Here is a 284,679-nt window from a genome sequence, read left to right as displayed (position 1 = left end):
CCTTACAACATGTTGCTTTGACTCATTGTTTTTGTGCGTTAGTAAAGATTAAGGAAGATATTCAGGCAATATAATTAAATAATCCAACTAAATAACGAAATACAGATGCTCCATTACAACATGTTGAAGCAATACAATCCTTTAAATTTGGTATAATGTTATAGTTTTGATAGATTTTATTTCTGTACACTCCAAAACCTTTTAATATGTTACCATTATGCTTAATAAAATCATAATTCTTTACGTATAAACTATAAATATACATGTGATGTTTAATAAAGTGGGGTTATAACAAAGTAGAGAATGGAAAAAAACTAAAAGACTATTATGTACAGTACATCAAAATCGTCACAGGTGCAGCACAAGAATTTACTTTTTCGCACGTGATGTGGTTTTATTTTGAAAGTCTCCACCGGATATGCTTCACTGTACAACTGTACTGATGGTTGTGTCAGTCAGTCAAATCGATGGTGAAGTGAAGCTGTCGAGCGGAAAGAAACGGCCGAAAAGATTTGTGAATTGGCACCAACGCGAGAAATAACTTCACCGTGACACACATTAAACCCGAAAGAGGAATAAAAAAGTGTGCCAGGTAAGCTTTAACCAAAACTTTTATGTCGTATCTTTAACTTTTTTTTTTTTTTAAACTGGGCTGTGGCTAACGTCAGAACAGCGAGCTAACATTAAAGTTAACTTCCTTCCCGATGTGAGGACGTTGGTGCTGCTGTTACACTTTAAATGACTGAATTAAGTTAAAGCAACAACGTCTGTCCTCGAGTTATCTTATTCTTTGGAAAACAACGTTTTAAAATAATGTTTGAGTTGACGACTGCAGTAACTGTGGTGTCCCATTGTTTTAAAGTCCATAGACTGAAGCTAGCAGTGTCGTAGCTGGTGTACAACATGTTTATGTAAATTAATGTCCCCCCCTCACACATTATTTGTTGTTGTCTTTGTGAACTAAGATAATACAAGTAGGTCTTCTTGGCAATTCCTCCCCCCCATGAAGACACTAGTGTTTAGTTGCATGGCGATAAAGGGCGGGGCAGGTTTCACAAGAAGTTAAGATAACCCCTGGTCCCTGTCATATTTCTCTACATAGTGTATGTTGACAGGGTTATATAATGTTGTCTTCTCCCGACGAGACAGGAGGATGAGTTCTTGTACTGATTTAGGGCTGCCCACCATGCTACCCTTTTCAGTCTGGGTTAAAATACGCAGTACCAGCCAGCTGCCAAGTTCAGTCCTGAAGGCTACTGAGACTGTAACCCAAGACACACACACACACACACACACACACACACACACACACACACACACACACACACACAGAGAGAGAAAGACAGGTATCACCTTTGAGGCAGTAAGTCTATGGATTTAATGCATTGATCATTTACAACCAAGTACCTGTTATCACGAGGTTATTAATCACACGAAGCAGGAAACAATTGAGTATGACAGTGAAGCCTCAAACAGTCATACAATAATGAATCATTGGAAGTTATCAGTCATGCAAGTTGGCAGGCATTGTAACAGTGTGTGTGTGCTTTGTTGGGGATGTGTGCTGTTGTCAGGGTAAAGTAAAGCAGTAGTGAAAGCGTTGCTGGTTCCTCTTGGGTGGGTGTGGGGGGGGGGGACATGTGAACCATCTAAACTTAGCTCGAATATATTCCTGTTTGAGTTGAAGGTCCCTGCTCTCCATTTAGAGTGATCTTCATGTGTGCTTTCTTCAAGTGTATGCAAATGTGATAACACGAGACAGCAAAAGGATCGCTATATTGAGATATCATGAAACTACTTGTTAGATGTGCTGCCGCCTGCCTTGACTGGGACATGTTTGTAAGTGAGATTCTTCTCTGCAATAATTTTAAGCATCCCTGCTTAAATTCATTTAAAATAAACAAAAATCTTACCCCCGCTACAATATATTGTTAAATGTGCTTCCTTCCAGCAATTATGTTTTTCCCCTTTTTCCATTACTTGATTAGCTGATTGACACAGACTGCATTGCAAGTATTTTGAAAACATGAGATTTAGGATTGCTTATCAAACAACATGTCATCTGTGTGTAGGGATGTGCCATTGCCCAAATATGAGTTCATTTATCAATATAGTTAAAGCTAAAGAGCTGCTAAGAGTATTATAATCATTTAGAACTATTTGATTGGCATTACATTCATCATTGTATCAATATAATCTAGATATCCAAGGTCATGAGACTATTCATTGGGTAAAACAAGGAATTTAAGACATGACTTTGCTTTCTAGGAAATTATAAGAGACCTCTTTTATGACACTTTATGGTGACTGACAGTGATACTGGCTGTTGGGTCATATCTATATAGTTTCAGGTTATTACTAGTACCCCAAGCAGCCGGAGAAAGCTATAAATAAACACAGAAGGTGGATTGTGTTGTAAACCTTTCTTAAAAAGTTCTACAGCTTCTTTAAACGCATCACATGAGACAGGTCAGTGCGTGCAGGACGGGGGGCTTCCACAGGAAAAGGCTCCCGTCGGTTACGTCAGGATCTCCCTTTCCCTGTCATGTAATACTGAATTTCCCTCCATTATGTTTCTTTCCATGCTGCTGGACTGTCCAGTGGAAAGTGCCTGAAAGTGTGGAACAAATGCTATTGTTTCTGACAGCGGTGCAAGGCAGAGCGGTAGGTTATACTGAGGCTACTTTTGACCTGGTGTTGATGGGCCGACAGTTTCATTGTCAGATGTTTTGGAGCCTCTTAACCGCAGCACAAAGCTCTGTGAGTGATCTCTAGAAGGATAGCTGGCAGTCCAGAGAATCCACACTGGAATGGCCGTAGTCCTGTGAGCTCAGCAGTCCTCTGCAGCTGTCGAGCTCACACGAGGAAGGAGGGCAGAGGTGATTGACTGACGGGGAAAGAAAATCATGGTCATGACCTGTGATTGCCATGGAAACTTTTGACCTTTACACTTCTTTGCAAGTGTGCAAGTATTGTATTTTGTCTTGCTTAAAGCCTGTCCAGGATTTAACGTTGTCCCGCTGTGAAACTGCAATATTAAAGGGATAGATCAGCTCAGCAGCACTCCAGGCATGCAAGATATTGCAGGCGTTTTATGCAACAAAAGAAGGAAATGGAAACTGACAGAAAAAAACTAGCCCGGGCCAGATAAGCAATTCCCATTTAATCTATGACTTGTTTGATGGATTCTTAAAGTGTGATTATTTTTAATCAATTACTTCTGTGAGTACTTTTTAACTGCTTCTAAAATAGAAATGAATAACGATGCCTCATACATCATAAAGAGCAAACCCACTCGATCAGGAAGGAACGGATGATTATATCTCTGGTTTTAGATTCTTCTCACCCTTGCTATGGGAGGGAAGGTGCTAGAGGAGGCGATTAGCAGCACCCTGCAGAACCAGCCTCATTTGTTTCAATATTTGCAAGCCAAAGAAGTATGTAAGTTTAATGTGAGACATTTAAAATAAAGGAGGGTGTTTTTATTTGTTAGACAGCATAATTCACGCACGTGCAAGACAATAATTAGTTCTGCTCTGTAGGTGTTGCCAACATCGACACAATCCCAAATTACCTCTCAGGAGCTTTAATCTATTCTTGAAGCAAACTGGTGAAATAACCTAACACTTGTCTGGACATAAATCAGCAGAGAGATTCACTTAACCCTTCATATGAGACAAAGACGATGAGCCAGTTGTCATTTGTGGAACAAGAAACGTTGGGTGTTGTTGTCATCTTGAAAGTTCTTCTCGATAGTCTCTGTTCCCCCGATAGGATCAGACACGAGAACAGACAGTTTCTCTTGTTTTTAAATCCAAGGAGAAGAAAGGAAAGCCATCCATTATCATTTAAGACAAATCCTGTGAGCACCATGGGTGGTTACGTACATGATAATTATGCAGACAAAACAAGAAGGTCTCAGAGTTTAGCAGGAAAGTAAATATGACTAAATGGGTGAACATTTCGGCTCTCCTGTAGTTACTGATTAACGCAAAGCGACATGTTGAGATTGTGTGACATTAATCTGACGATGTCCTTGCTACCCCTAAGAAGACTTTGTTTTTAACGAACAAAGTTCCTTTCAAATTAAAAAAGCAGTAGATTTTATGAAGCCAAAGTTGGTCTCCTGGGGCCTCCTTGTTATATTTTACAACCCACTTCCAGAATCGTCACCACCACCGCTCCAGGGCAGGTATGCACGTGCCTGTCAGCCGTGTATGAGCTCATCTCTGCTGCATGTGTCTCCTGTTGTTTCCTGCTCCTTCGCTCCACTCCTGTCACTCAGTGTGTGTGTGTGTGTGTGTGTGTGTGTGTGTGTGTGTGTGTGTGTGTGTGTGTGTGTGTGTGTGTGTGTGTGTGTGTGTGTGTGTGTGTGTGTGTGTGTGTGTGTGTGTGTGTGTGACGACTGTCAGAGAAACATAAACAAGAGATGAATACACAGCTTGTTGGTTGTTCCTGGGAAAAGAACATTTTCTTCTAAATTTGTTCCCACTATCTTTCCAAAATGTTTCTCCTTGTTTATGGAGCAATATGCAAGATGTGTAAAATCATAAAATGACCATACTAGTTCATCAGACATGAAGGAAACACGAAATGTCTTTTCTAATAAAGCTCCACGAGCAGAAAAACAGAGAGATTTTAGGACGCAGAAAGGTTTCATGATGAGCTGGACATCCAATGTCCAATGTTTTGAATGTGTCAGAGCTACATATTGCTCCTTTAAATTGTTTTTGTCTTTATCTCTGATCACCTGCTCCCTTTGCTGGTTTTAAAGGTCATTGGCCTCTCATGCGTCTGTTACTAAGACATGACTCAGGTCCTCTCATTCACAGGAGACGAGTACAGTTCATGTGCTTTTAATAACACACATAGTCACCACTCGCTTTGACTGTCTCAGTGTACTTCTGAACCGTGTCCTCTTTAACTTTTAAAGAAGACCCTACTACTATAAAACCGTGTCATCAGCTCTTTTTTTTTGTTTTGTTTTTTGCTAAGTAGCGTGTTTATAGAATGAATACAATAAGTAGTAAGTATGTGGGAACTTGCTCAACATGGCAATGTTCAGTTTTAGGCATTGCAGTACTTAGGAATGCATCTGTTGTCCTCTATCTGTTGTCAGAAATTCCAGCATGCTGAGTACATTTTCTTATCAGTCTTTAGTGGATACATTTGCTGTATTTGATTATGTAATCGCTAAGCCTGAAGTTTAAGAGCCCTAAGTTTCTGCATTCTTGTTGAAATCTTGCTTCTCTTGGCATAAACGACTGTTGCAGATTTTTCTGTCACTATTTGAAAACTAATCACACAGTTTCCCCAGGCTTTCTGTAGCTTCGTATGCGTCTACATTTCTAGTCTGCTCTTCATAGTGGCACACGCTGTTGGATTTTCCAACGTTTCCCTGTCGAGTGATGGATCGAGTGGACTTCAGACCTCGACTTAGTCAACAGCATTGTTTACAGTTCTGGGTCAAGCCGTGTTCAATTGTTCGACAAAGCCCCCCCACCCCCCCACCACCATGTCCTCGAGTGCCAAGTCTGTGCAGACAGTTGTTCCTGTTTGCTGTTGATTACATCAGGCCTGCAAAAGAGCTTCGGTGATGAAGGAATTTCCAAATGCATTGTCGTGGTAATTACTTAGTCCCCTCCTATACATCTGCATCCTCATGTTTTCATCATACATTTGACAACCACACAACCTTACCTTGACGGACATAAAATGTAATCGTTTTATTGGAGCGTAATAAGTTTGAAGTTGCACATGAAACGGGACATCGGGAGTATCTGACTGCTTTGTTGTAATGCAGAGAACCCATCCCAAGGAAGAAGATGGGCCATAACGTCAGGATGGATTTCATTGGTTCGTTAGCTTCAAGAAAGCTTTTTCATTGGTGGACAAATTACTAAACAGGAAGTGTCACAGAAAATGAAAAAAAAAATCATTTTGAGGACATTTTGTCATATTGGCTTTATCACAGGTTTTCGCTGATCCTCCTTCAGATTTGTAATATTGACATTTCATCCGATCTAATCGGGGGACTCGTCGCCATGTTTAGAGCAGATATTCAAGGCCTGCCATGTGTTAGTCATGTGTCCTCTGTCATGCTGCTGCAGGGGGGGAAGAATGTAAACAGCTGCTAGGGGATTAAAAGAAGGGACAAGAGGACAACACGCAGCTTTAATATTGTGATAAGAACCATAATTCATCTGCTAAAACACCCTGCATTCATCTTCAAGTCTCATCAGTAATTAGTCTGATAGCTTGTGACTTGGAGAATTAATGCTGTCCACTCAGCATATTAAAACGTTGGGACGTTTCCCATTTGTTCACACAAGCCCTTTTCACTCTGCTTTAACTAAGTACGCTGTAACTGAGCTCTGCCCTCATCAACATCAGCGGTACGTTGGTGTCCCAGTGTGTGAATTCACAGTGCTTCTCGTCGTCACAACGGGAGCTCTGATGTTACTGTTCTGTTGGATACAGCATGCTGTGCACTCACTGTTGTGTCTGTTATCAAGGTTGTCATTCATGAAGATGTGGAGCGCATAAAACATGTTTTTCTTCTCTAGAAAAAGTGACACGCATCTGTTTGTGGGAAAGTGTGTGTGTGTGTGTTTCACTGTCCTGTTTGTTAACCACACAGTGTAAAGGAAGAATTGTTCAGCAGCTAGCAGTGACCACAATACCACCCTCTGTCCAAGTCCTGCGCTGGAGGGCACAGGCCACTGACCAATGACCAGCACGCACCCACGCATGCACACACACACACACACACATGCACACACGCTCACTTTCCGACACACACAACCACATACACACACTCTTTCTGACACACACTAAACACCAGCCCTCATCCTCTCGCTCAGCTGAAAGAGGCCCTGTGTGTTCACATTTGGCACTAAAACACTTCTTATGTGATGTGATCAGCTCCTAATTAGAGAAAAGTATTTGGACAGAGATAATTGATATTTGAAAGAATGAGCGAAACTGACCAGAAGACTGGTTAAAAAAAACAAAAAAACATCAAACTTACTGAAACGATTAACAGATTGCCCATTTGGATCAATCAATCTATCTTATTTAGTCTAATCAACTTTAACAGTGTACACACTTTAACAACATGAATCTGAACCTAAATGAGGGAGATTACTGACTGTGATTGCTTCGTTAATCTTCTGCTAAATTATTTATCATGACACGCTGCAGCTTCACTGAAATCAAACTGATGTGTGTCCTCTTTCTTTTTTTAAGACGTGTCACTTGAGATGCAGTTTAGATGAGTTCCGTTGTCTGCGGCCTGTCTCAGCTGGACGTAACCACAGTCTGAATATAAATGGTTACTTAAGAGATACCCGATCTGAACAGGGGCCAGTCAGAGCTGGAGAGAGGGGGAGATGCTCCAGACTGATGGATAAGGAGGAGAGAGAGAGGAAGAGGATGGAGGAATAAAGAGGCTGTTGAGTTTGATGGACGTGGGGACAGAAAGAAGTAACAGAGGAGCGACTGTCGTACCCGTCTGAAGGAAACGGAAACTGCCCGCTGTGTGCTTTTTCAATTTTATTTTTCTCCCTCCCTCTGTCAGAATCTCCCCCCACACACAGAGAGAGACATACCACAGAAAGACAGACACACACACACACACACATGATCTGAGACTCTATTTGCAGTCAGCACCCACTGCTGTTTCAGTTTGTCGTTTGTTGAGAGTAGAAGAGTTATAAATATGAACTAAAACACCCACCTGCTGCTTAGATAATCAAACCAGATCGCACACTTTGACACCCCCCCCCCCTTCTGACAGTATTCACCTTCTTATCAGTGTTTCACTCATAACTGTCATTTCTGGGGAGTGTTGTCGTGACAGTGATCAAAGTTGGCTCTGCGTTGTTGTTTTCAGCCGCAAGTTTCGTAGTAAACGAAGAGAAGGTGTGTGATGGAGTGATCCAAAGATCTTTCCATCACTGTTTGTTGCACATATTCAAAATACTCACTCTTTACTCCTGGCTTATATAATGCTTATATAACGTGTACATGTATGTACAATATGTGTCAAACTATCAGATACAAGAAGAAGAAATTCCTGTTTTAGGCCTTCAAAGTAATCACATAAATGTAATGTTTTTTTGTTTTTTTTTAGGCCCTACACCAGGTGTAACTCAGGGCAGCCGCGATGTCAGGGTCCTACGACGACTCCATGATCGATGTCTCCAGTGATAGCTTCTGGGAGGTGAGTCACAGGAAGTTGTTCCTACAAATCTAAACCCAAGATACAATTTTTTCTTAGTGATTTTTTAATGCTGAAAACAGATGTATGCTTTGGAATAAGAGACCTCTCAGTTGCAAATAAAGAAAGTACAGTGAGGATAAAGTCTTAAAGACAATCTGTGTGCAATGCAATAATCTTCTTAAAAGCACAGTATATAAATTACGCCACCAGGGGGCTCTCAATCAAAACAATAACAAAAGATGAGTTGAGGTTGGGGGGGAATCATGGGAGTGAATCTCTCACATATTTTATGTCACCTTTATTACACCTCAATACGCTTCTGGTTGAGATAAATAGCATCGATACCTGTTTTGATACCACAACAACAGATATTGGAAATCCTAGGCACAGAGTATTCAGTCTTGATTTTTATGACCAATATTTGCAACTAAGATGTATTTTTTCAAAAGCTCGATCACTGTTTGATACTGCTGATCATCACAGTTTGTTTTGTTTTGAAACGCGTATTGAAAAGTATCGAGGTATCGAACGTTTTGACAACCTTACTTGTTTCTCTCCTCAGGTTGGTAACTACAAGCGGACGGTGAAACGGGTAGATGATGGGCACAGACTCTGCAATGACCTGATGAATTGTATTCATGAGCGGGCGCGTATTGAAAAGGCTTATGCACAGCAGCTGACGGAGTGGGGGAAGCGATGGAGACAACTCATAGAAAAAGGTGAGAATCAAACTGTAATGATTTAGATAAAATGCAGCTGCTTATATTCTGGAGTCAGAGCGTGGGTGATAATGACATCATGCTCTATAAGGGAGAAGACACTTAAAGCAGGATTCTGTTCTGATCTAAATACTACAATATTGGAACAACATATGTGTTGTACTATATTCCCTGAATGTCTTTTCGCGACACTAACTGGTGGTAACTCCTTCCACAGGTCCTCAGTACGGTACATTGGAGCGGGCGTGGTCAGCTCTGTGCACAGAGGCGGAGAAGGTGAGCGAGCTCCACATGGAGGTGAAATCGGCCCTGATGGGAGAAGACTACGAGAAGCTGAAGAACTGGCAGAGAGATGCCTACCACAAACAGATGATCGGCAGCTTCAAAGAGACGAAAGAGGCGGATGACGGCTTCCGCAAGGCTCAGAAACCCTGGGCAAAGAAACTCAAAGAGGTTTGAAGACAAACTTATCCGACACATACACTGTACTTCAACAGTTTAATGAGTTAGCATGTTTGAAGTCAACGTTTTTCAAACTAACAGCCAAGCAGTTTTCACGCAACACAACCATGGCTCTTAATTTCACCCTTCATTTCACTTGAGTACATATTACTGACTCACCTTAGTTTTCCCTCCATGACTACCTGCTTACATGCACAGAGCAGAAGCCTGTTTGCAGCATCTCCATCCTGCATGAGAAGCAGCTGCAGAACATTAGCCACAGTGGGACAAGGCGAGAGCGTGTATCCTGTAGTCCTTTGACTGTCAGTAGAAGGGAAGGAAACACTTTTGGGTGGGGGGGGGCTTCTTTTAGTTCACAAGCAGGTCAATGTATGTCCTACTACATGCATTCCTCTTTGTTTGTGCATAAAATATCCCCTGAGACTACCTTCAACATTATGCAAAATAAAAAAAATTTGAAAGCATGTGAACAAACTTTAGCAACAGAACTACTTCTTCACTAAAAAAAATCTGTGTTTAAGTCCAAATGAAAAACTTTCCAAATGTCATCATCATAGTCCCTATACATGTCATCATGCACGCTGCACATGCAACTATTTCTTTGCTCAAAGCCTCGGAACCTTGTGCAACCTTTAGGCTCCTTGCCCTCATTTCCTGTGTGTGTGTGTGTGTGTGTGTGTGTGTGTGTGTGTGTGTGTGTGTGTGTGTGTGTGTGTGTGTGTGTGTGTGTGTGTGTGTGTGTGTGTGTGTGTGTGTGTGTGTGTGTGTGTGTGTGTGTGTGTGTGTGTGTGTGTGTGTGTGTGTGTGTGTGTGTGTGTGTATTGTTAGCAGTGGGTGGGTGACATCCTGGCCATGTCATTGAGCAGCAGGGACAGTTTTGTAGCCGTAGAGATTTATTGATTGACCAGACAGACAAGGGCAAGTAGGAGAGGGCAGAGAGGAAATGAGGCTAATTAACTGGTCCAGAAAATGAGTTGCTAACATGTATGACGTGGGCTGTTTGTCAATAATACTCACATACATAAAGAGGATAATCTGAAGCTCTGACATGTTTTAGTGGATGGAAACTTCATTTTGCCCACACGCTAAGGAAAACATAGGCCTGTTTTATCAAATTATAGAGACATGCAGACTTTTGTCTTTGTATTTTAAATGCTGTCAACCGAGTGACATTACATCATAATTAGTTTAGTGGGGACATGCCTGCTCTGGCCCTGCCCAAGACGCTCTTTAAATAGAGCAACCATGCACAAGCGGACTTCCTCAATTCTCATTTGTTGGCTGAATATACACAAAGTATTCGAGGAGTGGTTATTTCCTGTTGCTATAAATGCGTCGCATAAAATGATCAGGCATCAAGGTTTCCATGTTGCCTACTTTGAACGAGTTGGTTGTTGAATATTAAGTGTAATCCAGGTTATTCATTCATTCCAAAATCCATGTGTCTGGGGCCTTGATGAGTAAGCTTCTCTCTGTAGGAAATAGGTTGTCATGATTGTTCCCAAATAGACACATGAGCATCCCTGCCTACAAAACATGAATGACACATTCTCTCCCCATACTTACACTTTGAGTTTGTTCCCAGTCGTCTTACTAGACTTCCTGCAGCTACTACCTGGGCTTTATTTTTATCTTTGACTCTGCAGGTGGAGACGATGAAGAAGTCCTACCACTCGGCATGCAAAGAGGAGAAGCTAGCCGCCAGCAGGGAGACAAACAGCAAACTGGAGAGCAACAACAACCCCGAAGCACAAAAGAAGCTCCAGGAAAAGGTGGAGAAATGTCAGCAGGAGGTGCAGAAGGTAGGGCTTCCTTTAGAAAATAACAAGGTTTGCATTTTAAGAGAGGAATAAGAGTTCTAATCTTACAATTTAACAATAACAAGGGGAGTATTCTTAGTTAGGCACACGCCCACATTTAAAAAGTCTTAAACTTTGAGAACTTCAAAAACTAAACCTCTCCTTTCCTGGGTAGCTCAAGAGTTTTATACATTACTATAGTATTTTCCCAGCACTATAAACTCTCCAATTCCCAGAGCTGCCTGTCTACTACTTCTGTAGATATTGGGAGAAATAATATTTGTGGCTCATTTCTGTCAATGAATATCTACCAATGTTCTTAACATCAGCTATCCCTGATAAATCCTCAGACATATGAATCATCACATATTAGTCTGACTTCCTCAAAATGCAGCTGGTGCTTTTCCCAAAGATCGTGAGAGGAGTTTTGTTTTGGAAACATGATAAATAACCAGCATAATCCTGACTTTATTCCTCTCTCTCTCTCTCTCTCTCTCAGACTAAAGAACGCTATGAGAAATCCCTTGAAGAGCTGGACAAAGTGACGCCTCAGTACATGGAGAACATGGAGCAGGTGTTCGAGCAGTGGCAGCAGTTTGAAGACAAGCGAATCCGCTTCTTCAAAGAGCTGCTGCTTGAGGTGAAACAGCACCTCGATCTATCAACAAATCACAGGTCAGACCAAGGACATTATGAGATCACATGTTTTCATTTCAAAAATGCATCTCCTGGAAAAAACGCTGACAAAAAAAATACTTAATCCATAGATTCCAAACAGTGTACCACACGCTGGAAGACACAATCTCTGCTACTGACGCTGAAGAGGACCTCAAATGGTTCCGGTCCAATCAAGGCCCAGGGATGCCGATGAACTGGCCTCAGTTTGAGGTACTACAGCCTAAACTTACACTCATGAGTTATTAGGACAAGAGAAGAAAGGCTAAATATCAGCAAAAAACATTCTCAAACACACATGGCCATGCTCCCTGATTTCCTTGAAGGATTTTCTGGTACTGACTTGCAGACACAAAGAATTGCAATAGCCCTTATATGTACATTGTGATCTAATCAGAAATGCATTACTGTTCTTACTTAAAGAGCCTCTGGTGCTCCTATAGACCAACTGTGAGAACCACCAGATAGGAGGAATGAGGAAGTTGTGTAATAAGTCATACTTAAAAAAAAGAAGAAAAAAAGTTTTAGGAGGAAAAAAAAACAAGGGCACCATTGCCATCATTCTATTTAATGCTCCAAGAAGCCAAAGAAGGAGTTATAGCCCAGTGTCACTCTCTGTCATTGAAGTATGTTATTTGGCAGCAGGGGTGGAACTAAATCTATCCTGCACATTCAGAGGGATGTAGTTTATGTCATCTTCCAGTCAGGAGGTTAAATTGGAAGAGAAGAGGAGAGGGGAAGAAAAAAAAACTGCACGCGCTTGCAGTGGAACAATTTACGGTGTTGTTTTTGTGTGCACTCGCAGGCGTTGCTGCTCCAAAGTAGCTGCTTCTTCCACTTCAGTCATTACATCGTCACCGGGCTGCTTTTCTTTCTGAGTAGGGCTTTGTTTTGGTAGTTTTTTTTTTTTTTAAGACGGGATCAATCTTTTCTGTGATGACAGAAACTCTACACTTAAAGAAGAAGTAGCAGCAAGGCAGCTCCTTCAGGGTAGATACTGAAAAGGGAACATGGATAAACTGGGACCTGGCTCTTGTTTTTAAAAAAAATTTTATTAGATCGTTGCCACACTCAAAAACTAAAACATTTTTAGGATTAGAAGGTTTTTTCCTCATTAACTCTGTTCCACACCTGCTTCCCTTTCTCAATGTCTAACAGAATTTGGATTGGTCCCACCCTCGCTCCTTTAAGAGAAGGTCCATTGTAGTGAGTTCTGCATGGGAGGGCTGGTTCTTTTCACTACAGCTATGGGGAGAGATCTTTTTTTTCCCAATAACACTCTCACTCCTTACTGCTTCCATTAGTGTGTGTGAGTGTGTGTGTGTGTGTGTTTGAAGTGGTGCTCTTTCTATCTCAAACGGATATTCACCGATACCACATGACTGCACTCTGCACATATAGTATATTGCCGTTACCTGAGATCGACGTGATGTTTACTCTCCTTTTCCTGGTTATCAAAATACGTCTGTCTCTCTTTTCTTCCTCACCTTTGAACTCTGACACCCTCATTCGTCCTCCCACCCATGACTCTGCCCATTTGAACCCGTGCACTGCGTCTCATGATGCCAGCGCGGCTCGGCAGCAGCGTCACAGAGGTCATGAGTCATGACCGGCCGAGCAGCCAACCTTTTTGATCTTTCAAAGTGTGAGAGTGCTGATGAATGAGAGGGGTCAGGGAAGCCTTTGGAGAAGCCTTTGATGACATTGTGAGCAGTGTGATATATAGCCTGTATGAAAGAGGGACAGTGCAGCTTCTGTCAAGTGGCTCAAACACAAGAGTAAGATTAAAGTTAACCTTTGTCCAGCAGCCTTCTGTTAGTGAGTTCTTGTTCTGTTTCTGGACGGTTTCTCTCTTATTCCACTCTCCGGGGTCAGCCTCTGGTGGAGGGCACGCTCCCCGGTGCTCTGTTTCTCTCAGCAGGTGATTGGACAATATACATGGCTGTGTCTCTTCAGGCCTGCACTGTAAACACACACACACACACACACAAGTGCATGTACAGTTTTGCGATTCAGAGCCTCCGCAATCTTTGACGGACTGTGTTGAAGTGTGTGTGAATTGCTGTGCACTTGCCTGTGACTTGCTTCTACTAGATGTGAGGGCGTGTTTGGAGCCAACCACAGACTTGTAAATTGTAAATATAATACTTTTTTCTTTCATACGTGTGTGTGTGTGTGTCTACCAGGACTGGTCCATAGACCTGAACCGAACCCTCAGCAGACGAGAAAAGAAGAAACCATCGGAGGGTGTCACCCTGACAGGCATCAGTCAAACTGGCTCAGATCAGCCTGTTCAGCCTGCCAAGACCAGCAGCAGGTAGATACTTCATTCATCACTGGCTCACTCTTTGGTCTCATACACACACACACAAACACACACACACACACACACACACGGTCTGCACTTAGGAGGACGAAGAAGAAGAAGAAGGTATCCAGACTCATGGAAAACTGAGCCTCTGTTCCTATTATACACGCTCACTACACGGTCTCAAACGTTACGTATGTGTGACGTCTGGTTGTCTGGCCGTCTCCAGGGACAACGGTAAACATTTGGTTCACAGTTTTTTGCGAAAGAATTCAACCTTGAGAGTCTGGAGTCGGCTGGTACGTTGTTGAGAGGTAACCAAAAAGTAAGGCGAGACCTGAAGTGTTGTGACTGGAAAGGTTTTTTTTTTTTTTTAAGAGTAGTGCTCAAGTCAAAGAAATGCACCCGGGCTCATGAAGGTTTTGATTAGTATTGTGTTTTTAGAGCCTCTTAATGTTCGGCTGGCAGCTTTTGATCACATGATGTCGTCGTTCTCAGCCTGGATAAAATAAGATCAAAACTCCCAGCAGCAAAGAAAAAGTGTCTTTGGTGTTGTGGCAACAGCATGGAAGAACGTAACAGTGGTTCATGGATACGACAGAAAGCAGCTGATAAGGATTTATTAAAAAAAAAAAAATTCTCATGCATCAAAATAGTGACAAACCACACCGATGAGTCAGATTCTGTTTGCTGTGCAGCATTTAAATCCAAGTCACATTTCCCTAAGAAGTTCATCCGTAGAGTTTCTTTGTGTGTTAGATTGTTTTCTTGTTGTCGTGAGTTTCTTGGGTGTCAGACCTTTTAGTTGAAATGACTTGGTCTTAACTTCATATCCCTTCACAATTTGTTAACGTGGGTTCAAGCGAGTTCTTTCCTTCAACCAGCATCAACCTGCTGTCTGCTGTTATCCTCACATCAGCAGGAAGAGGTGTGTATGCAGAATTTATAAGGAGTGTTCAGAGGAGTCAACAAAGGGAATGTCAGGCACGGGAAGCATTTGACCTCCGAACTTAGGATAAGTGGCCGCCTCGGGACCGGCTCTCCCCCAACCAGCATTTACAGCGCATTGTTTTCCTGCTTTCCTTCATCTATGGGTGTGACTACAGGGGGATTTTGTGTGCAAACAAGGTCTTGATAGAGTAGTAATTATCTTTGTGCAGTCACAGAGGAGCGACTCGTGAACGATGGTGACGTCATGATGTAGTTTCAGCAGTTTTTAACACCGTTAAAAAGCACGGAAACGAATGTAAACCATTTCACCAGTGTGTTGTCTCAAGCTTCAGTGAATATAGTAATGACATAAACTACTCTTCGAATACTGATGCTTATAGTTCTAAGGTGGGGCTTGTGTGTTTACTGACAACGTCCAAAGTTACAGTGTGCCAGACTCCCAACGGGACGGTGTTTACTGAAGTAACTCCCAGGCTTAACTCAGAGGAGCATGGCATGACTACTCAAACAAAGGCGTTCACATTTCTCCGTTTTCACACTCCTCACGGGCCGACCCATAGCCACGGCTGTTGTTAATGCTCCAATACTTGTGTAAACAGGGAGAAGAATCTCTGTTTCCTCTGATACAGGTGGAGGGCCGCTGCGAGTTTTTTTTGTTCTTGGACGCACAAAGTGAGAATGTGCAGGAAGCAAACCGCCCTCGTGTGACTTCAAAAGAAAAGGCCGCGCACCGACACATGCGTGAGCTGACCACGAGGTGTTTGATGTGTCACTCAGGAACCGTCCTTTTTGTTTTTTTATAGTTTGTATAAAATGTGATGGAGGTTTTTAATGGAAGCGCTCAAGTCTAAACAGGTGGAACTGTTATTGTGACTTCAGTCCAAACACAGGTTCACACTGAGGTTCACTATGGATGTCATGTGATTCCCATCCCTCTAAATCTCTGTTGTTTGTAAGCTGTCCTTTGTAACACTGTATACAATCACACAGTTTTAATTCGATGTTGTTTTTGTAATAGTAGCTCCTTGGTCTTAGAGGAGGTTGTCAGAATGATCCAGTATCTTGACACTTTTGGATACTCTCTGATGGTAGATGATCGATGGTATCTAAAAGTGCAGAATCTTTCTTTATACGACAGGTGTGTTCTAGAGGAATTAATCCATTAAAAGAATTGCAAGACAACTCCTGCACATTGTCTAAATTGCACAGATTCTGTTTGTGCCTTTTAGACAAAGTGCAGCAGATTGTCTGCAACTTTCTGTAAATGCAGCCAGACCTGGGCGAGGACTTCTGTTTTAGTTGATTTTTATGAGCATCGTTATGAAAGTTTCTGATATCATGACAACCCCAGTGTGTGTGCATGTCAACAACCCGTCTCTCACTGTGTCCCATGTCGTCAGCCTGACTGTGCCTAAAACAGCACCAGTTGGCTCAAACCCCTTTGAAGATGAAGACGAGGAAGAAGATGAGGAGGAGGAGGAGGAGGAGGTGGCAGTGGAGCAGCAGACCTCAGTCAACCACATCAGTGTGAATAAAGAGGAAATAAAAACGTTGGTGAACAGGAGAAAACCCCTTTGTGCTCCTACAACCCTCCCTCTCTCGCCGTTTTTTTTGTTTTGTTTTTTATTTCCATCTTTGTTTCCCGGAGCGCCGTTCTTGCTGCGTCTCTTTCCACTTCTTTTTTTCTTATTTACTCATTATTTATTTCTTATTTACTTTACTTGTTTCCTTCTTTCTTGTAACTCTTCCTTCCTCCTCCCCCCCCCCTCCCCTCAGGTGGCCGGTTGTTGTTTTTTTTTGCTCTGCATGGTCACTGGATTAGCCTTTCACACATAGCCTGTGTGTTTGTCTGTCACATCTAACAGTGCCATGTCTTGCAAAACATTGAATGTCATGCGCATGGGGGCGCATGTCTCTGCTAGTGGAAAATCCAATATGTTTCCGTCTTACAATCAGATCTGAATATGAAGAACCTCAGGGCATATATAGGTTACCTTCAGTATATTTTTTTAGCCACATAAAAATTGCCCTGTGTACATAACAATAGTAAATAAAATAAGAAATCATTTTTTTTGTAACAATCTCTAACACTGGATTAAAATGACTTCAGATAAATTAGCAGGTCGTCTAGTGTCTATAGTAACTCTGGAGTGAACAGATCTGACTGTAATTCCTCTCTGGTGTTTGTTTCCAGTTTTCACCTTGTCACTGTCACAGCTAGAGAAAATCTCTCCGGTGTCTAGGTGGCGCCCTCTGCAGGCCGCTCATGCTGAAATCCAATCATGCACTCGCATCGATGATTTTGTCTTGCTTTGTCTCATGTTGCTGTGTTTTATTTATGTGTCTTTTGGATATGCTGTCGTGTCATTTTTGCTGCCTTCCTTTAGCATTGTGTGCACTTTAGCTTGAAGTCCAGAGCGACATGAAAATCGTTTTTGTCACGCTGCCTGAACTGAATGCTTGCTTTGTAGCATTGATGCCATATAAGTAAGCATGTACTCCACTTACTTAGAACTGAGAGAAGACTGTGACCAGGGTGAATCATAAAATGTCCCTGGATTTGAAGATGCACTTTGGCCTGTTTTGTGTTCTACTTTGGTCTGTGTTTGATGTAGTTTCTTGCTTTTCTAACTTTTTATCTTTTTGTCCCTGCTTACACCTGGGTTATCCCGTCAGTGCAAAGAGGCCGTGACATAAACACTGAAAGCTGTTTTTCTAAGGGGCTACTTTGTCTGTCCCTCCAGTGCGAGCAGTGTGGAGAAGACTCCTGACTGGTCAGATGAAGACACGAGCGTAAACCCTTTCTCTACTAACGGTGATGGGAATCCATTTGAAGAGGAGCCGGCTTCTCCGGTCCTATCTGTGCCGGTCAGAGCCCTCTATGACTACGAAGGACAGGAGCAGGATGAGCTGAGCTTCAAAGCAGGTGCACGTCAAACTCTTGTGAAAGATTGGGACTGCTTTTTTTTTTTCTTTCAATTCTTGAATAAAAATGATTCACCTTCTCATTCTTTCTCTCTCCAGGCGACGAGTTCACCAAGATTGGCGAGGAAGATGATCAGGGTTGGTGCAAAGGCCGACTCAAGGACGGACAAACCGGCCTCTATCCTGCTAACTATGTTGAAGACATCCAGTAATGAATCATCACGTGAATTAAAAAATGTGAAGGAAGAAGAAAGTGGTGTTTTGGAAAATGACATTGCGGCTGGAGACAAGAAAGCTTTGCCTCATTTTTAACCCTTTTCTCCCTGATAGTAAAAGACTGGACCGCTGTGGGAGACGGACCGAGAGATGAAGAAAGGACCACTTTGAAATCTTGTTACTTGTCACTGATTGACCCTCATAGAAACTTCATACAAATGATGGAAATAAACCACACGTTTCCAGATTCAAGGGGAGGAGGAGCACGGAGAAAGAAAAAAAAAAAATGCTGTCAGTGTAAGATGTGTTATGTTACTTAAAAATCCCATTTATGCTGTTACAAAAAAATACAAGCTTTTCAAGTATGTATTAGATGAGATTCAATGAAATTTGTGTGAATTTATATATTGTTCAAACGAAAACACTGGGATGACAGTCTGACTAATCGTCTAGCAATGTTACATGCAGCCTTAATATGCAAGCCACTATGGATTCATTAAGGGAGAGGACCTTCTTTATAACGACCTGCTCTGTGCATGATCCAATCTAGTCCAGAAATGTAAATCCTTTAAAGTTTTGTAGTGGACAGAGCAGGCCTTTATGTTGAGAGAATTGTGCCGGATTGAAAGTGATTTTTAGTGCTTACGTAGTTTTTGCCGTTCTTTTCAGGTTTTTGTTAATACACTCGGTTCATTCACTGTTCTGGTTAGATTTTGGAAAAAATTGGCGATCAAAGGAGCCATATCCTGGCATAGTCCACATTAGGTCACTGGCATTGAATGTATAATCACTGATTGTATTTTCTCACTTCTTGATTGTTCACTTTTTGCCTATGTTCAGGTTTGTTTGTTTTGCAGCCACCGGCACACAATAAATCTCGACATGGGCTTCGTTTCTTGCAACACTGAAAATCTCTCACACATTTATCGCACTTGAATCGCCTTGTCTAATCCTCTCACGTCTTCTTTTTTTTTTTTGTTTAATGTCAATGTATGGGAGAGTTTATTTTTAGTGTTTGTCATATGCAATAAAACAACAGTTGAGTATGGTGTCACATACTTTCATGTAAATAGCCTCAATGAGATGTATTAGAAAACAAATTGAGGGTGAAAATCAGATCATACGTAGTTGGAAGTTGATGATTGTTAATTTATGATGCCACAAGTGCTTTTGTTCTACACGTGTTAGAATGCTGTGACTGAAAATCAATTTGTATAGTAATTGAATATTTTATGGCAAATATCCCTGAAATCTGTTATTTTGTTACATTTGTAAATATGATTTTTTTTCCCTCCTTCATTGAGGGTTCTAATTAATTAGATATTACCATATAAATACTTCTGAATGATGTTCTTGGATCTATGACACAAATGGATACAGCTGATGAAATGACCTTAATACATTTTCATCATTAAGTATTTAGACCGCTCGCACGTTTTGCAGGATGAACTGCTGGGGTTTCATTTGTCCAACTTCATGAATTACGATGAAATCATTGAACAATGCTGTTTTAATGCCTTCAACTGCAGCAGGAGAGGCGGATGAGATATTTTTGCATTTATTCATTGTGAGAAAGGAGACGTCTCGCTCATGTTTTCAGGGCATGCTGCTGTCGTTGACACGCAGTAACAGATTCACTTGCACATTAAGATTTGTACATGTTGTCTCACAACATAATAAATGAATTTATTGGAAAAACATACTTTTGTCTTTGTCTCCAGAGCAGCTGTTAACTCAGTCACTAATGTAACTAAAGTGATATTCTTATCTTTTGCAAACAGTTAGCACCTTGTATGCACAGGTTAATGCAGCAGATGCTCAGTCTGCAGGGACTTGTGTGGGAACCAGAGGAGTTGCTGGTTCAAGTTCTGGTGCAGATCAAGTCTGGAAAGTAATGGTCTGGTAGCTGGAAAGGTGGCGAGGAGCACTTGAGGCACCCAACCCCCACACCAGCTCAGGGGTGCTCGCTGAGGGCAGCCCCCTCACTCTGCCATCTCTCCATGAGTGCATGTCCATAGGATCCTGTTTGTTAATGTGTCGAGCATGTTCAATAACAGTGTATTAATTAAAGTGATCTTATCTTTATAGAAACATTGTGTGGCAGCAAGTAGTTCTTCTGTGGGAATCAAAGCATTACCTTGTGGGAGGCTTCATGTTTAAACATTCATTGTGATAGAGCTACGAAATTATTACATCTAAATGGCTGTCACAGCTGTTAGAACCGCAGCTAGTTGTCAAATATGAATTTAGACCACATTACCCAGAAAGCCCTTCTACAATAACACAACCACGGGGCGCGTGCATCCAATCAGAGCTCGAGTATGACAGTCTCCCACTGACGTGTCGCACTCGACTATCATTGAAGGAAAAATACAGGTCTGTTTTTTTCCCCCTGCTACTTCTGTCATCGACAGGTATTATCACCGACGGACTGAACGATGGCAGAGCCCAGCAAGCAAGAGATTTCAACCATTTTTAAGCGACTCCGCTCCGTTCCTTCGAACAAGGTGAGAGTTTTAATGTCTGTGTGCTCTCCTGAACAAGGAAGTCAGCTCAACTCAATGTTGGACACGTCGCACTGAGAAAAGCTGCGGCGAGTTTTTTGTGTTTTTTTTTTACATATTAGCTTAATTAAATCGCTGACACGTGTTTTTTCCACCCTATAAATAAATAAATACATAGGAATAACCATCTGTTTGATAACACTGTGTTATGACATGTATCAAATATTACCTGACGCAACTTTTGCCAGGTGGTTGACAGCCCTGTTACATTTTGACAGCTGGCATTAGCCATGTTTGTTAATGGCTTCATTTCTTCTCCTTCTTCTTCTTCTTCTTTACAGCCCTGTTACATTTTGACAGCTGGCATTAGCCATGTTTGTTAAGGGCTCTTCTTCATAAATTCACCAACAGCTGCGTTTCAATCAGCAACTCATTTCACAAGACACTTTTATTTTGAAATGATTCATCAGAGTGTCTTCATGTTTTTTGTTAATGACATTGTGAGGTTAAACTGTTGCTCTTCAGCTGCTTTTGAATTGATTTTACAATTCGCCTTTACATCCTAACTTACATGTCTCTTTTATTCATTTGGGATGTGGGATCCTTAACAACATGTCATTAAAAAGTAAAAGAATATAGAAATATTGTTGTTTAAAAAAAGAACCGTATTTTTCTTCTTTTATAGGTTTGCTTTGACTGCTCGTCTAAAAACCCGAGTTGGGCCAGCATCACCTACGGGGTTTTCTTATGTATAGACTGCTCTGGGACTCACAGGTCTCTTGGGGTTCACCTGTCCTTCATCAGGTAAGTCGGTATTTATTCACATACTTTAATACATTACAAACATTGTAATTAATACTCAATCAGGTAAATAGGGTTGTCTAAAACTGTGGTTTTCAACTGGTGAACCAATTTTATATTAACTTAAAACCAATCAATAAAAACTCTCAATCATGGATTAATAACAAAAAAAAGAAGAAAAAAGACGACGTGAGACCCTAAACCCTGTCATGAGTCAAGATTGGGGGAGAGTAAATTTATTTACCAGTGAAAACTGTTTAGTCACATAAAAAAAGCTCAAAGTGTGTTTGAATCCTACACAGGTCCACAGAGCTGGACTTTAACTGGTCCTGGTTTCAGCTGAGATGTATGCAAGTGGGAGGCAATGCCAGTGCGGTCAGTACAGAAAGGCAGAATATCAGCTCTATTAAATCCTTAAAGCAATGCATCCCATAACCTTTATGCACTTGAATTTTTCCAGATTTCATTTTTCAACCAGCATGGTTGCACATCGAGCGCTGCGAATACCAAATACAACAGCCGCGCCGCTCAGCTGTACCGAGAGAAGATCAAGACTTTAGGCACACAGGCCACCCGACGTCATGGCACTGAGGTGAAGCCGATTTGTAGTTGAGATGAGTTAATACCACTTTGAGTAAACAAGCTGTCTTCACGTTGAATGACTTCTCTTCTTCCGTGCAGCTGTGGCTCGACAGTCAGGCGCCTCTCTCCCCAACATCACCAGACGACAAGCAGGTGGATTTCTTCAGTCTGCACTCACAGGTAAGGAGGTTGGATTTCTTAGTTTAGATGTGATATTATCCCATTATGCTCTCATTTACGTCCCAAACAATGGTGCTGAAATGCCACTACAGTCGTGTCCATGTGACGCTGTTTCAGGCTGAAACAACGTCTGAACAGGATTTCAACATTGGCAAAATGAGTCTGAGCTCCTCCGTATCAGAGAGGCCTTTCACTCCGGATAAAGAGGAAAATGGAAATGGTAAAAAAAAGAAATCTTCTAAACAAATTTAAAAGAAAATTGAAGGTGTAATTATCTTCATAAAATTGATGATTATCACAAGTAAATGAAATCTTTTCAGGCGTTCCAGAGGAGGGTCCAAGTGTGGATATGCTGAGTATGTCTCCGAAAGCAAATCTAGGTAAGCCGTAAGACGGCGTAGACGGAAGCTCTGTATTGTTTCTGTTATCTGCCCCGTGTGCACAACTCAGCACTGTTACATACCTATCAGTTTCACCAAAGTTTGAGTGTGACACTTTTAAAAGTAGGTGATTATCCTAAGGAAATTAAACAACGTCAACGTTCCGATTTGAAAATGAAAGTCAAAACCAATTACAGGGTTCCTGTTTGGATCCCTGTGAGGTATCCCTTATCGTCATAGCTACCAAAGGAAATGCAGCCGAAATCTCTCAGATCCTTACTTGTGAAGCTAACTTACTTGTTACTGTTGTATCTGAATTATTGGAGAAGAAGATGTGACTTTACTGTTTGATGTCTCCAGAGATCCCGTCTCTTCTGAAGAAGAAGCCAGCTGCTGCCAAGAAAACCGTGCGTATTCACCGCATACTTCCATACACCTCCGCTTTACGTTTTCATCAAAAAAAAAAATCTTCATCCAAAGACTTTGCATTACAAACTGTGTCTGCTCCTAGTTGGCCTCTAAGAAAGGCGGTCTCGGCGCTCAGAAGGTGAGCAGCAAGAGTTTCTCCGAGCTGGAGAAGAAAGCTCAAGCTGCCGACAAGCTCAGAGAGAAAGAGGGGGGCAACGCTGCCACCAAGAAAAACACTCAACCTGAGGAGTCCATGTATGTCCTCGGCCTTCTGTAGAATATTTTTGTATCCTTTTTTTTTTTTTTTTTTTTTTTTTTTTTTGCTTAGTTTCTCCCTCTGTTGATCTTTTTTTTTTTTTTTAAAGCTCTTGCATCTCTTTTCCTCAGCACTCCATCTCTGCGACTGGCCTATAAGGATTTAGAGCAGCAGAGGAAAGTGGACGAGAAGAAGTTTAAGGGGTTGGAGGGGAACAAGAAGGAACAAGCTGAGAGGCTGGGCATGGGACTCGGCAGCAGAGGGTACGATGATTGAGATGCTTCCAATGAATAATCGTGCGGTGCAGCAGATTGAAGACTCACCTTTCCTTATGCCTCGTTCTCGAACTCGCTTCCACTCTCGTCCTCTCTGCAGCGGAGTGTCTCACTCGGTGACGTCAGACATGCACATCATCCAGCAGGAGAATCCTGTCGGGGTCAAAAGCAAGAAAGGGCGACGGTTCAACGACGATGACGATGATGAAGGATCCTTCAGCCCCAGGTCAAATTTAAATTACTGATTCAATATTCTGTGGTAGTCCAAAACATTCTCGTTTAATTCTGTGTCTTTGCCTGAATATTGTAGTTTCATAGGATTTTTTTTTTTCCAAATGGTCTTTTTTTTTTTTTTTTTACCAACTGTTGATCACTTTGTACTCACATATTAAAATCCATTCACAGCGTTTTCTTTTTGCCCCCTCTCTTCTTTCCTCATTCAGGGTGTCGTCTCGTTACGAGAATGAAGCTGAGACGTCTGGTGGTTTTTCAGCGCGGTGGGAAAGTAGAGGTGAGGTCGAAGGCTGGATGAAGGAGAGCAAGAAACCAGAGCCGGACTTCTTCCTGACCTCCACGATCTCCTCACTGGATGACAGGTACATGATGTTTCTGTCACTGCAAATCATGACTTCCACTTCCTGTTTGCCATGTTTGCTCTTAAACATACACACAGAACTCCCTTTGATTGATCATCCATTCAATATGAAAACTCTGCTTTGTTTTATTCGTCCTAGAAGTAAATGGAAAGGAGCAACTTGTGTCTTGAAACCACGTTATGAAACGTGATAGACGACATTTCAGACGTGTTTTATCGTTGTTTGTGAAAAAGGTCCACATCCAGAAGAAAACCAGAACCGGTCCCAGACTCGGGGGAAGCTCAGAAAAAGTTTGGAGGTGACGTGAAATCCATCTCTTCAGACATGTACTTCGGGAAACAAGATAACTCTGAGGTAGGAAACAGCAGCATGCTGTGTCACTGTATGTGGTGACTCTGTAAACGTGTCTAATTGTGAAAAAGAGGAGAAATCTCTGGCATGTTCTTTAAGCTGTTTTTAACTGATGATGTTAGTAGTCTTTACTTTTAGATCCTGTTTCAAACAGAGGCCTAGTTTTCTGAACTGCAGCGGGAAACTCTGAAAAGTGTGTCTGTGTTTGTGTTGTTTAGTACGAGGCCAAAACCCGACTGGAAAGATTCTCTGGGAGTTCCTCGATAAGCTCAGCTGACCTGTTTGAAGATCAAAAGAAACAAGCGGGTAAGAGACCCCCTCTACCAATCTAATGAAAGATCTACGTGATATGTGCGATGTGTTTTTTTCACATGCCTGTTTATGTGTCTGTGTTTGTCTCACGCTCACAGCGAGTTCCTACCGCCTGACCAACGTGCTGCCCAGCGCTCCTGACATGTCCCAGCTCAAACTGGGAGTGCGCTCCGTTGCAGGAAAACTCTCCGTCATGGCCAGCGGAGTCGTGAACTCAATTCAGGTCAGTCAGTAAAGAGACAAAACAATCGCATTCAAATCAAAGAAGAGGAAATTCAGCTTTTTGAAATATAAATCTGCTTCTCTCCCAGGATCACTACAGTACTTGAGCCAGGCGGCTTCCTCCTCTTGGATTCAGCAGCCTCATCATCGTCCTCTGTTTTACAGAGTTTGAGAAGATTTGCAGTGAGTGTCGGTCACTCATGATGGGTATGGTTTAAAAAAAAAAAAAAGATCAATAAGTGCTGTGGACAAATCTGCTGTGGACAAATCTGCTCTAAAATGGACCCCCAAATGACCCTGTAAACAACTCTGTCCAGTTTTATACTGGATAATGTACAGTACATAGAACAGTTGCTACAATCCAGCGCAATATTTCATGGGGAGTTATATTCCCCTGTTGGCATTTTGAAGGGACATTCGTCTGTATAATTTAGTAATGAAGAATATTGAGTTGGCAGTTTATTACTTTCTTTGCTTTGTGGTTTTGGGTTAGAAATGTTTAGCTGTATGTAGCAGGAGGGCTTTCATTTGGATGAGTTTAAAAAGAATCTTCAGCAGTGTAAAGAAATAAGTTCTACCTTTTTTTAATCGATAACAATCGTTCGTTACACACAGTGTGGGGGCCTTCTTTTTTCTTGCACCTTGCTGAAGGTTTGCTGAAGTGTCCTTTCTGTCCCAAAAGTGCACTTATGTTTGCTTTTCCACAGACGGGACCAAAAAGCTGATAAAGAGGCCTTTAGGGTAGCATAACGTTTATATGTCTTAATTGTGTATGATGTCCGTTGGAATCTGCCACATTAGTGCTGCAAGCTTTATGTTGATGTTTGTTTGTTTTTGTTTTTTTTCAACATCTGTGGTCATAAAAGGACGAGGTTACATGGAAAAGATGCTCTAAAAGGTTATTTTGAAAAAAAAAGTCTGACATCTTGGAAAAAAGCCCTGTTTATCTTTCTTGCTGAGTCTTAGATGAGACGATCAATACTAGTATCACATAAGTCTGTTATGATATATGAGGCTGTTCGCAGCAGCTGATTGGCTTACCACAGTATAAGTGATGGAGACGAGGGGAAATCTGCTTCGCTCTGTCTGAAGGTAAACAAAAACCACGATGTTGGTACAGCTGAGCATGTAGACAGAACCTGGCAACCTGCCCTGTTTTCAGTCTTCATGTTATGCTAAGCTAAGCTAATGTTATTATGGCTGTTGTGGATTCAATCATGTCATCTTAGTCAATTGCTTTAAAAAAAAAAGGCTTTTAGGATAGGTAGTCAGTTTAACAGAACCAGAAAGCCCTTTAATGTAGGCTTGTTGCACTTTCATAGATATATAATTTCTTTTCTCAATACTATTGTTTGGAAACTTTAAAATTGATTTATTGAAGAATGGGTTCAACTTTGTAACTTTCTGATTTATTGAATTTAAAAGGTTGTCTTGTTGTTGTTTTTTTGTAACTGCTTTTTGTTAAAATGTGTGTTTACAACATGTAAACACAAATTTTAACAGGTGGTAATTTTCACAGATGGTAACCTTTAGGATTTAATTTGTTAGCGCTCCGAAACAAAATTTTCTGATGTGGTGGGACATCTTTGTAGGTTTCAGACCCCACTTTAAATAAGAAACATCTAGAGCTTTCAAAATTATTATTATTATTTTCATTTTATTTGCTGTTCTTGTAAAATAAGAGGTTAATTCTGTTGAATCTCACTGAGCTGGTCATTTGGCACTTGGTTATAGCTTGAAAATGGAGATGTTATTTTAAAGCAATACAGCACAGCTTGATATAACAGCTTTACTATAACATTTGCCACCATGCTAAAGATACTTAAAGGCAGGGTTTGTCATTTTTGAAAGTAGCATTCCCTTCAAGCTCCATCTTCAGCCCCTCCCCTCTGTGCTCCCTCTAAAGTGGCGCCCCTCACTTACATGCACAAGCGCCATTCCTGCAGAAACATACCTCAGATTATACTTATAGTGTGGGCTCATGCATGCATGGGGTAAAGAACTAACAGGGAGGCGTGTGATTGGTTCATCTGATCGGTACCTTGTGGCAGACATTGGTCAAAGTCTTTACAGGCTTACAACCGCTGCAGAGGACAGATTTTCTTTGTTCCTTTTTCAGAGTTATTAATGCCTGTCAGGACCTAAAGACAATCAACCAAAATCTTAAAAAGTATATCTTTGAAAGAAAAGAAAAAAAACCTAACCCTGCCTTTAAGTTGGATACTGCAGAGTTTCTAAAACCCTGATGAGGAATTCTCACTCTGTAGTAATTGTGCTTCAATCTCAGGACTTTGATTTGACTTGTAAACATAAAACACTAAAAGGGGGCAAAAGTCTGGGTTGTATATCCGTCAGTGACCAAATATTTGTCGACTCCATCACTTAATGCCTTAGTCCGAAGATGTCTGATGAGCATGCCTTTGTAGGTTTATTGTTGAGTCATCTCGTTACTTTATTTTTGCACATAATTTGTTAAAAATTGCACGTGGCAGCTTTTGCTTGAATGTACTTCAATGCAGTTTAATATTTTGCCTCTAAGTTGACATTACATCCATGTTAGGACCTTTTTATTGTACCTGTTGATGTTTGTGTTATTTTTTTCCCCTGTGCTTTCTTATGTTCAAAATTGTTAAAAGTGACATAGAAGAAAAGAAGCTCCTGTAATTGGCATGTCACATAGTTAATAGCTGACACGATGTGAAAAGAAGAGAGCATATGGCTGTTTAATATGAATTGAATATGAGAATTATTCAATAAAAACTTTACAGTAGACTGAAATCCTCTATAGATGATGTATAAGGCTTTGAAATCAAGTTTTGGCATATTTTGACACTTAAAATCTAAGTTTAGATTTTTGGAAACATGTTGAATAAATGGCTTGTGCTTATACTGCGTCGTCATATTTTGCCTACACTTGTTTTCCATCATATAAACCTTGTTACTTTTGAGGGGAAGGAAGCAAATGTTTTACAGACCCTTGAAAAGTCGTGTTTTCTTTTCTATAAACCACCCTGAACTTAACTATTTTCTATTTACAATTAATTTAATCAGCAAATGTTTTTAATTTCCCTTCTTATGCTTTTTTTCTTGTCTTTCTAAAAAAGTAAATAACGATTCCTATTGGTAGTGATGCTTCCAGAGTTTGTTGGGGCCCTTGGCAAAAACCAATTGTGGGGCCCTCCAACCAGTGTTCATCCCCATCATGTCTGCCAGTGTCAGATAATTCATCTTTATTTGCCTATGTTGACTTTCATTCGGGGGCTCCTTTGGGAGGTTTCCTACTGTCATTGCAAAATGTGCACATTTAAGGCTCCTGCTTTGGTTTAAGTTTGTCGGCCCTCAAGGGGCCCCACTGTTCTGGGGCCTCAAGCAGTTGCCTGCTGTTTCGAGGTCGGACATATTGTAAAAGTAGCCCTTGTTGTTACATTTCCTCATGGGAGCTCTGTCATTATCTGTTTCCGTTCTCCTTGAAAGTTTTTGATAGTCCATCACAGCCGCATTCAGGAAATAGTTTGGCATACGCTTACGTGGCTGGCTGAGGCGTTTATGGTACGTCTTAAAATGTCGGAAATCTGAATGTTTAATACGGGAGAAACGTTAGACCATCTACATAAAGCGAGAAGCGTGACATTCAACTGTAATATTGTTTTGAAATACTTGTTATTTATAACTACTATGATATTAAGTACAACGATGTACCCCCAATTAAACGTTTATATTGTCACAATTGCAATTTAGTGCATTATATGAGCTACTTGGTTGGGAGAGTTTGTTTTCACGAGCTATAGAGGAGCACTTGAATGCGGCTTTTCCTCCGAAGGAGCTAAGGATACATGTAGCGGTATAATACGACCAACGCTGCCGATGGTAACACTTTGATTTGTAACAGTTACGCTTTAATGCATCCGTTATGGACACACCTTAGAGACAGTCGTCTTATTTAAGTCCGCAGCGGAACTAATGGCAACTTAGGTCCGTTTTACTGTGAGGTCTGCTGAATTTTATCACAGGCAAAAAGTTCCCAGTGTGCTAAAATGCCTACTGAGGTCAAACAGAGGAAGAAGTCTCCCAAACAAAGTGATGAAGTGTCGGAAAGTTCGGTTTCAAATGGTAAAGATGAAGATAAAAAATTAAAAACGGGAGCTGGAAACCACGCAGCAGCCAATAAGACGCCTTCGTGTTTTGATATAAGAAGTTTAATGTGCTTGTTGTCGCTGGCTGCATGTGGAGCTTTGAGCTGGTGAGTCAAAACTTCCTCTGTACATTTGCTGAATGTGTTTCCTTCTGTGTTGTGTTTCTCTCTCTGAAGTTTCCTGTGTCTTTCTTTGATTCAGGATGGTGCTGCAACAGAACCAGAGGTTCTCCGCGATGGAAGAAAACTTCCAACTCTTACATGGAAAGACTTCAAGTCTGTTTAACATGGAGGAAGAAGTGCTCAAAGTTTCTAAAAAGGTGCGTTCACGGAACATCTCTTGAGTTGATTTGAAGTTTGGAGGTTTAAAGGACCCATTCACACAATTTAAGAAAACAGTACTGGCTCAATTAGCTCCTTCACGTATCCAGAGTGCAGGCAGCTTCAGCTTATCCCCAGGGGGGTCTGGACTCCAGGACCCTCATACAATGGTTGTTTGTGGTGCCCACTTTATTAATGGAACTGCTTTCCACTCAGGAAATAGACATAAATAACTGACTAAGCTATTTGGCTAAAACTGCATTTTAACCTTCACAAATAACCTTACATGTTCATTTTCTTAGCTTTATTCGTTAAATGTAAGGCGTTGTCTTAATGAATAACCTCTGCATGCAGAATATTGTCTGTTTTTTTTATTATCTTCCCTCAACTAATCTCGCATGCCTCCTACATCTAAAGTATCAACACAACGTCCAGTATCAAAACATTTAAGTTAAATTCAGTTTAACGTTTGCATGCACTTAGTTTCTGACTTAATATGTATGAATGCTGAGGACCAATGAGCTCCCACAGAAACAGCCCTCGTATGTCCTTTGTGTTGCGGCTGCAGCTTGCCGCCTCTGAGGACGACCTGCAGAAAGCGCTCTCCACCGTCTCCTTGGCAACAAGACTCCAACAGGACATCTCCGCTCTCCACGCTTCTGTCATGGTCATGCAAGCCGATGAGAACTCTGCGAGCCGTGACCTGCAGACTGTCAATGCCCACTTCCTCAACGTAACGGAGACGTGGCAGGAACGTCTGGCTGCCATCTCCTCTGACCTGGCTGCTCTCAAGGCCGAGTCCCGGGAAGCCCATGCTGGAGCCACAGACCAGGTGAACGAGGCCGAACGGAGGGCCCGGGCGCTGGACGAGAGGTTGGATGAGCTCGAGGACAGCACTAAGAGGAATGCCCGAGCTCTGGAGCGCACAGAGGAGGACGACATTAAGCGAGCACAGGAACAATTAGACTGGAACACCAAGCAGATCCACAACCTGGAGGCGCATATCAGCAGCCTGAGCAAGAGGGAGGTGGAGCTGACAGCTCAGCTTGAGGAGCACATCCCTCGGGCACAAGAGTGTGAGAAGCACCTTCCACAGGTAGAGGAGGCTGTGCGCTCCATCTTGAGGCTGGGGGGTGACCTGAGTGGGGCGGAGAAACGTCTAGAAGAGTTGACCTTGCAGGTGTTTGGGACTGAAGACAGCATGTTGAAAGCTCTGAATGAAATCCTGGAGATCAGGCAGGAGCTGGACACGCTGCACGCTCAAAACAGCATCCTGAAGATGAAGAATGAGCTCTCCGTGGTCCGAGAGGCAGTCCGTGAACTCACCATGGTCCTGAAGGACAATAAGATTGACAGCAAGCAGGACGCTTTAGAGGAAGAAGGCTGGAAGGAGGAAGAGGAGGAGCCCTGGGAGGAATGGGAAAAAGATGATGAAACGACTCAACCTCTCCCTGATGACATCACTGAATGATGTCACTCTTTTGAGTCGACTCGGGAGAAGGAGTGTCCCAGAATTTTCTACCAAAGACTAAAAGAGTTCAGTGTGAATGTTTTTCAACATGTGCACCTCACAAATCAGTTATTTCATTATGAAAAATAATGACTGATAAATAGTCATTATTTTTCCTTCACTATGTATCAGTCAGTTGTACTTATATTTTATACAAGAAGAGTTTTTTAAAAATGTTTAATAAATCATGTGTGTTTAAAGCTGTGTGAACTATTTCATTTATTTAATAAAATCTGCCTTTTAAATAAAAAAAAATCTTATTCTAATTAAACCCTCTTGAGCACTAAAATCACTAACTTCATCTATTTCAATGTCTGACCACTTTAAAGAAGTTGCTCCTAAACTCACAAAGTCGTTGCTGTTGTTTCCATCGATGGTGTGTCCCGTTTCAGTGTGAGAGCGTCCAGCCGATGCTGGAGGGTCTCGGGGCTCTGCAGCCCCGCCTGGAGGGCTTTGAGCAGGATGTGAGCCGGCTGAAGGAGTGGGCCTCGGGGCTGAATGAGAAACGAACTCAGCTCCAAACCAGCCTGACGGCACTGAAACACGCCGTGGGACAGATTGAAGATCGAACCTCGGCCATCTCAAAGGACTTCAACAACAAGGTGTGTCACATCATTTCTTTTATTTGACCGTTTCTAGTGGGAAAATTGTCTTTTACTTTTTTGATCCAGACATAGGGGGGGAAAAAATAAACCAAATGCATAAAAACAAGGCTGCAAATAACAGTTGTTTCAGTTTACACTTAGTATACTAATGCTCATATATCAGTTGTTAAAAAAACAGCTGATTGTATTTCCTTTTGTTTTTTCTTTGCTTTGTTTTTCTGGTAAAAATTCAAAAAATGTGGAAATGTTTAATCTGATATTCTGTGATAGTCCCCATCATACTTGTTCCATTTATGTGTTTCTTCTGGTCTCTGACCTTCTGTGTTCCTCCTGTAGGTGGCGTCAGTGAGGACTGACGTTCGCAGGATGGACGGTCTGCGGTCAGAACTGGAGTCTCTGCTGACTCAGCTGGCAGAGCTGGACGACAAGACTTCTCAGGTGGAGCGCAGCATGGTCAGACGCATCGGGGACGTGCTGACCGGCAGCATCGACCGAGTCTCAACTCTCCGCTCCCAATCCGAACGCAACTCTCAGGCCCTTGAGCAGCTCCGCAAACGTGTCCCTGAACTCAACGCGGCTGACGACCACATTTCTGAGCGCCTGACGGAGCTGGAGAGCGGCCGAGCTCGTCTGATCAGAACACTGACCTTCGCCTCCGACTTGAAACCGAAAGTCGCTGCCATAAAGAGAGACTTCGTGGCGTTTGAGCCTCAGGTGTCAGACCTGACTCTGCGGATAGGGAGACTAGCAGAGGATCTGAGTCAGAGAGAGAAGGAGATTGCTGAGCTCAGACAGACATTAGCGAACCTCACTGCAGTAGAGGGAGATTTAAGTGTCACAACTAAACAGGTTAATGAATTAACTGATATATCTGATATACAGACATGAGACACACTTGACTTCAACGATCCGCTCAACTGTTCTAATGTTTGAAGTTTTAATGCAATAAATCATTTTAATACCAGAATGATCTATGAACCTGGTGTATTGTTGTGTAAATGTCTCTCTGAGTCATGGCTGAAGCCTGAGTCCCACTGGCTGTGTTGGTGTTAGAGCTGCGTTTACATGGACGGGACGGCCGACTCCTCCCCTTTTGTATAAAAGCTCTTTTAGTCAGATAAAAGAAGAACACTCGCTGCTTATTTTGATGTCATGTTTTTAAAACATGGTCATTCTGTTTCAATTTACAAGCAATGTGAAGCCACTCACTGACTGCAAAACTCTAATGTCTTTGAGCAGAGTCTTCTCCTCGTGTTTAGTTTTATGGCTTATAGCTTCATTTTTATATACAGCATAGAGGCATAAGTGCCGTCTCCAAACACTTCTCTCTGTGCACCTTTTAAAGTAGATGCATCATTTACGTTGTTTTTGTGGATCATGCAGGCAGGTGATATGAACATATCTGGTCCTAATTGACTGTTGGAGTTTTAAAAAGTGGAACTAAAAAGCACATTGATCAAATGACTTCCCGACACGCACATAAAGCCTCTCCATGTCAAGCCTTAGTTGAAAGCAGTTTCTGTAGTTCTTACCACGTTACTTCGTTGCTCGCCTTGTATGATTCACCCTGGACGAAAAACTTCTTCACCTTTTACCAAGACTTGAAATTCCAGTTTGTAATGTTTGAGAGTATCTCCTTGCTACTGCTGGGTCCTCCTCTTTACTCAAAGGGCTTATTAGCATTCATTGTGTGTCCATGCAACTGTAACTTAAAGCATTCAACAAGGAGTCCCATTTCTGCAGAACACCTGGAAGAGAGAAACATCTGAACACCCAAAGAGATAATCACATGTTATTTGTGTGTGCAGATATGACAGGGCTCTGTTTGTGGTGTTCAGGCAGTATATGGTGTTAAATCATCTGTCACCTAACTCCACAAAGATTGCACATTTTGTTTTTCAGTAGAAAAACGCGGATCATGTCGTTGAGATAGAATTCCTTTGAGGGTTTTTAACATGGCTTAGGTGTCCTTTTGAGTGTGAATTTCCACTTCGACCCTCACAATCAATTATCACCCATGATGTAACCGTGAAAGTAGCTAAAGCAAAGCAACAAATCAACGTGACACCAAGAAGGAATGCCTCACAGCTCTGGGTCAACAAGAGTTTTATTCTTGTAGAAAAAAAAACAAAAAAAACATGTAGTGAATAAAAAAAGGAGTGCTCAAAAAGAGCTCATTATTGCATCGAGTTTGGTGTAAATAAACAGCATTTGCATGTAATGTAAAAAACAAAACAACATCGAAACATTAGAAATAGAAAAACTACAGTGCAGAATGAGTTTGGAGTTGAATTCACAGATCAGCAGTTCAGCTCTGTCTTGCTCTCCTGAGCTAACTTTTTTTTTTTTTTTTTACCTACTAAAATGTGCAACATCAACCATTAAGTCTGAGACAAAATTCTTCATGAAAAAACATAAAGTGAGTAATTCACTACATCAAACTGTGGCCATTTCTTCCAATGCTAAGCCAAGGATTGGAATGTTAAATAGTAAGAGAACCTACAATGTGAGAAATTGATTCTCTACCATTTTACTGCTTACACTGGGGGGAAAAATTTGCCGCCATACGAAAAAGGCTAATTGGCACCCTTTTGGAAATATTATTGTCCATGTTTTTTTTCTTGTCATCACACCCTTAACTTTATATCCCTACTTTACCTTCTTGCCCTGGGTTTTGGATAAACCTGCCAGTGTCTTTGTGGTGTCTTGCAGAGATTTCTGTAGCGCAGCAATAGCCTTATCGTGGCCTTCTAGCTTAGCAGCTTTAGCTTCCAAGCCCTCCACCATGCTTGTTAAGCTCTGCAGCTGCTCTGGTTTCACTTTGCTGCCACCCTCCAGAGCGGCGATCCTCTGCTCCAAGTCGCTCACCTGCAAGGTTAGCTGGGTTTGGGTGTCCATGTTGGATTTGACCTCCTCCACTCTGCCCTTTAGTGACTCCAACTCCTGCTCCAGACCGGTTTTGATTTTCTCTATGGCCTGTCCCTGTGCAGCCAGTGTGCTTTCATGCACGTCAAATTTGCCAAATATTGATTCCACTCTTGTGCTGATGTCTGATACAGATGTCGAATGTGAATCTCCACCTTCCTCTGCTGCTTTGACTCTGGCTTCCAGGTCATCCCAAGTTTTCTTGACCTGAGCTGCTGCTTCACTCGCCTGTTTCTCCACATTAAGGACAGCTTTAGCAGCCTGCTCCACGCTGCTCTCCAGTGTCTCGCTTTTGTCCTTGAGAGTCTGGACTTCAACCTCAGCTTCAGTCAGTGACAGTCTCAGACTCCCAACATGCTCCTGAGCCACAGACCTCACTGTTTCTACTTCCTCAGACAAGGAGGCGATTTCTTTGTTACGTGTTTGCAGCTCCTCTCTCACTGCACCAATCTGCTGCCTAAGGGAATCTGCTGCAGCGTCGGAAGCCTCTGAGGCCGTTTTGATTTCAGCAACTACATCGATAATGGCAGAGAGCTCCTGTTTTATGAGCGTGGGGTCCTCCATGTCCCCGAGACGGGCCTTGAGGTCAGCCAGCTGGGTCTGTGCCACGCCCTGTGCTTCGGTAAACTCAGCCATGCTGGCTGTGATGGACTGACTCACCTCAGCCAGACGTTCCTCTACAGTTTTCTCCAGAGACGAGAAGTCTCGCTCTCTGGCCTCTTTCACCTCACTGATTCCATCGGAGAGGTCCCTGAGTAGATTGTTCTGAAGTTTCTGAAGGGCCTCGTCAACCTTCCTCGTCTCCACCTCGCCCCGCTTCATCCGAGTGACAGCCCCCTCCAGCTCCATCCGTGTGATGCCTAGTGATGATTCCAGCCCATCCACAATACTCCTGAGAGACTCCACCTGTTCATGACAAATAATACAGGCAAATAATACAGCTTTACATGTACTCTATCACATACAACAATGCATTTCAATACAGTAAATTTCTGTAAAAACAGTGCATGATGCCAGTTAACCCGGCAGGTTTTTTTTTTCTTCAAAGTTTATTAAGTATTAAAGTCAAAAGTCAAAATGACCAAATTTCAAGATTGCTTTCTCTTAATAGAAATGCAGATCATTGCTTTTGTATTTTATATTCATATTACTGCAAACTTTTCTTTAAAAAGATCAAACTTCTCCAAATTGTTGCAAATATGTATTTTTTTCCATCTATTTTCCCAAAGCAAACAAACACACGATACACTGCTGACTAAACCCTGATCTCTGTGACTTTTGATCCATTCTTCTTGTCTCTCCTTAAACTCACCATCTGAGGGGATGACTTAACTTTATTGGTCCTTTTCCTGTCATTTTTACACGGTAAAGCAGAAACATTGACTGTCATACTGAATATGTATGCGAGCAGAGCTCCTTCCTGGAGCAGGAAATTACCCAATCAGAAAGTGTCTCACTGCAGCATGTTACCCTAAGGCAATGGATAAAAACGTTTCAGTGTCTAAATAAGTCTCTCAATCACACATCCTTTTTTAGACATCTGTGCAAAATGAAATGAAATTGCTTTTTCAACAAAAGAGTGGTACCCATCATAAAACTAATCCTTGTTTAAGCCCCTCCATCACTTCACAGGTCAGACATAGCTTAATTTGTCTTGAGCCCAAGATACATTTCTTCTCATATCTTATCATATTGTAATGTATCGTGTGACACATGGTCTTCAGTGAATTGAGCTCTTCCAGCTTTCTGCCAGCTGTGACAAAGCTGGACTAAATCAACTGAGACACATCTGTGACTGAAAGTTTGATTTATGATGCAAAACTTATTTCATTTATATTCCTAAATTAACGTCTACATTCCTCAAATGTGTATTAAAAATGACATTATTACATTCATAAAATGTGCATAATTATTTATATTAGGTTGTAAATATATGCTAAGATGACATCAATGAAATGACCATTAAAGCCTATTTTGACATTTTGACTGCAGGGAAGTCATTTTTACATAAGGTTCCACCTTTACATTTGCATAAGAAGAGGTGAGTCATCATATAACTTGAGTCAGGGATATAGTTGCACTACATCTCAAGTGTAACACACCAATTATACAGTAGAATAATGTATGCTGGATCCAGCTAAATAAACACAGGACAAAGGAAGAATGAAACACATGCAATGTGTTTTTGCTTGTATTCATTTGAACTTTTTGGAATTTTTCTTAGAGAAATAGTACACGAAGTTCACCAAATCATCACTGACCCAACCCCCCACTGTTAGCTCTACAGCACAACAGCTATATGGACAGTTATGCAATGGAACAACATTGCCTTGCATTGCTTGGACATAAATTATTAGGCTTTTTTCCTCAGTTGGAAATTTACAAAAGTTGTGTTTTCACTGACAATGCAATTTCTCAGAGCAACATGCTTCTCCCCATTGATTCTCATCTTTTCCACATACCTGTTGAACCACTTTCTCCATTTTAGTGCTCAGCTCAGCGTTCTGTCGCGCGCTGTCCTCATGTTTTGCGCTTGTCTCACGAATCTCCTCCACTACCTGTTGCAAATAAAAAGCAGCAAACCCTGCAGCTCCTAATAACCCTAAATAAAACACTGTGGTGAAAAACAGACCGAGGCAGCTTCCTGATTGTGGCCCTTGAGGTGCGGGGCCACTCACCCCGTTACTGGTGTTGCTCTTTGGGCTTTTCTTCGAGGCATCCTCAGGAGTGGATGCGGCGCTCTTCTCGCTCGAGTTGTTCTTGTGCCGGTTTTTTGCAGTCATCTTGAATGGGAGCTGACTGATATGTGTGTGATGGAGAGAGAGTGAGAGCTGCTGGTGTTTTCTTGCAGTCGTGGATGGAGTTAGTTTCCAGTCCAGGCCCCCTAACCGGACCAGCAGCGTATCAGGGAGCGCGTCGTGTCTTTCCACGGGGGCTTTTAGTGCTGAGGTATGCGGATGGGGGCAGTCCCATGTAAAACTTCTTGCGCTGCAAGGGTCCACTTTTCTGACACAAAACACCAGGAAATAATGAATACTTCTTACTCCTCTTTAACATTGGCTTACATTCTATATTTAAACACCAGGAGTAAAACCCATATGTTACGCACGCAAGGAAAAGTTTTCCTCAGTGTTGTTGACGACCAGTTATTTATGTGTTTATACATGACAGTTATAAAATACTGATGCAAACTTGGTGCAAGCTCTTCGGCGCACGTCGGTGCAGGGAGGGGCTGCTGCTTCTTGCCTGCAGTTTGCTCCTCCTTTCATACGTGGCAGCTGTCGTCCCAGCACTATATTCTGCTGTTAAAGCCCATGAAGGTAACATCTAGTAACACAACAAAAACCACAGCTTCTTTATCCACTGACAAACAAGTTAAACCTCCAAGTGTTTACACGACCTTTTCTCACTTACAAATGTGAATGAATATGTTTAATTCACTCCATATCTTTGGATAAAAGTGACCATAAAGTGTGTTACTCAGCTCACTTATAATGCATCTAGAATAACATAAAATGTTACTGCACAATCCATGCATGCATGTAGCTCTCTCTTTACACACATATAAACATGTCAGACCATCAGCCTCATCAAAAGGAGTTAAGAGTGTTAGCTTCTAAAGTTGTGACGCTAGATGTCACTAGGACACATTTGAAAGTGAGAGCAAACAGACATCAAACTCAGCTCACGTTACCCATTGCAGATGACTAGAAAACCAAATGAACCATCTTGTGAGTTTGGCCTCCGACACCTCCCATCAGAGAAAGACAACGTATCGTCTTCCATGTTCGTCCTTTCTATTTCCCTGTTTTCCTGTAAACCTGTATGAATTGACCTGAGCTCACAGAGCTCCCTGTGACCATCTCTCACCAACACAGAGTAACATACAACTAACATGACCCAGCGACCTAAAATAAATATTTCAGATATTCATACTTTACAAACATATAAAGGCTACATACATCACCTGGGGATGTTTTTTTAAACATACTTAATGAAATATTAAATGTTGGTATTCTGAGCAAAATGGTGACCGTTTTGGCCTTCCATACCCCAGCCGGAAACAGTCCCGCCTACCGAACCATATAAGGAAGACGCCACTATAGGCTACCATCTCACCTCCTGTCAGCAACGTGCAAGAGGTCAACATGTATATTATACTGTCATCATAAAGTTCAACCCTTGAAAGCTATATTGCTGGCAAACAATAAGCCGACTGAAGCTAGCATAAGAAAGTATTATGGGCTACAGTAAGTCAGTTTATGTTCTGTATTTTGCTATTTTACGTACAGTATTAAGATAGTTTAGCTCTTGTACTCTCAGGCTCGGAGGACATCGATGGATAACCTTACAACAGATGAGTCAATGCTAGATAGTAGTAAAAACACATTGCAACCAGTTTTATCAAAAACAAGAAATGCTCAAATCTTCTCCGAGTTCACTATGCTTAAATTAACTGAGATTAAGTTAAACTGGGTCTTGCATTACATTTTAGTTGTTGTCTTGAATAACCTGGGCTCATTTAAAAAACAACACTAAACACTGAAATGTACAATGAAAGTTTTAGGCGTTGTTTTTGCCTGTTGTTAAAAGGCCTCAATTGTAAGCCAGGTGTTACATGTTTATTTCATTAATACAGGTGACGTTATTAAACAATGAAACAGTACAAAAGGTTGCCTCTTCACAATGCTCCTGAAGTGTATCCATATAACTGGCAACTGAGTGTATTATTTATTATATACATGTAATATCTCTCCAAATGTTTATCTAGGTTGGTGTTCATTTACTGTTGTCACTTCTAGCAAATGTGTTTTTTAATGCAATGTAATGAAAGGTTTTTGTTTTCTACATATTAGTTTGAAAAAAACCAAACAAACTGTATTGATTTTTATAAAAGTAATATTTCATACACAAAAAAATTATGTAAAGAAATAAGTTTGTTCAGCAAGCTAAACGACTTCTTTTTGTGAAACCTAGGCAGCGGGAAAAAGATGAAGACGTGACTGGCTTCTGCGTGTGTGGTGATTGGTGAGTAAATATGCTCTCTTTTATTCCTTCCATGTGAGTACACTACTTAAATATTTCAGTTTATAAAAAGCACATGATGCATTATGAAGTGCTTTGTGAAAGCACACACAATGCAGGATACAATCATTGACTTTACCTTTAAATGTTCAATGGCAATGTCTGTAATCAAACTAAGATTAATCACACTGCGAACTATCTAAATAATTGGCATTATATACACTATACATCCAACCTGCAGAATTAGTGACATGTAATGTAACTGTGAAACAAACTGAACTGTCCACTAGAGGTCACTGTGGGACTAGATTTGCTTGCCAAAGGTCGAAGGCCTCTTTCTAAGAAATGTTCAGACTTTGTTGCCTGAAAACATAAAACTGAAATGATGTATTCTCGGCATAAGAAATGGTTTGTTTAGGACATCAAACATACTCTCAATTGCAGTGTACTAGTTTACTTCACTTACGACTTTAATTTTAAACCTCTAAGAACAAAAGGGGATTTGAGAACTTCTTCAGTGTTTCTTTTTATCTCAACTGTTTGGATAAAACTTACAAAGTGTTACTGTCTCCCTCTGTTTGCCATGTGAAGCCGTGTTAGGGTGCGACTATTTTTAGCCTTCGTCATTTTTTGTCTTTCTTTGCTGATGGACACAGTTGTCCCTCGCAACAAGGAACCCCGGGTGTCTTGATTATCCTGGAGCCACCTGCTGTCTTCATGTATTGCTCAGACATGTCAAAGTGGAACTCAGTCTCCTACGGGGGTGAGGCAGACATGGGGCCTGAAGATTTGTTTTGTTGTCTTCCAAAGCCACAATTAGTCGCTCTTCACTCATTTAAATTAAGACTGTAATGCAAACCGTCTGGAGATAAAGTGTTCTCTGCCTCGTGTGTATGCAGCAGAATAGCATGAAGCTCTATCGTAAAGAAGCACACGTCACCGATTCATTTGGAATCCCAGACGTAGGGGAGCACCTGTTTCCCCCCGTCAGTCATCTCAGCCTCTAAAAACTGCGTCTGTCTTCTTTCCACTGATAACTCAAGACTTGGAAACATTAATTCTTGACATCAGCATTTAAATGTTGCAGCGTGGGAGTAATTACGCTTTAATCCGCACAGTGAAGGGAGCAGAAAGCCTCCAATAGCAAGAATGTTTTAATTACATTCCAAAGAGGAGACGAGGCTGAAGGCATTAAAGCTCCTCCTGCTCGTCATTGTTCCTACTGCAAGTCCTTTGTTGCTGCTGTGTTGCTGCTCTCTTTGTACAGAAACAACTGTTAGTATATACAATGCAATGACTAAATGTTATGATAAAAGTTACTGTGAGGTGTAAAATGATCAAATACATACGGCACGCTGGATACATCTAGAGGAATTGATACACAGATAAAATGGATAAAACACAATAAAATGCAAAAAGATAAGGTACAGAAAAATAGGCAAAAAATGCAGAGAGCAGAGGTTCATTGGTTGGGCTGTTGTTTCAATGTTAATGGAGTGATGTTGATACATGTATTGACAGAAAAAAAGCACATTTAGCATGGCTTTTTATCATGAATCTGAAGTCTAGTTGTTCATAGTGAAACAAGCCGACCATACATCTTTCAAAACAAGGAGCTTGCTGCACATATTATCTTTACGTTTCTCGTGTGATTGAATTCATACATTTATTATCTCTGGGTTTTCCTGTTGTTTTGCAGTCAGGGCTGTGGTTAGACTACGTCAACATCTGAACACTGGTCGACTTGTTTAGATCAATTATCAGTTCTTTAGCAATGGTCCGGCTTACTACATGGATTAAAAAATTAAAAAAAACCAGCACACAAAAAAAGCAGTTTTATGCAGAGGTGGGGATAAGACAGAGCAGAAGTTTGCAGAGTCCAACAATGCTCAAGAGTACGTTTAAAAAAAAATAAATAAATAAATTTGGACCCCTAAAAAACACTGCTTACCTCTCTGTATCTCTGAGTGTGGTAAATGTAAAGGTTTTAAAAATGTGTAAATGAATTAAAATGTGTTTTGTCTCAAGCTAAAAACAAAGGTTATTACATATTTTAAAATGGATTATATAAATATATGAAAAATGGCATAAATATTTGGAAAGTCATTGGGACAGTGGCAAAATTCATTTTATGATGGAAATACAGTTAATTAACCAGCCCCCCGAATTCAGACGACGGTAAACCTCCCTGATGTCTATTTTTCAGAGAACTTTCATTAACTTTCTCATTGGTACCTTTTTAATTTGACTTCAAACCCTGTCTTTTTCCAGCCCCGAGAGGCTTGGTAGTCCTGGAAAAGTATGGATGTTATTTGTTCAGGATGATGCTATACTGAGTGTCTTTATGGGACTGGAGGGCGTGGGCATATGTGCGCATCTGTTGTGTATCTGAAATAGTCTCTCATCTTGTCCTTACAAAGGAATGAGGAGCTGCAGGGTCATTGCAGAGAGCATTTGGGGGGGGCTGCAGGGGGATAAGTAGGGGTGTGTGTGTGTGTGTCTGACAAGACTCAGTGTGGAGAAAATAGACTCTTCCATCTGTCTCAAAACCCGCCCTGCTGTTGACCCACAGTGAAGACTAAGACAGTGGTCACATGTCAGATAGGACCCCTTTAAAAACCTCCCAAACAGAACGCCTGCGAGGCTCCTGTGTTCAGACTCCAGCTGGTCTTGGTGCTCGTCCCGCTTTCTCTTACCATCATGTCCGACACTGAAGAGATTGTGGAGGAGTACGAGCAGGAGGAGGACGAGGAGGACGTGCCGGAGGAGGAAGAAGAAGAAGAAGAAGAAGAAGAAGAAGAAAAAGAGGATGAGAAGGAGAAAGAGGATCATGCAGAAGAACATGAGCATGAGGAGTGCAAACCTCGGCATAAGACAGTATATGTGCCAAACATCGCTCCTCCGAAGCTCCCTGATGGTGAGAAGGTGGATTTTGACGACCTCCACCGCAAGAGGGTTGAGAAAGATTTCAACGACCTCCAAAGCCTGATCGAGTTGCACTTCTCCAGCCGCCAGAAGGAGGAGGAAGAGCTTATTGCCTTGAGGAACCGCATCGAACGCCGCAGGGCCGACAGAGCCGAGCAACAGCGCGTCCGAACGGAGCAGGAGCGCGAACGCCAGGCGCGTCTGAACGAGGAAAGGGCGAGGCGGGAGGATGAGGCGGCCAAACTTCGCGCCGAGGAGGAGGCAAAGAAGAAGAAGATATTCACCAACAAATCCTTCGGTGGCTACCTGCAGAAGGTGGACCAGAAGAAGGGCAAGAAGCTGACGGCGCGGGAGGAGAAGAAGAAGGCCCTGATGGAGCGCCGGAAGCCGCTCAACATCGACCACCTGAACCAGGAGAAGCTGGCGGAGAAGGCGCAGGAACTGTGGCAGTGGCTCAACCAGCTGCACGCTGAGAAGTTCGACCTGAGCGAGAAGCTCAAGAGGCAGAAGTACGAGATCTACGTGCTCCGGAACCGAGTCAGCGACCATCAGAGGGGCTCCAAAGCATCCAAGACAACTCGCGGGGCAAAGGGCAAGTCCGGCTCCTGCAAATAAGAGCAGCTGTTTCTTTGAACTATTTGGCGTTACAAAAAAAAAAAAAAAGATCTTCATGGCATTGTGTGTGGACTATATGGTGACTCCAATTTTGGACTGAAGTGTCATAAAATGTTAACTGATGTATCAATATCTGACTGAAGTTTCTCTTTGCTGCTGATGTTGAGCGGTGTATCTGTTCATCACTTGTGATTATTAAAACTGACAAAATGTGTTGTGCTTGTTTCCTGCACTATGCTCCATGTAATCTGTATTTACAAACAGGGCTAAACCGTCCTCAAAGAAGTCGCTCAAGTCTGTTTGAATCCTCCACATCGTTTCCATAGACCAGCATCATCTGTTTTTACATCGAGTTATTTTACACACTCTTCTTCGAAACAAAGAGACCTTGAATAAGTTTCGAGACGTCGCTGTCATAACGCCTTCATAATTGGCGGGTTTGAGAGTCGTTTGTGTTCGGAGCCAACAGGTGTTTGCAGCTGACTTTTTTTCAGGAGCTAATTTAGTCTCTGAGTTTCAGTTGTAGCAGTGCAGGCCTGTAGTGTTTTCAGCAACAACAAAAAAAAGACCCCAACTGTTTCCTGAGAGGTCAAACACACAACCCCGAGTAAGAGGAAGCTTAAAAGTATGGAGGGGGGGGCGGGGTGCCTCATTTATGCAAAGCCTTCAATACAGAGAATTAAATGTGTCCTCAAGTTCTTTTCCAATGAAATAAGATCATCCTTGAAATGATAGAAAAAAGTATCTGCTTGACGATGACATAAATTCCATAGACAAACACAAATTTTCACTTTCTGAAACAAACAATTCTTCATGTCTGTCTCGATTCACTCTGTGAGTATTAGATTCAAAGCAGGATTCTGAACCTCTTCCTTCCACATCCTCACCAACATTGACTATCAAATATCCCATGTTCCTCAGATATTCTATATGTAATGTTTTTGGCGGAAAAAAAATGTTCCCAATCTTTTTTGGAATTTTGGAGACAACCTTCAAAGCTCCTTAGAGTATCATTTAGTTTGTGCTGATTTACGTTTTACAAACAAATTTACTCACTGTGAATTTTTCCAGGTTAAAAAAAGGCTCCTTCTGTGTTTTCATCGGTCTCCTATCCGACACATAAATATATAGAAATAATGAATCTTATCAGTGATGGTGTGTTTTGCTTTAGTAGCTCATACACAGCCTTCAGTATTCATTTCAGTCTGTTTTCATAACCAAGATTAAACTACATTTTACCTTTAAAAAAAATAAGAGCATCAATGTAAAACAAAACAATTACATGTACATTGCATTCTCTTTAAACACGTTTTAAACCTACACTGCAATGCTCTAAGTTAATACACCTATCATTTCAGTGTGCTGCTGTAGGTCAAATGAATGTCAGAGTTTGCAGTACCAATTAGCTCCACTAGGGAGCAGCAGAGAACCAGGTTTTTACAAAGCCAGTGCTGTAATACCACAATTAAAGCTGTGTTCATACAACACATCTTCTTTTGATTGAAATCATCATCTTAACTTAGCAGTTATATTTCTAAACAGCAATGACGTGGTTGCGTTAAAATAAAAATTAGTTTAGGAAATGTTTATGTTCACTCCAGAAAGTAGATGACTCTCACAATTTCAAATGTTCTCTAACTCTCATTAAAAAAAAAGTAAGTCTGTGAAAAAGCAGCGACTAGGTCTGACCAATAAAAAAAACGACATCCCCCCTTTGTGTTTTCTGATTATCACACCGCCTCAAACTGCTGATTTGCTGTCATGGCCGCTGTCAAGCCGTTGAAGCCCTCCAGACTCGGCGGTTCGCCAACAGGTTACCATAGTGACCGGGGGAGGCGGTCTGTGTGATTAGTGCCAGCTCTCACTTTGGAGCAAAGGTGTCGTAGCTCTGTGTTGATGATGCTGTGAAAGAACAGGTGATGTGCACTCGGAGACACAAAAAAAGATGCATCGTCGTAACACCCGGGGAACAACAAGTTCCCAAAACTCTGCCGATCAACTTGTTGATACAGTTTCAACTAGTTTGGTTTGTTTGGAGACAATAACAAAACAAACTCAACAATTAAACTCACGGCAGTACACGATGGATTTATTGTAATAATGTACGCACTTCATGATACACAAAAACGTGCCCACTCATAAGCCCATTTATAAAAAATTAAAAAAAGATTCATATTGTGTGTGCGTGTGTGTGCGTGTGTGTGCGCGTGCATGTATGCGTGTGTGTGAGGAACATCAGCTGCAGGCTCATCAGGGGGGCGTTGTCTGCTCATTAGTGCCCAGCAGAGGCCGGAGGATAATGTGAGCGCTGTGTGATTGACAGCTTCTATCACGTTCAGCTCTAACCAAGAACTTATTACGAGGCTCCTTGTACATGATGCTAATGATTAAACTGGGTGGTGATGCTGGTCTATTCATGCATTCATGATGTATTCATGTAGGGATGTTTAAATGCAACACATTTTCTCAAAGATGAGTTTTTTCACTCCAAAATGATGAAAGCAATGATGAAAGATGAAGCATGACTTGTTCAAAGTCTAACAGCTAGAGGGTTAGGAATTCACATCCCATAGAAATCTTGCCACTTTTATGATTTTATGATATGTGTTTTTTTCTTTTTCCATGTTTTTTTTGTTTTACACAGTTGAAATTGAGAGGAACATCTTCAGAAACATAGCACAGGCCTACAACTTTATTGGGGGCGGTGCTTAAATTCTGGCTTCGTTTACTGATAAAAAACATTTTTTTGGAGACGGGACATTAACAACCCTTTCTCTTTAGAAAAAACACACAGGCTACAGGACATGTGGACACATTAATAGTATCAGTGTGATTTAAATGTGTACTGATTAGTGTTGTAGTACTTGTAATCAGTGTGACGCTCTTGTTTTATTTTCAATGTTGCTTTAAACTTTAGGTTGATTTAAATTTGAGATAATAAGAACAGATAAATTTGTATTTATTTTAAACTAAAACATCTTGTTCCAGCTAACTAGTACTTGTTGTCTTTTGGTTTACTTAACTTGTATTTACAATGTATTTATTTAATCTTTGCGTTTACAGTGTTTTCTTATTAGTCATGGCCAAACTGGGATACAAACCAGGAGCCTTTAAAATGTTTGTCTATGTTGTTCATGCACATGGCATATTTGACCTTGTCAGGTATTGTGAAGTCCTTACCTCTTGTCGCTTTAACCTGAGTCCACCCCAAACATCTCCATGTTGATTAAGTTAGTGGATTTTCCCCACGGCACTTTATCGAACAAAGACAGGGTCACATGTCATCAGGTAAAACTCTCTCCTGAGGCTTTTAAAAATGCCTTTACTTGGATGGTTGTGAGTTGGCTTTTTAAAAAAAAACAAAAAAACTCACATCCATGCCGGTGGGGAAACCAGCTCAGGGAAAGGCCTACTCTCTGGATTTGCCTGTGGATAAATGAGCCGGCCCTTGAGATGCTGCCTTCTGGGCTTATCTCCAACCTGCTTCAAATTGAGGAGGGAGTTGGAGGTGTCCAGAGGTATAAAAAAAAGATTTAGGCAATCCGACAGGGCATTAATCTGAGCACATCCTTAGCTGCTTGCAGGTTTTCCAGCCTCTGTCCCTGTGGTCATATAATGATATGATGTTACTGTGCATCCTTACACCGCCTTATTGTAACTATGTGACACTGAGTCTGTTCGTGCTGGATGAAGCCATCAGTGTAGTGTGTATTGTCAGGATGAGAATAGAAACATCTCTAATTACAAACACACTTAACTGAACCTTTTATGTGAGTGCTCAGCTATCAAGTGGCTTCTTCCCAAAGTGTCAATGAGCACTGCTGCTTAATTAAAAACATTAATTAAGCTGTTATACTGCAAAATTGATAAGTAGAGGACTAGCGATTTTTTTTCTTCAACCACAGAAGATTTTGTCACACCGGTACTTGTTTTAAACCCTTTTTGGTTCTTGCAAAATGTTAGTCACGAGCTCAGCAGAACACTATGGAAACACTATAGCCTTGACTTCATGAAGGCAAGGCTATAGTGGGGCTATACAATAGTCAAGGCTATATAATGTGGGGGGTCTTTCATGTTGTGTAGATTTTGGCGCCCCCCTGCGGTCAAAGCATTTCCTCTTATCTTTTGTGTAATTGAGGCCTGTGCATTTGAAAGTACTATTTTTTTGACAAAAAAATGCTGCTCTTTTGTTGTTTTTTTCAATTAAAAGCCAAATACGTCAGTCATTGTGAATATACCCTTTGAAAAAACCCCCCATCGGTTTATTCAGAGTGTTGTAATTTGTCCCATCAATACCTCCCCCCCAGCAGTTTGTTTGTTTGTTTGTTCATTGAGTTCCCCATTAGCTTCCGTGTTAAACTGCAGCTACTCTCCCTGAGGTCTCCATATCTTTATTGACAAGGTTTCATTCGTTGCATTACATAAAAACATTAAAAAAACTGTGGTTTAAGTCGTAAAAAATTACAATCAAGACAATGTTGTCCCTGATGGTCTCGCTTGCTTTTGTTGTTCATAATGAGGCATTATAATTCATTCTAGGATGTTTTAAAACCAGTTAAGAACTCCTCACAGGGGCTTCAATTAACTTGTATAATATCGGCATCAGACAATCTACTACAGCATAAAAATTCAGAAAAACATTTAAGCGTAACTGTAAAAGTACGTTAAGTAGAAACTTAACTAAAGGTCCTCGGAAAGGCATTCTTGTAAGGTGCTTAATCAAGGTGTTGCCCTGCATTGCATTAACTGAATTTCACCCTGGTGTTAATAACGTATTTCTGACTCTGACTCTGATTAACAAGTTTAAGCATTTTAAATGAACCCCAAGTTGGGACCCATCAGGTAACACTGCTTGGTTTCATGCTGTATTTTTTGCTCAGCTCTTAAATTCACTGATGATGCTATCAGTGATAGTGTGATACAGACCTTTTCAGACCAAAAAGCAAACAATACATGCATGTTAAAGGGCATGACACCTTTTGATACAAAACCACACAGAAAGTGTACAGTCATTTAATATTACTGCCATTCGTTCTCATTCAAAGTAAATACACATGAGTTTTAGTTTTGTATTCCTGAAGAAAATGCACATGAGTCATTTTGAGTCACTAATCATAAGGACTCTATAAATACAAACCTGACCTAACAGCTTTCTAGCGGCGTTTCCCACAAACACTTTGTAAGAACGCGGGTCAGAACTGTGAGTCACCGGTGAGAGTGAGAGCTAAGGCTGTTCATTCATGAGAAAACAAACACAAAGACTGCTAGCTGCTGTTAGCAGGAGCTGCAGACTCGCACAATGTCTGGGGAATACGGTGGAGTTTATTATTTCTACTGGGGTGGCAGTAGCTCAGTCTGTAGGGACTTGGGTTGGGAACCGGAGGGTCGCCGGTTCAAGTCCCGGCACGGACCAAGTCCGGAAACTGGTCTGGTAACTGGAGAGGTGCCAGTCCATTTCCTGAGCACTGCCGAGGTGCCCCTGAGCAAGGCACCGAACCCCAAAAAACTGCTCTGGAGCGCTCGCTGTGGGCAGCCCCCTCACTCTGAGACCTCTCCATTAATGCATGTCACTAGAACCCTGTTTGTGCATGAGTGTGTATCTCGGCCTATGTGTGTGTTAGACAGAGTGTAAAAACTGAATTTCCCCTCGTGGGATTAATAAAGTGTAAATTAAATTTCATGTAATAGCAAATGCTCTGGGTCTAATGAAGGATAAAGATCAACACCATTTTGACTTTTTTTTTTTTTATCACACAAACAACTTGAGGCACTTTGCGTTGCATAAGTTCTGTTAACAAATCAAAAGAGAGATTTTTCTTTTTGAATTTGGTATTAACCTCTAATTATTATTTTGGATTTCTTAGTTTACATGTTGCGTCGTCATTGGGTCTGACATTATTAGTATTATCAATACAACCCTGTGACATGCACCCAGATATGACATATTTTGGAACCAAGGCAAGAGGAAAAAGGAGCTGAATGGACGCTCGCTTGGCAAACATTTGGCGTGTATTTTGATTTCAAAGTTTGACCATCTGTCAACATGGAGGAGGCAGGGTTTATGACCTATACTGCAGCCGGTCAGCAGGAGGAGCTCTGTAGAAATATTTTCATAAATCTTCATAAATAAAACTTAATTGTTTTATTATCATGCTAACATGCACATTTAAATGAAGTATCACACCTACAAAACATTACCATTTCAGTTATGTCTTAATGTTTGTATGATCACCAACATACCGACCAATATCTTTTCTATTTAAACTTCCTCCAGTCTTGTCAGAACCTTTTACCTCAACTTAGAACTACTCAAAATAAAGTGAACTCTAATTCTCGTTGAGTGATTCTTAGCCTTAAAGATTACAAGACATGATGCTTATTTCTGTGTTGTTAGGTTGGTCTTCATGGACTGTTTGTTCCTGTTCAGTCAGTGCGACAGATCTGTCATCAGTGCTCACGTTTTCTGTAGGCACGTTTCTGTCTATGTTCCCACTCTTTAACTTTCTGGATGAATCGCTGTAGCTGTGACGGAATGAGTGTTGTCAGACAAACGGCTGTATTTAGATTCAAGCTCACATCCTCCGCCGTGTGCTCTCTGTCTCTTGGGTGATTCACACCAACTTGTCCACCTCTGCTTGGTGTGTAAATCAGCCGAGGAGCTGGAGCATCCTGTTCTCCTTCGAACATGTTATTAACACGTCCTCCTGCCACTGTGACGTCGCTGATAGTACCGCTGCTCACACCTGTTGGAGCATCTTGAAGCTAGCGTCAGTGGCTTTCAGGATGCCTAATTACCGTTCTCAGTCTCATGTTCAAACAGTCCTTATTACAAGAGTGAGTCAGAGGGTATCAAACCCAAACTCAGCAACACGGGTAATCTCACAGGAAAGAAAATCCTCACAAGGCTTTAAAAAGCTTTAGCATTTATCTCTGGATAAGTAAAAATGTTCAGAACATTAAAGGTCTTATAATCCCAATATTTGGAGGGGGAAGCTGTGTCTTCAAAGTTTTTCAAAGTTCAGCGCTAAAAAATCCTTCTGATGTGATTAAATAGCCAACACACAACATGTACATTACGTGAATATGATGCAATAGCAGATCAGCGTGTCCTTCATCAGTAGCAACCTTCTGGTTGTTTCAAAAAATCCTCAACAGGTCAATATTAAATACGATGTTGTGATGAATCAGGCCGTAAGCTTTTCTTTTTTTCATCTCAATTCTTAACAGTGTAATGACGGACAACCAGTACCCTCAGCCATTTTTTTTGGCTCCCCATTTTGTTCGTTAATTTAAGTCGCCTTGCATTTTATTTAATTTTTTCTAATTCGCGCTTGGTCCCAATTGGGCACTGTTCCATTAAAAATAGGGCCAGGGGCTTGTTATTGTTACATTGGGAAGTTTATTACAGTTGTAGTTAACTGCATCAAACTCAATGAGATTGCTTTATTACCAAACAGAATTCTACATATAGAGTATTTCAAAATGTTGATGAAGAAACAGGCGAGAAGGAGGAAACAGCACGGACGAAAAATTTCCAACATCCCAGGTTGTTGTCGACGTATTTGTATTGCCTCTTTATTTTACAAAATACATATATGTTAAGTAAAGCCATAATTGACACATTTACAATTTTGGGTTCAGAAGTTCCCTTTCTGGTCTCAGTATGAGTCCCTGCCATCTTTGTTCATGAGCTGGATGTTTTCTGTCAGGACAAATCAATTGAAGAAGGAGGAGTAATAAGAGAGGATTCCTGTGCTCCTACCCATGGGGTAAAACATCTATTTATAGCCGCCTTTATCAGTTTGTCCCCTCGCTGAGTCGACTCAGTCTTCATAAAGCACGCTTGGCAACCTTTCATCTCCTCTCTGCTGGTGATGGTAATCGCCATCAGTCGACACGTAGCAACTTAAAGTGCAAAGAAAAATATGTAACCAGAGCAAGAGGCATCTCCAACTTTGAATTAAATCCATTCAATTTAATACTTATTTTTATTTAGTTTTATTTTTGGGCGTTTCTGCCTTTATGTGATAGGACAGTGGATTGAGTTGGAAACTGGGGAAAGAGAGCTGGGAATGACATAAGGGAAAGAAGCCGCAGGACTTGAACCCAGGCTGCCCTCTCTGAGGACTACAGCCTCTGTAAATGGAGCGCGACCATACCACTAGGCCAGCCTTCCCGAACTTTTGACTGCCGCAGCCCACTTCAGAAAACAAGGTGGGGAGGGGAGGGTCTCGTATTAAACATATTTGGAGAAACAAAACAATATTTATTACATATTATGGGTAATACATAATATTTTTATAATAATTATTTCAGTTTAATTTCACTATTATTTATTCTCCACTTTATTTTTCTCTGATAATATGTGTTATCGATATTTGTGTAGGGTTTTTCTGAATAAAGTAGTTTCATGATTAAAAATCAGCAGCTTTCAGAGGCTGATGTGAACACAGCACGTAAGCACAGCAGCACAGCTCGTTTGCTGTTTTCAGGTTACGATTCCTGTTGAAGTTGGTTGATCATGAGGTGTTTAATTATCTACAGAGGCTTTCTCGTTTAACAAACTAACTTACAGTACCTGTTGACAAATGAATGGAGCAGCTCTTTAACAAAAAAAAGCATCTGTGTGCCCATCGTCAGACACAATACAGTTTTATGTTTTTATCTTATTCCTCGATTGTATTTAAATGGATATCAGATAACAAAACTAAGTTCTTTGTCATATAATCTCTTAATCAGGCAATACAGAACAGATATCAGTTAGCCTTTACATGGATTAATATTACATCCATGTAAAGGGTAGCAGTATCCTGGGGTTTTAGTTTCAGCATGACCCTCATATTGGATTTAGTATTGTAAAGAAAATACAGATAATGGAACATCTTGCTCTCAGCTTCTGATATCCCTCCAGACAGAGAAATCATTAAGTTCGTCAGTGTGTGATCCCCCCCACAGGTGTTCAAGGATGTCAGGTACAGTCACAGATCGACTCCATGACGATGAACTATCAATCAAAACGAGCCCGTTTCTGCGCCTTTAAAGTATCCCTCTCTGTAACTGTGATGGAAAGGAAGATATTTTACTATTGAGACATCATTTGCATATTTCCTGGTGATTTTTTACACCATAAAATCTTATAGCTGAATTATCTCATCCTTCTCCTACCAGAAACATTCACACGTGCCCAAGACCAAATGGACTGTTTTGCAGATAGCAACGCCCGTGGCCATAAAAATGACAGTTATGCTGTAAGGGGTGGTCACATTACATAACTGTCTCCCCATCCACCTCTTAAATTGTAATTGTTCTTAGAATAGAAGCAGCCCCTGCTCCCTCACCATTAATGAGTTGACCCCTGATCCTGTGTATCCAGCTCTCCACCGATGATCTCAGGCTCTAATAAATCACACCTGTCTGTGCACATTGATATTTTCAGCTTTGGAGTGGCACTGTCTGGGAAATGAGGTAAACAGAAGCATCCAAAATGCCAGACTTGGTCTAAATTAATAAAGCAACTGGCAACATTTAATATGCTGGCTTAACTCAAGTGTTAACTATGGCTAACAGTATTAAAAATGTGCCATTAACGAAAGCATAAAAGATAGAGAAGTTCTTATTTTCATTTCACATGCTGTTGGGCAAATTCATCGATAACGTGCGTGATGAATTCTCTCTATTAATGGATAGTCCCTTGAGATGAACCAGCTCGTTTTCGAGTTGGGCCAACACAAAAACACAAAACAGTTTAGTGTGATACACACACACATACACAGAAAATGAATGGCACATTAGGTATGTGCAAATGAAAACAACCAGAATCTATAATTCTCAACGCACACACAAAAGGTTTGTTCCTCCAAAACTGTGCAGCAGAGCAAAGAGCCTCTGGATGAACCAGTGCTGTTTGCGCAGTCATTGTGCACATCCTTTTTCATTCAAGTAAGCCTGATTGGCAAATATATAATTTAAAAAATGCAAGGGTTTGCAGCTTGGACCCCCCCCCCCCCATGTCCATCAATACCCAGCTGAAATAAATATCCAGGAAATCGCCAAGCTTTAATCGTATGCATCAACCCATGGAGCCATTAGCCCGAGCCAGCTAAGGATACGACTCTACTCTAAATATAGGGTTGGTGTTCAACGAGTGGGCAGCTTTCATTGCCAAGGAAACTAATGCAACGTCCTCCTTTTGTCTGTTTCCATCGAATACTGGGGATCAAAAGGAAGTTGTGCTGGAAGGGATCAAAATGCTCTCTTCATGTTCACCATCAAACAGATTGAGGATGTGAAGCTTTTTTTTAACAACCTTTTAAATTTCATCTTAAGTGTCTTGAAAGCAAACTCAGGGCCTTGTATCGCTCAAAGGAGTGGTTATCTAACATCTTTGCTTTAGCTTGAGTGTTAGCAGAGGTTTCAGGAGGTAATGTCGTCCACCATTCTTGTCCTTTACTTTTGTGAAAAGGGAAATATGGGGTGCCAAGGGTAACGATCCGTTCTTCCTTTGTTGAACTTAATGACAGGCTACACAGTGTTGGGCTGCTATGATAGTACACTATTTAGTAGCTGACTCGGCTATCTTTTTTTACCTTACTGAACTGAACCAGACCAGACCGCTTGGTGGAAACAGAACTCAATTATAACCAGAAAACAAAAGCATTATATTACTCTTCAATTTGTATTTATTTAGTTAAAATACATATGAAACAGATACAATAAATAATACTCCAAATGTTACAAAAAGTTATCACAAACTGTACACATCATGACGGTAGTTGCAGTTGTTCTTGTTCAATATAGATTCAACCAATATACAAACGATTACAGCTCTAAACTCCTACACATGGAATAGCTTAACAAGGTAGAGTTGGCTTCACTGGGGTCTCCAGTTTGACTATTTGTTCACAACTATTACAGAACGTGTTTAAATTTCACTCGAGTACAAGGCTGAGCTCCTCAAATCATCACCAAACAATAGAAATACAATTTAGATGTCTCTATTTCCATGAGTATACGACAGATTCTTAAATTTCACTTTTCAATATATACAAACACTTTCATTGACAATATATACAAACAAACACAAAGGTCAAAAATGTATATCATCTAATCATTAATAATCTTTATATCTATATTTTGAAGCGTAGGGAGACATGCTACCAATAAAAATATTTATTTTTCATATTTTGGGCAGCGCAGGGGAAAAAGCTTGTTAATGTGCAAGTTAGATAACAGTAGATAGCCATTTTCTATTAGCTATAATATTTTTTATTAGTTTCTTATTACTCACATGAAAAATAAAGCTGAGTCCATGTTATGTTTTATATGGATTCAAATCAATTTCAAACGACGTCATGTGGAAAATGGACACATTTGCGAACATATAATGTTATTTGTGGATTATAATTCCCTGAATTTTTAAAGAGTGAGGAGAAATTGTTCACTAAAATTTGGGCCTGTGTCCACTAATTTTTCCATACAAAACCAAAGCAGTTCAGGGTTTTTATAGCTCAGCGTCCTCAGCACAAAAATACCCTCTGCATTTTTTTGTCGCTGGGTTCACAGCGCACTCAGTCGGAAAGAGTTCATCTTTTGGAACTGCTCCTTGCTTGTCATTATCAATTTTCCTTCCCTGACCTATCATAATCAAGAGTGGTGGGACTTCTGTTACCTGGCTTATTTTACAATGAACTTGTTGAGCCATTATATTAACCAATGTAAAATAGTGTGCATGTTAGCATTACTTGGTGATTTAGTCTAACAGGGACATTTCTAGTGTAAAGCATCAAAATATTATATTTTAAGGAGTAATTGGAATTAGGATGAATATATTATTTATCAAATTTCCTAGTTTAATTTGCTATTACGTTCTGATTAATTGAAATTGTACAAAAATACATAAAAATGTTCGTATTTAAAGTCTTTCAAGGGGTTTGGCATGAAATTTATTAAAAGACCTTCAACCACACACAGTGAGATTTTACTTAATATCTTTACATATTTTAGCTACATGTAGCTTATCTGCTACAGGTTCTCTAAATCTGAGAGCCCTGATGTCTGCATGGAACAATGGCTGGTTACTTTTACACAACAGCTTTTAGAAAGATATTTAACCAGCCCTTGAAGATACAGCTCCCACCATTTAAACCATACTGGTTACAAATCAATGATTCAGTAGCTTTTTTTTTTTTTTTTTTAATCTTGTCAGGTTTTTCTTGAAATTTTCACAACCCTTTCACTGTTCAACCTTTCAAAGTGCTATCTCACTAAAGATCTATTGGGGCTTATCTCGAGGCAGAGAGGCTTCTTGCAGCGAGGCCATGATCTGTGTAAAGGTTTGGCAAAGACAACTTTTCTGAGAGTTTGAACATATGAACATATGAAAAAACAAACCTAAAGTGAAGTAAGTGCTGTGCATAGCCAGGAGAGTTGAAGTTCAGATGAACGAATAAAACAATTTCAATACAGCATTGTTTCCAAAACGTATTTAAGAAATGAATTATTTTTAACACAACATGCTCACAGGAAACTGGTAGGCACCACAGCTTCATTAAAACTTGTATTTCTTACACATGTAGTGTTATCTCTACCTGGAACCATCATGGAGTCTGTTGAGGTTTGGGCGAAGGACACGAACCTTGACTCTCAAAGCTTGCTGCTCTTCCCGGCCACTAAAAAGAGAAAAATATCACAAAATGCAACAAGTTATAAAGGCTTTATGTCCTTTTGCTAATGACTGAGCAGGTTATTTCTGTAGACCTCAGGATGTACTGTGATCATAGGCAGAACATTTTCATTGGCTCTAATTGGTTACGAAACATGGAACTGCAGAGCTAGATCATGGTTTCAAACACAAAACGTGTTCAAAGTGTATATTTCAACTTCTTTCTTTCACTTTTTGGTCAAAGTGTGACATGCATGGGCACAACATTAGCTGGTTGCACCAGCTACTCTTAAGTTAGATTGTAGCAGAGTTTGCACATGTTTTCCATTAGGACAGAGTTTGCACACAGCTAACATGTAAGGTGGTGCAACAGCTGAGACTTTTCTAACCTGGCTGAAGCTACAACGTTAATGTTACACCTTGCTTAAAGTAGGTGTAAAGTCCTTCATAAAATATGGTTGTCATGGGATATCGTGTTGAAAAGGGGGATTAATTGGAGGACGAGGCGGAGCGTATGGTTTTTATGGCCATTGTGCGTTGGCAGTGCGCTCTCTGTTATGTCTCTTTGAAATGTAAGATGACTTTTTTTTATCTCCTGCTTTTGTTTTCCATGAGCAGAGATAGTTTCATCCGTCCAATAGTGAAGTAGCTTTCCATTGTATCACCTTGTGTTGTAGTTGATGAGTTCACCTCTCAGTGTCATGGTTATTTTCCACCTCTGTTTTCCACATTAAATTTAGATTAAGGATGTAGGCTTTATTTATCACCTTACTGTAATACTTTGTTACATTTTGCATACATTTTACTCCCTGTATGCTATTGAAATGCATCAGGAGAAATGCTTTTCACTGATTGGTTCCATAAAGTGTGAACGCCATTTCCACAACAATATTCCCTTACATGACCTTGTGATAACTTGAGTAACAAACCAATTAGTTTCATCGTAGAGTTTAGTGTGGACTTTCCAAACAAACTTGAGACACAACTTATACGTAGCTGGTGCAGCAGGTCACAGAAGCAGAGAAAGGAGATCAAAGTTCATCATTTCATCATCTCAAGAAAACGTGCAATTTTCTTGACATAAGTTCATCAACTTTTTGTCCCAAACACAAAAAGTTTCTTTCTCTTACACTTGTGACTATAGGCAATCAGTACCCCAATACAAGCATGCATAGATGGCATCTTGGAAAGCTTCATCAGATTTAAGTGAAAAATATCACCGTTAGTCAAAACACCAGTTTCATTATGAAGATAAACCTGAAGCCTGAACCCAGGTTTGATCAAATGAACCAAGCACACATTTTACAGTACCATATATGATCTTAAGAAAGCCAAGTGTATTCATATTGATAAATCATCTCCTTATCTTGAAAAATCTCCCTTTTGATTTCTCAGCAAAATTGAGTAGTGGCAGTATTTTTTGAGTATGAATCCCATACCCCATAGTCTGCTAAAAGGTTTGCTCCTTCTTGGAGCCATCTTGCTGTAGTCAGATTCAAGGCATTTGGTGTGGACCATTTTAAACAGCAGGGATAAAAACTTAAGATAGGTCAAACATTAATCTTCAACTGGCTTGTTTCACTTTGCAAACTCCACAAAGCTATCAAAACATTGTGAGACACGTTTGAAATCCTACAGAGAAATCTTCTTTTCTGTTTGTTCTAAATACAACACAGGTAAAAACACAGCTTCCATTTTTAACTTCACACTGTACTGTATTGTCCTGTACTATACAACAATGTTTTGAGGAGCGCAACAGAGGACAAGGTTTGTGCCTATGATCACAGTTGTTACCAAAGCACATGAAGTGTAGTGTAACCACTGAAAATGGGTAATCACCTGTGATTTCCTATTCATCAGATGGAAGTAGGTGTGGCAAAAGAGGAAAAGACATTGATGAAATGTAATATCTAAAATTACGATTATAGGGGGAGACAGTTATTCTTCTAGAAACTGTATAAGTACCTAGAGAGAATCTGTAAAAGATGTGAAAAACTTTGTGGCCTTTTTTGAGTTTAACAGCAGTCTATAAATGTCTGTAATTATGCCGTCTTTGAGCCTGAAATTAAAAAAGTAGTATTACCTCTCCTAGAGCGTGCCAGTGTGTGATGGGCTTCCGCGGATAAGCCAACATTTCATTCCAGTGATCCCGTCCAAGACCCTCAGCTTCTGGCCCGGTGTGACACACGCCTATCACCTCATTGTGTCCAACTCTGTTAGTCATATAATACACACTTTTAGGCACATGAAGTCTGATTCATGACTGAGCAGAAAATGATTTCATTTAACCACGGGTAATGTATACATTCCTTTTACATCTTAAAATTTCAAACATGTTTTAAGAGCTCCGTTTGCTATTCTATCCTTAGCTCATACAGAAGCTGTATATTAGCTCGTACTCACCGATCATAATCCATCACCATGATGGATAGACTGACTTGCTCCACGTTCTCTGGAGGGATGTCAAAGATGATGGCCTCGTTGTACACTGGATTAAGTGTGCTTTTCTTGGTTGTCGTTTTCCGCTTTTTCAGTCTTCGCCCATCACATATCAGGTAAACCTTCACATAAGGGTCTGGGAGACACGTTTACTGTCATTTAACAATCCAAATCTACATTATAGTGAAATGGGAAGTGATCAACAAAATCAAAATCAAGAAATGTGAAGAGACTGTTCTATACTTTAAGTACACGTCAGACAGGTGTTTTCCTTTTCTGACACAGACTGATACTTTTGCACTCATTGGCTTTTCTGTGTCTTCTCCCTATCCATTCTAAGTCTCCACCGACTGTCTCTTTTCAGTTCAGCTTGATTCATGGCTCAGCGTGGGGTTTTTATGTAAGCCACATCTCATTTGCTGTCAGATTACCTGAAGAGCCTGTGATGTCCATGGCTTTGAGGTTTCTGCATTTGATAACTGTTAGGGTCATTCTCCCTGCTGTGGGGAGGTAGCACAGCGAGTACATGATCTCTCCCAGGTCAACGCTCTCCTACAGGACAAAATAAGAAGCACAACATGTAGAGTACATTTTAAATTCTAGGTAAAAGGTCTCACTTAATTCCATAACATTTCCCACTATATTGCTAATTCAAGGCATCAACCCCTGTAATATCTCCCATTAAATCTAATCGAACAGACTTGTAATGGTTTGACCAAGTTAACCCACAAGGGATCACTGTAAAGCGGCACAATTGGCACAGTGGGGTGGAACAGTGCTGTGTGTGTATGTCGAACTTACATAGTGTCTGCAATATGCCTGCTCAAGCTTCAAAGTACTGTGAGGGGATATGCTTGTACTAAAACACATTTGTAATTATCTCAGTCAGAAGTTTGTTTACAACAGAATTAAACATTCTTGTTGTCAGAGACAATTGTGATTAAAGGCACATTAGTGCAACCCAATTGGAAACCATGTAGCTGCATTTACCAAAGGTAGTTAGTGGGGATGAAGCCTGTTATCGTCAAGATCTTTTTGCTGTGATGATTAAGTTTAATGAGAAATGTTTATGAAGTTATGTCGAAACTATTCACAAAGGCAGAGCACCAGCCGAAACATGTCTTGCCTAGAAAATTAGTGTAGTTTTGGTTGGCTAAAAAACTGACTTTGAACGTATAGCTGAGGTTCAGGAGGAGATTATGTTTAGGCAGTGTAACGAAACGTATCTTTTTCCACTTAAATCAGCAATGGGATTAACCACCTCTACCCACACAACTTGAGTACAAGTCCCCAAAGTAACAGAAACTACCCTCAGGTGTGTTGGCACAGGAAGTACATTTCAGGCTAATCTATGGCCTACAGTTAAGACTAGGTTGGTTTTATCTTCATGCTTTAATACACGCTTCTTAGAAATGGCTCAGATGAAAGTCTGCTGACTGATATAACTGCTTAAAAAAGCAAAACTGACTCTCTAGATTGACATGCTCTAACACTAACCACCAGTATATAAATGGCAATAGTTATGGAGAAAAGTTGCAAATGTTTAAAAATGTCCTATATGGTGGACGACATGTACCAATTAGCATAAGTGTTGTAAGTTTAACCAGCACGGAGTGAGTCTTGGTTTATTGTAAGATCTGGCATGTATTGTTTATAAGTCACACAAGACACTTGCCTGATTTTTAATTTCCAGTACTAAAGGCATGAAGCCCTGAAAGACAGGAGCAATGTATTCCTTTTTTATTATGCTTCAACTCCCACAAAAATCAATACCTATTATTGTCGCCTTGAGAAACATTCTGTAAAAAATAAATCACCAATTTCTTTTAGAGTCCAATAAATTTGCATTCGTTTAAGGCGTAATTAAAGAAATAGATAATAAAGCCAAGGCTTACATGTGTAGGGTTAGGGTTTAAGCACTAGATCTTTTAGAGTAAAGAAAAAATAGAACATGCTGTATATCTGAGGATAGGATAATTGTGTGCCAGTGCTATATTTACTACTCAATACCCAAGAGTTTCTGGAAAATGTGTGGGTGTTTAGCTGATGAATTCCCTTTGAGTTATTTAATTCATTCCGCCTGTCACTGTTATGAAACATTGTGGATACATTCAGACTCCTGGAAGGGATTCAATGTGATACTACATGTTGTGAAAATACTGAAACAGTTCATAGTCACAGTGCGAGTACCAAATACTGGAACACAAATGTCAGGATTTGGCATTGGTAAGATTGAAAGCCAACTCACCGTAGTTGCTGCATGAATATCCTTCCAAACCACCGCCTCCCTGGAAAGATCTGAGAGTTCAAAGAGGTTGTCTACCACCACCTCGCCAATCATATCGTGGCTGGTGAAGCGGTCAAAGTCATAGACACTGAAGTGCAGCTTGCGGTTGCAAACCTCATCATATGCCACGGGGAAACAGAAAGCCTCGTCAAACGTGGGGTTAAGATTCTTGCGGTGGACTCGTGTCTGGAACTTCTTTTTCCTCTCCGGTAACAGGTAGATCTTCACATATGGGTCGGAGGTGCCTGTGAAGTCTTTGGCAGGTAGATCCAAGGCCTTAAGGATTGTCACGACCAACGATTGTTCCTCATAGTCGTACCGTAGTGAGAAGCTAAGCTTTCCGCAAGTCTCTACAGGTTCTTTTGCCTCACCCTCTGAGTCCACAGATTTCTGCTTGTAGAGTTCTGGTTTTATTCTTCCAATGCTCACTGTTGAAGACTGGCGAAGAGGCACTGTGTCGATGCTGAAGTCAAAGCTGTTGACATTCATCTGACGAGGCAGGTGGCGCCGGAATGAATTGTGCCTGTTGAAAAGGGAGAAGGCGATGGGTGTGTGTCTTTAGCGTTGGAGTTATATGCAACAGGTATATGCATGATTGGCTTTGTTTTTGATCTGTACTAAAGACGAAGCTTGTTTTGACATCAAGCTTGTAAAGTGGTCTTTGGTTGGTCTTAAGATCGAGTCAAGAGAGTATTGATGTGTGATACATAAATACCCACTGATATTCATCTGATACTCTGTAGTCAAAGTTCAGTTAAATCTCTAAACAAAGTCTAGCTCTTGATATGATATCAATCATGTTGATGACTAAATTGAGGATGGATTTGATGCTCATAAGTACTCTCAAGAGCAGCTGTCAATGTTGTTGTTGATATATTACCTTTACTTTGAAAAAAGCTTTGTCCCCATCAGCACCTTGCTCATAGTGAGCTTCCTCTCTGATGTATGTTGCTTTGGACAAAAGCGTCTGCTAAATGAATTGTAAAATTGCAGACAACACTTTCTCATAAAGATTCTTATCTTTCCATGTCCTTTATGCACGTTTGTATTTGATACCTAGAAATGTTTCCATGACCTTGCCAATGACTTGATTGGCGTATGTTGTCCTTTTCAGCCTGGTGAATGGGCTGATTGTGCTTGAAATAAAGGCCAAACCACTTGATAATTCAGACTCAAACTCAAGGACAAGGTGTCACTGTCTACCCTCAATTCATCATTCTTCTTGCTCAACAACCACCTGATGAACTGTAAATTGGAGCAAAGGCTTCAAGTGTAGCTCCCACTAAGGCTCAATCCAAAAGAACACTTTCAAATCATTTTTTAATGGCTTGTATTTCAATGTCCTTCATGCATTATTCACTATTTATTCAGCATCCTTCTCCTTTTTCCAAAACACAACCTGACATGTAAGACTGGAGCAGAGGCTTAATGTACCTTGTTATATTCTCCAAAGTGCTTCATAGACATTGGTACGATATACCTAAAAATTAAAATGACCAATCGTGTGACAGTTATTTGTTGAACTTGTCTAAATGTGCTTCGGATTAAGATTCCAAAAAAATGTATACTTTATCACAGACAACCTAACATACTCTGGATTTCAACAAATTTCTCTTTTTAGATAAACACAGGTGGTTTAACTCTGAAAGGAATCCCAGACAATCAATGGGACAAGAAAAGACACAAGTGGCCAACCTTAAATTGTTTTCTTCTCTTTATTTATTTATTTTTTACCGATGACTGTGTTGTTTCTTTGGGAAAAATGAAAATCCATTTCCAGCACTCATTTTTGAGCACCATAACAAATTACCTGAATGCTGCAAATTTCTGTGAAGTTGACATCTTTCTAGAAAACCAATGCCAAGCCAATCTTGTCTCCTAGCAACTGGCCCTCCTCCTTCTTGACAGTAGGACAATCACAGCAATCTGACCGCCATGGCACAAATGATATGCCATGGGAAGCCGGGCTGGAAATTAAATACTAGATTCATGTGTTGTAAACATCATAAAAAAGCTGCATGTTGTCCAAGAGCCAGTAAAAACTTAAGGGAGAAGGAAAAAATACTTTATCTACAACACAGCACACATTGAACACGACCTGTAAACTTAATATGTGAAACTAATTTCTTTGTGTTGTTGACTGCTTCAAGCCTCCAATTCCCCTTTACAGCACGATTTACACAAATCCACAAGAGATTATAACAAACGAACTACTAAAACTGGAGATAAAACCCAGATTTTATTGCTTTCTTTTATAGTGTTTGCAAGTGTCATCATGAATACATTCAGCGGTAAAGGTAGTTTAGTTCAGATACAACTTCTTCTGTCTCCACCTTAGTCCTTAAATATCTTATAATTTACAAAACTAAGCCATAAATGATCAAAGAAGCTTAGAAGACATCTAAAATCATGCTAAAGAGATTAGAGTGCCGAAAAATGAAAACAGCTCTTTTGATTATTAGTCGAGCCATATTGTGTCTGATCCCACATGTGCTGGTTCCATGCTCACATGGTAGCATTTTCAGCTTTTACTGGTCTTACATAGAGGTAAACCAAATATAGAGCATGGCGTTTGGACAGCCAGAAAAGCTATTTCAATATTTCACCTCTGGCTTCATGGGAAGTTTTAATGCAAACTGCTTTTTGACATTTTAGACACTGTTTAGCACACACTGATAGCTGCATATAAATCACTAGCTCCATTACCCTGGTATTAGAGCCGGTTGAAAATTTAAAAAAAAATAAAAAAAATTCTTTGAGCCTTTCAGTACTTGCAAAGGTTAAAAAAGACATTGCAGATATTTTTCTGACTTTATTAACCTTGTCTGTTGTGGTTTATTCAGGTTGTACTTGGCTTGCTCTTAATATCCCTAACACTGAATTAATTTGCATGTTTTTTGTTTTGGTAGTTTATTTTGTCTAGAAAAAAAAACCTGTCAAAGGACAGGAGATTAAATGCATTAGACAGTAGGCGTTGTAGTCTCTAACCTTGCCATTCTCTACCCCTGGTGGGTGTCATTTAGGAAGATATTCATCTTAATTTGATTTAATTAATGAGCATTTCTATACGTCATGCCAAGGCAATTGTCAATAACGTCTTCCTCTGAGAAAGTGCACAGCTGCCTGTTGTGCTTCGCTAGAAAGTAACCTTCCAACATGACATCTCCAAACCCCACAGCACTACTAATTATGGATGTTGTAGTTTAAACATAGCGCTGGAAAACAAAGAGAAGCAAGAGCTGGTTGGTTAATTACTAGGGTGGCATTCCCTTTGTTACCATAGCTGCTTGACTTGCACATACAGAAGATTATAGGGATCAAACTGAGATATACTGCTGCCCTTGCTGATGAGCCTTTTCTTTTGGGGGGGGGGGGGGGGCAGAGAGAGAGAGAGAGAGAGAGAGAGAGAGTGTGTTCTGTTTAGACTATGAAAGCAACACACTGTTCAACATGTGTGACTGCATTTCAAGGTCACCGGCCAGTCTGTGATGCTTTGCATGACACGTGCCAAACCACCTCAGGGACGTTGGCAACTCTGTCACGATCTGCCAGTACCATTTTCATTTTAAGGGCAACACTATTGTGTGTACGGATGAAACATATTAAAGTGGGTTAAAAAAAAGCTACCATTGTGCTGTGTTTGTGAGCATCAGAGATGCATGAATAGCAACTGCCCTGTCTAAAGGGAGGGGTTGTGGGTTCATGCGAGTACCTGGAGGAGGACGTTGGCTCTGTGGTCTGCCTCTGGATCTTCGCCTGTTGGCTCAGCTTTTCCCTCAACGCTGTTTGCACCTCTGCGGGGATGTCTGGAGACGTCTGGCTGATCTTCATGGCCGCCTCCAGGAGCTTTACAGTGCTCCGCCCATTCATCTTCATCTCCAGCGGGTACTTCTTCTCAGCCTCCAACGCCTTACACTCATTAGCTGGAGGTGAGTTTGGCTGTGGGACCTCGGGGAAACCCACATGAAGGCCATTTTCAACGTGGGTTGTCAGAGTCTTGCTCCTCCAGAGGGGCCAGCACAGCTTCCAAAAGACAAAGAGAGATACTACCAACAGGGCGAGGCCACAGAAACCTACGACCACAGCAAGGAGACTAATAGAGATGTCTACATGTAACCATGGAGGAGGAGGGACCCATAGAGGAGGACAGAGACAGAGAAAAAAAAAAGAAAAAGGAGAAGCAGGCAAAGGGAAAAATGTGACAGACAAACATGCAAGGGAGAAAGAGAAAAGAGGAGAAAAGGCAGGCTGTAAGAAAGAAGGGGCAGCATACGCACCTGTTTGATAAAGCAGGACAGTATCAAGTCAAATTAAACCTCAGCATCAAGAGAATTACTTAGGAGGAAAACATGTATTTCGTCTCCCTTCTGCTGATGCTTTTTGCTTTTCTAAGTACATTTTTAAGTTGTTAGTTTGGACTGATTGTGCTTAATGTGGAAAAAAAGCAAGTATTATTTAATATGGGTAAATCAAAAATGACACTGAATAGATTCCCCAGATTTCAAAGTGAAAAAAGAAAGAGAGACGAGAGAGAAGCATAGTCATGATTCCCACTTCTGTTGTAGCCTCAGTCTGTTATCCACCTGTTGCTACTCCATCTGTCTACACAGAGCTGCAGCAAGATGCGTAACAGGTAGAGAAACACTTTCACATCAGCCCAAACAAACAAAATAAACGACGGCGAAAAAGTTTAAACATTTTGCTATACGTCTATTTATTCTTTTCAGTTAAAGAAACACAGGTGATTAAGTGAATTGCATTCAGGAAATAAAAAAAAATGACTTTATTCTATTTACCTGCGTTTCCTTTACCTGGTAGGGTGCTCTCCAGTGGAAATATATCCGCACATTTCTCCCGTTCTACGTGTCCCGTGAGACAAAGTTCCGAAATGATATGGAGAGCCCTTTGGCACAAGGTGATGCTGTCATCCTTCCGGACACTCATGTCTCTCCTGTTAAGCCATTGCACGCCGGAAGAGCCAGGCGGGCGGTGGTTCATTTGGGCACCTGTTTATGAGCCGCAGAGTGCAGCCTTTCCGCGGGAGACAGCAGGGGAGCGCGCTGCGTCCTGATCCATATCCAGCGCAAAACGAGGGACGACTGGCCAGACGCGCGTGATGCGGAGGAATAACTGGCTGCGGGCTGCTGGAGTCCAACCCTCAACACGTCCAATAGCAATGCGCATCAGGTTGGATGGTGTGAACTATCAGTTGGTGGTAGTAACTAACGAGATTACTTTTTCTAGTAACGATCAGAGTTGTCTGTGCATGTCTCCGCCTCTCGCTCCCCCTCAGCCTCAACAGGTTTTTCACCACTGAGACCCTGAAGAGCAAGGTGAAATACACCAATTAATTAAGATGGTGCGAGTATAATATATCTGAAACTTAAAAAATATATCTATTTACCCTCATTACAAAAATCTTCCCATACATTTATTATATTTTTTTATTTTCCAAGTTGTATGCTTATTTGATGTAATTGGATACTTCATCATTTTGTAAACACACCTGTTTGCATATTAAGCTCAAATAGTCTTGCAGGTGTGCCCTATGACATATTGAATTCTTTGTGTTACTTTAATGTATTATTTTGACTACACATACAGTCTAAGGTAAAACACAAGATACAGATTTAATATTTTATTTTCCAAAACATCACTGCAAACATAATTTAGTATACGGTTGTATTTGTTCAGTATAACACAAGAGACATCAAGCAGCCAACATCTATTCAGAAAACATCCTCCTACTTCTCAAATGACAAATAATGGGCTGGCTGGTGTAACCTCAAGCCACTTTCATTCAAGTTTTTAAAGCACCATTGAGTGCTTGACCAACCACTGTCTCTATTCTAATGTTGACCTCAGTCTTACAAGTAATCAGGGATTGGCTTTGACACTTAACTACCACAGAAATACGAAAACAAAGTCGTATAACTTCAAATACATACAAAATGAATTATTAGTGTTGAATGTAATTAATTGAGGCTACTTTTATGTTCCTTTCTTTAGAGAAAGAAATGTAAACAGTGTTTTTTCCACTGAGGAATATTATCATCAAGACACCATAAAAGAGTCATTCATACAAGCGTTCTTACTTTAATGTCCAGATACAGATTTAAACATATTTGTGAAACAGCAAAGGCTTTTAAACACTTTTCATAAAAGCTCGGAGAAACAGTAAACTGTTGAAGTGTCTCTCATCCCTGTCACGACATTTCACTGCAAGGAGCACTTCTCTTTTCAGCCTATATTACACTGGATATTTCTATAATTTACCTCTGTGCCAGTGGATGGCACACAACTGTAGCCAAGGGAAACGGAAAATTGTGCTTACCAAAGAGAGTACAACAATAGCTGCCATGAAAGAGAGGCAAAAACAGCTGAGGATGATTCAGAATTTAAAAAAAAGTGAATAAAGGAAATGAACCAAAAAAAGAACCCCCCCCCCCAAAAAAAATAAAAAAATAAAAATCTTTTTATTAATTTCCCTGCAATGATCATGTCCAATCTTGTCAGTGGTGTTAAATTGAAGCATCTGTAGCTGGTGTGTTTTTTACAGTATTTTTCACAGATGTTCTTTTATATTCGCACTAACTTCGCCTGGTATTGAAAAAGCTTCAGATTTTGCATTTTTAAAACCAACAGAAACATATAAATAACGTATGTATTTTCTAATGTCGAAACATCATAAGATTGAAATATTTAATGTCTCTCTGCAGGAATGATGGGGCATTAGAAATAAGAATACTATAGAAGGCAAACATTAAGTAAGTTAGATTTATACCATAACCTGTCCTTGAGCCTTGGGCTAGCAACATGTCTCTGTGATTAGCTCTACTATCAACACAGTCTCAGGAAATAGCTATCAGTCAAAGACTTTATCCTCTCTTCTTGTGTTTTGAGATTTTCATCCACTGTTTAAACATATTCCCAGTCCCATATAAGGGCAGGGTTAGGGTGAGACAAAATGCCCCATTCTGTCTTTATTTATAAAGACAAATCCAGAAGCAGTTTGGAAGACCTCCAGAAATGTGAAATAAGCAACAGAAGGGCAACATAATTAACTGCTGGAATAAGCAGGAGTTGGCTCAGCAGCCTCAATTCATAATCAGGAAAGTGATATGAGGCACATATGCACACAGCGTGCATTTTGGCTGCTGTGTGCAATATAATGCAATTACTTAACGGCACCAATGTTGTCTAGGACAGAGAGGGACAATTAAACCATCTGACTGCATTTTTCATTCATGGATAACTTCAGTATCCATACCAACCTTTTTATATTTAACCCAATTTAACATTTACGCTGAGGCCATGTTCCCCTGACATTATGTCCGTGATGGAAAGCACTGCTGGTTTAATGATGCATCACTCACAACTATGCTTGCATCTTGAAGAAGACTGTGTATTGTTACTCCAACTTTTGAAATTCATGTAGACATGGTGGTCTGACTGAAATCATACTAAGTCGAATTTAGATAACGGGACTGAGGTTTGTTTTACTCTTGGACAAATACGTCTCAATTGGACCCAAACTGGACAAGGCGTTCTGTGCATGCTCAACATAGTTTTATGCTTTGACCTAAATGCGTAGAATTTGTATTATTAACACCGTCGGAGGAAGACGGTCACCTTGCATTCATGGTGAGTTGTTTTGCCCTTAGAGCAGTGGTGTCCAAACTTTTTTTCTTGCGGGCCAAAATTGTCGCGTTTTAAATATTGGAAGGAACTTTTTGTAATGTAAATACACAATAACTAATTGCAGTGGGAAACTGTTGTGTTCTAATTTTTTGGAAAGAATAGTCAGGCTTTTATAGGTCTCCCTCGCTAACATGAAAAAGAAAAAAAGAACGAAATATGCCATCTGATGAGGCCTCGGGCCAAAATCTTCTGATTCTTCGATTTGAAGTCAAGGGCCGCAAAAAATCCACTCATGGGCCACAAATGGCCCCCGGGCCGCACTTTGGACACCCCTGCCTTAGAGAGTTTATTTCCATTACTACGTCTCCTGACATAAGGGACAATAATCGAAAAGCTAACTGTCTCCAAGACAACAGCACACATAATGTCAGTAAACGGTCTGGGACATGCCGAGTTAATAACCCCTGTTCGTGTCCAGAGTCTAGCGTAGCACAGTGGACTGAAATAAACAGCATTTGTTCAGCAGCTGAGCCTGCTGAGACTTCAGAGTACTATTAGAAAATCAAATCCACTCTGAAAAGCTTTTTTAAATGGCAGTTATAGGTTACTAATTGGAGTGCTGAAAGGAAACAGTGGCAGATGATGAAAGGTTATGTTGTGATTATGCTAATGCTAACTTGTAAACACAAGGAGTAATCACTGCCCACGTTGTCTCCGCTGCTGGTTTTGTTGTTTTTCTCTCAGACACAACGAGAAAAGAAACAAAAAAAAATAATTAAGAACACTCCTGTAAAGGCTGATTTACATGATAATAGTGTCTGTGTTGTTGTGTTGTGAAAAGACATTTCGTCACACGAAACGATGGTAAGACGTCGAAGCAACATAATTGTCTTTTCATCTTAACTTATATAAAGTCTGCAAACACGAGTTCCCAAAATGATACCTTTGTAGTGGGGATTAAAGATAAACAAAAACAGTGACTGATAGTGTAAGATTTAAATGAACCCCAGTCATTTTCTTTTCTTTTGTTCTAACCAGGGACATGCAGAGGATTTATAGGGACAGGGGCCACACTTCACAACAGGGCAATTTTTCAGAAATTGAAGGATAGGCCTAAATATGCCCTGAATGAGAACATTACAGTCAGGTTTCTACTAATACACGGATAAAAACCCTCTACGAGCAGAGAGGTCAGGAGCCTGACTGACGAGGGGCCACATCAGGTGCTGTAGTTGTACGAGTGAAATGATTGACTGTTTTAACTGTCAGCAATGCTTCGGCGAGCTAGTTGTCTATCAGCATGCCTTCACAGGCCCTCAGTGGCTACAAGTATTGCATTTCAGTAAGTTCTCATCACATGTTAGTAACCATCCCAACTCTTGCCTGTCACGGTGACCTTACATCTGCAGAAACTGCAGCAAAATATCAGGGGGAAAGATTCACGTTCTCAACAACTGGCATCGTCTCTATAAGCTGTGTGACGCAGAGGATTTTCCTTTTTCTCTACTCAGTCTATTTGGAATAGATTTGATATTGTCCATGACCTGTCCTAGACCAATGTTGTCTAGGACAGAGAGGGACAATTAAACCATCTGACTGCATTTTTCATTCATGGATAACTTCAGTATCCATACCAACCTTTTTATATTTAACCCAATTTAACATTTACGCTGAGGCCATGTTCCCCTGACATTATGTCCGTGATGGAAAGCACTGCTGGTTTAATGATGCATCACTCACAACTATGCTTGCATCTTGAAGAAGACTGTTTATTGTTACTCCAACTTTTGAAATTCATGTAGACATGGTGGTCTGACTGAAATCATACTAAGTCGAATTTAGATAACGGGACTGAGGTTTGTTTTACTCTTGGACAAATACGTCTCAATTGGACCCAAACCTCCTATTAATACCTATACTAATCAAATAGATATAACTTTAGCCAACACATAGACATCATTTTCTTTTCTGTCTATCAGCAGTCTGCTGATAGAAAAAATTGGCTGTATTAGGACCATTTTGGAAACAGCTAGTCCCTATGAGACATCACGTAATCTCATGCTGAGTTTCATATTTAATAACAGACCTGACCAACTGCAGGAGCCCAACAGAAGTCGATCTAACCTTAAACTATGTTTTACACCGTGTCTCTCCCTGCAGAGAGTGACGTGTCTATTTTGTGAGTGGACCTGTTGTGAAAAGGTCTCTACCTTTTAAACGCTGGTTCTGTTTCTTTATGTTGGGTTGTGATCAAAAAGAGGCCGAGAATGTCAAATAACATTTCAAATGTCAGTGGATCAGCCACCAAGACATCGGTGTGAAAATGTTTTTATCTCTGACTGAGGGTACGAAATGTTCAGTTTCTTCTTACTGCACTCTAAGGTAAACAAAAAAACTCTGTGGGCGTTTTCTCCGAGCGATAACAAGCGGAATAAATTAGAAAAGAGATTTTATTTGGCTTAAAGAGTTATGACATCAGCATGATGTAACCTCAAATTAAGCAGAAGGCTGTTAATCATCGCCAGTGTTTTTCATGTTGTTATGCTGTTTCAGTCAGAACAGGCGACAGACATGCTTTAAGAAGATGCTCTGTTACATTGGCTGACGTGAAGGGAGCCTGCCAGTGAGAGATGATTTAATCATTAACATTCATGAGTGGCAACATGGGTGGCTTCCAGCACGCTGCGCTGCTGCCTGACACTATCACAGCCAGCAACTCACAGAAATTACAGCCGTAATTGATTATTTGGGATATGGTGAGAAAATCATCAGAAATCTTAATGCATGGGCACAACTTCGAGAAGGGAGCCATTCCTTGGTTATTGTCAAGAAAATGTATTTTAAAGGGAACAAAATAATACAGAAAACAACAAGGTTACACTGGAGCTGGATACATTCAGTTTGTAAATAAGCGGAAAATACAGCCAAGATAGCCAAAAGCTGTAGTTCCTTGAGTGGCCACTTGAGGCTAGTTTTAATAGTGAGTTATTCTCATTTAGGCCTGTAGTATAATTCTCTTTTGAATGGCAAAATGTATTTTATCTATAGCAAAAAAAGTTAGAAAAACGGATGGATGAGACTTTGGTGCTGATAGCCGGCTACTCTTATTCACCTGAGCAAATTCAGTGACTGAACTTCAGCACTCAGTTTCTACAAGTTGTTATCGTGGAGTGTTCTTGTTTGCAGAAAAGAATTCTTCCTGTTCGTTCCCCCCTCTGTCAAACACCAAGGAGCTATGTGTGAGGCTGGATCAATTTATTCCTGAACACTTAATGACACCCTGACTGCCCCCACTCTCACACTCCTAAAAAGACCATTTAGTGTTAATTATTCTCACAACACTTGACGCAGCTGAGGCTGGGGTTTGTTGGCTGTGAATGCCATTTGGCTGATGAAAAGCTGCAGCAACAGGACAGAGATTATTTTCTTATGTTTACACACTCCAGGGAGGGCTGGCTACACGCTCAATATACTTTTCAAAATGAAAGGACACCGAGCTGTTCAAACATGAGGGAAGCTTTTAGTCTCAAGCAAGTATCGAGGATGGCAGTGCTAACACTTTATTTCACTTGGACTATTTTCTTTGCAGTAATTGCTGCTGCTGCTGCTTTTTAATGGCAACCTGATCTTGGTTCCCTTTGTTGTCTCTTTTTGTATATATTCAGGTTTAGCTTATGTATTTTCTACACCCATACTTGTCTTGAAACTTGCTGATTCTCAAAGTAAGTTCTCACAAAGAGAATAGATTTTGTCTTCTTTTAGAGACTGTGATTGACACATCAGATACAATGCACAGCATCGCCACCAGCTGGCCTGGAGTGGAACAAGAAGAGTAGATTTAAAAGGGGAGTACAAATTGGGCTCAACAAAAGACTGGCCCTTAAGTCGGGTTAGTTGTACTCATTCTTCCATTTTTCACAAGCTTTTCTTCAGTGAAGTTTGAGACCAAAATGTTGACACCATTTAAAATAGCTTGCCAGTGAGTTGGTTAGTTTCACTCCCGACCCAGCTGCACATTCTGCCTTGCACATTTTCACTTTTTTTTACGTTCTGCAGCTTAACTTGCTGTAGGCAACACTAAATCTTACACACCACTTGTCAGCAGCAGGGAGTTTCCAGTTGTGCAGTTCTGGCAGATGTATAGCTTATTTACAAAAGAAAAACATTCCATTACTTTTCACATTTCTATGATAGTTATAGAGTTATGCTGGCCTTACACAATGTCGACACTTTAAGCGATTTTAAAGATACAGACACATAGTCAGAATGAAAGCCTTCAGAGTTTCGCCAGAGCTCTGCCGAGCCTCTGCTGGTTTAATGTAGCGTGTTCATAAATCTAAACCCGAAGAGTTTTATGGCAGTTTTTTTTTTTTGTTTGTCTTGGTGTAAGGATAGAGTGGACATTCTAGAATGTACCTTTAAGACATACAGTGTTGCAAAGTTCCCTGTGGAGTAATGTCACTAGATGCTGCTGGGTTTTTATCCCTTTCCTTTTGCCTCTCCACTCAGCTGTGACATTTAATTATTTTTTCCCTTTTTGTCGACCTGAAAAACTGATCTGTGATAAAAATCAGTGATCCAATCCGAACTAAGGGATTTGTGATGAATCACTTAAAAGCCAATATCCAATACTTTACCTTGTTTTTTATTTGTACAAACTCCTGAGGGAAATATGAATCTCTGTCGCTGCTAAGTGCTTCTCTATGTTCATCAGCTACTTTCAAATGACACGTTTTTGTCCCTGCTTTTACATCGTAGCAGGTTCTGCTAGGTGCTTTAAGGATTTTTCTTTAGTTAAACTGCTGCCTGCTGTGGCTGTAATGACATTATGAGAACAATGAGAGTGAACCCAAAGAGTCAAATTGTGGGCCAGACAGCTTAACAGTGAACGGAGACTTGCTTTAGAGCTGCATAACGCTGAGAGGAGCTGCAGGTGAAGATGGAACATGTCTGAATGGTTTTCATGGTGACATTTGATGGATTTCAACATCAGTGTAGTGGCGATATCTCCTCAGAGCTTACATCTTTTATAAACAATAGAAAATAGAATACCAAATGAATACATTTGCAGATCCGCCAATATCACTGCAAAAGGCAGTGCAATGTATTTGAATGTTTCCTGTAAAAGCAGACACGTGATTTGCGGTTAACCACTTAAAAAGACATCTCTCATTCCCCTCATGGACCGCGGTCTGATTTAATCACTGATTTCCTAATGCCTCTGTGGTTTAATTAGACCATTTAAAGGTTAACTGCCAGGTCTGCGCCCACATCCACAACGGTCAGACATCTTTCAACGCCATGCTCCCTCCGCTCCACAACAACCAGCAACTCATGTGACTTTGGAGAAATGGATACGGTGATTATTTTCCCAGTTTACCTCAATATCAATATTGAGAATTACCCTGAATACATTCAGTCCATGTGGCCTCACACAGAGACGCCTACAGAGTCATTTGTCACAGCAGGTCTTTATGGAGACACATTTTTCCTCCCACTTTGTGGCTAACACATTTCATTTAACACAGACTGTAGATAGTATTCTTTAACTTAAACAACGTGTCTTTGGAGTAAAGGTACTTTTCTTTTTTTAATCATTTATTAAAGAAATATAAAAAGATTTTTTCAGCTTTGGAGTCAGTTAACACTCCGTGATGCCCGTGCACTTCGCCTTGCATATGATGTAGATTTATCATGGTGACTTAAGCCCTAGCTTGTTATACAGATATAAAACATGACTCCTATAACACGTTTGTGTTTGAAGGTCCTGTTGTTGCTGCTTTTTTCTTTTCTTTTTTTTTTAAGCTGTTTTGATTCCCACTTCAAGATGTATTTGAGCCATTCTAAATCAGACACCTCACTTCCATTTCTCTACATCTGTGGACGGCTGGCCATGACAAATTTCAACCAACCTTCATTGGATGGATGAACAGAGAGTCTTTAGCCTAAAACCTATAAACTAAACCATGCCTTAAAATTATGCAAATATATACATAACTCCAAGTATTAATACTGAACATCTTAACCGATGCCTTATAAAAGAAATTCATTCCCCATACAGATTTTGCATATATGCTATAAAGACTAAAACTTTTTTTTTTTTTTAAACTGAACATATTTAGTTATGATGCATTACATCGTCCAAAGACACGTTGTTTAAGTTAAAGAATATTATCTACAGTCTATGTTATGCTGCAATCCTCAAGTGAACACCTGAGGAGCAGCAGTGTTATGCGCTTCTGCATTAGCTTTATTTTCAACACTCGGCACTGCGGACTGTGAGACCAAGGAGACACAGAAGAGCTTATAGAGCTTTTAGAAATGATCAAACTTTATAGTTCTGTGTTACATAATAATCCCCAGTTTGAATTCATTAGGTGCCAGTCTCTCTCTCTCTCTCTCTCTCTCTCTCTCTCTCTCTCTCTCTCTCTCTCTCTCTTCTTCTCTGCTTCAGACTGTGTTGCGAAACACCGTCGCTGTCTGATCACACACTGAGAGCGCCTCACTGGGATGTTCGGAACAATTACCTATGCCTCACTGCCACCGAGGACCCCTCAGGTGAAGTCATTATCTCACCCAGAGGCTGCTCGCTGCAGTCATAGTTAATTCACATTAACAGTGAAGCTTTGGCCACCAGTGCCACTTGGATACATGGCCCCAATCACACTCATTAGTCAAGAGGCACAAGGGGAGGAATCTGTTTTTTTGTTTTTTTGTGTGGCTGCTTTTAGAAGGAAGGTCTTTAAATACAAGGTTTACAGTTGGTAGGAGTTTAAAATTAAATAAGTAATTTTTCTCCTTAAAAAGCTCGTATAAGAAGATATGGGAGGGTAAATATGTCACATGTTTGTTGCAGTATTTTCTTTTCGCGAACACAAAGTATCCACTGCACCATGCGGGTCGTAAAATCTGTGTTTCATGAGCAGCTCAGGGAGGACCATTTCCTCTTTAAACAAACACATATATCTTGTATCCCTGTAGCCCTGACCTGAAACCAGCGCAGACTCTGTTTGACACTAAAGTCGTTTATTTCCTCGTGTTGTATTATTGAATAGCTGCAGAGGAGATGTGGCGCTGATGGACTCTCTTTATCTCCACCGTCTTGTCCCTTTTTGGTGTTTCCTAATTCTCTCAGCGTGAGGCAGACTCTTACAAAACGCATCCTCGGATTTCTGAAGCATCTGAACAGGTGGTCTGACATTTAAAGTCAAATAGCTGCCTCTCCAGTCAGCTCTGAATTAGTGTCCTTTGTACTGTATGAACTTGATGCTATTTATCCCTGCATGTTGTAAATAGTAGGTGTGAGAAGGAAAGTAGCGACATCCAGGAGTTTTAAATGAAGTGAAGTAGAGGCTGCAAACCCGCTCTGCATGAGTCTGCAGTCATCTTAACATCCAGCTGTTTAGCTTCCCATTGTCATATCTGGATTTTTTCATTCTGCGTTGAGAATCAGAGAGGTTGGAATCAGTTTATACTTGGCAGGATCATAACCGGGGTTCTCTGGAAAGTTCCTCTCCTGCTCTTTGAACATCAGAGAGGTGGTCAAAAACGACACAAACAAAGACTCTCTTTTTGTGTCGAGAAAAAAGCCGCGTGTCCAGAAGAACTTTCTACAGAGCGACGATTGATAGCAATCCTCCTCTGAGCATACTGGTTTGATTTGCCAACATTACAGCACAGGACCGTAAACGTATAAATAGGACAGTAAAAACAAACAAAAAACCTTCCAAAGTCACAATACGTTTTCCCCACAAACACCACACGGTCTGTTTTTATACCGTCCTTTATAAAACAGGCCATCAGACTACTGAACAGCAGCACTCAGCGTTTCTAACTATTCTAATATTTATACAATCTTTCCAGTCTAATTTACCAGAGACTCTTTCAAACAATATATAGATTAATTTAAAGCCACGTACAGATCTGTTCAATATTTAAACAGACTTCTTACTTCCTTCGTGTTAAACTTTAATTTCCTTACATTGCTGAGACGATGTAAAATGTGTCATGATGAACACGATGTAGTAAACATATATGCATGATAGTACATCAGGTTATTATGATACTGTGTTTGTGTCGAAGCAGCTTTTCTGTTTCATTTATTTTTATTATATGCCTAACTGTTCAGATCCAAAGCTTCAGCAGGACTCAGTGAATGCGTTATCGCAGCCTTGGTTCCTTTTTTTAAATCGTCTCGTTTTGCCTTTCAGTTTTGGTCTGATGTTGTCTTTTTGTTCTGTCATTTGTAAAAAGTCGTCCATGACCTTAGGAGACCGTGATCATGTGAATCAACATCTCCGCAGTCATATCTTTCTGATTAAAGCCAATGCAGCAAGGAATATATCAGGGAGGCTTGGCTGAATTTAGAGTGTTTTTCAGGTCCTGCTTTAAAGTAATGAGCCGTGTGATGGCTGAAGCCTCCTGATTGTTTTTAAAAGTGAAAATGAAGCTCTCGTGCACTTTCTACTCGAGATATTCATCAAAAGTGTTGCAAGTTAAAACCAGAGAGAGGACACTCATTTGTGTGACACCTCGACCTGCGTGTGTGTGCTGCATCTAATGTATTCTCTTTCGGATTAACAAATCAATGTCGCTGTGACGGCGCTTTCTCTCCTGACAGGAGAGGGTCTGAAACATATCACTGTATAATTCATGGCATTTGATTTGTATTTCCCTTTCTTCTCCGCTGTGATGATTTAGTTTTCAAATCACCTCCTGCTATTCTCTCACCCATTGCTCTCTGCAAATATGGCTCCTGAGAAAACAATATCTACATTTGAATATAGTGTGACATGAATAATTAATTTATAGAGTGTATAAAAAAAGGTTTCTTCCTCTACAGCTGTTGCGTTGGTGAACTTAATTTTTCTGTTTACGCGAGGCAAAAGGATCGGATCGTTTCCCCTTCTCCAGTCCACATAATACTCCCTGTGCAGACATTCGCAATTCGCTTCTGTTTGATTGAGCCGTTGTCATGGTTACCTGCTTGTTGGATTGATACCTGGCTTGTCCTGGAGAGTCTCTCCTCACTTCTCACATGGCTATAATTAAACACACATGGTGCAGGTTGTGGATATTAGACGACGGCGCTCAACAAACCCCGGTGTGTGTGATCCTTTGGAGGATGAGGGAGTACGTGCTAAAATGAATGGCGTCGTCCCCTCACATCAGCCCAAAGACTGTAATTGATGTCCCCTTTTGTTTTTGTTGGTGTCTTGTGTGTGCGTGGATGTTTGAAACATCACATCATGAGGTTAAACGTTAACGCACAAAGCTGGAATACTTAGAAAAAAATTAAGTTTAAGGACATAATGAAGTCACAAACCACACCGACGTCTTCATTATCTATAGAGTGTCACACTGCCAGAGGCATCCGAGATGTCCGGACTGTTGCGGCCCATCCTCATCAGTGGCATCACAAAAACATCTGAATGCTCAATTTACTGTTTGTTCTTCTCATCCTCCGTTTGCTGCTCAAAGTACTTTGACACCACAGGTCACACCATTCACACAATGGTGTAAAGTGTCTGTCAGTATTAAACCAATCACGTTCATATTCAGTTGCAACTGAATTGGCAAAATCAGATCTCACCCCTGCAAACGCCCCTGAAGCTCGCAAATAGTGGAGTAACTAAAAGAAATTGTGTTCAGATAATAAAAGTCAGAGAAAAGAGGACATCAGAGCGATAACAATAACTTCCTCATTTGTTCCCGGTGATCAAAACATCCTGGAAACAAATCTCCGAAAAGAGCAGAAGAGACAGGAACATAAACGTCTTTATGAAGCCGCCGTCTTTAATAGAATCTTGATGTACGGTATAGTGAAATGAACAGACACCCAAACAAACAGGACTGCAGAGCCTGAGCTGATCACTTTTCATTGTCCATCCCCACTGAGTACACACTGACCTACTCTTAAGCCCTCGCCTACGCACAAAACACGAAGCTTCCTTTGAAGGACTCTTCTGACTCCTAAGCATCTAAGTTTCTGTTTTTCCCTCCAAGGTTATAAAAGACAATTTTCAGGCACAACGTGAAAAGGGTGGTTATTAAAAGAAAAAAAAAAAAAAAAGGCGAGGCTAAGATGCTCCGTTGAGGTTACATAAGAGAAGAGAGGTTTATGTAACTTCTGTTGTGCAAAGAGCAGAGAGGCATCCTGCTGTGATGGACACACATCATGCACAGATAACTATCTTTTACCCAATGAACTAAAACATCAGAAATCACTCAAGAGTGACAAGTGTGTTGTGGTTGATTGATGGAAGCTCTGTTTTCCTTTTGTCAGGAGTTCACCAGTTAATCAAGAAAGAAACTGCGTAATTGCCTTACATTAAAAATTCCCCCAAACAAAGGGCAATAAAATAAGAAATGATTCTTCATCCAGTGATACTGTTTTAAAACACAAGAACAGCTAATTCAACCTTTGTAGTACCGTTATAATCATGACTTGTGATCTTGTTCCCTTAATGGGTTTTTTTATTTGTTGCTTTTTTAACATACTTTCAGTGTCCTTAAACTCCAGCCTTTTTAGACGACACAACTGTGAACTAGACTGGATTAAAATCATAGACCGTATAAAAAGGTTAGTTACAACACTCATTGCTTACTGAAGGGGAATTTGGATAAAGACGAGCTGATAGAAATTCAAAAATTGGTTCCAATGTTGCATAAGAAAATAAGAATACTGTGTGTCACTCAGTGTGAGCGAAGTTGATGCAATTATTTTGGTTTTTTGGGTCAATATCGACAACAACATTACATAAATGTGCCCCCCCCCCAGGGACAAATAAAACTTTTTTTGAATTGATTTGAGACTCGTACGTTAAAATTCTCAACGCAGCATCGATGTTGAGAACATTGTAAGTCTTCAACTGGATTTCAAATATTTTCATTTCATTTTCATTTATTTATTTATTTGAACAGGGGCAGTGTACAATATACATTAACCTCAGAAAGGAGAGATGCATTGTACCAGGTTGTAGCACTTGTGCTAATTTCCACCTGCAGTCCCTATCTTGCTGTTTTCTGACAGATTTGCACTTTGCCAGAAATCAAATATTGTAGTGATCTCAAGTGGACAGTCGCCTGAGATTGCACAGTGTGTGGAGCAAAGACTCATGACTGCTCATGGGTTCATGTCCAGTTAGTCACGTGACTGTGTATCATTGATATTGTGTATGTTTACTTGCACTTCCATAATTCAGAGTTTGTGACACCATGAGTGTGGGAGCATTATCAGTTAGAGACTTCTCGCTAGTGTTATGTCTGCGTGTGTGTGAAAATATAATTGCGCTCCTGCTGTGGGTAGCACAGTAGTTACTTGAAAAACCAAGATCCCTGCCTGACCTTTCAGTATAACACGCGCTCGCCACAGCATGAATGGAAATGTTGCTGATTGTCAAACAAAGCTCACGCCAAAGACTCCAGCTTATAACCTCCTTTTACCATTTCGACTTGCTCGCTAACGCCGTGCAAAACACTCTGCCAATCGAGGCTGTTTCAGTCCTGTAAAGGGAATTACAGCCATCTTACACAGACATCATTATGTGTAGGACAAATTCCTGTTATAAGCTATAAACGTTTCAGCATCATACCCCAAACCTTGGTCTTTACTGAATGTTTGAGCTGAATGTTTTTGAAGTCGAGCCACATTTCACCTTGATGGTGCATTGTTTGTATTTGAGACAACTGAAATACCAAAGATCTGACCTCAACTTCCATCAGTGAGAGTTATCAAATGAAACTTTATTGACAATTGTGAATGCTCCCAATGAGATTTGTACCATGTGAGCACCCGGGTCTCGTTTGTGAATTGTTGTGGTGAGTTGATCGGTGGTGACATTTTAAGAGTTGTACAGTGTCTGCCCTTCCAGTCTTCCCCTCAGAAAGAGCCTTGAAAACCACCAGAGCCGTCCTCTTAGGTGGATGTTATTGTTCTTTTCTTGGCAAAGACAGTCTCTCAGTAGAACAATGAAAAAGCACTTGCGGATTCTCCATTTTCCTCAAACCCTCGCACAGTCTACAGAAGGACATACTTGATCAAACCAGCCTCGCACCATGCCTCTGGCTTGGACCTCTTGCAGGCAGGAGGGGATCTTATCTCGCCTTGTGCACCCTCTGTTTGGGTGAGCCGCAGAGATAGCGTTGCCTTCAGGGAGAAGCAGATCATCAGCACATCACCTGGGACAAAAGGCCAATGCAGAAGGAGAGGATAACACTGTTGTGTAATCTCAGCTAACGGAGATGCTGCTTCACTCTAGTCCTATCTGCCTTTTATCAGATTCAGTTATCAGACTCTGGTTAATGGTTTTCGGCGAATGGATTGGCCAGTGTTCTGAGATGTCAGGCTCCTCGTAATTTCAGGTGCTAAGTAAAGGTTTGGTTGGAGAGACGGAAATAGCAAGAACAGTGAGTTTGTTCTGTGTGATTGTTCAAATACTTCTGCTCGCTTGAAAAGACTCTCAAAGGGGCGAACTTCAAAAGTCTTTGTTCTTACAGTTGTTCGCCATGCTCCATAACAGGTTGTCACAACATTAGAACAGTCACTCTTACCTTACGTCTTTGCTCCTGTCTTTTCCCAATGTCTGAAGCAATGTCCTATTTCATAGAAAATGTCAATGGAGAGTTAATCACAGTAATCTAGAGTTACCCGTCATGTAGCCCCATGTAGTCACATTTAAAGATACAAAAGGAACAATGCGGTCAATCTTGGTGAGTGTGAATATAAGTTGGACTTTTGAGGTCATTACCGTAAAAGGTCAATCTAAATGAAGATGCATGGGTGTGTAAAATGTTCATTGAGGGGATCCAACTTAGAAGCTATTGAAGAGGTGTATTAATTACCTCTGATGGTCACTACATAGCAGCCTCTGCCATCAGTGTGTGAATGCAGGGTAAAGGTGCTTTGAGTTGACAGAAGACGTGAAAAGCGCTATACAAGCTCAAGTCCATTTACCATTTATCATGCCTCTGCAGTATGACATGGTTTTTTTATTAGGTTGTATTGCTTGAGCCTTTTTATGCTCGACTAAATTCAGCGCCGCATCTCTGCCTTTCCCACGCCACTTACACCTGCATTCCCTGAATCCATCGTTTGACTTCTGCAACAGCTGCAGGGCGCACATGACAGACGACATATGTCAAGCAAGTCTGACCAGCAAACAGACTCCAAAGCTGATAGAAATGAAAGCATTTATTTGTTTTTTTTGTTGTTGTTGTTCTTGTGTGTGCTAAAGCTGTCATAGCTGTTTAGCTGTCGGTCTGCGACTTTGCTGAATTGAGGCAAACAAAGCCTTCAGTCGAAGTGCTCCTCACCCAAACAGTCTGTTGCCTTTTCTGTGTGGTATTAACAGGATGATGGATTCAAAATGGCCTTTGTGACTACTTTCCTGCATGCAGCGAGGGTAATCCAAGCAGCTTTACACACGGCTACACAGCGTGTCATAAAATGGATGAAATGCCATTTAAGCGAGAAAAGTATTTGGATCCATGCAGACGTGTGTGAGAGATCGCTCCTTTATGGCAGGACGGTATGGAGAGTTATCTATAAACTGTCTCATTAAACATTTTACGACGGCCTTGGGCAGGAATCAGCAGACATTTAATCTCCTCATTAGCCATTCTCAATGACAGTGTCTTTGATTTCTGCCCTCCACCTGGACCATATGTAGAGCATTATCATATTATAATGTACAGCACGTGCTATAGATAGAACTGGACTGTTTCTGCCGCAAGATTTGCTCAGTCAGACATCTGGGGGAAGAGGCAAGGGAATCAAGTTAAATAGTCTCCAGAATTGGTTTCCATTTGAAGAATTTTGTTTAATTCACGCTGATTAATTGAATGAAGTTGCTCTGGTTTCACATGCTGGTGGGTTATTACAAACATGTAGCTGTCTGCTCCTCTTGGCTCTCCTCTTCTTGATGGGTTTTGCTCTTCTTGATTCAATGTGACTCTGGCTGAGACTCGCTGTGCTGACAAGGTTAATGAAATCTTGTAGCATCTATAAATCTCAAGGTCGCGGCAGGCTTTGCATATCAATATTTGGATGCCCTTACACATTGGGTTCCCAACCTGGGATCCAGACATCCGGAGGGGCGTGAGGCTTAGTTTGGTCATACACATGCACATATTGACTTAAATCATGACAACACACTTGTAGGATGATTCTAAATCGTTCTTATGGTGAGAACTGGAGTGACATTTATTAATGGTTAAGTATCGATTAATAACAGTTAATGTTAAGATCGATGATAACTTTTGACATGTATCAAATTTTTTTTTGTGTCCTGGGGGCAGGTCTCAGTTTTTCTGCTTTTCAAAATCCTTAAATAGAAACTCATTCAGATGCCTGTGGTGCTCTGCATTGTTTAATGAGATTTAATAAGATTTCAACAAGCTCCAATGTAATGTCCATATGCACATCCAACATACTGTTAGTAAATGCAGAGAGACAGCATGCTGTAAGTACTTAGTGAAATGTCATTCAATTCCAAGAATGAATATATAAGCATCATGAAGTGCGGACAAGGGAGTTGTTTATTATGGACGAGAAATGTCAAACTGAATAAATGCATACATTTTATTTATTTTTTTATGATGCTGCAAATGAGGTGAATATTAATACATGGTTTATCCAGAGTTTAAAGAGATTAAAACATAAGGCCCAGCACTGAATTTACTCCAAGACTTTTCCTAAAGGAAGAAATAAATAAAGTAACTATTTATTATAAAAGGTTCATTTCCCCAGGAAATCTGTCTGTGCATCGTTTTAAACATAGTGATATAAGTGGTTCCTGGGATTTTGGATTCACTGTGCTGAATCTTTGCCTCATAACCTTCTTCTGAATTTATGATTTATGAAACACAAAAAAAGTCAGAATTGGTTTTCAAAATCATCTGTCAATGTCTTGGGGGTTCATTTTTGCTTTCCACTGCAACTGGAGTAATGAAATGTCAACAATCAACATTTTTGTAAAGCTGACCAAACAATCTTCTTTTTAAAGAAGAAGGCTTATTTTTTAAAAATGGGAACAAGTCCTTCTAAGATGCCCTTTTCTACGTATTCATAATTTTTTTCATGAGTCTTATCTGACAAAATGTTGCATTTTCTTGTCTGCTGCTGAAAATTGGTTATTGGATTGGTCAAGCGTTGAAATTCTCCTGTTTTATGATTGATCTCATCTCGTTCTCAATGTTGTTTCTGGTCCATAATAAACCACCCCACTTATTGAATTTTTGTCCTTCGCTGTGCGATGGAGCCCCGCCGCTCATCTCCCCTGGAGCTAAGAATGTCCAATTTCATAAAAATAAATTAACTTCTTCTGACATTAGTTGGGGCACTATTTATTTCAGGAAAAGCAGTATAGCCTCTAATATAAAAACACTGAAACAAATGTAATAAATAATTATAAACCAAATAATTACAAAGATAAAAGGCGATCATAGGAAAGAGCGGGGAGATGTGAAATGTTGTCAGTACTATATCATAGCAATTATCTTTTCTGTGCAAAATACCCTTCGGCAGGTTTGTTTATTTGCTTTTCACCATTCATCATATTCACAACCATTTCCCTCTGACACCACTCAGGGTGTGAAGCTCAAATGCTTTAATAATCTTATGCTGCTGCACTCCAGATAATAAGTAATCTAAATGTAGAAAATCTGAGAAATCATCATTTCATTGCTTTCGATCAGTGAGCAACTAAGAAATCGAGGTGTAAATCTGGAGAGACGTACTGAAGGTCCTTACATGAAGTGGCAATGGAAACAGTATAATAGATAATTACAGTTAGACAACAGCTAATGTCATCATTTAGCAACTCTAGCTAACGCTATGTCGTCTGATACTACATTAGCAAGGATGAAAAAAATGTTAACAAGGAATTTAAGCAGCTTATACTTCCAATCAGAAACATTTGCTTAGAGCCACGTTCTCACAGAAATATTAGATGAAATAAATAAGATGTTGAAATCCTGGAGAAAACTCGACACCCATCTAAAATGACAACAGCAGATTAAAAACTCTGTAAGCAATCGTTACACACCAGCTAATTATCACATTCAGGCCCTGTAAGCCAACAATATGTTATTTAAAATCCAGAGAAAAAGTATTTCATATTTCGTGTAAAACAACATGTTTATAACCACTTAGCTACGTATGTAATCAATCAAGCTGGCCCATGTGACATCACCCATTGTTTTCGGATAGGGATAAGGAACCTTAGCCGTGTTTGCCATATTGGAAACGTTGACTAAATCAAACTGTCTGTCAATCTAATGACAGGCAAAGAGCTGGAGCTGATGCAGGCCGTAAGTCCTCTGAAAAGAACGCTACAATGCAGCCACTTACAGTCTGATCTGTAACACTCCCAATTAAGCTGTCACTGGCTGATCAATCAAGGAACAATGAAATGATTTGAATCAGAACAACCCAAATCACAGTAGTTCTTCATTATAACAGAACGAACCTTATGAAAATGGTCAATTCTATTAATTTTCTGTCAATGGTACAGTTTATGTAAATTAGCATATTTCACTTGAAAAGTGACACAAAAACACATGACAGTTCCATGCTGCAGACTTCTAAAAGCATGCATTACTACTATGAATGCAGTAATTTGTTTGTATATATTCCTAGAGCACCTGTCCACCCTCGTATGTCTGTGCTTCATTACTCCACATCTCCACTAACCTTTAAATACAGATGCGTTCACTTCCCTCCTGGCTAGCTTGATAGTTCTCGGGCTGTCTTAAAGGTTAATAGATTTCCCGCCCCGCTTGTGCAGCCAAGCAAGGAGGGTTCAGATTTGTGTCATTTGTTCATCTCATGTATTCATTTGAGAATTTTACTAAAAGCAGGGTGACGTGTGTTTGACAGGATTTTGAGTCTACTTCTCTTAGATTGCCCTTTAAATATTTTTTTTTCGATAATTTTGCAAGATTTATGCAAACACTTTGACAGAAATCTTTGAAAAATTCTGCAGAAATACACTGACATTGCAGATTTTTTGGGAAGTACCGAGACATTTGGATTAAAAAAGTGATTATATCATTTAAATGATTATTCCTTTTCTATATTCTTTCGCCGTATGAATAGAATTATGAAGTGCTATACAAAGACATTGTATTATTACTATAACTATAAAAAGGTTTTAGACACTGAAGCACAATCTTACAGCTTCAGTTTATTTTGTGTTTGAGTGTTGCATTTCATAAAGATTTAATTTCCAACATAAACCTAGCTCTTTTAAAATATTTTTGGGTGGTAGCCAAGGTAACCATAAATTGATTCCCGCTGCTTACCTGAACAGACAGTAAATTCAGAGAACAACAAGTCAGAGCAAGAAGAAAGACAAACAATCAAGCTGTCGTAAAGGGCAAGGCAAGAACTGATGGGGCAAAAATTGATTTCTCCAAGCAAGACAGAGGCAGTGAGGATCATGCATCGTATGTTGTGTTACATAAGCGTCTTCCTGCAGCTGAAGGGAATGACAGAAGTAAACAAGTCATATTTGCAAATGCTTGCAATCGCTAGTGACAGGGTCAGAGATATGGGGCCACTTGAATCCGAGGGGGGTGAAAAGACGCAGGACAGTCACCAAGGAAATCTAGTCGTTCTCCTTGTATGATTGTCAAAAATCCCGGTAGGCATGTTCACTGTGAGATGTAACATGACAGACACAATACATTTATATCCACAAAGCTGGTCGGGCTCTCATATGGCCCTGAAGTGGAAATATTTGACGATGACAGTCATATTTAGGGGATGATGTATAACATAAAAATAGACAAAATGTAATCAGTAACACCAGAAAATAATTAGAAATAATTATCAGTAATACTAATTAACCATAACAAACACATAAGCACATCACTGAAAACAATTAACAGGGTTTTATTGTTCTCACTCCTGTTTAATTTGATAATATCTCTGTGGAATTCACAGACAGTAGTAAAGGTCAAATTGCAACTTTGGGAAGACAATTACAGCGTGTGTTTCATCACTTGTTGAGCATGTTGTGAAGAACAAAAAGCATCGATTCATGTAACTGCCAACTGCTCAGATGGGAATAATGTACTGTTAATTTCAACACAGCCAGAAAACCCATCCATTAGCAGAGCAGTCGTCCCGGCTGTCTCTCTTGATGGCTTCTCTGATTAGATGCTTTGCGCTGTATTCGCTTAACGTCAAGTTCATGCTCATAAATCAAGAATAATGTGAGTATTGTCATTCAGGCGGCATTCGCTGTCAGAAGATCAGCTGAAAGCAAAGCAGCTGAGACTGATTTAGAAAAACTATTCATATTTTTTAATCTTCTAAATAGCATTGTAAATTTCTCTTTTTTTTTCTTTTTTTTTTTTTCAAAATTCAAATAATGTCCATACATCACCTAAAAGTAAAAATGTCTTGACAGCCATGCAAGCAGCCATTTCCTTTTGATTAAGGATTCCAGCAACTGACATGGTCGGATGTAGTTTATAAAGAAAGCACCGTAGGGATAGTTGCATGTTTGTTGGTTAATATGTTGGCCTAAATTGGCCTGGAGTAAATAATCTTTGGAAATACCTTGTGAATTGTCATTAAATTTGGTACAACCCTTCATTTCCTCCTCTGTATGAGATGTTCAAAAGATGTTCTTTTCCTTTTGGCTCCACTATTGGGTCAAAGAGTGTAGTTTGACTTATTTAAAATTACTATCTTCCATAACTTGCTCCAATCTATGCTTAGTTATAACCATATTCTATGATATGGACCTTATGCTGTTGTACATTGGGGTACCTTGGGCGGATAGGTAACACTTTACAATAAGGTATTGCATAGTTAGTGGAAAACAAATTGGAAAAACATTTGTGCATTGGCTGCAATGTGTCACGGTGTAGCAGGTAGGAAACAGGGAGAGAGGACCCAAGTGCAGAAAAACTAAAATTTATTAAACAAAAGGCAAAAACCAAAACTTACTTAAATAACAAAATCCAAAAACTACGAGGAAATCCACTGGAGCTGGGCACAAACAACAGGCAACGATAAACAGACTGGGAAAGACAGAAGACAATGAACCAACAAGAGACTCAGGGAAAACAGAGACTAAATAGACATGGGGTAATCAGACGCAGGTGAGGACAATCAGGGCAATCACACAGGCGGGAAACACAAGGAACAAAGAACACAAGACCAGAACAACTGAGGACAAGTACAAAGTAAAACTCAACACTGACACCACCTAAAACCAGATATACAAAATAAAACGGGAAACACTAAAGACTAGACTTAAAACACAAGACAGGAAATAAACTAACAGGCAACATAGGAGGACACAGGGAAACACACTCAAGACTAAAGTAAACACACTTTGTCAGACTATGAAACATTAAAGCACACAAGGGAGACAATCAACACGAGGAAACAAATAACACTAAGGACAGAATGAAAACTAAAACAAGATGAAACAGAACCAAACCATGACACAATGTTTCTTTTTGTCGAGAGTTGCAGGACATACTAACATGATTTGAAACTTATTTTTAGTCATATTTGATTATATGAGTCATATTTTTACCTACAATATTACAGCATATAAAACCCACATACCTCTTATGATCACAGAACAAAAACAAGCCTAATAGCATCAAAGCTGTGGGTAGCTGAGCAGGAAATGTTCAATGCATTTCAAGTACTGTAAAATCATGAATCCATGAATCACTTCTATTTAAAACTGTATGAGTCACATGCAAAACTGTTCAATACACTTGATTTTCTTCTCTGTCTCTGAGCAAAATGTTTAAACATTCTTGTACTTTTGTCGGGAACATTCGCATCACTGCTGACAGACCATTTGGCTGTGACAAAATTGGCCATGAATACAGAGAGTGAACCGCGTCACTGAAAGGATTTTGTCTCTGCTCATAGTCACAATTGTTCACTGGGTAGACAAGTCTTCATTATACCCAAGTGTGAGCTTCTCTGCTTTCCGCTTTGAATCTGGAAACAGTGTGATCAAAAGGACCCCCCCAAAAGTTCACTCATTTTTTCCTTCTAAAATCTCTCACAGACCGCACCACCCAAACCTTTCAGTAGACCTGAGAGCACAGTTTGATGGACACACCAGCAGTTCTCAGACTAATCCAGGTGTATGTGCTGCTCTCAGTGTGATGCTGGAGGTAAACAATGAGCTAAATCCTGTCTGTGACCTACACTCTCATACCTCCCTTCTCCTTCCTCCCAAATATCGATGTCAGCAAACAAGAACGGCTGTTTATTACAACAATCCTGCTCTCCAAACGTCTACTTCATGTGTAATTGTTAATGAAAAAAAAGCAAAAGAGATTACTAGTTGCTTGGGAGCCCACTAAGCTGTTACATTGCGGAGGTCGGAGGCCAGCTGAAAGCAATCTGTAATTATGAGTGATTACATGCTGAATCCTATTAAAGTGGAAGTGAGGCGTATAGATCTTTGTTGACATGTCAGAGACAACCTTCAGTGCAGGTAAATTATTAAGCTATATTTATGTCCTTTAGATGTCTGCATGCATGAGCTAAGTAAATCATTTAATGCATACACACTGCAGGATTAGAAGAGGGAAGACCTGCAATTACACTAAGTATGAGACATGATAGCCTGAGCACCTCAAGGAGAATCAGCCTCAATATCTTGCTCTAAATGAACCTTGAAAAAAGCGACATTTTAAACACTAATACAGCAGTCAATTATATCCCACCTAAGAAATATGTTGTTTTTTTAATATAGTTTTTGGACATCATAGTTGTTCATATCACCATGTGTTCACTTGTGACTCTTCAATAGTAGTTAAAAGGTTAACTAAGACTGTTTTATTCTATGTAGTCAGTTCAACTTTTGGAAATGCAGGTAGAGAGCGAGAAGAGTACAAAACATGCGTTGGTTTTAAATAAAAAACCAAAAACCAAAACAAAGGTTAAGCTATAGGGGGAAGGGTTGTAAAGTAATTCACATTCCTTCATTATAATGTATGCACTGTACTTCTATCAGTGATACATGTGTGTCTCTTAAAACATAGAGGAAAAAAATACAGAAAGTGACAGGCAGTTCAAACCAAGACGAGGAGAGTACAGGAAGCCGAATAGGATGTGCTGACATCCTCCGAGGTTCAGCTCAGACTGAAGCATGGTGGCCCAGAATTCAGAATAATCTGCAAATCGAATCTTCCTTGGGTGACGAGTCTCTTCACTTGTGTGTGTGTGTTTGGGTAACTTACTGACACCAGGTGCGTACGTGTCAGACATCAGGAAATGGAATGCCAGAGCTGAACTTTAAAGGTGTCTGCTAAATGTCTTTGGAATCAAAGTACACGGTGTTGCTTTTAATTCAGGACTTCCTTTCTGAAACACAGACACTGAGAAAGAGACCTGACAAAGATTGGATGTGATAGTATTTTTTCCTCTTCAAATGTTGGAATTGTTGCCTGTCTGAATGTCTTGGATACATCATGTGCACTAAGCTTATCTCAAGTCATAAACTCTCTTGTCCAAATCCTTTTACATGGTGTGCATTTTGACATTAAATACTAGTTTCAGCAGCGCCTTTCAAAGTGCAAAAACATGTTTCTACGGTAGATGACGTTTTGATATGTTGTGCATGAAAAGTGAACTCTTGTTTTGATGCATCTGCTGCCTCAGTGCTGAAGTTGCTATTAAAGGAAAAGCCAAAGGGAGAACCTTCAACAGCATTGACAGGCTGCCAAAGAAGTGACGCAGTCCAACCAGAGGCCAATGCTTTAAAGCATTAAAGTGAGAAAGTGTTTTACGACCCTCGGACTATGTCAAATGCTTCTGCAGCTATTGATATATAATGGAAGGAAGACACGATGCAGTGACTCAACCTTCATCTATTAATACTACAGCATCCTTATACTATTTGAATCTATTATTTGTATCAGCAACCAGGCAGCGCGTGTTTAATCACAATATCTTGTCAAATAAATTGTGCAACATGGAAGAATGTATTATATACAAACCAGCATATTTATCAGGATTCCTTAAACACAGATTAAAACACTGAAAACAATCAGAGGATAAATGTCTTCCAAATGTTAGCTGTCAGGATATTCAAATGACGAATGAGGTTGGTAATGAAATTCCTAAACAATTCTCTTGATTTTATGCTTGACAATCAACTGTGACTGAAAGAACAAGTATGCAGTCTGGTAACAGAAAACCTTTCTGAATAGAATCCATCCAGTGTAGCAGGGGGCCATTCAAATAGAGAATTACCTCGACCTACCAGCTCTTTCTTAAACCCCTTGAGTCCTATTTGGAGGATTGAAAGAAGTATGTCATGCAGTCAAAAAGAAATACTGCTTTTGTAAAAGACATGCTGTCCTACAATGTTACAGGACGACACCAACAGGAGTCGTCTCTTTTAACACAGCATGTAAGCTTGGAGCAGGAACAAGTCGTCTAGACCATGGCTGACCTTTCTGGTTTAACCAGTGTTGGCTGAAATCCCAGGGTTTGTGTGTATTTTTAAGTAACACAAGAAACGGTCTCAAATCATGTTTCTTTCACAGACAAAATTAAGCTCAAAATATTCATTTTCTACCACATTTTACTGGGCTGCTATTTTCCTTGGACTCAGCCTCAGAAGGTCATGTGCAGTTATGTTGTACTTAAATATGAAACATGGCAGTACAGTAACAGCTGTTCACTTTCAAACTAACATTATCTTTGATAGTATTACAGGAAACCGATTTCAATTTGTTAATTACCTAATTAAATAAAGGTTAAATTAATAAAATAAAAAAGATACAATTCAGTAATTAATTAGCAAATTTCTAGGTGTGAGCGGTTAGCTGACTGAAAAAATGATTGTTTTATGCTAATGTAAGCTGTTGTCTATACAGCTCTGCCTATATCATATCTACTCACATTACTGAATCACTTCCTAGCTAACATTTTCAAGCTATTACACAATTAGTGAATTCCTAGTTATAGAAGTGAGCTCGCCAGCTGTCAAAGAAAGGGAAAGTTTACAAAATGAATCGTCTATTCACCTTTGGTTGTTTTCAGTGGGTTTGCAGGGAATAGATAAGATTGACATCTCCAGAAAATGTCTGACCCTTTTGATACAAAGAAGCTATCCCACCTCGACGAACCCCGTTCGTCCAGGGGGATCTTTGAAACTTTGTTTGTCTTGTGGTGTCGCTCTCAAACACCTATGTTGTGCTGTTTCAAGAGCTCATACTTGGCTCCAAACCAGGACCACCTGCTGATTTTTCCTGAGGACATCTGGCTGTTCTCTCATCCTGTCATTAAAGGAGGAATGAAAGACATTTCACAGATTTAGCACATTTGCTGGTGAGGAAAACATTAGTGACATAATCAAAAAGCCAACAGGTATAATGTTACAATGCAAATGTGTTTTTTTTAATTAAAAAAAACTGTAGATATTCTGGATTATTTAAGGGGGCTTCAATCTGCAGTGTATTACATTTTCTGACGTGTTTCTCTTATATTCCAGTTTGTTAGTTTCCATTTGTTGGTACAGCTTCTCTGTGTTTGGCATAATTCTCCAGACTGTTCCCAGCAGCAAGATGATCTGACAGTTTTGACTGATGCACCTGTGGTCTGGGCACAGATGAGTTTGGCCCCTTCCAGCACTGTTGTCTCGTGTGGCTTCAAATACTCTCACATCAAAATCCCAATCAGCAGCAGCGGCAGTGTTTGTCGTTTTGATTGAAGCCCCAATCTGTAACATCTTACAATGTTTGTTAGAAAATTAAACAGCATCAGATTACATGAATGGTTGTTGTCCAGTGTGCATGCTGTTAACCGTATCGATATTTATATGACAGAATTATTAGCAAACGTTATCATGCTGACATAATTAATAACATCTTACGCTGTTGTATATTTTTGATGTAGTCTTGTAACCATTTGTGTGCTACATGCTAAGCTAACTGCCTACATGACAGTTGTTTCAAACATACAGCTAACCCTGAACCACAAAGAAAACCAGCGCATTTGCCAATACATTACATTTTCCTCCAGAGGATGCTACATAACCCAGACAGAGAAAAAAGAAAATTAAAAAAACTTAAACCCATGCCCAATGTGAAGTGATGTTTTGTAATATGGCGAGCATTACATCTTGTGTATCGTCAAGGCTCAGATTATGAAAAAAGCAGTGAAAAAAAAAAGCTGTTCCACCTTTCTGCTCACATGTTTCTTGGTGATAGTGCCTTGGTATTGAACAAAGGAATCAGTGTAAAATGAGACATATTTCATACTGTCACAGCTAATATTAGCTTTATATCCCCTAAGAAATGAAGTAATTTCTCAATGAAAGGCGGAGGCGTTGTTTACTGTACACATGGGTTTATCCTGCAGTCATTCAGAGAGAGCTTAGCCTGCAGGAGATTTGGGGACGGATCACTAAAGCAGACCCTCAGAGGAGCACCCACGCCTCACAAATTGTTTATATCTGGGGATTTAACAGCATAAGGTATCAACACTTGATACTTAAAATGGGCCTTTGTGATTTGCTTGCTCTGTTTTCTCATTTACGAGATGTGTAAACATCAGATGCTACCAAATCACACAGAGTGAACGTGGGCATTCAGACTGGAGGATGGTAAATTGTGACATTGAGACATGATTACTCAGTATAGAAATAAGAAGATTAGACTTAACCAGTCTTGTGCAATATGTTTAACAAAACATGAGCATTACCACTTCTTGTGTTGCCAAGTTCAAATTTTTTTCTGACTGTTCTTTTACTGACGGCGTTCGTTCCAGAAGAGTCAGGGTCATCGAGTTTGAGCAATTTCTCTTGCAAAAAAAAAAAGCGTAAAACTGAATTCCCCTTAAAGTGCCTTTGAGATCACACACATACACGCGCAAGCTCATACATACACAGAGTTGAAGTGTGTTGTTTGAAGAAGGACAAATCTTCCAGGATGGTGCAGTGATGTGATCTCCTGTAGTCAGACACACAGCGGAGTGGAGGCTCAATAAATAATTACATTTAGGGCAGAAGCTCGTCGCGTCTCATCAGTCAGCGTGGGAGAAAAAGGACGAGTTGATCTGTTTTGTCCAGAGATATCACTTCATCCACGTCTAGCATATCAGGCTAACTCAGTTAAGTGGATAGAGGCTTAAACCACACTGAACGTACTCTCCGCCTCCGCCACACATCAGCACATATGCAACAAGATCCTTTACTTTTTCGATTAAAAGTTGTGTCCTCTTAGAAAACGTTTTTTTATACTAGCTTATTTTCTTTAACGTTTGGGTATTCTAGCTTTTTTCAGGAACCAAATTAAAAGTTAACAATATGAATTCCATAGAAACTTTGCAATGACAGCGCTGTAGCTTTCGATTACTTCCCTTTTTGAAAATTAACATTTGCATCTTAATTTGGATAATAAATAACAGCTGATTAATGTTCATACTTTTTAAAATACCACATTCTTCAGGCACAGTCTGTGACAATGACCAGCATTATGATTCTTATCCAGATCCATTATACACTCATTATGATGATGTGGACATTATGTTTGTTCCAGTGTACTAACTGTGCAGCATTACTGTAGAACAAAAGTGTGTGTGAAATAGAAGTGAACAGATGTCGTTGTTTATTCCTAACAGAGGTTGTTCCTTTGTTTGCCTCGCTGCGCTCACCCTCAAGGTGAGTTAAACTTAGAGTCATCAAACTAGTTCACACAGAGACAGTTTTATTAGATGCCAAACAAGACAAAGCTATGGATGGAGCGACTTTCTGTGATGCCTCAGACAGAGTGAAAGCCAATACTCCCGTAGACGAGACAAAACATCAGGCGTTACTGTAATTGTAAACACGTCAGGGGGACGAGGAGCAGGTGTAGGTCTGTTAAAGGGACCAAATTTTGACCGGAGAACTGAGTTACACTCTCGTGCAGACAGAACAACAGGATTAAAGTCAGTCAGTAAAACAAAAATAATAACAGAATCATATGAGCTTGCTTCACTTTAAAAAGACACTGTGGGACTTAAGCCTTTATAGGGCACTCATTGAAATACTTTGAAATTCAACCTCAGAGTGTTATTAGGGGACATAACAGAACTTTATTTCTGTTAAAACATTTTTCCAAATGTTTTAATTGCATTTACAAAAACAAACAAATGCCACAATAGCAGGATCAGTCACGTAGGGTGATCTCTTCTGATTGGCTGAGTGAGGATCACATGCCTCTCGACCTTACTGAGGTGCAGAAGGAAATGACCAACAATAGTCACTTGCACGATAAAGGGTTAAGTTGTTATATTTGTTTCTCATAAGCCTGGTAAGACTTTCCATGTTGTGTCCTCAGGAAATCTTTCTTGTTTACAAACTTTGTTTAGACTGTTAGCATGCTGCAATATGGTTAACAGCATAAAAATAGATTAAAGCCAAGTAGGATGAGAGCATCAGTAGTTTTGTAAGCATTTGCCTTAAAACATGTTTTACCTTAAAGGACCTGATTGGATTTTGCAGCAGGTTATGAATCCTTGTTGATGCTTCTTGGTGACTTACAAAAGCAAACAAGACCATAAGCAGAGAGATGGATCCCGCCTTCCCCCTTCAAAGCAGTCTTTAAAACATGACTCAGGACGCTTCCACATTTCTTGAATCTTGCTGTGCTGTGTTTATCAAAGAGAAACAAACATGTTTTATCAGTCTCAGTCCAGGTTCGTTTTTTTTTTTTTCTCCTTTACTCTGAGCGAGGAACGGGTGATAAAAGCTTCAGAGCAGAAGAAACAGAGTGGGTTTTTACCGCTTCAAATTGATCCAAACAAAAATAGATTGAACAGACAGAATCACTGGCCTGTGTGCTTTTTCATGAAATATGATTAGTGTATCCCGGCTCCTTTACCCCCGCACAGTGTCATTGAAAATTGAGTCAATTTAGTAACATCGACAGAATCAAAAATACTCTCATCAGGGACTTTGGGCTGGAATGAGCAACAGGCTGGAATGTGCTCAGGTCAATTGCGCTTGTAATGTTCCTCTAATGGCACAGTGTGTCCTGTCCACCCAACAGACACCTTCAACTGATGTTTGTGTGTGTGTTTGTGTGTGTGTGTGTGTGTGTGTTAACGTGTGTCGTTGTGTGTTCCTCGGTGATGTGAGGGCAGAAACAAGCTTGGTGTGCTGCTGCCTGTTGCTAGGATTTCTCTGCACTCCACCTGGCAGAGAAGAACCGAACAGATGCTTTTGTCTCAGGAAACTGTCCAATTAGTCAGTGAATGTGAAACATGCTCTGAATCACGTAATCACAGGTAATGAGAATCAAAAGCAAACGCCTTTAACTTCTTTTTAAAATGTAATCAACCTCAATTTAGAAAGTATTATTTTACGGAGCAACAGAGTTTGCTAGATTATGCTATTAGGAGAACATTTTCCTTTACATCACCGCTACGTGTAGCCCAACAGAATGCTAACATCATCAGAAGAGCGGAGAACAATGTGAACAGAAAACGTAATTCAACCGTTTGAATTGCGTTCATGGAGCTCTTAGTGCTCACATGTGTACACTCTATGCATCGTGCAGCAGTCACAGTATAGAAAACGTCACTCCCCCTCCCATTCAGCTCACTTGGACTTGATGTGTAAAAAAATTAGGGGTCTGGCGGAAGAAACTTTGGGTGAAGTCCAAGCGAAAAATGTGTTTTTCTTCTCCTGGAAATATCCAGATTTTTTTTTTTTCCGAAGATTTCTGCAAATGCGAAATCCCTATTCGTGACGCGTTAGTCCCAACACTGATTCCGAGTAATTTGCAATTCCTTTTTCCAGGTTGCGACTAATTTATTTGGTCTCCCTGAGTTTCAAAGGCACGAAACAAACTTAACTTACCTCATTAGTGTCGACAGTGGCAGCATGGCAAGTCACCATCTGGTCTATCACAATGACAAGCATATTGTTTTGTTTTCTCGATCGACAGAAAGTTCTCCTGTCATGAAGAGAACAAAAGCTCTTGCGATAATGGGATAAAGTATTGTGTTGTTGAACGCCTCTTTGTAAGCGCTGATAACAAGTCTACGATGTCAAGATCTCAAGATCTCAAGAAAACAAGTGAAATGAATTTATCACAGGACGAAAAAGGAGTGAATAAAATGTACGGATGAAGGGCTTTTGTAGAAACTACCATTAGCTTTTAAACAGCTTTTCAGGCAAGCGAAGCCGTTTCTTCAACAGTCAACCACTTTACTTAAACACCTACTTTAGATGAGACACGTTGAGCATATTGATGAAGAGGAGGTAACATTTCCTTTATCTGCTCTTTGAAAGGAGAAGTTTATGATGTTGTACAAAGCCTTGCAGCCAAGTGGGACTTATTTCACCCCGTCCAACCAATGCTCTGAAGAGTGCTCCAAGATAATGCAGGGGAAGAATGGCGGAATAAAAGATGAGCACTCTATATTAAAATCTAACCATTCATTGCCTCTGCAGTTTCTGAAAGCATCAGCAAACAGGTCCCCACATTGTGATCTCTGAGCTTTCACAAAACTTCCATTTCGGAGGTTCCATTTAAGGGAACCATTAATCCCACCATTGGGATTAAAGACAAGTTCTGCATTTATTCTGTGATTACCAAGTGATTCCCAGTCTTAGTCAGAAATTGGAAACTAAATGGAAAAACGTTCTTTCGTTGGCTCCAGTCAGGCCATAAAAACGAACGTAATGATCAAGTGTTGCGTTCTTTTTTCTCCCTATATATTTATGCTCCCACACAGATAATTTCTTCTTCATTCTTTGGTGAACAAACTTAGAATAATTCATGAACATATGCATCCTCCCACATGCATCTGTTATCGCTTGTGTGACATGATTTACGTTTGATGTCATACATTTGTTGGAATTTTTATTTTACACTGTGCACATCTTATTATAAAATTGTATTTTTTTTTTAAAAATGGGCAATGTGTCACACACACGTATACAGCAAAAAGAGTTTCAAGCTCCTTTATTTAGCTGAAATCCTCACAGCAGATCCAGGTGTAAAAACATACAAAACAAACCATATGTTGTGGTACAGTCTTTAATAGGGCATTCTGCCAATTTTGTTCATAAATATAGAACACTAACTACACTAATAAAAGGATGTATAAAGGATGAATCCATTTTAAATTATACAGTACATTATATGGCTGGTAAAGAGTTGTTTGTTTGTTTGTTTGTTTTTTTCAATTTGATCTCCGAAGAAAAACTCTGAAGATAAGGGTGCTCTTGACTGAGCTTGGCTTCTGTAAGTGTGTTCCAAAACTGATGTTGTAGATATTTTACAACATTTTGTCAGGAGAAAAGATTATTTAACACAGCTAATTCAAACAAACAGCTTTTCAAAACCTTCAAGGTCCACACTCACATCCTGGCTGACCAAACAGTAACTGTCAGGTAAAGAGCTACATCTACTTTATGTCTGAAAAAAGAAACAAAAACGCCCTTACATTTTTTCATGCTGATGGTATTTAAACATGTATGTGAACACGTCCTACATTACATTCTAGCAAACTATCAAAAGGCAGAAAAGCCATTAATATCATTGATTTGTGAAGGTTTAACTGAGAAGCATCAGAAACAATAAAAAACAGTAAAACAGGATTAAACCATGTGTTGTCACTCAGATAAACTTATATGGAAATTTTCCGATCACCGTCACTGCTTACTTTGTTTACAACTTGGATTTTTTTCTCAAACGTTATTGATTACTACATCAATATATTGACTTTGATCTACATTCAGTTTTGGGTTCAGGACTTTCTCGTCCATATACAGAAGTTTGACAGCAAAGTCTGCTGAAATGCGTTCTCTCTGTCCACATGTGGACTACTTTATCATTATCCTCCTGACAATCAGGGAATAATTATGGGATGTCAGGAGGTGGACTAAGCTATTTTCAGTTTGTTCCTTTCGCTCTTTACAACACGCTCTTATAAGGCACAGTGTCTGCTATCAGTGTGACCCGTAGGCTTCAATGACTTTTTTTTCCTGCAGACTGGGAATAGAAATCGCACCACGTCGTGCCTGCAGTCAGTGGTGATTGTTGCTAGAGTCTTGTCAAAGTATGTAAATCAGTTGTCACATGTGATTAGGGGTGACCATCCCACTTGCTCCAAGAGTGGTTCACCAGTTGTAGAATTAGCATGGGTTTGAAGATGATAATGACGACTGTGGGTGAGAAAAGTGAGCTGCCTTACAGTGAAGTGATGAAGGCCACTTAACATACATTAAGCCGTGCGTTTGACCCTCTCACTGTGGGGGGGGGGGGCCTCAGGACCCCAGCACTCTGAGCTCTCTTCTCATTAATACACACCATGTCAGGTGTGTCATTAAAGCAAGGAGCTGAAACACCATCTGATATAGGATATCTGGTTCTCCTCAAACCAATTAAAGCTTTTTAGGATGGAATCTGTTTCATATATTATTAAAAACAAATCATCTCGCTTATTTTTATTGGAATAATATCAATATCTTTCAGAAAACACATTTAACAACCATTGTGTGGTTATAGTGACTTATTTAACTGTTGTTGGTTGGGACCCAAATGCAAAACCTTTAGACAGTTTTGAGCTTGACTCTTCTAGTGCCCAATTGTGCCTGTTCTTCTCTTGAATTATTGCACCTATTAACCACATATTTCATGCAGAGAATAGCATTGCATTGCAGTAACTTTTGTAATCCACACTTTCATTTGTTCAACACATCGGTTAATTCTCGTCAATTAGTACCTTTTTGTGTGGTCACACATGCTGCAGGCTGAGACGCTAACAGCTGTTTTTCATACTGACTTCCTCCGAGGTCACCAGGGGGCGCCGTAGGAATCATGTAAACTTGGAGAGGACTTTTAGGACTGACAGGTTACTCATATGATGTATGACTTTATTTCTGTAACCTAAGTGACTCCACCTCCATTAATGTGCACCAACAGCTCTTGAACTGCACCTCATGTCAGAACTACTTGACATCCATTCAACCACTTCGGCTTGGATTCACTTCAGGCCTCCTTACCATACAAAGAAATTAACAACTGTTACGGGGCTGTAGGTACTTCCAAGCAACAAGGTTGCCATGGTCACTAAAATAACTGTGCTGCATGATCTGATGTTTTGGGACATCATCCCCAGAGATTTTTTTTCTATATAGAGAAAAAGACTTTGTGAGGCCAGAATAACAGGTTGTTTCAGAGTTCGAGCCTTTCAGCAGCATAATTCCTTTTGAATGTTGAGAGTAATGTGTCAGAATCACAATCAGCTGCAGACGTTAGTGAGGACTGTAAGTGCTATGATTAAAAAGGCTAAAGAAGGAGTTAATAGCTACTAATTTCTTTCACTTCTGTGATTGCTATATGATGAGTTGAACAGGGATGCTTTCCCCGCGGACCAAGCCTCAGAGGAATATGTCTAATGAGAGTCATTTGTGAGAATAGTTAGACACACTGACACTTATGCAATCACACAGCTGCAATGAAGGCAGGTGTTAGAGATTATACTATGTTGTTGCATTGAATTAAGAAGGAATACATTGTCCCTGTACAAATAAAACTCCATCTTCACATTTGTAGATTTTAAATTAGGTGGGAGAACTGAAGGACTAAGTGTTTACGGGTTAGGAAATTGCTTCTGATTTGTTTCACTCGCTCAGAAAAAGTGAAGCAAATCCCATCTGTGTGCAGTTTCTCCCCACAACCGTAACTGATGCAAACATAGGTACTGCAAATTGAGTGTCCATCGGAAACAGTGAAGACTGACATCAAAAGCCTCCAATAATTGATGTTTTTCAAGCATCCCTGGGATTTGGGAACATATATTTACAGAAAATTGAGTGACTGATCCTCTCCATGCTTCTACATCCACACACACTGATAAAGATGCTCTCCTGCTGTAGAGTCATACTTCAGCTGACGGTCCCAATAGCTCTCTCTGTATTAGTATTGACCATATTGCTCTTCAAGCACAGGGAAGATCAAGAAGACAGATGTATATAACTGACTATGACACTGAGTGTGAAGGGCAACTGTAGAAGTCAATCATTTTATATTGTTAAAAAAATCAATCAGACACTTTGTCTGCATTTCCTCCATACTTCAGGGAAGGAGGCACATTCCCTGCATTTATTCTGCTTCATGGACAACCTGTTACATCATGTCTGCAGAAATGTGGACTTGTTGCACTACAAGAAAAAAGTCAAAGATGCTTCACTGTTGAACATCTTTGACTCCCCCTGCTGGTTGAAGAGTCTTTATTTTGTCTTTACCAAAACATCAACCTCTGCCTGTTGGACAAAAAAAAGAGAGTGATACATCTATCAGGAAACGAACAACAGGTGTTTTTTCTTTTTATTGAGGAAATCAATAGAGATGTGTCTCCTAATTCTAGACAAGCTGAGCAACAACTTGGGTTTACACAGCCAAATGTGCAATGTAATTAACAACAAATTATTTCATTTAGTTGTTACTTATCACTGTTTGTTCCTGGTGAAAATGCAGAGCTGTTGATATAAAAATCATAACACACTGTTCAATTGTTGGACTGAATAGGAAAAGGGCAGTTCAGTACTATAAAGCTGATTCAAGGCTCTGCATATACAAAACACAGAGTATACTGTTGTTATGTTAAAGTTCCCTATTGATCAATCAATCAATCAAGCAATCAATCAAAGTTTTTGACTATCAAAAAATGAATTCATTTTAAGTTAGGCATGTGGACTTTTTTTTTTTTTTCGAAGATGCAGAGGACTTATTAAAACAGCAATTTCCCCCCTGTATGCTGAATCTTCATAAAAAAAAATCCTGTATAGCTCTAAAACCCGACTTTACAGTAGTTTACGGCCGTACCGTACCTTTCTGACTGTAACGACCGCTAAACGCATGCGCAGTGTGAAGCGAGAAAGATAACAAACACTTTCTTATATAGACTTTCAAAATAATACAAATTATTATGTCTTCATTTAAAAAACAAATCAATTTCAGATTAAATTCACAAAATGTTGTATATCAAGTTATAATAATGATCCTACTATCAGTAAAGTGTACAAAAAAAGAGGTGGACATATTTTCCAAACCCTGATGGAAACTTTTCAGTCCATAAAAAACTTTTTCAAACCAACACATTTGAGATTTATGACTTTTAGTGGAAAGAAACGTAATTTTAAAGTAACTTAGACTGTCAGAGAAAGGTAATCGAGTGTCTTTGAAATAACATTTGCCTTCCAGCAAAACAAAAGCAGGACATTTTAAAAATACTCAAGGAAACCAGACATAAAGCTGTAGGAGCACGCTCTAGAATGACTTTTATTTTGAAGGCGACTGTTCTTGGCACGTCCCTTGCTGCGTTTTTAACTTGACGTCGTTAGAAATGTCTGAAGTTTGGCTGGAAAACTTCAGTTCTCAGAGAAATTCAATGGGAAGGTTGACCATGAGACCATGAAGCTCCTGTGAGAAGTTGTGAATGCGTTTGGAGTAAAAGCCCCTGGAGACTGCAGGACCCCACTTTTAAGAGTTTCCCAGCTCGAAGAAAAAAAGTAAGTTTACCGAAGTTTAAATCAACTGATTGAAACAGACTTTCTTTTATCGCTTTCTTCGACCAGGCTTTGTCGGACTCAGAGCTTTAAATTATTAAAACTTATTGTGCAAACTAAAGTCCCCTGGGAGTATTAACATACTTTTCCTTATTTGCTCAATTTTGAGTAGCCTACAATGTCCATGAGCTAATTATGTTAAATATTTTTACAGTGACTTAAAGTTATCATTTATGACTGAAAACAATTTTAGAACGAATTCTTAGACTTAATTGTCAATGACAATGTCTCACATGTTAATTTAATATTTTATTTTCATGAAGAAGAGATAAAGCCTCACAGCTGATACTGTGCAGAGCATCATGCTGACTTCCACTTAAATGAATCATGCCGGCTTTGCTTGTAATTTAACCAGAGCTAATTTATGCATCACATGTCCATTTAAAGCCAAATCATGAATCATTGCGGTGAACCTCCAGTCAGACTCAGTTTGACTCCCAATTCCCAACAAAGCAGGATCTGCCAACTCAAAAAGCTCATTTTTATAAAAGCTGCTTCTTTCTGCTCTCTCATTATCAGTGTCAGACATGTGCTGGCTTTGTTTGGGTAAACCTCTGCAGTGTACAAAGTCATTCAGGAAAAAGCTGCATCCTGAGCCTCTGCATGACCTTGCTGGCGGCCTAAATCTCTGCGTGCAAAACGATGATGTCTTCTTGCTTTTCCTGGGAGACAAATCATAACAAAGGATTTGATCCCCCCTCCTCCTCCTCCTCCGACTATAACCATATTTGTGTACGTCTGCACTCTTCCTGCTAACGCTTGGCTGCTCTGGAGATCCATGCAGTTGCACACTTGCTTGCACATGCAGCCATGTTTAATGTCAAAGTGAAAAGGCACATTTTCACCTACTTGAGAGATTAAGCACTTTAATAAATAAATCTCCTGGCACCACTCATCCTGTTTTCTCAGGCAGCAGGCATGTGTTTGCTGTTGAGTCAGGTAAGAGGATCCAAAGTCCATTTTTGGGCCTGGTTTGTGTTTGCAGCAAACTCGGCTTGCTGTTATATCAACATGCCGTAGAGTAGACCCCCTTTTTATTAAATTTCTTGAAGCCACGTGTCCCTAAAATTAGCAGGCGTCTTCCCATCTCAGCCACCTTTCCGTCTTGACATGTGCATTCCTTTCATTCCTGCTACAGTGCTCTTGTGGTGGGAGGTGGCGCTTTAAGGTCACATGATATATTTGGGTGTTTACAGTAACGTGCACGCTTCAGAAGTGAAATGAAAATGTTAATCTGAAGCATTTGACGCACCAAAAGACATAATTAAAGGCCCCGGGTTAGAATATGAGCTGTGCGAGTGGCTTGTGGGTTTTTTTTGTTTCTGCTTTAGCTCCTGCCGCTGGGATTCATCGCTGGCAATTTCTGAGTAAGAGGAAGACATTTCTCCAGAATGTGCCAGGAAATGCTTCCCGACAGGACTGACTGAAGGTCTTCCTGAGTTTAGCGAGGCCTTTTTTTTTTTATGGCTTCATTGATCAATCGGCTCCGCTGTGAAACTTATTTTCCTCTTTTAATTGTCCCCATCTTTGTAGTCAGATTTGGAGCAGCGACTGTGAAACGTTGCTCTTCAAAAGATGTTTCTGAATAAAGGGGTTTATTCAGTGCTTAAAACCTTGAGAAGAAAAACAACACCTCCTCCAGTGTGATTCCAGTCTGTGGTGTAGTTTGGAGCCACATGGGGGGGAAAAAACTGCAATAAAGCCAGTTCAGTGTGACGGCGCTATCATGTGAGAGTGTCTGAAAGACAAAGAGCGGGTTGTGTGTAAATGAAGTGCCAGTTTAAAGTCTGGCCTGTCGCTCCTGTCAAACAGCAGCACAAACTTCCAGTCCACTGGACCGTCTCCGAGGGCCAAGTGTAAACACAAGCCGGGGTGTCTCATTGGTGGTTGGATTTCACGTGGGATTAACGTCCACAGGGCCTTGTCACGCTTTGTGTCCACGTTTTCAAATACTACTGTAACTATGAATGCTGAACTGGGGCAACATAAATTGACTTTAAAAAAAAAAAAAAATATATATTGCTAGTTGCCTGAGTTATTTGCGTTGGATGAAGTTTGGGATCCTGGCTTTATCACAAGTGCTAACAGCTGATGCATTAACTTTCACAACTTTTTTTATTGATCTGAAAGTTTTTTAATATTTCATCTCAGCTGTGATTGAGATCAAAATGTCTCTTCTAATAAAAACCACAGTGTAGGAAGGTGTAAGGAAGTTTCCAAAGGAAGTCACGGTGCTATCCAGTCTTATTGTCACTGGCTGTAAATTGAGATGAGTCTTCACTCTTCACTTTTTCAATGAAACATGAATTTACTGGCAGCTTCAGGAGTCAGCAATCAGATCTGACTTTGTCTTGATGAGAAGTTCAATGTCTGGAGCAAATAATCAAATGCAGCTTCTAGTTATGCTACTGTGCTACTGTGAGTTTTAAGGTCTTTAAAAAAACAACAAAAAAAAACAACAACTTCAACTTGTGTTTTTTTGTGCTGCAGAACTCTAAAACGTCATCTGATATGAGGCTGTTCAATTCTGAAACGCACATCTGTCCCCCAGCTGGAAGTGGGCTATTGGAGCGCGAGTGTTCGAGGCACCAGCAGAGGTGTGTGTGTGTGTGTGTGTGTGTGTGTGTGTGTGTGTGTGTGTGTGTGTGTGTGTGTGTGTGTGTGTGTGTGTGTGTGTGTGTGTGTGTGTGTGTGTGTGTGTGTGTGTGTGTGTGTGTGTGTGTGTGTGTGTGTGTGTGTGTGTGTGTGTGTGTGTGTGTGTGTGTGTGTGTGTGTGTGTGTGTGTGTGTGTGTGTGTGTGTGTGTGTGTGTGTGTGTGTGTGTGTGTGTGTGTGTGTGTGTGTGTGTGTGTGTGTGTGTGTGTGTGTGTTGAAAGCCCACCGCTCAGCATTGGGTCAAGTCATTCCAGACTATTTTCTTTTCAAACGCGTCACCACTCCCCCCTCTGTATCTCTTTCTTCATCTGGTTTCTGTTAAGACCACCATACAGGGTTAGAACAGTAACGTGGGATTATGAAGGTGTTTGAACTTTTATTTAAAAAAAAAAAAAAAAAAAAAAAAGACTTTGTAATATTTAGTTCCTGTGTGAGCTGTTTGGGATGGGTGTCTAATGGTGATTTCACACTTGCACAAAACTCCTGGGAAAAAACTCTTTCTCAAAAACTCCAACAAGGGCACCATTTTTCTCAAGTCGTGCCACTTCGTCTGCCCGGTTAAAAACGAAAGGTGTACGAGAGGCCAGCTTTGAATTGATGTGACACAACATATAAACATCAGCTACTACCATTTATACCACAGTATACAGATGTGCCGAGGGCTGTCAACAGGGCCGATATCGGCCGATACAGATGCATCGGTGCTCTTCTGTAGCAATCGGATTTTCATTCAAATAAAAAGACACTTGTGACATGATTTTTTTTTAAAGATTTGTTTTTTGCCTTTTTGCCTTTATTGATAGAGGACAGTGGATAGAGTCGGAAAGGGGGAGAGAGTGGGGAGAGACGTGCGGGAAGGTGGCCACAGGCCGGACGCGAACCCGGGCCGCCCGCGCGAGGAGCGAGGCCTCGCAACATGGTACGCGCGCTGTCGCTGCCGCTGAGCTATCGGCGCCCCCACTTGTGACATGATTGATTAGGAGAAAGGAATGTCTTCTTCTAGGACTGAATTTGATGCACATTTTTGCACCAGCAGGACATTTTATATGAGATTGAACACAGTGGAGCTGTTTGACTCGGCGTCGTTGAGCAGCCTGATGTCTCGTTTCTCTCAGGATGTTGTCTGAAGGGTGGAGGGGGGGCAGGTCACACAGGTCGGAGGAGACGTCGGTACCAGGCAGCCAGTGTTTAGTTTTAGGGAGAACTAACCTGCTCAGGAATGTGTGTGTGTGTGTTTGTGTGATTGTGCAGCTCCCTCCTACACTGTTGTGTTATCAGTCCTCACTACAAGCTCGTCATCACGCGGCTGCAGAGATCCGCCTCTCTGGGAAGATGAAAGCTCCTCGTGAATCTTCTCCTCATCACTAATGTGAAAGTAAGAAAACATCTTTTTAAAGTGAACGAGGAGACAACAGAGCAGCTTGCACGAAAAGCTGAATGCCATCTTCTGCCGTGACGGATCAGATTTATGCCTCGCATTTAATTCTCATTTTGACGTGGACTGATTTGGATCCACTTTTCTCCTCAATTGGCTCGCCCTCTGAATCACATGATAACCCGATTCATATGATTTTTGTTTTGACCCTGAAGTTGTTTTCACGCTGCTGCGTCTGTCTACGCTCGAGGTCGCTCGCATCCTCAGCGGAGGAATGTGCCGGATAAGCCTTCATGCTGTTTCTTGTTTTCTGCACTCACACAGCGAGAGAGCACATTTTAGATTCTCAACACAGAAGCAACCTCGTTTTTTTTTTTTTTTTTTTTTTTCATCCTTTTTAATTTCTCCCAGAAGTGTCGAAACAAACAGCTGGGCAAATCCAGTTTCCACCCGGGTGAGAGTGACTGATGTTTTTCCATCCAACTCTGGAAATACCTGCATGGAAAACACAAGTAGCACGATGCAGCTAACGCTCCTTTAGCCTCCGTGAGACTGCAAACTCAAAGTTGAACGCTGTTATTGAAAATGCAAAGTATTGTCCTGCCTTGTTCTAAACATCCCCCCCCACCCCTGAATGTTGTGTTTTATAGCTTGGTGCATAAACATCTGTGTCCATGCGCCCCCCCCCCCCCCCTCTCTGGTTTCTGTGGACTGAGTTGTTGAAACGATGCTCTAAGGGCTCCTTGTGTTCGCAGCAGACCCTCAACCCCCTGAGCTCATTTTGAGACCATTGGTTTAATTATGCTCTTAATGCCCACGCTGGGTGTGACACTGTGACCCCAGTGGAGGAGGAAATGAAGTAAACTCTGCAGCCCCCCCCCAGAGGGCCCCCCCCCCCCTCCCATGTGAACAAGTACAGCCACTGTTATTTTAATGTTGTTCGTTTGGCTGCTTTACCCACTCTGACTCCACACTATCGAAACGCCTTCAGACCACATTCTGTGTGTTCAGTGACGGTCAATGAGTGTCGAGTAGGGTTTGAATTCAGAGGTAATGGGGGGCATACTGTCCTCACTTTGTTATGGAAGTTTGAGATGCCGAGCATGCCGACGTTACGAGTGCCTGAAACCCCCTGGGAGAATAGTACCATTATTCCAGATTGTAGCCTCCCCATGTAGCACCCGTGACTGCTGCCCAGGCCGCCGGAAATCAGGCTTTCTGGGTAATAAGGGCAGGAGATGACTTTGTCTTTTGTCTCTCAAACTGCAATTATTTCATCAGTTTGTCTTGTCACAAAGACTGCTGTGTGTGTGTGTGTGTGTGTGTGTGTGTGTGTGTGTGTGTGTGTGTGTGTGTGTGTGTGTGTGTGTGTGTGTGTGTGTGTGTGTGTGTGTGTGTGTGTGTGTGTGTGTGTGTGTGTGTGTGTGTGTGTGTGTGTGTGTGTGTGTGTGTGTGTGTGTGTGTGTGTGTGTGTGTGTGTGTGTGTGTGTGTGTGTGTGTGTGTGTGTGTGTGTGTTGCTTGTACAGGATGCTACACTGTGATCAGTACTAACTCTCAGGATTAGGTTCGTCTACTCTCCCATCTGTTCTGAGGTTGAGCAGCTCGCTGTGGGAACAATAAGCACTGTTATTTATTCTGTCCATTATACTTGTTGTTTACATGGGGCGTGACCCGTTTGCTTATTTGTCCACCTGAGACGCTCACCCCCCCCCCCTGCTTTACTTTGATCAGGTCGCATCCAAACGCGTTTCATTTGAAAAACGCTTTGAATGAAAATCTGTGATTTTCTTCTGCTTAAATCACTTCCTGCTCAGCTGCTGTTTCCATTAATGAAAATCACAAGATCTGAAATTGAAGGGGGGCTGACTGTCGTGGCATTTATTTTGGTGTTTTGTTGACTATGATTTGATTGAATTTAAATGGTTACAGAGTCCTCTCGTCACGAGGACATGTTATTGACCGTTATGGAGATGGATGGACGTTTTCCTGTTTGTTAAACAGACTTGAACTTGGATAGCTTTCTTCTAGTCATCTGACTAATCAGAGCGCATTCACACACTGAAGACAGAGGTCACGATGTAGTGATACGCCACCAGCGGAGCAGCGGGACTCATTCGGGTCTGGGGATCGAACCCTCGACCTTCTGGTTGAGAGACTAAATAAAATAGTGAAAAAAACCTTGTGTCTCATTACCATCAACGCGTTTCAGATTTGTTTAAAAAGCGTTTACTCTGTGCGGCACATTTGGGGAGCCTCCTGTCTGTGCAGTTGGATTTTAAAGCAGGTTCTGTTTCTCATTAATGACTTAGTTTTGGCAGAGTCCTTTATGGACCTTTCTCTTCTCTCCCCACTAACTCTCGTCTTCTTTTCTCTTTCAGATTCACTGAGCTAAAGATGATGTCTGACGCCAGCGAGATGTTGGCAGCAGCCTTGGAGCAAATGGATGGAATCATAGCAGGTAATCACATTGTACACTTGGACTTTAAGACCTGGCAGTAGCACTTTTTTTTTTTTTTTTTTTTTTTTCACTATTTGAAAGTGGGCATGGCATACTGATGGCTCGAGCCACATCTGGAAACGATTGAAGTGCAAGCTGGGAATACTGGGTCCAGTAGAGGGGAAGCACAGTGTGTCCTTCTGCTTCCTCCTCTACCTGCACTTTTATTCAAGGCTCCTCAATATGCAGAAAGTTTAGTATCACGTTGCAATTTTGCAGCTGAAGACAAATCTCTGGACCCTTTCTGCTTCCACTACGTTCCTTCACCGTGAGAAATCAAAGAGTTTCCATTGTCCCGGTCCCCGCAGTGACGGAAACTAATGCTCATTCCTGAGTTTGGAATAGAACTCCAGCCTGGGAACTTTTGGCCACACTCTGTGCTGCTGTTGCTGCTGCTGCTGCTGCAGATGAGCAGAGCAGGCTTCACTCTCAGAGTCCCGACTTTTCCGCTGATGTGTGTAATTATAGTGTTGACCTTTCCAATGGGAGCGAGGTGACTGGTCACATGGTTCCCCCTCAGTTCCCCCCCCCCCCCCTGTTTCCGCAGAAACCACAGCCGTCACCAAGCCCCACTTTGCCTCGCGTACTGCGGGGAAGCCGTGATCGCTTGGATGTTTATTTATTTAGCTCCCCCCTTTGTTTTGGCGGACATCTTTATGAGGGCTGACATTTAAGACAGATGGTGTCGAGGCACATGATTAGGGAACATCATGCACTCAGGGTCAGTCACTACTGAGCTGAAGAGCTGCAGTTACTTCCTAGAAATAGCAGAAAATACAGTTTCCACTGATGCAAGAAAAGATTCATTACCCATTATGCTTTGCTTCTTGATGTTTCATAAAGCCCCCATACCACTGCTCCTCCAGCATCTCGTGACCAGTATTCAAATGAAGACAAGTAAGATGACTAAGTCCCCTCTAATTGTCTCTCAGATTATAATTAGACTATTAAATAATGAAATGTGTGTGCTTGTCCACACCGTATGCTAAAACATGCTATCATTAGCTCCCACACATTTATCTTTTTTTGATTAACTGCTATCACTGCAGGCAGGCGCGTCGTAGCTGTTTACGAGGAGGTTTAAGCCCCGCCCTCAGCTCCAGCTCTTTGCCTGTTATTAGGTCGAGGCGGCCTTTTGAAGATGGCAGCCGCCACTGGGCTTCAAAACTTCCCCCCCTTTGCAGTAACTCATGTATGGCTACGTCCATGTTTCATACATGTGTGTGGTTAAAGATGGCTCTAGTTATGGACCATTCATACTTCCAGAACTTCCTCCAGATTAAGAAGTTTGTCAGCATGTGGCGTCGCACGAAATGTTCAAGAGGTAAACAAACGGCTACAAAAGAAGCAGAGTTTACAGCCGTCTGTAATCACTGTGCTCCCACCACACCCACAGCTCAGCACAAAGTGGAGCTCTGAATCTTTCCTTCTTTTTTAAAGGCTTGCCATTTCAATGACATTTTGAACTCATTACATGACTGCTGTGAGGACTCTGCCAGCCCAATGAGCGCATGTCATTTCACAACTTCACTCTCTGCTCCTCGTCTCTTTGCATCACCCCAAGGCTCCAAGGCCATGGACTACTCCAACGGCCTGTTTGACTGCCAGTCGCCAACGTCACCTTTCCTGGGAGGCCTTCGGGTGCTGCACCTGCTGGAGGACCTGAGGGGTGCCCTGGAGCTCATGGACAACGAGGAGAGGGACAACCTGCGATGTCAGATTCCTGATTCCACGGCCGAGGGGCTGGCAGAGTGGCTGCACGGACGATTGGTAAAAAGAGCACCTGTTGTGTTGTACTTCTTCTGGCTGTGTGCTCAACGATCCTCCAGATAAGACACACATGTGACAAGATCACAAATCTGGTTGTCACACAATATACACAAACTAGCAAACATTTATATCAAGAACATTTTTATTAGCAAGTCCCTGCTAGCAGCGCTACACAGGCTTACACAAACATCAGAAAACAAACTTGTCACAGACCTGACAAAGCATCGCATTGCTTGACACAAAGCAGGCATCAGAGACGTTTAAGCTTTAAAAACTTCAACACGAGAGTATGTAAGCATGTCATGTTGATTCATAGCAAGAAAAAAAAGACGTATCCTCACCACGGGTGCGTAGTCAGAGAGTAAACGATGTCTAAGTGTAGTGTAACTACAGCTGTCCTTTACACCAAGCAAACCTGTGAAGCACTTCTTCTTCTACTCGACACTGTCACACATTGTAGGAGTGAAAGTTCTCAGAAAGTTTTCATCTTTTCCACATCTGGACAAAAGGCATCACGAACAGTTTACACCAGGTTTGTTTGAGTCACTTGACTTCAGTCCATCGCTAATTCTTCTTGGACACATTTACATTTTCCCCTTTTTGATATCTGATCGCCTTCCCGTCTGTGCATGAAGTTCAAAAAGAGCAAAGCTGTTTCTTGTCGCCGAGCTCAGAGAGAGAAAATGACATCATACTTTTTTTTTTTTTTTTTATCGCTCAAACCTTTTCTCATGCGCAGAAGAAATGTACCTGAAGTTTACTTTCAGCCTGTGTTTGATTCAATCTGCCTCCTTGCAGATTCCACTTTTAAGACGCACTCCTTTTGATGATTTCTTCCAACACAGACTGTTTATTGTAAAAGCCCTGTTATGACATGCTCGGTGAATGATGGACTTTCTATAGGAGTCCTGCTGCAAATAGTTTCCATCCTCCGACACTCTCCAAAGCTCTTGTTTTTCTTCCCTCACAGTCTCGTCTCTCCACGTGTGATATTTGAGAGACGAGCTTGCATCCTATTTCTTTCACGTGAGAGCACTATTGACCCTCACATGCCTATTTTCTCCACTGATACAAGTTGTATTCACCCATTAGAAAATCTATCTGGCTGAAGGACGACGTGGACTCCTCAGTCAGACCTCCATTTGTGCACGACAGCTGCGCTCCTGCCCCCTCTTTTTTTTTTTCTTCTTTTCTATGAGCACTCGCCCCTGTATTTTCCAAAACAGAAATTTTTATTTTTTATTTATTTCTCTTCTCAGACGAACGGTCATGGCTCAGGAGCAGTCTACCAAGAGCGTCTGTCGCGGCTGGAGAGTGACAAAGAATGTCTTATCCTTCAGGTTAGTGAGATGACACTGGTCATTGGAGCTACAGAACAGAGGAACCTTGTACATTTGAAATTAAGTAGTATTCAAGATGGCTGCTTATTTACAATGACACCTCCTAAAGAGGCTACTGTTATGTACTGCTGTATAAACTTGTGTCCTCTTATCTAGGTCAGTGTTCTCACAGACCAGGTCGAAGTACAAGGTGAAAAGATACGGGACCTTGACAACTGCTTGGAGCATCATCGACAGAAACTAAATGCTACTGAGGAGTTACTTCAACAGGTCGGGTCTGATTTTCTTATATCAAAAAGAGTTATCCCTGCACATTCCAATATTCAACGTGCTTTTGCTCACAGGAGCTTTTGAACCGGTCAGCACTGGAGACCCAGAAGCTGGAGCTGATGACCGAGGTGTCCAGCCTGAAGTTAAAGCTGACGGCTGTGGAGAGAGATCACAAGGACAACGAGGTAAAAACCTTTTTTTTTTTTTTTTTTTTGCCGTAGCATGCGAAGCGGAGCGGAGACGGCTGAGGTTGTCCGGTTGCACCTGCGAACGCGCTCGCTCGCTCCATGCGAAGTGGGACACTGAATCCTGGCTGCAGCCCAGGCGTTGTTTTAAAGTCACAAAAGGTCCGTCACACTCGACTGGGGGGACTCTTGAGTTCTGTCATGTGGTGCAGGGTGAACTTCTTCAACGGTTACAAAACAGGCCTAAACACCCCTTGAGCTCCAGCAGCTGTTTCCTGCTAGAAGCCCCTCACACCCGTGCCCATACCCCCCCCCCCCCCCCCCTCTCTGAGGGGCTAAAGGGCTGTGAGAGTTATAGTTTCCATACGCTCTGTCCTCGAGCAGGAGAACTTATTTGGGGAATATGTAGTGTTTTCCAGACAGTAAAACCCTTAGGGTAGCTGACTTCAATGCAACTGTGTGTATTCATTTTAGTTTCCATAAAACTCCAACTTAAACCTGAGAAACACAGAATCAGTGGCTGACATATTCCCATATCTGTTTCTGTTTAAACTGTGGAACCCAACTCATGGCTTTTACATAAAAACAGCTCAACCTTTCTTCACAAGAGTCATAAAGCAGAAGACACAGTGGCAAGAAAATATTTCTCGTAGCAGCCACGGGAATATTAAGCATTCGTCTTTATCCTAATAGTACATTCCTCTTAAAGCTCCTTATCCTGATGTGCAGGGAGATTTTCTGATGACACTTATATGATGACTAAATGGGCATGAGTTGTGCCATTTCCTGTAAACAAGGTTCACCAGATACCTGAACGCTAACACACACAACAGATGGATGCGCTAATTCAAACGTTTTATTGAATCAGGTTGTAGTTGACATTAACCAAGGGATGATGGGTAGCAGAGCTGTCAGTCATGTCTCTTCACTGACGCCGCCCTCTGTCGCGTAGAAATACAGATATTTAGTGTGATTGTAAAATTTTGGATGGGCAGAAGAAAAAAAAAGGCCCAGACAGTCTAAAACAATCTTTTTACATTGTCACTTACATGATCGATGATTGTTTTAAAATCAGAATAATTCCTCCTGATTGAGTGAATTGGATGTATGACGACACCGTAAGCAGTGATAGAAGGGGATCAGCCTGGATTTCAAAGTTTGAGCAGATTGATGAAAGATAATAATAATTGATTGATGTGTAGTCGCACTTCTTCTGATTGGGATAAAGGCAGTTTCACAGGAATGGACCATGATGCTCCTTGTGTGTGGACTCGGCTTCTCACATTCTCTCCAGTGGGAACATCAGTCTGAAAAAAAGGGTTCGGTGCTTTTGGCAGGAAGTCGCCCCACTGTAAAGAAAAATTCAGAACTCTCTCCCACACAGTCTCCATAAAGCTCCCAAGTGCAGGTTGTTTTTTTTTCTCTGAGATGAATGGGTAATAGTTGTTTTCTCCTCTCCAGGGCTTGTATAAGGAAGTAACGGACCTGCGGTTCAGGGTGACTGATATCGAGAATGAAAGACTTCAGTGTGAGAAGAAACTCAAAGCTACAAAAGTGAGTGTTTGTGTGGATCACCGCTGAAGAGCCATTTCGAAGCAGACGCCTCATCTTCTTCACTCCTCCTTTTCAAACCAACCTCAACATGTTCAAAATCTCTCGCTTTCTGCTCTTTGTCCTACTGTGATGTTAACGTCTGTGCGCAACATGCTAACCTGACAAGCGTCCAAAGGGGAACACTGTGAGGTTCAGTGGCGATGAGGTGAATGGAGGTTTAATCTCCGGAGTGTTTTCTTCTCTTCCTTTCTGCCCCCCCCCCCCGAAGATCCTCTAAACCTGCTCCTTCTCCACTGCTGCACTCTGCTTCCCTGACTTTCACCACGCGCGCTGTAAGTGCTCCCACCTGCATCCCTTTCAGGACTCGTACCTGCTTCAATTCCTCTTTTAGCATGTAGACTGAAACTGCTTTTTTCAAAGACTTGTGACTTGTGTTTGTTCAGGTCACTAAAAGCTGCTGTTAGACACTTCCAGAAGCTTCTATTTATGTTTTTTTTTTCCATCGTGGTGCTAAAGGTCACGAGAATCTGTGTCTAAAGCCGCTCTGAGAACATCAAGATCTATACGCAGCTTTAGTTGTGGCTTTTTTTTTTTTTTTGTCGTTGCATGTGTTCTGCATTTCAGCATCTCCACAGTTGAGTGAAATTCTGAGCACTGAATCATCTCATGAGACCCACAGAGTGTTAAAAAGACAACTGACCAAGTGACTGACTACTTCTTACTGAGGTTGTGTTCATTTAGGAACTAGATTAGCACACACAGGATGTTGATTTAGGCTGCGTCTCAATGTCCAGACTTCCAATCCATACCGCTTACTTTCATGACACAACAACATTACTGTATGAATATCCCCATACATGCATGTAAAAAGCATTTTGTATGCACACATGCATACAAAATGACATAAAAAAATCCGACTGTTTAGGGAACATGTGATCGGACTCCCATTTTCTAACATTTTATACAACTAACAAATAATCTGACAAACGTTGAAATAGTTGTTTTAACTTTATCTGCTGCTTTAAAGCAGTTACACATTTACACGTGTCCTGCTAATAAAAGCTTTTAAAAAAAACTCAAACGTGACGAGCTTGACTTCACGGATTCCATCCATCGAACCGAAGCGACGTGACGAACGGCTGATGACTGAACACGCTGTCTCACTTGCAGGAGGAGCTGCAGCTCCTGCAGAAGCAGCTGGAGGAGCGGGAGGCGGAGCTGAGGAGGCTGAAGGACGAGAGCAGGCTGAGGACAGAGAGCGTCAGCAGGGCCGAGGGAGGAGAGAGAGGTGGGAGCTGCTTGAATAATTGTCTGGGAGCTTCCAAATCTAATATTATGAGAGGGTTTATGAGGATTAGACAAACAGACATTTCACATACCAACACCACCAGACCCCCCCCCCCCCCTGCAACCTTTAAGAACAAACAATGGATATCTTGATTTCATCCGGTTTAATCCATCAATTATTGACTCTCCAAACTCTAAAGAGGTCATCTGAGGCCTTTTTTTTTTATTTTTTACTGGACTCCTTATCGGTCAGTGCAGAGTCTCCACACTAAAGATATCGGCCTGATTTACTCCTTCCACGTCTGCTGGTCTTATCTTATCCCCTCTGATGGTGGAGGAATGCCATTCATTTAAAGGGGAGTCTCCTATATGCCCCGCCTGACAACGCGCACTGTGCAGTATCAACAGATGCAGACGGGTGTTGCAACTCCCAGCTCGCACCCCACAGTTCACATGAGGTTTGAATCAGATCACAAAGTGGTTGGTAGACTCTCGGTTGAGTAGTGCGCCTAATAAAACTCACAGAAAGTCGCCGTTTGTGATAGTTGGTGGTGATAATTGAATCAAGACTTTATTGCAGTAACGAGCTAAAGCAGCCCCCCCCCCAAAAAAAAAAAAAAATTAAAATAAAATAAAAACCCACTGAGTCCCAGCAGCTTCATTATCTCTCTCCGCTCTCTACTTTCACAACCAGGAGGAGTAAAAATAAATGAGTCCTTCCCCGAGCTGTAACATCTGTTTGTTTGTTCCCTCTTTTTAGATGCAGAAGTGTTAAAGATGAAGATGGTTTTGGAGTCACTGGCATCGGCCAACGATCAGAAGGTACGTTGTGATTGGGCGCTCTGACGGGCGGCGGCGCTTTCGGTTTACTCCGAACACTCCGTAAAAAACGCTGTGAAAAAAATGTTTCTGGGTCGACAGGAGCGGAGAATACAGGAGCTGGAGGAGTCGCTGACAAAGAGCAAGAACATGCAGGAGCGGGTCAAAGGTCAACCTGAGAATGAAGTCACTCGTTTCTATTTTTTACATATACATGCACTTTTTTACATAGATACATCAATATTGAACCATCGATGAAGAATTAAAGGTAAAGCCCGAAGATTTATCGACCAGCCGATATTAACTTATCCAGTGACTATTGGCTAATTTGATCACAGATATGCACTGATATACAACATAGATCTAAGAACCATGTCGTGTTCTCAAGGCCGCATAACAACCAAAAACATCAAAATAAAAACAGGCCATCTTTCATGAACACTCTTTCCTTTGAAGAGTACTTAGAACTGATATCAGGGAAGCTGGTGTTACAGAAAACAGCTGGGCTAACTTCAAATATGAAAGGAAAAAAAACGGAGCTTTGTGAGTTCGTGCTGCTGAACTGTCCAAACTTTCCTCTCCCAGAAACATTAAAGGACGATGACTATGACCATATACCAGACGAGCCCTCTCTTCCTGTATCCATGGAGGTGGATCAGGTCGCCGTGGCGCTGGTGGGGGAGGCAGGAAGGAGCTCAGGCGAGGTAAACACGACGTCTGTCAAAACAATTCACAACACAGGATGAACCCCAGACCACACTTCCTTTTCGAAAAGCTCAATTTTCAGCCTCCCACTCTGAAACAGTTTCTCGCAGGAATTCAGCGCTTCTATGCGGCTTATTAATTTTTTTTCTGTAAATATTCAGCTGCTGAGAAAATATGTCCTATTAATCGCATTTTTCTGTGTGTGTGTGTGTTGTCTCAGTCTATTCCTTGTATAGCAGTGCTCTCTGAAATGAACGAGCTGGACAGAGAGCGACAGTCACAGGCAGCCCAAAGGTATAAGAGATCTCATTATTGTTCCTTCTTGTTATTAGAACTCATTGGTTTCTGCTTGATTTCGCCCCCATGGGTGGAAACCAAAACAACGAAATATCCGAACCACATGTGGATGAACTGGATCTGATGTCGAAGACCTTTTCCAAACATTTATGAAAGACTTCAGTGTCTGTTGTTGGATTCTCACCAAAACACCAGATTTCATAAGAAAGTGAGACTCAGAGTTAAACCATCACCAGGTCTTCCCAATTGAATTTCAATTCTTGCACAAACTAATAAAACTCCGGCGTTACATGTGAACGCCTGTACAGTCCTGGTTTTAGTGTATTGTAGCTACTCACACATGTACGGCCAAGCTGCGAGTGTGCAGTGTGTCCTCTTACGGTCAATGTGAACTGCTCCAAACAAACAAGACTTTTTAAAAAAAGAAATCTGATTCTAATCTGTTGTTATACAGGAGCTTCATTTTGTACAAGCTCATGACAAATAAGGGACTTTTTTGTTCTTTGCGAGGGGGACTTTTTTTTAAAAACTTTCTCTGAGGAGGTCTAAACTCTTTTCAGTGACCTCCACAAGTTATCTAACTTTTCACGATGTTGCATTTCAGTCCGTCTGCAGTGTTTTATTCTTTGCGTATTTCAGAAGTCGTTCTGAACTGATGCTTAAACAATGGTGCTTCCTGTTCTTTCAGTCCGGTTGATGTGCCACAGTCGGGCAGCTCGGCCAGAACCAGCAGCACCGAGCAGGTAACATCTGGCATGCTGACTCTGTAGAGTCCTGAATGAACAATCACTTTAGTTCTAATAGTTTAACAATTGAAACTAAGCACACATCTGAATTCTGACCTTTGAGTCTGTCCATGTGAGTTACTCCTCATGTAGATGCAGGACCTTTACCGTCATGCTGTTAGTCCTGCTCTGACACCTAGTGGTTAATTGATGCAACTACATTTAGTTTGACTCCTACGTTTCTTTCTTTGTTTGACCGTTCCCTGACTTCCAATATTTCTTTGAAAAAGGCCAAACTAAAAGCGGGATCGGGATCCTTACCCGGCACCAAAGCAGGCGCTGATAGTTTTGGTACCAAGAAGACTCGCTCCTCTTTCGGCCGTGGCTTCTTCAAGCTGCGAGGAGGCAAGCAGACGGCCAGCTCTCCCAACCTCGGTGAGGCCCAGCTCCTTGCTGACACCTCGTCCTGAAGTGTCTCACATTTTTTCACCACTTTTGAGATGTGTCATATGCGTTTGTCACTGACCTTCATGTTTCTTTCACGGCTCTGTAAATTGTGGAAGACCGCAGCCGGAGTGCCAGTGCACCTGTGTTAGGTACAGTAGAGCAGAGAGGAGGTGTTGGCCTGCAGTATGGCTGCTCTGGATCTTCCAGCTGGACTTTGAAATGTGATCATTTATCCTAACTGTAAACATGATCACATTTCAGTCTTCTTTTACTTTTTAAATCTGTGTCCAGCTGTCTCTTATCCATGACTTCAACCATCTGCAACAAAGCCATTCTCATTTAGCAGTAAATGAGAAAATCTGCCAGTTGTGTGGTAGCATTTATTCTCTCTAGTTTGCATGGCCGATATCAGTTTTAAGATTCATGTAAAATTCCTTTTTTCTTAGATGAACTTTGGGTAGCGGTGGTGTTTCTTTGGCTTTCTCTAGTAGTGCAGGAGGAGGGCATACATGTGGATGGTCCAGCCTTGTACAAGTGTATTTCTCTTCATAATAAAGTGCATACATGATTTTCTACAGCTGAGACTGAACATACAGGCACAGAGCACCTGGACCTGGCTGGTGTTCCTCCGCGAAAATCCCCTGATGCATCTCCCCTGCCGTCCTCCCCCGAAACCAAAAAGAAGTCCAAAGGCTTCAGGAAATTCTTTGGCAGGTAATTTCACGTCGACTGCGTTTCAGATCATGTTAGACGACAGATTTTTTTTTTATTATTTGTGATGTGATTCTCCTGCAGACTAAAGAGGAGTCACTCTACCACCTTCAACCTCGATGATGCGGAGATGGAGTTCAGGAGGGGCGGAGTCAGAGCCACAGCTGGACCACGACTCGGCTGGTCACGTGAACCGAAACACAAGTATGTGTTTATGTGTTTTATGACCGCAGCACCACTAGCATCTTTTGTGTCTCTTTAAATGTCATTACCTGTTTGTTTTTTATAATGAATTAATATTCCTCCCCTGTCTGTGTCAGTGCTGTCGATGTTCCTTTCTCACGCTGGAGCAAGGAAGAAGTCTGCGGGTGGTTGCATGAGCAGGGCTTCGGCTTGTATGTGGCCCAGGCTCAGAGCTGGATCAAGTCGGGACAAACTGTGCTGCAGGCATCGCAACACGACCTGGAGAAGGTGAGGGGATGATGTTCTTTTACTTTTGAATAGAAGTTAGTGACTTGACCCTGATAACATTCCTGCTGTATGTAAGAGTTTCCTCTTTGTGTGTTTGTGTGTGTCTCTGTGTTCCTGCTCAGGAGCTGTGCATGAAGCAGCCGCTGCACAAGAAGAAGCTGCAGCTCGCTCTGCAGGCTCTGGGGTCAGACGAGGACGACCTGAAGGGAAGACTGGACCACAACTGGGTGACCAGTGAGTGTCACTGCATCTTAAGTTTCATTAAGCAACAGTATGACTCCTCACTGAGGTAAAAAAAACCCTCTTCTTCTCCTTCACCTCAGGGTGGCTGGATGACATCGGCCTGCCGCAGTACAAAAGCCACTTTGACGAGGCTCTCATTGATGGACGCGTGCTGCACTACATGACTGTGGTGAGTCACTGCAGCTTGCATGATGACAGTTTTTCATTCCCGATACTATATCTGCATCCCGAGTGAACTGGCACTCTGACTAAAGAAGTCATCAGACTTTGTGACGACTCTTTTGTTTCCCAGGAGGACCTGCTGTCTCTGAAGGTGGGCAGCGTTCTCCATCACCTCAGCATCAAGAGGGCCATTCAGGTCCTCCGCCTCAACGCCTACGAACCCAACTGTCTGAGGAGACGACCGTCTGATGAGGTATCGGAGAAGAAGAAGTCATGAGCCGCTGCCTTCTTTGTTGTTGTTTTTTTTTTTTTTTAATGTGTATTCCTATTCCCCTCATCTCGTCTCAGAACAACATCACGCCGGCAGAGATCTCCCAGTGGACAAACCACCGAGTGATGGAGTGGCTCCGGTCTGTGGATCTGGCAGAGTACGCTCCTAATCTGAGGGGCAGCGGTGTTCATGGAGGGCTGATGGTAAGACAGGATGTGATGAATTTGTAACAAACCCAGCAGGAAAAAAAGACTTTAAGGATGAATGAAGCTTAAGAAAAGAGAAGGACACAATTGTATCTCTGTGAATGCACACGAGTCTTTATTTAATGCTTTTCAGGATTTTTTTATTTGTAGAAAAAAGATGGTCTTGTGTTTTCCTGTTTGACTTCTCCCTCAACGTCTGCACGCTCTGAAGGTGTTGGAGCCTCGCTTCAACGTGGAAGCTCTCGCCCTCCTGCTCAACATTCCTCCCAACAAAACCCTGCTGAGGCGCCACCTGGCCACACACTTCCACCTGCTCATCGGCTCGGAGGCTCAGCGGCTCAAACAGGACTGTCTGGAGAACCCGGACTACAGCGTTCTGACCGCCACCGCCAAGGTCAAGGTCAGTGCTGCCTCTCACTTGTGTTACAAACCAATCTCCATAAGTTCCAGTGGACTCGTAAACTTCAGTTTCACTTTAATGCTAACTCCACGAGTGTCTGAACATGTTGATTTTACGAAATGCAGATGAACAAACATTCCAAAACTTAAAACGAAAATGGATTTATGATAAAAATTTTAATCTGAATTTTTACTGAAAGCATTTTTTTTTTAGTTCTGCTTGAACTTTTTGCAAACTGCTGATTCTTTGACCGCCTGCTAACAGTCTCTGGTCTCCTCCTCCAGCCTCGGCGAATGTCGTTTGGCGGTTTCGGATCTTTGAGAAAGAAACGGCACGACGATGGCGAGGAGTACGTCTGCCCCATGAACGTTGAAATGCCCAAGAGCAGCAGCTTCCAGAGGGGGGTCCGGATCTACGAGGAAAACTTGGAACAGCTGGAACAGGTACGTGGAGGCATTATTTATTTATTTTTATGAAAGCTTCCTTGGCGTCCGGCTGAAGCTGAAACAAGCTGCTCATTGGTTTGATTCTGCAGATGGAAGACTCCGAAGGGACTGTGAGACAGATCGGAGCGTTTTCAGAGGGAATCAACAATCTGACGGTGAGACGCTGATCTGCTCCTCGATGACGCAGAACAAACGAATGACGTTCGAGGACTAACACGAGTCTGTGCGCTGCGCTTTGCGTTTCAGAGCATGCTGAAGGACGACGAGTTCTTCCAGGAGATCTCCGTCTGCCCTCCAGAGGTCGACGCTGCAGAGACTGAAAACTCAGGCTCCATTTGATGTAGACAAACTGAGCCAAAGAAACAAGCAGACCAACCTTTGAAGAACAACATGTGAGACCTTTCACTCTGTTTTTATCATTCAGAAGAGCAGCCAGAGCTTCTTTTGATCACATATATTTATTGAAGCTGCCAAACCTATAATGCATGACTTGAATACATACATGTTCCTCGCTCTGCATTTTTTTATTATTCAACATAAAGATTGAGGTAAGCATACTTAGTGGTACGTGAAGTTGCTTTGTGTAAACTTTGAGGGTTCCAAACACGAGGACATTTTCTTCTCTTTGACCTGTTTTTGATTTCTAAATTTCGATGTAAACAAACTGTTGGTGCAGGTTTTTACAATCCCTCTTAAAGACGTCTGCATCAGTTTGTCCTGTGACGACTTCCGGGCTCCGTTTTTTTAATTCACCTTCCATAGTATTGTTGTTCAAACAAACATTTCAAGCCGAATGTTTTTGGATGGAGAGGAAAAAGGTTTCTCGTGTTCTTAGACGTACAGTGGATGAAGGAGACTGAGCCCACGCTTGTGTCTGTGCTTTTAAAGCCAGAAGCTAAGAGGCTTAGCACGAACACAGAAACGGTTAGCCCGGCCGTCTCTAGCGCTGACTAATTAACACGCCTCTCTTCTGTTTCATTTGAAGCTCTCCACTGGAGCAGCAGAACTCCCCCTAGAAGCACCATCACTTGTTTCTTTTTGTACTGATTAAATAAGAGAGAAGTGTCTGAGTGAGCGCTGGAGGTGCTGCCAGGCTAAGCTTTTCACTCTCTATGCTAAGCTAATGAACTCCTGGCTTACAGCTCTGTACTTAACAGAGACATGAGTGCTATCCTCTCATGAACCCCTGATCTGTTTAACTCCAAATGTTCCACCGTCTCTTTAAGAAACAGGATTGAAAGTTCACATGGAAACCAAAGTTATTGTTTTTAACTGTTTTTTGTAATAAAAGAAAATTATTTCCACCTCCAGTGTGTTTGAGGATGATTGAAAACATTTTTACGGGAAATGATTGCCAAAGCATTCATAGCAGTAGGTGTTTATGTTGCATACCTAAACACAGGTTTCCAGACTTGGCGTTACAAACGTTAACATCTTTAAGCAAAAATATTGACACAAGCAGACGTCTGGACTCTGTAGCAAATGTTCAACAGTCCACCCATCCATCCATTTTCTGCTCCTTATCCGGGCCGAGTCGCGGGGGCAGCAGTCTAAGCAGAGACGCCCAGACTTCCCTCGCCCCAGACACCTCCTCCAGCTCTTCCGGTGGGACCCCGAGGCGTTCCCAAGCCAGCCAAGAGACAGTCTCTCCAGCGTGTCCTGGGTCGACCCCGAGGCCTCCACCCGGAGGGACATGCCCGGAACACCTCCCTAGGGAGGCGTCCAGGGGGCATCCGGAACAGATGCCCGAACCACCTCAACTGACTCCTCTCGATGTGAAGGAGTAGCGGCTCTACTCCGAGCTCCTCCCTGGTGACCGAGCTCCTCACCCTATCTCTAAGGGTGCGCCCAGCCACCCTACGGAGGAAGCCCATTTCGGCCGCTTGTATCTGGGATCTCGTTCTTTCGGGCATGACCAGAAGCTCATGACCATAGGTGAGGGTAGGAACGAAGATCTACCGGTAAATCGAGAGCTTCGCCTTAGCTCCTTCTTCACCACGACGGACCGATACAGCGACCGCATGACTGCGGACGCCGCACCGATCCGTCTGTCGATCTCACGCTCCATCTTCCCCCCACTCGTGAACAAGACCCAGAGACACTGGAACTCCTCCACCTGGGGCAAGGACTCCCCACCGACCTGGAGAGGGCAAGCCACCGTTTTTCTGGTCGAGAACCATGGCCTCAGATTTAGAGGCGCTGATCCTCATCCCAGCCGCCAAACACTCGGCAGCGAACCGCTCCAGTGCAGGCTGGAGGTGGGAGTTTAAGACCTCGCTAACAGAGGGTTCAGCCAGACGTTCCCAGCAGACCCTCACTACACGTTTGGGCCTGCCGAGTCTGACCGGCTTCCTCCCCTGCCGGCGCATCCAACTCACTGCCAGGTGGTGATCAGTTGACAGCTCAGCCCCTCTCTTCACCCGAGTGTCCGAGACACACGGCCGGAGGTCAAATGACACGACCACAGTCCATCATCGACCTCCGGCCTCGGGAGTCCTGGTGCCACGTGCACTTATGGACATCCCTGTGCTCGAACATGGTGTTTGTTATGGACAAACAGTGACTGGCACAGAAGTCCAACAACAGAACATCGCTCTGGTTCAGATCAGGGAGGCCGTTCATCCCAATCACCCCCTCCAAGTCTTACTGTCGTTGCCCACGTGAGCGTTGAAGTCCCCCAGTAAAACAATTGAGTCCCCAGTCGGAGCACCGTCCAGCACCCCTCCCAGGGACTCAAGGAAGGCTGTGTACTCCACACTGCTGTTCGGGCCGTAAGGCCGAGACAACAGTGAGAGACCTGTCAACTACCCGGAGGCGTAGGGACGCGACCCTCTCGTTCACTGGGGTGAACGCCAACACCTGGCGGCTGAGCTGAGGGGGCTAAGAGCAAGCCCACAACCAGCCCGCCGCCTCTCACCGCGGGCAACTCCAGAGAAGTGAAGAGTCCAGTCCCTCTCGAGGAGCTGGGTTCCAGAGCCCAAGCAGTGCGTGGAGGTGAGCCCGACTATATCTAGCCAGTACCTCTCAGCCTCCTTCTTCCCCCCCCCCCCCCCAGTGAGGTGACGTTCCATGTCCCAAAGGCCAGAGGATGCATCCGGGGATCGGGTCGCTGAGGCCCCCGCCGTCGACTGCCGCCCGATCCACAATGTTAAACAGCAACAATGCAATTCAGTAATAAAGATCAAAGCAAGTTATGATCAAAATTCTTTATGTGCATATTATAATAATGATAATAAAAGAAAAAAAGCTTTGCATGTGTTAAGGCACTCAGGAAACGAAGACAGAGACATCGACTCCTCTGCTAGTGGAGACAAACTGAGGCCTCAGCGGGGACGGCAGGGTTTGTTTGCAACAGCTTCTGAATCATTTTTGTGTTTTCAAGCGAACAATCAGAACACGTCTCCATTATTCCTCTTAGAACTCCCTGAACTTTTTTTTTTTTTTTAAAAGCTCAAACATCCTGCTACACTTCCCGATCACACAGACACCCATTGGTCCTTGCTATGATTCTCCTGCACACAAATATCAGGGCGTAAATAGTATAGAAGTGGCTTGTCTAATAGAAGTAGACATAGTGCAAACCCCACTGTGACTGTACAAGTGCGTTCATGTTTCAGGGCAGAGTAAATAATAACTGAACCTCCCCAACTCTCCCTAACCTCCGTTCTTTGGTGCGGGCCTGGCGTCTAGAAGGCGAACCTCTGACCGGCGGCGTGTCCCACTTTGTCCAGGTTCGGGATGCAGGCGAACTGGATCATAGGAGGAGGTCCACACATGAGGATGAGGGTGTCATCACCCGCAGGTGGCAGGTGTTCCCTCACCATGTCTTCGTTGATGAAGCCTTGGCTGTACTCCCAGTCTGAAACATGCAACGTGCGACAAACCTTTAATACAACTCAGACAACCAAAGATGTCGACTGGCTTCTAACCTGTAGCTCTTCATTCACTCGTCTACATGTATTTAATGTGGTTTTAAACTGACAGTCGAAGGGTTAAATGTGACTCGTCTGCAGCCTCCTAAAACGCTGAATGAAACCATCACATGACTCTCCTCCCAAAGTGGCCTCCTTTTCTTATCAGTTACATGATTATCTGAAGACACAGTACGGAGAGGCGACCACGCCCACAGAGCTCCGACTTGCAAAACTAAAAACCCTCGCTCTCCTTCCTCTTTAACACTCGAACTACCAAGGCAGTCATTTTGACTGTTTTTAAAATTTGAAACGTCATAACTTGGTTTGAAAAGAACCTACGTACCAATAGGACCCTGATTTTTCCTAAATGTGTGTATATTTCATTCTAACATTGTTTTATCATTAAAATTTCAAAACACAAATGAGATGAGTAAAACTACCTAGAACTACCATAGGCTGTCAAATTGACTGCTTGCTTTTCACAGAGGGGTGTAATTTTCCAGCCCTTTTTCCTGCTCTGTTGCTGTTTGTTCTTTATGCCCTGTGAAGCTAAAACCTAGTTATAGTTTTACTCTAACCCCAAGAGAGACAAAAATGAAAGTAGAAAGAGAATGACAGCTATGGAGGCTTTAGCCTTGCTTCAGAGCCTTGATGAGGAAGATTGCGATAGAGGAGCAGGTTCAGAGAGTGATGTCTCTTGGTGTAAATAAATAAAACACTCAATCATTATTATTCATTTAATGCCCTGATGTGTATTTACCTATTCCACCAATTAATTCTTAGATCTTTTTATTGAAAATCCAAATTATATAGAAATTGTGTTCGAGCAGTCCAAATGACTGCCAATGGTAGTTCTAGTAGTTGCGGAATTCTGGTAGACATAGTGCAAACCCCACTGTGACTGTACGAGTGTGTTCATGTGTTCAAAAAACAAAAAAAACAGTGCAAATATAATTGGCAGTGCAAACATGTGAAGGTGAGGACGCGTACCTGCAGGCGCTCTGTCCACAGTGAACCACAGCTTAAAGCGCTCCGGGTTGTTCACCTGGATCTCCTCCAACTCCGGTCTCAGCAGGATGTCTTTCTCAGTCTGTGACAGGAAACGTTTTTTTTAGCGCCGCTCTGGTTTCATTTCTGCTTCATTGTACACACAGACGTGTTTGGGATGAAAAACTGACCTGGTTGGCAAAAAGCAGGTAACACACGGTGGTGTCCTGAGGGTCCTTCATCACGGCAGAGATCAGCTGCAGCATGGGAGTGATTCCTGTGTGAAGACAGGGTTTAGGACTTCTTTTCATCGTTAAGACATGAGTGAAGTCATGTGGCTGACAGTGTGCAGACAACAGACGTCTGTTTGTTCTGTCGTTTTGTGTGCCGACGTGTCAGCTGAGTACAGACTCATTCATAATCAACGGTTGATAGTACTGAAGTAAGAGTCTACTTGTAAATCTAAAACCTTGATGTCGGACAGATCCTCTGAGATCTCATTAATTAATTAGTTTCTTTTCTCTTCATGCACACAGTCTCTTTAGATCATTCATCGTCATGTCAGTGAAGAACACTCATGAACACACGGTTACTAGTAATGACCTGCATACTGACACAGAGTGACATAACAAACATAAACATGCGTAGATGCACACTAATAAAAAGATTTGACATTTTCAGTCATTTTCAATCATCATTCCTAAGTTGATGCGAGGACTCGAAATTGAAATGTCATTTTTACGGTGAAAAAAAAAAAAAGTCAGGCAGCGATCTCAGGACCTATAAAGATACTACAATATGAACGCTTAAAGATACATAAAAACTTACCCAACGTTTATACACACAAACTACTACACAAACATGCTCTCTAACAAACAAACGACACAAACACTCATTTCTACGTCACACTAATCTGCTTCTTAAGGAGTGTCTGCGGGTTTTCTTTGATCAGATACCTCGACACTAACCAAACAACACAACCCGAGCCCCTCCCACTTCAAACCAGTGAAACCAGCACAGCGAAAGCTGCTTTATTTTTAAGGACTGCTGGAGGTGTGGAAGCGGATCATCACAAAACGTTTTCACCAAACATCCCCGCTTTACAGACCAAAGTGATGGTTCAGCGAGAGGTGTGAAGACTCTCCTCTTACCCGTCCCGCCAGCGATCATGCCCACATGTTTGGCCGTCTTGATCTCAGCTGGAGCCTTCTTTTCGGGCTGAATGGCAAAGATGCCTGCGGAGAGAAGAGCACGACATCAGAAGCTCTAGTAGTATCATAAAGCCTCCTCCATGAAGAACTCTGGGTTATTTATCCCACCTCTGCCTTTGTAAACGAGGAGGCCGCTCGGTCCTCTGAAGTCGATGGTGTCGTTGATCCTGAGGCTCTCCAGGTACTGACTCATCTTCCCACCTTCGGGGAACTTAGGATGGACATCTTTGAAGTAAATCTGAAGAGAAATAAAGAAGGGTCAGAAACGAACAAGAAGAGGTCTGTAACAGCACAGGAACCTTTTTTCCTCGACTTCGTACCTTCACCACCAGATCGACATAGCCTTTGTCATCGTCGCTGGATACGGGCGTGTATGGACGGACCACAAGTTTCCCATCTATTTTTGCAGACAAATAAATGTGCTGCCCTGAAAAGAAAACAAAAAAAGATATCAATCCTTACTTTACTTTTTTACCTTATCTTTTTTTCCCCACAAAGCAGCACTTGAGACAAGGCCAAAGACGCAAAAGTAAAAAAAAATCATTATCAAGATATCAATCATCACAGTTTTAATGTCAACAGCAACAAATGTTTCATTTCTACAATCATTAACTACCAACTGTTTCATTCACTTCCTGCTGAACGAAATCTGACTCGAGCTTTCGAAATGTGCCGAGTCACTCCATTTATTTTCTCTTATTATGATAATAATGTAAACGTGTTTGTGTTTTCAGCCAGTAGGAGGGACTCACACACATCTGAATCTATATTTCTCACAAAGGCTCATGTGCATGATTCATATTTAACCTTTACTTCAAAATAATGTACGAGTATCTTTATGTTCGTGTTTTAAACTTCTAATCAGAACAAGCTCTTCACCTCACATCTATTATTTTTGTTTCTGGGCATCACGTGTTTAGATTTGGTTTTATACGTCTCCGTTCACATCAGCCACTGTTCTTTGTCAGGTTATCACACTGTACTCTGACCTCTTTATTAGTTTGATTAGGTGAGGTTTTTAATGACAATTAACACACTAAGTCTGAGCTGCAACTTCAAGAGTTTCATATTTCAAGTCATGCCGACTCTCCATCGCTCCTTCCCAGAGTTGAATCACAAACATTAAACTAATGCAGAGCCGCTGGTCTGTTTTGGCAGACTGATGCATTCTTGGAATAATTTTGCAGGATAATTGACTTTCTTTTAATCAACCGTGGACTGGAAAACATGTGAACAGTTTCCACTTTAAGTGACAACCTTTGTGTGTGTGTGTTTTGAATTTATGACCACAAAAAGAGGACTCACCAATGGGGAGACCTAAGACATGTTCAGTAGAGGGCAGTGCAAAACGAAACTTCCTTGTGTCGTGGCTGACAATCTGTAACAAACAAGAGAGGAGATCAGCTTTGAAGAGGCATGTAAATACAGACACGTGAACGCATCTTCATTTGTAAACAGAGAAACAGATGATGATGATGATGATGAAGTGGTACCTCTTTGTCCAGCAGCCGCAGTGCATACTTAATGTTGGGGTCTTCCAAGGTGATTGCGGGTCTCCTCTTTGGGAACAGAAGTCTGAAGATCAGGTTGATGATGCTGTCAACGCCGCCTCTGATCAGCTGTGATTAAAACACTCAGATTAGCACCAGCTAACGTTAGCATGCACCATGTGACTATCTGAAAACACAGTTGGGCGTTGTCTATCTTCAGTCAAGTCATTTAGCTTAATCCACAACAGAAGAAGTGAGTCACAGTTATTTCTGTGGGCAGGCCTGACAGCTCCAAACTCCACTGGATCAGGAAAAGTAACTATAAGCTAGTGTTAGCGAGGCTAACGGAGACAAAATAGAGCAATAAAAAATGACGTCTGGCATCTTTTCATCAATATATACTCACACCAATGATGTAGGAGAGCATTTTCAGGGAATTCAGACAACAGCAAGGTCGTTTGGTCGATGCAGAAAGCAGCGCACGATGAATTTACTGCTTGTACTGCAAAGATACAACGCTACAGTCTGTTAGTTAGCTAGAGGGACACATCCGGTCGTGCCCTTCAAAATAAGAATTTTAATAGTTTTAAACTACTTTTTAAGATTGAATATATTATTAAGAGTTCATAATAATGTATGACTTTACGTCAAAATAGATATCTCCGTCCAAACATTTGTTTCTCATGACACACCTTACTGTACATTTATTTTAATTCCACTTAACATTTCAAGCGCATGTTCAACACAACGACTAACGCAAGCCAACTTGACCAATTTGAAATGTAGGATTACACGTCACTTCCTCTGAATTTCATAATAAAACTTTCACAATATAAAATGATTTTTTTTAAATGTAAGGTCACAGCTTTTACACTGAGTTTACTCACAGGTAGCAAAAGTTAAAGTTAACTTTGAACTTGAACAAATTCAAATTCAAATTTCTAAAGGTGTATTTAACCTTGGGAATACATTACACAATACATCTTTAGGTATAAATGTCTCACCAGGACCTTCAAACTCAGAAACCCATATGAGTCTTGTTGAGGAGCGGAAACCTGAATCTTTAAATAAAGATCAAGTGTTTATCATCAGCTGAGCCTTTACATTCATGTTTCATTACATATCTGCTGGTAGATTCAATCCTCTGGCTTTAGTAGACATACAGTAACTGTGCTCGTTGATGTCATACATTTTGACTGCTGTGCTCCTTTTTGTCCTGTAGATGGCAGTATTGACTTAGTAAACACGCTTGATAATGAGTCAAAGACAATTCAGAGGAAGCATCAACATGAGTTAAATTTGTCATACAAGCCATGCACAAAGACACTTTTATATGTGATGTGATGTCTGTAAGGGAAGTGAGTCATTAACAACTAATGATAAGTGAAGAGTTGTATTTGAAGGCATCTGTTTTGTTACTTTGATAGTAGTTGAAAAGAATGACATGATAAGCTTTCTGTATCAACAGGAAATAAAACATTTTTATTGATCATTTGTGTATATGAAGTTATATAACAACAGTCAGAAAACTCCACAGAGTGAATCACTACACAAAGTGAAACAAAACTGTAAAACACCTTGTCAAAAATGAAGGTATACACAGCAAATATAACTGTCAGCGGCTCGCTGTCACCGCGAGCGATATGGCAGGAAAAAACACCCCAAACAGTTCTACAAGATTACAGAGAAAATTTCCACACACAAAATACTCAAGCAGGCAGTTGATATACACAAAGGCAACTAGGATCTTTCTACAGCATCAGATTCTAATACTTTACACAGCTTTGTTTTGAGAGGGTCAGAGTGGCTTTTTTTTTTTACAGCGCCACTGGAGAGAATCTTGTCACACAGAAAGCTCAAGGAGGTTTTTTTTTTAATTTTTTACAAGGGGAGAATTTAAGTTTGATTATTTGTGTATGCTTTTGGGGGAAAACTGCAATAAGAGGAGCATTGCTTTGTGTGAAGGTAATGGCTTTTGCGTCGCGGTGTTTCCACACACCTCACAGGCTGCAATGCTGACCCAAAACAGAACTTCCCAATACACATTTGTGTCATCATTCTGTTTGATCAGATAATTTCCTTTAACACAATCCTTTAGTATTAATATTACATGTCTCTCCCTTTGAAATGTGCTTTGTTTCCCTCATTGATATCTGAAGCTGTTCTGGAATTCATGAATCTACAAATGTCTAACATGTCAAATCAAAGAATCTCCTGGTTGAACGGGGGATTTGGGAATTCAGCTGTAGTGAAGTATATTCAGTGACGTTTGAATGTTATCCGACAGGGGAGGTTTTACCCCGAAGGGTTGAGAAATTAATTTATCATAGTTTAACAACTGAACAACAGAAAGTGCAAAGTACATCTAATCTCACGGTTAAAGTAATAGACACCAACACAGTCCATACTGTACATTCAGAGTTTTCATTTCAAATATAAAAGGGTTTTTGTGAATCGAAAGGACAGTCAATAAATAAAAAAAAAATGTAAATGAAATAGAGTATTAGATAAATAGGTGAAAGATATTAAGATATTTGTGGCTGGATAATCTTTATATTCCTTTATTCTCGATATACATTTTTGACACGATTATGTAAATATATACACAGCATTTTAAGGGGATATTTGAATGCAGAATCAAGATTGATATTCAACTAATACTCCCTGAAACTTCTGATGCTGGAACTGTGTGCAACAAGAGAAAATGAACCCGCGAAAAAAGGGAGGGAACCCTAAACGGAGGTCGACAGGTTTTTCAAGCTCCAACCTGTACACTGAATCTACGTGTGCTGTGTCCTAACCGAGAAAACGTCTCTCTCTGGACTTTGAACCATCCTCAAAGGTTAGAATCGTTTCTTTCCAAGGGGCAACGCCACCCACGTCAACACTATGGGATGAACATACAAGTATTGCACAGTGCTCAACAAAATGCTGTGTGAAGCCACCCGCTCGCGCTTCATTGAATTTTTTTTTTCTCAAGTTGCCGTTAGCAGTCGTGAAGACGCCGTGCGCTCTCTCTCGTTCTCTGCGTGTAGAAGGGAAAATGGCATTAAAACGCTACGACGTCACTACAGAACAAACTGGTTTGGCTACCTACTGATAAGTCTACATCTCTAAGCACACACGGCAGTAGCTTTTTCATATTAGTGCTATCAACTACACAATAACATTGAAAACATTTAGAAAGTCCTCCTGAAGCTAGCATCGAGTATATGCAAGAGGTTCCTCCAAGATTAGAGACTTCATGGTGTTCATGGATTAAAACTTATTCCTCTTCTAATTGGACCCGTAGTAAAGGACATGATGGACTAATAGCCTTCGCAGACCATTAACTTTACGGTTTTTACGCATTCTCTTGGTGTAGTCCTGTGCCAACAAGGAAACAAAACTGATGTAACTGCTGTTGGCTGATTTGTCATCGTTGTGTTTTCTTTAAGTCGATCAAGCAGGCAGATTTCTGTCTCCCCCTGCACGTGTCCTGAAGTGAAGCAAGCCAACAATTGTCCCAAAAAAATTCCCCGCCAAAGAAGTAAACAAGCTTAAGTTTAGTTTAAAGACATCCAGTGCAAAAACAGCCGCCACATAAAAGTTAAAATTGGCAGTAAAACATGGCTAGCTCTATTGTCACTGTGAGAAGGCAACACAAAGCAAAGACTGCGATTCAGGGCACCACTGCAGCCAGAGACATTGTTCCCGATAAACCAAAGCTACAACCACTAGCAAGTGGGAGTGTGCATGAAGGGAGGGGCTCTACACAAGTCGCCTCCCTGGAAATGGCAGTGTTTAGAAACTCGCTTCGCCTTGTCAATGTAACCACAAACATTGACCCAAAACATCGCTCTTGATTTTGCTTTCTTCTTCTCTGATTGAAGGCAAGGGGAGCGTTTCAGAAGAGACAGCCCCTGGTGTCAGTAGATTTCCCACCCTGCCCCAGCGTTTAGTAAAGATAGTAAAAAAAATCATGCAGTTTACTAAAAATAGTCGAGACGCTGACCTGCTCTAAAAAATAGTCCTCTTAAAAGCCAGAGTCACGACTCCTTTTTGTCTTTTGTTTTTTTTATCGATCGGACCCTGGCTGAAATGTAATTTACTCCCAACAACGACAAGGCTGTTAAAAGTAAGCAGGTAACAAAATATCGTTGCTTAAAGACACAATGGCTACAGCTTGGTGCTTTTTTCGCAGGGACTCTGATTTTGAAGGGCTGAGGAAGGACTCTTTTTGTTGTTTTTTTTGTTTGTTTTTTTAGAGGCAATGTTTTCCATTTTTGGAAAAAGAGAACGCGCCAATGTAACAGGAACCTAGTTCACTTAGAAGACACTGCCAAATATGGAGAACTGAAATGCTAACTGGCTTTCATTAACTTTCTTTTTTTTTTTGTAACAGTGTGCTGACAAACAGGTAATCTGCTTGAGACAAAAGTACAAAAAGTTGTAAGAAATCATGTGCTTGTATAATTTCCAGCAGCATCCTTTTTCTCTCACAGCCATAGTAGTTAACGGCCTTTGATTTGGAGTTTTGTGTGTATAACATCATCTGTTTGTGATTTTCTGAATGACCCTCTGCTGAACTTAAAGCCAGACTTTGTCCTTTACAATATTTGAGTATGTTTCCACTAGTGTCTTACAGGTTGGAATTCTTTTCTTCTGGAATGCAATAAGGTAATAAGGTAGACTTTTTAAATCCTGGGATATATAATATTGGCTTTCCTCTATATCTGCATTTACATAATTTAAAATAGAACATCTTATTAAAAACATCAAGATATACACAGATTAGGAAACGGGTAACAACATACAAACACATAAACTAGAAATCATTTTTGTCTGCATACTTATATATACAACTGTGGTACAATAAATTCTTTCAGTCATGCGCTATCCATACAGATCATATTGCTTAAAAGAAGGGGACGCATTTGGTCGGGGCAGTTAAGGGCACAGAGATGGTAAACAAACAAATTAGAGATCAACAGAGAACAAAAAGCGAGAAAAAAAGGGAACCTGATAGAACAAAGCAGAGTGGGATGTAGAGGGGAGCTTAAACAATTAGCATTGATTGAGATTTTAAGAAGCTGAAGGGGCAGGGTAACGTGAGTGGGAGGGGCTTACATGGATGGACCCATATATCACTGAGGTATTTACACATACTGGCTAAAGAGTACTACAAGGCAGGCGCTGAAAGGGCCCTGCCTATTTCTTGGTGGAGAGCTGAGCATCCACCTCCTCCTCAGGCTTCAGAACGTGCCACTGGGCGATGGGTCTCCTGGGGTTGGCCAGCATGTCGGACCAGTGGCGCAGCTCCGTCCCCGAGCTGTTGAGGCCCACAAAGACCTTGCCGATGGCATCGTTCTTGCCGATCTTGTCATAGTCCAGAACAGTTATAACAACCTGCACTTTCTGTAGAAGGGAAAAAAGTAGGACAGAGAAAAGAGTGTAGCTGTAAATCAGGGTGTCATCAGCATAGAGACGGATAATGCTCATCTCTTAGCAGCTGTGGTTCTACTCTTCTGTTTGTGTTAACTTTACTCTTGCTGTGTCTTTTAAAGCACTTTGTAAATTCAGGTTTTATTAGTGCTACATAAAAAATAAAATTGTCTTCAAGCAAAATGTAGCTTCTCTGCAACAAAGTATAAAAGAAACCAACAAATAAAGTGATGAAAGTGGAATTTTGTCACAAAAAATACAGTCTCCTAGCCACTCACTTCTACTACTTCTAGATAATCTTTGTCAACAAGATTTAACCAATTTTTTTTTCTTTGGTGCTACTTTGTTTATGAGTAGCATTTCCAGGTAAGGTCCACTGTCTATAAGAGATTTCATTGTTTGACTCAATAAAGTCATGCTAACGTTACAGTTTTTCTATTCTATTTCAAACAAACTACAAATTCTAATAAGAATACAAGCCATAAATTTCAACTCCTGTACAATAGAAACATTTATGCATGCTTTATAAAATACTGCTTGGTCATAACTGTATGCGTTTCAGACATGCGGAGAACGAGGGGCGTCTGCAGACATTAATGTTAATTAACAGTAACTGACATATCAGACCATGCCGCCGTTATTTTCAGAGCCAAACACGGCAGAATGTTTGATGACTCAGAGGTCTAAAACTCATCCTCGGCATGTGTTTATTCACAAGGACACTGCAAAGAGGAGTGACCTGGGCATCCATCTCCACCAAAGAATATGTATTAGAGCACACTGAGGCCTGATTAAGTTTCGATCCACTGGAACACAGAGACAGAGTCCCACCACCTGCATGAGCTGCGGAGCTACTGTAATAAAAGGCTGTGCCTAATAACCCATGTAATTCAACGCTGACTAAGGTGAATAAGGTTCACAGCTGGCCCCTTAGGGTTAGTTGGTTTGAAAACGTACGCTTTGTCTTCAAAAAGCAAATTGAATTAGAGCTTTCTTCACAGAGGCTCTTTTGTTAATCATCACTGAGCGGTGTTTTGATGTTCTGTGGTTCTTGCTAATAATCACAGTCTGGAAAATTACTAAAATAACAGCTTTATTCTTAGGAAACAAGCTCATTAACTTATAACAGGTTTACCAATCTGTCTGGCACTACTTCATATCATCTCTGACTGTCGAGCTGTCAGTGCATAAATAAGCTCCGTTTGCAAGTCTGTTAAAAGAAAACCTTGAGGAAGCTGTTTGACTCACACGAGAACCTCAAATTCATGCGTTTACATTTATGTGTTGTAACGTTAAAGAGAAGAAAATGTCTTTAAATACAAGCTCTACGATGCTAACCCTTTCTGTTTTTCTTTTTAGCTTTTATGCTACGTTAGGATAACTAAGTCCAGACTTCATACATTCATCAATTTCATATTCACATTGCCTTTAAAATATACCTTTTTTATAGTCCACATGTAAGACCTTCCTGAACAGTTTGGAAAAAAGCTTAACTGGAAGAAGTTTAAATTTCTGAAAGACGGCATATAACCACCGAAATACTTCTGTCAATAAATAAGTAACTTGAATTGTCCCTCCGAGTTTGTAAACTGGGACAAAGACAGTAGTCCAATTAAATTAAATGAATCGACTTAACTGTGTATTCAAACATACTGACTGAAAACTGCGAAGTAAATTGTATGTGTTCTAGGGAGGATTTCAAACTTCACACAACAGTAATACATCTCCTGTTAATGTAGGATTGAGACCAATTAAAAGCACTGTTCGTCATTCTCATACAATCTCTGAAACAATTAAAATCTTTAGATTGATTACACAAAGAGTCAGAAGGTCAAGTTTTTTCCTGAATGCTCCAAACGCCTCTGCAGATGAAGCCGTTTAATTTGCAGCTTTTAATAAGCATCCTGCAGACGTTAAATGTCTTGCAAATCGATAACACATTTAAACCTTCATTTTCCTTCACTACATCGTGAGGCAGGGGTAATATAGTGGTGTAATTAAAATTCACAACGGCTCTATAATAAGTGTCTTTATTTAAAATCAGATGTAGCCAGAGGCCCGAAGAGCTGTCATCGTTATTAACAGCTTAAATAGTTCATTAGTTTTTTAAGGAGATTATTTGACGTTTAACTGATCGATCTCTGACAAATTAAGTCATTTGAGAATCTTTTTGATACTCGCAGTGTTCAATATGCCTAATCGATGAAAAGCTTATGATTGAATCAGTCATGCTACATTTAATGAACAACCTGGTTCTTGGAGAGGAGATAAGACATGTCAACGTATTGAACACAGAGGGATCCGCAGCGCCACATCAGGACGCGATTTGGATTTGGTTGATTGGGATCAAATAGAATCGAGGCACATGGAACTAAAGTCTGTGATTTGTGGGCTGTGACAGACTGAATCAATTCGACTCACTTACTGTCCTGCCTGAAGTGATAATGTTCCTATGGGTTACAGCCTGTCATTGAAAGAAAATAAACATGCCTTCCTCCGTTTGTGTCTGATGTACTGTAGGTGTTTCTGTGTACACTTTAGTCATGATGTGCATGCTGATCATCGGAAACTATGCAACAAATAGCACTGGGATCCCTGAAACAGACAATAACATGTACAACAGATATCAACTTAGCAATTGGCTTGTCAAAATGTGGAACCAAGGCTGATTTAAACTCAAGTGCTTTTGATTATGCAGTGTTGATGAAAAGCCTCTAAACGGATTATTTGGTAAATGAGGTTCCACTTTCCCACTGTTAGTCTGCAACAAGCATTTGCTGGTTCTTACAGTACATTTGTCCCTACAGTAAGGCATCAATATGTTGTCATTTTAAATCAAAGATATCTGATAAACTCTGGAAAGGGAGGATATTGTACCTGGATTTGTTCAAATGGGACTTCAAAGCTAAAGGACTCGTTGTAGTAAGGGTTGAGGGTGTTCTTTTTGATTGTCGTCTTCTTCTTCTTCAGCCTTTTGCCATTTTGCATCAGGTGGATCTTTGCATACGGATCTAAAGAGAAGAAAAAAAAAAGAACATATGACACTTGTTTATATATCTTTTTTGGTTCTTTCACAAATATTGCTGCTTGCTTGTTTCTTCTTGACCACTTCTGAATTAAACTCAGTAAGCTTGATTGGCATGAATGTGTCAATATTGCCAACTAATTTCATAGCAAAGAAAACCATATTAACGGTATTGAATGGCAACGAGTCATAATTGGATAAATATCTCAAAAATAACTAAAATATACTTCAATTTAAAAACAACAGAAAAAGGTTGGGATGTGATGTCAAAACCTTGATTTTTTTAATTGACCTCCATTGACAACCTTGAGGATTTAATGGAGATTTAATGTCAGTACTTCACAACAGCCCAATGTTGGGATTTGATCTTGATCCAACTTTCAACTCAATGTCATATGTCTTTAAATAAGAGCAGCAGCGTACTGACCAGCATCGGATGCATTTCAGTTAAGAGCCTTCATCACGCTGCTGCTCTACTCAGATTTAAAGACGTTAAAGGACATTGAGTGTGCTGACTTTACTACCTTCCTGAGGTTAAAAATGGCCACCAGAGTCTTTGTGTGTTTACATCCCTATTTTAACCTTCCCCATTCAAGAGGCTCATTTTCATCTGTCCGAATTCCATCTCAAGTAGCACCCAAGTGCTTTGCTTTGTCCGTCCTCATCCCCACTCTGGCAATCAGCTGGAGTGTGTGTCTGGAAATGGCAAACCACCCATTGCTTTCATTTATCATTTGGAGCTACTTCTCCTGATTTGTTTACAATCACCAATTTGTCATTACATCTGAATTGGAGAAGATTTGCTTGTTTGGGTTTGAGAAAAATCGAGACAAGAGAGCTGGCAGTAACTTCCATTTCAATTGGTGGAATAAATTGAGGCCTTTTTTTTGCCTTTTATCGCGCCATTAGAGGGGCCAGGTGAGGGTTTCATGTTGAAATAGATCCTAATGAGTCCAAAATATAGGCAGTGAAAGAATATAACAAGATCCACTGTGATTTACAAAGCCACACAAACATTCATAATGACCGTCGTGAACAGGATATGTACCCTTTCTTTTCATCCACATTTATCCTGTTTGTACAATCTCTTGCTGCAGCGAGTTCATGCTTATTAACTTGGAAAGGGAAATAAATGGAGGACCACTTGCAGGCATTACAGAAATGACATAATAAACATCTATTCACCATTACTTTGGGACATTGTTTGCCATTTGGCAGTCATGCCTCAGATGATTTATCACTGCTCAAAAACTCAAAAAAAGGTTAAACGTGAACTAGTATGCAGTCAATTTTCAGAATTTATTCAGGCTCTGAAGGCCTCTGAAACCAAATCTGTAATTTAGTATTCCCATCATTGTAGGGACTATGACTAACACACCCTTGTGTTTTAACATGTTTTGAGGACTCTAATGTAAAACTAAAACGTCCACCAGATTGTTGTAATTCTTGTTCCACATGCAAATTTCACTAAATGACAGTTTATGATCGCCACCAACAATCATGACTACTACAGGTTTAATATAAATTTAAAAAATGCTTTGGGTCATTTATTTAGTTAAGACAACACGCTGCTTCAGAAGAACAAAAACAAACAACAAAATAATCTCAGAGATGCTAATGAGGCAGCCGTCTGCCTGAGGCTAACACTAGCTTCCTTAACTCATGAAGCATAGAGTGTTGCATCAGAATAAATAAAGAGTTTTGATCTTATAAATAGCTGTTGATACACAGCTTGCTTTGGTAATCTGAGTTATCTCTGGGTCCCATATGCCAGAGTTTCATGTGCTTTGTAGTTTGCTGAAAAATATCTGTTGGAGTTTGAGCATTGTTGGATTTCCAACAAGGCAAACACTGGACAAGCTCGGCTCCCTTAATCTTTCATCCAATTTAGGAGGATAAGGACTTGATTGCAGACTGGCAGACCCATCCAGGACAGCTGACATAAATATAGAGAGAAAACCACACAGAGTAAGAGGGGGAAAAGCAGAGAGAATAAATAGATGACAGAGACATAAGAGAAAAGGTAACAGGCTCCAAATGGAGTGGGTGTCCATTATTGCTCTCCTGCTGAGAGGAGCTGGAGTGCTGGGATGAGACAAACAGCGAATGGTTGTGTCTCTGTGTGTAACACTTTGTGAAGGAAAATAGAACATCCAAAAATACATCTCAATGAGGAACCACTCATCTCAAGCCACACCATCAAAAGTTTTTTAGAAGGCTTCATCATTTTCAATATTCACAAAACAAAGCTTTACAATTATTTAATTACTCTTAATGCACTTTGAGAACTTCTACTATTTCAGCCTTTAATGTTTCCCTATCCTCGTGGGGACATATACTAACACTCACTCTTGTTTGGGACTGTTACCAAAACACACTTCTGTTGGTAAAAAATTTTTTTTAAGGACTTTTACTGACACTGATTTTTTAGATTTAATGTTTAAATGTATGCTTCCTGATCTGAAACTCAGTCTGCTGCTGACTACGTCTATAGCCACATTAATGGGCTTAACTCTGAAAAAGAATTAAAAGTGGTATATACAGTATGTGATTCAGAGCATTATCTTGAAAACTGGGGCTTTATTTCTTTTATTTAGCAGATTGCTAGCTAATTTATATAAACGTAGACTACTTAAGCTTCTTATTACTGTTTTTAAAGACAACACTTTCAGTCAACTTGAAGACTAAGTTATGGACGCTAACCTTATTTCAACAAGCACGGTTGTCTGCAGTGGCTAAGCTAATTATGTGTTAACATGATTCCAAACAGTGAACACAGCTCTACATACAGAAATAGTGCAACAGCAACATGTCCTGTTTACTCCTCTGTTGGTAACTGCATGTTCCTGAAAAAGCACACAACCCCATCTGAGCGGTATTATGAAAGATTACCCATTCTCAGGATGAAAAAAACAACAACACACCTGCGGTGCCACATCAGCGCTATCCAGGCGCCACTTATCTCTCTGTCCAACAGATGAGTTTGGCTTTATTGGGTTTGGGGAAGCTCACTGTACCTCATATCCGGCCCATTTTACTGTCTTATCCCAGACGGGCGTAATCTCCCCCATTTCATGGATGAATGCCAGCGCTTCAGATGCAAGTGTGCTTCTGTGCATATGTGTACAGCACAGAAGCTTGCCTTCGTTATCCCACAGGTTACTCATCTGAGTCCTGGATATTGGCCATCGCTTTATGAGGCGACGCACTATCAGCGGTCCTTACATTTCCCTTAGGAAGCCAGAAGCAGGTTTCTGGATAACAGTTGAGCTCAATGATGAGTTCAGCAGAGCCACTAAAGCTGTCTAATTTTCAAGTGGTTACTTACAGTTTGATTTTTAAGCTGCGAAACATTGCCAGCTGAGACTCCCCTGGACTATTTTGGTGACGATCTCACAGTTAAAAACTTGACTGTGGAACAGATTTGCCAAAGAAAAATTACATTTCCTGCTCAAACATGTCCATGTTCATGGAGTGTGGCTGCTTCAGGGGGCTCGCAGAGATGTGCCAAATGAACACCAATACAGGCAGGGTTAAATATAGCCTGGCTGTCATCTTAGCTTTCTTCACATCATTTTGGATTTGCCATGGTGGGTGCGTCTGGGGGTGACTGTCGGTTTAGTTTTACACACTGAGATCACTGCCGAATGACACACATACCACACGAACACAAGCGCTCACACTGGAACTTGGCTGAAATCTCCTCTTCAAGATATGCAGGAAATCTTTATGATGTCTCATTATGTAAATTAAGATTCTTTATCATCTAAAACCATGCTACTTCTTATCTACTTCTTATTATCCACGTCTTCTTTGGATATCACATCAAAGTAAACTCTGCAAGGCAAAGACATCGACAAATTAATTTCCATTTTATTGTCTTCGGGCCTGTTCATCCCTTTGGCCGGTTTCTTTACTGACTGGGAGAAAACCTCTCAGTCCAGTGGAACTAAACAAATAACTCCTCCTCCCGCCAACATGGTGAGCTGGAGCATTGGGTCGGGGCAGCTTCATTACCGCAGAGACGGCGCCTGTGTGCTTTGATAACCTCCCTCACTGTGGGCCATTACCTGGTGATATGTCGCCTCACTGTCCTCTGGGAAGTCTTCAGTGGTACAAAGAGGGTGGGAGAAAACTGTTTTGCAGCAACGGCCTTTATAAAGTTGCTTGTCCTCGTTCTTACAGACACTTAGCCTTTGTGTCTGACACACACACACACTTCTGAGTCTGACTCACTTTAATGATGCACCATGCCAGGAAACACTCCAGTACCTTGAAGTACTGTAAAACACACTTTTTTAAACGAACAATAAGCACAATCCTTATTCTTTTTCAGCATAAAAAAAGCAAGGTACACTCTTGGATGACTCTACTTCTTGTTGCTTCAACAGGTAGAGCTACTTTAGCCTGCAGAGTTCACCGCCCATTGAAGTTTCAAGCTTAAATTAAACATAGTGAATATCTCTTGTAGCTACACATTATTCTGGAGTCTGTTAAAGCAGAGAGGGGAATAACTTGTTTGCGATGAGGCTGGGATATTTTGAGACGACAGCTTAAGCACACGTTGCTCGGCACATCAAAGCACTTCAGTAACAGCAATCCTGAAAGGCGACGGAAAACATCTGCACGTTTTTTTAAGAAAAGATTACAATTTCAAATCATTTTTTTTTTTCGGAACAAACGGCACAGAGGAACATTTGGAGGGATGCTTCATGAGGAGACAATCAAAAGAATTATTTCTGATTATACATTGGTTAATGAAAATACCCACATCTTCCTCTGTGAGCCATAATTAGGCATGGTAAACAGGATGACAATAGAGGAGAAGGCTGATCCCAGGCCATCAATTACATGTCCTCCTCCTTAAGCTCTGGCTGAGCCGCCCTGTGGATGGAGGCTAATTATTGTTATTACAGACCTGCCCATTATTTCATCCATCTGCTACACTTTAAAGCCCACACTCCCAGAGTGGAAAAGAAAGCTGCAACTAACCAAAATCCACCTACGAATCAGAGTGTATTCTGGTTGTGTGTAATTACAGCAATGCACTGGGCTATTAATGTATGCTAATAATTCACCCTGAGACCCACAGACCAGTGCACACAGATAAAACATGCTCCAATTAAACGTGACATACAGTGTGTGGTGTCAAACTGTCCGCTTTAACGCTCTCTCCTCTCTCTGTTAGAGAGAAACCTGGGCTCCAAAGAAAGCTCATTCACACCCTTCTCATTCTGGCCGCTCGATGTGGCTAACAACCCAAAATGTTGAAACTCCCACGATGCAAATGGGCACAGGTGAGAGCTAACGCCAGTAGCATAAATTGGCAGCAGGGGAGGGTTTTTTTCCCTCTGCCAAATGGCTTTGTGTGGTCTGATAGATGAAAGGGAGCTTTGAGCTTTTAATGTGCGCTGTGGTACTGTATTGCAGGATATCTAGGCTTATATGGAGAGACTGGGCTGTCAGGCAGAAAGCAAGTGGACCCAGGTGTATGCTAATTGCAGCAGAAAGAGTCAAAGCGGGGGGGAAGTGCACAACAGGGAATTTTCAAATGAAACCACTATAGAAAGTCAAAGGGGAGGCGGGAGAGGAGGTGGTTTATATATTTGTATTTCTAGTGTGCACTGTGAGGATCTTTGTGTCCGGTATGATTGAACATGTAGACCCTGTTCAATCGTTTCTGTCTCTCCCCAGACTGATGAATTTGACATACTGTGGTTTTATGAAATACTATTAAAGTAAAGCAAAAACCATATGCACTTTTCCAAAACTGGGAACTTCAGTCAACTTAAAACATGTTTTTTTAAATGAGTAATTATATTCTTCAGTATCTTATTCTTCTGACATGAAGCACAGCGCAAGTTCATGCAGGACACAGAAGTCAAACACAGCAGCTGTAATCATGTGACAGCCTGCTGATCGAATCATTGTTGCTCATCACACACAAACCAAAGCCCATACTTATAACTCGGCTGTTCATTTCTATGACTTCTCACTGATCCCTGCAGCGCTAATGCTGCTCACACTGCCCTGATGCTGGCAAAGCTTTGCCCCCCCCCAATTCTGATTTTGGAAAGTGAGTCCTGGCTAGGTTAATGTTTCGGCAACAACATTACGTTAGTTTAAACTTAAGTTGTGCTTTATTTCACCTCAAACTCTTCAAGGTCTTACTTTTTAAAAATCCAAACACAAACAGCAGTGAGCGTGCCTTCGAGCGATTGCTCTATCATGTCAGAGTCATTAAGGTACGTTTGGATTTAAAGCCTGGAATGTGCACACAGCTGGCTCTGCAGATCTGCCTACGTGTCTGACTTACCCCCGCAGGAAACAAACAATTTTCACTAAATGAGATTCCTTCATTTTCGCTTTGCAGCGAGACGTTAAAACTTTTCATGAGCGAAACAAAGAAGACGACGGCAGCAGCAGCAGCAGCAGCAGCTGTGAAACTGCTCATCCTAGGACTGTGGTGGAGAGTCACAGAGCTTTATTGTTGTCCCTTTATGGAATGATTTGTGTTTGTGTCGTTTGTGCATGTTACAGTCATGAAGCGGTGTGTGCTGTATGAATGTGGATTTTCAAATCTCTGCCCTAACATTCTGTTACCATGGCATCAGACCTGCTATTCAGGCTCGACTGTATTGTGTGAAATGTCATCTATTGATCTTAATGCTATATTAATGTATTGTTGGAGCTGCACCACAGGAAGAATATTCTCTTTATTCCCTTTTTCTTGCTCCTTTTTTTGGAGTTAGAGGAGGGGAGTGTGTGTGTGTGTGTGTGTGTGTGTGTGTGTTTCTTTCACACATCATTATGTCTGATGAAAAGTGTTTCTTCAGGATCCAAACATCTGGGCAACACTTTCATGATTTTTTTTTTAGAGAGACAAGTGCTGCAAAATAAATCTTTGACATGTGAGTGTGGAGCAGTGATTCGGTGTTTGGGTAGTGGTCGAGAAAGAATGGACAGACATGTTTGTAGGAGAGGCAAAGTGTGTGCTGCAGTGCATGGATAATTACAGACAAAAGGACCTGTAGATGGGAAAGTCAGTGCGCACACAATACAATGTTCCATACCTGACAAGCCTCCCACGTCCATTTTCTTCAGGTTTTTGGCCTCCAGGATGACCACAGTCAGCTTGCCAGCGGTGGGGACGTATCGCAGAGAGAAGCAGATATCGCCCAGCTTCTCTTGCTGTTGGACGAGCAGAGACATCGCAGAAGGTGAGAAACTGTTTTAGCAGCAAAAACTAAATCCAAATTTACAGCGTCACGTGTTCACAGCAGATGCTCACTGTGGGGCGAGATGAGGAGGGAAAATAGATTCCACCCCAAAGCACATTACACATTGTTCAGTCAACCAAATCTAGGGCTTTAGTTTGCCTTTTTAGCGTCTATTTGGGTCTTATGTTCATAAAAAAAAGCTGATAGTCAAAATGTTTAAAGGATTGACATTTTGATGGTATTAAAGGTTAAAGTAAAGTGCACAAACAAAAGGTTATAGATTTGTTTACAGTAATTGCAGTGTACAGTTTGAACGAGACATCAAACTTACATCAGCATACAAATTGTGTGTTTCTAGTTTTTATGATGCATTGTTTATGCTCTTATAATATACAAGCAGTTTATCGAAGAAGCATATGTGCCAACAACATATGCAGGATAAAAGAAAAACAATATTATTATTGACTATTGTTTATCTAAAATGGCCTGCTGATCTGTTAGAGGGACGAGCTGTTCACAAGGTTAGTCATCATGTGGGCCAGCTGTCTGCTGTCTTTTTGTATGAAAAGGAAATATTAATAAAAACAAAAACCTGAGCTTAAGAAGAAATCAACAAACTCGCTAATCTATTAACATGAACACAATGATCTATTACTCGAAACTGTATTATATTTATAATATTTAGTGTCATATTCTGTAAGTTCAATCCTAATGACTCAATACTTGAGTGGAATATAAATGGGTATTATCAAACTGTAAAAAAATTGAAGGTCAGTAACCCTCCATATTTAAATAAACAATATGGTTAAAAAAATATTTATGAATGTTCCAGTTACATTTAAGAAACCTAAAATAAGTGTTGATCAAATTCTAATAAATTCTTTATATCTCTGAGTCATAGCTTTCAAGTTTCATCCAATCATTTATGACAAACAAAAAAAACCTTGCACATCTCCAATCTTCCAGGAAGGATTTTTTTTCTCTCTTGTTTTGCTTTGAATGATTTCTAATATCAGCTCCCGCTGTTGTTTGTCACTCATCACTTCTCTGGAAAAGTACTGACTGACTGCAATCACTTCACTGTTTCACAGCACAGCCTCGTTATCATGCACAGAGCGGAGAGCGACTCATATTCCCGACGAATCCCTTATCAACAGGAGCAGCAGTCAGTCAATAGCTCCAGCTCAGGTCACACCTGCTTTGATGCGTGGGTCATTTAGAACCAAGATTGTAAATCAGAGGCAAACCAAACCTGGATATACACTCTTGTTTTGTTTCAAGAGTCTCTCATCAAGCTCCAATCAGTGTCTATTTCCACATGTGGAAGCAGTGCACTGTAAAAAGTTTTAAACAATTTCATTCATCCCCCAACACAAAACCAATGATTGAACAGTCTGATACTGATGACTTGGAACTGAGTTTAATCAACAAAAACAAGCTCCCTAGAAGGGCAGCGAGCGTGTGAGTGACAGTTAATTATGTCTGTCAAAGAGCAGTGACCCGACTCTTTACGCGTTTTTATGAACTGCAAAGGCCAACAGCTTCCTATTCAACTAAAAGGGCAGTTTTTAACCTGCTATAGCATCAAAATGTATTCATGCTCTTTCACTTCATATAGCTAAAAGAGCAGCTCTTTCTTTGTGCATTTAGTCTCCCATGCCGAGTTCACCCAAAGGTGTCTTTGTGTCTAAAGTTGCTGTAGTTGCTGCTACTAACATGTTTGCCTTACTGTCATTTAGACTTGTCCCATCTAACTTGGACTCCCAATCAAAGGTTGAACGGTGGTTTGAAGAGGAGGGCTTAAGTAGCACATCTCGTTAAACCAAAAAAACCACTAATATTTCATTGCTTCTCTTGTGCAGTACGTTGAGCCCCGTCCAAACATTGGAAAAACATTTCTTTGCAGTGATTTGATCAACACATAATTAGTCAGACTCATGAACTACAGTAAGTCTTTGGGTTTTATTATATTCTTGTCATTTATTTGACTTTCCTGAGACTTTAGTGACGTTTGAGGATCGGTTGGCTTTTCTGACATGTGTCACCTGAGAACGATTTTTCTAAAGAAGTCATCTGAAGGTATGGAAAGTCTACAGCGAGAGCCAGGAGGCAAATCCTGCAGCTTAGCTTAGCACAGGATAAGACACGATATAATACGACATGATACAATACGTTATACTATGATCGTTGTCCCCTTTGGAAATGCGTCCTGGACTCCAATGCTGCACACATTGAGCGGCCTCTAGCTTCATCTCTTTGGAAGAAAAGGATTTTTCCTGAAATGTCAAACGTTTCTTTTGCCCGAAAGACGTACTAAAAGAAACACTTTTCTGTTAAAAATCATTACCAGGTGTAACTGAGGAGCTGTAAAGAAAATGGACTTTCTTTATTTGAACAGTTGTAAGATGTAATTTCTAAAAGCATATACTAGTTCACTATCTTTAACTCAAAAAGTTGTGAAAAAAAGTCAAATCAATCCAACACTTTCTGCTCCGGTGTCTCGAGTGCAAAATTGTCCGGTGCAGCTGTGCGACCAGATGCTGAAGAAGTAAACTGATGCCCTTCAACTCAAACAACACCACCTGTCATTCGCCACTGTTATAATTAACCTTTAAATCAAAGCAGCGTAATGCAAAAAAAAATCAGGTTCCCCTGGCAACATGTGCTATATGCCATGACATTTACCATGAAAATTGAATCTCCTGAACTGTTGCCTGGAAAGTCACACTTCTATTAATTGAAGGGGAAGTGTGGACATCTGATTAAGTGACATTTCCAGGGGAGATGGATTACTTTGGCCACGCCAACACATTTGTAGTTTGAGCACAAACGGCTTGCTGAACACAACAAAACAATCATTGCAATTTCACTTATGCAAGGAACAACAAAAAAAATCTGTTGTAACTGGAGCGAGAGCAACAAGAGGTTTAAATGGAAGCCTCAACACAATGAGAGGTGCGACTTAATGATTTCAAATTCATTTCAGTGGTGGTTGAACTTTGCGTGTTCTCTCCCTTACCTCCTCCTTCTCAGCACTCTGCAGGTCCCGCCACTCCTCCGTCACGTGGCTGAAGTCCACCTTGTTCATCGGCACCTTGATGTCGCCGATGGCGTCATGTTTGGAGAAACGGTCAAAGTCGTACACCGTCATCACCAGCGTCTTTCCACCGAGCTCCACGTAGGGGACCTGAGGAGGAGACAAACACATTAATAAAGGGCTCAAAACAGCCATACTCAGCCAATACACCAGTTTGAACCATGAAAGATGTTTGCAAAGACAGTTTGACATCCAGGCTTTATCTGTCCATGCTCATTTTTATTCAAAGAGAGCATCCTTGTCAGTTTTCCTGACAGGACAGGATATAAACATCCTGACTGACTGCAGCCCACACAGCTGACAGGAGGGCTGTTAAAGAGGTTGCTGTGTCATTGAAAGAAAAACACCATTAGTATCAATCTGGAGCTCGTCCAAAGTGGATATGCTGTGGTTAGTATTAATCACAGAGCTCAGTTAGTCAATTTGGCAAACTATTGGACCTCAGGCTCTTTAGCATTCATCTCTGCAGCTCAAGTGAAGAGCTTTATGTGTTATCATAACAGACACAAACTGGAGGAAAGGAAAACATTTGAGATTATCTTAGACTGTTAATATGATCAAATATCGTCCCAACGTTAGCTTTTAAGCCTCCTCAGTGGTTGGAGTGCTGAAATAAGTAAACATAATTTCATCATCAGGGTCTTTTTTTTCCCACCGTTAAGTAGAGGAAAGCAGCCTCTCCAATAAAAACCAATGCACTCTGTCTGTCTGACGTAGAAATGAATTTCACACCAAAACTGAAAGGTGACATTAAAATGTCTATAAAAAGGACTGTATTAAATTGCGAAAAAGAAAATGTTAATATATCCAGGATAAAGTTCAAGTTTCCAGTTTGTCAGTCAAATCCATGATAAAGTTTCTAAAGTTAATTACATGCCCAGTGGAGTGAGATGTGAGTGTTTTGGGAGTGGGTAGATTGTAATGTTGTGGGTGATTCTGTTTCCAAATTAACCTCGACTCTTGCAGCCGTGACAGACGCTCTTATCAGTCCCACAACCTTGGACAGGACCTTGGACAGGTAAAAAGACAGGTGAGTGGGGCCCTCCGGCAGCACTTGTGATCCTTTATTGCCATCAACTTCGGGACAAAGCTTATTAAATGGAACTGGCTTGTTACAAGGCAAACAAAGAGCGAGGCGGTGATAAGACTCCTCCTTGACTTTATCAGACACAAACATCTCTTCTTTTTCTTTGACGGTCTTTATAATCACCTGCCCTGGTTGTTTCCCCACAAAGTTAGAAAAATAGAAGTTGAAGGAAGGAAACACAAACGTACCATCACATTATGCTTACGTATCACCAAAAAGCTGCACGTTGAAAACCTTTACCAGCTGCTGAGCTACAGCCATGCATCCATTATGGCCGAGGCAGGTCCAGGGTGTAGCAGTGAATCTGCCTGTTCATCCCAATCATATTCAGCTGCAGTGTGTATATGTGAGCGTGACTGTGTGTGTCAGAAGCTTGTTAGTCTGCCAGCTGGTTGCTGTCTCCACACCTTCCCAGCATTCACAAATGCATGCAAATCAGAATGTCAGTGGAACCAAAAGATCTCCAGCTCCATTTTTTTTTTAATTTAAATTCTGTGTGGGTTTTTACCTTGAAGGTGAACTGCTCATTGAAGGTAGGATTGAGGGTCTTCCTGTGGACCTTGGTCTCAAACTTCTTCTTCTTGTCAGGGAGCAGGTACACCTTCACATACGGGTCGGATGTGCCGCCCATGTCCATGGCGGGCAGTTCTGCCGCCTGGATGATCCCCACTATGAGCTAATAGAAGAAGACGAAGGGTAAAAAAAGTGAGAAAAGGGAATACGAAACTGAACACTCAATTAGCACAACTTGAACCTTCATCCCACCAACATCTGTGCAGAACCATACGATTACATTAAATGAATATTGCAATAACCCATCCTGAGATTTTATATTCAGAGTTGAAGTCATTATATATTGTAAAAGAAATGACAATGACAGCCTCAGATATTCTGGAAATGAAATAGTCCCAGTAGTTGTAGAGTTAGAAAATATCTAGAAATAATTCTTAATGTAATGAGACCTTGAGGACCTTCAGTCACATTGTCTTCAGATATCACAGCCAATCATCCCTTAATAATGGTGGCTTATAGATGATTCAGTGTCATATTTCTGGGTGGAAGTGTTAGGTTATGTCAGCTGCACCTGACAGCGGCTGAAGAGATGGTAAAGGTCAGGACGTGTCAGAGCCGGACCGGAAGACTGCCTCTCTTCACATAAGGTCGATAATTGATAACCACAAAGGGGGGGCTGGGAGCCTGATTGACCTGCCAGTCAGAGCGCCAACTCAAAGACCTCTCAGGAGGTCCGGCAAGTCAGTCAATCAACTTCCTATCAGGCAGCCATCAAGCTGCAATCTGGAGGCTGACCAGGGCACTCAGCCATGGAGCTCTACAGCTGTCAGGAGCTGCGTTAGTTTAATGTGTGCTGCTGCCAGGAACACATTGGTAATAAAAGAAGGAGAAGATAAAACCCTCTGGATGGTTATCACATTCAGGGAAATAATAGCTAGGAAACCATAAATGTACGTCTTTTTCTTCCTTCCCAGAACACTGCTACTTTGTTTGAATGACTCTTTGTCATTTTGCTGAATAAGACTGTTTTTTTCCCCCAAACTATCCAGTTTCTGTGCAGTTTATGAAACATGACAAAGACACGGTACCATCTCATGCTTTATGAAGTGTTGGTCTCAGCTATAACATTCCTACATATCTGCTTTGGACGGTGGTGAGAATCCAGTTTTGAAAGGTCTTCGAGAAATGATGGAATGATGACTATCATTTAATAATGTCTGTCGATGTACCACAGATTCACTGTACACACACGCACTACCACCACAACTGTTACACATGACGCTAGTGAACACAGGACATCATCATGGGAAGTTTGGGTATCCTCGATTAATGAACTGCTCCCCAGGTTATGCACAACATTTTCTTGACATTACCTCAAAAAACACACCGCGTGCACTGAAATGAGCCCACTTTGACATAAGTATGACTTCTGTAATTGCACAGCTGCCCCCAGCCTATCATTATGTCTCAGCATAATACTTACAGAAGGTAAATAAAAGACGTACAGATCATATCGCTGTCATCGACCTGAACCTAAATGTAATGATTTGCACTGTAGTGCAGTGAAGTGACACTTGAGCAGCACCACCTGTGGCAGACGCACTAAAGTATATAACATGATGTATACAACGGTGCTTTAGAAGAAGGCTGAGAGCAAGAAGTGTTTGTTCTGGGTCGCTGTGGTTGAACGCATCATCCCATAAGAAGGGGAAATTCTATGGAAATAAATAAGGAAGAATCCTCACGTCTTAAAGGAAGCTAAAGAAGAGCTTTTGGTAGTTTTAGACAAATTCTCTCCGCAAATCAACGATCGAACCGGCAAAGATACTTTTTTCATTAATTATCCAACTTTCTTTATCAGATTGATTCACGTGTCCTTGTTGTTCTTCTCCTCCAACTTTACACTTCTCTATCTGAACTAAACCTACTTTTTTTTTTTTTTTTTTTACACAAATCCAAACTAACCTTTTTTAACACCTGAGTACCGACCATGACATCGCTGCAGGTAAAAACAACTTTGTCTGCGGCTGATGTGTTTGCACATCTGTGTGGGTGTTTCTGTTTAACTAAGGACTGGGGCTCTGCTGGTATTAACCCCTCTCTGTTTGTGAGCAACTCTCTCTGGTCCACTGAGCAGCTCGATGACCACACTCTGTACTGGATGGTGATTTAGACTTTGGCAGCTCATTCTTGAGGACTTTTTTTTCCCCAATGAGCCTCTCCCTCCCTCCCTCCCTCCCTCCCTCTCTCTCTCTCTCTCTCTCTCTCTCTCTCTCTCTCTCTCTCTCTCTCTCTCTCTCTCTCTCTCTCTCTCTCTCTCTCTCTCTCTCTCTCTCTCTCTCTCTCTCTCTCTCTCTCTCTCTCTCTCTCTCTCTCTCTCTCTCTCTCTCTCTCTCTCTCTCTCTCTCTCTCTCTCTCTCTCTCTCTCTCTCTCTCTCTCTCTCTCTCTCTCTCTCTCTCTCTCTCTCTCTCTCTCTCTCTCTCTCTCTCTCTCTCTCTCTCACACACACACACACACACACACACACACACACACACACACACACACACACACACACACACACACACACACACACACACACACACACAACAATATTTATTGTAGCAGCTTATTTCAGAAATGAACCGTCGAGGGGGAATCACTCAGATGAATAATGAAAAAAGTAATGATATTGTTTTGAAATTCATCTCTTTTTAGTAATGACTCCAAACTTCTGGTACTCAGACTGGACACAATGAAAACGGCCGGCTCTTGACCTGCTCGAAGAGCAATGAGAGTGGTAATGATGTTGAAAGTAGGAATGACACTATAATTCCCTTCCTGCTGTGCTGAGAGCGCTCTTTGTGGTTCATTTGCTGGGCTCGACGTAACTGCCTGGTCGCTCCCAGAGTGATTTGGATCTTTTACAAAACCTTTCGTCTCATTAGTGAATAAGCCCGGAATCATCGACACCAGGGGCAGCAGCCATTTGTGTTGGTTAACAGACAGAAACAAAGCTTCGACTCACTGCCACGAGGAGCTGACATTAATCTGCACTGCTTCGTTCTCCCCCACAGCTTGCTCTCCTCAGTCTGAGTCTAAACACACTGGTGTTTCCCGTTTCTCTTGGCAGGATGAAACACAAAATTACACCAATAAGTGGACTGAAATAATGCATGTTTCTAATTTTCGAGACTTTTAGGCACATATAGATGCAGCTCAAGCTCATTTCAAACCTTTATTCATTCTCAAAAGGACACTGCGGTTTCCCTCATTTCCAGTGCGGTCGAGATTACAGCACAGTAAAACAAGCAAAAGCACAACAAACACCCAGAATCAGTGACAGAAAGCAATGAGAGTCATAAGAAGTAGTTACAATTTCCAAAAAGGTGTCTAGAATTGAAATTCATAATCTCTGGAAGAAGGGAAAGAACTTCGATCTTTAGAATTTGATGGATTTTTTTAGGTTAGCGAAGTTGCAAATAAACCATTCATCAGCCATTCACTAACCCCAATACTACCGACGCCCTGGAGAGAGTTTATCATTTCTTTTAAAGGGATACTTCACCCATTTACCTGGAAGTTTTCTTCATGTGATGCAATTTGACGCTTTCTTGCATCACATGAAGAAAACTTTCAAGGAAAGAAAAACACATTTTTCTCGTCTCAAGGCAAAATGAGGGTTGGATTCAACACTGCTACCATGTTTCTAATGATACACAGCTTCATGTAAATGGGTGAAGTATCCCTTTAAGCGTTCTCTTGTATCCTTCACAATCGTCCATCTGTCACATTTCATCGACACAATATTGACGCGACATATCGTGGATATGTCGCGTCAATATCGTCTTCAGGAAGGTTGCCTGGTGTTGTTGTGAAGCAAATTTTACCATCTCATTGGGTCTTGACCTGCCTGTCGCATTGTTGACACAAACCCTGTCGGCCATGTCTACCCACACATTGAGCAATTCCCATCAAGTGTACATGATTGGGTTTCATTGTGCAGTAGAATCTGCGGTACGTCAGATTGGCTTGTTTGATGGAAAAAATTGTATCACAAAGATTTGATTAAGAATTTTCAGGCTTCAGTGATGATCAAGTATCATCTCTTACACCAAAACACTTGACGATCATCTCCACAATTTCCTCTCTTTCAGGGTCGCCATCTTTTCTGTAATAATGACAATTTCACAGATAGATTTCTAATATATAAAGGAAGCTTGAAACGAGGCATTAAAGCAATCACCTGTGCCAGTTCTCCTCCAGCAATTCTATGACGCTCACATTGATAACATGGGCCTCAAAGCCTGAGGATTAGAGAAAAAAAAACGCATCTCCTGAAGGCCGCTGTGTCTGTGGATCGTAAACTCTGTCACTGAGCTGGAAGTGGGTCACATGAGCGGCTGCCTCCCCAGCTTTTTGCGAGCTTCTCTGACTTCAGTGGCAGCAGCAGGAGAGGCAATGAGCCGAGCCGAGCTTCTCTCAGGTCACTCTCGCAAAGCGTCGAAACTGTCATCCATTCATTACACTTAAGCTCCAGTGTGAAGCTTATTACCACTGTAATCAAGAGACCTCACAGAGAGCCCTGTCACTGCCTCCCACTACATGACGGATCAACGCTGTGAAATGTAATACCGGCCTGATAATACAACTTTTTTATGAAGTGAATCCATAAATAGTCTTTTTGGTTGAAAGAAATTAGGATCAAATCTTGACTTATTGTATCAGCAACATATCGACTGTACTGAGGGTTATTGCAGAGTGAAGTGTCGCAATATATTGATAAATAACCAGGTTCATCTCACAGTCTGGTCAGTCTACGTTTGATGCATTTCTGATCTTGCTCAACAAACAAATCCTGGCAAAACTAAATACGTTTTCTCACCGAAATGAATCCAGCCTTCTGCCCATATCCATATGTTTATACCAATGCCATTGGATGCCTCAGTGTTTATCGGAGCAGTGAGTGTTACTTTCTAATCTCAGGATGTCACTTCTGCGTATAATGGGGAGTTAGTTAGCCCTGTGAGGGACGGCGCTACGCTCACGCACCGCATCTATTATCTGTCACACAACATCTGGCGACAGGAAGTTGATGTATCCTCATTCTGCTTGTTTTTTTAAAACTCAGTCTCTGGAACAAAATAAAAGCAGATGGGTATCTGCAGGGCTCTGTTTCCATCAAGTAGAAAGAATGAAGGCGAACTCGCAGGCCAAATTAATCCCAGTAGTGTACTGTATCTTTTACAAGGTTTAATGGCCAATGCACAAACTCGACCACCATGATACATCCCTGTGAGATTCCTCTCAAGCTTCAGTGACCAAACTGTGTTCACACCAGAAACGCAACCAAAGGAGAATGTTGTGCAAAACCTTGGGTGGGTCCTGTTTAATCTGTGTAGGGATGGAAAGTTGGACCACCTCAGTGGTTGGGTGTGACCATACTTACGAAGGAGGACCTTTCGCAACAAGGACACACACACGCAGATTCGGAGATCAGAGCCTTACCGAGTTCTCGGTGAAATTGTAATCCAGGGAGTATTGTAATTTGCCCAGTTTCTGCTCCTCCTTGGGCTCCGCCTCTTTCTCCGTTTCAGTCAGCCCTGTCTCGGCATCCTCCTCATCCTTCAAGGCCTGAAGGAGACACCCACCAAGAGTCAGTGTCGCCTGTTTGCTGCTGACGCTAGCACCCAGCCAGCCGTTCCCCCGCCTAGGTCCTGCCATCAGACCTACTCCTGTAAAAGCTGCCACTTGTTTTATGATGTGGGAAGGGGGGGGGGGACAAGGGGGAAGCAAGCACTAAAACACCATAGCAGTTAACACCAGGACATGCTCTGTGATGCACTAAAGCCCCGGGCCTGGTCCCCTGATGATGCTTTTCTATGAATCTTTGGGGTGATTCTGTACTAAAAAAGGGGGGGGGGGAAAGATCAAATGCTGGCGCCAGAAATGAGCAGTCATTAAAGGAAGTAGAAGGAGAGATAGATTTAGAAATAGGATAGAAAGAAGGACAGAGAGATGTTTCTGGAAAAGTTCACAGTAGGACAATTCCCTTGATGTTATTTCAGGCAAATCAAGTCTCAGGCAAAAACATATCAATTGGGAAATGTCTGAATTGGCAGAGTGAGAAGTGAAGTTGCCCTTTTCGCTAGCCTGGCACTGAAGTAAGGGTAGCAGGTGGTGGCAGTGGTGGGGAAAGGGCTAGGAAGGGGTGGGGGTGGAGGAGTTTGTTATAAGACCAACATGCGTTTGAAGAGGCAAAGACTAGCTCTCAAGGTCATTCATTCTGCAAAAAGTTGCCTTCCAAGGAGTCTCTTCATCATCAGGCATGCAGAGCATTCTCTGTTCAATCCAGTGCTCTTGTGTGTTTCCCGCATTCCCAAGTCTGCTTACGGCCCTCAGACATACAGTCACATTGCCATCATAACCCCCTAAAGCTGTTGTGTTATCCCCTACGCCGATGGTAGCTAGAAGCATCATGCCAGCGGTGGGTGGGAAGGTGTTGGTAACAGGGGTTGTAATGTAGATCAGGGGGCCTGCTCCTATTAGTTTGTCAAGTTGCTCATGTGAAAGCAAAAGGCTGAACAAAACTGATTTGCTTGAAAATTGTTCCACTAAGCCACTTGGTCTATGCCTTTTTGGTAAAAATAAAATAAAAATCCAAATTGAGTGGTCTTTATATTCCATTTGACACATAAAAGAGAAAAATAAAATCGGAGCCTGTAAAATGATTGAGGAAATCATTTTATAGAAATTCAATAGGTGAATCGAACTTTTATGCATCTGGGCTCAAGCGAAGGTGAGATCTGCTCCACTTTAATTGGCAGCCGTGATTGTGAATCGTACCGTACGACAATAGCGTCCTTTTCCTCACCATATTTCAAAAGAACGATTACTTGTAGAGCCTCTCAATCATTCTACATTAAATCACCACCACTCTTTGAAATGTAAATCAAAGATTCAAAAGGCAGGAGACTTTAGCTTGGCATGGAAATCAGCATGGTTCAACCTTGTCAATGCGCACCCAGTGTTTCTTTCATACATATATATGTGCATATGCAGATTGTACGCACATATATACAGCAGATATACATGTACTGTATGCATAGTTACATATATTTGGTTCTATGGGAGTCAGTTGTTATCAAGAGGCTACAAAAAAAACATCAGAGCAGCAGGCTTAAGAAGATCCAACAGCAATTGGGAACCTACCGCCAGTGACCATCCCGAACAGTCATCAGACACAACACAGATAAGGAGGACATAGAAGGAAGAAACACAAATTAAAACAACCACACACAGGAGTAAACACCAGAGTCTGGGCACACCAGGAGAAATGACCGCTCGCCTCGGAAGTGGCGGATTCACCGATATCGGAGATCAGGTGTTAAGGTGAAGTCTTTAATTTTGATAAATGACTACTTAACGATACAAATTGGATGCTCCAAAGGCAGTGAGGATATGGGACATAAATGGCAAATCCTTTTAACATGCCAAGTGATTTACTGCGCTATACTTCCTCTATTCTATTGACCTTGCTAGTTTTTTTTAAAGCTAACACTCTTCTCTGTTGGAGGACTCTTTAACGTTTTAATCTTAATTAATGCCGTCTCCCACAATAAGTCTGACAAATGTGGTGCGAAAACATAGTCATTGCTTTCTAACTGTGAGTCAGATGCACCACAAATAGCAGAGGTGTTGCAGCAAATGAGAACACACTTTTGACATGTTTTTTTTTTTTTGTTCTTATTAGCAAGGACGGCAGCATGATGATGATGCTCTGCTGGTGCAATTAGTGATGCAAACTACTGTGTCAGCATTGCACCGCGTCCCTTTTTGCACTCGGGAAAAGATAGACTTTATATTAAAAATGTCCTCCCATTTGCTTGTGCTTTGGTGATGTCATTTCTCTGGGTGGATACCACGTCATTACACGGCACACGTTACTCACTCTCTTCTGTGAGTGAGCAGGTCCTCATATGACAAAAAGAAACTCACGGGAACCAAAAAAAAGTAGGAGAAAGAAAGAGATTGAAATATTCTCTCTTCAATCTGAAGCCATTTAAATGACTTCATTAACTCTCCTGTAATTAGACCGCATTCTTTTTGTTTTAATTAATCGTGAGATCACAGAAAAGTAACTGTATGTATCTCTTAAGCGACAGTATAAACATCATTGATACAAAATATAATACATACAGTAGAGCAGCAGCCATGTTTTTGACAGCCATATTTGCAGTAAACATTTTTTCACACTGTTGGTGAAAGTTAATGTGATACTGCAAATGTGATCAATCAAATCAAAGTCATCATACATTATTAGAATCACTGACAGTTTAAGAGAGAAATGTATGTCTAAAACAACTTAAACATTTTCAAACAAACTTACTTTTAAAATATTTAAAACTTAAAGCGATAAGGTCATGCACAAAGGATTTAGTAGAATAATGTAGGAAAAATGTGAAATTAGCATGTAGGGAGCAATGTGTCTGCACGTTACGCTACAGTAGTTTAACGTTTTTACCTCGGTTTTGGCCCCATCCTTCACGTCCATCATGTTGATGGCATTCTTGCCCTTGTCTTTGCCCTTCTTTTTGTTTTTCTTCTTGAATATCCATTTTTTGCAGACGCAGAAGCAGCAGGCTAACACCAGGATTATCGCCACAAAGGCGATAGAGACAATGGCCCATGATGGCACTGGGGAAAAGAGCAGACGGAAAAGATGTTGAATTACACTTCCAGGAGAAATTGAACTCTGAAGAGATGAAAAGAAAAGAAACATTTGGGTGAGTTTTTGCCAAAGTGGCATTTGAGCCAAAGTTCCAAGAAGTGATTATACCAGCTGACAGGTGAAAATAAAGAAGGAAAATGTGTTTGGTCGTGGAGTTGGCAAGCAGGATCAGCACCTGAGCCAGCGCCTGGGTCCATCAAGAAGTGGCAGACTCCTAATGATCGTTCTCGAGTAGCAGGACAAGACATGACCGCACAGCGTCAGCCAATTTAGTGGAAGTAACAGATGTTGGCATTTTCCACTTGCCATTTAAACAAAAGATTTTCAGACAGCTGACACTTTACGGCAAGTACGGGCAGAACACAACTCACCAGGACTGAGAACGGTGGTAAATTTCAAGGGGGAGCTTGAAAGGCATTGCGGAGCGACAGTGAAAAAGTCGAGCGACCGTGACAAGTCAATGGGGAAGTGAAATAAAAGGGATTCACAGGAGGTGTGACACTTATTGTTCACGTGCTCTGAGCTCTCAAGTATAACCTTTAAAGTATGAAATTAACTTTCTGTGTTGGGATTCAAGGATTAGAATTTTTTTTCACACATATAAAACAATTTCAGCCAAAACCCTTTCTTAGAGGTAAAACTTTACAAGTACAAAAAAAACAACCATTACCTTCATTTGAATGAATTAATTCTAACCTTGAACGAGTGGAGCTCAGTCTGAAGGTTAAATAAAAGCAGTGAGCTTTCCCTGGTTTACCTCCTCTTCAAAAGATTTCATTTATTCCACACAAGCTGAGCCATGTGTTTTTGGAGGGGTTAAGAAAATGGAGCCATCAAACTTTTCATTTTCAAACAAGAACTTGTATATAAATAACACTGTGGATGTTCTTTAAGAGAGAGAGAGAGTGAGAGACTTGAAAAAAAAAGAAAAAAAAAGAAGTCTTCCTTAACTTTGGGACGCAGTGTCGTTTTACTTCGGTGTGTTTATGCCGATGGCACTTTAGAAAACTTCCATTCGATTCTTTGTTCAGTTACTTATGTGTGATTTAGTCTAAGATGTGTCTCTTGCTTTGGAAAGTTTGACCTTGAATTTATTTCCTAAGAGTATCACAGCAGCTTAATACACTCAACAAAAATATAAACGCAACACTTTTGTTTTTGCTCCCATTTGTCATGAGATGGACTCAAAGATCTAAAATTCATTCCAGATACACAATATTACCATTTCTCTCAAACATTGTTCATAAATCTGTCTAAATGTGTGATAGTGAGCACTTTTGCTTTGCTGAGACAATCCATCCCACCTCACAGGTGTGCCACATCAAGATGCTCATCAGACACCATGATTAGTGCATAGGTGTACCTTAGACTGTCCACAATAAAAGGCCACCCTGAAATGTGCAGTTTTTGCTTTATTGAGGGTCTGGGGACTCAGAACCAGTCAGTATCTGGTGTGACCACCATTTGCCTCATGCAGTGCAACACATCTTCTTCGCATAGAGTTTATCAGATTGTCAATTGTGGCCTGTGGAATGTTGGTCCACTCCTCTTCAATGGCTGTGCGAAGTTGCTGGATATTAGTGGGAACTGGTACGCGCTGTCGTATACGCCGGTCAAGCACATCCCAAACATGCTCAATGGGTGACATGTCCGGTGAGTATGCTGGCCATGCAAGAACTGGGACATTTTCAGCTTCCAAGAATTGTGTACAGATCCTTGCAACATGGGGCCGTGCATTATCTTGCTGAAACATGAGGTGATGTTCATGGATGTATGGCACAACAATGGGCCTCAGGATCTCATCACGGTATCTCTGTGCATTCAAAATGCCATCAATAAAATGCACCTGTGTTCTTCGTCCATAACAGATGCCTGCCCATACCATAACCCCACCACCACCATGGGCCACTCGATCCACAACATTGACATCAGCAAAGCGCTCACCCACACGACGCCACACACGCTGTCTGCCATCTGCCCTGAACAATGTAAACCGAGATTCATCCGTGAAGAGAACACCTCTCCAACGTGCCAGACGCCATCGAATGTGAGCATTTGCCCACTCAAGTCTGTTACGGCGACGATCTGGAGTCAGGTTAAGACCCCGATGAGGACGACGAGCATGCAGTTGAGCTTCCCTGAGACGGTTTCTGACAGTTTGTGCAGAAATTCTTTGGTTATGCAAACCAATTGTTTCAGCAGCTGTCTGAGTAGCTGGTCTCAGACGATCTTGGAGGTGAACCTGCTGGATGTGGAGGTCCTGGGCTGGTGTGGTTACACGTGGTCTGCGGTTGTGAGGCCGGTTGGATGTACTGCCATATTCTCTGAAACGCCTTTGGAGACGGCTTATGGTGGAGAAATGAACATTCAATGCCCGAGCAACAGATCTGGTTGACATTCCTGCTGTCAGCATGCCAATTGCACGCTCCCTCAATGCTTGCGCCATCTGTGGCATTTTGCTGTGAGACAAAACTGCACATTTCAGAGTGGCCTTTTATTGTGGACAGTCTAAGGTACACCTATGCACTAATCATGGTGTCTGATGAGCATCTTGATGTGGCACACCTGTGAGGTGGGATGGATTGTCTCAGCAAAGCAAAAGTGCTCACTATCACACATTTAGACAGATTTATGAACAATGTTTGAGAGAAATGGTAATATTGTGTATCTGGAATGAATTTTAGATCTTTGAGTCCATCTCATGACAAATGGGAGCAAAAACAAAAGTGTTGCGTTTATATTTTTGTTGAGTATATATCTGCATTTGACCAAAAATGATAAGAACTATGGAAGTAACGATTTTATCATTGATTCCTCATTAAACAATCTGTACGGCAATCTTTAAACATACCATGGATGGACACATGGATGGATGAATGGATTTCCAATTAAAAAATAAATCTAATTAATCTTCGATTAGTAAATATTTAGGGAGGCTTCAACAATAGTTTACAGGATTTTACTGCCAAATTTTAAGAAATGATTTTTGAATAGGCAGTAACATTTTAACTATAATATTACTGTTTGTATTTAACAAATATTATAGACCTCTATGGGTTGTTTGGATCACCTTTAAATTGTTCTTTGTCAAGGCTGAAAGACTCGTACCTTCCTTAGCTGCTTTTTTGTTTATCCAACCTAAAAAAAAGGTTAAACTGAAAAAGGAGGGGTTTTTTTAACTGACGTGAGTTTCCTTCACCGTATGTTGTTGCCGGACTTCATAGACTTGAGGAGAGCAATTGGACAACTGGAAGTCAACTCTGTCACCTGCAGACTGTCAAACCGACACTCAGCTCAACAACGCTGTGACAGCTCTAACAGCCGTCTGCAAACACAGCGGCACCTCGACAACAGTCAGCTGCTTTGCCCCAGTGCATTCACACAGGTACACTGAACAAACACAGTGATGGAAGAAGAGGAAGTGGGTTTTTCTTCGGTACCACTGAGAAATAAAATCAAGTCCAGATGGGCTGAAAATAATGAGAGACCTTGCAACAGACTTCTCACTTCAGCAGTCATAATCGTTGTTCCTTTATTCTCCCCAGAAGACACAAAACATCTGGCAGCACACCCCTCTTTTAAAAGAGTGGAACAGACAAATGAGTTTCTTCTTGAGCAGGTTTTTTTTTGTGTTTATCACTCCGAGAGGACACCAAAAATGTCTGGCTCTTTGTAGGAATGATCTCAACAGCAGCCATAAATCCAAAAGTATGAAAGATAACATAAACCAGGTCAAACTCCAGCCCTCTGAAGACTTTATCTGACAAACTCCAAAAATACCCATCAAAACAGAAAAGTATATTACAGTCCATCACTTTGGGGCTTTACTGACCAGCATTTAGCTGTGGTCTCTTCACCAAGGGCCGAGAGAAAAGAGAGAGAGCGAGAGAGAGAGAAAGGGAGGGAGGAAAATCGATGCTCTGTTGACAAAATCAATAAGCACTCTCCTCTAAGGAAAAACAGTGAGTGATGTTCTAAAATAACTTTAGGATCTACAGCTTTGGCCTCGCCTCGGAGCCCGTGTGGTAATGGAGGTGACACTGGATGGGACTTGTTTACTATAAGGCACCCTGAACGGACCGAATTTCCTTTTAAAATGTGCACCTATAGGGGGGATAAACTGTGCCTCAGGTAGCATTTACTGCATTCATACCTGAGAAACATGAAAAGAGTCTTTTGTAAGACCCAGTCCACAAATCAAAGGCAGAGAAATCTGCTTGTTCGTCCCTTGATTTAGCTGCGAGCTAAGTCTCATTAAATGATATGATATGCATGTTGTTATTCTCACAGCTAAGGCCATGTTTCTCTGCAATCTTAGTTTTTTTTTTTTTTGCTGCGCCACAAACTAACCCCCTCGTCAATCACCTGTTATCACAACGGAATATGAATGGAGCATTTTAAAAAACGCAAGAGGAGGGAAATGGACGTCGTTCGAAAACGTGCTACTGGATGAAAACGCTACTGTGAAAACAAGAAAACCAGGCGAAGAGGAATCGAAGTGGATTGAACTGTATTTAGAGAGAGAGGTGAAGGGGAAGATTCAGGATCCGAATTCAGCAGTTTGAGGACAAACACTAGAATAGGTTGGAGACAAAAGAACGATTACTAAATAAACTCACCTAATGTCAGTTTAATCCCATCTAATATGCATAGGATCATGAAAACGTTCAATGAACACACTTCCCAAAACTCATTCTGTGAGAAACAGAAGTTGTGTTGAATGAAACTGGTTTTAAAGTGCACATCAGCTGTATTCTTTTATTCTACAGTTTCAGAGCGCTATTTGCCGTCTGCTTGTGGCGCAAATAACTCCGTCTGCTGAGCTGTTTCTTCTATGATGACAGAAAATTGCAGTAGCGTGTTGTCATTACGTTCTCTTGAAGAAGCCTCGAAGCTCGCGGTGCTGTGATACATGCCGGCTAGAGTGACGCCATAGACAGAACTGAGAGGACTTTCAAGACGTTTGATATCGTGCATATATATATATATATATATATATATATATATATATATATCCTCTCAAACTGGAAGCATTGATGAATAGAAATCAAATTAATTACACTGTAAAAGCATTCCATTCAGACAGTTACAGTGGAAATCAATCCATGAACCGAGCTCTTATCTTATTCATCAAGCGAGCATCTTCCAGTGAAAGGCACTTCTGTGTTCTTTAATTAAAGGAACCTAAGTCCCAGAAAGCAATAAAAGCATCCCCTAATTAACTACATTGTGTGACTGTCCTTTCTTGAGAGAAATAGAGCGAGAAAGTGAAAGGGAGAGCAGGAGCAAGTATTGCCAGCTTGCCACTCCACTTCAACCGCCAGCACTTATCTGCTGTTCAGCCGAGCGACATGGCATGGAAAATGGAGTTTCTCTAATGGGTGGGTCGCCCATGATGGAATCCATGTTTGCTGTTCTTCAAGGCTGAAATCACATTTCAGCACGGTTATCGAAATGGCACGGCCTGGTGGAAAAGCAGGGCACTAAACAATGAGAAACCTTCAAAAGTACTTAAGACACTGCGATTGAAATATATCGCTCTGTGCGCAATCATTCTCTCTTTGTTTTGGACAACTTTTGGACTTCTAAGAGCTTTCTCTGTTCTGCTGAACGGGCCGCCTTTAGTGACAGACAATGTTGGGGTTCTGCAAATGAATGCTAAATTCAATGAGTAAGGAATATGTACCTTCAAATTCTTATCAGACATCAGATAGAAAATATAGAGCATGACTCTGAAACTGCTTCGTCGAAGAATCAAAGATATGTTTCCCTATCAGCATCAGAGGAGATTTGGAAGCATGCTGTGAGTGTTTTGTGATTACAATAAATCAATCTCCCCCTCCTAAAAAAAAAAGATTTTGCCACTCTGGATTGAGCTGCAATTTCAAGTTTGAGGGGAAAGTGTCGGTTATAGCTACAGATCAACAACCCCTGGGCTCTTTTAATGTTATTTTGAATTACACTTTTTTTTGGGATTGAGCAGCCAGTGGTTTTACATTGAGGAAAATAAATGAATCCATTAGAGACACGTTTGTCAAGGAACTTACAACTGTAGCAGATGGTTATTCATGGGAAAAGACTTAGATGGTAATTAATACTTGATAAAGCTGACATCAAAAGATTAGCAATAGGAACAGGTTGAAGCACTAAAAGGCCTTGAGTACGGGTAAAAGCCGTGATAAAATGTCAAAGGTCCATTAACTGAAGCAAGGTCCCTATAAGAGCTAATTATAACAAAATGTTTCAAGTCATAGAATAAACCTTTTTGCAAACCTACTCTTTAATGGTTAAAGGTTGTTTCTTCATACAGCAAACCAATCATAATCCGAGTTCACTGGAGCATCATAAGGTTTATGATATGGTTTCTAATGTTTTCAAATTGCGTTAGTGGTTTTTCTAATAAAGCCCGTGATGAAAAACAACGTCGAGTGTTCTACAGAGAAGGCCAGGATGAAGTCACTGCTCACAACAATGACGATAAATTCATATAGAATTTTCTTAACCGGATATTTTAGATGCCTTTGGTACCTCAGAAAAGTACTTGTTCCACTCAGTTATAACATTATAACTTTTTAAATGACAGACCTATATTGAGCCAATAGAAGAGGAAACATACTTTACAGCTAAACGGATTCTTGCTGTGATGTAGCACAGTTCTTGGTTCCTGAGAAGAGCTTATCAGATTTCATTTTTTGAGCTGTGAAGGGGTTCAAAGAGCAGCAACCTCAGAGTGTAACAGAGAGCCAAGTTTCAACGGCTGACATTTTGCTGAATATAGTCCGAAAGGTATGACAAAAAGCCGGCCTTTTCCTTACTCGACTTGCTTTCACTGTCCTATCATATCGTGTAAACCCCCCCCCCAAAAAAAAAACCCAACAACAACAACATCTGTTGAATAAGAGCGTCATAAATTTTACGTCTTGCATTGACAAAGAATTAAAATTTATGTCAGGAAGATCAAAACCAGTCCCAGGATCTGTCCCTGTTCTGACTCAATTCTGTATTTAAAAGGATTTCCGTTGCAAATGTTCTCCTCTCCATTACTGATAAAACATCGCACTTTACATTAGATAGAAAGCTTTTATCATCAACGGAATAGAGTTTGGTTGGAGCATTTAAAATGACTGTGTGTGTGTGTGTGTGTGTGTGTGTGTGTGTTTAATATGGCATCTGGTTTATATCCACTTCCAGCAGCCCGCACTAATCTAATGTGACAGGACTCTGTTGGTCAATTAACCTTGACATTATATCTTGTAATGCTTACGAGAGCAACACTCTGTCCGCGCCCTTTCCCTGCTGTGGCTTATTTAAGCAAACAGTATGACTGCAGCAGGGAGCATCAAACACCACTGTAAACTATAAATACTGAGCATTTACTGAGAGCTAATGAAAACTTCTTCTGAGTCTGTCCTTTTTTTAACAGCCTGGTAAAAAAAAATAAAAAAAGGTCTGATGAGTTATTGTCATAACTGGCACACATAATGTTATACATTGTTAGGCATGGAGCTGAAGTGATTGACAGGTGGGTGTGATGTAACGGTTCGTCAAGAGGTTTAAAACCCGCCTCAGCTCCAGCTCTGAGCCTGTCGTTAGGTTGACTGAAAGCTAGGCTGAGGCAGCATTTCCAGCACGGCGGCCCATGAGCCTCCAGAGCCCCCCTGCAGTAACAGGCGGCTGACGTCACTCGGGCTTCGTCCATGAATATCGGTTGAATCTGATCCGGCTTTGGTTGGGATAAGCCCTCTGCCGGTGTCTCATGGCAGCCAGTAACTTTTTGAAAATCAAGGTCAGAGAGTTGATGACAAACGTTGTCGCTAGAGCAGCAGGCGGCCGGAGATGAATAGCTCTTCTGAGCCACCTTCGTAATCCCCTGTAAGAAACTCAGCTGTCTGTCGACTGTGAGACGCCTCAAAGTCAAACAAGTTGAGACACGTTTAAACTCTGACACATCTTTTCAAGTTTTTTCCCTTAAGGTTGGCCTGAGGATCTTTCAAAATGATGTTATTTTCTATATTTATGGCTTCAACCATCAGCTGCATGACATGTTTTTTTTTTCAGTCAGCAAAAAAGTGACAGATCTTGTCAGCTAGTCCCAAAAGAGTTTTAGCTCTAAACAGAAGCACTGTGCAAGTTTGAGATGTTCTTAAAGATGGCAACTTATGAACAGATTGCTCGATTGAAGGGACAAAAAAAAAAAAAAAAAAAAACTTAGATTGAGTTATAGTTTTTTTCAAAATTGCAGATAATCTCGTTGTTGTGAAATAAAGATTTAGGGAACTAATTATTGAAAAGAGTTAATAAAACTAAAACTTCAAGGGCTTCAAAATGATTGATTGTGCCTTTTGCTGCCTGAGAGTATTAATATCCGGATAAAAGAGACAGCCTTATTTATTTTTCTGAAATGTCAATCTCTACTTCTGTGTTATTTGAAGAACTGGCTGCTGGAGCCAGCAGTCATGGATCAAATAGCCTCCATGTTCAGAGGTTAATTATTATTGGGGAGTGAAGCCTTGAGCATTTAGAAAACTTACCGAGAAATTCAATACGCTAGTTTCCTTGGAGGCAGGCTCGCTGCTCAATGAGAAGTCACAATATGGTTTAGTGCGATTACACAGTCGGACCTCAGCGGGAGAGTGTGCTGGGACGTGTTTTCATGTTTCTATTAAAGTGGAATGCTCGATCCTTCACAGATTGATTAGAAAAGCTTTTTTTGTTATTGCAGAAGAAATCAGTAAAAACACACTTTTGAGGAACACAATCAGGATGATCCATTTCAGTTATCACTTTTCCCCCTCTAAATTCAATCTTCAGTATGTAAGGGGTCTATTTTTCCACTTTTTTTTAACTGTTCCTGTATTGTTTGTGTGATTACATAATGTTTTATCGAGTGTTTTGTGCATCTTTTCTTGTTTTGTTTTTTTTTTAATCTTTGTAATTGGATTTTTCTACTGTTGGTCAGACAAAACAAGCAATTTACAGACGTCCCCTGTAGCACTGGGAATTCGTGACGCTCATTTCCAACTTTTTCTGACATTCAAGCCCAACAATTAGCATATTCATTAAAAAAACACTCATGAGAATGAGTTATTATTGTAAGTTGCAGCCCTGCAGCACATCTGAAACCTTTACAAATCCATCTCACCAAACAAGAAAAAGCAGGGCACAGCTTATGGAGCAACATCTGGATGTACTGTAAATATTTTGGGTAACTTGTTTAGGCAAGCCGCAATGAAAAGCAAGTCAAGAAAATCCAAAAAAGATGGACATAAAGTCAGCGGCTCTCTGCTCGCTTGAGCCATCAGCAGACAGATGGTGTCCACCAAATATCCACTCACTCAGAGGGATGAGTCCTGCAGATCCTGACAGACAGAAATTGAGCAACAGGTCATTGTGAAAGCCCCATGTGACCACCCCGAAAGCCAGAACAGCTTCAACTGGGTCATTAAAGCCGGGAGAAGACTTCTGCAGTACGGTCCTGAGCATTCAGCTTCTCCTCTCGCATATTCCCTTGTTAAATCTTCAACCTTACTTTCTCCAGACAGTATCGATATTCCACGGAGTAAACAAGTCTCTGTACATTCATCACCAGCTTGGCAGCGCCGAGGAGCAAACTCACGACTTCTGATTGAGGGGATGGGGTGAGAAAACAACAATTTAGAGATCCTGCATATCTGACAGGCCTGTTTTTAAAGGAGGCTCTCAGAGAACGTCTCTACCCATTGGAAACAAAGCAAGCTCTAATTTAGCTCTGCGATGCAATTTCAAAACGTTGGAAGCAATAAAAAGATCGATGGCTTTGCTTCTGAAAAATAATGCAAAAAAACTGGTCGACCTGGGCGAGTTAGGAACAGCAATATAAATTTTAGTGACATATGCCAAGCCACAGGGAACACCAACCTCAGCGGTCCAGTATTGAAATCACAAAACTGAACCTGTAGATTATCTTCCTTCACCCACTGCATTTCAGCATGATTAAGAAATCCAGATAGGTTCCCCTTTCCGTCAAAGAAGCAAGAGAGGCATGAAGTGTAAATACACAGCGGGAGCTTCACATAAACACTCAAACAGCCGCCCCCATGCTGGAAACATTATTGGCACCGCTGTTTCTGATGTTTTACATCGTCCTCGATGAACTCGTCGGATCTAAGGGCTGAACAACGGGCCCACAATTCTACCTTTGTGCGTCACACATTGCATGCGAGACCTAAGTTGGGCACAAGTAGCTTGAACTGGCAGCCATATGCTAAAGACGTCCAAAGTACTGGTGTAAGTTGAGTGATTCACTTTAACATGTACCAGTGGATATGTATTTAGTTTCTAATAAATACCAATCCCCAGGCTTCAATCATCACAGATAACTTCATATATACTACACTGTTATATTTGCTGCTGATGAATGAAGAGACTGTTTTGACCGAATTAGACGGAAAAACCAAAAATCTAACAGAAAATAATTAAAGCCAGTCACACATAATTTAGCAACTGATCGTGTCAAACACATGAATTATTGTTGCCAGATGTTTATTCTCGACTTCAAATCTGATTACTTCAGTCATGACATAATTCAGTGAGACATTTCCGTCTGAGCCGTTCAGTCTTTTTTTATTTTTTTATTTTTTTTTTACTGAAAGACAAAAATGGCAGAGGTGGGGAAAAACTCGTTCGCCTGATTCATGTGAAATCTTTTGTCCAAGATCATGGCTAACACTGGCGTTTCTTCTTCTGCGTCATACACCAAAGTTCACTCGCATTCACTGTTGAGTCATTTTTGAATCACACTTACACTAGAATCACGTTGAAAGGACTAAATGTGTTTATCTCTGATGGGTTCATTTTGAACCAGATGGAGGGTTAATTATAGACACATCACATGTAGCTGTAAAGAAACATTGATGGAAAAGGTTACAGCTGCATACTGGTGTTTTTTATTTTTCTGATTTTTTTTCTATATTTAATGTTTGAAATTGAGGTGCATCTGATTGCATTTTCACAAACAGTTACAAGCTTTTTTTATCCACATGGATGTGTTGGCCTGTTAAAACACTGTCCCAAACAAATGCCTATTTAGATTACTGAATTTATTTGGAGATCATCCAATCAGACAGCGCTTTATTCATTACTGAATCTCAACTACAGCTAAGTGTACTGTACTATTTTACAAAATGGTTTTGCAAGTTGTTCCAATGCATGTTTTGTTGGAAGGGAGATCTGTTCAAGTGTCCACATGTATGTTTTCATATTTTCAATAACCCTATAACTCTACTGTAAAGCTTCGACTTACCATGATGACTAAGATCCTATACAGGGAAACTGATCACCAATATTCCCCCTTTTATAACATTTTATAGACTTGAAGTTTTATTATGAATATAGTCTCAGAATAATGGATGATGACGATAATCTGTTGTGGTCCTCATCTTGAAGACAGAAACTAACTTTACAATCATAGAAGAACTCAAATAGCCGGCATTATGAGTAAAAAAACAAAACAACTGAACTTGTACCGACGATATGCTATGCAGACGATGCACAATTGTACATCTCGTTCTCATCTGATGACCACAAACTTTTCAAACGCGTCTCAGATATTGACTGATTTTTAAAAATTAAATGAGGAAATGATCAATTACTCACCTGATAAAAATATATGAAATGGTTTTAAAAAGTACAGTTCATTAACACTAGCAATACAACGTTGGGAATAGTTTGAGATTTTAATTCAAATTGTATTTGTCGTTTCAACTAGGTTATTATAAAGACACTTTGCTTACGTCTGAACTTTGCCTTAAGAAGTGAATTCAATAGAAAGTAGATGGTCAAAAACGATACTCTCAAAGTGTTCTACTCCTGAGCTATAGAAAGTCGACACACTTACATGGGATTTTGTTAAGCTCGTTCATGAACTTGTCCTTAAGTTTGGAAAAATTCTCGTCTTTATCACCACCGCCCGGGCCAGCCATGTTGGTGGTGTTGGAGCCAGCTGAGGATGATGAGGCGCTGGTAGGCCCAGGCGCCGCCAACGCTTCCCTTCGACTCTCGGTCATAATGGCGACGCTGGGAAGCCCGGCAGATGCTGGACAGGTGGGAAAAAAAGAGAGAAAGAGGAAACAGAGAGGGTAAGATTTTGTGTCTTTTTGTTACTGCTGTGACAGATGCATGTCAGAGTCAGCAGCATGCTCGCCTCCTCAGACGGCTGAGCTGTCACAGAGTGTGCGAGCAGCTGCTGGCTCAGCCTGGGTAAACATCAGCTGGGGTCCATGATGAATCGACCAGCACGCTAAATTCAGAACAAAGCTACTCTCTCGCTGCTTAAACTCCAGATTAGCATTACTGAGCCCAGATAAAATGATTATTTATGACTCTGAGGCAGTAAATCTCAGCGCGGCCACTGGTGTAATTGAAATGGCGTGCTTTTACAAGTCAGCCCAAAGTACAGTAAGTCATGTAGAGATGATTACTCATCCGCTATCTGTGCTTTGTAGACAACAGGTGTGTTTATTTTACATGTAGTCCTTTGTGTGGGTGGGAAGAAGGAAACAATGCATCATGCATATGAACATGTGTCATGTGTTTATAACTGCGCAGTTCTGTGTAATAAGTACAAACATATACACCTCGTACATTGAACAGGAAATTGCTTGTAGTGCAAATTTACACAGTTTAGAGAAATTGAGGCTACAAGGAAAACTTCAATTTTTAGTTTAGTTTCTTAGCATAACAACTTAACACTGTTGTGATCAGCTTTAGCTCTGTGACACGCCTGCTGCAAACAGGAACTATTTATGGTTCACACATTGTGTGCAGGTTGTAATTTGTCACCATAGCAATCAGGGAGGTAAATAGCTGCTATAGCTGCAGAGAGTTGAAGTGCACTGTGAAGGTTGATGGCCTGCTTCTCCTTCTTCGCTGCACCACGGCGCTCATTAAACTTAGATTTTCCCCATTACTAGTGTTGTTTCATAAAGGGCAGTGCAGTGGTGCAAACAGAAAAGGCTTTAAAACGTTTGTAAGTAATTGATCAAATGTGAACGTAACCGTGAGTATGTCCTCCAATGAAATCTGCTTCAAACCTCAAAGAGCTGAGGAAAAAATAAATCCTCATATGAGCTTGAAAAAGATGAAGGGAGGGAAAAAAAACTTCAGAGTGCTGAAATGAAATTCATGTTTCTTTGAATGTATAAAATTGGTCTTGGAAAAGCAGCAGGCAATTTAGTCTGAATTACGGCCAAGATATCAAGTGTCTTATCAATGTTTCTGCTCCTCCGATGCATTTTAAATGCATTTGGACACTTTCTTTGATTGTAAAGCTGAAGTAGTCCAGAACATCAGAGTCAATACAATTGGAAAAATCAAACTTCTATGATGTGCTGGCTGCCATTGTGCAGCCTGGATTGAACGGTTGTGTAGACCAAATATCTCTTGTTTACTTATCTTTGACTGTAGTTGTTTGGGGAGCAACAGATAATTTATTGTTCTTGGCACTCTTCAAGCATATCCAGCTGAAGGATTCAGGCTTGCACTTCACAATATGTTTCATCACAACTAGATTATCATCCCTGCTACTGTTGGAAATAGATGCCGGAAACAACCACAGTCTGAGTTCTTGCAATCAGAGTACACATGTCTGTGCAGAATTGATACAGCACTGCATACATCAATCTGTATTGAGGAAATCCACCCCCGCTCAAACATTACTATTTTCTCCTATATAAGACCCTGTTCATACATCAAAGAGCAGGCAGTTAATGCCACCACTTTGGCTCCAAAACTCCAACAAGCTTTAATTCAACACCACGGACAGAAACTGTTTGATCCCTACATCAGAAACATGCTGCTTTGAAAGTATAACAACGAAGTAAAAGTCATATCAAGCACATCAACTGTGTAATTATAGTGAATCAGAAATGTATGGAGCCTGAACTGTTGGCAGTGCAAGCCGACACAAAATTAAATTGAACAAAGGCCCGATTCTATGTCTACATCAATTCTTACATCTTTGTGTGAACAGTGCTGAATACCAAACACTGACCGTATGTTACATGTCAGGATCAAGCTGCAACCTCAGGTGTTCAAAATGAACAACGCAATGAAAAAATATTTGAAAAAATATGTTCTTATGAAGTGTGTGGATTCATACACTACAGAGAGTCCTGTAGTCAGTTTTTGGTATAAGATAAGATAATCCTTTATTCATCTCGCGAGCGGAGAAATTTACAGTGTTACAGCAGCACAGAGCTGATTAAGGTTGTGTTTAACATTAATAAGCATGGATCACCATGTGACACACCTATACTATCCAGAGGAAATGATAGTTAGACTTAATTATGTAGCTATAGTTTTTTTCCTGACTAATTCAGACATTAAGACATGATAAAAAAAAAAGCTAATTTTTATGACTTTTAAATATACTTTTGACAACTCAGTACTCTGATATATACTTAACCCCCCCTCCTTCTTAAACCCAGCACTGAGGAGAAAATTGGAAGCATGGACTGCTGCTGATGTTCTCCCACCATGCCAACAGTAAGCATGTTGCAGTAATGGCCAATTAAGCTGGCCAGCAGAAGCACAAGCAAACAGCCAGCTCGGACAATTAACATCTGAGCAGACAGAATCAAGCAGGCTGAGCAGAAAAGTGAAAAGCAAACAATTCGAATTTGGTCTTACAAAGGAGGTCAAGCTTATGTGGGTGATAACAAGGGGCTTTAAAAGTTATTGAGAAATAAACCAGTGAAATAACACAGTACACTTCTCCAAGTTCTCCACTGTAATGGGTGGTGTTGCCCAATGGTATATAGGACACTTTTTACACATGGTCTATTCTGAAGACAGAGAGACTGAAGATGAGTTGGAGCACAGCAATAAGTAACGGTATCTTCCATAAATTTACAAAGGGAACATTACATCACGTTAATTTGAAGTATAAATAACAGCGGTCTCAAGACAGGAGATGCAGGCTACATAATTATAGACATGTCATGCCAGCAAAACTTACTTGACATTGACTTTATCTGCCTTTACATGTAACATATTGATTCAACCGAGTTGCAATTCTTTAGGCTGAGAATGAACTTGGTGCACAAAATACATTTTTGTGGAAGGAGGAAGTCTTCAAAATCATAACATGTTACCCAGCTGCTGCGAGCCAACATACTGTGAAAGCATGATATTGTGATCTTAACACCTAGCTAACACTTGCTTAACAACATCTTTGTCTTTCACCATTAAATATTTTCAGCCCCACTACTGGGGAAAAAATGCTAAAGTACCTGGTTTACAAAAACTAAACTTCCATCTGAATCAAGAAAAATGAGTCATTTAAGACGATTTAACTCCAGGTAAAGAGTAGCAATGAACCTTCCCTTGCTGTTAACAAAGCAGCCATTGGCTGCCTCAGCCCTCTCAACCTCCCCCTTTGTTGAGTGGTCGCCTACGCGTGTCCATGTTCGCTCAGCCTCCCTTTGGTCTCCCTTTGAAATGCGGCAAGGTTAGTGTGGGGGCTGAGCTATTGAGAGGCACGCTCTGCAGTGACAGAGATACTTCAACACGGGCGAGGACTTTTAGGGAACATAATGACGCTCCACAGAGCGCATGTGTGGGAGGCTTGTGTAGAAGAAGAATTTATCATGCACTATGGGTGGAGGGCATGTCGATTTCCATTCGATATTTTACAAGTAAGCAGATGTGAAGAGAAGACTCACAAGCATAATGTGTTCCCATGCTTGTAAAAACATGTGTAATATGTAGGTAAAAAAACATCTTGAAAAGACAATAATTACCCTTAAGAATTCAGAGTGGGTGCAAATTTAAATGTAAATGGGACCATGTTGGAGGAAATGAGACCTTTTGTAGATTGAGACATGCTTCTGTTTGGTATAAAGCTCGTTATATATCACATAATCTTCCTTAGGAATGACTACAGGTAATTTTCTGCTCTGTTATCGCTACATTAAATGTCAAGCAAAACGTGAGGACTCTAAGTGTGGAAACCACCCCTGGAGTCTGTTATTCTTCACACATTAGGGTCTTACCTCGCTTGCAAAAAATGAAACATTAAATCATATTTCTCATATTTGCACCTCAATGACTACTTGTCCCTTCTCACCCAAGATGACAACTTCTACATTGGCCTCACCATCTGTGATTCCTCACAGCAGGTGATCCACTTGAAGAGCTCAAAGTGGATCAAGCCTCACTTATCTGTTTGAAACGCTAAAAGTGGTGCTGGCCTTTTGCACTCTTCAAGGGGCCATCAATATGTATTATTACTGTATATGCACTGCAACAAAGAGTTAATTTCTGCCTCTGTTATCTCCATCGAGGTGTGCCTCTCAGGTGTAAAACCCCGACCCAATTACAGGGCCGCCAGATGGCCCAGCAGGTCCCCAACCACAATGGTGAAGCTGGCACACAATTCCACTCTCTCTCTTCATATTTCTCCTTTGCTCTCTAACTGGGTCAGATCACCAGCTTCTTACCCCCCCCCCCCCTCCCTTCCTGCTATCTCCTTCATCATCCTTTCATCTTTTATTTTCCTTTCCCACTATTGGACTTTTTCTCCCTAACCTGGGCAATCCCAATACACATGAATTCTACTGTTTTTACGCAATTAAAATAAAATGGAAGAAGAGCTTGCATTGAGAAAAAAAAACTTTGTTTGTTAGACCTTTTTTTTGTTCAATTTTGGAAAACATTTTTTTGGGTATCTTGTGGATTACTCTGCTCCCCTCTGGTTTCAGCTTTGGCAAGCTTACTTAGCTTTATATCTCATGCTGTTTGAGGAAGTGATAAAGCTGCCAAATTCAGCTCTACCTTGGAAATAAACTGTCCATTTTCTCTCCAAATTCAATATAGTTAGCAGCTGACAGCAAAGCAATGCCACCTCATAGGGTTTTGTTAAGTTTTTCTCCCAGTACAATCACAAATAAAATTATAAATTTATTTTTTATAAATATCCACTCATAATTGTCCCCCAAATACATGGCATTAAAAGACAAAAGACATGGATAATAATAATAATAAAATGTAAAAAAAAAAAAAAAAAAGGAGGTATCCTCAGTCAGATTAGGACAGCATGTGTGTATCGTGTTGATAGCTCTGCTCCCCACTGGTTTTGGCAAGATTTTACATCTCATGCTGTTTGAGAAGGTGATAAAAACCTTCTCAACCACATCCTAAGACCAATGCTCTCCATTTTCTCATCAAAATAAAACAGATGACAGCAGATTGTATGTTAAAGGAGGGGGGAACATGGCACTCATTCAGCCTTTTGCCAATACAACTCTTCCCTCTTGTCATTTTATTGGGCTTCATGGGTAAATTACCCAGTAAATTACCAATTAAGCCCATTTTTATCAAGAATTATCTGCTGTCACCAAACCGTTTGTCAGTATTTGAAGCAAGTAAATGCATGTTTGTACAGTCCCCTGCAGTAGGGGATCAATGATTCTTTGTGATGAAAAGGGTGTGTTTTCTGCAATACTGGAATGGTGTGTCTGTCAGAGAGGACCATGTGCCTAAACCCAGTTCCAGATATTTGCTTTATAGTTTCTTAAACCCCTTTCATAAAGGATGGAGTATGTAATTTTATAGAGATTTATAGATACAGGACTATCATTGAACGAGTAATTACATATATAGAATCCTTTAATTAGGTAGGGATATGGATTACCTTATCAAGCTATGATTTTAATCATAGTCAAAGAAAGGTTATATTTACTGTAAATGTCAACGGACATAAACTCATTTTGTCTGAGTGAAATCCAAGTCAAATTCAATTATCTAAAAAAGCAATGGGGAGGTCGATGTTCAAAGGCTGAACTCCGTATCCCTGCCATTTACAGACAGAGGATAATTAGGGGACATTCGCATGTTTGACTTTTTTAGAAGGAGGAGCCTAATCGTGGCGTAAATGCTACTGTTGTAGTGGAGGGACCACCTGATTGATTCAGAAGTGCTTTGACTAAAGAGGCAAATATAAATGAGAAGCCTGCTTAGACTTATCTTAGACAAATACTATCACAGTGATACATTTAAACATGTTTTGAAGCCTGAGTGACTGGTTTATATTCCCTTTATGGCAACAACATGCAAATGAAGACTTTTTCATGTGATCTTAGACACTTAGTGGACATATTTATTATTGACATGTGAACAGCTGTTTGAAGGTTTTAAGCAAGGTTTGGAGAGTTGATTATAATGCTAAGGCTTCATTTCAAAGCAGAGGAAGTCCTAGTTGGAAAATCTTGTGGCGTGTGCTTAACAGATCTGTGTAAATGACTAATTGTATCAAGGGCACTTTTTGATCCGAAGGGAGTGTTAATAGTGTAATTGCAATGAACAACGTGGAAAAACTCCGACCAAATTACAGCTCGAGTGTGCATGCATAATACAGTTATGCATCAAACAATTAACATTATTATAGTGAACGGGGGAGAGCTTTAGCAATGGAATAAAACATATTAAACCAATTCTATGCTTTATGGACCTTTTCATTATCCAATTTTTATGACTCATATGATCTTCATCAAATTGATTTTTCTTCTCTTTGCGTGCAGAAGAAAAAGTGCCATTCAGGGCTGTCCTTGGTCGCCAATACCATCTGACGAACAGCAGTTATAAATAAAAGTATTTGATTGAAGAGGAGTTCTTTCTCAATTAACTGGAGAAACCTTGTTCTGGCCTTCAGTTGCCTGCAACTGCCGTGAGAGAACTTCTGTATTTTAAAATCTGTTTAAATGTGCATTTAAATGATTATGGGTAAATAGCAGCCGATTAACTAGAAGCTCTTGTTTCATGTGCCCTGACAGATGCATATTGTTCTGCCTGCTGTTCAGACAGATTTCCACATGACATCATTCAGTTCATGCCAGACACTTTTTTTTTTACTTTAACACCACCGAGGTAACAAAATAATGTCAAGCAACAATTCTTTGTATTATGCTGAAGTTTTTATATCTGATAGACTGGTCAGTATTTTCTTGGTTGCTTCTTAATGGCAACCAGTCACTCCAATTCTTAATGAATGGGACAAAACCTTGTCCAAAGTATAAGCACAGAGCTGGCTTGCTTTGTGCACATAAACGTAACTAACAAGAGTTGGATCATTCTAGTGGGAAGAGTAATTCATGCGTAAAGCCTCAACATGCACCTCGGATGAACTCCAGATCCCACTGTGCTGCTTCTCCTTCTCCCTCTCTCTCTCTCTGACTTTGCTCCCTCCATATCAAAGAAAATCACAGCATCCAACAGCGTTAGAACAATTGCTGTGTCACTGTTGATTCCAAAAACAATTTAATGAAGGCAACTGGAGGTCGCACCTGCCAAATATGGAATCAATCCGGCCATACTAATTTCAAAGATTACGACATGCAGTTAAAGAAGCCGAACAGTGCACCTAAACTTTAATAAAGTGAACACGAAGGAGAAGAGAGAGAAGTGGCAGATTAATTACTGGCTGTCAGTCAAGTATCCATCCACCTGTGTCAGGGACTCATTTGCTAAAGGATAGTGTTTTTAGACATTGCGGTCACACACACATAACTCAGGGAGAGTCTTTTGTGTATATAATAAGCCACGTAAATGATTGTCAGGTGAGCAGGCTGCACCGAGCGGGGATAAGAGGAGGCTGAGAAGGGCCCCGTGGCCACTTCCCCTTGCCCGGTGCAGCCTCTTTACTCACCTGAAGCCAATCTCAAGGGGTAATGGAACTGGAAAAAGTTATTAACCCCGCTTTACAGCAAGGGCAGGACAGCTCTATTAAGGCAGTGCACAAAGAATCCTCCATTTTCAATTACTGCCTCCAAAGCGCTGAGGAAAGTTAGAAAAAAAAGGAACCTTGTTGTGGGCTAGAGAGACGGACGCAAGGGCCCCCAGATCCCAGCTGCTCTTATCATCTACTCGTGTTCCTCATACGGCGTAGAACTGACACACTCCCTGAGTTGTTGGTGGATACGTTCAGTCTGTTTATATGAAAAACATTGCAAGGCGGTTCACTCCCCCTGGAAAATGGGGCTGTCAGCCAGTGGCTAAATGAGAGGCTGGGGAGTAGATAGCAGGGTTGAAAAACGTGGAGAGAACCCCGATGCGGTCCTGCATCCAAATGCTGAATCTGGCCTAAGAAGACATTTCAAACATTTGATTGGAATTCAGAACTCTCCTCTTCTCCCAGTGGGCTATTAAGGTGCAGACAACCAAATGCAGACCTAATAACAGAGTGGCCTCTATAAATGGAAAAATGTCCGATATGATTTAAGGTTCAAAATTAAAACGTTCTGCATTTATGATACAGATAATTCCTAATGATAATAAAAGCTCAATTGCTCATTGTTGTACACAATCATGTAATTGAAGTAGAGGATTGTACGTCGGCAGCATTTTACGTGTAAAATAATTACTGTCACAGTTAAAAATTAAACTTTGCTGACTTTAATTCAAAACTCAGAAAACCTATATTTGACTGCAAGATTAACCGGACATTTTCACAACACAATATGGAGGCTAATCATAATAAAGAGAATCTGTTTACAAATGTTAACATGGGAAAACCATGCATCCAAACTATTAGGTGTTTTGATCTTTTTAGTCTATGACCTCTGACAAAAATGCTTCCTGAAGGATTTGGGGAAACATTGTTTTAAAGTAATAAGATGAATGCTAGTCGAAACATAGGGATGAATTAAATGGCATTATGTGGCATTTGAACAAGTGTGCTGGCCTATCTTCTTCCAAATAGAAGATTCTCTTAATCCATTTGATTGTGAAATATACTTTATTTATTTAAATATAATATTTGTAAACCATGGCCTGTCTGAAATGTTACTAGAAAACCATATTTATCCTGCGTTGAAGGCTGCCAACAATCGCCCTGTAGGTTAACCCTGCTCCCTTGATTTTGATGAAATCGCTCGATATCTATCTTCTCAAACTCTTGGTGCACTTCCTGGTATGGAACAGCTTTGAACTACTGCTTTACTGATACTGTATGTACATTGTATCTTGATTTCCCTTTAAGAAAAAACAAAACATGCAGCAACAGTTTCAATTCAGCTTCTAGTTTGTGTTCATCCATTACTCACAAATTACTCACAAACTGTTGGGGATCAGTAGCCTAATGGTCGACTGTTTCTGGCCCCCGCATTTACTGGACAACAAACTGGGATCAGAAGCTTTAGTCAGCCGGCTGACTTTCTTTGTTTTCTTTCATGCTGGCAGATACAGTTTTTCAGTATCTTAAAAGCCCACCTCCCACATTTAGCGACCCTTAGCCTGCTTGCGTGCTTAGTTGGCTGCTAGGTTGGAGGGGGGTCGGCAGCGGGGATTGGTCTGAGAGAAGGGGCTAATATAGCAGAGCCTGGGGAGTTGTGTCGGTTGGGATCAGTCTGATGTAGGCGGCGAGGCCAGGGGGCCGTGTTGCTACTACTGGTAGGTGAGTCATGAAGATAAAAGTGGGGTTATTTGCTCAACCTCTGCCTTCAGGAAAATCTGCTCAGCAACAAATGGCCAAGTGACAGGTTGTAGAGAAGAAAGCAAAAAGAGAGTGACAAGATTTTAATGGTCAAAGAGCGAGACGGACCCTTAGAGCAGGACAGTAGATGCAGCCTGAGTAGTGCTGGGTTCAGTCTGTCGAGTGGAACAAGGTGTTAGATTCAGAAATGTGAAACTATAGTCTCTGCTTTTCAAAGAGACACAGTGGAGAGTCGTGTGTTTGGCACATGTTTATTCCTGTGATAGATTTAAAGCTAGAACAATTGGATTCCACTGTGGGTTCACCAAACTGTTTTGATGGCTTCAATTTGGCAATTTGAGCCAAACGAACCTTCAGCTCATGGACCTTGACGTGGCCATATTTGGAAGCTAGATGCACCTCACAATGATACGCCTCAGTCCTTGTAGACATAATCACTGTGGCGTCCATCACAAAGTCCCCTAAAGCACACTGCGTTAATCTTGTCTCTTCAAAAAAATGTAAGTTGACTTGAGGTATTGAGTATGTAAACTTCTTGAGAGAATGCTTGTTAGTTAAATGTGTCTAAGATGGAGAAACATATTAAACATAACTGATATCAGCGCACTTTTAGAACAACAGTCTCATCAATTGGGGCTACGTATGTACAAAATACCTCTGCGTTAAGTGACATTTACTCTGTTTTATCAACTGTGATGAGAAAGTTACATCCTGTAGCTCAGTCGAGGAAGAACATACAACAAACACCCTGTAGCTTTTCATTTTATTTAGCTTCCACCCTCTAGCTTCTTTTCTTTTTCCCTTTCCTTCTTCTACCCGCCCACTCCTTCACGCCTCCCTCTGCAACACCCTGCCTCCCGCAGGGTTCAGCCCAGACACAGATATCACAACTGACATGGTTTATGGAGGCAAATAATCAGCAGAGGTATATTGCGTGAAGTTGGGAAGGCAGCAACTAATTTAAGACTGCCAAGGGTCATTATCAACTCCGGGCTCCACAAATTTAAGACTAATTGCTTGTGTGTGCAAAGGCAAATAAAGAGCTGATTTCAGGAAATGTTCAGAGATCTGAGGGTTTTCTGATGAATGTTGATCTGTTTTTTTTTTCTTTATTCTAGTTTTTCTTTTGTTTGTAGACGACTCGACTTCGGATGACGCTGCGCTTTCTTGTCTGTTGTTGCGTTCTGCAGCTCCATGTCACAAAGACGCGTCCCCAGAGCTGTTAAATGTTCTCAAACAGAAGGCTCTTCGAGTGCTCTTTCCAGTCACTTGGCAGCTGACCTTTTGATTCTGTTGAGAGTGCGGTGCGTGTGTGCGCTTTACTGATGCTTCATCCGATCTGCTTGAACAACACATGGTAAAGCAACCATTAACGAAGAGGTGAGTAGGCGCTGTCTTGTCTTATTTATCAACCCAAAAGGTCTTTCAAAACTGATTTTTTTTTTTTTGGCATTTTCGATCGAGTAGAAAGTCAACAGAGAGTTGAGACAAGACATGCTGATGGCCTTATTACAACTTTCAGCTTGGCAGTACAATATCTCCCAACTAAATATAACTTGTACTGACATTTTCTGACAAGGAATAGAGGGACTGTTAAGTTCTAAGTTCAGAGAGAGCTTATGCCAAGGGGCTAAACGACATCGTATCAAACTAATTGTTGGAGGGTGAACATTTCCCTGGGTGATGGAATAAAGTCAACTAATCCAGGAAGTCTTAACCACAGTATATATGTGGTACTCTCGCCTTGGATCTAATTGACACTTGCAACTGACTGGTGGATCTCAGTCTATTTAACACACACAGACAGAAGTGGCAGGTTCCTCATCCAGTAAAGGTGCTACAAAATGATGAGTGATAAAAAAAAGGTGTTAAATATTTCAACTTCAGAAAAAGCAGTCACTGATCAGCTATTTCTGATATTAATTGTGGTACAATAGGAGGGGGGGGGGGGGGTGACATTAGATGATCAGGTTGATACTGCTTATACTAGGTGCTGTATTCTCTCATGGTGCTGGCTTCCTCACGGTTTGTCCGTTCTTGTCCACCCATGAGAAAACCTTTCCTCCACTGGGCTTCCTTTCATACGCCTACGACCACTCGCAATATTTCCACCCCCTCACTTTTGTTGAGAAACGGCTTGCTTGCTCATGTCTGAGCATCTTTATAATTGACTCAAAAACGTGCTCATTTCTGGTTACGGCAGCACGAGGTAAATAACGACATCTAAAGTATACAACGAATACTAAACAAATGGAAATGTCAACCTTTTGAAAGGGTCTTGGAAGAGAGCGAAAAATAACAATGCTATCATTTTCTGTCATTTTTTTCTATTCAGCTAGAGTGAGCTGTCAGATGTGATCTTTCTGGCACTATCATTTAACACAACAGCCTCTCTAAATCATACTGGAGGCTCGCAGAGTGAGACTGGAGTCACCGACAGTGGTGGCAGTTTGATAGATAACATTTTGAGGGTGACATTGAAATAAAGCAGCAGTTGTGACCGACAATCTTTCAGCCTATCGTTCGCCATCGGGGCGTCTCTCACAGCTACATTAGCATGACTTCTGATTTCCTCATTTGGGAGAGTCTCGCTCTCATTTTCAAACGCGGCGTTATCTCTGTGACCCCACGTTGTGAAATGCACCACTTGCAAAAAGAGACGGAGCAGGAAAAGGAAAAATAATGAAAAGACAGATCCCTACAAATATTACTTTCTAATGTTTTGATATATATGATCTTGGGTTATAACGCAGGTTCCATGGGGGTTTTAGAAACACGAAGTTGACAGGCAAACTAGATAGCATCGAAGAGATTTCTGTTCCTCTGAGCATCAAGTCTGTAGATTGGGATCGGATGCAGCCATTTCGAGGCAGGCCATGAAATTGGGTTGAAATTGCTCTTGAATAATACAGTCTGCTGCCATGATAGTGCGATATAGAGATGGAGCACCAAGATGGATGTTTGGTGGCATTCAGAGGGTGAAAGAAAAGAACAATATGCTTGCTGAGTTCATGGTCACACAAGTGTCCCCTGTTGCTTTTGTCATGTACTACTTCACCTTCCTCAAAACATGAAAGAAGAATTCCCCAAGTGTCTCCATTTGTGACTACAGCTGGAATACATGACCATATTCACATCAGGTTGATCCAGAACTGGGGGTTTTCAATTAAATGGTCACTATTTGGTCCAGAAATGTGAGGAAATATTCAACTACAGGTTTTTGCGATTTCAGATACTGACTTTCTAAAATATAAAATGTTGAAAACTGAGTCAATCAAACTACTAAATGTTTTTGCTTTCTGAAGAAACAGCTTACTACTTAAATGCTAATTGTAATAAATCGATTCATTGACACGTTCGCTAACCTCTCACTGTGCTGGTTATACTTGCACAATTTCTCATTTTCCCATCTGATGAAAAAAGATAAATTGGGAAAAAATAAAGTTAATCGTCACTCTCCCTGAACACAGCAGAGTACAGCCTCTGACCTCTGACCTCTTAATCAGTCATACTGGTCAGGACACAGACAGAATCGTAATCATGATGAACCCTCTATTGGCAGACAAGCTTCTGAACAAAAACATCTGTGTGAGTGTTACCTCCAGGCAACAACAGAGAACCCCCCCACCACCACCCACAGCCCACATGATAATTATCACTGCTGGCTGTGGCCAAAGCCGGCTGTGTAGCAGCAGTGCTGGCATGTCCAAGTAACGCTTCAGTGTATTCTGGGTACTACACGGTTGTGTGATTAAAATAAATGAGGCCTTTGGGGGAATATGTTATCTTCAATCAAGTATGCTTCTTATTATTTGGATATTTTATGGGCTGAATTAAGTGTTGAACAGAATGCTTGAGGAGTTATTCTGAGCTCTGTGCATGGAGCTGTCCGTGGTCCTGAAGTACCGTACATACAGAGCTTTTCTGGAAGCTGATATTTGGTGGAATTAAACCAAGTGGAAGGAGCCAAATGATAATTACTTTGAGTTAACAGTACGCTTCAAACAGGGAGAGGTTTTCTGAACTGTTTGTTTTTTAAAAAAATCTGTCTGTATTGGTTTGCATCTGTCCATCTCATTGGAAAGACCCAGTTTGGAAAAGATTCAGTTATACACTATAATTTGAAGTTGTATGAATATGAAAAGAGGAAATACCTAATCAACTTAATAAGAAGTCCTAGGCACCTAATCTTGGATAATTATTGGTTTTAAAAAGAAAGAAAATACATCTTTATAACCAGTTTTCATGGGCAGTAAGATTTCTAAAGAAAGTAGAGCAGAGGATAGACTCTGTTAATACATACAACTCAGCAATGGGAAAGCTGTGTGTCATATACATAATGTGCTCAAAAGCATCAGAAGATCAGCTTATCTTAAATCATCCGTCTTGTTTACAGGAATACACAACTTCCATACATGCATGTAGTTTTACTCTTTCGGAGGCTTTTATTGATAAGCATGTCTTATTTCAGATGAATACATCCTCATTATCAACTCGGCAGCTTAGATTCTTGTTATTAATACCTTCAATGTATTCAATCTTTCTCAAAATTGAAGGATAAACTTCCTTTAAGATGAACCATCACTGTAGCTATTCCATAATTATCTTTTGAAGATTCTCCTTCCTGCCTTCCAACAATGTTAATGACTCTTCCTCTTCATCTTATCCATTTTGCACAAAGTCGAGATGTTTCTCTGCCAGCTCAGTTACACAACACTTCTGATTATTTCTGCCTCCTGTGAAGCTCTGCCACGGAATCTGTGTAAGTAAACTCCAATCTGTGTGCTTTGCAGAGAACTGCATCTGACACACCACCCTGTCAGAGTGGATCAGGCCAAGGCCCAAACCCCCCCCATACACATCCAATTTCACTGCACGTCTTACTTTCAAGCGAGCTGTTGAAATCTCCCCCCATATATCTTCCTCTGTCACGTCTTTGCGTGAGTCACTGAGCCTTCTGACGGCACCGATTCCCCCGTTTAGAGCCGAAACATCAACACTTTTTTTTTTGGTGTTGTTGTTGTTGTTGCAAAGAACGAGTGTGACGGTTCCTCATGGAAATGAGATGTTTGCTCATTCAGATGCAGTGCAAAAGATTTCACAGATTATTCTGACTAAAGCTATGGGATGACTAACAGATGCTGCAAACACTTCAGCCTTTTCTCAAAATTAAAAACAAAAATCACAAAAGAACCATCCAACGCTCTATAAAGGACAGTAGCCTGTTGATTAAAGGTGCAATATGAGTCCAATTTTACCTGTGACAGGCACATACACTGTATAAGAGAAGTGGACATAGGATTAGTAATGTCATCCACTGGTTTGTCGACTGAGCCTTTGGAAGCCTCATGTTTGGCATGAGGCTGTTTTGGTATTTCGATTGGATCCAAAAGGGATGAACAAGTATGGCTATATCTTCATCCTCGTCAAAGGTTGCATCTGCAACAACTTGTCAACAAGAAGGAAGCCACGCCAACAGGCATACACCACGTCTGAGCAGTTTTAATCTCAGTAAAGACCATGATTTACAGAATGTAAATGTAAAGGGTTTGTGAGAATGTAGTTCAATGAAATTCAATTGTGTATTTAGATATTTAGAGAAACTAACTCTAATGGGCTCTACATAATGTTTCATTTTCAGTTTTTTGATGAATCTGATTCATTCAATTCTGAAGAGCAAGGAGGATGAAAATGTGAATCATATTTGGTACTTAGAAGAAACTACAAAATGGATTTTTAAGACTAGAGAAACAAACGTTGCAGCATCCTCTCCAATCAGGATGTTTTTAAACTAGGAGCACAAACGCAATTCCGATTGATCCCGGTCTGATTGAACAGTTCACTGAGTGAGGGTTTTTGGGGCTTGAGAAGAGAGTGCGTCGCGAGGGAGATCAACTTAACTGCAGGAACAGAGTGACAGGGCTGGTGGGCTTTAATGGAATATCAAGGAAGCAGGGAAGCAAGAGGAAGAAAAACCGAGCGGCCTTTCTCTCTTCACCGTGTCGTGTTCAGGGTAGATCACACTCGGCTGTCACTGGGCTCGCACTCAGGCTGAAGGCAGGGCTTGAACCGCCTTGCTCAGTGAAAACATGCCTCTGAGAGCAATTAGGAGGCCAATTACTTTCCTCTTATGGAGGATAGCATGTCAGGACTCGCCAGCAATCCTTCCTAATACCTGTCCCCCAGCAACAACCCTTAACCAACGCTTTTTTATTTTCCCCTATCTGGACAGGAAGTGTGACATCACAGTCAGGAGGGGTTACAAATCTACAAGTATCAGTGCTTGTTTCGGAACAATAGGAAGCACTTGAGAGATGTACTGTATAGTAAACATGCTGTTGAAGTATGAAGCCAATCAGACGTGGCCAACACTACAACTCTGCATCATGATGTTGATATTTCGTCATCTTTATTCCTCTACATTCCATGCATGGATAGAGAGGGGCAGCCATCACAGATGAGTGGAGAACGTGTCGGCCCTTAGCCGAAAAGGCAGCGAGCCGTATCGATGAGATGTTCCGCAAGTTCTTAGAGCGCTACAAAAAGCGTTTTCACTGGAAAACGTGAAGCTACTCGAGCTGGATTCACATTGGAAACCACTCAGTTCGATCTGCACAACAGTCTCTCCAAACATGATCGACGTCGAGCTAAACGAAAAGATAAACAAGTTGGCAAGGCAAGTGTGTTGAAGTCAAGGCTTCCAGAAGGCAATCCAAGCACCAATGGGTGACAGAAGGGTGTATGTATTATTTTTATTGTCTATTTTTCAAGTATAAGAATAATACATTTAAAAAAAACTCTTTTAAATGTTAACCACCTTGTCAGTTTTGGCCTGATTTTGGTTAATATCTTCCTAAACTGAATATACTCGGAAGTTTTAATTAGCCTTTCACTTTACTAAGCATGGTGGTCATTTTAAATGATGAGAGGTGACTATTGGAGGCTGAATGTGCTTCTGTGATAATTCTTAGATTTGGGTAAACAGCAGGAGATTTGGGTGAAGGAGCTGTTTTTGTGGGGAGATTTTCCCAGCGGGAAGTCTCAGCAGAGCACCAATTTTGGCTGGACGAGAATGCCAGTCGGCCTCCACTGGGCACCAAGCAGACGGTTCTATCGTTCAATTGCAGAACAATCCGATCCGACAGGGAAGAGAACCGTGGGCCAGCGCCACACAAAGCCAAACTCCTGAGCCCATGTGAGGTCAGAGCACACAGAAGCATGCTGTCCAAATCCTCGCTGCTATCTCTCGTCTGACAGGACTCCTGTGGCTGGAAAGAGCCGGCTCGTCAAAACCATCTTACCGATAGAAAATAGTGACTTTCACAACAAAACATAATTACATTCTTCCACCAGCCACACTTTCTCACATATTTCTATACAGTCATTTTCAATCTCTACCAGACTCACAAAAGCTTCTTACAATTCTACAATTAATTCAACAGACGCTTTAAGACACAGCAACGTACATCAGAGAGGAACGTACAACACAAGCGAGGATTTAGAACACGTCCTTTAAAAGAAGACAATGAAGCGTGCTTAATAATCACATCATATTTTAATGTTCCCCAGGTCTGTACTTTACTTAGCAAAACTGGCTCTCCATATTAAACACCCTCTGCTTGGAATAATTGACCATCCATGCCATTAAACAAGGCGTACAAAGATTAAATTGAAAACCTGCTTCACGCTGACAGTACTGGGTTTTAAGAACCAAGTATATCATTTTAATATCACTTAGACAGCATTTTATGGTGCAACATGTCCTTGTCTTTGTTGTTTTTGGCTAGCTTAGCATTTGAAAAGGTTGTAAATCTCTTCTAATTAAAATAGAGTAAATAAACAAATTGTCTGTACAGATAAAGGCTGTTTCCTCATTTGTTGGGACTCTAGTTGTTCTGTTAACATATTTGTTCTAGATGACATCACTTGCCATCTCAGTTGTGGTTTTATTTATATATTGAATTCAATTCAGAAGATATGTTTTTTTTTCTATTTGTGCCAAGTACTGAAACTCCTTTGTACTCACTGTGGGTAGTTAATGGTGGCACTGCTGGGAGCAGAGCCTATTCAGCAAAGTATAAAGAAAATCTGAAACAAATCCGATGTCCTATAGTCTTGACTAATAGTGAGTGTACTTTATAGACAAAAGCTCGAGGGCCATTTAAAAGGGACATTGTTTGATTGCCTGCTGACCAAGCTCTACAGCTCTTTTACAATATGAGCAATTAAAGCTTTGTAGCTGCAGTGAAACTTTACTTACAATCTGTAATTATAGATATGAAACGGGCAATTAGTCAGCAGAGAAATATAGTAAATGAAAGGTAATAGCAGTGGGTTTTGTTGCTAAATGACTCATCAGTGGTCTTTTGCTCTTTATACAAGGCGGAGTACATCTTTTTTTTCCCCTCAGGTTTCTCTGATTTATTACATGTTTGAGAGGTATTTTTCTGACATTTCAAACAACAGCACAGCCTTTATCTCCCTGCCACGCTCTGAATCCCAGGCTATAGCTCTTCATGTGCAGCCCGATGGAGCAGTGTTTATTACCTGAGATCTCACTGTGATCGGCCGGCCTTGCTCCAGCAGGGGGACCCAAATACTGAAAGCCAGGGCGTCGCCCTTTCTAACCAAAGCCCCTGTGACCTTGGAGTGAGGTGTGGTGTCCTGGGGAGCTGCGGAATGAACAATATGATGCAGGGAGGGATGGAGCGTACAAACAGTCCATTTACAATCCATAATGTGGGCTCTCGCTCCCTTCTCCCTGCTGCTGTGCCTATCCAGAAACCTCACAGCTGCACTTTCATTTTAAGCCTGCCAGGGATCTCTCTCTCTCTCTCTCTCTCTCTCTCTCTCTGTGTCTGTGCCGCTGCAATCTGGCCAAAAAGGAAGAGACCACAGTCCATGAATAAAAGGGGCTGATGCCCCAGGCTGAGCTGAAATTGGTCTATTACAGGGCTTCGCTTTGGAATCAGTCTAAGAGGGAGTGGCAGGGTTTTCCCTTTTTTCTTGTCTTCTTTTTCAGCCTTTTGGTCGTGGTTAATGTCGAGGAAAATAAAGCCGAGACTGAAAGTGCGTCAAATCCGTCGCAATTTAGCATTGAATATGTGGAAGTTTGAATGAGTCGCAGTATAACCGTTGCTCTAATCCTTCTTGTAATAGCCTCCTTTAAAGACTTCCTACATTTTGTAATGTACGACAATATCACTTCAGTCAGTTTTCTCCTGATTCACTTCAGAGACTTAAGTGGAAAAAAAGGAAGGGAGCGAGCACGATTAGCTCAAATTGAGTATATGAAATTATGGCTGATAGTACATTCAGCTCTGACTAGTCCTGATTATAGAGATGGATCACCTCCTTTATCAGGCATTTTATCATAACACTGTAAGCATTGCAGCTGCAGAGCAAAAGTAAAGTTTAATGCCGCTTTATCTATTTCTTATTCCTGCAACTTTGCACTCATGAGCCACAACAAAGGGAATGTCATACCGCCTAATCAGAGATGTCAAACAACCATCTAATCGCAAAAAAAAAAAATGGCACACAAGTGATTTGTTTCCTCAGGCTGTGTGAGTGAAGAAGGGGCTTAGCAGCAGAGTGATGACATTAAAATAAAATGCTCTCTTTAAAGGAATTATCTGTGAACAAAGCTGATGTGGAGAAAGCCGGGGCCTCGTACAAGCTGTCTCCAGTATTGCTGAGGACCATACAATCAGGCGGTATTGTGTTTGGAGTGGGACCCTCTCCCGCGTGATCAGAGGCCAAATGGAGATGCAGCGTGCAGTGTTATTTGCTGTGATTTTTCCCTTAGCTACGCAGACGGACGCGTTACGTCATCCGCCCCGCTCTGTTGTGTCCCTGTGAGTTTTGCTCCCTTGATTGACAGCCACACATTGTTGTTATCTACCTGTAACACATGGACACCAGTGTGAAAGAGTAAACGTAGCAAGGGAAATGTGTGAGTCTTAGCGTTATTTATCGGCTGAAACGGAGCGCATCTAAAATGGGAACGCCAAGGAGCAGCGCAGTTCAGACCTTAGATTTAATTAATAAAAACATGCAATGCCAAGCAAGGAGGACGTCTTAAAAGTTGTAGACGTCTGCTGAATTCAGAGGCCATTCACTAAAAATGCCTGCATGGAGGTAAACAGAATGAATCAAGATTACAGTAGGATAGCCTGAAGGTGGATCAGTGCAGGCAGAGAGAGAAAGGCTAATACTCAGCATTAGTCTAAAGCTCAGATAAATAGGTGATTTATTGAAGCCATTAATAGTGAGAGGCAGCCCACACATCTCATTATCCAAGTTAGATTGAGTGGAGTCGGTAAAGAAGCTGTGCCTCGGCTGTTATGAATGAGGCTATTCAATCACGAGTCCTGCTTTATTCCAAAGGTCAAACTGAAGTAAATAATAAGGCTACAAACAAATCATCCAAAGGGACAATATTGCAAAAAAAAAAAAGGTCAGCCTCCAGGACGTTGCTTTTACAAACAGCCTCAAATTACTTTCCCCCATGTTTGACCATGTTTATTGTTTGTCCGCAATATGAAAGCCCTTGACTGAACAAGTCCCATGAGTGAACCTGGAGAGAAATCCATATTAGTTAACTGAAATATGGACGATCAACGAAAACTGTTCTGATGGAGGCAGGAGAGAAAAATCTGGATTTCTTTGAAATTCAAAGTAGACGCAGCATGGGAGGCGACGTTGCTCCTGAAGTAAAATGACTCGTTCCCGTAGTACTTCAGGTGATGACAGCGGAAAGACCAGCAGAAAAGCGACAAACGTGTTTCTACCAAAAGTACAGAGGACTATTGGCCTTTTCAAAAAGGTCTAAAGAACCATGAGAAGTGGGCTTACATAAGTGTGTTGTAAATATTTCAGCATGAAATGGCAATACATCCAGATGGTAAAACCAGCTGCTGTTCAATTTGTCTTCTGAGTGGGGCAATGACAAGACCAATCAGTAAAAGTTAAGCGCTGGTAACCTGACCAACAAGTCCTTGAACTTTCTAGAATTACTGCTCCCTGAGCAGGAATAAGGGCAAGTCCCTGGGACTTCTTAGGGCCCCTGGTCTCATCAGGGTACTTCCAAAAGTCGCTTATCCCTGGGAAAAGTTCCTGTGGTGGAAATAAAGCTTACAACCTTGTACAACTTAATCTTTCTCCTGTGATAAGAGAATGCAAAAAGGAGCCAAGGAAAGGGACACATTTAAAGACGGAAAATCCCAATGAAAGAGCGAGCACCATCAGGTTTGACAGTTCTGATCTGCTCAGCTCAAGCTCAATGTGTTCTTTTGACATTTAAGGGAATAAGGCAGTGTTAGAAAAAAAAATGACAGCCGCTTTGTCTCTGTTAAAAGAGCTTAGCCAAGACACGAAGAACTACTCTGTGGCTCTTAGGCGAGCCATGGAAACACAAAGGGAGAAATCTTGGGCTTGTCTGGTGGCGGGGGGGGGGGGGGGGGGGGGAGTTGTAAAAGGAGCTGCCATGACTTTGAGGCTCATCATCTTCTCGTCCCCTCATTGATGTCAGGTTTACGTAAACAGGCTGCAGAGGCTTTGACTTCCAGGAAATGACATTGGGTTAAAAAATGCTCAATGGAACAAACATGACATGATTCATGACATGTCGCCAATGTCAAAATATATCTTAGCTGCAAGGATAATACAAAAATGTAAAACACAAAATGAAACAAGAATTTATTCAGCAAATGATCCAGATGTAATGGTCAGCTGCAGTTTTCTTAGTTCTTAAATGATCTTAATTTCCATCTAATTGGACTCCTCGCAGCCTCCTGCAGATGCATGCTGATTTCTCCATACATCTCTTCCTTAATTGGCCTGATTTTTCAAGTAAATGAGGTTTTCGCTGGTGTGCGTGAGGCAACCCTGTCCTGACCTTCAGCTGTGGGCCAACAGTTTGTGCTGCTGAGGCAAAGCGAGAACCAACTGTCAGCCCCGCTCCGTCCTGTGTCAGGTGTTGACAAGCTGCATAAACACGGAGTGAGGAGCGTGGCTCACCTGAGGGGCAAAACCGCCACCATGAATGATTTCAAGAGTCACTCAGAGAAGAACAACTGTGACTTTTCCAAACTATCAGTTGAGGACATTAACATGAAGGAGGTTTAGTTTTTCAGAGCGGGTTAGATGGAATACGGAGGCATCATTACATTACCAGGTCGTTTTTGATTGGCTACAGTTTTATCAGCTCTCCAATTAACCAAGTTCAACAGCAGGTCCCTTTTTGGTGGGTTGACTGTCCATCCTATTCAGTAAATACAATATCTAAATCTCCGATAGAATAATATCGGGATTACAAGAAACAGTATGATATTTCTAATGATTTTTAAAAAAATACAGAAAATTTAAGGCTTGATTGGACATGGAAACAGTATGAGATGATCATCAGGTATTTTGGAAGATCAGTGTGTAAAAGCATTCTGTCTATTCAAAGGACAATCTACACATTATTTGGACTGTATTGTAGGAAGAGCACAGATCTATATATACTAGAATGATCTGAATAGGATGCGTCCATTCCAAGACGTAACCTATTCTATGTTGTTGTATTTCTGTGCTGAGAGCAGGCTGGGATGTCCATCTCGGGCTTCCCTGGCTTCTCAATGGTCCTTACAAGTCAGCTGATCACAGATTCTGCCTCTGACTCGTCCACAGAACAAAACTAGGAGGCAGACTCCTTCGAGCTGTGCAAGCTATCAACAGAAATTTTACTATTTCCTTCAAATATATACATCACGGATTACCTTCCTATTCACAGGAATGGGATCTGAACAGTCTCAGAACATTCACAGATCTTCTGGGAAACTGCCAGCCTCACAAAGCGACTGGATTTTACAGTAAGTTGCGATGTTGTACGGTTCTATTTTTAGAGCTGACATTGTAAAGACAAAAATGATATGTCACTGGAGCGTTCACATTTTTGCCCAGAAGACCAATCCGTCGATACCGTTGTAGGTCCACGCCAGTATTGAGACACTTTGCATGATATCAGGAATTAATGTTACAGTTACATCCAGAGTAATTACACATGAATGCTTGTTCCTGGCCTATCCTTCCTGCCCTCTTTGTGAAATCACAACACAACGGGGGAAATGCCCATTCCCACAAACACACTGACACACACACTTAATGTAAAGCAGAGGAGTGCTGCCCTCAAGGCATATCGCCGTCTGTACACAGAAAAAAAATCATGAAAGTGGAACAAATGTGTCCTCAGCTGCAAATCAGACTCAGTTGCAGGTGCTCTTTTTACAAACGCCAGGGCAGTATTAAATTATACAGAAAGTGACAGTGGTTCTGGATGAGCCTCTTGATGTGTGCTGAAAGCCAAAACGGGTTCTAAAAACTTGTTTGGTAGGTAAAATGTGCTTTTGATGCAACTATGTCCCTGAGAAACAGAGCCAGGTCGGCAGAGCGAGGTCTGTAATTTCTCTGAAGTGTGTTTTTTTCCCCTTTCTCGCTTTGCCTGACATGATCCTATTTTGAATGGTCCTCCGTGGTAATAAGGTCATTTGTCTTGTGCAAAGGAGAGGGGGGGATCTATAGTTGTCATAGTTTGAGCTGGAGATAAATGTGAGAGGCTAAGATGTGCCAGGGAAAAGAATGTATGCTGTAGACACTCTCTCTCAGCTTCAGAGTAAGAAAAAAAACAACCTCTTTGTGTAGAAGCAAAAGGCATGCAATTATATAAACACAGATTTATTTTCTTCAAGCTGGTTATTGATCTGATGAAAATGTGCATTTTATTGAAAACTGTAATAAAAAAAAGTCTTAATTTTCTTCAAGCTCTTTTGTGAAGAGCAGTTTATCCCAGTCTTTGAAAATAAATTTAAGGATGTTTTCAACATTTTTTTTTTTTTTTTGGGTTCAGTTCTCAAAAACTGTGGTATGACTTTGATTTTAATTCGCTTAATTTAGGCTGGTGTGAAAACTGTCAGTCAAATGCAAGAGAGGACATATGGGGAGAACAGTGGGGATGACGGGGACCAAAGGACTCTGCCTCTGAATGTAAGACGCTTGCTCAAACCACAAAAAGGGGCTTTCAGTTGGAGATTTTTTGTTGTACAGTATGAAGCACCAAACAGGGTATTCACATAATATTCGGGCACAACACAATGATTCCCTTTTCTAAGCTCAGAAAACACAATCAACATGACTGTTATGCCTGCTGGTTGCTGTTCTGCCCTTCATTCTCGGATCCTTTGAGGTATTCGTTCATCACATCCACGTGTTCCCCACAAAATGTAAACATTTGTTCACTTGAATGCATCACGTATCAATTAAACTAACTCTATACTTTTAGCAACCAAAACAACTCTTGTTAAAGTAGATTTACAATTTTGCACAATTGTTACTGATTACATCTCCTAATCCAGAGGTTCCCAACCTTTTGTTCCTTGGAGCCTTACCTGAGAAAAGCTGAGCCCGAGGACCAACACAAAACAAAACCCCAGGTTGGGAACTAAGAGCCTAAATCATTAACTTCCATATATTGGCAGGTTGCAGGCTTATGCTTATTTGGGAAAAATAGTGAAAAAGAAAAACTGCTTCATCAGAAAGTTTTAAAAAATTGCTGCACCTGTAGTGTTTAATATAAAGGTCTGTGTATTTCAGCACGTCCTTGGTCATTTAACTGAAGCCGACGGGGTAAACTTCCTGCCTGTCTACCTTGTGTCTTGTCTCGTCTTGTTTGTTTCATTAGCTTAAAATGAAGTGGAGTTTCGCAGTCTCGACTGATTACGCTCTCATGCGTGGCGTCTTCGTGACTCCAGGGAACATGACATCGAAGAATCACAAGTGCTTCATACATTTCAGTGCCTGGAAGTTCATTTCCAAATGACAGTAAAAGAAGTGCTGATGACATTTAAATACAGACAATACTGCATACACTGTATCCATAGAGTATAAAGGCATGTCATAGGACCCATGACAATCAATGGCATTATCAATAAAGTCAAATGTTTTACAGTTTAAATTAAATGCAGAACAGGTTCTTCATAGAAGCAGATTTTGATCCCCATGTGCCCGATATCTCAATGAGACGTGTAACTAAGACAAAAACAAGGAAAGAAAATGGGTGATGCTGTATGAAGGCTGAACAGGAAAAACATTTCACCAAAAGAATAAAGGCTTCCTGTGCTTTTGCATCCTCCGTTATGTATTGGGAAAGTCAATAACGCTTTCCTTTTAACTGTGAATGCTTCGTCTCCTCTATCGACTACTAATGGCACATGTTTCAAAGAAAAATGGATTAATCAGCCTCTGCTTCTTAAACCTCCATCCGTCTTTTTAAGCGTGTTGTTATAGTTCTGAATGGACCCACCAAGGTGCGGACCCCGCACGCCGTCTCCACCACAAAGCGCATTTCATCCCTCCTCACTGCGTTGTGTTTCATGTTCATAATTTTTCTTCTCGGGATTGGGCAGTGATGAATGTTTTCACAGCTATAGTGGGAATCCGATTATCATACGGGGATCAGTCGTCATGGAAACCGAGGATGGTGCATGGTGTTAAACCATCCCTTACACATCTTAGAACATTGGGAATTAGTGTGAAAATACAGCTCCCTTAAAATAAGACGTGACAAATTCCTTCTCATGGTTAGACACGTTATGAAGACCATGTTTGTTTGTACAGCCTCCATGTTTGGTTCGAGCACGACCTGTGCTTAATAGAAACATTACCTGAACCTAAGATTGATCAAAAGAAATGCATACATTATTAATGAATTAAATGCTGCTTTTTACAACCCAATATTTTCCGGCCAAGTGTGTGAGAGAAGGTAATGTCGACTCAGATATGTAAACTCTAATGAAGAAAAGTAAACTGCAATAAAAAATAAATAAATTCTGTCTCCTTTCCAGCAGCCTGGAGGTGGAAACAGCCGCGTGCCAGACTCTCTTTGATTATTGTTTTGTGGCGCTGCACTTCGTCTGTGGAACATTTGGACGAGAACAAACTGTGGCAGCTGTTGCAGCGAGGACAAGCTGCAGGACGAATTACAAAGCGATTCACGTTAGGGTATCTTGGTCAATTTAAGCCACATGTTTGCTAATACACAAAAGAAGGAAATAAATAAGTTTCCGGCTGAGCAGATTTGAGACAAACTGGAGGAAATCTCAACAGCTGCTAACAAAAAAACCCCAAAAAAACAAAACAAACCTGGAGTCAGTTTTCACGCAACATAAGTTTATCATTTGGCATTTGGAACTCTTCTCGATGAAGAAAGAGTCGCATCTCTAATTCTTATGTCTCACTTTCTGTACTGTATGTTTCAGCATTTGTTTTTGTTTTGAAAGGAGGAAAATTGCAATAGCTGATATTCTCCAATCGCAATACAAATCTGAAAAGCAGCCAAATGTGATTCAAATGAATGGGGACGAACAACGTGTAGACCCAGAGCGACAAAGTGGCACGAGTATAGATTTCTGTACTGTGTTATCACAATTTGAAACCATCAGCAGAATGACTGAAAATGAAGATGATGATGCCCTGTCTTCCACCACACAGAGAATCATTAAAGCCAACGCCACACTAGCAGAGTTAATACCATGAATCATCCGAGGTCATTCATTGAGAGCAGTGTGATCCTCTGCCGTGTTCTGTTGAAACGCATCACAGCCTCGGCCCTGAACCCTCGACTCCATCCGCCTCGCGCAGCGCTGCCTTGAGCTCTGTATAAACACAACCACGCACAATATGCCCCCATGCACAACAAAAGACATGACCGGGAGCGCTGTCACCACTCATCATGCTGACACAAAGCAGGATGCGGCTCCGATACTGTGCGAGTGGTGTAATAATGCACACGAGGATATGATCTGAGATTTCCTGGAGGCCCGGGGGACAAACAGAGAGGCCAGGTTGAAGAGGATCGAAGCACGGATCAATACAGCGGTGCCTGTCGAGTGTTAAAAAAGCAGCAAAGGAGCTTTTTTAAGAGCTCAATGAGCTGACAGACGGGGTCCTTGACCAGCAGCGGTGACCCACATCGGGGCCTTGTGAAAGAGCTAATGCTGATTAAAGCAACTCAGCACAAGATAAATCACAGCGGCAGCCATGAAGCGTTTCAGAGTACGCGAGTGATACTTGCGGCCATTTTTCAAGCAAAATGTCTCGTAGACAGAGATAAAGGAATAACATGCGTGTGTATAAATATGTATTTGGAAGGGTCAGTGCCCCACACAGGGAATTCAGAGGTCTGATTCCCTCCTCAGTGCCAGTCAAGCTTACTAGTGCGTGATGCAGGCCGGATTGATTGGCAGGCTAAAGGGGGAAAAGGGCGGGTGGGGTGAGAGACGTGCACGGGAGAGAACCTGAGGATAGACTCTGTCACCGATCTGACTGGTGCATTCAGGAAGAAAGAAGAAGTTCCTGGAGGGCGTAATTCGGCCCACCAAAAAGCTCTTAAACCTTCAGCTGCAGCCGCTCAGACACTTTTCTACTCTGGTCCAGCAGAGCAGACAACAACATGACTAACATCACGTTATACTTTCCAATTACAGGAGCGGCTGTAAACACTCACCTCTGTTTTTTTTGTTTTTTTTCTTATCAGTGTCTGCTATGAATGATTTTTAATTTTATAATGTCCCTGTGACTTTTTCAATGATTGTTAGCCAAACACATTTGAATAATGAGATTACATGTGTAATCAGTATGCAGGACACTGAAGCAATCTCAATACTCTGGACTGGAGCCGTTTGAATATTAGACACAACAACAATTTGGGCAAAACTGATAAATACGTGTTAACATAACTACGTGACACCCAAATCAAATCAACAGTAAATGAAGTCACTGACTGGATATGTGCAACAGAGCGCTGACATCTGTTGATGACAGTACAACAATCTAAAGGGAGGAAGCTGTCATGTTCTTCTAAAGATATACCGTATAATAAAAAGCCAAAAGGCTAAATTCAACAATCTGTTAGTCCTCAGATCCTCCCGTTGTTTCAAAAAGATGTGGAACTCTCAAAAAGGGTCACACATAGACCCTTCAATCATTTCCTCTTAGACTGTGACGCACACGCCACTCAAAGTGGAGCTGCTGGCACGGGTTCAGGGGACTACTTCCTCCCGTGGATGGATAAAACATGTTCATGGCTGAGTGAGAATGTCGGTGTTTAGAGATCAAACAAGCTGCGGTGCCAATGTATATATTGGTGATCGGACATATTTATTAACACACCATTCAGTTCACTCATCTGTTCGATGAAATGAAAGATATAGATGTTAACACTGTGGTAGCAGTGAGGTTAGGATTCACCTCTTGTTGTATAAAAAGTGAGATCATGAGATTTTTTTTACAATTTTCTGTTGTTTGAGGTGGAAGTGTCAGATTATTGGCACGAACCATCAGCCTCCATGTTTTAAGATTAATAAACAAAACATCGAAACGAAGATGCATAAACAACAGCTCTGCTTTGAAGTGTTCTGATGCGACAGGATGCAGATAACCTGCGTGTAGTTAAAGATGGCAATCGGCTTGTTAATGACGTTTACCCTTCAAAAGCGACCTCACGGTTTATCTTTGATTCCGGCACTCGCTCCCTAAAGACACTTCAGTCCCGACGGTGAACTTTAACCCTGAAATGACTGGATGAGAATTAGCAGAGTGTTCCGAGGATGTCAGACTCAAGTCACCATAATCCAGCAGCGTGTTCGCAGAGTGAGCTGCCCTCTATCTCACACACACGTGCACAATGCATCCTGGGTAATTTGTTTCTCCAGGGGGTTTATCACATCAGGAGCATGAGAGGTTATTCATACTGACAGCTAGAAAGGAGAAAAGATGATGGACTGCGTTTGGTGAGAGGCAAAGCTGAAGATACATTATTAAAAGAATTGGATATTTTTGGAAACTTCTGAAAGTTTTGTCGTTCTGAAACAGTAACTTGACAAACACCTCCCCCCTCTGCTTTGCCAAACAACCTTCCCCTATGGTTTGACTTTCCTTTATACAAGCCCACAGCCTTGGAGGAGTTGATACAGGCTGTTTAACATGATATGTCACTGGATTTTACGCCAAGCTGCTCTCGGGTCATAGACTCATAGACTCAATCATAGAAGGGTGACTTTTGTTCATTTGGCTTCAAATGTTGAGGAAAAAACACATTCCTTCCCCAAATTAAAAATAAAAAATAAAAAAAATGAGTCACGACTTTTGGCAGTGGGTGAAGGTGACGACGGATGAATAATGCATGAGCTCAATGTGCTGCCGTTAATCACAGTGATCTCACACGTTGCTACACCCCCCCCCCCCCCCCCCCAAAGCACACTCGCATGCACGCACACACACCTCCACTATCTTCTGTAAACTCTTTCCTGTGCAAGTGTACAACACATGATGGGAATTTGGTGCTCCACTTTGGGATTCTATAAGACATTATTATCAAGATTTAGCATTACTTTACTAGATTACAACATGACCATTGTGTTCTGCGTCTCATATTTGGATATTTGCGTTTCCTTTCTTAACCTTTAGAGAACATAAATAAAAAGAGTGAGAAAAAAAAAAAAAGAGAGAAAAAGTCAGTCATCAGTATTCATTTCAGCCGGCTGGATGTTTTTCTTCAGTTTCTCTACTCACTTCATGATGGCTTGCTGAAAATGCTCACAATGCGTGTTCATTTTTAGGGGGGATTGGAGAGAACATTCCCGATGGAAATGAAAAGCCACTGATTGCATTCTACCTGGCCTTTCAAACTTGGCTTTTGTGGAACTCTTCACCAAATGAATGCAAAGGAAAGCTGAATTTCCACTTTGGCAGAAGCTTTCTCCGAATGGCCCACTCGCCTCTCTGTACTTCCAGTCGGCTGGAAGAGGAAGAAACTTGCAAAAGCTCTGAAATTCTTATTCATACCCCAACCTTGCAATCATGAAGACATAAATCCCATTTTGTTTTGCACATCAATGCAGCCTTGGTTTGCTTTCATTCAGGGCTGTGCACTCGGACTGTAAGCCCAGTGAGACACATCTGTAATGGGATCTTTTCTCCTGTAGTGGACCTTATTGATGGGGGGAGCTGATAATATACTCCCAAGTGGACATCTAAGATCAGTGATTAACCTGCATTTACGGCAGCTGGCTCTCCTACAGGGCATGTGGATGCATCAGAGGACAGCAGTTTGGAGAAAACGCCTGATTTAAAGATATCCTCTTTTCTTTTTTTTCCCTTTTTGTGACAACCTTTGAACATGATGGGTCCTTTAATTGCACTAAACTGTGACTGACTGGAAGGTTACCGGGAGATGGTGACACCAGTGACCCTGGACACTGGAAATCCATGTTTTTCCCCCAAAAATAGTTGCAGAGTGAGCCAAAAGGACAAATAAAGAGTTTTGCTCGAAGTGGAAGTGTGATCATTTTAAAGACACCTTTTCTCACTTAAATGGATGGACAGTTCAAAGACGAGTATTTAGCCCAGTGATGAGCATTTCCAACCATCCAATTTATAAAATGAAGATTTCGCTGTGTTCTCATTTTAAATGCACTTATATAGTTTACATTTTCAATCCCGGCACTCAACTTTAGCTTGTGAGAAAAGATTCTGACTTTCCAACTAGATGCTAATTGACGATGAGCAACAGGGAATCACGCAAAGCTAATCTGGTGCATTTGTTTTGATGATGCCGTGTTGTAACATATCAGTCTTGATATCATTCAAGGTTTTCTCCCTTTCTGTGCACACCTTGAAGTCTTCATGAGAAAAGAAGACATACTATGATGGCTTGGAAAATAAAGAGGAGCGTATAAAAACATTAAAACATATAGTGACTGTAGTTTGAATGTGTTTATGGTGTGCAGCGCTTCTCTTTTTACCTTTCAGCACCGTCTCTGTGCTGTCAGCTCTGCCCCCTCCCTCACTACAAACAGAGGTCTCTGGTGAATATGCAGCCTTCTGTGGAGTCACAGATGTAGTGATAAAAAGTCGCTTTTCTTTTTACGCTCAGTTCTCAGCAGACAGGGAACTGATTTACGCGGCGTGCTGACAAGGACGACAGCTGCAGCCTTGCCGAGATGGAAAATATATCCTCGCCCCACCCTTTTTGCTTTCATCCCAATCTTCATTTTAAGTCCGATTCACGGCACCCTCTCTCTTTATGTGCCTCACCTCCTGCCTTCACTGCTGCTCGACATCAAGACAGAGGGTTTCTTGATGGGAGTAAAAGAGGAGCAGACCCTCCTTCGAGAGGCGGCAGCAGCCTCTGTGGTCAGTTGAACTCTTTCCTGCCCCCGTCTGCTTGACACGAGAAAATGAACTTGTGGTAGAAACGAGTCGGAATGCTTTCTAGCCTGCCATACGTGCCTGTGTTCACTCTGGGACAGTGCCCACTTTATTAGCACTGGCCAACACAGAGACAAGGACATACCAGGAGGGACAGTTGGACGAGACAAAGGTCTGGAAAACGAAGGACTGTTGGTCGTCCTCTTCCTTTGAATGCTCTCTCGCACTGATGTGCTTCCATGATGACCAAGGTCTGCTTACAAATCCTGAGGCAAACCTTTTGTTTTATGAGTCGCATCGTCCTGGTTGTGTAGCTAAGTGCATATGAGTTGGTGGCAGAGAGAGGCGGGATTGGGACTGACGACTGAGAGTAGTGTGTATGATTTTTTTTATTGTTGCTATCATCAGCGTGAGGGGGAAGACTGATAGGTAGCTGTAAAAAAATAAAAAAATAAATAAAAACACAGGACGGATGTTCAGTTTAAAAGCTGTGTGTGCAACAATAAACAAGCTAGGCTCCCGTGTCCTGCCTGGTGCTCGCTGCTAATGTGTTTCAGTGATCATCGGCCCTGGAGGAGACAACTAAGTGTCTCCGGACTAAATGCTGGAGCAAGGAGGGGTTAAAAACATTCATTTGCTGAATTGAAGGTGAAATTGCTCCCAGAATTTGGATGTTTTAGGACACAATAGTGTGACGCTGACCGCCAGGACTTAGCTATGTGCTAGCCGCTGTTTTGCATCTGCAACTCTCAGCAGAGAGTCAGGAGCAAAGATGGCTCACTCCTGAGCAACTCGGCTACGGAAAATGATGCCTCGCCGCACACAGAATGACGTAGCCAACAATTTATCACCAATTAAATTTGTCTGCAACTAATTTTGTCATCTAATTACTTCCTGCTGTTGCACCCCGAGCGAGGGATGAATCTGCTGCTGGCTTACAAACACTCGATAAAGTAATCAGTTGATAAAACATCAGGAGTAACTGAAAGCTTCATCATCATTTCCAAAGCTGACAAAACTGACATTTACAAAACGCTTCTTAGAAAAAAACAAACAAAAAAAATAAAACCTTTTTATGTGCAAAAAGAATAACGTGTACCCTGAACTTAAATACTTACAGTATGTACTGTACATTGAACTTGAAAATGGATTAGACAAGATGAATGGAGTGTCATTTAAAATACATCATTAATTGGTCACAGTTCTAACCACATCTCAAGCTAACCTAAGAGTAATGGCCTTGACCGCCGCGGAGGCTGAAAATAAAGTCCAGGCCGAGAGTAGGAAACTGAACGCACGGACGCCTCCCTGTTCATGACACCATTCAGCCTAACAAACACAGCCGCATGCGAATTAGCTGCTTCTCTGGTTAATAACACACCAGTGGTGAACACTTCACTCATGCCTATTCAATTATGCTAATGCACACATATACAAATGACCCGGGTTGGTTATTAGCTGGCTCAATTAGGGGACATGTGTGAGGGGCTTGAGAAAAGAGAGAGAGAGAGAGAAAAAAGGAGAGTGAGAGGTAGTGACGGGTAGTGTGTTGTCAGCTGGTGACTACAGAAGCCTCGGGGCAAGACTTGTGCGGCTTTTGATTGTTTATGTCGGGTGTGTGGGTTGGAGATAGGGTGGGTGGGTGGGAGGGAGGGAGGGGGGCTTTGCTTAGAGGACGTGCAGCAAGGCACAAAATCGACGTCACGCTGAGTCCGTGAGTGCATATTCCCGCGGACGCTCTCATCTTTTCCAGCTCTTTCTCAGTGCATCAGTGACCGTCTCTATCCTGTGAACTCCGTCACTGAAGATCAGAGAGCGTCTCACAGTTCGCCTTGATCACACAGCACAAACAGTAATAACACTTTTTAATGTCTCGCCCTCAAAAGATGGTGTAAAATACTTCTCATTCATTTATGAATCTTGAGTCATTGCAAACCTGCTACAGAGTTATTGTTCGGATCTCATTATATCAATAAGTGCACCTATAAGAATCTAGTTATGCAGTATGGTTTTTAATGCTCCGCACGTATGCATAGTAAAACTGTGTATTACAATCAATAAAATGGATCGGCAACGCCATAACTGACTCATACATTTATTGCAGCCACAGTGGATTCATGACAATGATTTACAACGTGAAATGAAGCATGTTGAGATGGGCCATCTTGGTTATCGTAAACTGCTGCTGGAAAGGGCAAAAATAAAAGCTTTCGGTCACAATTTTGGGTCACGTCACCGACGCAACGAGAGAACGAATACGCTTTTCTGTAATGTTGCCAAGGAACAGCTTCTCACTCACTCAGCTTTGTAATGCCTGAGGGGTGTTTTTCCACTTCTGCTACTTTTGTTTGGAAAGTAGTTTGTGGAAGAGACAGTGACAGATGTTGGGATCAGACCAAAAAAATACAGCTGTTTGGTCAACTTGGCCCACGCAGGAGCTGCGTACATCAGTTCTGTTTTTCAGTCACATGCTCTCCTGTCAACATATTTTGAAGCTTCTGCTTTAAACACCAATCTAAGATTCTCCGTTGTGTTTGTAAGTTAGTCTCCTTGGGAACACAATTTTCAGACATAATGCTCGATGACACCATATTTATTGCCAGTTGCTTAATTCATTTTCTTAAAATTTGCATCATGACTCTGCCCAAGTCGTCCGTTAACTTGACTTCCTTATGATCCACTTTGAGCTGACTATCACAATAAGAGAAGGAAACTGGGAGAGGTGGAAGGACTCAGTCGGACTCAGACCTGGTGGCGCCCACTTGGAGGATCACATGGGGGGGGGCGACTGAACTGTGAAGCTATCTGCAGCCATACTTGGACAACTTCTATAATATATATATTATAGAATTATATATATACTATATATTATTCTGCTCAATTGTATTTTTGAATGTTATATGTTGCTTATTTATGGGTTGCTCTTGTGTTCATTTTTTAAAACACCAATATGTTTCGTCCCTAGCTTGTAAAACTGTTTTAATTTGATTGACAGCTTCTATATGGATACATCTGATTGGTTGATAAAGGGCTAAGCTTTAGTAAAGTGAATCCTGGGCAGCCCTGAATGCAAGCCAACAAAAATGTAATGCTTCGGTGAACCACACGCACAGTTGCAAAGACCCACCCTGTTTATGTGAGCTTTGCATATTTGGAAAGTGTGATTATTTGCCCAGGCTACCTGGTTAAGTAGTGAGCACAGCTGGCCCTGGACTCAACTGACAGCCAGTGTTGGTTAGCAAACAGGAGCAGATTAAAGCTGGTAAATATTCAAACACTGCTGTTCCCGCTCCTCGGCAAGAGCGCCTTCTGAAACCTTCATGTAAAATCGGACACTTCTCACGTTTTATTAAATCGTCCGATGAATAATCTTTACGAGCAAGGCAATAATATGCATCATCTTGGTTGCTCTCTGACTACGTGAGCATCTGACTATTCTTTCCATCAATCCGTGAGATTCAGTTTCTGTCGGATGCGTGACTACTAAAGGAGCTGTCCACATGAGGTGGTGCTGAATATTTGCCCTCTGCTCGCTGGCCTGCAGTCCAGGAGCGCTGTCCATGGTTCTGAAACAGTGCTGCACGGTCTAAGCATGAAGGGAGAACAAAAAAAAGTGTTTCTTTTTTTGGTTTTGTTTTGCCTGGGTAGCAGGGTGGAGCAGCTTGGGCCTGATATCTGACGGATCTGTCTGAAAGAGGCAAACAAGCCCAAGTCTCAGCAGGCAGGAAGGCTGGCAGGGCTCCACGCGTCTACTGTCTCACGTGTCACATGTGACAGTGTCATCTACAAATGGATGGAGGGGTTTGAGGCCTGAATACATCACTTGGCTACAAAACATGGCTGGATGGTGGGAGAAGCATTACCTCTCTGAAGAAGCGTGATCTCAGTTATTTTGATGAATTGGGTGAATTTCTCGAGGCATGTTTCGTTTTTCAGCGACCAAAAGCCCCTCCTGTTTTTTTCTTTTTGTTGTAACAAACTCAGACCTGTTCAGTCACACAGACCCATTATAAGTATTCATCCTAAATGACTGATTTAGGATGTAGGTCTGACCTCTCTCTCTCGCTCTCCTTTTTTTCTTTTCCTTCCATCCTGTCTTTCCCTGGAGGAGAAAAGCCAGCCAATCAGAGTGGACAAGGCAATGAGTCACAGAGGGAGGGCAGTGCTGCGTCCAGTGGACCGAAAGGAGTTGCCGCCTGGCGCTCTGGGCAGGATAAACTGAAGGTTTGGCCATGGATGGAGGGGTTGGGTCAGAACTGTTGCTCACACTAACACCCAGGAAAAGCATGTCGATTGAAAACATTTTTTTTTTTTTTTTAAAAAGCCTCCTTTAAGGCTGAAATTCCTATCCTCCATTACACCTTATCTCTTTTGCTTAAGATTGGAGATCATTTGTTAATCCTACTCCATGTGCACTGTGACACGGCAAGGTTGTGTGAAGGTCAGTCGAGATCTTCATCAAAACTCAGGCTGAGCTGTGTTAAAGCTTCGTAATGGTGTAGATCAGGAAGTGTCTCACAGCTGCTGGATGAACAAAAACCCTGAGTGAATGGGACGTATGAATGAGAGCTGGAGACACTCATTAACTATTGATGTTATGGGAGATCTCACAGCTGGATACACACCACACAGCGCGGGTTTCAAGCGCACGCAGAACTCCTGTCGGAATATAAGCCAACCATTTCTCAAGAACAGGATTCAATTGTCCTCCTCTGGGAATAATTCATTTAAATAGTTTTCATAAACGGCTGCAGATTAGACATAAATCCAACACTAACAATGGCGTGAAGACAAAAGGTGAGCGGAGTGCTCACTGCGGGACGTACAAATCCATTTCTCCACAGAGAACAGTGCACGTGAAAAGGGATTTATTGGACCTTGTAGGAGAAGAAAAGCTTTTGGGAGGTGATGGAAAAAAAATGAAGTCAAAATGAGAAAAATCTGAATTAGTCCTGTGCTTGAAAAGACTGCCGGCTTTTCAAGGCTTGTTCCAGCAAGGAGACAATGGAATCAAATAGACGGTGGGGCCATTTGAAGCCTCGACAATCTACCAACCTTTACCTCTTTCATGTTTCTAAATGAGAGAAGAAGAAAATAAATAAAAGAGCAAATGTTATTAAGAACAGAGAGGCTTTGTTCAGCCCCCCCCCCCCCATAGTCTGTCTTTGTTTAATAGTCTACTGTACGTCAGCATGCATGAATGGACAAAAGGGGATGGAAGGGAAGAGAGATGGACTAGTTGGTTTCAGTTGAATGCTGGATAATTAGGGCGAGGGAGAGGAAGAGAGGGGGGGGGAGAGATAAGGAACGTCAAAAAGGGGAAAAGACAAAACAGCAGCGGAGAGCGGGAAGTGATTCATACGAAGAAGAAGCTCTTATTGAATGAAGAAGAAAAAGAGATGACAACATGACTAAAAACTGCACGATTTTCCTTTCCTCTGTGTGGGAATAAGTGTCTCGTCTGTCTATACTAATGCCATGCTGATCTGAAGCGTGGCCTAACCCGCCATGGGAGTATGCTGAACCCTGACTGTCACTCATATCGCAGATCCCAGCCTGTCGTAGAGCCACGTCCAGCCAAATCAAACATATGCTCCGAAGCCTGATCTGTTTTGGCGGATGATTTTGATTCCGAGTGTCCGTCTTTGGACAAAAAACATGTTTTGTACATTTTCTGAATCTTCTTGGAAGTTTTTGTTTTTCTTTCGCTCCTGAAAATATTTTCAAAATCGCTTTCTTGTACGTTTGCTTTTTTTTTTTTTTTGCACAGTGCCTTGGTCAAATCAAATTTGTCCCTGGTGGTCACATTTAAAAATAACGACACAGACCTTGAGCACTCACAGTTAACGTTTCAGCTAAATAAACAAGAAGGAAACGTGTGTGACAGAAACTTCACGAGAAAATAAAACCGTTAACAATGTCAAGTTTCGTTTTCTCGAGCATCGAATGCCAGTTTAAGTTGAGGGCAAAAAGAAAGAAAAAAAAAAAGAAAGAAGAAGAACGTGAGTTGGGACGAAAGCTCCACAAGTCACTCCAGCTTCTTTTCTTTCTGAATTTGACATTCTCTGACATCTGTCATCCTGGATGAACGCTACGCCTCCTCCTGCTACACATCGTCCTCTCTTTTTCTCTACACGACCTGACTCCTCCGATCAGGCTACTGTACTCTGTCCTGAGAGCCATGTTTGCTGACACATGTGCACACACCATGTCCTCTCCGTCACGGCGACTGTTTCTCACAAAGCAGCGAAAGACAGAGCTCTTAAGGATCTCCACATTTAAAATCCTCTTCATGTGTTTCTCTTCTTACCTGGCAGCACGCTGTCTTCCCCTTGTCCTCTTTACAATCCCAGGCAGCAGGAGGGGAGGGGGGGGGGGGAGGTTTCACACAAGTTCCGGGAGCTCGATTCTGCGCTTGAAGAAGAGAAGAAGAGAAGAAAAGAAAAAAAAGCTCACAAAGCAATCTCCTTTTTTTCTTTTCTTTTTCACACGACGGCGGCTCGAGAAGCACTCACGGCAAACACTGGAGCACAACAGCTCCGGCAACAAGCAGCACGTTATTCTCTCCCTCTCTCTTTCTCCGTCTCTCTATCGGTGACACTCGCCTCCTCTCTCTTCCCGCCCACCTCCCTCAGCCCCCTCCCCCGACTTCTCTCTCTCTCTCTCTCTCTCTCTCTCACACACCCGCTCTTCATCCGTCAGGCGAAATGCACACACATCCTCTCTTTTCTCTCAGCTCACTATTTTCTGACATTTCTCTCCACCTATGTGAAGCCTTTGTAAACAAATATCAGGTGAGGGGGGGGGGAATTTCCAAATACTTCCACTAAAATGACACCTGAATCCTTTCTTTCTTTCTTCGTAGAATAAATAAAAGCGCATCAGAAAATTTTGCCAGTGTTTCGGACGCTGTATTTTGTTGCCTTCTTTCGACCATTCTGGTCAAGGGCATTCCCAAAGAAAGGTGTATGCTAATGTTTCCCGCCTCCAGGAGCTTGCCCGGCCTCCCCTCCACTCTCAGCCCCCCGTCCAGATGAGTCTCTCTATTATCTTGGGGGGGGGGGGGGGGGGGGGGGTTTACATGTGAAGTTCAAGGAGGAGGACGAGCAGCGAAGCGTCTGCCAAGCAGTCGGGTCTCTTTTGACCAGCGGGATGGAGACACAGTGAGGCCGGCGGCAGCTGAGGTGATTGAGGTGCTGATGTTTAATGGCGTTTTATTGGCGTGACATGCAGAAGTAATCAGGCCCACTGCCAGCTTCTGATTCCAGCCATAAGTAGGGGATGATATTCACAACAAACACACCTTGATTACATCTTGTGGTTCATATTAGACTTAGTCAGCCAGACAGAAAATATTACCTCGTACAACTCTTCTATGATTCGTCCAATATGGATTTTTTGTTATTTGCAAGTAACAGACAGTTGTGCAGAATCCTGAAAACTTCGTCCAATCATTTCAATCAACTGAATAAAAGACTGATACAGCGAACATCAGCCTGTTTGCTGTGGCAAAGGAAAAAATGATGCATTTAGTAGGTAGCAGCGTAATAAGTCGGGCAAAGAACAGTGAGTGTGTCAATATGACAACTACAGGGTGAGGAAAGGTCTGCATCAGCCTGTGCAGGTTTACACCATAACAACCTGCAGGCTGTTACAGTTATGATACTTCAACCACTTGTTCAAATAACAACGACTGTATTGATTTTCAGTTATGTTGTTTGTTTTTTTACCAAAATCTGCAGCAAGCAAAAAGAGACGGTGCAGAATTACCCAATCATAACCTGGGACTGTACTCCTGTTGCCATGGTATCCAAACAGGTATCGATATCCTTTGATTTTTACAATCATTGAATCAAAGTTTAAAAAATCTGTTATCATGTCAAAGCAACTGGACATTACCTCCACAGTTCTGACCCAGCAGAACAGAATCGGGGGAATATTCAAGAGAATAAAAGAAAAAGACTGAAGCATGTGTTTATCTATATAATAAAAGATTCATTTGACGTTTGTGAAACAATTCATTTAGAAATACTTAACGGAAAGAAATCCTTGGAGTTCAAATGACGAACATGCTGCGATGAAGCCCGTCATCATTAACCTAATCCCTGACGTGTTTCAAAAGCAATCTGTGACTGAGAGCAGCCCCCTGCTGCTGTTTGTCCACTCAGGGCTTCCATTCGGCCCTTTCAGCCGCCCGCTCATTTCCTCGACAGGTCATCTATCAATCAATCCTCTCTCCATGAAACCCCTTGGCTGTACCTTTAAAGTGTTTGTTTTGCCGCGGATTAGTTATCAGGCATGTGAGTGTTTGTCATTTTCTACTCTGCTTTAAGACATCCGTCTGTGAGCTGGGAGAGGAGGAGAGGAAGTCTCCAGCAAACTCAAACTCTGCCTGACACACGACTGCAGGCATGAGCAGATGTTATATCTGTGTGTGTGCGTGTGTGTGTGTGTGTGTGTGTGTCTAACACACAGTACATGGTCTAATAAGGCTTAGCAAAAGGCACATGACACTGTTGACAACACACACACATAAAAAAGCCATCAGATATACAGCAGAGGCGGAGGAAAAGCAAACAGGGAGTCTGAGTTAATGATTAGCCATGGACACCCTGTAACTGCACAGCTTTCTCCTCTGTACATAAGCTCTGGTTCACTGGCTCTGGGTGTACAGTATGATGTGTGTGTGTGTGTGTGTGTGTCATGTGGCCGTGGGGGGAATCAATTCTGGGGGTTAGGCAGTGAGGCCAGAGCGGATCTGCGGCCCAGCAGTCTTATAGATCAACCCTAACGAGCAGGGGAAGGGTTGCTTCCATGCTGAGCGGCGTAGGTCATCCTCTATGGAGACTCTCTGTTGTCAGTCCCCGAACAGTTCCTAACAGTACCAGCGCGGAGGACATTCGCTGTCGTCGCTACAGGCTAAAACCGGAACTTTTGCTGTAGCTTAACTCCCTAGCGAGATAGATCAAATATTTGGGGGCGAAAAACGTCTCTTCGAATCAGAGTAAACAATCTGTTCTCTGATTGACGCACGTCGTCTTAGTCGTGTGAATGAAAAAGAGCAAAAACTTGACCGCTTCAAAAGAAAGCACGGGGTGAAAAAAACATTAGGAACCACATGAGTCACTGGCTGAGAGAGAAATGATTGAGAACATAATGACCAAATGCTCGGAAACGCTGCATGCGCACTTAATTCCATCGAGAGAGCTCTTGAATTTGAACAAAAGTCAAGTGCCATACTTCGACTTTTCACAAGAAATGGACAAGAGATATGAAGTGAAAGGGCAATAAAAAAAGAAAAAGGAAATCTTTCAACCAGGAGCCTGTGAGGGGTCATACATCAAACTAGACAATCATACGGAAAAAAAGAAAGGGGGGAAGAAGGATCAACAAGGTGAAAGAGGAGTGAAAAGGGCGAATGGCATTTGGAAGAAGAGTATAGTGGTTAAAAAAAAAAAAAAAAAAAAAGAGGAAGAGGGCTGAAAAAAGGGAACATTTTCCAAATGTCAAGAACATTTGGATGGTCACCGCTGAACACTGTAAATCGCTGCTCTCACTCAGCACAAAGAGAGGACTGAGAAGAAGCACACAAAACACACTCGCTCTTGCATGTTAAGCGACACATTTAGTGCTACAGTGGGAGAACAATATGAATTAAAACCGCAAGCGGGGATGAAGGGCCCGAAGCGCCCCGTGCATGTCGGGGTGTGTTGCGACCGCGGGAGTCCAATCGTGAGGCGTGGCCAAGCAGCAGGCCTCAGAGGTTGATGTGTGTGAAAAGTTTGACAGTACACTGAGGCCACGCCCCTTTTCTGTAGACTCGTGAGGAGAGCATATGGAGATCTTAAACACGTCTAGAACACACTGACACGGTAATGATCGCATGAACAGGGTCTCACTAAAGCATGTTCAAATAGGAAGCCTGAAAATGCAAAAATTGCTTCTCATTTATACATTCAAATAATGATGACGGACTTCCTGTCGGGTTTTGACTATGGGTGCCAGAGGATTTTTTTGTACAAAGTCGCGGAAGAATAAAAACAGTCCTTTGGGAAACAAAAGGGTCCTTCACACTGTCGGTGCTTCGGGCCCTGAAAATGTGTGTGTAAAAGGTGAAAGATGATGATCTTTACAGTAGACCACCATCCTTGTTTAAGGATATGGGACTTGTTTCAGATAAAATCTTTCCCCTGCATTTCTCATGCATGACACACAAGGAGACCGCTCTCTATGTATGGGTCCCATATTTCACTGTCTGCATAAGTTCCACGTTTCTTCTAGGGGTGCAAGGGGAACTCAAATCTCACGCTTCAGATCGGATAACGTGTTCACTTAGTTGACGGTGATTCTAATGTGGCAAACTCCAAAGTTGGGCTTCAGAATGCCTCTTCAGAAACCAATTGGGGACATCACTTAAAATACGGCCATGTTTTATACAGTCTATGTTTGTGACTTTGACTAAGGGAGGAAATTATAAAGGTAGCATATCATATAATGTCCTTTACATTTCGTTGCATTAAGTTGTCAAGCTTGTGCTGCTTTAAAGCATTCAAGTTGTATTTCTTTGGCTAAAGTATCTAGTTCTAATTCTCTCTGAGACAGAAACATGCACTTCCAAACGGAGGAATGAATCCCTAATTACAATTGATGTTCTACACTCATTTCTCTCTCTGACTTCTCTCCCTCTGTGTGTCTCTCTCGACTGCTTCAGGAAGCTGCCACGAATCACTTACAGCTTATCGCTGGGTAAGTGGCTGCTCAAATATGGGAGCTATTCAGAGAACTCTTTTCAATGCACACAGATGCTCCTTTCACCAACCACCCGGCTCCTCTCACTCACAGGCACGTGGCAGATACTGTACGCACACCTAAGACAACACACACAGAACACCTGCCGGGGGGGTCACTGACACTGTCCAATGGCACTGATGTCACGCAGATGTTCGGCTGGTGCTCAAGGCAACAGGAGGAGCAGAGAAACACCACGGTCCTCCAACTGTTCCATTTTTTAAGCTAATAACAACTCTGGTGTGTTTGAAAGTTACTGTGGATTCAATCAACATTTGTTGAGTGCTTCTGTTTGATTTGTAACAGCTTGACAGCTTTTGTTCTCTCTTCAATTTCGTGCAATACTAAAAAAAGAATCTTTGTGATGTTCTTTTAATCTATTGTATTATTAATTATGATCTTTGTCATAGTAATGTTAGGTTGTAGTAATAATTGGATCTATCTAATTTACTGCATTAAAGGGCACTCTGAAGGGTACAAGTAAGGGGTTAAAAAGCGTTGGGACTCTGTTAATAGAAAAATCAAGCTGAGCTCAGTAATCAACCTCTTGTGGATCTCATGAAAAGGACGCCGATGCTCCTTTGATTCTTGCATCTCAAAAACCCCAATCAAAACACACCTCTCTATGTCAACATGAATACGAATGAATTTCTTGGATAAACTCGTTTTACGCGGATGGATCAACTGAGTCGATGTGAAAGGAGACACCTGCTGAGCCCTTTAAAAGATCCAGTTCATGCTGTCGGCTATCGCTGCTGAACAGAATGGAGCCATCAGCAACAGATGAAGTAGAAAGACTTGAAGAATTTCAAGTCCCTTCGATGTGTTAAATTAAAAACAACATGACTCCACATTTAATGATCGCTTCATTACAAAACGATAGCGATAACACTTTAGGAAATGTTGTGTTTTAGGCTTGTTTTGCTGCCCCCTAGTGACCAAAAGACATTACTGTAGAGCTTTAAAGCTCCTGTGAGGAACCTTCTGGTGGCCCCTTGTGGACAAAGCAGTACAGGAAGTGAATGTAAAGCACACAGTCTGACAGCAGCACTAACACTAGATTTATAGAAATGGTGGCTGTTCTTCTCGATGTCTTGTTTGCTTAGACGACCTTGATTATTCACTTATAACCTTTATTTAAACGTAAACCCAGCTGAGGATATTTAGGTAACCTCTGTGTCTTTCTAAAGATCAATTAGTGTGCTTCCTCGTCTTTATAGCCTCGCCTGCTTTTTCACTCCAGTCGCGAGGCACCGCAGCTCACACAGGTCACATCCTAGTCATCCCAGCGGTGATCATTACGACATTCTTATGAAGAGATGAGTGGCCCTTTTGACCTGAGAGTCCTCCTGAGTCACGCACGTGAGCATGAGGAGGAGGAGGAGGAGGAGAGCAACGTGACGTGACGGGAATTCATTCCGAGCGATGACTGGAGCCAGAGTACAGTATGGAGGTGAAACATTTCAAACAAACTGGATTTATCGTTGACTGTTATTTGGACGGCCTCTGTCTCGGACAGGATCGGGGGAGTCAGCGTAAGAGCGCCCCGGGCCGAGTATGTGTAGGGGACTCAGAGGGGGGATTAGAGGGGATTTAGAGAGCAGTAATTACCCTTGCCCATGGAGGGTCTGGTAATTTAATTACCTTAGCCATTCTGTTATTGCCCGGCAACACTGAGGCGCCAAGGTCAGGGGGCAGAGAAATTTCAGAAGATGCTAAATTTGTTTATGAAATCACTACAATGAATACTCTATTCTGATTGGTTAATTGCTGCAACATACTGCCTGTTATGTCTGTGCAGCAGGCTAAATCTACAGTCACATTTCAGGTTACAGACACAGCAAGGTCCACCCACTTTTAATTACTGCACAAGAGTCAAAGACACAAAACACTTTGACACATTTAACACATTTAACAAAGCAGCTCTGTTCGCCATTCACTCAACTAAGGAACTACAGTTTCCAAGAGGAGTGATTCATACTTGACGTAAATAGGCTCTTTAGATGTCGAACTTCTAAGAGGATGCATCACAAGGTCAACTTCATGACCTTTTATTGAGAGCATTGCGAAAATGGAGAAGAATAATTGTTAAGTCAGAGTGATGAGGTTAAAGAGGAGTTGATTTGGTGGGAGAGAAAAGAGTGACAGTTGAGGGATGTGACTCGTGACTCCCCCCCCCCCCCCTCCCCCCTCCCACCCCGCACAGGAGGGAGAGAGTCACGATCCACTACTGAGCGGCTCAAACTAACACACCATTAACTCGCCAACTACAACTCTCATGCAATCACACGTTAAACGCACATGTTCCAAAACTGAGATATTAAGCAAAAGCAATGCCCAACATGGCACTTTAATACAAATGATCCACTTAAAGTCCCCTTAAGCTCTGCACCAAATGAGTCCTGATGCCGCTAAGCTTCAGGTTTGTCATTTGAAACTCAACCGTTCATGTTTTCGGTCAGCAAACATGAAGCAGCATCAAGTGGATTCAATGCATGTATAAGCTGCAGCGGGGAGATAACGTCCCTCATCCACCTGCATGCTGCACAAGCATCCATGCAAACACAAATGCACGCTGACATTTCAATCTGGACTCCTGCACACGGCAGCACCTGAAGCAGACGCACTCGTCCACACTACATCAAGCCCCAACAGACCTTCATATTCTGGGTCAAGGGTGGTCAACTGCTATGCTATTCAAATCATACGATGGACGATGATGGACAGTTAAAGGGACACAATGAATCCACATCAGCGAGGCACATTTTGTGCAGATGTGCCGATGCATCTCTACTCGTCGCCTGTCAAATCATTGAATCGAAGAATCATTCGGGTACAAGTTCAAGTTAGAAACCAGACTTACTGTGACAAATCATTTACTTTGATAAACTTAATAGAACAAGATGACTTCTCATAAATCATAGTCAGTACTAAAATTGTTGTTTTGGGAGATCGAGAGATTCAGATTGTGAGCTGCTGTACAGATACCTAAAGTAACTGCTGGTAAATATTCTCGCTCTAAACAGACTTTATGTCACCGCAACATAAAGTCTATTTAGTCTATTTTAGTCCATATAGGACTGTTTTTTGTGCAAAAACTGCCCTCGGATCGGTACCTTCTCCTGCACAATCGTTCATGTTGGCACAATCTCTCATCAGGCAGAACTGAATCTGTCCGTCAGGCACCTGTTTTGGAGGGGGAAGCGTCCAGACAGATGTTTCCTGGGACTGTGCAGGATGATTGATGCCCTTATTGTACAGCTGTTTAACATGCCAAACACCCAAGGGGGTTTCCTGCTCTTCTTCTTCTCTCTTTTTTTCCCAAGCTAAAGAAGACGGCGGATTGGCAGCTTTCCAGCATCAAGCCTATCAGCAGACATGTATCCCAGATCAGTGAAATTACCTTCCTCTGCAGCCCACTGGAACATGTAGAGGACATGAGCAGCTGCTGCCAGATCCCCCCGTACAACCACCTGACGGGTGTGATGCTATCGACTTGGCAGAATTAGGCCGCCTCACCGAGCAATAATTACAACACGAGATCTTAATCTCAAACGAGAGAACGAAAGCGTCGGGGGAAAAAAATGGAGAGAAAATCTCCGGCATGAAAATCATCCCGTTCACGGAGTCGCTCTTCTCTATCTAACCCCTGTGACACCCCTCTACCCCCGTCATTCGTCACCCCATGAAGTCACCTTGACGGAGCCCTTCATCACTGGATTGCACGTGTCAGGATACATCACAGTCTTGTTTATAAAATCAAGACAAGGTGTTTGAGAAAAACAGACTTGCCTCCTGACCATGTAAAATCAAGCTTGAATTACATCAATTAATGGGCTTTACGTTTCTATAAATAGCTCTATTATGGTACGGAAGAAGTTTTGACTCATGTATTTTCTTGTGTTGGAAAAATAGCTGTATGTCACCAGAGAAGTCAGAGGACGGCAACACTGGGAACCAAACCAGCATTTATTCTTTAGCTTTAATGCTAAACACAAGAGAGGAAGGCACTCGGGGACTCTCTTTGAAACTCTTAAACCGAGCCCGCTCTGACAAACGCTGCTGAATTGCATTGTTTTAGCAAAGAAAATTGAGGCTCTGCTCAGGAGGCGGAAGTAGGCAAACACTCCTCTCACTCCATCCGAGCTGCATCCTTCTCACTTTTCCCTTCCTCTCTCTCTCCCGTTCTCTGTCTCTCCGTGGACGCCGCTCTGCCACTTTGGATCTGTCACGGGCAATAAGGATGAAAAATTGTCCTGCTCTTTGGCTCCCCAGTCTGCACGCCAGTTTCAGCCTCCACCTTCACATGCCTCGAGGAGGAAAGAGCTCCGCACTCGCAAAACAAAATAGGATTTAACAAGGCCGGAATCAGTCACAATGCCTCGGTAAATAGCTGCTGAACCCTGCCTGAACCAGCGGCGGCGGTTGAATACAGACTTTAACATAGATGTAGGGAGCGAGAGGATGGAATTCGACGGTGCAGGGATGATTTTAAAGGTTGGAATTCACGACAGAACACAAATAAGAAGAAATGGTTACATCAGAAAAGATGCCAAAGTCAGCATGAATACAATCTGAGCTTCTTCACAGTGGAGAATGGGAGCTCTGATCTCTCCGTTAAAGCCTCAATATGAGATGTGTGTGCTCTACAATGCAAGCTCTTTTTAGACTGGACTAGATGCAGGTATTATGATGCAGTTGGTAGAGTCAGTCGTCTCTCAGCTGGAAGGTCACGGGTTCGGTCCTCTGCAGCCACAAGACACTTAACCCCAAGATGCCCCTGCTGCTTTGTGGGCAGAGTGTGAATGTGTATGAATGGGGTAAGTTATATGTGATGGTCACATACTGTAGCAGCCTCTCTAAGAATGTGTAGGTGTGACCTGTGGTTTAAAAGCCCTTTGAGTGGTCGGAAGACTAAAAGCGCTACATTTAAGTCCATTTCCATTGCATTCAGTTAACACTGCTAGTTATTGGTGAAATGTTGCAAATTATATATATAAAAACTCTTCATCGTCTCTCACTTTCTATTGAGTATTACAGTAGTTCCAACTGCAAGCTGCAAATGTACCTTCAACAGATACACATCAATATTCGATTTGGCACAAATCAATACGAAACAACAAAGTCTAAAGTCTTTCTCTGTACTTAATATTCAGCATGAGCAACAGAAATCTGAAGCGACAAATGATTCATCTTCTTCTGTTCTTCTGATAAAATCTGTCGGCACATTGACAGGTGATGCGGTCAAATGTCCCCTTGTGATGCCACCCCCCCTCTCTGATAGAACTTAAAATCAACACGGCATGATTCAACGCAGAAGATTCTGCGTACCACGTTTGTGCTTTCACAATCTTCTATCCTTTTGCCGACCATCAGAGGAATGTAACTGACGTATGTTTCCACAGCCAGCAGGATCGAAGGAGGCACGGCAGCATGAAGCGTTCATGTTGAGGGCTCCCACTGGGGCTAATGCTTTTTATGGTCCATTTACTTTACGACCTTTTGAATTCTTAATGAAATATAAAACATATATGGCATAATGTCTTACACAGCAGTGCAATAACATGACGATGAATTAGCTTTAAATGAACCTGAAATGATCTCCAGGGGGGGTGGAACTCATGTGTTGAATCAAGAAATGGGAGAATTAAGATAAACATACACGCGGCAAAACAGACTCCGAAGACCAACATTAATCGTTTCTGAACTGAAGCACTTAGAAGTGGAAACATAAGAATGGCTACAGAAGCGTAACACAATAGATGCTGCTAGAAACAGTTTAATTGCATGTCAAATAACCAGAAACAGATGTGGAGTTTGTTTTTTTCCAAGTGTAAAAAAAGGAATAAGACCAACCTTTATCTCAAGAAAGCCTGCTGCAGGGTCTTTTTAAATGCTTCCTCTGCTCTCACAGCCCAGCACAGAGGATCTAGAGGAAATGAAAATCAAAAGAAAGACCATTAATAGATTAATAGGTTAGCTCTCACAGTGTTCTCCAAGTTCTTCAAAGGGTAAAGGTAAATATATTCTGTTGTTAGTAGAAAAAAAAGGACAAGAATCCAGGTACACAACACAAAGACAACACACTGCTTTGCATTTGAGATCTCGGAGTAATCAAGAGAGCACACAATGGGCTCAAACTGCTGAATCCACTGTGTGAACTTTTGCCCCCGTTGATTGCACCATCAGCTCTGTAATCTGTGTCAGCGGCTGGTTGGCGGATATCCATTATCAATGGACTGTTTTTACAGACAAATGGCCAATTTCAGGGAACTACCAGTGGAGAGCAGCCAAGTGTTGGAAAACCAGTTACAGCAAGCAGCTGGGGATCTCCTCCCAACAGATGCATGCCTGCTGTGGAGGTGTGGGGAGTTTTCCAGTTCAGCCAAGATGGGGAACGATGGTAGTCACGATGCTATCTGCACTCTCTACAAGAAAGCATTTTCCTCTAAAGCGACCACGAATTTCTGGAATAATGATGACGATTTCCCCTCAGAGTTTCTAAGACTGACTTATCATGATCGACCAATGTCACTGTTTTAAGCAGCTTATGCTAGTGAAAAATACTCCACCAGCACAGGAGGCCATGAGACAACTACCCCTCTGCACTGTCGCCGATTCCACTTCATAAGGTGAAAAGTGTATTTACTTGCCAACTGATGCACAAATTAAAAGCCACAGCGTCTTCTTAGGCTGGAAAATAAAGGGAAAATATTCCGAGGTAGCTCATTGAGCCACGTTTGAAAGCATCTGTCATCCTTTCACAGTCAAAAGAAGAATAATGGAAAATGAATGGGTGGGGAGGGGGTTCATTTTAGTAGTGCACATCAAACTAAATGATAACCAACTGTTATTTAATTTAATTTTAAATATTGGTGATGTGTCCTTGTATTTAAGATCAAACTTCTTTCTCATTTTTAAACATATCATATATAAGTTGTATATTGGATCACTTTGGGAATGACTGATTGCTGTATTGCTTTCCAGCCGCTCTCACATACACATCACGAACAGGGAGTGCAGGCTGTGATGACAGCAAGTCCCATTACAGCCTTGTGCACAAATCAATGACGCGTCATCATTTAGAATGCGCTGCTAAATATGCATGCATAACAAATAGTGTGATCGGAACACAATGAGCATGTCATCGTGAGATTAGTCGCGAGCAACTCAGCATTTGCCTTTGTGGCTTTAGCAGCCATCTGCACGAGTTCTTTTGTCGGGGCTTCATAGAACACAGTTCCTGTTCCCTGCTGCGTTCTCACATTTTCTTTTACAATCCTTCTGCTCATCAGTTTGTAACACTTTAACAGGATAATGAGACTCATTCTGACGATCATTCTCCTAAATATCCCTCTTTCTAGGAATAATTTCATCCATTTGTTGACTTTAAGCACAGATGATTTGAGTAAAATCTTGGCTGAATTCATGCAACCACATCCCATTATCTTCCCAAACCTGACCTCCTGATATCGCCAGCAAAAATGACATTCATTTCTCCTGCAGCATCCCAGATATAGAAGTGCAACATGCAGAGCACTCTCCATGCTCAACAACCTGTGCCAAAGCTTATGTAACGACACGATGAGAGGGGAAAAAGACACAATCTTTCGATCTGAGTGTAGACTGAGAACCAGTTGGGGGGGGCGCTCAACAGGAGAGATATTACCACAGTAATCTACACTGAGAGAGCGAGCTGGTAGAGCAGGCTGACCTTGAAGAGTTTAACCTGCCAATCAAAAGAGTGTTTTCTCCTCGCTGACAGGCAGCCAGGCAGAAAGCAGAGCCCCAGATATGTCAGCTGGGTGCAGATGTATAAATGATGTGGAGACACAAATGTAATGTGTGGACCAATTTTCACACTTTCCCTTAGAACACTAGAATGTGCTTTGTATAACATGGATTTGCCTCACCCTACACTCACACAGAAAGACTAGCTTTAAGGCCAGCTTTCTGGGGTTTTTTTGTTTGTTTTTTTTTTACATTGAAATCAGAGCTGGGAATTAAATAGTTGCCACAGAGTTGTAAATATCCAATGTTGAAAAATGACGCAAATTCAGAACAGAGCCCAAAAAAACTGCAGTTCCTCGAGTGTCCATTTGAGGTTAGCTTCAAAAAGCTCCAGAAGTCCCAAACCTGCCTCAACGTGTACTGAAGAACATCTAAAACAAAGCGGTGTACGAACGGCAGAGTGAATCGCTCAAACTATTCTAAATATTTCTAACAGTTTGGTTTACAGGTCATTTTTCTTTAAATTGGTTCAATTGTGTGATAAACTAGCATCTTTAATGCCTATTTGTGAATGGAAAAAGGACAGTACTGCTGGACCCTTGTGAGCTGATATACTGTCCACATGTCTCCTACTGCAAAACGATTGCTAGCAAAGTGCGTAGCTAGGTCTCCACCAGGCAACCATCGGCTCTGGGTAAAACATTTCTACTACCATAAATGCTGCTTGCGTCTTCCTTCGATTTAAAAAGGGAAAATATGTTTGAGTAGTATCCGCTTTGCATTTAAACAAGCCAAGTGGATTCAGCAGGTGGCAAGGAATATAAAGTCCTGACATCTTACAAGACCCAGCATGCTGCCGTTTCAGTTCTACTTATCTCCCGTCCTCCTCCTGTCTTTTTGCCATCTGCAGTCTTTCACCCTTTTCTGTCACCCAGAAGGATTGTCCAAGGTTTCATTCCTGACTGCGCTCCACTAGCCCACAATACAGAGTGACAGTGAACTAGAAAAGTAAGACGGTGCAGATTGACACCTGACAGTGGAATAATTATGAAAGATAATATGAGGACTCCCAGAATAAGCTGTAACTCAAGACTTCGAGTTTAATCAATTTTTACAGGTCTTTTTTTTTTTTCTTTTTCGCAAGAATCATGTGACATTATGACACCCCTATCTTCCACCCCAATACCCCACCTGCTGTTATTCACACCAAAGACCGAAGAAATGCAGTACCTTGGTAAAATGTGGACTCTGCAGCAGCTGGGGAACAACACAAGTTATAGTGCTGTGACTCAAACTCCAACCTCTTCTTTTTCTTTTAATGGCTTCTCAATGGGAGAGTAATTACAAACCCCAGAGATCATTTTGAATGGTAAACTCAACTCATGTGGAGACAGTCACTTTACAGAAGGACATACCGCGGTTAGTTGTAAAAAATAATCAGAGTGTATTATTTTATGTTTGGCATTCACCGTTTAAAAGAAGTGGGCTTGGCCCCAGTGAATACACTGACTGGTTTGTGATCTCTCCTTTTTAGGCCTTAAAATTTGCAAAAATTTGTTTTTGTCATCACCATCTTGTTTTTCAAGAACCAGAAGGGGTCATTTTGACAGCAGGTGTCAATTCTTTATAACATCGTAATCCTGGTTGGACAGCTAAAAGAGGTAGGGACTGTCAACCACAGGTAGCCACACTGTCCATTTCCATCAACTTTAAGGCCATATCAAGTCATTTCAACAGAGCTTTCAGAGCCTGAATTCACTTCTTTTTGCAGTGTCATTTCACCTCCCATAGTTTGGCGATGCAGCCTTAAAGATCATCTTTCATCCCCGAGGATGACGTCAAACAGATTTGTGATACACCCCAGCTTCTTTAAGGGACATGAAACGAGTGATCACAATATCTCCAGCAAGGGTCTTTATCCCCGTGGCACCGAGCTGTCCTGTACAGACACTGCCCTCTGAGCAAACAAGATTACATTGATGAACAGAGGCGGGCTTGTTTACTCCTTGTGTCAAGGTACTTTGGGGGTGACTCACCGTCAGCGAGGAGGAGAAACTTTGGAGACAGGACGCTGCTTTCAGGTAATTCAAGGAATTAAAAGAATTTCTGATTTCAAGTTCACTTCAGCATATACTTTAAACATCAACTTTAAGGTTGGACTTATTCAGAATGCTTCTTGTATCTAGTCTATACCATAAAAAACAAAACTTCCTTTACTTATTCCTACAGTAACTGGGCTTTGACGTTTCGAGTGGATAAAAGGAAAAAATGGAAGGATTATTTTCAGCTATGAATTAACTAATGTTTGAAACCTCTAAAATTGGCATTAAAAGGCTTTAGAGCTTTACATGGAGATACGATGCGATACGAAATGAGACAACGCTATGTGATGCTTTTCCAAAAAATATATCGGAGGACCACAGTCACATATATGCATCAACCACCACACCAATGGCGCCCCAGAAGATTGAGAGTTTTGACCAGTAAAAGCAAAATGTATATGCTACCTTGCCTTCTCTACCAAACAATTCCAATATGAGCAGCCTATAATGGAGGTAGTAATGATTGAAATATGCTGTTAATTAATAATATATACAGTAATTATTCTATTGATGCAAATTAATGTTGCTTTTAGAGAGTCCTTGGCAAAACAGGCTAAAGGTCTCTTTTTTGAAGATGATAATTACATGATATGTTTGCAGCTAATTAAGGGTTTTCTTTAAGTGTCCGCACAACAAATCCAAAGGTTGGAGTTTTTGTGGTGCCACAGTGTAATTCAACAGTGCAATACAATGGAACCTTCTTGTTTGTTGAAACCGCTGAACTCCAAGTAGAAGGTACATGCTGACATACACGACAATGCTTGGTTGAGCAATGTTTATTGTGTCACTACATCTGTACTATATAAACCGCGCTCATGGACTGGACCTGTTTGGATCACTCGTGATCATGATGGATGTTGACATGTGTCTGGTTTGCTGTACAACCGACGGAGCTTGAGAGATAGTTGCGCGCTTGGTTGGCGGACGGCCATTTGAGAGTGGGCTCCATCTTGGCTGTGGTTGACTGATTCTCATCTCATTCTCCGTCATTTCCCACAACGCTTTATCTGTCTCCTGGAGGCAATATTCCTATAGCTACCAGAGGGGACATGATTGTTATTCAAGCACATGCCTCAAACATCCAATAGTGCACAGGGACTGTAAACGGCCAGTGTGTGATTGTTAGGTGGATATATCATAAAAGACAGATAGGAGACCAACATAGAGATGTGGGATAAAAAAAAAACAAGACCTCTGTAGTAGCACTTAAACCAAGATTTTAAGTAAAAACATGAACCATACACAAAATAAAAGGCCTGCACGTACAAGAAACCCATAGAGTAAACTAGGAAAAGTGGTTCTTTGATTTTGCACACAATGCAGGTCATACATACATAAAAGCGTGCAGACAAACTCGAATTGAATTTCCAGTCGAAACATTTTCCCGAGGAAAAAGCAATCAAAAAGATTTTCAGTAAAGACTTTAAACTGACATGTAAGCATGATGCACATGTATTTGAATTTGCATATTGCCGTGTGCATAAAGTCTGCAGAACCTTTTAGTGTTACTATAAAAACGGTGGTTATAATCATGAGCGCGCGGCGTCTGTGGAGATCATATATTGTAGCCTCCTCAGGTTTACTGCAGCAGCATGTAAATCAGAATGTGTTTCACCAGGTGTGTCTGCGCTCTCCGCGGAGCACTGTATGAACTGCATCAGTGTTCATAAGCTAGGAAGGGCAAGCAAGCTAAACTAGGCCAGAGGGGAGTCGTCTCCATGGCAACGACAGCAAAAGAACCTAATGAACCCGTGTAATGAAGCTACTTGTAGGTTGTTTTTTGAGAGTACTATGACAAAACAAGTGGTAAAAATCCATTTACAGCTGCACATTCCTTCTTTTTCGCTTTCAGACAGAAAGGAATGGTGCTATTGTTTGTAGAAAGACAACAGATGAGCTCTTCTTAGATCTTTTTTTCTATATGTCAACCCCTAAACACGCATAAAGCAGTAAATGACAGCTCATTTGACACGAGTCATTCGATGCTCCTATGGTGCACTGCAGGCATCAGATTTAAAATGCCAACAACAGAAGCAGCGGTGCTGTAGGGAAAAGGTCACTATTTAGGTAAAGTGTTTGTATGCTTAGTGTTTCTGAATCAAAAGTTAGAAAGGATCTATCTTGGCAGATTTCAAAAGCATTGTGTTTTATGCCTCCAGCGTTATGCTTTCATTTTTTTTAAAGGATCGCCAAAAATGCAGAAATCAAAGGCTAATAGTGCATGTTCCAAAATATATGAGTCTTCATGATACAGTAATCAGTTTTACTCAGCTTTATAGTTTCTGTTTTAAAGATCTAACACTTTAGTTAAAACCTCCTTTTAAGGAAGGTTTTCGTGCTCCTCCTGAGGGAGCTCAGATTATTCCAAGGTTAGTTGAGATATATCTTCCCAACAACCAATTTAGGTCTTGACCAATTGAACAAAACCAAAATGAATGAAGGCGGAGAGGAAGCAGTTGAATCTAATAAGAGGAACCATTGCAACTGGTTCCTTTGGCAACTACTCTCTGAACTCCCTGTGGATGTCGAAGACACTCACCACATCTCTAAGAACAACATATAAAAATAATAATTGAATAACCTTCTTGAAACAATATCTCAATTCAGGAAATAAGATTCTCAATGACTTGATTTCTTGAAATCCACAAAGCCCATACATCAAACCAATCAAAGAGGAAAGACAACAAGTTAGGTTGATGCTGCTTTGTTGGCCTCGCTCTAATTCGTAAATATATCCTCCACTTTCATTTCAAAACAAGCAAACTACAAAGGTTACAAAAGGAAGTCTAATGCATGTGGATCAGGAAGAGAGATTGCAACAACAGTGCCTTTAATGCACCTCTCCACCTTGGGTTTTCCAGCTGAAGATCAAAGCCAGTCTGGTTGTGTAAAAAGCTTGACTCTAGGGGCAACGGGGTCCATTGACTCCAGCTCCTCTTCCTCGCCTCTGAGTGGCACAATTTGGGCTTCCATTTGCTACTGTTGCCTCTCTGCTATTACCAAGAGAAGATACCTTGAAAGAATCTCGCTGCTATTCCAGATTGACGTGCGAAAGGGGAAGAAGGGCCTCAAAAAAAGTGCAACGAGAAAGAGAGAGAGAGAAAAAAACTGGAAATGGTGTCATTTTACATTTTTCTTGTTGATCATTTTTTGATCAACAAGGTTGAGTGGTGGGGGGCGGGGCGGGGCGGGGGAGGGGGGGGGGGGGGGGGGGGTGAGCAGGGATGGGCTCTGCAAAACATGTCTGAAAGGCAAAGAAGGCTGTGTCAAGTTGAGCCCTGCTGAGACAATTAGCCCAGTGGGACATGTTGCAGCTTTGGTGCCTTAATGCTCTGCAGGTAGAAGCATTCATATTTGTGTAGAGTCTTCCTGCGATGCTCACATCACAGGAGCCATTTGCATCACCACGAGACCCGTCTTGTTCAACTATTTCTGTGTCATTTTGTTCCTGCACTAATGCATTTTTCTAAGATGAGGTGACTTTTTAGTTTTGATTATACTCACAAGGCAGGTGATTAGAGCGACAATGTGTTCCTCTTTTTCCACTTCTTTGTTGAACATAATCATTGCCTTCCTGTGGGATTGTATTTCCTTTAAGGGCTTTTAAATCACCTGCTTGATTAGTTAAGAAACTTTTAAAATGACTAAAAGTTACTCTCTATGAAATAAACATTGACTATTTCAGCGTTACCGTGGCAACATTTCCCCACTGATCTGTCTGACAAAGCAACCTGTGAGCAACTATTCTTAGAGGAGTGAAAAACCTGACGTAGGTTTTCAGAAATAACAGCACAGTCTAAGTCTAAGGAGGTGTTTGGTTACCTAGCAACGCGTCTGTAAAACCTACTTTGATGTAAATTTGGAAGTTCAACATTAACTTAATGGAATTTGGAACACAGTACCAACATTCACAACACAGATGAAACGGCATTAGGCATCCTCTTTGGGAACAATCGGGTCAGGAGGGAGAAATTAAAAATCCTCTTTGATGTGGGGAGAGCGTTGATGAAAGCACGCAAGCAGAAGGTTTCGCCGGTATTTGAACACAACAAACAGACACCTAGAATTATACTCCCATGTTCAATTTACAGGCGACTGTGAGCCAGCGCAGCATTAAACTAGCATCTGGGTGTTTTGGCTCAGGACGCTGTCAGCTATGCAGTGAAATCTTTTTTTTCCTGTGAGAGCGTCAGTATAAAGATTTGATAGCAAGTTGTATAAATTGAAATTAATTAAAAGAAACTATTTTACTTGCTATTGTTTACATGAACCAATATTAACCAGGATAACAGCCTCATCAGAATATAAATTCCACAAGTGAACTAAACACCTCCATCAGGAGAGAATAGTTCCATCTGCCCATTTCAGAAAGGAAATTCCATTCCGCTCATAAGGCATGGTGTATGCTGTTTGTTTCTGGCTTGCATACTTAATGAGGACTGAAGATAATGAGGAATGTCTAAACTCAAACTGGGACATCAGTTCTGCTTATACCGGATCCATCAGCTGCATAAAACATGGCCATAGTCACAGTGATGTCACCCATTGGTTTCTGAAGGTTTTAAAGCCCAACGAAGTGAGTTGAAAAAAATGGAAATACTGTCTCTATTAACTATTTAACCTCATTTGGATGAATTCAGTTCTGTTAAATATTCTTAAAAATTTAGGAATTTTTTTGGGATAACTAAAATTTAAAGAGGGAAAAATCCATTTTTGATTGTTCTGACCACTAACAATAGATGCTTGTGGCTTGTACTGAGGGGTCATGAAGAGGCAAACATCCTGTTCAAAGTGCCCAAAGTGCCCAAGACAACCAGGTTGGAGGGAAATTGGCTCAGAATCAGACGCTGGGCTGGAAAGTCGAGCCACAGACATTTAATCAGCCAATAAGACACCAAAGTCATTCCACATCTGTTAGATTAACAGATTAAGAGCTCCACATAGGCCAATGTTGCCTTCATATGTTATAAACGGGTGTATTGCAACTAATGAACACAATGTCAAGACATGGAATAGAAGGGGAAAAAAATGACTCTCACAATGCTAACCGCTAACAAGATTTTGGTCATGTATTCTCATATGCAAAGTCACAGGCCTCATCAGTGGGATAGAGTTCACCTCTGTGCTCCGTTCAAATATTTCCCCGACAGATTAAGTTTGCTAAACACACAGTTCAGCGCAATTACATTTGCCTGAGCGCGTGTCATTACGCCGCTGAGGAGGAAATATGGGCACAGGATCTTGGTGACTATCATGCGAGGACGCTAAATTGCTTCGGAGCCGGCAAAAATGGGACAATTCAAAGCAGCCTGCAGGCAAGAAGAGAGAGAGCCTAACATTTTGTCCGCTTTCATTTTGGATACACTTAAGTGGTAAAGAAAAATCAGTGAATGAGGCAAGAAACCGGATTTTTCCATGAACACCATGAAAATTAATCCGGAAAAAACCCATTTGACTGTTTAGCCTTTATTACATATTAATATTTATCTCTAATAAAAAGGTAAAAGAATAATTTGAAGACCATATACTGTTTGTTTACATTTCTTTGTTCTAAACATGAATCTGTTTCTTCTTCAGGAAGTAAGTGTGGCCTTCCACAACTCTTTGAGTATTTACCAAGCCATAGCTTAATCCCCCAGGAGGAAAAAAAAACAACACCCACGCTCTCTGAGGGAGTGGAAAGAGGGATAAGCCCCTCCGTATGTACCTCACACCTACTCAAAACTGTGCACCGATGTTATAACCCCCCTGTGGTGTTACACAAAGTAAACGTTGCTTATGTTGACAATGACTCTGTTTGAAAGCGCCTCGGGCTCCTGCGTCGTGATGAGTCACCAGAAGCTGATCTGAGAGCAGTTTGAGACGCTCGCCTGCCACAGATATTTTACAAAGTCGAGGAAGCAGATTAGAATGAAACCGCTTTGATCCTGTTACTATGATGCAAACCATCCTTTTTTTTACGCCACCTTTGCCTTTTCCTGCCAGCAATCAGCAGAGTGGGCTGGGACTGAGGACACTTGTTAGATTTTTTTCTTCCCCGCGAGTTTAATGGCTTTCAATCATCATGTTAGAATATGATCATGTGGATTAAGTTGTTGTTTTTTTGCATAGAGATAAAACAGCTTGCTTTACTAACTGATCGATTGATTAAAAGGACCTCATTGTCAGACAAAATTTAAAAAGTGCCTTGCATCACAGAGGTTCCATTTCCAACATAAAAATCAAAGACAAGAACCAAAGCTTCAAACATATGACACATTGTTCAAACACCAAACAAACATTCAGAAGTCTTCAACCCGCTTTGATCTGAGAGTCAGCTCCACATTTAATTTTAGAATTGACTGGTATATAAAAGAGTGTTTCAGTCTGACCTTATTCAAAGGTGGGACTGTGTAGCTCAGGTTTGATTATTATATTTAAAGTGGGAATGGTCTAAATTCAAAACAAATTCCAACAATATTGATACCTGTTTTGATCCCATGGCAACAAAAATACAAGTCGGAGGCACCCAACATTATGTGATTTCTCAAACTCGAGTTATAATTGGTTCTGAAATGTTGTCACATATTTGTGCACTTTAGACTGTGCTCTCTTTTTAGCTTGCTGCAGCTATTGGTTAGAAACACTCTTTTTTGCAACAATACAAACTTCTTGTATATGTAAATGTACTGAGCAATAAAAAAAAATCTGATTCTGCAATTTTTTAAACTTATTAAAAAATCTATTTCAAAATATAACCATAACAGAAAGTCCACATAGACATTGAGCAAACAACAGCTAAATAGCCAATAAGAAGTTCATGATTCCAACAAGATGGTAAAGTCCTTTAAATGTTCAGACTGTTATGTGAATGTTAGAAATGTCTCAAACGGAATGAGTGACTTAAATCAGGATTAAGATTGATATCAAACTACACATGCAGTGATAATCATTGGTGCATGTACAAGGTGCTGTCCCTTAAAGTCTGTGCAGAAGTTTATCAAAAAGAAAGCTTAAAAAAAGTCTTATCTCAAAATATAGCAACTTTTTTTCTTTTTTTTTTTTTGAAGAGTCCTGGAAACAAATCAAACACCTAATCACCAGCTTCTCGGCTCTTTGCCTGATTTCTCACTAAACTTCACTTCACTGAAAGTCTGTGACTACGTTTTTAAGAGTTCATGCCAACAAATCAACAACATTTCTTTCTAAAAGAAAGTTTGTGCTTCTCCAGAAGACCAAATAGTAAAATAAAAAAAGACCACAACAACCGGTCAGATGGTCCCCACAAAATGTGCAGCTGTCGAGAAGCCATCTTTTTAGGAAGATAAAGTAAAGGCACAAGAGAATATACTTTTATTTAATGCACAACAGGATCTGGTAGTGGTCTTTCCATGCTGTTTCTTTCAGGCTATGCCTGGACCCAAACAGGAAATGGACTCTTATATCAGATTTAGAAGTGTTACCGTGAGACCTGGTGAATGACTCTAAATGTCTTTCAGTCCAAACTCAATCTGCTGCTGGCCTGGCTCTTTTTTTTGCTGGCTCTCAAACTCACTCTCTCTGGATTTCAAGGTAATTATCACTCACCACAGCAGTCGCAATCTCAGCATCTGTCAGACCACCGATAAACAAACGATTTTTACTGTCATTTGATATACCATTTGAAGACACACTGTACTCTCTCCATCATAATATTCCACCAAAAAACGGAGTCCCCACGGTCCAAATTCAGAGAATGATTGAATCCAAAGAAAATACATCCATGAAGATAAAGGATTGCTCCAGTTCTGACAAAAAGGCAAATCAATGTAAAATAAGACATCGAGCATCTGCCTATAACTGGAATGTTTTGTTCAACAGTGAGACTGGCCGTCGACTGAGACGGATGAATCGTTGGAGATTCAACAATTTGGGGTCATCACTAGTGCAAAAAAAAAAAAGTATATACAGTATATATATTGTTTTACAGTTCCCCACTATCAAAGCAGGACTTTTTGCAATTCAAATATAATACATATTTGAAATGCACTGAGTTTTGCTGGAGTGCTATTTACTTGTTGTATTCATGTTGTATGCAGATTTAATGAAAGTTAACTAATGAATTTGACAGCCCTCCAAAGAAAGCAGAGGACAGCTGAGCTCACAGAATATCTGTGAGCTGCGCCTTCTTCTCTCGGTGGAGAGAAGCAAACAAGGTCTGTCTTTTGTATTTGTCATATCTCCTCCAGCCCACTGTGACCGCAATGTGTCCGGGACACTCTGGCTCACAAAGGACAGATCGACACCGAAGGAGCCAGGGGAATTGGAGCATTGTGGGAAATGGCTACCCTGTGGCCATTTTGAACACGCCAGGCCATCAACCCCCCCCCTCCCCCCCGTGTCGTCTTCTCTAAAGCTTAACCAGAGGGAATTTTGCTCCCTCTCAATATGTAAGGATCATTGAGCTGATCAACCCAGTCTATCTGATGGATACTAAATACTGTGCAAACTTCCCAAATCTGCCAGTGACATGAAACTGTGCCTGTCTGATTTCATCCCACCATTATCCAACAGCAGGTTTCCCAATGAACGAGACCGGAAATGAAATAGCAGCAGAGCGAGATTAAAAAAGATAAGAGTGATGTCTGTCGTGTGTGAAAGCATTGCTTTATACTAACCCAGACAGTTAAGGAGGATTTTCATTTTGTCCTGAAAATGACAGTCCAGAAGACTGACTGAGAGTGTGACTGACGGAGGTCTGGTTTTGACCCAACGATAGTTTAGGAACCTCTGAGGTTGTAACAAATCATCTTTCATGGAAAAGATGTGTACTGAATTTCAGACAATTCATCAAAATCAAATCAAAAGAAACATTTGATAAATGCTTTTAGTTACTGCCTGTAATTACCATCCATAATTCTCTCTTTATCAGTTTTAACTTTAGAAATTCTTCAGAGAAGAAGTCCAGATCAATGTGATTTTCTGTCTGTATTATGAACAGATAATTGATCAAACTCAATAATCAAAGCATCTTGCAGGTTGTCAGTCACAACTCAAGCGTTTTTAACAAAATAAAAAAATAATTGTTTCTTGTTTAAAAGCTTAAAATGAACTATAGAAATTACCAATCTTTTGCGTCTGTTGTTCACAAAAAAAAAAAAAAATCATTTCATATCCAAACTGCTCACTGGAGCTTGAAGTCTCTGGATCGTACACAGGCAATAATGCATGGAGTTCTGTTTTGAACTAAATACTGGCTTTGCAGCTTTCAGGCTGGCTGAGTCAGTGTGTAAAAGTTCAGTGAGACGGTTGTCACGTCGATGATCTGACTGTCATGGTCAGAGTCATCACTTCTCTGAGCCAAGGCATAATATCAAGAGGCAAGGATAAAGATTCAACATACTTGTGCATGGATGCGTCAGGAGGCTGTAAACAAAATCGTAACAGATGCCAATTAGATGTTGCAATACAAAAACTTAACATTAGTATCTATGGCTCAGGTTGGTAGTGGGTAGTGTTTCAGACAACTCGACATTTTACTGGTTATGTAAGGATAGTTGCACCCTGCAGCAATCACAGCCGTTTTGAGGGCAAAGTGAATTACACAATTATACAGTGTGAAACATTTTCTGCCTTCTACACACTGACCCAGACAGCTCTGTAACCTCCTGACATTTTCAAGCTCTGGAAAGCACTCACAAATTAGCACACAGAAAACGAAAGTACTGCCAAAAACAAAAGGCAAATTACTAAAAGGAATATATGGGTTTTTTGTAATGGCAAGGGGTTGATGCAAAAAAAACAAAAAGAAGATAATTATGGAGGATATTATCTGTGGTCGCTGAACTTAAAACAAGTTAAAAGAAGGAGTAAAGACTTGAAGACTACCCTCAGGCAAAATGTGTCACAATAGTAGACTGGGATTTTAACCCAGTTACATAGCATGAAGGGTGATTAATATTCCTGCTAATGGGAGGAGGCTGAGACATCTCTGGGTTCGAGGTCAGGTAAGAGGCATAAACAACAGTGAACACTGGAAAGTGAAGGTGGGTAGTGCACAGTGCATCAATCAATCCTGACAGGTAAGACAGGCACAAGGGAGCTTTATCATCCTGGGGAGTGGGTGCTTCACTCAGTCAAATCAGACAGTGCTAATTAGAAATGTTTTTTAGAAAATGTCTTCTTGGACCCAAGGAAAAACCTTTGCAACTAACCCTTATAAAAAGATATGCAGAGAATAATCACGCAAATAAACTAATTTAGTATGAAAAAAGACTATATATAGATGGACAGCATGTCTCAATCGCCTCCTGTTGTACAAAAATGAAGCCAAAATACCCTTGAGACAGGTGCTGACATATTGCTTATTTAGAGCTAGAGCCGGCACAGTAAGGATTGGCTAGAAGAGCCATGGTATTGACGTCACGCTACTTCTGCGACTGAAAAACACACGTTTAACTTACCTGTGAAACAGCAGAAATGGTAAAGCTTTTATAAAAATGAATTATAAGAAAGAAAAAAAGGGAAACACATGAAAGTGTGATAACTGTTTTTCTGTATTTGACGTGTATAATAATGTTACTGTCTGGTCCATATCCCATCTGTTAACATAGAGGAGGCAGGGTTTATAACCTATAATTCAGCTTCCCTTGAGATGAGGTGCTACCATCCATTCTTTATACAATCCACTAAAGTTTTAAGTTAGAGCTCCTTTAAGTACATTTCTTTGGTAGAAGAAATGACAGAAATGACTGAAGTGCTGTTATGAAGGCAGAATTAATCTCATCAGTTATGGCAGTTAAGCACAGTTACTAACTGTTGCCAAGTTGTCAACTTAAAATCACACTGAAGACTTCCGGAGAGGCTGTTTCAGACAAATCTAGTTTCTTTATTCTAAGTTCCAGTATATATTTTACAATTTTATGCAAATTGTTATATGGCAATATCCTTAGAACCCTGAACACTCCTTCAGCAGCTACTTTTCTTCCAAAAAAAGTTGGCAATGTCAATACATATGAATTAAAGTTCTTTCAAATGAGCAACAAGTACAGGGAGTAAATTAAATCAATATCACTTCCTTCTTTTCTTCCCACGACTTGGCACATGTTGTTCAAACTGAAAGTATTGCAAAAGCTAAAAAGGACTAGGTTGAGAGGTTTATCAATGTCACACTAGACAGGTCCATATAAAGGGTTAAAAAACAATGTCATGTTTTATAGCTACATCCTTGTGGTCCCCTGTTGCTTTAACATTATTTCGGATGTGAAGCATCTTCTTATTTTGGTAAATTTTACTAAAACAAAGGAACCCAAAAGAAGATTATTTGAACAACATGTAAAGAAAAGGCTAATGCCTCGCATCCTCTTGACTGAATAGCCACTCCAGTCCCTTTGACCACAGCTGACTTCAGTCCATTGAATTAGCACACAGCTTTCTGGGCTACAGGCTCAGAGGCCATGTTGGAGGCTCAGTGGTGAATATTAGATTGCACGCCTCCAGATCTCATTAAAGGAAGCAACAGGACAATGTCTGCATCTCAAATGAGACCAGAGGCCATCAGGCATCCTGACTCCCACTTGGATGTACTGATTTGATTGATATAGTGGTTGTGTGTATGTGCGTGTGTGCGTGCATATGCGTCACAGAAGAACAGCAGGGTAGGATGTCCTTTTTGGTAAATGTCATTAGGTTGCTTTAACAACTTACACAATTTTGGGAAAATTGGAATTTGATCCCAAAAACCCTCTGTAAAAGGGATTCTTTTTACCATATCCATGACATGCAAAGGACATGTGATAAAGTCAAACAGGTAGACACTTACGATATTCTCAGTTGGAGAGTTTTCCTCCTGTTGCTCTCTTTCCAAACGTCAGTTCACTGAAAAGAAAAATTGTAACGTCAGTGCCGTCAAACAATTTTTTTTGGCAGATTCACTTCCTTAAAGAATCACATGAAAAGCCAATAAGACAACTTCATATGAAACGAGTGACTCCATCAGCATATTCAGCCATGGTGTAATAAAATGTGTCAAATGAGTCTATGAAGATGTATGAAAGAGGCTGCAGGAAAATGAAATTAGTGGGTCGATGTCCAGTATTAGCTTCAAATTATCAGCTAAAGGGATTAAATAACAAGGACGCACGCCTGAAGGCGGGACTTTAACGGTGGTTAACCAGTAGCTTTTAATTAAAACTGTTCAGTCCACTATTAAGTGAAACAAGTAGGCTGATACTCCACAGAGGTGGGAGGATAAATAACTTGTCCTTTCACAATGAAAGCCATACGTTCGAGGGCCCTTTTTATCCATTCAATTACATCTGTATATCTGCAAGACACATTTTTAATCCAAATGTCGCACCATTTCCAAATAATAATATTAATACTGATGCATTTTATTTATTTCAAAATGTTCAAGGTCACCTTACAATGCAAAGATAAAAACAGCAAAGCAACAATTACAACAATAAAATTAACATGATGTTATGGATGTTATTAAGGCGTGTTTATTGACACTGGGGAATCAGCCGATCAGACAATGTGCTTTTTTCACAAATCGATTTTATCACCATTCTTGAGCAGCAATTCAATTTACATTGCACTTCTGAAGTATTGCAATACAACAAGTATTACAAATAAAAGTCAAGAGGAGAGAGAGAAAAATTATCATTAATTATTCCACAAACAATGCACAACACATCACATCGTTTCTATCAATCATTCTCTAACAATCTATCAAACACTCAGACGCAGTGAGAGCGGATCAAGTGCGTTCCCAACCATTAAGACTCTGTAAGAGTCACAGACTGTGTTCTGTTGCACCAGAAGTAATCAGCGTTCCTGTGTGTGTGCATCAGTGTCCTGTATGTAGGTGTGTGTCAGCTCTCCGACATGCAGACTGCAGAGGAGCAGGAGAGAGAAGCTTTGGTGTGTGGTGGGTGTTAATATGGGACCCCGCTTGAGAGACTTGGAGCACCGGTATCATGAAATTGAGCGGGGATTATTCAGCTTAAAATCAGTCATTGTGGGGTCTCAATGTGTTAGGTTTTTTTGTCCCTAACCCAACCTCTATCCTTTTTTTGAAAAATGTTAAGAAGTGTTGGAATAATTGGTGACAGAAATTGGTGGTCTAATTTGCAGGCAGCAGATGGCACGCCACAAAGCAGCAAAACATAAACATATGTTGAGCCACTTTAATGGGTTCAGAGGACAAACAAGCTATATGAATCAGATGAAAGTCATGGCCACTATTTATACCTCCCACTACAAATACTCACAAGTGAAGCCTGATTGCGAGGGCTTTTTTTTCACAAGGTCTATGATGGTTTAATAATGTGATGGACTGAGATGGTAGAAATACAACAGATTGAAAGTTATGTACATTTTATGGAAACAGCATAAGGTGTAAGCCACCATTATCTACAATAACTTCGTTGACTAAATCCATAATATTCAATCTACTGGTCAAAGGTCACACGCCTTGACAAGTCCATCTCCAGCATGTCAACTGGGTTCATAGTGTTTCTTAATTGGCACTTGCAAGTATACTGCTGTTAAAGAAAAATCTCTGAGTATTTTAAAGTAATGAAGCCAGAGACCTGCAGAGAGGTGAGGTGTTACCCTTCTTAATTAGATGCAAGTGGGGCGACCAATATCACACCATGTCAGGGGGTAGAAAATGTACATCAGCAGAAATGTGAACCACGAATCATGAAAGTTCTGCAATAGGCATTACTTCAACAAAAAATAACCCTGGCATGGTAATGTGGATAGCAACATTTTAAAATGTTAACCAATCATCTCTCATGATGAAAAGAAAAAGGACGGACAGAGAGCGAGAGGACACGGAACGTTTTGTCCATTAACTGCTAATTGTGGAACTTCAGGAGCAAAAGCAGGCGGGCTGTCTTCACAAAAGATGATGGCGTGACAAGATACAAACAGCCGCTAATTAAAGGCTGATATTTACCAGGAGACAGCAGGAGGGCTTTGAAAGTCAACTCTGTGCTTTTACTGAAAAGGTGTTCAATGAATGAGCAACAAGTCATGTGGGTTTGAAAAACAAACACCAAACCATCTGTCCATTGAGATATATGCTCCGAAAATACATTTTAAATGCCAGGGGATAACGGTCCACTCACACCAAATAAGGTGGGTGAACGTGGCCTAAAGGTGGCTCTATTTTTACTCTGAAGGGAGCCAGAATTAACTTTTTACACTTAGCAGTTAGAAATCGAGGCCCCACAGCTAAATGTCATACGTGTTTTGGCTCCTCAGATACGCCGGCTCACCCTGTGGCTGTGTGCTTCATTGTGATATTCAAGGAACCCCTTTTCTCTCACTCTTGAAAAGAAGCTGTGCTAAGCTGTGCTATGCTGGCCTGCCCCCCCCCCCCCCCCCCCCGAGAGCTTGCATGAGGTAAGCTCGAACATCTTTAGCAGGGGTTTCATCGCTGGTCTGAGGACAAAAGCAATCAGTCTGCTCAACAACACAGTGGCCAAAGTGTTCATATGAAGGAGCTTTGTATTTGCACGATGACTGCGCAGCTTTCAGGCCTCTTCGTTGAATCAACAGGGTCAAAGGTTGCCAACAAAGACAATGGCGCCTTTGGCTCAATGAGCTAATGATTACAGGGCTAAACAGTAGGCGATGTAGGTCAGTATCATAATAATAATAAACAATGTCTGTTTAAAGCATGGAGGCCAAAAGACTGTAACATCTGTAATTATACTGTCACAAAATGTATGCAGGTACAGATAATTCACTTATAAATACTACTATAAATACCATAACCATTATTCTGGAAAGATGAGCAATATATATTTTTATATAGCAATATATATTTTCACTTCTTAGATTCAAACACTGAGATAAACAACTGACCATTGCATCAATTTATCTCGTCCCTCTGAGACAAATCAAATATTCTCCAGTGCGCACAACACTGCAATACTCAAAAGCAATAGGAGGGATAACACTCGAGAAAAAAAGAAGAAGAGAGAAAACAATATTAAACTAAGGCTCATATTGGTGTTTAGATCTCCACATCTATTTAATAAGAAGCTGAGGGGACTAATGTTTAAGGAACAATGGTGGCCTCTCTGTTTAGCGGCAGAGACGCAAAGCCAATATCCGGAATAGAGATATTACCTCGGGGAAGGAAGAGCCTTCATCATTCTCTAGATCTCATGCCATCCTGTGTTTCATAGTTTTGAAGGCTGGATGGAGCCACCTCCATTGTTTCCTTTGAGGTTGGTTTCTTCCTTCCCCACCAGACAGGCAGCCTTGACAACAGCTAGTCTGAGGCCCACTTGAATTTGGCTCACAAAAAAAAACTTTGGCAGAAGGAAAGCAACCAGGCTGTAAGCAAATAGCCAAAAGATGAATGCATCTCAGTTGTGCCAAACCTTTACACAGGGGCACTTGTATTTTTGTGGGATGTAATGAGTCTGCCGTATGACACCGTCTGGTATCCTCCCTTGTTTGGGAGCTGTTTACATATCCTACTTGAGTGATTGTTTTTGTACGTGACAAGGTGGAATCTGGAGTTCTCATCTTGTCTTCAGAAAAGAAACTCGACTCTGTAAAATTCTGTTTCCCTTCTGCTGTCTTGGTTGTTATGGATAGTCAGGTAAAATCAAATGATGGGAAATAATGGATTACTACTATCTGGACTACAGATCACACCTTCCTATTGATTCATGCTATGTAAACAGTCCATCTAATCCAGTTATCGGGAGCAACTTGGGGTTAAGTGCCTGGCCCAAGGACAAACCCGGACCCAACCTTCCAGTAAAGACACGATGGACTCGACTAACCGAGCCATGGATGATAGGCTTTTCATATCATAGTCGTTTGTATTGTTGTTGAAATATCATTTTCCTCCACAAATACGATTAACAAGTACAATTGAAGTAAATTTAAACGTAAAACACCGAACTGACACAAAGAAGGCCAAAAAGATGTGCGCTACATTGTTCTGAACGGCGAAAAAATTGACCTATCCGGACTACTTTCTGCACATCCATCCTCCTCTGAATCAGTCTTGGAGAAATAATTGAATGTTTTGTTTGCTTTGTTTGTTTTTTTTTGCGCAAAGGAGAACAGATGGGTCTCTGCTGTCAGTTACTGTATGATCTGTTGCTCCAGCCTGGCCGGGCCTGTCAGTCAACATTTCTCTCTCTTGACATCAAAACGTTTGATAATCACTCCACTACAGATGCTGAGGAGGGGATGGAAAAGAAAGGAGAATCCTGGTATGATGTGACTGCTAATTATGCAGCCTGAGATGTCGCTTTGTCATTGGACTAAATTGTATGACATTTACGAATAAATTGGCCATTTACTTGGCTGAATGTGCGAAGGAAACAATCAAAATTGCATGCAAATGAAAAAGGAATAAGTGACAGGAACATACACAAGAAGCAAAGCCGGTATTGGGCTTTGATTTCATTGTAAGAATGTAAACAAATAAAAATGTCTTGTCATTTTGATTATTCTTTGGCAAACATGTTCATTTCTCAAACCACTGAACTCTTTGCATGTGCACTTCTCCGAGTGGATGGAAAACTGTGGATAAATTGAACTCTCAAGAACTCAAATCTATTCAGAAAAAAAGTTCCCAATCATGATCTGAAGTGTGCCCATTCTTTGATTGGTCACAAGGGCCCAGATTGACCTAACGGCAAAAAAGAAAAAAGAAAAGCCACTTCCTGGAAGTTTTTCTCTGACAGAAACAGAAAATGGTGATTACCTTGGAGCCACAGAGTCCTCATCACAAGCACAACTCAAAACCTGGCTGAATTAAGCAAATGAGAGCATGCAGCATTAAGCAAATGAAGTTAAACCATTAAGAGTAGAATACCTAATGTGGAAGGTTTTTCCTTGAATAAATGAGTTACTTTATTTGGTCTGGTTGAGCGCTTCGAGGAACTTCAATAGCCATCTGGGAAGAGTAAATGCCCTTGAAGCTGGCGCTCAAATCAGACGGCATAATATCATTCAGATGGCCTCCCTGCATGATGATGACGCAGCATTGGCAGAGCCCTGCCTCTCTGCTGCTTTGCCCTTGAATGATGAAGCCTTTCCCCTTTGCATTTATCGAGTGTGCCTCACATCAGAGGTGTTATTTGCTTTGTATACGTGTGGAGATTTGAGGTTATTGCCCTGCAATATGAAAAAGTAAGAGTCTAATACGGATCGCAGGAGGGTGGGTTTTTTTTTTCCGTTTCTTTTACAACATTTGACATTATGCTATATAGATGAAGACTGTAAACTAGGGTTTGAGATTACATGATCATGCAACTCTACAGGTGCGGAGAGCAGCTTCCCAAACCACAGTTTGTTCATATTGTTTGATTATATAATGAGCATTTTATTTATTGTTTTGTAAGTCTGTTGGACGTCTCTCTTTTTGCTTGGTTCTTTTTATTTGTTGGGGCTGAAGGTATTTATGAGGGAGAAACCCCTGTAAATGTTTTATCTTTCCAAACTTCAGTTTCCTTTATAGCTGGGAAGATAATAAATGTCGCAAAGGCAACCAGGCAAAGTGTGTTTGTACCTGTCACAAAATGACACACAGAGGCAGACCGACCACAGCGTGAGAGGAGGAAAAGAAACATCACGAGCACTGCTTTTGCATCCATTATTCCACCTGAAACACAGGAGGCCGTCTTAATGATGGAGTTGAAAGGCAAGAAGACTTTGCATAAGTTGAAGCCTCACACGTTTGATTGAAGGAGACAACCATGACTGTGTGCGGCGTACTGTCAGGCTCAGCGGTCAACTCGCTGGTTAGAATGAGCCTCCTTCGTGCCCAACATCGATCAAACTCTTGGTAATTTGAAATAGAGCGTCTCAAGTCTTAGCCAGTGTGGATAAGCCGTTTAAGGCAATGCTCTTAGGATTACATCTGGATCCATAAGACGATTCCATATGGGATGATCTGTCTTAGTTAAGGTGATACACTACTGCACAGTCAGGACTGCAGGACAGCACACTGAACCTGATTGCTGATGATGGATTCATATAAGCTAATCTCGAAAGTGGATCGGATGCTCTTTGAACTCGCCCTCCTCTCATGGAACACAATCAAACTGAATGACAGCTCTCAGAGTCTGCACTCTACACTGGATAATCATGCAATCAAAGTGCATTATTTGGCTTCAGCAGGTGCAAAGCAAACATTCAGCACCGCAATTGATGCTAAATTGATTCTTATTTGGCTCGTCCGCGCTGACGGATCTCTGCGGAAATCGTTACTCAGTGATGAGAGGGTTTTGAATGTTTGGTGATGAGGTGTTACGGACTATCATTTCAGAGATAACCATTTTGTAAAGTGCTAAATTGTTTTGTTCATTTCTAAACATATATATCCTTTTCTGGCCTGTCAGAGAGGTATTGTGGAACAGAAAGAGATAAATCCCCATCTTCCCCTCCACCACTCATTTTAGTGCATCACAATAGAGCTTCAAGATGGTATAATTAAGAATGGAAAGTAATTACGCCTTGGCATAAGCGGACCACCTTTCTGATGTCACTGTGAGAACGGGCATTGTTTCTGCGTGCAGATGGCACATGAATATCAAGTTGAGAAGAGAAAGAGAAAAAGATCTCACTGAGCAGGAGTTTTCTTGCCAAGGCTGACTTTACCAGGCCTGTTTTAACCGTTGCTAGGCAACACTCATTAGTGTGTCTCGCTGGGAGTCGGTGAGAAGGGATGCATTAAGCTAAAGTTCTGCTCAGAGGCAATTAGATCACTTTATGGACAGTTTGAAAACAAATGCCAGCAACATTTGACATACTGCCCCAAATGTATTGATCAAGTATGCTACTTAGCCATGGTTAACATCAAAGCAAATCAAATATAAATTCAGACAAGATATCCAGTCAAATACAAGTGAAGAAAATAATCAAAAACAGTAAAAAATGTGCACATTTTATTTCATGCGGCTTTACAGGAAATCAGAGCATCCATTGAAACTATGGCAGTGCGTCAGTGCTAACACAGCCAGTCATCCTTCCTACATGCTAAATTATTCTTTTTTGGATTCGTTTAATCGTCAAGTAACAGGGTGGAAAATAAGAGGTACCACTTTGCCCACAGGGGGAGCCACAGATGATCCCTTCTAAAAGTCCCTCTCAGGAGTGTTATGGACAGACTTTCTACATTTTCTGTAATCCTTTGCCAAAAATCCATGGGTGAAGTTTTTTTTCATCTTGACTTATGCAGTTTAAGTAAAAGTAATACCTCACTCTTGCTCCTCAAATTCTATCTACACTGTGCCCTTGTCTCTGTGTCTCTGGAGGTGGAAGAGGAACGTATGTCTGTGTTCGAGATGGATTTCTGCAATCATGTTGCTGAGTATCAGAGGAAATTCCAAATTCCAGGTTCGAGAAAGAGAAGTCTAAACTCACTTGTCATAAAGAGCAAGAGTTATGTGGCTGACATTACCGTATGAACATTTCCTGCTATTTATCTACAGTAAAGCTGATAAAAAAATATCATAGAGGAAATATACGACATCATTCAACAAAAAAGACCATCACGGAGTAAATAAGAAACACACACGGCTGGATTTTCTAAAACCATGGAATGAGGGCTGCTCATGAATGTTTTTATAGTTCACTATCCAGAACAGCAGAGTGTATTGCTCTATCACAGGCACTACTTTACTGACTGAAATTGGGTTTTTTTTTCCTCCATTTTATGTGAAATGAGTTCAAAAGGAGAGCAAAAAAAAAAAAAAAAACCTGAGAAATGGAAATAAAAAAGCTGGACTGGACAACTGAAGTGTTAGTGTAGAAAATCTCGGTATTAGGGTTTGAATTGAGTGACTGTGACCTTATGATAAGCACAAATCAGCCTCTATCACGGATATTCATGCACACACTCATAAACTCAACCCTATTCATATGTATTCTGCTGACAATGCTGCTTAGTTATTCTTTTCAATTCGAGGTGGCAACTGAGAAAAGAACCAGTAACTTTTTGAGAGCATGTTGCCTTTTTTTACTGCACTAATGGATTTGATCTGAAGTGCATCTATCCCATCTATAACCGGTTCATTGCTTTCTATTGGTTTCTTATTGAGTGCCGAGTTTTTCGCAAAAGAGAAAAATCATAGTTTGCCCTCATCCTTCTCGCCAATTCGTTCTTTAGAAATCTTTGAAGTGGCCCGTCTAATGAGCTCCCATGAAATTTGTTGGGTTTTTGTTTTTTTTACCCCCCCGGCCATTACACCTCATTGTGTCCCTGCCAACATTTATTTCTCCGCTCCACCTTCAGTGCATGCATGTGGCTGCACACACACAACAGAAGCAATTTAAATGTGGGGAAGCTGCCAAGTGCAAGTTTTAGTCATTACCATTCAGCCATTTGATATTATCATTATTCAGATGAGCAGAATGGTCTCTTCTATGAGACTCGTTAGCTATGAGCAATACTCTATATGAAGGTCAGCTGTGAGAAGAGACTTCAGAGTAAAATATACTGATACAAAACGTTTGCTTAAATCAGTTCTGTTAGAGAAGTGAGGAGGGGGATCGAGAACTGGTTCCACCTTTTTATTAGTGGAATATTAGAGGAGCCTGTCAGGCTTTTTAGAGATGAGATTATTACTGATTACTCTTTTTTTTCTTATCAAATGTGACGATATGCAAACTCTCAATCTTCCACTAGAAAGGCAAATGATCTACACAGCCATTATGACTCCATCATCAGTATAGAACAGCTCCTCTGTCACAGGCCAAGGAACACAAGGAGGGTTCAGCATTGACTAAAAGCTAAGAAAATATTCATTTATTCTCATCTCACTCCACTCCCATATTCCGAATCTCTTCCCTTTCACAAAAGTAGGTCAGCTGTCAAGTCGAGAGTTTGTTGCAAATGCCACAGACTTTTCCTCTCCCCTCTTGCACTGAAAAGCAACATGTTTGCAGAGTCACAAACTACAAGGGTAATGTCATCATGGACGTAACTGTCTTTGGCCCCGAGTGCCCTACATGTGTATTTTTGGCCCGCTGACAGATTTTAAATGGATAAACGAAGATCCTCTTGTTCGTCAGGCTACGAGGACAAAAAGAAAACACACCGACACACACGCACACTCAGAAACACACATCATCCAGTAGCCGGCGCATGGATTAGACTGTTTAAATCAGGTTTGTTTGATGAGAGCATGGTTTGACTGAGACGTGCAGCTGGCAGAGAAGGACGGAAGAATTGAATTAGTCTCGCTGTAGACGATACCGTAAACCTCGGTGGAGACTGAGCACAGACTGTTTCCCATAGTATCGAGAAATGACGGACCACTGCGCAGGAGAATCCAAAGATTGGACACAAGAAGTAGCTGCACAATGAGCCAGGACTACAACGTCAACAGGAGAAGATTGCTTGGCTTCACAATGCTCAACTTTGTGTTTGATGCTTAAGGAATAATTGTAATTGTAGTAAATGCAGTCAGTGTGGCAGCACAGCACTGCTCTGAGTATTCTTCAGTGAAAATAAAAAGAATAATATGACTGAAGTACAACTACAGAAGGGCTGTTTCCAAAGCCATTGACTCATGGAGAGTTTTCACAAGGATTGTCAAACGTTAAATTTGGATCCAAAGTTGTTTCAAATTGGATCAGAAAATATTGGCTATCGTCTCCTTTGGAATACTTTTTCCACGACACACTCAGACTTTCGAAGATGTCAACATTTTGGTTACTTTGATCCGTTCCCATGTTACAATCTCAGATAGTAATTAGTGATCAAGCTTCTGCACCTCAAGGAAAGACTGTCTAAATTGCACTAATACTTTGGCAGCAGTACCAACACGTTGCCACTGTCAAAAATACCATGGTAACTGCTTTATTCTGCAGTGAAGGAGGTCAACAATGGTCAACAACTAAATTGTGACCCAGTGTGCTGCTTTTCTGCAACCAAAACAAATGACGGCTATATCAGAGTAAACCCGATCTTGTTAAAGACACAGACCACAGCTGAGCATGCCAAACAAAGTGGGATCTAAAAATAAATAAGTCCCAGATTTAGATCATCTTTACATCCTGGATTTTACTTATATATTAACACATAAAACAGTGTGATAGATATGGTAATACTGACTGCCACAGAATGGAAATCAAAACTATGAAAGAGATAATGGTTCACCTTGATGAATAATAGTCTAAATGCTTTACTAACTCCATTCAAGCTCCACTGGCAAACAGAGGCGAAGCCAGCATTGTGCATGCTGTGCTCATAATGGCATATTCAGTATTCTATAATTCAAGCTTTCTGAACCTTTAACGACCTTTTATGTTTCATTAAGAAGTCAGAAAGAGCATCCGTGGTGTCAAACTGAAAGACAAAAGCCAAGATCTGTGAAAGTGTCAGCTGGGGTTTGTTAAACATCTCGTTCTTTTGAAGCTTTTCTTTGAAAAGAAAAGAGCTCTGGAATATAGAAGAAGGGGGTCGGTGCACTTACAGGTTATAATGGAATGCAATCAAAGTTAACAAAGTCTCTAAGAATGTAATTTAAGCTATGACAGGACATGTCTGATGGTCTGCACTGCACTGAAGGTGTCAGGTATATTACCTCCTGGTGGTTAACAGGTTAGCTAAGGGCTAACTTCACTCGAGGGAGCAGAATAAAGAAGTTACGTCCGGTCCTTCTGATTGATGGCTACGCCATCATTGACACTTTGTGATGCAGCTTTATCTCCCTAATCAGTTGTTTTGTTCAGGCAGAAGGGGCTCATGTCCATTACACCTAATTAACAATTAATGCAGCCCCCATCCGCATGAGGCGGAGTGGATGTGTATTAGTGTGGGTTGCATCAGCGAGTTCTGCTGTTATGATCTGAGCAGATGTAAAAGGTTGGATTGGGAGGACAAATAAAACCATTAAAAGAAACTTTCTGAATAATGAGCCCCATGCAGCCCCGGCATGAAAAAAACATGCTAATTTGACCTATTGTTTTTTGTTTTTTTTCTTGATCATAAAATGAAAGCACCTAATTGAATACAAGGATTTGTGAACTTTAAAGCTAATCAAACCTGGTGAAACGAGGAGTATCCAGTGTAGTTAAGTTCAGTCTTTGTTGACAGTCTAATCAGCAACCTATTCAATCGCTGAGTAGTCGTGTAAGGCAGCATTCATCATCGAGAATACTTTACCCCAGTGAGGTCGTCAAGGCTAAAGTTAAATCTGCTTTTTTTCGCCCTCTTTTAACTTAATTTGCATAAATGCACCTTCTACTAGGAGTTTTGACGAAGCAAGTAAAAAACACATTAAAGATATTAAATGTTAAATTTGACCTTCACCTGCAACCAGAGCCTTACCAGTGATAAGTGAATTAACCCGAACCTGTTCAAAATGACATCAAGTGAAGTCTCATGTCATCAGCATGTCATTGTAAATTTCTCAGCTTGCGAGATGAAAAGGATTATCTTATCCTATCCTATTGTTTTAAGTTCTGTGTAACTAATGCTGACACAACAAAGGAATTTTAACTGTAAAATGTCATTAAAACTTAGCCTTATTTTGTGAGCGTTCTCCCCAGTCTTTCTCAAACAGAGTCTATTTTTCCTTTAATCATTTTCTTTAAACAATTATTCAAATCACATCCCCCATTCAGATTTTTTTTTTTTTTTTTGCTGCCACAGTGCCACTTACAGCTCTTGATGCTGATCTGAGCAGCAGCTTAATTCCAGCCTCGGTCTCTCTTTTGTGTTTGTCCTTTCATGTGATAAAACCCATTAAGAAAGTAACTAAGTGACTCTGAGCAGACCTGAGTCCCAGCCAAAAGCTGGCACTGATCAATATATATTACAGAAAAATGCTCCATATGCTGATATGTTTTAGTTGAGACCTATATGAAAGTTTAATGCAGCTCATATGTGACAGAAATTAATCGCCAGCTGCTGTGGATTATGCCAAGATAATCACAATAACAGCAGATATACATACATTACAGTAAACATGTTTCTTATTGGATAAACAGGCATAATGTTCAATACAGGTCAAGATGATTACTTGTATATTGGAATGCTAATTTGGAAGTTAGAAAAGGCTTTATATCGTGAAATGAAAGTCAGTCAATCCGTTCACTCGACGATTCTCAATTTGCCCTTTTAATTAGAACTTTGTCCAAAAGGAAACGCCAAAATGAGGAATGTAATTTCCCAGTGCCACACTGCGTTCATTATCAGTGCCTTTGTAAACAAAAGGCTCTATTGTTTCAATGCTCAGTCTCATCCCACAACTTCTGAGCCGATCCTATTCCATTTGCATTTCATATATTGTAAGAAGCAATTACAAGTGCCATAACAGACCCCTCTCTGGGTAAATTATATATTGATTGCTAATTATTGCCTAATGAAAACTTAACCAGCCATTTCTTCAGAAGCGCAATTACTCTTCTGGTTATGCTCTCTGCATATGTAAAAAGACGATCTTATTTTAAAAAGGTGATGAGCCTTCAGAGTGTGCAAAGGGGAGTCCTGTGATTGGCTCGTGTGATTTTTCTGCTCCAGTTCCAGCAGAGACGCGCGTGTGTTACGTAAGGATGGACCGTTGCATCATGTGAACTAGTCCGCGCTGGACAGAACTGCTGCGACATGTGTGTGTGTGTGTATGTGACAACAAAACCGAGAATCAAGAAATGTTTTAAATATGAGGGCGCTGATCCCAACAGGCAGCCAGCGGAGGGAGGCAAGTATAGGGGTGGTATGGTCATTCTAAGGGTGAATAAATTAATGAGGGTAGAAAAAGTCACGACTGAACGGGGAACATAAACAACTGAGTCATTTGTTCCTTATGTACGTTTGAGAACAGTAACAGTATAGTAACCCCAGAGTCAGTTGTCCTGAGTGGGAACATTGAATATTTTGAACAACAAATAGGAGGCCTGCAATCAAGCCCCTCTTTTCCTGCCCTGTTATTCCTGCCTCAGTGCTCCCACTGAGCCCCGGATCCCCTGCAAGCGCATGCAAATGTAATTTATGTTCCCAAGTTGGCCACATCAACTGCCGACCCACCTCCTCGGATATTAGCATGTGAAGATTGCACTGCTACAGCACTGAAAAGATGTGAGGAGGGTACAGTTGAGAAGAGGCAGGGGGAGATTGCGAAGACGCGGCATGTACCCGAAATAAATTCATATTCATCAGTTTGTTGGAGAAGGCTTGCGGGACATTCAGAATGTGCAGAATGCATCAGCAGCAAACACGTCAGATGGGTGAAATACCATAGAAACGTCTTAGCTTAAAGCAGAGATGTGTGGTTTGAGGTGTTGTTTTTTTTTCCAACCACTTACGTTCAGTGTAGACGTAGATAAGCCTGAGTCACTGCTGGCAGGTTTTGAACAAACCGAACTGTTACATTTTCATTTCAGACTTCATGTCAATCACCTTTTTACATTATCGTGCTTTACAGTGACTGCACGGTGAATGCACTGGGACACATTGGTTGGCAACAAAGAAAATGAAAAAAAAAATAAATAAATCAAAGGACAAATCTTACCAAGCACAAAATTGGCCTTATAAGAGAAGCATTCTCCTCATGGGCAACGTCACACACAAGGCCGAAGAACAAATGGTGCCAAACTCTCCTAACCGAAGGGATAAAGATCAACTAATATCCCTTTTTTTATTTTCCTTCTTTACGTAAAGGCAAGGCAAACAACACTGAGACAGTGATAAGGAAACACAATATTCTAAATTAATCTTCAAGATCAATTCATATTAGAAGTACTGTGTCGGAAAGGCGGATACGTGACAGCGTATTCAGAAGACAAACTTTTAAAGCTTCCCAAACTGCTGGTCACCGCTGAACTAAATATGAGCCTGAGGCTGTCTGCTTTAAGTAGCAGCTAATGTTCTCTTGTGTCCCTCGCTTTGCAGCCTGAAATGTTCATTTAAGGTTGGAAATGTAAAGTGACAGAGTGCATTTCAAAAGGTTTGGTTTCCTCAGGCGGTTGGCCTTCAGTGTCCACAGCCTGCTTAGATTGAAAACGACCAGACCTCACCCACACAGTCCACAGCGTACGATGTGACCAAAGGGTCTCTACAGGAAAAGCAAAAACAGGTCAGATTCTTTTTTTTTTCCAGTATCCAGGGAAATCTTCCGTCATTCTCGAAATACAGACAGACCAAATAAAATCTAACACTTCTTTTATCTCCTTTTTGCTCTGAGAAGCAGAGGGGAGGGATGGGTTGAGAGGAAATGTGATGGACGGTGGTGATGGAGGAGCCGAAAATAAGAAAATGTCCAAGGTTGGAACGATGACCAATGAGGCGTACTTGGTGGAGCTGAGATGATCGATACTATGACAAAGCTGGCAGTCACACCAGCAGGTGAGACTGAAAGGAGGTCAAACTAGGCGGCTTTAAACAGGAGCCAGTTTCATGTCTAAGTCATCCCGGAGCTAACGCAATGTGCCTCTTCACATTATTTCTATATGCAGGGAAGCATTATGACAGTACAAAGAATATACTGTATACTGCTTTTCCTTTAACAGAAATATTTACCATCGCCACCACATATACAGGGAAAGTACAGAGCTAGGACCCGCACCATTAGAAGTGTACATTTAGGAGAACAGCAAGGAGTTTAAACACTTTAAACACTGACTCCTCCTCGAGATGATACTCGCTCAGCCAAATGACGCGAGAACAGTAATTCAACCAGACACAGCCTACATACATTCTGACCTCAATTGTCAAGATTAAAATACTGCCAAACTGTTCCTCCTACTGCTCCTACAAGATGCTGTCCATTTACTGTACTTGGTTGCATCCAGGTAGTAGAGCAGGCCCATCAGTCAGAGCTACAGTCACTGTGTTACAGTTCAAGCACGTGACAAGATCTGTACAGCTAAGAGCATGAAAATTTAAAAAAAAAAATCTACCTACAGATTGTTATTGTCTAGGCATGACTTAAGCTGTACTGCGCTCCCTGCTGTGGAGCCTAATTGCTCCGGTTCCCGGAGAATCAAGCTAAGTGCTGCCCAGGAACAAACTGATCCACTGGTGTGATTCTCCTCTGCTTCCCTTTCAGCAACTCAAGTCCGAGGACAAACACACCCAGGAGACGGCGAGATAGGGAGAGACGGAGGCAAAGAAAGAGGAAGGCAATAGGGCAGAGCCAAGTGTCTTCCTGCCTCTGCAGCCGCCAGATGAGCACCCACCTGATTAGCACCCCTGGGGGCCACTGAGCAGCGCACAACAGCTGGCACTGCCACATTTGTTACATATAGATTATTCCCAAGAAACAGTACTTATCAGTCTTTACCTGACAGGCTGGAACAAATAGGAAAACTCGGATTAATTAGAAAGAAAGACTGCTGATGGAGGGAGGAGTCCCTGTCAGAATTGGGAAAGAACCACTGAAGGTATGTCGCCATCTTGAGTCAGTGCAAGTGCCATCACTCGCAGTGAGTCATGTTTATATTTAGATTTAGGAGGAAGAGGAGCAACCAGGCGAGTAATGCACATCACCTTCCTCAGTGGAAGCATTTGGTCGTGTATGTGAGAGAGAAAGAGAATATTTGTCTGTGCATGTGATCCACTGTCTGACCTAGAAAAGCAGTTGCTCCAATCAGAAGATCCATGGCAGTTGGGCAACACGCTCCAGCACAGTATAAATAACATGCTGTGTGCCAGTTGCATGTTTAATTACAGAGTGGAGGAGCAGAAACATGCCGACCTAAAACAAAACATCAAGCCACAACGCGCTTCCCCTCCTCCTCTCCTGTTCTGTGGGTCTTTAACATAGATGGACACTGTATGTTCCCCTACTGTAGGTGGGGCTACAGTATCTCAGTCACCATTCAATACAGTGCTATGATTGCTGGTAGATTAAATATCCAAGGAGCAACATGATATTTTAGTATTTTCCTGAGTGTGCCTTATAGCATCTGATTTTTTAATATCCTTCTGAATTTGAGGGAGAATTTAATGTATTTCAATTCAAGGGAGATTTTAACTTGGTTTAATCTTGTACTGGCTGATACAGTGGTTATGCTGTTCCAGTAAAATAAACAGGCTTTAAGTGTATTCATATCCTTCTCCAAAGATGTATCATGTTGAAAGTTGTCTATTTTGATGCATATTTATTATGTTGTATGCAAGTTTCTAAATATGTCTTGCTCTTCTCCCCCTCTGTGATCATGTGCTGAGTTAAGATGACATCTTACACGACAAAGTAAACCAAAGACATTGTTCTGAAATTACTCCAATTGTGGTGATTTTATTAAAATTAGTGAAGTATTTCTTTTCTCATCTAAAGTTAAATAAAAAAATCCAAAAGCACTCTGCCATGTTTCGTCCAAGAGCTGTAAGTAGGGTTATTTTCCCTTTCTTCCCTTGATAGAAACCATTTCATATAAATCAGAGTGGAGTCCCTGTGTTAATATCATAACCTGAAAAAAGACTTTGCATACGAGGATGGAATAGACATGAAAGTGCAGGTTGGCATGCCTAATGAAAACAGGACTCAATATTAGTACTGCTTTTAGAGGTAATTTGTCAATTTTCTATCGTCCATTAATAGATTATATAATCTCAATACCAGTCAAAGGAATTGATTTGCTATTTGAAATAGAAAAAAAAAAGCTAGGGTGTCCATAGTTGTTTGAAAGGTAGCGACCGATGCATGAACACAGCTTGAATCTCATCTGCAGGGGTGCCATCGAGTTCAGCCAAAAAAAAAAGGGTGGGAGGGAGGGAATCTGAGTGGAGGTCAATGGGGGATCTTGGCGAGCAGAAAGGGCAAATAACGCGGCAGGCAGCAGAGGATGCTTTGACCTTTTTACTGCTGCTTTTGGAGCCCAAAGAAGGGTAGGGGGGCTTGGTGGAGGAGGAAGCTCTTGCCTGTGGCAAACTGGAGGCACCACCGATCTCTGGCATCTCTTCCCCCCCCCCCTGGCCCAATGTCCTTCTCTTTTCTTCCCCAGGAGTCAAATGGACACCACAGAGGATGTTGAGGGTGAGTGATGTTGACAGGTCTGGGCAGCCATCATAGAAACAACCAGCGGTCTCTTAAGTGTTTGAAGATTCTTTGTATATGGAAGTCTCCTTGGACTGATTAATATATTCTTCTGATGCCGTTCCTTCATCCTCAGAGATTGGATTAGCGGTGAGGAAAATGTGACTATTTCTGATTCATGACAATTTGGACCACTTCAAAAGCCCTTATTAAGTTCTACAGTCAGTCAAAGAGAAACAAATCACAAAGATCTGCCCAATTACGAGGTCATGCATCCACCCGTTCTGTTTCTTTGCATTGAAGCTAGTGCCCTTTTCAATTATTAACAGTGTCGTTATCCAAGAGTTTGTTGACAGCATGTGATCTAATGAATATTATATCATGTTATTATATTATATGCCAAGGAGTCCAGCTATAGCACAATGAACAAACCTCAAGAGCAGCTTTGGGGGATTAGATTTAAAAATGGGTTGTTTGCAATGTCCCATCCAACCACTTAGGTGGGTTTACACACCATGCTAACCTTCTTTTCAAGCCCAGATTTTCTATATATTCTGGTTTTCTGCCATAGAGAATACCTTAGAAAATTAAAAGTGGGTTACACAGCTCTCTTTGGTGCTTATAACAGTGCATCAAACAGACCTCAGGCCTAGAAGAAACGTGTTTTCATCTTTTCAACTAAAAAGGTTGAGTTAAAACACCGTGTAGCTTTCTTCTTATTCGGGTTTTGTCAACTGATTTGGGCACATACTTAGACAAATCATAAGGGTGCTTAAAAGTGAACTGCAACATAATGCCTGACTCAACACTGTTACAGATGAGATGAAGGGGAGACGCAAGAAGTAGTACCCAATGACTAAAACAAGACTGAAAAAAGAATCTCTGGTCTTCAGATGTTATGAGGGAAGTTTCCGGGAGACATTTCTGGAGTTGTTGATAGGCTGTTTGTCTGTACAAAGGATCCGATGTTAGCCATGGACTTCAGATGGTTAAACACAGCTGCTGTCTAGACTTAGAGGGTAAATATTTTCAACTTCACGCACAATGCACCGGCTGTATATAGCTTGACCATGTAACATTATAGAAGAATTTAGTGCATTTTAAGTCAAGCGGCATTTTAACTTGGTTTAATCATGTACTGGCCAATACAGCAGTTATGCTGTTCCAGTAAAATAACAGGCTTTAGGTGTACTTTGTGGGCACAATGGTAATTTTTACTAAGCCAATTTCAAAGCAGGATTTCAAATTGGGAAGATGACTGGTGTGCCCATCTGTTGGGCAGGGGGGGATATGACTCCCACAAAGCTGAAAAGCCATCCATGATGCAGCTTAAGGCATTCTCAGCATGACTGATAACCATAATAAGGGTGTAATAAACATGACTGGTTGGACCATGAACCAACGATAACAAGAGTGTCCAAATTCACTCCTTCAAAACTGCTAGTCTGGGGCTTTGCTTAATCTCGCCCACAGGCCTTAGACTCTGGAGGTTTACAATGTCGCTGCCAACTTAACTGGAGTAAACACTTGCACAGTTAGATTGCCTTCCTGCAATCTTGTGACCAAAAAATTGCCATATTTGGTAAGAAATGTCCTAGAAATTACTATTTTGATCATAAAACCTGACACCAGCCTTTTGTTCATGATCATTTAGAAATAAAGTTTGAAGACTGGAGCACATCTGCTTTTTGACAGATTCATGCACCCTGGTCTATCTACATTTTCAGTACGCAAGTGAAAACTTCTGTTCAGTATTAAAAGTGATCAGTTACTCCTGTGTGTGTTTGTTTGTTGAACTTTGTTGACGATAGCAATCCATATCCATTTCACCAGCACATTTGCTCTTTGTTTTCTATTCTAAAAATCTACAAGGTGATATAGTGATATGAGATTTGCACATACTTTTATCAATGTCGATTACCCAAACAGTTTCAGACATATCCATTTTAGTTAAACCTGGCTTTATTAGGCATGCCTATTTAGCAATGGCTTCTGTTTGGAACATGTCTGCCTGCTTCTCAATACAGAGTATTAGCTCTAAGTGGGGAAATGGATATTGAGCGACTGCAATCAGGCATAGGGTGGAGTGTTGTTCTGCCATATTGCTTAGTTTAAAACTGCAATGTTGTTGCAATTTGTTATTTAAACTGTTAAAAGATGCACGAACAAGCCTAGAGTTTAAACATTTTTTAACGACGACAAAAGAAATTTAGTACTCAACCAGTGATGTCGCTAAGTACACGTCCTGTGTATTTTATTTACGCATCAAAAATCTGAAAAGAAGCACCAGCTGTCCCAACGAATAATATTTGATAAGTGGAACTCCCAGTGCACGTTCAGCCTTCTGAGGGATCTTTCATGAGTCAGCTGTCAGTTTGTGTCTGTTCACAGTAACTCCAGATTGCAGTGGATTTCATAAGCATCTGTGATCGACCTGAGAGTCAAACAGAGCATCACAACTTTTCATGATAAATGTCCTGTTTTTGTTTGGCATGAATCATGTGAATGATGACTCTTTACATGTCCTAGCATTGGAATTTAACATTACTCAATATCTATCATGAATTTATTTACACAAACTATTCAACGTCATCAGGAAGTGCATGTTTGTTCATATTAGCCATGCATGTCTTTGTGCTGAGTTTTAAAAGGTCATGGAATTAATATAAGCTATGCTTGTATAATAATTAAATGTGTATCTGTATTTATGATTCTGCAGAGTTAAAGAATTCTATCAAAATAACATAAGAAGTATTCATTATTATTCAACAGTGGGTTTTCAATTCCAATGAGACATCTAAGACAAGATTGTTTTTCATATGTGATTACCTTCCAGTTATTTCTAGCACACTGTAAATAAGCTTTAATGTGTTCATAATCCCTGTGGTATATACCTGCATGTCACTTCTGTAGAATAACCTGCTTTTAGTCAGCATCCAATTATACATCAACTAGATGTTTTTTTTTCTTTCCATTAAGATAGAATTTCTCAAGGTGACCTTGAACCTTAATGAAAAGCTATTGCTTGGTTTGAGTGCTTCCGCTTATGGCAGCAGAGATAACACTTGTAGGCCTACATGGCGGTACTTAATGCAGACAATCAATATGGTTCTTGTGCATTGATTTGGGGATTATTACATCGTGTGTGTGCATCACTGACACCCTCCCATGCCCTTTCTGGGTCAGCACACTGAAATTAACCCACAAAACAGACGCACGTTTTACCTCATTAAAATTGAAATGGTTATAGGATGGAGATGTTGACATGGCTTGGCTATAAAGAGTCTACTTAATGGCTACACAAAACTATCTCACATAAAGGACAAAGGCAGAGAGGGTAGCCTCTCCTTCACATCGTTCTGAGGGAGGCTGCACTTCAGCCAAGTATGCAGCGTCCAAATAAACAACACCGTGTCAGTGCAGTACAGCTCATCAATCTCAGCTCATCCCCAAGAGTCCCGTGAGCAGATAAAAAGCTAATCAAACCCTCCGCAATGTCATTCATCATTGGCTGCTCAGAAACGCTCCATCTTCCATTCCTTCCCTTCAGCCTCTTTGGCATCACCTCTATTTATCTGACAACTAAAGAGAACGGTGCTGACAAGCTAACAAATCACATTTATTAGACATTTATTGGCTATTTTGATACACAAGCTAAGCTAATAAAAGGTGTGGTTGCCTTTACTTGAACGTCAGAATAAATGATACTTTTCCTTAAAGTTTGAAGGGATGCGTTTCTGCTTTTATGGCTAAAATGTATTGTGCAACAAAATGCACAATTTCAAAATGCGTTGCGTCATCCTCGTCTCTATTTGTATGCACCTCAGAAAGCACATCTTCTCAAGTTTCAGAAACATGTGAGGCCAGAACAGAAAGAAGGTTCTTGATAGGTGTAAGGCGGGCTTAATGAATGTGAAGCAAAAATTGCAAAGCCTGGATGCAGTGTGTCCACACTTTGAAGACGGAGAAATCATTAAACTATTGATGCAGGTGCAGGGCATGTCCAGGATGAAAGGGGCCTGGTTCATTAGGGGAGCTGCAGCTATTGAAGGTTGCCACTACAACAGTGGTGCAATTCCATTACTGCAACGGAATGAACTATGCATTCTAATTGATGGGCCAAAAGGTGGCCGATGCCCATAAATCGCTCTGGTTTTGTATTTATGCCTAATGAAGATTTGCGGAACCATGGCTGCTAACCTCAGTGGAGCATCTTCAGAGAGGCGGGGAGGAAAATCATTTTATGGTGAATTAAAGTAAGACGGGACATTTTGTGTTTTGGTCGTTGCACAGGGCTTGCTTGATGCGATGGCATTTCATGGTGTGTTGTCTTTGCTCAATTTTCAAATCCTCTGAGGCTCCCGAAAAAGGATTCCTCATTGTTGCAGCCAAAAGTCTTGATCACGTCGCTTTGTATCTCAGGATACAGAGAGCATTCTCTTTGCTATCTTTATGGTATTCTGTTTCAGAGAGAAAGATAATATTCAAACACTGGCATGTCATTTCTTTGCACCTAGTTTTCTTTTTTAAAGTGATTGATCTACTTGTACTGGGCTTCCTTATAGTCTCTGAAAGCAACCCTGAACAAGCATTTATTCAAGGCTTAGCATGGAGATGCACACACTTGAAGGAATTGCTCTAATCATATGTTTTGTTTTTTTCATGTTCAGGATGTAAATCAAAGCAATCCTTTCAATGTTTAGGCCGTAAATGTAGGCTTAAGACATCCACCTGCGGCGCGGTAATCCAATATGTATATTTATTTCTTGCTTCACTGGGCCCTCTTCACTCTGCTGGTATCTTCACATAGAGAAAAAGGAAGATAGCGTGAGGGCCAACTTTCTCTGGGGAGAAACACTTCAAACACATGCCCCTGATATTCAGCCAGTGCCCGTCTGTCCCTCTATGTGTGTGACAACATGGAAATTTTGACATTTCTGTTGCGTTAGTATTCAGCTGTATTCAGGCCAAGGGGCTTTGGGGCTGGAAGAGATGGGGGGGGGGGTGTTTTCTAAACCCTACAAAGAAGCTAAAGACCACTTTGAAAATATACGGCTGTTAAGACGATTTTTTTCATGATGCATTTGAATTTGATCAAACATAAGAAGCAAATAAAAAGAATAAAATCGATCCAGGAAAACACTTTCTCTGGGATGGATTAGGGGAGAAAAAAAATCTGGTTTGCCTCATATAAAATAAAAAAAATATTTAGAGCTAATCCAAGCAATTCTCTGTTAATTAACAGCACATTTGGCCAAACATGTTCAATCCCTTGTTTTAGTGAAAATGAAGCTTGATGCCTCGTGAAGCCACATGTCCCCTCCAAGCGGCACTATTTTTGACTAAACTTTGCGACCCAAAAAAACATTCACTACTTGAAAACTCATCTGTTCCTCCATTTAAACATCCCCACGTCTTTCATCTTGGAGCAATTTCCTTGCAATCGGAAACTTTCGCTTCCTTTCATCCTAGTCGAGGCCGAGTGAGGAGCTCCGTCTGAAAACAGCTGTTCTGGTAGTCTGATGTTAGCCTGCGGTGGTCCGGCAGGTTTGGAAACATGAAGCCATTGTGACCCCGTTCTACAGACTTAGCCCCCCCCCCCTCCCCCCTGTCTGATGGAGCAGCCAGGTGCCAAAATAACACACAGCTGCGTTGAATAAAACATCTGACACAGTGACTCCCTGACTGATGGTGCTGCAGAAGGAGACACCCCGGGGACGTAGGGGGTCTGGGACTCTCAGCATCCAACCACTCGACTCATTACACGAGTTAATGAGAAAGTTTGTGTGGAGCCGGTGCAGAGCTGACTGCTGGTTTGGGTGAATGAGGGAGCTGTCCTGCAGGCGGGGGTGCTGAACCTGACCCTGCTGCAACCTCTGTGGTTAATCAGGCGTTTAGCTACAACTCACAAAGTTACTTGCACTGACTGAGCAGGGAAGTGTCTTGTTTGCTAAAGGGCGCGGAGCTATGATGAACCAGCCAGTGAGCCAGTCAGACAAACTGTAAGGCCCCGGGTTTTTGTTTATATAGCTTTTATGAGAATCGTCCTTTTTTTTTCCTTTTTTCTTTTTTTTTTTACTGGAGACACCCTTTTAAAGAATTAATGACTTATTGATCAAACAATAGTTGGATATAAAAGGTGTTTCTAGTACACATGGTTATTTTTTACAAAGCAAGGCTCGGCTCGTTTTTCAGTTTATAGAAGACAATGAAGGAAATTAAAGCGTTTCTGCAAATATCCACAGAGACAATTTTAACAACCACTTTTTTTATTTTGTGGCCATTAAATAGAAGTTAATAGTTTCCCAAGTTACCCCTCGTTTACTTAATCATAATTGTCCCTAGATAGAACAATTAATTCAACAAGTGAAAAAGGACATTTGTAAAACATTACAGAAACTGTTTCTCCTTTACTTTCCTGTTAATCATGTCATCGACCTCTTGTGTGTGTACCTTAAACGTTTGAGAGGTTTGTCTGGTTTCATTGTATTTGACAAACAGCTCAAACTTGCTTCTCATTGGCAGAGGTCGATATCAAAAGTCGTTACCTAATCGAATGAGAACATTCAGCCACACACATTGAATGCACGTTTGAAGGGCTGGCAATGCACTGCAACATCTCAAAGCTTCTGGACACCCCGCAGTGTTGAAGTAGGCCGAAACACAGCTACTGTATACATCCAGAAGTTTGTTTCATCAACAAGCAAAGGAAGTCGTTTTGATCCAGAAGCTGGCGCTCCACCAAGTGCCGAAGCGTATTTAGCAACGTATTGATTCAACGTTTAAAAGACTAGTTCTCTGGCTGTATCAGATTACAGGAGCTGCTGGCCCTTTAAGCCTCTGAACAAGCCCAAATCCTCTTTCAAGTAACATGACAGGATGAAGTGGGCTTAAATATTTGGCTAATGTGAATAATGTAAGCACACAAATCAGGGGAGAATTACCATGACTTACCGACTCTTTTGTTACCATAGACCCTGATCTGAAGAATCTGGGGCTCATTAAATACATATTTTGCCCGTTTTGTTGACAAAGGTATGGCATGCGATTCGTTCATTTAAACAGGAAGGCAATCATGACTATGAGGCAAAACGCAAGCTTGCATACGGTTCAAAAACAAACGCCCAAGGGGGATGCTGATAGCGAAAACAATGTTTTAGCCCCTGTAGTACAACTTTAACAGACATTAAATGAACAACTCTACAACAATAGTACATACTATGGATCAAGACACTGCCCTCAAATTTCCACTAAATCTCTCTATATATGAATCAAAGGAAAGGATTATACCCATAGTGAGAGGGCTAGTCGAGAGGATTGCAGGAGAAAAGAGGGTAAACAATGGGCCAGTTAGCATGTTTCAACCCCGTAGCCTGAGATGGAGTCATGAGTCACATGGTTAAAACATCACTGAGGGGCACACCTGTGGCAAGCAGGGGTCAATCAGAGGCTGCTGATTTGAGGTTAGGATGCACGGAAAGAGGTCTTTCAGTGTTCTCTTAAAGGGGTTATAATATCTTCTATCACATATACTGTAAAAAATTACAACTAAAAGGACAAAAAAAAAAAAAGATAGAAAATTGAAGGGAAACCCGCAATATCTAATTAATTTTGCACTGCTTGACTAGTCGGAAGTAAAACATTCATCAGTGTGCTGTATCTCCATTTTACCTTCAATTTATAACCCAATCTGTTTGTAAAATTAAAATCTGTGTGCACTGAAGTGGAACTGAAACCAATTAAGTTAAATGTAAAATGTTAAATGTAGTTTAATGTATGGGTTCACGGGTTGTTGGATTTTATGAATTATGTGAGAGGATTAATTAGCGTATATCTACTGTATCTTTCTGACAAAACCAATTGGCGCTTTCACACATGCACAAAACGTCTCATGGTAAAATGTCATCAGAAGCCCGAATAAGCTGATAGGAGAACACAGCGGGAAATATTCAGGTAAGGTCACCACAAGATATAAGATTTCAGGAGCAGCCTGCCTGAAATTGTCAGACATTTTCAGGATCGCATGTGAGAACATGGCTTAATAAAAAAATACTGTATTTCCACCACACAAAGTGTAGAGTAGGGAATTGGTTAAAAAGAAATGTAAATTCAGTCATGTCAAGTAGTCTGAAGTGAAGAGTAAAAAGTCAAAATTGAGATACATGTACAGTATTTAGGACCGGTAAACAGTGTCTGTAGTTAAAACAGCATTACTAGCACCACCCACTTGTCCTACATAAGGTAACATTTAAAAGGCTGGTAAATGTGGTTACACATTGCTCCAGTCAAGTGGTTGCATGCTAATTTAACCTAACACAGCCTCCACACAACTTTCATTTACAACTTCAAAATACTGCATAATAACTCCACACTATCAGAGGCCATCTGTCCACATGGCTAGTTTACATCCGCGCAGTAGAAAGTTTTGATCATAGGGATCTTTGGTGGAGAAAGAAAAACATTTGAAATGGGGAAAAAAAATAATGCACTCTGAAAGAAAAAAATACTCTTTTCAATGTGCTATTTCAAAGTGGAATCGCTAAAAACTATTCATGCCTTTAATTTTATTGAGTCTGATGTTTTTCTCCTCTTTGGAGTCTCTCTCAGCTCCATCCTCCTTTGTCTGACTTCTCTGTATTTACAGTTAAACAGACGACGGTGTTGTTTTGTGAGAGTCTGTTACACAACACTGGCTTGGCTCTCAGAGGACTCTAACGTCGTGTCTGAGTCTTCAAAGGGACGGACAGATTTCAGGTTGCAGCAGGATCTAGTGGCTGGGACGCCTCATTGCACTGCAAAAAAAAAAAAACGTTCCCTTGTGGGTCATTATAACAGCAGCACATAGAGGATGTTGTTTTTTATGGTTTTATAAAAGTTTTCGATTGAAATAATACGACAGACTGTGGAAGGTAACGGGTCCACAGCCGGCACAGAGACAAGTTTTCTGTGCTTGTCTGGTCTCAGCACCCACGGGGGCTCTTAGCAGGGTCGGCCAGCCAGAGTAGGAGGATGGACCGCGGAGTTATTGATTGAAGCTTCTCATAATCTGTGAGCAGGTCCAGAGGTGCTGCAGGGCTGAGCGAGGCGAGGATGTTTGTGTGCTGTGGTGTGAGGGTCTAACGGGGAAATTGGCCTGCCTGCTGCCACTGAACACCTTTTTCTGAAGAGAAGAGGTGCCTCTGGGTGCTGCCAGAGAATGGCTCATTACGTGGCACAGTGATAAAGACAGAACATTTTCTTCTATTTTTCACCTCCAACTAAGGTTGTTACAATACCATTTGTTACCTTAGATATACTGGTAACAATGTTATGATTTCAACTTCTGTTTTGATACAGCAACAAAATCTGAAGTCCGAGGCTCCTAATATTGGGTACATTCTTGTTTTCAATGACCAAAACCTTGCAGAAAAGCTCCTGCACTTTTAATTCATGTTTCAGAAGTAACATGTCCACAAAGAAAGCCAGCTTGTTAGAGGATCTCTGAAACTTTGGAACTGATCACAAAGAAAAAAAAAAAAAAAAAACTGCCTTTGTTGCTGCTCCTCTCAATCAAGTACAAATCACTAATAGCTTTCCATGAGCATCATTGGTCAACAAAATACACCAAACGCCAAACTGAGTCCAAAGAAACATAATGAAGATCAACATGGCTCCATGCAGATATTAAAAGGTTTGTTTTCCAAATCACAAAATCAAATTACTTCTTCTCACTTACTGCTACTTCAAATATTATCTTGCTCTGCATCGAACCTATTACAAGTGAATTAAATTGTATTTGGTGCTCAAAGCAAACACACAATCAATATATCTTTCAGAGAACAATTTCCCAGTCACTTTGGTTAATGAACGGATCTTGACGTTAACAGCCGTTATACATTTATTTTTGTCTTATTTGGCTCCATTAAGGTTGAGTAATATTCAGCCTGGGTAACTTTTAATTGGAATACTTGTTGATAATGGCGGCTGCTTTCCAGAGCTTGTTTTGCGATGCACGCGGCATGCATAATCCCCCAGTGGTAAGAGGCTGCCTCTTCATCAACGACGTTTAAGAAATGAATGGTAGGAAATCTGTCGTTATCGCTTCTCGCAATCACCAAACCCTACAGCGGCTGCAAATTCATAATCTCAGACAATTTGCATATGCAATTAGAGGAAGCTTCAAGGAAAGGATTGTGATTGACAGAACTGGAATGTTTTGCCTAGTTGGTCTAATTGAATCCAATTTAAAGAGCAATCTGGCTCGACTTTACTGGAAGTGTGTTGTATCTCTTGAGCCACTTTGAAATACATCACATATATCCACAGATTGCACACCAGTTTTTGGCCTACAGATCTTTATTACCTTCAAGCACTAGTTCACACGGCTTTCACAATTCCAAACTTATACATATACTATATGAATGGAAACCGGCTAATTTCTCAGAGAAAGCTTTGCAGATTTTACCATAGAATTATAAAAACGGGGGGGGGGGGAAATCATACTTCTGGTGTGATTGCATTTCCGTCAGAGAAGCACACAAACACAGGTGTCTATTTTCGAGCCAGCTCTTGAGCTTCTGTTTTCTATTCTTTCTCCCCCATCTTCAAGGTTATTCATCTGGCCGTGGAGTCAAAATCAATGGCGAGAGCACGGCTGACAGTTGCAGGCTTGCGCAGTGTGCATCTTTCGTCGTGCACAATGGAAAGGAGAGGGACGTCCATGTTTCATTATAAATTCACAGCCAATGTGTTCCCAGGGAGGGAACGCAGGATGTCAAGGTAATGAGTTAATTTAGGAGATAAGGAACAGCAAATGTAATCTTGGAAATTTCCCCCAGCAGCAAAATGGCTTCTCAAGCCTCAAGACCATCCTATCAAGGAGAGAGGAAAAAAGTCATTCATTACAATAGAGTGTTACAAGGTAGTAAATCAGGGTAATCATCCTCTCAAATATGGAAAAGTTTACCCCGAGATATCGTAAAGGAGCAGGGTTTGCTTGGAACGCTTCAGCTTGGGCAGCTGAGCGCAAAAGCCAAACTGCCAAAGACAGCACTGTAATATCTGCCTCTATTCTAGATCCCAGACTGAGCAGTACACCAGCATTATATCAGATTTAACCAGATGCCTAGTTATTAGCCCAAAGAGGGTTGGGTTTGCCCTGCAGTGCTGTGGTAATGAGTGTTTTTTAGTCTGAATGGGTGGACATGTTTAGAAAGAAAAACAAAAAAAAACCAAGCTTGGCTCTGAGACGGCACTGCAGGGACCCGGGGTGCTTCCACATTCACATCATACTTTACAGGAGACCCAAACATGTCTGACTAATCCAGTGTTTAGAAATGACGGAGGAAGGTTGGTGAATGGTAGAGTAAACAAGAAGAGCAGAAATTAAGGCCACTTGCTCTTCTTTCCTTCCCGCCTAGTGCGCTTTGACTTTTGCTGCCCGTGCTTTTATTCCAGCAATTGACTCCGGCTGTGCTGGTTGGCAGGTCTCTCAAGTGAAAGCATTCCTGTAGTTTAGTATGTGATAATATGCAATGTGTTTTGAAGCTGTTTTGAAAAAAAAAAAAAAAAAAGGGGGGGGGGGGAGCGCCTTTATATGAAAGGACGGCACTGTGTGTGACATAATGAGAGCGGCTTATGAGGATATCTCGACGGTAGGACGGTGTACAGCACTCGCACGTGACATCTACAGTACAGCGCTAATGGGTGAGGAAGAGCACGGGGGAGGCGGCTGGCATGACAACCTACAGCAGGCAGGCAGGGGAGACTTGGTTGCCATGGTGACAAACAAGGATGTTTGCATCAGAGGCAAATCTCAGCGGTCGGCAGAGGAGGGCACACATGCAGCTCGACTTAACAGTCATGGAGAACGGATGGACGGGGCAAGAAATGAGAAAAGGGTTGAGTGAGAAGGAAGGGACCGCCTTCTCTGTAACACTCAGCACTGCCTTTCAATCTCTGTGCTTCACTGTGGGTGGGGGGGCCGCACAAGAGCTCAATGGTTAAATAAAATGCTTATGACACATTTTGCCTTTCAGTATAAGAGAGAAGCGTTGAATCATCTTCACTCAACTTCACAAAAGGGTAACTTGAGAATTAGCGCTGATGCACTTTGTCCTGTTAAATCCAGCAGCGTTGCATTTAATGAGCATGCAATGACCTTGAGAGGAAGCAAAACAATCCAGCGATGTGACTCACTTGCTACTCTCTTCAGTCCAATGTGCTCTCAGCTGACAGGGAGATGGAAAGTAAAAGGGACAATAAGTTGAGTATAACAAAGAAGTGCTTTGCAGCACATGTTGAAAATTATTGAGATACACTTTAAATCCGCCAAGGTCATTCATGTCACGCACAGGGCGGTGCAGGGTGACACTGATTTTAATTGCTTTTTATATCCCATCATGCCACTGTATCTTGCACACACTGCTGGGTGTCGTGTTGCTTTATGACTCATGCATCCTCCAAGGGCGCCCAGAAGTAGCACTGTATCAGAGCCGAGCGGCAACCAACTTCCAGGTTGTTTTCTTCTTGTTTCCCCCGCGTCAGGCCGACATATTTTGGGGAGGATTCAGAAAAGCTGAATGAACAAGGAGCATTTGGTCTGAGAGACTTGGACAGTGGTGTCCACAAATCATCGTCAGAGCCTCAGTCGACTGCCAGTCTTCACTGTCGAGCACAAGGATGATTTCATTCCAGCTATACTACACCAGCTACGTCGTCTAATTTTGACAGACCCGCCTGCTGTTTTCTCCAAATAAAGAGACAGGCACCTCCTTTTAACTCAGGCTCTCACTTGCTGTTACAGGCTGTAAATGGTGAATCCAAGGCTGATGCTGGCTAAATGAGGGGTCATCGAAAGGTCATTGAAAAAGGGGAGGTCAATTTTGAGCAATCCGTGGATCTTCATGGATATAATGTTTGTATTAAACCTCTCTCTGGATTTAGACCATGGGGACTTGCTGTTGGTAAAGAATCCATGTTTGTTTGTGATCTAACAGAGGTGAATCCCCCTCTATATTGTGACTGGGCATGTGTAATGCGGTTAAAAGGTCCCTTAATGAGTGAGGAAAATAATAAATGAACTTATTTAAATTTAAATTATTTAATTTTGTTGTAGAAGACAAATAGTTTAATGATGTGGTTAGTGTCTTGTGTTGCAGCTGAGCGCAAAAAAAATTTGACGATCGGGCAAAATCTGACTAATCCGTTCGACTACGTAAATCCTTAGTCAGGGACAGGCCTGAGCTTGAGTTTTTGAATGTGCCATTTGGTTGAAATAGATGTGTTCACCTTTGTTACACACACAGTCCGGATGAGTTAATTTCCCCCAAAATACAGTAGCTGTTACACTTATAAAACTCATGAATGGGAAATGAGAGAGCAGACGGCGGTAATTTGGATTCTAGGCTCGTCTCCACATTGACACTTACACTGTCAATACAGAGTGGCTAAATCAACAGGGGACCAGAGTGGAGCACCTCTAATCTAATCATTTCAGACAAAAAGGTAGCGAACAATGTGATCCAAATACACTATTACACAAAGAACAGCAGTTGAGGTTATTACTGACATTACCCTGGAGGTAAGGGGGCACCGTTCTCTATTTGATTTCACTGTATTGATATCAGCTTGTAGAAAAGGTGCAATGCCCTGACATGTCTTTGGACTCCCTAAATACACGACTTGCACGGATTGGCATGGTTTCCCCTTTTCATGGACCATTCGGGTCTTATGGGATTTAAACTAATACGTTTTGTCCTTAACTTTTCCTCTTTTTTTTTATCTTCACCAAACCAGGTCCTTTTTTAAAGAACTTCATCAACTACTTTTGGTTACACATTTCTAGCTGTTTCAGAAATTTCAAAACGTTTTGGCAATATAGAACTGAACGTATCATTCTGTAACATTAGATCAATTTAGGGTTTCATTAACAGTCAGGTGAATATTTGAAGAACTTCAGAAAAGGCTCTGATCATTAAACATTAATCATTACAAAAGATCGCCTACACTGAAGATTTTAGACGGTAGAGGGAGAACATCTTAAACAGCCAATGGAACTTTCTTATTGTACTTTTTGTTGACCAGAGAGCGGTTTTCTCTCTGTGTGAGTAAACTGGCTCATACTAGATTTGATGGAAAGCAAGAAAAAGAGTTCTTGGAGAAAGAGAAGAGTATGAAAAATATATATTTCTGATTGCAATCATGGCACATTTGAGTATTCCGAAACGTGTGGCGTTCACTTGAGATTAACCAGAGAACATTTCTTCATTGTGAAATCTTTGGCCAAAGCTAAAATGAAATGATAATTAAACAAACACAAAATTATCATTGTTACATGGTAAATGGACTGTAAGTGCTTTTCAGTCTTATTATTCAAATCGCTTTTACACTAAAAGTCACTTTCAGCCATCTTCCTTAAACAAACACACACTGATGGCAGACGTTGCTTTGTAAAGTGCCCATTAGAATAAAAGTAACCCCGCATATACATTCACACACCACTTGTTGCTGGTTTAGTGTCTTGCTCAAGGACACTGGACTGCAGGAGCTGGGATTGAACCGCCAACTTTCTTTTGGAGGTCGAATCCACAGCTGAGCCAGAGATGCAGATACAAAGAGGGTTTGATGGAAGGTTTAGTTATTGGGTGAATTATATAATTCATCAACAACAAGCATCGGGTATAAAAACCTTTGCTCAATGCAGAACGTAAGTCAATGTCTGCAAGCTAAGGAATCCCAGGTGTGTACAAGCCTTACAGGTAAGCACAAAACACAAAGAATCACAATAACTATTTTATTCAATCACCTTATTAAATTCACAAAACGTCAAAAATGTCCTCCAGGGCCTCTTTCATTTGCAGCGTGCCCTTCAGTAATAATTAATCTAGTCTTTCATGAGGCAAAGGGGGATGGCTCGCCCACTATGTACGGGCGAGGCTGGGGCCACATGAGGACAGACGTGGAGCACGGGGGGGGGGGGGGGGGGCAAGGCTCGTGTCCCTCAGCGGTCCAACACACCCGGGGGGTATTAATCTCTAATAACTTCCTCACACAAAGCACCTCCAGTCAGCGGCAGGAGCAATGCTACAGGTAGATGATGCGATTTTACCAGCAATAAGTATGAATCAGGATATTAAAAAATTGTAGGAGGGCAAAAGCAATTTCCCCCTGAAGGGATTTGAAAATTACAGCTCTCACACTGGAAGTAAGTTCTGCCATAAAAATCACTTTCTTGCCCTCACCTTTCACAATAAAACACCTTTCCTAAGCCCACATATTGCTATATGTGCACGCTTAAAAACGCTGCTGCAAATGAAGATCTATCTGGCAGACAGTTATGACAAAAGCAGGATTCAAAGACTCCTTAAAATTAGATGCACGTTGTACGGACTATTGTGAATAAAGACATCGGTCTTAAATTCAATAAGATCCTGTTACATCATTTCTGGACAGATTTTCCTTCGGAGGAAAAACCAGACTGGAGTCATTGTTGCATTATTTCAGTCAGACGCCATTCATTTATTGCATTCAATTATAGCAGGCTGTTGTTGAATCTGTAAACCAACACTGGGTTTGTTTTTTTTACTGGCTTCATTAGACAATGTTCAGGCTGTGGCGCTGATCCTTTCCGACTCGAACGGTAATTTGTTTGACAGCGCTGCTGTTGATAAATATACATTTAAATACAGTTTCTTACAGCTGGAAGAACGGGCTTTTGTTGTTCTGCACAAATGAAAAGGTGCTTATAAGCCATGGTGTTTATTGTGAGAAGACGTACATCATGCATGCCTATGCAGTAAGTAACCTCATTTGTGAGGTTATTTTCAAACCTTATGGTGACATCTTTGGCACCATACGATTTTACTCATTAAGCTTGATTATTGTTTTGTTAATGTGCCTTGCTGTGCATTGTGCTGTTCTTAACTTTTCCATCAGCAACTTAAGATTTGTATTTGTAAAAGTGTCTCATAGAATTAGTTTTGCATGCTCAGAAAGTCAGAAAAAAAGGGATTTCCAACTCTAGTGTCATTTCTATAGGAACAGGTTCCTGTCCTAGTTTTAACTTGAATTTCCCTCGGGATCAATAACGTATCTTTCTATCTATCTATCTATCTATCTATCTTTAATGTGTCTGTCAATAGATTGTGAACGAGTGTGTGCGTGAGTGTGGATTGATCATGTAATCTGAGTCTTATCTCCGTGGGTCTACCGAGATCAAGCAGTCCTGAGTTCTACACATCCTGTCAGAGCTTTGAATCAGGACTTAGACTGCGCTAATTATCCTATCAGTGTCAAGCGTTTAAAGCAAGGCTGGCACCAGTTAGCATGGCAATAAAAAGCCGTTAGAAAGCTTCTTCCAATTAGTGCCTTTTTACTGTACTTATGGTCGAATTAAGGGGAAAAGGATCAAATCTTATTTTAGAGGTGCAGGTTGGTGGTTTTTATGTCAAGTTAAAGCCATAATGAGGCTGCGTCTTCTCTGACACTGAACAAGAAATGTTAGTTTTACAGGATTTATGACTCGTTTCCAACAGACTGATTCTCATCTAAGTGTCACTTCTTTAAAACTGTCTGCGTCTGAAAGTCTGAGAGTATTGTACATGACAAGTCGCTGAAAAAAAAAAAAAATCGCAGAAGTCATTGGACTGTGTTGTAGAGCTGCCCTGAATGATTTAAATATTTCGGATGGGGTCAGGATGAAGAAATCAGATCCGATCAGTTCATTTGTTTACTTACTGCAACTGATTACCGATGAGTTATGATGTGAAACCAACGATCTCATTCACACTAGAATCTAAATGAATATACTAATGAACATCATCCACCGCTTCCTTTTGAGCCATGTTACTCAGATTTGCATTTAAGTGTGAGAAGAAAAGAAGGAGCACATAAAGGCTGACTGACAGACGACCAGGCTTCTCTTAACATCAAACTTTTGATCAATGAATGTATCCATACGACCAATAATCACGACAAGATGTAGATGACGATCATAAGGAAGTGAAGAAGTCCACAAGTCTACGAGCACGAGTCAGTGCGATGTGATGACAATGTCACCGATCTGAGCACGGCCCTCCTCACATGCGCCCACAACCAAATGGCCACACAAGGTCAAATCATAAGAGAAATGTTATTTATATCCTCCATTTTGTATCCCAATCCAGATCGGAGTCAAACACCCACACCCACTCACTCACTTTCCTGCTGGTCCTGTTGCAAATCCTTTTATTTCCCTCCGTCTTCTAAATGAACTGATCATAACTGAGACGCTTCACAGATAGTCAAAGTAATCCTGGCAGATGGTCTTTAATCCTGTCGGCCTTTGGCTTTTCTAAAAAGTGCATTCAAGATAACGTGACCAGAGGACAAGTTTACAGCGACTCGAGACATCAGGCTCGGGACTTGGGGCCTGTACTTCTCATTAACAGCTCTCTAACAAGCCTGATAAAACAGGACGACACCGCCGGTGACAACCGAGTAGACACGAGATTAGTTTGGGGGGGGGGGGCTCAACATGTGCCCCCGATCCGTCATGCTTGCTGTAAATAAAATCAGGCTGGAGAGGGGAAAAAAGAAAAGTCAGACCGACCGCAGAACGTCGTCGCTACTCAAACTCAGACAGTTTCAAAAAGTTCCAAGTCAGCCAGCTGCCAGAAAGGGCTGCCAACTGAGCCGCTGGTAACTTCCATTAAATCTAGATTTAGGTCCGGATTCTATTCTTTGTAGTTCACAAGGTTTTCCTCAGAGAGAGATGCATCTTTTCCCCTTCAAAAAACAAACAGACTTTTGATACAGACCTGAAGAAATACCAATGAAAGCCGTGTAATGTAAAAAGAATCGCTGTCTCTCATTGGTGAAAACAGGCCGTCTGGTGAGTGGGCTGCTAGCCAAGCTGCCACTGACATCGACATAACTGGCGCAGTGTTTCTCCCTGAAAGCTTTTCCTGATATTTAAAAGGAGAATGGGATTTCATTTCTGCCCGTTGCTTTCTTGTCTTTCTGGAGACGCTTTTACTTCATGTGTTCACAAAAACGCAGGCGTACTGGCTCTGTGGGTTAACTGTGTGATGGGGTGAATAGATTAAAGACAGTTCATCAGGATGGTTTCGCAGAAAGCCTTTCGTTCCAGGAGGAGACTACACTCAGTGTTCCCTAAAAACCAACAATGTGATAAAAAAAATGCTCTCGAGGCGTTTCAAATGGCTACAAGCAACCAGCAGGCCACTGCATCCATCAGTGCGGACGCAGCCTCAGCCTGTCTGATTCAGTTCGTGCTTTTGAAATGGAGCATCTGCAGGAGCTCCCACAGAGTACGTAAACATAAGCTCTGCCTTGGGAAATGAGCTGAGGGGTCATTTCGATTTGGGCTGAGGGATGCACGCGGTGCCGCCTCTGCTCTCACTCTGTCGGGGGAACAGTTGGAAACATCAGAGATTCCTGGCTAATGTATCTCAAGCGTTAGGCGAAACAGCAACACCTGAGCAACCTTAGCTCCCGCCCCTCCCTCCCTCCTCCTCCTCCTTTTCTGTCTCCTGTTGAACCGGCTCCTCCCGTCCCCTGAGATATTAGGTAACCTGGGAGCAGGGGAAAGGAAAGGGTCCTTTTAAAGATGTCCTTATTCGTCAGCCAAGCCGCTCTACAAATGTACTATGGATATGCTTCACATGTTTGCAGAGAGCCTCAAGCCACCCGTTGCGATTGCTGTGCAGTCGTCATGTGGCGCTCTATCAGTTAACCTGAGGTAAGTGATAAGACTCCTTTGTGGAAAAGAGAGGGCTTCCTCCAGATCACAACAATAGCTATTGTATTGGGTAACATATGGAACTTAAGTGGCTTTTCTATTGCATGTAATCATATTAGAATGTGCATGCTGAAGATTGCGACTTAAGTAGGTTTTATTATCAGGGAGTTTGAACAATAGATTATCAGCACACAAGGTACAGTCAAGAACAAAAGCACGGGGAAAAAAGTCACAGACAGAGGGATGTCTTGTTCCCTTTTCAAATAGAATTACAGCTCATTTCCCAATCAATGGCATGCCTCTTTCTTCCCTGCCTAAGATAAACCCATCACAATTGAAGGATGGAGGAGAGAAAAGACGGGGCACCGAAGCAACAGCCGGTCCCGCGTTTTTTTTTATCTGATTGAGAGAGGTGAACAAACAGAGGGATTAGCTTCCACGGGATGAAAGCAGCTGCTCGTCTTCCATCTCTGTTCCACCCTCCCGTCCCTCTCCCTCTCCCTCTCTCATCCATCCATCCGCCCACATATCCACACTGTGGTCTCCCCTCGCAACCAGAAAAACATGCTCTATATGTTGTAGTCGCCGTGCCATCTAAAGCTGCGCTCCACCCTGTGCAGCTTCAGCTGATGAACAAACCGGCGAAAGAGAAGCCTTACAGGGGCGCACGGCGTTGGAAACGGGCGCCAAAATTAGTGCCACACAGCAGGAATGGGAGTTGTAGCAGAGGGTACTTCCCCTGTGGCACTCTCAGAGCACGCCACCCTTCCTGAATGTGTCGCCTAGACACTGATACATCAACACTCCATCCCACCACACACACACACACACACACAAAAAAACACACCCACAAAAGCAACAAGAGACACCCACAAAGCAACATTTTCTGTGACTTCTGCGCAAAAGGAAATGACACTCTTACCTGGCAACAACAGCACACCTTCACTTCCAAATCTGCTCGCCCTGACGAGGAGGCACGCTCATCTGGAGTGGGAGAAGGGAGTCTTGGGGAGAGAGAGAGAGAGAGGGAGAGGAGAGAGAGAGAGAGAGTGAGAGAGGTGGAGCTTGGTTTTAGAGAGAGGGAGGGCTAGATGATGACTCTGTCTACCGTCTATATAGCCAGTCTTGTGGGAGCAGTATGGATGGGCGCTAGATCACCTTCTGTTCAAACGCACGTGGCGGATGAGACTTGTGAGAAAGGAACTGGAGGCTGATGACGGGAAGGGGAGGAGGAGAGGAAGATGTGTAAGGGAGACAGGAGACTCTGGGCTGTTTAAGCCGGCATCGTCACGCAGCAGTTCCTAGGAATCCCTCCAGTGAGAGGAGCACTGCATCACTGAGTCCTTGGCTGCGATTGGTCGGACAGTGAAGAGACGCCAAGGATGGTGGGCAACGCCGTGTAACCTAAGATGACCCTACACATATTAACACGCCCTGTCTATGTCTGTCCGCCCCTCAGGACATCTGTCACCTTCAAGGACATCCAAATAAAAATCCTCTTCCAGAGGCTCTTGGGATCCTTGGCAGCATGTCTGTGTGTGTGTGTGTGTGTGTGTGTGTGTGTGTGTGTGTGTCTAAGTTTGTGTGTTTTTGGAGCGAGTGAACTATGACCTGCCTTTGCACATGAGAAAACACAAAACACACACGCATATACATACATACATACATGCTTCTCCCAACTGACCCAGGAGCTGTTCATTCTGCCCGTGCGTGTGTGCGTGACGTCTTTAGCCTGATACACAGCTCGACAGATAGCGAACAGTTTTCCTCCAATAAAGAAGCTAAAGTTTCTTTGTCCAGTCTTTAATAATGGAAGCATTATGAAACTAAACAGACATCAAAATATAAGTTATTAATCTCATATGTTTAAAAAAAACAAAAAACGAAAAGTCCTCTAGCTTGATGCTAACGTCTATGAGAATTTGAATAGGAATAATAGCGGTTAGCATCGCGAATGTGTCAATTGTTGTTATCTCACGTTGTAACCTTATTAAACATACTCAAGAGATGCAATGCCAGGCCTGAACATGAAGTGACGCTCACAGGCAAATGTTTCGGTCGTATGGCTAGAAGAAAATATAGAGACATTGTTGGCTTCTCTTGTTGCATAACTTCTGTGAACAAAGTCCCCTATGGCAACCCCAAAGGCACAACATATAACACATAAGACCAGATTTCTGTCAAACTGACTCTAAAAACAAGATTTAAAATTAATTATTAAATCAGTTTTCAGTCTTAATTTAGAGTTCCGGCATTTAAAGTTTTAACTGGTATGATGTAATTTCCTGTCATGTTTGTAAATGTTACTGTACATTGAGAGCATTGCACAAGCTTGATTTGAAGAAAATCGTGATAAAAATCGAAATCGCAATTTCTGCCAGAGAAATCGCAATTCAATGTGTTGCTAAAATCGTTCAGCCTTACTTCCATATTCAATGGTAGAGACACCAATATTCATTTCAGTCTCTTTAAAAAGCAGCTAAAACTCCTTATAAAGCCTGAAATTACTCTTTGGAATGATTTCAATAAGAGAAATTAAACAAATGCTTTAGTTTAAAATACCTACTTTGTATTGCTGTATACTATAGTCTAAAAAAAATCACACAATTATGTGCAATGCTTCTGGTCAAAACATAAGACAAAAAGAAGGGTCTCACATTCAATAGGAATTTCTGTGTAATGAATCAAATCCATTTCCACAAATGGTTCCAGATCTAACCTTTTTTTTTTTTTTACATCAGGGACGCAACCAATCTGACCAAGCCTCCTTCACAATCCAAGAAAAGACTGTCTGTCTAGTTACAGTTGTGAGTCACATACTGTTGATCTCTATTTATTCAGCATTTTAAAGTCATCGCCTTGTACATCTACCTGGTCCAAACTAAATGTCCAACTGAAGTAAAAACTGTTGTCCTTGCTTGTCCCCAGCTGGGGCCCATGCCATGGGTTGTACAGTGATTACTGGCTATAATGGCAGTTTGTCTCAATATAAAAAGAGCTCATTGGTCCTGGAAGGAGCTCCACTGGCACAATGACACTGTCAACAGCAGGAACACCAGCTGGATCCTCCCTGATCCTGTTCTGAAATAGCTTGGCCCCAGTCATTGTGGCGGCCCTGTCCCAGCCAGCAGCCCTTCAACAGGCCGGCAGCAGGCCCGGGCGCAATGAGCCTGACTCCGAGTCCCCCTCCGTTCTGGAGGACAGAGGTGGCTCAAAGGCCCGGAAACAACGGGGCCGCAAACATTGTCGACCCCTCGCTGTACAAGTAGTGTCCTCTGCCACAGAGTCTCTCGTCTAATGAGCTCAGAACAAAATCAAAGTGACAATATTAATCATGTGATGGGAGAAATAATTACAGGGGCAGTAAGAGACAATGATTCCCTTCCCCCCATCTCCAACAAACTGCAGATAACAAATCTGCTTGGCTCTGGGAGTGATGAAAAGGTACTGGGTTAGTTAGTTGGCCCATTATCAGCCGATTTCTGCACAAGCAGCTGAGATCTGGCAGCCGTTACAACGTAAGTGCTCATAAAAAAAGCCCATCCAGATAGTGTCGCCACCACATTCACCAAAACTCCTCACAGGAGCTTTAAAAATTCTAATATCATAATAATAATAAGACTAATAATACTATGTTGCTGCATCTCCTGTTAACGCCATACAAAGCGCCACATAATGAACATTTTTAGGTTCCTGTGATTAAAAACAAAACACTTAACATCAGAGGACACCATCCTAATTATTCTGTCCAACAAACCAGTCAGTCTTTGAGGCGTTGAGGCAGAAAAACTCCTGTTGTCAGTGTCTCCCAGTCGATGCTACTCCTTCATTAGAAAATGTCACAGGGCCATTGATTGTTTTCATGCTTCTGACACAGGCGGCTTGCTTATAAGTAGAATTCTTCAGAGGCATTAGTCATCCACACCTGGCTGTGTGGAACAAAACCCCTCTCTGGTCAAATTCACCATACGCCAGTGTTTGATTCATAGAGAGAGAGAGAGAATCCTGCCCTGCCCTGACTGTCTGCACACATGGAGCCCCGGGAAGCCTGCTGTTTCTCTCTCTTGTTTACAGATCCACGGCATCTCTGGGAGAAGCCGGGCAACAGCCTGTGACGGACTGATGGATGATGTGACACTTGTGCGCCTCTGATGTGTCATCGCTGCATCCCCCCCCTTTTTTTCCCTCTCAGCACACGCTTGCTGCCTGAGCTGAGGGTGAAGGACTGCATGTGCTGATGCATGTTGATAAGGCTAGCCAAAAAAAACAATCTAGAGATTGTGATGATTACTTTTATTTATTTCTAACAGCCTATTAAAGAAGCAGAAATAAACAATAGCCACGATGATGTGACATCACAGGGTATCCAACCAATAACTTTGTTGGATTCAAGACTTAAAAACAATATCTAAGACACGTCAGGTGGCCTTGCTATATTACACAGTTTAATAATAAATCATCTTTCTGTAACATAACAAGCAGCATTACTAAACTATTTATGATGATGAATATCAATAGTGATCTATAAAGAGGGAAAAATCCAAATGTTTTTACAATATTGTCAAGCTTGTGTAGATCAACCTTCGATAAGGATGTTCATCCTTCCTCTAGATCATAGATCTTTCGTCTAAAGCTGGATGAGTACGGTTGTGGGCGGCTGTCAGCTTGCCTGATTGTCAACGGCCAGATGTCAAGGCCAGACTCGCCAGCGATGTTGATGCCCGGAGTGGGGAAGGGCAGATGAGATGGGTGACAAGTAGAGGTGACAGGAAATGAGGGCGCCAAATGAATCTGCATAGAAATGAGCGAGCTCAACTCCAGAAATGAAACCTCTCAGGATGTCATTTCAAACAGGCGGAGAAAAGGAGGAGAGAAAAGTAGAAGAACGGTCAGCAAACAGACAGCAGACAGTCCGAGAGATCGCAGCGTGCAGTCATCCTGTGGGGGAAAATGTCACGCATAACTAACTAACTCATCAATGCTGCTGTGTAACAAGTCAACAGTCAGTGGGAGGACTCGCAGGTTAAGTGCTCATCTGAAAAATGTATGAGAATATAAATGAAAATAAAAATCATACTTGTAAAAACTGACCTCAAAATGAATACTCCATAATGCTGTTGTCATTATTTAATTAGAATGTGACATTTTCCATTGAGAGACACTGGTAAAACTGGACAAAATAAATGGCCTTTTTTTGATAAGGCATTCTGGGTAATTGGCCTGTTGAAATTCAAATTAAGAGCTGAAACTCTCTGACTCAGGCCTGCCAATTTCCCAGATCTCTAAAGCAAGTAAACAGCACTAAGTAATGTTTTGTATGCAGTTGGATGGATTAATCTTCTTGCATTGATTTTACCCGGCCTGCCATCACTTAAACCCTCCAACCACATATTCACAGAAAGGCTCGCAATTAGAGATCCACGGGGCTCCGAATCAACATGGATTGGCAAGAATTTCTGCTGTAACTATTTCCATCACACCTCCTGTAACACCCAATCACTGCAGCAAGGCAGATCTATAACACTCCTCCACAACTCTCCATGATGTGGAACCTGCCACTTTGGGATGTTATTGTTCTTATTCGAGAGTGAGACTTTGCGTTTGCAGAATGTAGGATCCTTTGAGTTATAACAATAGAGGCAGAATGAGAATATAAAATAGCGCTGCATATCGAGAAAGAAGTAAAGTCAGATGGGCTAGTCGGTTTCAAACTGTGAGCTGGACAAAAATAACAATAAAAATAGGAATAATATATTAATAGCGAGGCAGAAGCCAAGAGACGACTGTGAAACGGTGCAAACAGATATCCATTCATCAATCAATACATCTACTGTCTTCTGCTTATTCAGGGCCAGGTCAAGGTGAGATCAGGCTAAACAAGTTCATCTAGACATCCCCCTCCCCAGGGATTTTTTTTCTCGCCCCATTCCGAGTTGTTCCCGGCTTGGAATGGGGGACAAATAATTTTCCCCAGTGAGATCTGGGTCAACCCTGTTGTCTCCTCCCTGTTGGGCCCAGAAGACATCCCATGGGAGGCAAAGAGGACACGACCTAAGATGCTGAACACAGCACAGTATCCTCAACTTCATACATACTGTAGTTATTTTCTTTTTTTCCTTGATAGAAATTACTATTTTTTTTTTTTTTTTGAATTGATGGTGGAAAAAAGTCCACCATGCATGTCTACAGTCCTTTCAGACGACAAGTTGTGCTTGCACTGTAAAACACAGATTTCAAAAATAGGAATGTAAATCACATATCCCTACACGTGACTGTGGAGAAATGAGTGCACACTCTAAGCTGAAGGTTCAAAGCCTGCTTTTCATTTTTGTAAAGCTGTTTTACATGGTCACAGTTATATCCACTTCCTCTCTAGTGGGGAATGATTACTGTCAGAGGTCGTCCGTTATTTCCCGGTAAATTAGGCTCTGCTTTTGAAGGTAATCACATGTGGATTGGCAGGATCCTCAGTGGAATTTGTTACCTTTTCTCTGCTGCCGAAGATAGAGTAGCCTCTTCTTTGCTTCAGGTCAATGAGGCTACAGTGCTACTCTGTTTCATTGACTTGCTAATCCACCCCTTTCTAAGTCTCCCTTTCTTCTCAGAGCTGCCTGTATTCTATTGTTTCAGTACTCTGGGATTTTTTTTTTTTTTTTTTTTTTTTTTTTTTTACTGACGGACAAACGGAAAAAGAAAAGCTCAGGTAAAATATAACGTTTGACTTTAAATCAACATCTGTGTGGTGCTAGCAGAGAGTGATATGATAGTCACACGTCTGCAACCTCAATTTTTCAACATTATTAAGTTGAAAGAAAACATGATGCTAGATTGGAGGAGTTTTTGTTGTCAGCCAACATTAAAGTCTAAGCATTAGTATTGGGAACGGAAAAAAAATGGCGACTTTAGGTATTGCTGCAATATAATTTATAATCTTTGAGTTTCTAATCCCTTTGAGGAAACGCCCTTCACCTCAGCACACCTCTTCCTCTACCGGGGTCATCCAAGAAGATGGTGATCCTCTTCCTCTTATCTGTGCATCCAAACCCTCGAGCGGTGTTATCGCCCCGACTCGCCCCCGAGATGTTCAGGCTGCCATGCACCAACACCTCCACATGGACACACGATAACACCCGTGATAGGATGATCATACATCGACCCGTCTGTCCACTCGGACATTTTTCAGGCGCCTGATAAATGGGGCTAGCATGTTTGCCTGAGAGCACATCATCTTATTGGGGGCAAGATGGCCGCCTGGCTGCCTCCCAGTGACAAGGCAGTCAACGCCACATATATTGCCTTCAAGGTAATATATAACCAGGCTGTTGGATACAGTGGTAGGTTACATTGTGGTTCACTCTCTAAGAAATGACAGTCAATACATGAGATCGTTTATCTGGGGCATCAAGCCTCGCACATATGGAAGAATAATGATGGATTACATGTCCGAGACAAAAAGATGACGATGGTTAAGGTGGATAGTTGTAGTCTTTGCTGAAATCAGATTTAGCTAATCAAACAAACATGGCAACAGTTGCTATGAAAGCTGCCCTTGTTTACTCGGTGCTCCAAGGATACAGCTTGATTCATTTTCCGCAGATTCTTCCTCTAGTCAATTAGCAGCATGTACACCTGACAGGTACCAAGCACGAGCTGTACTGAGCAAATTATGCTGTCAAAGCCTCTGCTGATATCACTTTGTTTCAAGGCCAAATTATTAAACCTTCTCTGTGTTGCAGTGCAGCTTCACTGATGATTTGCTATGGTATCGCTTCCCTCCGTTGGGCCTATTCTTAGTGCGGGTATCATGCTCATCATGTGTGTTGGGGAGAAGGTTATTTTTAGTCCTGCCGTCACGTGATCTCAGAGCAACTGGAGTCTCACAGCTGTAGGCGACTGGTACATACATGTTACAGATTCACAGCTCCAAGACTGGAACAAATGAGCAGCTTTATGAGGCTCTCAGGACCAAATCCTGAATATCTCACTTTATAAATTACAAGGAGATTTATCTACATGCATGTCTGGTGCTTTGGACAATGATTTAACCAGCTTTAGAACCACACAAACGCTATTGGGTAGTAACATGTTCTGCTGTATTTCCAACTGATGGATTTAATTGTATACAGCTTTCAGGGGAAAAAAAATCAACCTGCTTTTCTAAATACACCCAGCGGTCTTCTTATTGTGTAATTGAACAGTGAACAGTTAAATTAACTATGTGATCTCCAGCGGTGCATTCCGTCTGCTGACAGTGAGTTTGCGAGAACAACCTGCACGCTTGATTAAAAGTCATCCTGAAACAATGACAAGAGCAGAAACATTAATGTGACGACTTACTCTCCAAGGAGCAAAGACATTTTCTGGTTCACAATGATTATTACCCTCTCCATAAATTATGGATTGAACAGTTTGTATGCTGCTTCAAGTGGATCGCTTGAAGGAGCTTCAAGAATTTATGAAGCAGTTATACGATTTAAGTACCCAACGTACATGTAAAGCTACTAAAAAACAGCTTCTGGGAATATGTTTGATTTGCTGGTAATCATTTTCCACTAGTGTGGTGGTTTGAATGTTGACAAAAGTTCGACTGTCATCGGCATAAGAACGAGATGCTGTTTGTTACACAGTTTGAGGCCAACCACAAATTCAAAGTAGTAAAGCAATTGTAAGGTATCACGTTGCTGTAAATGTTGGGATTAGCAACTGTGTTCTAAATTAAATTGCACACCTGTAAGGATCAGGACTAATCTCAGGGCCAGAACCACAGGAGCGACTGACACCCTATCATTTTCCCACCAGGTATTATCTATAATTTAGCTCATTACATAAACCAAAGACACTTCTCTCATTCCTGATATAGGTTCTTTTTTTGGTCTGTCTGAGGAAGAGAAGGTTCTGTCATGCCATCAGGCTTGGCAGATCTGCTCTGTAATTTTCCTCTCAGATCATCCATGGTTATCAGACATGGTCAAACAGACTCACTCGGTCCAACTCCCACCATCTCAGAGAAAATGGATCGCCTCCATGGTTTCAGTAAAACGAAAGGGAGGTGGACCTGGCGATGAAAGGAAGAGCTGAAAGGCTGTTATCGAAAAACTTTCTCTTTAGAAAAAGTTTTTTGGCAGAAAAGAAAATGGGAGGTCAGGGGTCAGGCCAGCTTTAAGCTGCCACAAATGGTTCACAGTGTTGCTTCAGCACCAAACTAACAGGTCCCCCATTTGTCCATTTACTGAATCTTTGAGGTTATTTCATCTCTGATAGTAGGGGAGAAACGATGCTCTCATCGACAGACAAACTGAGTTACTGTATTATTATAGAGCTTTAATGACAAATTGGGTCGGATTGACCAAGTATGTGCAGCAATGCTCGAGTACACCATCGACTCTTTCAGATTCTTACAGACTGTTTTTGCAAGTAAAGTGTGTGGCACATGCTCAGTGTCTTTAATGTGTGTATTGCATGTGCATGTGTGCGTGTGAACAATAGATCTGAAGAGAAGTGTGGGGAGCAGATTATAATTTGAGAAAAAAACCTGAAAAAAAGTTACACAACGGATAATTAAACGCATTAGCTTTTTTATGATACAGCATTGTATCTTATTTCTACGATTGTTGCCACGATAGTCGTTTTGTTGGGGAAATGACTTATATTATTATATGAGCTCTTCCTCTATAATCTTCCTCACTTATTGCCGTATGTCTTTCAGAGTTTTGAATACACCTCTTAAATGTGTGAACTTAAATTCTCACATTTAGCTAAAAGCAGCCCAGGCTGACTCCGCCTCCCCCCCCCCCCCCCCCCATAACTCACCAATCACTGGCACAGCATGGAGCAGTCGGGGTGGAGGGGGCTGATTGCAGCTCATCAGCGTGTCAGCTGGAAGCGCAGAGTGAGGGGAGCACATGGTCGAGTGGTTTCCCCCGCTGCCCCATATTCCTCACTTGACTGCAAATCAAACGGTTGTTGTTTTAGTCCTGAGATCTGTAAAAAGGAAAAGATGAGAGGCCGATTATTATTTTGCACATCTCGGCCTGTTAAAAGCCTTGGCAAGCACATAAGCAGAGAGGCATTTAAAGAGGCAGATGAAGACCCCAGTGAGGCAAACTAAATGTGATCAGCTGTTCTAGCTATCCTTCCCCTGCAGCGAGGTGTCATTGTGAAAAGCCATTATAGGCCAGCCTGCTCCCCGTACACTCCAAGCCGAGCTTATCCTACAGATTTGACTTCAGGTGCAGTCCTTGGATCCTATAGACACATCCCCCAGCATGCATTGCACTCCTTTAGCTGCTTAACATGATTAAAAGTAATGCAAGTAACCGTGCGATGCTGCAGCCTCCTCGAAACTGTTTGAAAGCTCTCCATCTCTTTGTCAAGCGTCGACACTTTGGCTACTAGTGCTGAATGAAGTTCATGCTGAAGCCCTTTTCTCCATGACAAAGTGACTGAGGCTGCTGCAGCCGCAAACAGTCGCTGCAAGAGAAGTAAACTCAAAACATCAGGATTTATGAAAAAAAATGGCAGAAATAAAATATTGTTTATGTTTCACCAAAAATATTAAAACGTAATGTTGATCTTAATAATAAATTAGCTGTTCAATCAATTCAGTAAACGCGTGCCCTTTTATTTTAGGTCTCCCAAGGCAGTTAACCGAGAGCAATCATATTATTTCCTCATGAATCAACTGCTCCAGTTGTAAATAAATTCGCAGAAAATATCGCCTTACGCCTCTCAATTACAGACTTTTTAATTAGGGAGTGCAAATATGTTTTGGGAACACAGATGTAAATCCAGTCAAAATGGGTTTTTTTCCCCTTTTAATTTGTTTTCTTTTTACGACTTTCAAAAGGAGTCACAGAAGTTGAAGCAGATAACTTTTCACATGTGCCTGAACCAATTTCTTTTCTTTTTTTTTAATCTAATTTTAAAAAGCAGCAGTTTCCCAAAATGGTCTTGTTTGTGAGAGCACGAGAAGTGGTTGGTGAGATTTACTTTAGAACGAGGAGAACGCTGACATCTGCGCTGAGAGGGAAAATTGGAGGAGGACAGTGAAAGCGCACAGAGTAGGCGAGGTCATCCACGATCGAGGCATTATTTGAAAAAAAGATGTTGATGTACTATAAAGAAAGAAAAGAGACCCCAGGGCCAAATCAATGGATAGATCGCAGCTGAATGTTCGTCTGTGGTCTGAAAAGAACAACCGCAGCCATTCAAACTCTCAAGGTTTTAGAAAAACATGCTGCAATCGTATGTCTCCCTCAGTCAATTCATCCAGAGGTATTCTATGTGAATGCTAAACTAAATAGTAAATAGTGTATATACTGTAGAATAAATTGTAATGTGGAGCATATTTCACACATAAATCATTGACTTGATGAGTTTCTCTAATTGCAGGTGCACACTGTTTGGAAATCATGTCCGTCTGTGTGATGCATATCACTGAAGGACAAAGAGCAAGTGTACACAGCATGGTTTCAAACCCCTGAAGAGCCCAGTAGATATACCTCAACATGTGCTATGAGTCAGCCTGTCTAAAGTCAGATTTTGTTTGTCTTTATTCAGTATTAGGGTTTTTTTTAGTTTTTGTGTTACTTACCCATGTCTCTGTGTTTCAGGTCCTGCTCTCATTTCCACCTTGTGTGTCAAGCCCTACCCCCGATTACCCACACCTGTGTGTCATTGCTCCCTGATTGTCTGTGCTATTCCAGCCCCGTGTTTTCAGGGGGGGGAGCTTAATCAGGATCAGAAATTAAAAATAAAAAAAGGCAACTTTCGGGTGCCTTAATGTCAGTCAAATCTGGCTACACTGGCTAAACTAGCTCTGCTTTTACTTTTTGTTAGCCCTTATATTAACCACGCTCCTGTTTCTCACCAATAAGCAGTGATCAAAGCAGATGGGTGCATTTGCAGGTGTTGGAGTGTCCATCCTGTGCCTGTAAGAGTAATATAATGTCCAACAACAAAAGACCTTGTGAGGCTCTCGCAATCTTTCATCTGTCTAAGCCAGAGATAAAGAGAAAGAACATGCTAGAGAGCATCATTACAAGTCCATCTACACTCTTTATCTAATCACTAATGGCTTTGGAGAGGGGTTTCAGAACCATCAACACTGCTGTCTCACAATGTTTCCCGCAAATATCCCCCTTACAGCCAGCCATTATGTAAACTAGAGCAAAAATATGGCTCTTGCAAACCATTCTTGCTCCCACTCTGGATTTCTTTTTCTCTCCATCACAATCAAGATGACCTTTTTTCTGGTGATGGATGCCAAAGTGACAGTGGTCTCTTGTGGACTGGCAGCAGTTTTAACATCTGGTGTGACAGCCACATTTTCTGATGATTCGGAAGCTGTCAAAGTGACCACCATATCTGAGGAAAACAATCTTTACACGCACTGTCTAACAAAAAGACACACAATAGAAGGAAAATGATGTTAGGGAGACATATAAGCCAACTGTCATGCTATTACTTTTGTTAAAGGTCATTATCTCACTTCTCCCTGAAGGCCACCTCATACTGGTCGTGTACTCTTTCTCCTCGATCTATACCATCATGCACACGGTGGATTATTCCTGCTCGTGCTGGATCATGGGTCGCGCCACGTGGAGTGTGACCTTTTCAGCCATGTGTCACCTGCCCATGTTGCTCCAGGTGGCCCCTCTCAGTGTAGCGTGTCTGACTGTCTGTGTCATGATGCACCACTGACTCCAGCGAATACAAGACACAGAAAGGGGGATATTGGATCACAGCAACAGCAACAACAACAAACATATCATAGACACAGTCAAATGTGTATAATCCAACAGCATTTAGTTCAAACCAGGGTGATAAGACAGTAGGTTTAAAAGCTAATGCATTATATCATACATCTATTTGAAAGATAATTCCCATAAAAGATCCAATGTTTATCATGGCACATAATCTAAGCAACATACAGTCAGTGATTGCTTTGCCAATCTGAAGCACAGTTTAAATGTTGATTTTAAAAGCAAAAGGAAACTAAGAGATGTCAGTGATTCTGAGCCACAAACGTTAAAGGGAAAGGTTGACAGCTTCTGAAAGCCGGAACTTTCCAGTACAGAGCCCCGTTTGTAGCGTCAAACAAAACCTGACAGAGATAATTACCTTGTTAGAACTTCCTATGAAGTAAGCGCCCCCAGTGAGCCGCATGGGAATGGTCATGAATACATGGATGAACCCTGCACTCCTCCTACTCTGCTAGCAACCACCTGCGAGCTGTCAGGAAACGCACGTTTTCCATAGATATAGCAGGCGGGTAGCTGTGGGTGGTGATGGCTGACGGATGAATGGAAGGACAAAGAGGACAGAGACGGCTACGCTCAGAGCGGTTGACAGCCATTTTTCAGAGTGATTGTGGATGACAGATGGATGATTAGTGTACGTGTCTGTGTAATCCATCTGTACATAGTCTTTTCACACTCTGTTTACATTTTTACAGAAAGGAAAGAAGGATGAAGCTCCGCCCACTTTGGTTCTGCAGAAACAGGATTCAAAGATTTTTATTTTTTTTTTGTTCGATTCTTGAGAGAGCTGGCTTGTTGCTGTTTGTAAAGTATGTCCTCTCCTGGGGGAAGGCTTTAAAATGAAGCCGTGCTCAAGGCTGAACATGCACCTCTGCGTCTCCCCTGCTGACTTAGTAGTGCTGATGAGGATAAGGAGGAGAAGGAAGGGAGGGGGACGTGTGTGTGTGTGTGTGTGTGTGTGTGTGTGTGTGAACATATTGAGGAGTAGTTGTTTTTACACACATCCCAAAAGGCAGGTCCCCCCCCCCTTCTAGAATCACCCTACACAACAACAACAACAGCGACAACAACTTCTCAGAGGGAGGCCGCCACTGTCATGGCAACAAAACGGAGTGACCTTCAGAGGCTGTAGCTGCTCCCTAGAGCCGCCTCCTATTCTGCTTGGCATGGACTTTGTGAGTCATCATCAACAACATTCAAATTCACAAGCTCTCTCTTTCTCTTTGGAGCTTGAGGCTCATTAAAATGGATGAGCAAATGAGCAAAAAAATGATGCAAATAGCGTCAACTGAAATGCTTGTGCAACCTCTTTAGCATAGCTAATAATAAGTGTCTCATTAACAAGACACCGGAGATGGTTATAAAGGTACATGCAGCATCTAAAATGTTTATAGCAGCATAATCACACGTTCAGTGAATCATGCTAACAAGGAGTGAACTTGTACAAGTGTAATTTGAAATACAACCCATTAACAGCTGGATGTGGGACTGAATCCCACTACTTATTGTGCCTTGTATAACTATTAAATGTCCTCAGATTTTTACAGAATTTCAAGTGCAACAATCTGACATTGAAACAACAAAAACAGCCAAAACACAAACCAAAAAATCCAATATCCATTGGACGCTTGAGAGTTCACCTGGAGGCAGTTGGTGGCTTTTGATCTTATGTGAAGGTTTCTGAGAAAAGCATTTTACACTGTCTCTTTATTTGTATTCATAAAAAAGTTGGAATACCATATATTATGACCCCACAACCTTTAAAAGGAAGGATTTTGTTTCATTAATGTTGGTGTAGAAGATGAAGACTTGTATTCAACATTCGATACATTGAGCTTGTTTCACCAACACAGGAACACATCAAGGATCCCTGAGCACATAAGTCCGTACAAAATCACTCCTGGAGATACAATATACTACCTACTGATGGGTTCCAGCACTGCCACCCACTGGCAGGAAATAGGAAGGAATCTGAAATAGAAAACTCACCAGCTTCTTCTTCTTTGCCTCTGCAGGAAATTTTTTTTTGTTTATCAGCTTTCAGCTCAATTAAATGTTGCCAGTGATGCATTACAAAGAAAAAGCATCAATAATCTTTCTGAAAACCATTAGAAGCCTGCGGGTGGCAGATGTAGAGCAGCACTTTGTCATCACATTTATAGTAAGTGTGAGTCATCTATCTGGCAGTCCATACTTTGGCATTTCATGCACAGTGTGATGCTTCTATATGTGTTCTGTATGTTTCATACCTCTAAGAGGAATGTGACCGGTCAACCAGATATGCTTTTTTTTTTTTTTTAACAAGATTGATTGGGATACATACATGTATCTTGTTGCCATGACAACCTACGGGGGTCCAAGAAGAAGAGAGTTAAAAAAAACAAAAAAAAAACTGATGACTTATTTCCCAATGGAGGCGCAAGCCGCTCAAGTCTGTCATCCCCTGCTTCTGCTGGGCAGAGGCTTTAACACTGTATAGGCTGTGTGTGTGTGTGTGTGCATGTGTGCGTGTGCGTGATCACACTTACTACAACGGATGGAGATTTGTTTTCCTCCACAGAACGGAGACTTAAGGTGACGAAGGCTTTCATGCAACATTTAAGATCCCTCAGAGATTCGGAGATTTCAGATGACAGTAAAACGTTAATCATGTAAATTAAACCTGTGAAGTAACCTCCCGTAGGAAGTTTTCCTCTGGGCACAGGACTCATGGACAAAGCACTGATCAGCCAATGAGGAATCCAAGAACATCCAAGACCCAGCATACCTCTATAAATATTTTTGCATCTTTAGGTCACTTGTTCTGCAAAAGTTGGGCACAAAAGAGCATTGAGGACTAATATTGCCTGGGTAACAATACAGTATCATCAGCATATCATTGCAATTTTACAATACATGCTTTTGTTGTTTTATAACATGTTTTAGTCACTTTAAAGACAAAATGTTATGTTAACAAACTGTTTAACTGTTAAAACTCTCTGAACATGTAGTGTTAACTGCTTAAAATATCCCCCCCCTTCATTTACTTCCATATTCCCTGCTGTGAGGTGAAACTAAAACATGCAACAAAACAAGAAACTTTCCCACGAGTCTGAGCCAAACAAGTCAAAGTCTTCCATTTTTTAAATGTCATACCTTTGGACTGCCATTAGTTGATTCTTCTCGGTTTGTGAACTGTATCAGAATCACATTGACTTTTACAGAACATTTCAACAAAGGGCAGCACCGCATGTGGTCCAGGTATTCAGAGAAGTGCATCTGAAGTCCTTTTTCTTTTTCAGGTCTAGCTCCAACATGTCGCTCTATGTCAGCAGACAGCGTCTGGCAGCACAGCGGGACTTCAAAAAGCACTTTCATGGAGGAGTGGTGGAAAAAAAAAAAATTCTCACAAACTTGAAAGTGACAGGAAGAGATTGTGCCTTCTGCTGGAAGCACGGTGTGACATGAGACTGAGTTCGAAGGTCTGAGCCCAATCATTTCCCAACATCGAGGACGATTCAATTTGAATTCCAGCTTTAAAGCGTCACCTCAGGTATCACTTGGTCTGAGATAATGAGATATAAAAGGTGCATGAGTAGGTAGAAGTCATTTTCAGGCTGCTGTGATAAAGT

At 41.3% G+C, this 284,679-nt stretch overlaps 9 protein-coding genes across 19 annotated transcripts; 5 read left to right on the top strand and 4 right to left on the bottom strand.

Moving 5' to 3' along the window:
• The first annotated feature begins 444 nt into the window (after positions 1-444).
• pacsin2 (protein kinase C and casein kinase substrate in neurons 2) lies at positions 445-19,979 on the top strand. Of its 3 annotated transcripts, XM_079334814.1 has the most exons (12): positions 445-592; positions 8,135-8,224; positions 8,787-8,943; positions 9,161-9,396; positions 11,052-11,207; positions 11,704-11,879; positions 11,972-12,092; positions 13,038-13,085; positions 14,066-14,196; positions 16,539-16,688; positions 17,883-18,064; positions 18,163-19,979. In XM_079334814.1, the coding sequence occupies exons 2-12, from the start codon at positions 8,168-8,170 to the stop codon at positions 18,273-18,275; spliced, it is 1,527 nt and encodes a 508-aa protein (XP_079190940.1). In that variant the 5' UTR covers positions 445-592; positions 8,135-8,167; the 3' UTR covers positions 18,276-19,979. The 3 variants fall into 3 exon arrangements, with proteins under 3 accessions (XP_079190940.1, XP_079190941.1, XP_079190942.1); XM_079334815.1 differs by lacking the exon at positions 13,038-13,085; XM_079334816.1 differs by lacking the exon at positions 16,539-16,688.
• Positions 19,980-20,570: 591 nt separating this feature from the next.
• On the top strand, positions 20,571-28,033 carry arfgap3 (ADP-ribosylation factor GTPase activating protein 3). The gene is made up of 16 exons (XM_079334813.1): positions 20,571-20,786; positions 21,469-21,587; positions 21,887-21,959; positions 22,045-22,176; positions 22,266-22,346; positions 22,464-22,566; positions 22,667-22,726; positions 23,087-23,133; positions 23,238-23,389; positions 23,522-23,653; positions 23,766-23,891; positions 24,109-24,261; positions 24,495-24,615; positions 24,831-24,918; positions 25,023-25,147; positions 25,236-28,033. Exons 1-16 carry the CDS (start codon positions 20,718-20,720, stop codon positions 25,251-25,253), a joined length of 1,599 nt encoding a protein of 532 aa, XP_079190939.1. The 5' UTR covers positions 20,571-20,717; the 3' UTR covers positions 25,254-28,033.
• An 830-nt stretch (positions 28,034-28,863) lies between these two features.
• ikbip (IKBKB interacting protein) lies at positions 28,864-32,681 on the top strand. 2 transcript variants are annotated; one of them, XM_079335055.1, is made up of 4 exons: positions 28,868-29,386; positions 29,481-29,598; positions 31,502-31,711; positions 32,051-32,681. In XM_079335055.1, exons 1-4 carry the CDS (start codon positions 29,181-29,183, stop codon positions 32,600-32,602), a joined length of 1,086 nt encoding a protein of 361 aa, XP_079191181.1. In that variant the 5' UTR covers positions 28,868-29,180; the 3' UTR covers positions 32,603-32,681. The 2 variants fall into 2 exon arrangements, with proteins under 2 accessions (XP_079191180.1, XP_079191181.1); XM_079335054.1 differs by lacking the exons at positions 31,502-31,711; positions 32,051-32,681 and adding an exon at positions 30,168-31,309 and having other exon boundaries at positions 28,864-29,386.
• Positions 32,682-33,803: 1,122 nt separating this feature from the next.
• ckap4 (cytoskeleton associated protein 4) lies at positions 33,804-37,650 on the bottom strand. The gene is made up of 2 exons (XM_079335763.1): positions 37,102-37,650; positions 33,804-35,545 (listed from the first exon to the last, which is right to left on the bottom strand). Exons 1-2 carry the CDS (start codon positions 37,420-37,422, stop codon positions 34,364-34,366), a joined length of 1,503 nt encoding a protein of 500 aa, XP_079191889.1. The 5' UTR covers positions 37,423-37,650; the 3' UTR covers positions 33,804-34,363.
• Positions 37,651-38,700: 1,050 nt separating this feature from the next.
• Positions 38,701-43,401, top strand: tnnt2c (troponin T2c, cardiac). Its single transcript, XM_079335212.1, has 4 exons — positions 38,701-38,772; positions 38,852-38,889; positions 39,617-39,667; positions 42,242-43,401. Exon 4 carries the CDS (start codon positions 42,365-42,367, stop codon positions 43,202-43,204), a length of 840 nt encoding a protein of 279 aa, XP_079191338.1. The 5' UTR covers positions 38,701-38,772; positions 38,852-38,889; positions 39,617-39,667; positions 42,242-42,364; the 3' UTR covers positions 43,205-43,401.
• Positions 43,402-53,877: 10,476 nt separating this feature from the next.
• On the bottom strand, positions 53,878-65,775 carry syt10 (synaptotagmin X). 3 transcript variants are annotated; one of them, XM_079334683.1, is made up of 7 exons: positions 65,388-65,775; positions 64,304-64,697; positions 60,553-61,114; positions 58,736-58,856; positions 58,269-58,440; positions 57,949-58,078; positions 53,878-55,872 (listed from the first exon to the last, which is right to left on the bottom strand). In XM_079334683.1, exons 1-7 carry the CDS (start codon positions 65,587-65,589, stop codon positions 55,801-55,803), a joined length of 1,653 nt encoding a protein of 550 aa, XP_079190809.1. In that variant the 5' UTR covers positions 65,590-65,775; the 3' UTR covers positions 53,878-55,800. The 3 variants fall into 3 exon arrangements, with proteins under 3 accessions (XP_079190809.1, XP_079190811.1, XP_079190810.1); XM_079334685.1 differs by having other exon boundaries at positions 64,304-64,664; XM_079334684.1 differs by having other exon boundaries at positions 65,403-65,775.
• Positions 65,776-101,544: 35,769 nt separating this feature from the next.
• LOC306817710 (liprin-beta-1-like) lies at positions 101,545-121,944 on the top strand. Its single transcript, XM_079334812.1, has 25 exons — positions 101,545-101,747; positions 108,213-108,292; positions 109,896-110,101; positions 111,361-111,441; positions 111,598-111,711; positions 111,786-111,896; positions 113,358-113,450; positions 114,621-114,738; positions 115,498-115,559; positions 115,659-115,725; positions 116,142-116,260; positions 116,482-116,555; positions 117,247-117,301; positions 117,574-117,718; positions 118,309-118,444; positions 118,526-118,645; positions 118,762-118,912; positions 119,035-119,146; positions 119,236-119,324; positions 119,448-119,570; positions 119,666-119,791; positions 120,006-120,194; positions 120,479-120,637; positions 120,730-120,795; positions 120,887-121,944. Exons 2-25 carry the CDS (start codon positions 108,229-108,231, stop codon positions 120,977-120,979), a joined length of 2,673 nt encoding a protein of 890 aa, XP_079190938.1. The 5' UTR covers positions 101,545-101,747; positions 108,213-108,228; the 3' UTR covers positions 120,980-121,944.
• A 1,887-nt stretch (positions 121,945-123,831) lies between these two features.
• cyb5r3 (cytochrome b5 reductase 3) lies at positions 123,832-128,806 on the bottom strand. The gene is made up of 9 exons (XM_079334823.1): positions 128,649-128,806; positions 128,246-128,371; positions 128,058-128,130; positions 127,073-127,179; positions 126,861-126,990; positions 126,693-126,776; positions 125,733-125,818; positions 125,545-125,644; positions 123,832-124,499 (listed from the first exon to the last, which is right to left on the bottom strand). The coding sequence occupies exons 1-9, from the start codon at positions 128,667-128,669 to the stop codon at positions 124,327-124,329; spliced, it is 900 nt and encodes a 299-aa protein (XP_079190949.1). The 5' UTR covers positions 128,670-128,806; the 3' UTR covers positions 123,832-124,326.
• An 897-nt stretch (positions 128,807-129,703) lies between these two features.
• Positions 129,704-269,311, bottom strand: syt1a (synaptotagmin Ia). Of its 6 annotated transcripts, XM_079334819.1 has the most exons (13): positions 269,230-269,302; positions 261,764-261,795; positions 232,435-232,490; positions 216,679-216,751; positions 206,345-206,443; positions 169,195-169,392; positions 157,113-157,285; positions 154,097-154,222; positions 148,604-148,771; positions 146,931-147,098; positions 143,765-143,882; positions 136,544-136,677; positions 129,704-133,639 (listed from the first exon to the last, which is right to left on the bottom strand). In XM_079334819.1, the coding sequence occupies exons 6-13, from the start codon at positions 169,361-169,363 to the stop codon at positions 133,433-133,435; spliced, it is 1,263 nt and encodes a 420-aa protein (XP_079190945.1). In that variant the 5' UTR covers positions 169,364-169,392; positions 206,345-206,443; positions 216,679-216,751; positions 232,435-232,490; positions 261,764-261,795; positions 269,230-269,302; the 3' UTR covers positions 129,704-133,432. The 6 variants fall into 6 exon arrangements, with proteins under 6 accessions (XP_079190945.1, XP_079190944.1, XP_079190943.1 ...); XM_079334818.1 differs by lacking the exon at positions 261,764-261,795 and having other exon boundaries at positions 206,345-206,448; positions 269,230-269,311; XM_079334817.1 differs by lacking the exon at positions 261,764-261,795 and having other exon boundaries at positions 269,230-269,311.
• Positions 269,312-284,679: the final 15,368 nt, after the last annotated feature.

The sequence above is a fragment of the Symphodus melops genome (genome assembly GCF_947650265.1).
Source record: "Symphodus melops genome assembly, chromosome: 22".
In the NCBI taxonomy this organism is placed as follows: domain Eukaryota; kingdom Metazoa; phylum Chordata; class Actinopteri; order Labriformes; family Labridae; genus Symphodus; species Symphodus melops.
Note: the sequence above shows the minus strand (reverse complement) of the source record. Positions and strands in the feature narration are given on the sequence as shown.

Coding starts and splice junctions, on each gene's coding strand:
- tnnt2c (XM_079335212.1), top strand. CDS start 42,365: ATGTCCGACACTGAAGAGATTGTGGAGGAGTACGAGCAGGAGGAGGAC.
- ckap4 (XM_079335763.1), bottom strand. CDS start 37,422: ATGACTGCAAAAAACCGGCACAAGAACAACTCGAGCGAGAAGAGCGCC. Junction 35,546..37,101: donor TGGAGAAAGTGGTTCAACAG/GTATGTGGAAAA, acceptor TGTCATGAACAG/GTGGAGTCTCTCAGGAGTAT.
- syt10 (XM_079334683.1), bottom strand. CDS start 65,589: ATGAACCACCGCCCGCCTGGCTCTTCCGGCGTGCAATGGCTTAACAGG. Junction 58,857..60,552: donor ATATTCATGCAGCAACTACG/GTGAGTTGGCTT, acceptor TTTGTCCTGTAG/GAGAGCGTTGACCTGGGAGA. Junction 55,873..57,948: donor ACTGGCACGCTCTAGGAGAG/GTAATACTACTT, acceptor TTCTCTTTTTAG/TGGCCGGGAAGAGCAGCAAG.
- ikbip (XM_079335054.1), top strand. CDS start 29,181: ATGCCTACTGAGGTCAAACAGAGGAAGAAGTCTCCCAAACAAAGTGAT. Junction 29,387..29,480: donor GCATGTGGAGCTTTGAGCTG/GTGAGTCAAAAC, acceptor TCTTTGATTCAG/GATGGTGCTGCAACAGAACC. Junction 29,599..30,167: donor TGCTCAAAGTTTCTAAAAAG/GTGCGTTCACGG, acceptor TTGCGGCTGCAG/CTTGCCGCCTCTGAGGACGA.
- LOC306817710 (XM_079334812.1), top strand. CDS start 108,229: ATGATGTCTGACGCCAGCGAGATGTTGGCAGCAGCCTTGGAGCAAATG. Junction 110,102..111,360: donor AGTGGCTGCACGGACGATTG/GTAAAAAGAGCA, acceptor TTCTCTTCTCAG/ACGAACGGTCATGGCTCAGG. Junction 118,646..118,761: donor TCACGTGAACCGAAACACAA/GTATGTGTTTAT, acceptor TGTCTGTGTCAG/TGCTGTCGATGTTCCTTTCT.
- pacsin2 (XM_079334814.1), top strand. CDS start 8,168: ATGTCAGGGTCCTACGACGACTCCATGATCGATGTCTCCAGTGATAGC. Junction 8,944..9,160: donor GAGACAACTCATAGAAAAAG/GTGAGAATCAAA, acceptor CTCCTTCCACAG/GTCCTCAGTACGGTACATTG. Junction 12,093..13,037: donor TGAACTGGCCTCAGTTTGAG/GTACTACAGCCT, acceptor AATGTCTAACAG/AATTTGGATTGGTCCCACCC.
- syt1a (XM_079334818.1), bottom strand. CDS start 169,363: ATGACCGAGAGTCGAAGGGAAGCGTTGGCGGCGCCTGGGCCTACCAGC. Junction 147,099..148,603: donor ATGAGCAGTTCACCTTCAAG/GTAAAAACCCAC, acceptor TCTCCTCCTCAG/GTCCCCTACGTGGAGCTCGG. Junction 133,640..136,543: donor TCCCATTTGAACAAATCCAG/GTACAATATCCT, acceptor TCCCTTCTACAG/AAAGTGCAGGTTGTTATAAC.
- arfgap3 (XM_079334813.1), top strand. CDS start 20,718: ATGGCAGAGCCCAGCAAGCAAGAGATTTCAACCATTTTTAAGCGACTC. Junction 22,347..22,463: donor TCTTCAGTCTGCACTCACAG/GTAAGGAGGTTG, acceptor ACGCTGTTTCAG/GCTGAAACAACGTCTGAACA. Junction 23,654..23,765: donor ATGGGACTCGGCAGCAGAGG/GTACGATGATTG, acceptor TCCTCTCTGCAG/CGGAGTGTCTCACTCGGTGA.
- cyb5r3 (XM_079334823.1), bottom strand. CDS start 128,669: ATGCTCTCCTACATCATTGGT. Junction 128,131..128,245: donor TGCGGCTGCTGGACAAAGAG/GTACCACTTCAT, acceptor TGTTTGTTACAG/ATTGTCAGCCACGACACAAG. Junction 126,991..127,072: donor ATGTCGATCTGGTGGTGAAG/GTACGAAGTCGA, acceptor ATTTCTCTTCAG/ATTTACTTCAAAGATGTCCA.